Source organism: Anopheles coluzzii, chromosome X (genome assembly GCF_943734685.1).
Source record: "Anopheles coluzzii chromosome X, AcolN3, whole genome shotgun sequence".
NCBI lineage: Eukaryota > Metazoa > Arthropoda > Insecta > Diptera > Culicidae > Anopheles > Anopheles coluzzii.
The window spans coordinates 9,030,925-9,303,593 of NC_064669.1; the positions used below are offsets into that span (position 1 = coordinate 9,030,925).

The 272,669-nt window shown below is 46.8% G+C and overlaps 8 protein-coding genes across 16 annotated transcripts in view; 5 read left to right on the top strand and 3 right to left on the bottom strand.

Moving 5' to 3' along the window:
• Positions 1-54,309, top strand: part of LOC120948850 (protein scalloped) — a 99,544-nt gene extending 45,235 nt beyond the window's left edge. The window contains exons 2-9 of one of the 2 annotated variants that reach the window (XM_049610632.1): positions 3,002-3,046; positions 35,460-35,602; positions 36,029-36,167; positions 51,018-51,148; positions 53,270-53,473; positions 53,556-53,779; positions 53,865-54,099; positions 54,194-54,309. In XM_049610632.1, the coding sequence (XP_049466589.1) occupies positions 3,002-3,046; positions 35,460-35,602; positions 36,029-36,167; positions 51,018-51,148; positions 53,270-53,473; positions 53,556-53,779; positions 53,865-54,099; positions 54,194-54,307 (1,235 nt within the window). In that variant the 3' untranslated portion in view covers positions 54,308-54,309. Of the gene's footprint in view, positions 1-3,001; positions 3,047-35,459; positions 35,603-35,905; positions 36,168-51,017; positions 51,149-51,650; positions 51,852-53,269; positions 53,474-53,555; positions 53,780-53,864; positions 54,100-54,193 lie in introns of those variants that run through there. The other variant, XM_049610630.1, reaches the window with a different exon arrangement.
• A 9,809-nt stretch (positions 54,310-64,118) lies between these two features.
• LOC120948939 (probable alpha-aspartyl dipeptidase) lies at positions 64,119-65,387 on the top strand. Its single transcript, XM_049610661.1, has 3 exons — positions 64,119-64,295; positions 64,466-64,590; positions 64,663-65,387. The coding sequence occupies exons 2-3, from the start codon at positions 64,493-64,495 to the stop codon at positions 65,306-65,308; spliced, it is 744 nt and encodes a 247-aa protein (XP_049466618.1). The 5' UTR covers positions 64,119-64,295; positions 64,466-64,492; the 3' UTR covers positions 65,309-65,387.
• A 2,496-nt stretch (positions 65,388-67,883) lies between these two features.
• LOC120950511 (protein MAK16 homolog) lies at positions 67,884-76,983 on the top strand. Its single transcript, XM_040368616.2, has 3 exons — positions 67,884-68,147; positions 68,241-69,062; positions 76,324-76,983. The coding sequence occupies exons 1-3, from the start codon at positions 68,133-68,135 to the stop codon at positions 76,513-76,515; spliced, it is 1,029 nt and encodes a 342-aa protein (XP_040224550.1). The 5' UTR covers positions 67,884-68,132; the 3' UTR covers positions 76,516-76,983.
• On the bottom strand, positions 76,814-80,687 carry LOC120950519 (enhancer of rudimentary homolog). Of its 2 annotated transcripts, none has more exons than XM_040368637.2 (3): positions 80,475-80,687; positions 80,115-80,373; positions 76,814-80,052 (listed from the first exon to the last, which is right to left on the bottom strand). In XM_040368637.2, exons 2-3 carry the CDS (start codon positions 80,301-80,303, stop codon positions 79,930-79,932), a joined length of 312 nt encoding a protein of 103 aa, XP_040224571.1. In that variant the 5' UTR covers positions 80,304-80,373; positions 80,475-80,687; the 3' UTR covers positions 76,814-79,929. The 2 variants fall into 2 exon arrangements, with proteins under 2 accessions (XP_040224571.1, XP_040224562.1); XM_040368628.2 differs by having other exon boundaries at positions 80,115-80,347; positions 80,475-80,686.
• A 2,507-nt stretch (positions 80,688-83,194) lies between these two features.
• On the bottom strand, positions 83,195-84,647 carry LOC120950531 (enhancer of rudimentary homolog). The gene is made up of 3 exons (XM_040368649.2): positions 84,430-84,647; positions 83,938-84,184; positions 83,195-83,857 (listed from the first exon to the last, which is right to left on the bottom strand). Exons 2-3 carry the CDS (start codon positions 84,124-84,126, stop codon positions 83,735-83,737), a joined length of 312 nt encoding a protein of 103 aa, XP_040224583.1. The 5' UTR covers positions 84,127-84,184; positions 84,430-84,647; the 3' UTR covers positions 83,195-83,734.
• Positions 84,648-110,679: 26,032 nt separating this feature from the next.
• LOC120961004 (eye-specific diacylglycerol kinase) lies at positions 110,680-243,587 on the top strand. Of its 7 annotated transcripts, none has more exons than XM_049610520.1 (19): positions 110,680-111,442; positions 136,593-137,156; positions 179,401-179,779; positions 179,870-181,704; positions 199,917-200,046; positions 206,213-206,416; positions 215,413-215,849; positions 215,927-216,101; positions 218,124-218,334; positions 218,417-218,609; positions 218,685-218,978; positions 219,066-219,289; positions 219,399-219,686; positions 219,771-219,876; positions 220,565-220,612; positions 226,207-226,270; positions 226,567-226,724; positions 228,221-228,384; positions 228,521-243,587. In XM_049610520.1, exons 3-19 carry the CDS (start codon positions 179,690-179,692, stop codon positions 228,565-228,567), a joined length of 4,668 nt encoding a protein of 1,555 aa, XP_049466477.1. In that variant the 5' UTR covers positions 110,680-111,442; positions 136,593-137,156; positions 179,401-179,689; the 3' UTR covers positions 228,568-243,587. The 7 variants fall into 7 exon arrangements, with proteins under 7 accessions (XP_049466477.1, XP_049466481.1, XP_049466487.1 ...); XM_049610524.1 differs by having other exon boundaries at positions 136,598-137,156; XM_049610518.1 differs by lacking the exon at positions 110,680-111,442 and adding an exon at positions 111,581-111,936.
• A 13,830-nt stretch (positions 243,588-257,417) lies between these two features.
• On the top strand, positions 257,418-264,042 carry LOC120953117 (uncharacterized). The gene is made up of 5 exons (XM_040372808.2): positions 257,418-259,399; positions 261,514-261,737; positions 261,855-262,343; positions 262,417-262,585; positions 262,695-264,042. The coding sequence occupies exons 1-5, from the start codon at positions 257,885-257,887 to the stop codon at positions 263,952-263,954; spliced, it is 3,657 nt and encodes a 1,218-aa protein (XP_040228742.2). The 5' UTR covers positions 257,418-257,884; the 3' UTR covers positions 263,955-264,042.
• LOC120953122 (nose resistant to fluoxetine protein 6-like) overlaps positions 264,031-272,669 on the bottom strand; it is a 9,910-nt gene continuing 1,271 nt past the window's right edge. The window contains exons 2-5 of the mRNA XM_040372821.2: positions 267,597-268,779; positions 267,394-267,519; positions 264,425-264,773; positions 264,031-264,324 (exon numbers count right to left, since the gene is read on the bottom strand). Of these exons, the coding sequence (XP_040228755.2) occupies positions 264,118-264,324; positions 264,425-264,773; positions 267,394-267,519; positions 267,597-268,779 (1,865 nt within the window). The 3' untranslated portion in view covers positions 264,031-264,117. The remainder of the gene's footprint in view (positions 264,325-264,424; positions 264,774-267,393; positions 267,520-267,596; positions 268,780-272,669) is intronic.

Below are 272,669 nucleotides of genomic sequence, written 5' to 3' on the forward strand. Positions count from 1 at the left end.
ATAATCCGAGCATTGCCGGATGTCGTGCAGGGTTGCCTCTGCAACAGATGTGATTGTGCGATAAGCCAAAATGGAAAGAAAGGGTTCGTCTGTTTTTCGTCTCTCACTCACACACAGCACGGCCGGCAAGAGCCCTGTGCAGCTTTCATCTGGCCCGGGCTGCCGCTGTAGCTTCTATTCTCTATTCCCTTTCACCTAAGCGACCAAGTTCTACGGCACCGTGCGATGACGCGGTTTTGCCGAAGCGAAATTAGCTCCCCAAGCGAGCTTTCTCCGTCTCGTTCGCTCGCTCGCAGCGGCTCGGAGCTCGGCTCGAGAGGTCCTGTCCTGATCCACTTTTCCCTCCAACCCAACCCGTGAGCGCCAATCGGGCAGCGCTTACCGGGTGCCGGCGGTGGCGGCACGCCAAAAACCGGTTTTTCCTTCTCCCGTTTCGCACGCCCCGACAGCCGATCCGACTGCCTCGATCGCCCAACCAGCAGCAGCAGCAGCGACACAACCACCAACGGATAACAAACACACAAAACAAAAAAAAAGAAGAAGAAGAAACTACCAGGCGTGTAGCCCAAAGAGTGGCAGGGGTTCTTGTGGAGATGAATCTCGCGTAAATGGGCGGTGTGGTTCCGGGGGAAGCACCAACGGCCAAAGATCAGCAGGACGAGCTTTCAGCAGGTTGCTACTAGCAACTTGGAAACGTTTTTTTTTGTTTGCTTCTTTTTTGACGTTTATCCAAGAAGAGATACAAGATAGTAATTAAAAAAAGAAAAACAAAGCTCTCTGCAGCGCCGCAGCAGCTTCCTGCGTGAGCGTTGGTTCACGGGATCACACAGGTGACCCAATATAAATGAGGCCAGCCAAATGGGAATTATCGGAAAGAGAAACTTAACGCGCGATAAGAGAGGGAGAGATGAGCGGCTGAAAGTTAGGATTGCAAGCGGCGGACAAGAGCAGAAAGAGAGAGAGAGAGAGAGAGATAGTGCGCACGACATTAGCGTGGAAGGAAGAGGGAGCGAGAAACCGCGATTACAGCGAGAGTTGCCCAAAAATCGGTCCGAAACAGATAATGAAATGAACCATTCTCTGAACCTTGCCCCTGCTGTCAACCTCAAACGAGCCGTTTCCTACACACTGACGCTAAATGTTCTGAGGCAAAACGGGTAGTGAATCAAATTCACCACAATCAATTACTCGGACACACATGCACGTACACCGAACATGAGCAAACAGCGTAACAAACAAAAAAACATACACACACGAAATCTACCACTAACCTGTCGCCAGGGCTCGTCAATGCCGTTCGATCGGGTCCGTGAAAGCCGGAGCCGCTCATTTCGATGTTTTTGTTTTATTGCCCTCGTTGCTGTTGCCTTCGCTTGCGTCCCTTGCGTGCGCCACAATCACAGCTTCCTGCGACCCGGTTGGGCCACCAGCTCCCCCCATTCCCTCCAAAAGCCCGGGAAAGCTTTCTCGGCCAAAACCGGCCAAAACAACCAGCTCGAGAATCGCGGGCGCGCTCGCTTCACCACCGCCAGAACCGGTTTGTGAATCATCGCGTCGCGTGAACTAATCCCGCGAAATGAGCGCAAAAAATCGCGCGCACACACACACACACATACGCTGTGGAACATGGGACCACAGCCTCCCTGCGGGTGGGGAGGGGGGCTGTGTGTGTGCACCCGCGCGCGCACGAGAGAGAGAGAATAAAGGGGGTTTAATGCCTGTTTTCCATTTCTTAATTTTGTTCGATTTTTACTTTTCCCCCTTTTTTTTACGCGGCTAGTAGTATTATTTGGCCGGGGCTCGTTGTTTTACCAGTGTGCTCCTTCGAAAACTCTGCTCCAAAGGCTCGATCTGTCGTAGAATCGATCGCGCCGCCAAGATGAGGTGCCGTTTCAGCTTCCGGTTATGTGCATTTTTTTTTCATTTGGTTCTTTTCTTTACGGTTCATTCGGTTCACTTCAACGCCCGCGGGTGTTGCAGTTTCCGCTCTGGATGGGGATACTGGTCAAGCTGCTTTTTTTCCTTCTCTCCATCTCTCTCTCTCTCTCTGTCTTTCTGTGCTACCCAAACCCGTCCGTAATCCGCTTAGTCACCGACCGGGACGCTGCGAGCAAAATTTACACTGTGGAGGACGGGGAGGCCAAACCCGGTGAGGCTATTTTTACTACCATGCCCGTTTTTAGGCCCACCGCTCTTTACACCCCCCCCCCCCCCTCCCCCCTCTCCCAGACACATTTCCAGACCAATCTTCCTGGCTGCGCCATATCACGCCCGAACGATGATTTACGACCGTGTCTCTCGATGCGAAACGGCGCATCAAGGGGGCCTGTAGGCGCTTCTTGGAAGGATGTCGAATACATTTAGGTTCCAGCGAGGTAAACTATCGCTTTATTGCTTGATGCTTTTCAGCTCTTTTTTTTTCTCTTCATTATTTTTGTTTTGCAATGCGTTGCAATCATTGCATTCGGTGCCTTTGGCGGTGTCGTTTGCTGCTCACTTGAGAAAACATCAACTACATTGCCAGCAAAGTAGGATATTAGCTCGCGCGCGTCCAATGCTAATCAAACGAACCATTTGAATATCATCCATCGTGCCAGCCAATTGTGCAGCTAGAAATAAAAACGCTTTGATTTGCGCCTGAAAAAAAAAAAGATTGTTTTTAAGCAATAAAGCCCGAAGCCCCAGACAAGTCAGCTGGCCCTGGAGGGCTCAAAGGGAGACTGCGGTGACAGGATGAACGCACCTGTTAATTGATTTTTATTTTCACACCTTCACCGAGAAGCGGCGCGCAAAACTACCCCCTCACGGTGCCGGCTCGTTGGCTGTCATTTTGGTTGTGTTGTTATTTTTATTTTATTTCGCTTATTCCTATCGTTTCTCCTGTTTCCTATCGCAAGCGGTTGACTTTCCCTGTCATCGCACACACTCACACACACACGCGCGCGCGTCATTGGCCGATTGTTTAACGCTGTTCTCTTTACTCTTTCTCCTCTCGTTCTAGGTGAGTACGATGAACGGCTTAAGGCGGATCTGCTGCACTGTCTCGGTAGGTTAAGGGGGTTGGAGGGGAGGGCTTTATTGTTGCGTATACTCGAGCGATAGTGACCGGTGGTCGTATTTTTCACACGTTTGCATACTAGGTGTGGTTGGGAAGGAACGGGGCATTGTCAATAGGAGCCCGAGTATATGAGTCTCTGTTAATTTCTGTTAAAACTGAACTTTACACCGCGTTAACCTCAGCGACCTGATAGCCTACTGGATAGAGGCGCCAGTTCGTGCATACTAACTCCAGGACAGGTTCAATTCCAATCCAAGGGACAATGTTATGTTTATGTGGTGTTGTTATTATCCCCTCATGTAGAGAAAACTGTGGAAAATATAGTTCTTGTTGTTTGAGGCACTGAGTTCTTACTACAATATACATCTTTAGAAGGCAAAGCCTTGTATAACGCCTGCATATGACTCCGTGTGTAATCCGTTATTGTGCCATCAAGAAAAAACTGTGTTAAGAAGATGAAGGAGAAATACACACCGATAGAATTGGGCGCGAATAAGGGTCTGGGGGCTCCAAGAAGAAGAGAAAAGATGTGTGTAGATTTCCCTTTTTTTTTACCTACACCGAATCGAATATCGGCTGACGCGCTCGATCTCACGCCACCTTAAACCATTTACCACCAGTTTTCGGTGTGATGTGTTTCGCCCGTTTTGTTCTTAAAACCCACCCTTACAGATGGATCGGGTTCCTGCCTCCCCGACTCCTCTCTATCTCTCTCTCACACTTTCGCCGGTTGGGGTGCGATGACTCTCGAGGCCTTCTACTAGGCTAGGCCATATCGCGCGGGTGCGCGCGGCGACTCCCCCTCCCTGCACGATGAGATAAGTAGATACGCTTTCCAAGAAGGTAACCGCCGCCTCGCCTTTTTGTAGGCGAAGTAAGCACTCCACGGGTCATCCGGGTTGGGCAACGAAACTAACAATAAAAACAAAACACACCCAAAACCGTTGGCGAAGGCTTCAGTCAGCGGCCAATCGATAGCTGTTCCCTGTCGAACGCGTGTACCGTGGTCATCGACCCCGGGGGCCTGGTTGGTCCGAACGTGTTGCAAAGGTTTTGCTTCATAGGAGCGTATTTAAGCAGTGCAGTTAAAGCAGTGCTGGTGCCTTCCAAATGTCCCAAAAAGCGTCACATTTGCACGCGCGTCAAAATTAGGAGGGGATGAAAATAGTTTGCGAAAAACCCGGCATTACAAAGCCATCCGCATTGCCATCCAGGGCGCAGCCAAAACAAGAGCAGGACAGGAGAAAAGCAAAACGGCAGCAAACCACAGAACAAGACCCGCAAAGAGGACCCAGATGGAGGATACCACCGAGGATGGCCGCAAGTGGTACCGGCTTTCGCGCCTTCCATCGGCGACGTCCCTCGCTTTTCCGCCCATCACTCAATGGAGTGGATGTGGGAGGTGGGGGGGGGGGGGGGGGGAGCAACTGTAATAGGAGTATACGATGCACTCACCGCCTCCGAGAGGGCGTCCGTGCTCGTTTGCTGTCGTCTGCGTTTGCCGCCCTTCAATGTCTTTCCACCCGCAACGCTGGGACTGGGGCGCCTTTTATTTTTCGCCGTTTGCCATTTGTCGTGCTTTTTCTACCCGCTGAGAGACACAACCGTTGGTTAGTGCCCACGCGACCCACCCCGGTACGCGGACTCCCACATCAGCCGCCGTCGGAGGCTGGAATCGTTACCATCTTTTCTTTTTTACTGTTTCATTTGCGCTGCAGCCATCAATAATCGTTTATTGCGCTCGGTGGTCGCAAGGGGATGGGCTCTCACTTGTTGCACATCTTCATTCTCGATGGGAATGGGAGATGCTGTACCTGTGAGGATATTGTTCGAGATGCGTGTTAGAACTACGAAACTTGGCAAGAAAACTGCGAGCCTAGAACTTGGTTACTTTTTATTGGCTCATTTATTTCGTTTTCAATTTGTATTTTTGGTCCTTCGAGCCGGATTTTCACCACCGCATACGTTCAGAACGGAAAACGCTAGTCGAGTCTTTATCACACCTTCACTATCACCAGCTGCGCCTTACTCCTAACTAAGGAATAAGGTATGTGCATGTATGATAGATCATTTGCGGTTTGCATCGAAATATTTGGTCCTTCGAACCGGATTTAAAGCAAAAGCCTTTATCGCTAGTTTTTTTTTATAGAGACTTTGCTTTATCGCTAGTTGACTTCTTACCAATCCCAATCGTTCAATCTTCATCACCCCAACCAGTAGTTCCCTTTCCACCAACACCCTACCCCTAGTCCCCTTCCCCCCTTAAGTCACTTTAACCTACACGTGTTGAAGTATCGCCACGATGGTTTCGCTAATCGCGAACCGTTTTAGCACGGGAACGCATGCACGTGGTAAAGCGCCGACCTGCCAGGCCAGATGAGTCATCCGCCCCTTGTAACGCACATGTGGCCGTACCGTGCAGCTCGCAGACAAAGTGGACGGAAGCGATTAGCCTCCAGCTCCGTTCAAGAATCTCCATTCGCGACCCACGTGGGCCACGTGTGTGTGTGCTGGGCGTTGAGTTTGTTGTGCTTTGATTGTGGCGCGTTTCGCTTTGTCTTCTTTGTCTTCTTCGCCTCCCCATCAGTTGGTCGGCCGATGGCTGCGATTTATGTGTGTCTCGCGTGCTGTTCGGGAGGTAGATCTAGCATCTGGCTGACCCACCTACGGGCCACAAACAGCACGTCGCACTCGGGCTCCGTGGCACTCCGACCGACACTGGGACGTGATTGAGCGCGGAAAGCGTGCAAATATTCGACGCGTACACTCCTGCCCGCGTTCGGTTCGTCGTCTGGAACGAACGACTCCAGCGTACAGCTAGACGGGAGTCGCTTCACCAGTGCCCCGTACGCACGTGTAGTGACGCGCCTAACCGTCACCGGGACCGTTTGCGCTACGCTACAATGTGGCAAAGCAAAACGGACAGAATAGAGAAGAAGACGAAGAAGCTGTAAAACCACAGACTCGTTCTCTCAACGGCAACGGGGAGAGCGATGCAATGGCCAGGGCTGCAAAAATTCTAATAAAAACAACAATGTCAAAACAATCAACCCCCGAGTGGAGTGGAGTGTTGCCGAGCGTTCACTGTAGACCCAGCGCACATGTGCACGAGTCTTCCGACTTTGTGTTTCAGCAGTTTTGGTTATATTTTAGTGCCCAACGCATTCCGCAACCCTTATCTTGTACCCATGTTTCCCCCTCTTGGCGTTTCACCACTTCTTTGTGTGCGAATTTCGGCAGCCAATAAAAGCAACATTCCCCATCTCAGCCTGTCCGGGCTGTAATCTGTACTGTAGAACCATAGCAATGGCGCTGCACAGCTTTTCCCGTCCCAGACGAGCTATTCCTGTCCCTAGATTCATGCTTTACCGGAAAATAGGTACCCTGGAGGGCAGTATATCCCGTTTTCCAGATTGAGATTGCCCCACCGGTTCTATCTTGTAACCATGCTGACGTTGCCAAGGAACCGATTCACAGTGGAGACGAAACTTTAAGCTAGAACCCGAATGTAATTGGTTGCAAAACAATCCAAAAACGTGCTGGAGTTGACTGCTTCCCAATTAAGTTGAATCGTTGTTGAGTTGAGCTGCTGACTTAAGCTCGCAAGGCTCTCGTCGATTGCCGTATTGTACTGTCAGTTCAGCCGGCCAGCTGTCACCTGGGATGCGGGTGCTCTCACGCCGTGCCGAGCTTAATCGATCATTTTAATCGATATATCCCTATCGATGGGCCCCTGGGAAGCTGCCAGCTGGGTGACAGCATCCAGCAGCCTCATCCTCTACAAACGGTAGAGAGAGCGAGAGAGAAGAGAGCAGAGAGATTTCCTCCGCTCAACAACAGTAGCAAGCGTAGCGATACGATCGCATCTGATCGCAGCGGTGTGTGTGGTGTACACGCTCATCTCGCCGGGATAAGCGCTTGGGGCTTTGCGGCACGGCGACTTAATTTCCCCTTCTCTCAGTACCACCTCGTACACTAACGCAAACAACACAAACCACTGGCGTTCGAGTGTTTGTGTGTGTTCCCCCTTTGGCGCGCTCTCGTCGTAGTGCACAGCGGTTCCTCTCAGCGCAATGGGCGGACATATATGAATTCGTGCTAAAAGTAGCAAAACATTGAAACGGGAAGTGGAGTCAAATAATTGATAATTTCTAACATTCGAATGTTTGCAAGCGAAATAGTGCAAACGCAGAAAAGCTGTTCTTATTTAGATGCTTAGAACTTGAAAAGAGACAGCTAGGGACAGCTGAAATTGTTAGGAAATGTTAACAACATATTGATTCAATAAAATACAGATGCAGTAGATTACAGTGAAAAACTTCGAGGTCAATAAACATGTAATGCACTGAAAGTTTAAGACTTATTGGCTTGAGACTTATGACTTAAAACAAGTTTAGCTGAATGGTTTTTGTGTTACCTCAAACGGAGATTTTATTTTAAAGCGTACTGTCAAGTTAAAGCTACGGAAAGGGTGTTGTTTTACGGTTTTGTACTAATTCAATTTGTTTAAACCACGCGAATTGCATATACCGTCTTGCCCCGAGTTACGCGAGTAAGCTACAGTCGAGTTATGCGAATTTGTCATTTTGACAGTTAATATGTCAAAGCAGTGAATTTTTCTGCAACAATTGTCAAATGCAAAATTTATTGTTTTTTTTTTGGTCAATTTTCGGCAATAACAAAATGTTCCATACGAATTATATAATTCGGTTAGCATATAAAAGTACTAAACTTAATCAAATACAACTATTTATCAACTATATTTTGGTTTCCGTTACGGCCTAGGCATTTTTCGCGTAACTCGAGGAAAGACTGTAATTAGATGCAGAAGGGATTTTCTAATATTTTACTGTACAAAGTGCGGGAATAACAAAATGCTAATCGGAAAAGGAGAAACATTAGAGAAGCGCTACCATCGAAGTGATCGTCAAACGTAGAATAAAAACAATAATGCACCGAATAATATGTAGACTTCATTAGAAAATTGTATGATGCATTATTGCGTTTCACGTTGCAGTTGGTTGAAAAAACGAAGCTTTTTCAATTCAATTTGGCAGCAAAACGTCTCGAGTTTCCGTTTGACTCAGCACTAATTCGCAATGCTGTCACCAGCAGTTAAGTTTTTTGTACGATTTTCCATTTTTTAAATCATCGTATCTCCCAAACTATTGGACGCAAACGAGTGAAACGTTGGCTTTATACTAAGCAACTATCTTACTGTCCAGCAAATCCACTTGCCGATTAAAAATTGCGACAAAAACAATGCATGCTTTATGTCCACCACCTCGACTATCGTGTGCGGCGGTGCTGAGAGAGCGTGCAATGCGTCTTGATCGTGCTGCGCACTGCATTTGTGTTAAGCTCATCGTGTTCTATCGCCCATCCCCAACCGCCCCAGCAAACGCGTTTGTCCAACTGGCGCACCTAATACACCAGCGCGGGCAAACTGCGCACACAAATATGAGTAAGTATAACTCCTGTAGCCGAAAACACGACCGTCGCAGCCTGCCTGTTGTCAAATGTGGGGAAACAGAAGGGGGTGTGGAAGGGGGGCTGGCTCAGGGAAGGGAGGAAGGGTTTTTTCTTCTTCTATTTTTGAAACAGGTTTTGCGCTCACGCGCCTCACCGTTCGACGGTGTGTACCTGTGTGTGAGTGCGCTCTTCTTCGATTTCTTCGGAAACGAAATAAAAGGAACCAGGTGGAAGAAACGGTTTTAATAGATTGGTTTCAAACGGGCGTTTGGGACAAGATGGAGGAGGGGGGGAATTTGTGTTCGGGAGACACACAACACAAACACACACTCACATACACATCCAGCACGACGAAAGGTTTCGACGTGAATCCGTGATTTTGTTTCACACAAACGTGCGATGATGCGTCAAGATGCTGTTTGTATGTAAGCGCGCTGTTAAGCTGTGGGTGGGGGATGGGAGAAGAGGGTGAATATGTGGGGGGGGGCAATGCTTTCCTTTCGGTTTGGGTTAGGTAGGTTTTTATTTTTTTTTCCTCCTGTCGCAGCATCTCGTTCCCGTGCCGCGTGGGGTCGGGCTGCAGGGTTTCTCAATCCTTCTCGCAGGGAGCGGTCGGGGTGATCTTTTGTATCTCTCTTTCGTATTCCCAAACGCTCTCTCTCTCTCTCTCTCTCTCTCCCTTTCTCTCTCTCTCTCTCTCTCTCTCTCTCACACACACACACACACACACACTCTTTCAAACATCTTTCACCGTCTGGTTCTGGCTGCACCAGTGCGCCTCTGCAAGAATAAAACTTTTATTACTGTACACACTACCGCACACACACACACGCACACACGTGCAACAGCTTGTAAAACCGTGTACACATTGTCCCCACCCCGTCTTCCCCATAAACCCCCTGCCCCAGCGTGGTGTCTTTCGCTGTTTTGCTTGATTGCACTACTTCTTCTCCTTGAGGGTTTGTGTTCATTGCGCACGGTCGGGTGAAGGGTTTATTTTTATTTTAATGCTCCACACATTTAAAAACACACACACACACGCTGGAGGTTCTAGTGCGCGACTCAAACGTTCATTCGATTTGCTGACAACCCCCCCTCCCCCCCCCCCCCTCCCGTCATTCATTGCCCTTCTGCTGTTTAATTTAATGTTTTCAATACCATTCTACTTTTTCAACCTCGCTCGTTTACCTCCTCGCAGCATCCTTTCATTAGTTTGTGTGGCTCTGTGTGTGTGTGTGTGTGTGTGTGATTTTTTTGTCATAATCTTTTTATCTCCCTTCTTCTCGCCGCGCTGCTTTCTCGGGCCAGCCGGCCCAGTGGCTTGCCGTCAGCATCGAACAGCAGTAGTTTCAACCATTCTCCCTCTCGCCCTCGCATTGGCCCCCGTCATTCCTCCTCCTCCTTCTTACCCCTCCCCCCCCCCCACCCTTTGCATAACTGGTTCCAGGGGTCGGGAACACGAACTTTTGGACACTTTAATTTAATCTAATTTAATCTGACCCTCCTCGGTTTCGAAATTAATTTCCGAGCGAAACATTCATAAAACTGAAACCACCTCCTCCTCCACTCCCCCCGATTCGCCAGCTTACTGTGTGTCTCTCTAGCTCTTTTTTTCCTCTCCTATCCTATTTTTTTTAAATGTGTTTTACTCCTTTTGCCCCCTCCGTTTCGGGTTCCCGGGGCAGCGGGCAAATCCCGTCCAACATTTATCACCCGAAAAGCGAAATGAGCAAAAGTTATGGCGAAATTGAATCCCAGACCGAGAGAGAGAGAGAGAGAGAAAGAGAGAGAGAGAGAGAGAGAGAGAGAGAGAGAGAGAGAGAGAGAGCGTGCTTTGATGGAGCCGGAGGAAGAGAAGGATGAAGAAGGAGCAGAAGGTGGAGGACTTTAAGACGTCGAGCATTAAAAAGACAATTCACAGTGTCTGCTGTAAGTGTGCACGTGCGAATGTCTGTATGTGCATGTGTGTGTGTGTGTGAAGGAGAAGGCAACAAGTCGCAGCATCCAAATGGGGGTTTATGTTGTTGCTGTTGTTGTTGTTGTTGTTGTTTGCTAAATCATTCTTCATCACCCGTACACGTTCGTCGTCTTCGTCGACGGCGATGACGATTTGCGTCTTCTGCGGCTGGTCCTTGCCCTCCGCCCGGTTTCACTGTTGCACCCGCTTTCATTAGCGTTTTTTTTTTTCTTTCTTCTTTTTTGGCAGTGACGTGTAACCTGTCTATGCGTGTGTGTGTGAGCGTTTTGATGCCTCTTCCCGGGTTCGTTTCGTTTTTTTTTTGGATGCGAAAGGATTTCTTAGTGCATTTGTTTTGTTTTTTCCTTTTTTTTCGGTTGTTCTTTTCTCGTTGCGTATTTTCCTCAAACTTGCAGCGAGGATCTCGTGTCTCAAGCGAATGCAAACCCAGCATCCCCGAGAGCACCCGACAAAACAGCTGGGACCGACCGCCCCGAGTGACGCGGTTGGTTGCTGTCGCCGCCCCGCCGCGTATGGTGAACCGTTTGCGTTCGCAGAATATTGCGCGCAAGAAGGAAGAGAAGGAGCTTGCGGTAGCAAAAGGGCTGTTTAAATATAGGTCTGCCCGGTTCGGTGCGCGTACTACTGTCCCTGGGTTCGGTTTGGTTTCGGTTGTGCGGGAGCACGTGAAAGCGCTGGCGATAACAGCCCAGAGACCAATAGACGCACGCCACTCTCGGGCGCCCGAAACCGAGACGCAGCTCTCAGTTTGATTGCAAAGCCAAAACTAAACGCGTTTGGCGCGGTCCCAAGCAGTCGCCAACTGCCAACACCACGGAGGCTCGACAGCTTTATTGTAATAAATACATAAATAAATAGATACACAAAAAAACAAACAAAAGCACAATAAAAGCTTGTGCCTCCCCACGGTCGGTGACCATTGCTTGAGCTCCGCAAAGGAGGCTCGGTACAGTGGGGAAGGGAATGAACTCAGCAACATCCTTCTTCATCGAAACCTCACAGCACAGAAGTGGCTTAGCATGATTGCGCATACAATTAATTCGCTCCATTTGCCACGCGCAGCAAATGATCACTAGCAGCAGCGCAGTTGATAAGCCCTGAGTACACCGCTGGTACGGGGCGTCGCGCGCAATGATACTTTATCCAATTAACCGATGCATATTGCTCGTTCGCTTCACAGTCCAATCGGCAGAGCGGCAGGCACGTTTGCTGCTGGTGCTGCTTGACCCTATTCATTATCCCCATATCGTGTCCGTCCGGTGGTGAGATAAGCGCGCGCGCGCCAGTGTTTGATTCTCTCTGCGTGTTTTTGTTTGGTTGTGGTTGGTGGTGTGCTGGTATATTCTCTCGTTCGATGATGTGTGCGTATTTCCTGCAACTACGCTGCGAGGTCCCCTCAAAACACAACAACCAAGCCAATTAATAGAACCCGGTAATAATCAATTAACGCTGCTCTATATAGCTCTCTCTCTCTCTCTCTCGCTGGCTCTGCACTTAGAGCAGCATATTAGAGCAGTGGTCGGCAAGGTCCAACCCCCGCGAAAAAAGGATTTTACTGTTTATTGGAAGATGAGAAGAGCCTAATCCTATTCGTATACAAATTACTGAGAAAATCTTTTAGTATGACATTTCATATTGTCGTGCTCTAAGAGAAGTCCTCCAAAGCTGAGAGAGATACTTTCTTTCCATGAACACCTTTTTAAAAGGTAATCATTCAAGCTTACTTGCAAAAATAAATCTACGACCTGGCGAGCTGCCTGTCGTTCAGTAATCTGTAATTTTCGCCATGACGTACGAGTGTAGGCATGCGGTTAAGATCTACCTTCGATTATTATCAATTCTTACTCAGTTTTTGCGACGAAATTGTTGGAGCTGAGCTTTTGCATCATGTTGATTCAGAAATTCTCTATCGAACACAGCACAGGCAGATGTTGGGCACAGGTTCGCGGACTAGGGTGTCACATCCGCAAGATCCGCCGAAATTCGTGGATGCAATTTGTGCTTCTTCGTATATTTTTACATGTTTCCCCAGGTATTATTTCACAGTTTGGCCAGTTGTATCGACCTCTCCAGCCAAGCAAAAACAGCGATGTAACCACCTCGGGCTTTATCTTCCTTTTCTGCTGCTTGTCGCTCAGTGTCCTCGACTATTTGGAACTAAGGGTTTCTTTCGATGTTCTGTTTGTCGTCTAATAGTGCCAAGATGTTGCAGATACCGGAACAGAGTAATCTGACGACCAAACACTACCGCACAGAGTCCATTTTAGACGCTGGAAGCCGTTCTTTGGTTGCGCACGCTTCTAAACGAAGTAGCCTCACTTTTTAGGGCCATCATGGTTAGAGTTCGATTGAAAGAGGTGTCAAATTTGGTCTAGTGACTCATGTGATACGATTATTTAAATTGCAATTCACGTTTCGTTGGTGTGAGTGAAGATAAACACATGAAACGTGGAAGGATTTCATCACTCTTTAATGATATGGATTGAAGGACTTATAACTATAGTCCAACACAAGGTAAAACCTCGGTTTGTTATTTTTATGAGTGCTATGATTATACTCTTTTGATTTTTACAAGTACAAGATTGTCAAAGGTCGTATTCATACAAAATGTTGTGAATTCTTGCTAGTGAAACATTTGGATAGTTAGAATATCTCCAAGAATATATTCTTCCAAAAATGTTTGGGACAAAGAATGAGGAGGTCATAAAAAAAGCGATATTGCTTTGTAGTTTTGACTGATCACACTTTTGCCGATTCTTAACTGATGAATCTTTACAAATAATATGGTGAAATAAATAGTATGAATTACCAATTGCGAGCATTGCTGGGCTGACATAACTACAGAGAAGCAACAATATTACCAAACGCTTTGCTTGATGTCATGTATCAAACCTCGAAAGTTTGCCGACCGCTGCATTAGGGGAAAGAAGCCAACGATATTGATTATCTCCGCGAATAAACAACAATTGAGGAGATGAATCATATTTGGTGTGTTATTTTTCTTATATTTTCGGTTGACGTTTGTAAAGCCTAGAAGCCGTAGATAAAGAAGTAGAAGAAGAAGCGCACTTACTGTGCCCGCTTATCTACTAAACACACATACACACGCACACACCACTGGCGCACGAATGTGTGTTTTGTGTAATAAAATAATAATACCCCCGTTTAGCGGTGTTTTGTTTTAATGGTCATCGTGCAACCATCAGTCAAGTGCACGCTTCTCGCTCTCTCTCTCTCTCTCTCTCTCCTTCCCTCTCTCTCTCTTTCTCTCTCTTCCTTTCTCACCACTTGTTTCATTACAACTGTGATCGCATCTTACGATATAGAAGTAGCTGCTGCCGCTCGACCACCACCACGACTGGTCAACAAATCGTTATTTCTTTACATTGCAAACGGCCGCTGTGTGCTTGTTGTGAGTGGAGGGAAGGAAGAGAGAGGGGGGGGGGGGGGGGGAGACTTGCATTTAATTCTACTGGCTGGGTGCCGGTTTGTTGTAGTTTTGTCGTTTGCGTTTGCTTTTTTTTTGGTTTGTTTGCTTGCTCTCTTCTCTCGGGGCATTTTCGGGACCCGTTTCTGGCAACGAAGTTTACAGTTGACGACAGCGTTTCGCGCGCTCTCTCTCTCTTTCTCTCTTTCGCTCATTAGATACTCTCACAATTTAAAAGGGAAACCAAACCTATTTCGAACGGGTTAACAAACAAACGAAAAAAAACCCCGATGGCAACTCATCGGGAAAACCCGCCGCGATCGCCGCACTGTCGTCATTTCGTTCGCTCTGCCTTTTGGGGGAGGAAATGGGAGTAAAAATTGGGAAAAGTAACACTCACACACACACACACACACACACACACACACACACACAGAGCTACACAGCACCTTAACGAGTGCGTCCAGCTCGGTGCTGCTGCCATTCATTCGAACTCCACGAACACAAGCCAAGTGTGCGTCTTCTGGACGGTTCTATTGCCTGCTCCATCACCTGGGCTGTGTGAGTGTGTCTGCTGAGTGATGGAAAAATTTTCCACCCGAACGACCGTTTTGTGTTTCTCCCGAGCGATGGGTGGTGGTGGTGGTGGTGTTTTTCGTTTTCTTTGTTACTCTGCGCCCGTTCTCCTGTCCGTGCAGTCGCTCACACTCGCTTGTCTCTCTCGCTCGCACACACACACACACACACTCACGCAATCTTTATCTCCCTTTCGCTCGCTCTCGCTCTCTCTCTCTCTTTTTCTAACGCGTCACGGAATCGGTAACGGTATAACCATAAACGCTACAGCGCGCGCCGTCCGAGTGAGTTCGAGCCGTTTTGGCGCTGGTGAGCGCACGGCCACTCAGCCCGCTCGCCACTGAGTGACCCAGCCCGTGTGCCGCGTGTGCGCGCTTGTTCTGCTTGCGCGAGCCCGTACGCGAGCCGTTGCGTTTTAGCTTCCCGCTTTAGTTGCGTTTCGAGTGTTGTGCCCGTAGCGTGTACCTTTTCGGTGCGTCGTCGCCGCTGTTGCGTCTTACCCAAGCGAGAGTGTGTGTGTTTGTGTGTTACTTTTTCTTATTACCAGCCCCCCCCTCCGATCCCATCCCACTTCCACCGCTTGGCCGTCACCAAAAAGTGTGTGTGTGTTTTCCTGCGGGCCTTGTTAGTTTTTTTTTTGTTTCCTTTCCTTTTGCGGTGCGTGTTTACTCGGGTGCGACGGAAAGCTTTTCTTTCGGTTCTGCTTGTGTGTTTTAGTTGCTGTTGTTGTCACTATTGTTGCTGCTTTTCCGCATCTCACCATCCACCCCCCCCCCCCCCCCATCCACCCCCCCCCCCCCATCCACCCCCCCCCCCCCATCCACCTTCGCCCCGAACCGCACCCGCCCGTTGGTCAGTGTCGCTTGATCAGGTCGAGGAGGTGGAACAGGCAGCCTCCTCCCCCCCCCCATTGCTTCTAGCTGTTGTGTACACCTACCCACCAACCCCATCGCAACCATCAACTTCTCTTTAAATGCGCAACAACTCTAGTGCAGAATGGTGTGTGTGTGTGTGTGCGTGCTTTTTTGAATGAATGAGAAGGGGGCAGCGGTTAAAAGCCCCCTCTGGCGGGTGTCAATTAAAGAGCCTTTCCAGCAAGCGTGCAACAAAACCAATGAAACAAAAGCAGAAAAAAGAAGAGAAGTGAAAAGCGAGAGGCTGGTGTGCTAGACAAAAGCGCGAACATGCGAAAGAGAAACGAAACATCAACAACGCCTAAAACAAGGCGCCCCCCCCCCCCCCCCCCCCCCCCCCCCCCAAAACAAACAATCAAACAAACAAACAGAAACAAACTTGCCGGAAAATAGAAACAACCAAAAATGCACACACACACTGAAAACCAGCCAGTCCGACTGGTCATATTTGATTGATTTTATGTTCTTTGTGGCTGTGTGTGTGTGTGTGTGTGTGCGTTCGGGTACATTTGCTTGTAATGGGAGCGAGCAGACAGTACCACCACCACCACCGGGTTATTGAATAATAACCCGAGCAGTGTTAGCAAAGGGACAGCTTAATGTGTGGCTGGGGCTGCCTGTCGTCGCGGCGAACCGTGCTAATTAAAACGGCGAACCCAATCAACTGTCTCCTGTGTGTCTGTGCGTGTGTGTGTGTGGTTGCAAATTAAAGGAAACAAACACAGTAGAAGGGAAATAGAGACACGCAAGAGCGGTAAAGGATTTGGAACAACAACAACAAAAAAGGCGCATCACAACGAGCCAAGTCCGTGTGCGCCCCTTTTGGTCCAAAAAGAAAAAGAAAATCTAAATTGATTTCTTTTGAAATGTGGCTGCTGTGCACACACACACACATTCAACTAGTCAGTGCGTGTGTGTGTGTGTACACATCTTGTTAAAAGCTCCCCGCAGCAGGGATATCAATTTCCGTTTGACGTGAAGCAACATTGGCTCTAACCGAGCTGGCTGCCACCGTGTTGCTGCTGGCTTTAACTTGTAGACTTCCCTTTCCCGAAAGCTTTCAAGGATTGATCTTGGCTCAAGATCACTGTGGCCAAACAAACGCACACTCACACACACATACACAATGCTGGCAGGTTTTTTGGGGGAAAGGTACAACTTTTATTTTCCGACCTGCCGGGCTGTCTAAAACTTTTGCTTTTAATTGTTGTTGCCTTGGATGTCTCGCCGTGCTGTACCGCGTGTCCATCTACTGTGCGGCACGGCTCGCTCGTCCTAATAATGAAAGCAATTAGGACGAAAACGCGTCTGCCCAGACGGAAACGGGGCTGGGCGGAAACCGCAGAGGACCAAAACAGGGAAACACCACAAAACAGACAGCGGGAAGGGAACAACAACTTGTCTCTCGCTCGCGCACCCAAACGCATCTACTGCGTGGTTGTGAAAATGTAAATCTCGTTCTGTGTGCCTTTTGGTGTGTATATTTGCCTTTTCCCGCAAAGCTCGGCACACACAAACACGCACCACTGACCGTTTTGCGTCACCCATACACCGCCAGCACGCCGTGCACGCAATCTAAGCCACCTGAGCGTCACCGCTTAATCGTTCAATCCGAAAAAGAAAGAAAGAGAGAGAGAGAGAGAGAGAGAGAGAGAGAGAGAGAGAGAGAGAGAGACGGGACAGCAAAAGGGAGAGCATGTCTAAGGCAAGACGAAAGGAAAAAACCAAAAGCTCTGTGCCAGGAAAACATCCACCGCACAGCATCCAAACAAGTCTTCCCCGCTACGCAATCAAGAATCAGACCGACCACCACCACCAGTGTGTCCGTGCGCCGCGCTGCTTTTAAAAGACAGAGAGCGTTGTCCTACTACCGCAGCCAAAAGGATCAGCGCAACCCAGCTGACAAAAATGCTCCACAGTTTAGTGTGTGTGTGTTTGGTTCTCCCCCCCCCCCCCCCCCCCCCCCCGGTGACGATTATTGTTTTGCTGGGTGCACAATATTGCGATTAAAATCAAACAATAAAAAAAAAACAGCTCTGTCTTCGACGCGATCGACAAAAAGCTGTAAAACGTTTATGGGGCTGGCGCAGGATTTATTTGGCTGCAGGTAGGGCAGAAGGTAGGGAAGCAAAATCAAGCCAACAGCCAGGCGAGCGAAAGAGAAAGGTAGCAGATAGAAATGGAACAAAATGGGTCGGTGAATCGTTAACGGCAGTGGCAGGATCATTCTAGGGTGTAGAAGGGAATTAATTATAAAAGCACACACACACACACACACATGCACACGCATCTACGCGCATCTATTTCAAATCGAACGCATCGAATATGTGCTAGGAGGAAAATGAAAAGAAAGAAAAAAGACCGAGAGGAAGCCGTATTAATATAAGCGCAGTATTATGGGAGAGGGTCGCGATTGTTGAAATAATCCGACGCACAGTGCGCACGGCCACGATAATGAATTAGACCGCGTAAAGGTAAAACCAGACCAGCAGAAGAGACAAAGACAGGGAAACGAGAGAGAGAGAGAGAGAGAGAGAGAGAGAGAGAGAGAGAGAGAGAGAGAGAGAGAGCGAGAAAGAGTGTGTACAAAAGGGTGATGTCCCGCTACTACGCGGGCAATTGGCGCGAAGGCACAGAACAAACGTTCAACGATGCAGTAAGGGAGCGGAGGAAGCAACGAGAGAGAGAGAAAGCCTAAACAGAGATGGAGCATCAGCCGCGTGACGAGGAGGGCAATAAAACTTGTTTAGAAACTATAAACCGATATTAAACCTTCCCCCCCTTTCCTCCTGCTCTCTTCAGCGGATCGATTCCAACAGTGCTCGACGCAAAGAACGAAGCGTAAAGAGACTGAGAGAGAGAGAGAGAGAGAGAGAGAGAGAGAGAGAGAGAGACAGCGAGCGATATAAAGCACTGAGAAGAAAAAAAAGAAAATGTTGTCCATTGCGTGCGCGTAGCGGTGCCGCTTGCGCACCTCAGAGAGCAGCGCTAGCGCGCGCGCGTGTGTGCGTGTGCGAGCCGCTGTAAAAATAAATCGCTTCATCCAAGCCACACGGCGGATACAACAAACTAAATCAATTTTGTATGAAAGAGAAGTAATTGCGCGAGAACTTTCAATGCCGGCAGCGGGTGCACTGTTTGCTCTACACACTGCAGCAGCTTCAATTTAGCTTGCAAATGTCATTAGGGCACAAACACACACACACACGCAGAGAGAGAAAGATTCGCCTTCATTCATCCAGAACGCGATCGGGCACGATCGAACAGCGCGCGCGCAAGGGAGAGAGGGAGAGAGCGAGAGCGTACCATCTCGTTTGGAAGCTGCTTAGCATGCTCGTACCGCCTGCTTGTAAAGGTGTGTACGGTGGTGCGGTCTCCTTTTGCTTCTACGTGGGAAAGCAACAGCACAAAATCGAAAGGCTGTTGTTTGTTTCAGTGCCACGGACGGCACCCTGCCGCGTGCGCGCTGCGCTACTTTTTTTTTTAAACTTTATTGTAGATTGCGTTATGGTGTGTGTACACAACCCATACACACACGTGTTTCACAATTTATAACACAAGGTGTAGTCGAATAGGGAATGGGAAGTAGAAGAGCAGGGACAGCAAACGGTCCAAAACGGTTTGGTGAAAGGATCTTGGTGGCAACACAATCTCTCGACGTTGCTCGGCTTTCTCGCTTCCTTTCTCTCTCTTTCTCTCTCTCTCTCTCTCTCTCTCTCTCTTTCATCCCGTAACCCTTGGTAACCCTCGTAGCCCTAGTAACAACAGGTCGCTTGCATGTGTATGTGTGTATTCTTGCTGGGTATGCTGCTCCTTTCTCCCCTGCTCAGCCGTCGCTCAGCACAAAACCCTTTTTACTGACTGAAGTTTTGACTGGATGGCTGGTTAATTTAGCAAAAGGGATGGTGAAGCTGCTTTGTGTGTGTGTGAGAAAGGGATGTTGGGCATGAGTAGGAAGGAGCCAGCAAAGGGTTGGTTGGGCTGTAGAGGAGATGTAGAGGAAAGCATAAATCAAAAGGTACACACACACACACACACACACACAGTCCAATCCAAACGCGACTGCTCACTCTAGCGCCAGTGGTGACCCGCTTTATAGATGTGTGTGATTGCACGGCAGCGCGCACAACCGTGTGTGCGTGTGTTTTAATGCGCCGCGTGCGTCTAAATACAGTGCCGTTCAATTTTTATAGCAAATGAGCCGTGATCATCGAATTGGGGAGAGAAAAAAGCGAGCAAAACGAACACACACACACAACACACACATTCACAGCTTGATTGAGTAAAGAGAGCGGCATGTGTTGGTGTTACTTGTTTCTTGTGCGTTTGTGGGCTGATGGTTTTTCTGCGGGGGGGAGGGGGGGGGGGGGTTGAACAAACGAGGTGGAGGGCAGAAGTAGACAGAGAAAAAAAAAGGCCAGGAGTGGTAAAACCGGTTAAGTGTGCGCAAGACTTCTCTTCCCCCTCTTTGTCCTCTTCTTCTTCTCTCTCCGCTACCGTCGTTCTCGTTCGCTCTCGTCCTACCCCCCGATTGGAGAGTGGCTTTTGGGGGTATTATGAAATCTCGATCCGCAGCGGTGTATGCGACGGGGCTGCGCAGAACGAACACACGATCCTCCGTTCACTGAGTGCTTTTTTTTTTAATTTAATTTTACATCTTTACCCACTCACTCACTCACTCACTCGCTCGCTCGCTCGCTCGCTCGTTTCGTGTGTTTCGTTTTCGCGTGACGGCTGATCGAATAATCCGGCAACGACAATCAACCAGAAGAGAACGTTGGCAAACACACAGCAAAGGCAGGAGAGCGAACGCAACGAAAAGCGAAACACGCAAAAAACAAACAAACCTACAAACAAGAAAGGAGGAAAACTCTATCGACACTCAATCTACTCCCAAGCACCTTCTATCAACCTGATTAGTGGCTTCCGATCAAAAAAGTCGACGAATTAGAGGAAACGAAAGCAAAAGAAACCAAAAAAAAATATTTAAAACGCATCATCACGACTACGTACGTGTGTTGGGTGTTGCGAGTGTATGTGTATTTTTTTGTTTGTTGTTTTCGTTATTATTTTGGGCCAAATTTTAGCTGGTTCTGAAGCGCGTGTCAGTACGTAACTGTGTGCGGTGTGTGTGTGTGTGTGCATGCGTGTGTACGTGATCGAAATCGAATAATGTGCGCTACGTGAGGTTTTCTAAAACGGCTGCTGCTGCTGCTGCCGCTCGCCCGTTGGCACAAAAGCAGCCGCACTCCAATACACACACCATTCGAGCAGTCGGAAAGGGTGACCTTAAACGGTGTGTCATCGGTCACCCAAGTTCCCTTCCTACCCTCATCCACCAACCGGTACGCAAAGACGCACACCATTTTACCAGCCATCGCGTGTGCGCGCTGTGTGCGTCATCGCGACAGCGAGCGAGCGAGCGAGCGAGAGAGCAAAGAGCGCAACGGTTTGATGCGAAGAATGCTGCACGTACGGCTGAGCGCAGAGGGGGAATGCGAAGAATGTTGAACAGAAATTCCTCGCCAATGCGAATACTGCGCACCGTGAGCGGCGCACTCACATTCCGATCGCGAGCTCACTCTCTTCGGCGTGGCGGCGTGAAGCCGCACCGAACAGCGGGAAAATGAGTGCCCGAGCTTAAGCCACATCTGCCCTGTGTCCGCCTGCTGCGCTTTGCCCAGTTGCCGGGCGCTTGGGTGTTTGCGCAAACGGCGGGCGAGTGACCGTACGACGTGTTTCGATGAGTCAGCCCAGCGACCAGTGGTCAGACACACACTAGACTCATGGCTGTGTGTGTGTGTGAAGGGTTTTCGGTTTGCTTTTAGCGTGTTGAAAGTGGACCACTCGAAAGTTGAATTAAAAGAACCTTAAATTCTGTGCAGCGAAAGCAGACACGGGAAAAGAAAATCGTAAGACAGTGATATTCATCTGCTGTCTCCATTTTTTCCGCTTGCGACGTAATAGTTAGAGCCTAGCACAGGTATCACTCTGCGTGTCGTGGCTCTCGCTCTCCTCTCTCTCTCTCTCTCTCTCTCTTTTTGTGTCCTACATTGTGCTGCTCAGTAACTCAGACACATTCACACAGCAGCACAAGAAGAAGCAGAAGTGTGTCCCTTTCCGAGGACTTTCGGATTCTTTCAATGGCTTTTGGCGCAGGACTTTCGGTGTCGTTGCCGCTGGTGCCACCTGGTTAATGCCTTTTTGCTGCCTTAAATCTTTACTAATCGGATCGGAAATTGTGACATGAAAACACAGACGAAGCAACAACAAAAAAAAAAATCAGAGAGGGAGAGTCGGGGCCTTTTTTGTTGTGTAGGAAAAGCATAACACTTTTTTATTCTTTTGTTTTTGTATGTAAATTTTATTTGTTTTTGTTTGCCGTGTCCTATTACTCGTCACTTCGCCCCGTTGTGCACACGTTCAACAGCTCAATCCAGCCAACTTTTGTCGTCCAAACATTGCTGAGCTTGGTTTTTCTTTCCCTTTCCTTTCCCTTGAAGAGCGAAATAGAAGTGCCCCCGGGCAAAAAAAAAGGAAGCAAAACGTGTCCTGGAGGTGTTCGTCCGTTCGCACACGATTATCATTTTTTGAGTGCGTGCCCGCGTGTGCGTGTGTTTCAACTTCAACTGGCGCTTTTGACAGGAGTGCAAAAAAAAAAAAAGATCTCAAGCGGAAAAGTTAATGATACAAACAAACAATACGACAGCAACAAACAAAATTAAACTATCCGTGTGCCCCTTTGTTTGGTGCGTGTGTGTGCGTGTGCGTACGGTGTCATCGAGATAACCCAGAGTGTGTGTGTGATTAGTGTGTGAGTGCTGGCTCCTAACGCGGGAAGCACCTGACGCAGTGTGTGTGTGTGTGTTTTTGTTGCGTTTACGGGGGAGTTTTTCCTTCCTTTCTTTCTTTCTGCCGTCCTCGCCACTTCGGTCTCTGCACGTGTTGTGTGTTTACAGCTGATAAGCACCGGGGCAGTGTGACCCACACGCACGTTTTTGTCAGGAAGTGTGTGTGTGTGTGTGTGTGTGGTTGTGTATGTGGCAAAAGGAAAGGCAGACAAAAAAGGAAGCAAAAAACACGCACACAGCACCGCCGAAGAGTGGGAAAAACTGCAAGCAAGCAACCAAGTGCGGCCAGCGTTCAAGGTCAAGAAAAACGCAGACCTGGTGTGTGTGTGTGTGTGCGTAAAACCCTCATACCTCCGCTTCGCGCCACATCCACTTTCGGGGCAGAATAAATGTTAATTTTTGGAGGTAATTCTTATTTCCAATTTCTTGCAAACGCCTGCTTTTCACTGCATGATAAGGAGCCCGTGAGTTCTGGCGCCTGGGTTACCTTTTTTTTTGTTTTGTTTTTTTGTTTGTGTTTGTTTGTGTTGTTGTGCTTCATATAGCTAATTTTCTCTGTTCGATTGATGTTTTGCATGCATGTGTGTGAGTGATATGTTGCGATTATTGTTGCGACTCCTGTTTTAAGGTACTTACACCGTCTCACTGCTACCCTGTACTGTACACAGTTGCAATCAATGTCATATCAGTTTTAAAAATGCTTAATTTTTTGTCGTAGTTTGAATACGTGTGTGTTAGTTTCAATTTGATTTGTTTGCTTCGAAGCGATTATGCATAGTGCTGCCTGCTGCATTACGTAAAGCCGGTCTAGAATCTAGCAGAATGGTCAACGGTTCACAACACCGAACGAGCACGCGAAGCGTAAACGTAAACATAAACACATTCGTCCGAATCAGCCAGAAGAACGTCATCCGCGGGCGGGCGGACCGACGTTATCATCGTTATCAGCATTCTTTCTTCTTTCTGTTTCGTTTTCTTGTCCCAACCCTCCATCAATCTCTTTCATCTCATCTTGTGCGCTAATCCAATGGCGTACATGTGTTTGCTTGGACGTTTGTCGTACCGTGGTGTGATAGACAGCGAACCTTTCCCGTTTTCCCCTTGCCGTCGTGGTGTCGTCCTCTCAAAAAAAGTAGCTTCCTTTACGTACATTGTACATTTAGAAAGCATTTTTGTGTGCGTTTGGATGTGTTTGTGTTTGCCTTCTTTTTTTTAATAATAAAAATTGTTTCCATTTCCTTCCATCCAGCCCAGTATTTCAGTATGAGGTGTGTTTGCGTATGTGTCTAGTGAAGGAGTGAGCGGGTTTTGTTGTTGTTGTTGTTGTTGTTAGCATCTAGCACCCAACTTGCGCCCCGATTCGATAGGCCCGCGTTGGCCCAGTTTGGTGTGCCGGCCCGCGTACAAGAGTGCTTCAATTCAAAAGAATAGTGTTTACTAGGCGTGTGCCTGGCGTGTGAGTGTGTGTGTGTGGTAAGGTGAAAAGGAAACGAGGGGGGGAAAACGGGCATCACACAGCGCCGATTGCATGAAGATTGAACACGAAGCGGACGATTGTAAGCTGCTCCAGTATAAGCGACAACTTTACCTAGGTAAACCCCCTTTCCCCAAATACATTTTCCGGTGGTGGTGGTGGTGATGGTGGAGGTGGTAGCGCTGATTATCAATAGTGTGTTCTAGATGTGTTCTAGGCGCAGCGATGAAACGGGTACAGTACGAACGCACGCCGTTTGGATGGGATGGATAGTTCCATTGTTAAGAGGAATGAACGTAATGTATGGGTTTCAAGCAATCCGGCGTTCGAATCCCCAGCTTATCTCTCCCCAATAATAATAATCGTCTGCACTCAAAAGAGATATGATAATAATAGGGGGTGGTTTGTAAAAACAATTCATTTCTCGCTTCTTGTCTTAACCCAACTAACCCATCTTTAACTGAATTTCTATTTCTATTACATATCTCAATTTTCTCCTCATTAGTCTCATCTTTTGACTCTTCACTATGAACTTGAACTGCTCCCTATATGGGGGGTGTATATGGGTTGTGTTATTTGTATCCAATTCATCCGTGGGTTTTTGAAAAGACCACCAAAGGTGTTTTCAATATATGTTCTCCTCCTACTTCATATTTGCATATAAATTCTCGATCAAAGATGTGTTGTAGCGTGTTGCTATGTGGTCCAAATCGGGTAAGAAGAAGTGGCCAATACTCTGTGGAAGAGAAAAGCCCCTAGTTCCGATCACAAAACACAACAAAACAACATGTCTCGCGTCATCTTTTCCGAACTCTTTAATGGAGGCGGCATCTTTTGAAGGGTTCTGAACTAAAACTGCCACATCAGTGTGTGGCTCACCGCCCACCGATAGAAGTAGCAGCAATCATTGCCTTCTGTCTTCCAGTATTTGAGCTTTGCAAATGTGCAACTAGACTAAACTGCTGTTGGAAATGGGTCCGAAGAAGTTATATTACTAGTTCCACAACATTAAGGCACATATTTGTAGAACATATTCGATCAAGATGTACACCGTTTATGGCCCCAAGTAAACAATGGTAAGGTACTTTGGAAGTTTGTTATAGTTTGTTGTTCAAGCTATCTGAACTTCGTTCCATTGTAACTAAGCAAGTGAAACCCCTGTGTTGATCCTCTTGCTTCATGGAGCTAAGCCTTTTGTTTGTGCGTTCAGTTACAAAAATAGTTTGAATTTATTTGCCAATAATTTATTTCGACTCTTTCAAAACTAAGCATAGACTGTTGAATAAGTATAAAATTAATTGAAATCAAGCTGCAAACAATTTTAGCTAATCAAAATGAACATCGAAGAAACGAACTCCGGGTACGTATACACGTACGCTAATATTGGGGAAAACAAATGTTTAGTTACGATTGAATAAAGCTCAGATAGGCATCAGAATTTCGTGTCGTCGTTGAGTGTTTACTTATAGCTGAAGAATGTTCCAAAGCACCTTAACTTTGTTAACTTGGGATCGAACGATTCAATCATTACTTTGTGATTTTTCACAAAACTAGAGCCTAAAAACTGATCTCGTGACCTGTGGAGGTTTACATGTTCCTTTAACTAATAGAAGAAAAAAAAAACAGTGGCATCACTCTTTTTTGCAGCTGCAATACAAACATCCTTGATGCAGGGGCTCTATCACTTGGACAACTCTGTTAATGTCTTCCCTATCTCTAGCACACTGCACAGATGTCTCAAAAAAATTTGTGGAAAAATTAAATCATTATCCCATCGGTACCACAAGACACCCCGTGTGTGCCCCTGCGTGACATTTGTGCTCTCGGGGTTCACTCGGGTATGATTCATTGGCAGCCACAGCCACGGTCCGGCCAAATCTCAAAAAGCGCCTGTCCAACGATGCGTGACTAAGGGCACTACGGGCAACCAAAACAAGAAAGCACCACACCACAAACCGGTGCATCGGCATGACTCGGTCAGACACACACACACACACACACACATACACGGTGTAGTTTTGTGTCCTTTTTTCTTTCTTTTTCCGTTGCGTTGACAAGCAAACAACCCAAGTCGGTGAACGGCGACGATGCCACTCTCCGCGTTATGATTTATGAGTCACACAAGGTATGACCGTCCGCTCGCCCGCACCAAAGCCAATGTTTGTGCAAGCGTCGCGTGTATGTGTGCGTCATCGTGTCATGTTGTGCTGGCGTTCGGACCGTCCCTCTCTCTCTCTCTCTCTCTCTCTCTCTTTCATCTTTGTGCTCTGTTGTGCGTGTGCGCGTCGGTCCAAACCGTTCCGGATTCCCTTTTCGGTACTGGTGCGTCTTGACCTCAAAACCACTTTACGCACTCCCCGAGGGGACCGTGTATGTGTGTGTGTGTGTGCGATAGATAGATGGCAGTAGAATGAACCCCCGAAGAAACAGAGAGGACAGTGAGGTATGATTGAAGCATCGAACGGGAAGATAAGGGGCAGCAAAGGCAACAAGTGCGTCTTCGTCCAGCTTTGGTGGACAGAAACATGCGGTGCGCCACGGGCACAGGGAACGGGAAAAGGAAAATTTGGGTTTTATGCATCTATGTGTGTGTGTGTGTGTGCGTTCACGGGAAGATCTCGCAAAAGAACGCGTGACACATTTTTCCCGGAACATCAGAAATTTTAACCAAACATGTGTTGGCCCTGCCACCAACTCCAAACACATCTGCTTTGCTAGACGTTGGCAGCATGTGTTGGTGGGGCAGGCTGTGTCTATAGTTTCCCTTCCAATATCTCCCCATGCTCCCCATCCCCAACCCCATTCCCGGAAGCTCTTTCGAGAGAGGAACATCTTGATCTTCTGGTTGCGTTGATCGCGTCATCATCATCACGCCCCGGCCCCGCGGTCGTGTGTTGTTGGAAGCCTTCTCGCCATCCCCAACATCAGTGGGGCGCACACACACACACACTCATCGTTTTAAAATTTGAATTTTAAATTTCCAATTTCGGCTATTAATTTTCGGGGAAACCATCACCGCTCGCGCGCACACTAGTGGAAGGATTTGTTTCTCTTGTTCCGTTCGTTCGTTTATTGGAGGTTTGCTATTGGTCCATTTTTTTTTCTGTAGCGAGCATTGCGTCTTGGCAGTTTCGGGGAACAGATTATGGCGGGTATACATCGTAAATCATTGCAGCCAAAAACAAAGTGGGAATTGGAGGGGAGAGGTTCCAATTGCGTTCTAGACGAGATTCGGAGAATTGAAGAATTTTGAAGAAATTCTTGCTTGTACAGCGGGTCCTCACAAACTTACGCCTCAGTTCTCTGAAGCTCTTAAGCATCTGACTCCATTCTGGTGTTCCAAGTATCTACTCCAAGGCTCCAATATGTTACTAGCATGTTGTGTTTGTGTAGCTAGCCCAAATCGCACAAAGATGCGGCTAGGTCCCAAAACGTCCCTTACATCCCTTACAGCTGGTACTGGTTCTTAACCTTTTTGGGTGCGCGAGGTTAGGTCGCTTACCTGCTGCACCAAATGCCAATCTCAGCTACCTTCATTAGCCCGTATAGATATCATATATATGGCCGAGTTGTCGTCAAGAACTTATCGCACACCGTACCACTTCCGGGACGGAGTCGGGACACACACACACACACTCTGCCCAGAGTCTGCTGGCGACCGAGGCACGCAATTATGCGTCCTCCGCTGGGTTGTCGCGCCATCCCGCGCCTGGGAACATGCAGGTTCTGCCTGCCCGTTTCCACTTGTTGCTGCCGGCTGTCTGGCTAGTGCGCGCAAGACGTGTGTGTGTGTGCAAACGAAGTTCGTAGGACCTACCCCAGTCCCAGCCGCCTGGCCAAGCGTCGCGTCACTCGTCTGTCGCTAACATAATGCCCGTCGATTCCCCCATTCCGTCGATGCAAAAGAACACACGGCGGACGGTTCGCTCTGCCGCCGTGAGGGTGAACGCAGCAGGGTGAAATAATATTTTCTCCTACCCCCGGGCGTGCAAGAACCCATTCGGTGGTGTTCGCGCTGTTTGCTCTTTTAGAGCCTCTCCCCCCCCCCCCCCCCTTTTTTGTGTACCGCGTTCTGGTTGGTTGGACGCGGAAGGCAGGGCGGTGCTGTTGGATGCAGCATAAGGAGATGGGTGTTTAGTATGCACACTGCATCTCGTACGCGTCGGTCGTCGCCGTCACCGTTTTGTTGTGGGGACGCCAAGCACTCCAATGAACCGGCAACAGCTGAGGAAACGGTGGAATATGAACGCAAGGGGTTGGTGTCAGAAGATGTCACTGGCCTTCCTTCACCACTCTCTCTCTCTCTCTCTCGCTCCTTCCGGGGTTCACCAAACGGCCCGGGACAGTAATTCTTGCTTGCGCGCTTGCTGTACTCGTGTGGGAGTAAAGATTCGCTTGCACACGTTTAGTTTCGCTGCCGTCTATGCATAATAGTGCTCTCTGTATCTATCTCTCTTTCCCTCTCTTGCCTCCTACACACACCCGCCCGCCACCACACGTTTTATGTTGTGCCGCGCGTGATCGAGAGGGAGAGCAGCAAACAAAAACAAAAAAAAAGGTTCGTGAACTTCGCTGCTTCGCAAACGAACGCGACTGCAGCGGGAAAAGTTAAGGAGTGGCGGGCAATAAAATTGGTGTCGCGCCGCATGCAAATAAAACCGGGCTTTGCTTTGCCCCGGGTGTGCACTTTCTGAGTTTGTGTTAGTTGTTCATCTTCTTTGTGCGAATGAAATTGAACGCCAATAATTGCTGTGTTTTTATTGCGTGCGTGTGTTGTTGGGACAAGAAAGAAGTTGCGCGCGTGGGCCGTAAACTGTGGTTCCAAAATGAAGCGGCTCAACTGAAGCGCATCGATTTGCCCAACATAAAGGACTTTTTTTGAGATCCTTTTTCTTCATTCCCAAGACGAACGAAAGCGTTTTTTTTTTCAATCGTACAAATGCAAATTATTTTCGAGTGGTTGTTAATTGAATGAGCCTTTTTGAATGTACTTTTAAGGAACATAATTGCTGTTTACAACAGTTGAATTGCTGTTTATGAATGCGTTTACACGACACGACGGGAAGTGCATCATTAAGGCATCAGATTGTAAAAAAAAAGCAGAAGAGAGTATGCTTAATGCAAACAGGACAGCACAAATTGCCTCATTGTCCCTCTGCTAGTCGTTTGTCAAGAGTTTTGTATAAATCCATGATATCGGCGTACCTTTTATAGTCACAAAAGTCCAACAAATCTATAAATTATGGATAACTTCAATTAAACTTTATGGCGTTACGTACTTGATTGGTTACTCGGTATGATTCTTCAGACAATTAGTACGATTTTCTTCAATGGATTTATAGTTGCTGGTCACACATATGTTTGGAGGCCATAATTGCAAGGTATTAACATAATTTGCTACATGAAACTACCAGAGGAACTGGAAAGAGTTTTTGTAGACATTCTGAATTCCGGTGTCTGGAATCAATGCCAGAATGTTCAAAGCTACTTCCTGACCTGTGCGGTAATCTCCATAAGTGTCTTTTGCCTCGTGTCTTCTACTTCTTATTCTTCGACAAGGTCTATCTGTACCCCTTGTAGACTTGGCTTTCAGTGATTTATTGGTAACCCATAGTAAGTCCTACGTATTATGATGCGTTAGTCGGTATGATTTTTTCAGATAACTATTACCTTATTCTTCTATGGTTTTATAGGTGCTGGTGTGCACATACCATTGGAGTTGCGTGGGTTATTATTGAAGGGCATGAACATAAATTGCTATATCTACCAGAGGAATTGGAAACATTTTTTTATAGACATTCCGGATTCCGGGGTACCGATCAATGTCAGATTGTCCATGGCTACATCGTAATCTGTGGAACAACCTCCATCAATGTTTCTGTTGCTGGAATAGTTCCTACAGAAACTTCCCGGTTCTGTTGTTTGGCATAGTCATTTTTTACACTACTCTGAACTTTGGCCATGGTTAATGTCTATAATTAACCTCTTAATGTCTCTTCTACCTAATATCTTATACCTCTTCTTCTTCGGCAAGGTCTGTCTGCACCACTAGTAGACTTGGCTTTCAGTGATTTATCGGTAACCAATAGCAGGATAGTAAGTCCTGCGTGTTATGATTGGTTTCTCGGTATGATTCTTTCAGATAACTAGAGTCTTATTCTTCAATGGGTTTATAGCTGCTGGTCGCAAATATCTTCGGAGTTGCTTAGCTCAATATCAATATCTCAAGATCAATATCAGATTATCCAGCTGCTACTTCGTAACGTATGGGACAACCTCCACCAATGTTTATGTTGCTGCAATAGTTCCTAAAGGAACTTCCCTGTCCTGTTGTTCGACCTAGTGATTTTTACTCTGCTCTCAACTTTGGTTAATGTCTCTAATGTTGTTCTTGTCCCTTGTACCTAATATCACTAGTTCTAATATCTCTTCTCAACAAACCCGCTCCTGGACCTGGCTCTTCAGGCTTGAATTGTTTCAAAGTTTGAACATTTAATATAGGAACTCCACCTAAGACTAAGGTCTCTGTAGGAACGAGTTCAAATATTACCCAACATCGGTTTAGTCACCTTGTATTTCATTTAACACGATGCATGTTCTCCCATCCACCGTTCCAATGATATGATATGCTAAAGCAGATTGCTTTATTAAAAAGAACCTGTCAAGATTAATGTTGAAGTTGAAGAATAAATGCTAGACTAGAAATTAGTTAAGTATCCCTGACTCATTTCAAGCAGGCTTCGTTTTTTCTTGCGATAACTAGACTAGCTCATCATTATTATCACATCCAACATTTGAATCGATAAGAGATTTCATATGTTAAACTGTCTGCAATGAACATTTGGCTACTTGTCAAATCGTTCTACAGTACAGGACCTCGTTCCTCTACTGTCCATGGTTCTCACTCTGTCGCTAGCTCTATCCAGATGCTGCTGGAGCTCTCAATATTTTAGTCCCGATGCGGGACGTGATGCTAGCTACTGTGGCTCCAGTTTGACCAGCTCTACCAGCTGTCCAAGTGTAGGTTCAGAACTGGTCTGCAGAATTCAAAGAAGTAAACATATTCTTCACAAGCATCAAGTTCGTTTGCAATCAGCGTATCATCCAAAGCAAAACAGCAGCGAATAACCCTTCAAAATGGACACTAAAACGAGCCCTAGAGTCCTTCCCCCTTCGCCTTTCACCCTTGTAGCAGCAGCAGCTGCACTCGAATAACGCCTCGAAGTGCATTTGTTGGAGCCGTGGTTGAGTTACCGTCGCCAAGTGACATTTCTTAAACCCTGGGGTGCAGTTGATCGCGTTTTATTGAATGTTTTACTTGATCCGCACCCCCCCCCCCCCCCCCCCCCCCATTGTGTCACACACATTTGCTTTGTTGTGACCGCTAATCACAATCCGGCACCACCATCGCTCCAGCGCTAAGGCTCCGGCTCTCTCGTAACGTTACACAGCCCGTTCGCCCTGCTGACCGCGGCCCAAAGCTATGGCCATCGTTGTGTGTGTGGCAGTGGACGGAAGCGAGTTGGGAGCGGGGGGTGGGGGAGGGGGGGGATGGAAGAATGAAAGGTGATACCATTCCTCTCCCCCCACTCCTCCCCTGTCTTGTTCGGGCAAGTGGAGCGAACGAATATGAAGGCCAGCTGTGTAAGCAGTATTGCCCCTCTCCCTGCCCAATATCCGCGCCAGGCCAAAAACGCCACATCGTGTAACAAGACACTGTTGCGGTTTCTCGCCCAAGACCAATTTGTTAATAAGGCGAAGCGGTGGGGAGGGGGGGGGGGGAGGAGGGACGGATGGTTGAGGTGTGAGTTATGAAGTTAGCTAGATCGATCGTGTGTACACTGTGTGTGTGTGTATCACTGTGTTAGACAGCTCGAGGTCAGTTCGTCAGTGTGGCAAAGCGACAGTTGCTACTCTCGATCGAACTCCACTCGCGAAAGAATTAATAAATCAAAAACCATAAGAAAAAGAATGTAATAATGCCGCTCGAATGAGTTTCTCGTGTTCGCGTTCTAATCACAGCTCCATGTGTGTGTGTGTGTGTGTGTGTGTGTGTGTGTGTGTGTGTAAATGTTTACCATTTCCAATGGCTTATGTTTATTTCATAAACCCCACGATTACACAAGAAAAAAAAGCCATTTAGCGTCACGAATAAATGGATTAGGGGCATGGATCGCTAAAAAACTTGTGGTGCTTCGAGCCTGCTGCTCTCGAGCCGCAGCGTGCTGTCAATCAATGCAGTATTGTAGAACAAGAAGAAGATAAACACAGCTTTTTTACACAGGTTCTGTCCACTTGGGATGAGATTTAGCCAATGGAGTGTGTGAGTTTTGCTTTGTGTGAACTAGTGCCAGTTGCTATAAGTTTAAAGCTATTTTTTTTGGAAATAGTTCACCAACAATGTCGGGAAACTTATAATGAGCGGTCTCAGCTGCAGCAATTAAAGGCGAGGATTCTCCTTTCCGTGGGCCGATAAATTCCAGCAGTCGGCAAAACCGTTGGTTGCGTGCAGTGGAGCAGACAAAGCGCTCCTTGCAGGTGTTTCGTTTCCTTCGAGAAGGAAGCTTAACTTTGCCTCCCTGCTTTGGCTATTTTTATATGCGTTGTTTGCTGGTTTATTGTTTGTCCCCAAAATGGGGGGGGGGGAAATAGAAGACAGAGACTTCAGCGCCTATAAAGGGCTAGAAAAAGCGACAGCACGCTCTCGCAACAACAAAAAATCCATTAAATGAAAATAACTTAGCGTCGACACATAAAATTTACTGCCCCGTGACTTTTTGCTTTTTTTTTTCGCCCCCAACCCTTCCCCGCCCCACGGTAAAATAAAACGGAAACGAAACGGTTCTGTACGACCACCCCCGGTAGTGCAGCGAAAATATTTGTTGCGCCGGTGCCGTTTGGTCCTCCGAAGCAAACCCTTTTTTTTCCTCCGTTTTCATTTTCGGTTTTGACCGTCGCCCGCCAAGCCAACATGTGGCGCCAAAAGGGAAGAAGAAGAAGAAGAAGAAGAAGAAGAAGAAGAAGAAGAAGAAGAAGCTCAAAAAAAGGATTTTCTATCCGCTGCCGCGCGCCGCCAACCGCGCGTCGATTGACACAATCGAATGGAAAAATAAATGGAAAATGGAAATGGTTTTGGTGTGCGCACGCACCTTCCAAATCGGTGGCCTTCGCTTAACTCCATGAGGGGTGGGGAATGGCGGAAAGGTAAGAAGAGCAAGACACTCAACACACGCACGCACGCACGCACGCAACAGCTTCATTCGCGCTTTTCACCGCGTGCCGCGCGGATTGGCGTTGTGTTTTGCGCGATTGTTGGTGTTTGGTTTTGTTGTTGCCTCGGCACGGGGGAGAATGTTTTATGCGCGTTTTATGCGCTGGCAAGATCAACGCATCAACGCATCATGAATCGCCATCACACCAGCCCGCCGGTTTGTGATCGCTGCACCGCTCGGAGCTCGCCGTTTATGCTTCACGCCTCTGGTTTCACTCGCCGTCGTTATCGGACTTGCAGCACCGTTGCGCTGGAAGGCGAGCGAGCCTAAAGAGACAAGGGCCCTGGACACGGACCAATCAATCACGCACAATCGAGATCAACCGAACATCATTTGCCCTGTGTATACCACCACCAACAACCACAATCACCACCATCATCAGGCAGCATAGCGCCACCGCGTGCGTGCGTTTCTCTGTGGGAGAGATGTTTGGACGCATCGCGTGTGTGCCTGGCTGGCGTTTTTTTTTTGTTAATTTTATCGATGAGGAACACATTTTTTATAGGTTGGATGGAGTGTTTTTTTCCTCTCCCGCGATCAAGAGAAAGCTCTAAGCCGTTGGATTTTCCTATATTAATTAATTGTGCGTGTTCGATTCTCGTTGATGTCGAGCGGTTTCGTGTTTGAGTCGTCGCTTGCCTGCATTTGCCTAGCGATCCCGTCATAGTTGTACCGTAGTGCTGTTATTTTATTTGTATGTACTTACTTTGTCTGTTACCTCGAGCTTGCTGCATCACACGATTGTAAGCCGTTAACGATTTATATCTTTTTGTATTTACTCTCTTTCGTCTGCCTAGTATGCATGGGTGTTTGACTTGAGCTTGATTTATTGTGGCTATTGTTCAATGCGTTTATAAAGCAAATTACTTCAGTTAAACTAAACGTAGAAGTCGTTTTTTTTTTTTATTTAATTTGAGCAATAAACATCACTCACAATAATTAAAAATTATCTATCAACCAGTTGAGCTATTCCGAGCTCTTTATATGCGCGTGTTAACACGCTGGCTATCTGATAGCGCAACGGTCGTGTGTGAAAGTTCTTCGTGTAGTGCACCAGAGGTCGCACGATCAAATCCTTATCCAGAGAAGAGCTCTCGATCAAAATCTTTTCTCTGCTGCAAGGAAACTCCAGTTAGTGCTTCTTGCAGCATTTATCTCTTGCCCTTCGAATTGAGACTATATTGACCCCTGGTGAATAAAGAAGAAGAAGAAGAAGAAAAAATGGTGTGAATGTTGTTGTGGTAGCATTTTAAAAATATTTCAAACAAACAAACGACGTTGTTTGGTATTGGCTCTTTTATATCGCTACTGTAGAGGTAGAGTTTTACTCTTTTTAATACATTTTCTAGAGGTGTACCGGTTTGCCCGGTGTGTTTTTTTATCGCTACCCATACTCACAAGCGCACCTAAACCATGTTCTGTGCTTGCCAAGGAGGGGTGTGTCTGTACAGTGAAGCACCGTGTAGCACAACATAGACCTCGAGGGAGACAGAGAGATAGAGAAAAAAAAAACAAGGATACTGTGCAGCTGTCGTCACACGGATCAGTGATCCTCATGACCCTACCGGATGCGTGTTTGTGCGTGTGTGTGTGTGTGTGTATAGGTTTCTGGAATGTCATTCCCTGCACCAAGGTGGTGTGCGCCCATTATGTGTCAGTGCAATGTACACTAAAACCGGAACTGCATTTTTGTGTTTTGCGTGGAACTGGGGTTGGAATGCCGTTCGTGAGTCCCTTTTTGCCGGGCGCAGTGCTCTGCGTCGAATTCCAGCGACAGCGGGCTCTAATTATGATTTTTGTCCCTCTCTTCGTTCGTCCCAGCTAAAGGAAAAAGCTAAAGGTTGTCCCTGTGCGCGAGGGAAAACGTAATGGTTCACGCTCAATGCAAGGGGCGAAACGGCGCTTTAACGGCATCGGGGCGCCGTATGTCCTTTCCACTGTTCTTTGCACGGGGGCTTAACTAAACGCTCGCGTTGAGGGATTTCAGTTTGTGTTCCCTGTTTCACACACACACTTGCGTACGTTCGCTCGCTCAAAACGGCGGAATGTGTAGTGCGCTCGCCACCCATTATTAAGCGCGTGTTGCCATTCACGGTCACGTTTTTGGGTTGATTCGTTACGCTTTATTTTGTACGGTCGTTTTTCGGTGTTGCTTCTTGGTCGACCCTCACGCACGCTTGCGGACAGACTGCAGCTCTGTGCGTATAGTTTCGTAAAAACATTAAACAACAAAAACAGCCATCAAATCAACTAACCAACAAGCCGGGTTTTTTTTCTCGGGTTTCACTAACGCGCACGGAGACCGAAAAGATTTGGCTCTCGGCAAATCAACAGGTTTTGTCGTCGTCCTCGTCCCCTACTGTTCTCGCCAATGCACCCCAAAGAAGCCTAATATTGATTCGTTTTTCTCTTCTTCCCTCTCTCTCTAATTTCGCAGACAGTGGACTGGGAGCCAGCACCATTACGGCAAGGTGGACACAGATGGGTCCCGGACCAACGGCCGGTTCGTTGGTCCCGGACGACACCAACGGTTCCGGCGTGGACGGCGGCAAGCACTTGGACGTCGGCGACATGAGCGATGTAAGTAGCGCCGTGCCAGCAGTGGCGGCAGAGGCGAAGAAGCGCCCAAAAGTATGCAGCCCGCCGCACAAATGCGACCGTTTAAGGTTTCGAAGTTTGTTTTCTAACCGTTTCGTTTGTTCTCTCGTCTCATTGCAGGACGTAAGTGGAGCGTGTACAACGCTGATTAGTCAGCGCATCTGTTGTAGTGATTGCAAAGCTTAAAAAAGGCGTTAGAAATGATGTCTTTTTTGTAGTTTTTGTCTCGCTAGTGGAGAACGTTTAAGAGAAGAACTTACGCTCACACATCTTTTTTTTTTTGTTGCTGTTGCTTTGTTTGTGTGTCTTTTCCCTCCCTTCCCTCCTTTCCTCGTGCTATCCCCTACCCTTCTCCATGATGACGCCTTACTCCTTCCCTTCCCGACACCCCTCCGCGCGTTGCGTTAGGACGAACAGGATCTGTCGTCGGCGGATGCCGAGGGCGTTTGGAGTCCGGACATCGAACAGAGCTTCCAGGAGGCGCTAGCCATCTATCCACCGTGCGGTCGCCGAAAAATCATCCTCTCCGAGGAGGGCAAAATGTATGGTAAGTAGCAAAGCACACAGCCCCTTCTCGCCCGCCAACGCTATGAATTTTCGTTTTAAAAAAGGGTTTTTTAACGCTCGTGCGGGATCATAGGGTAGAGCATGAGGCTCTGTTTTTTTTTTTTTTGTTGTATTGCATCCAGGTGGTGCGGTGGAGCACTTTTATCTTATCGCGCCACGGCCACGGCCGGACGTGAAGCCGGCAATGAAACCGTCCTCTTGTCCATCATCGCGTCCGCTTATCGCGATGGTGCACAGGGTTTGTGATATCAGACACCAACACTTCGAAACGCCAACACTGGACATTAATTGTACCAGCTCCCGAGCGTATGAGTGTGTGTGTGTGTGTGTGTGGGCATCATCGCAAACTTCCTCAATCGGTGGGTGGTGTTTTTATTGTTGCTGTTCGCTGTGGCGCGTCATTTACACGGTCAATTGAGTGCGGACGCGACACAGAATGACATCATTGGCCGCCTCTGCTGGAGCAAGTGCGATACAGAGGGACCAATTACATCTTGATTTCCATACCTCCACCATCTTCCCAGCAGATTGCCTTGGAGCATGCAAAAACCTCCAATAGAACACTGGCAAGAAAAACAAACACGCCCAGATAGACGCCGGTGGACCTGCAACCCGAGCACTCCCCGTCACTTACGCGGAGCTAATTATTAGTGTACGTTTCGACTAGTGGTGTGCTCTTTGGAGCGCACCCACGACTCCGGTCCAACTGCAGCTATTGTTAGTCCGATTCCAACTCCAGCAAAATCGGAATTACCAGTTTCGGCCGTAGGCGGAGTAATGCGGAGTTGGAGTAGTCTGGACGACTCTAACTCTGAAGATATCCGGACGACTCCGAATAACTGAGGATGACTGTAACTCTGGACAGCTCCGGAAGACTCTGCATGACTCCGGACGACCCTCACTCTGGAATTCTCCGGAAGACTCGGGAAGACTCCTGATGACTCCGAATGACTCTAACTCTGGACAACTTCAAACGACTTCGCATGACTCCGGATGACTCTAATTTTTGGCAACTCCTGATGACTCCGGCTTCGGACAACTCCGGATGACACCGGACAAATCCTGATGTCTCCGGATGACTCTAATTCTGGACAACTTCGAACGACTTCGCATGACTCCGGAAGACTCTAGCTTTGGACAACTCCGAATGACTTCGACACTGGACGACTCCGGATGACTCTATTTTTTGACAACTCGGGATGACTCCGGCTTCGGACAACTCCGGATGACACCGGACGAATCCTGATGACTCCGGATGACTCTAATTCTGGACAACTTCGAACGACTTCGCATGACTCCGGAAGACTCTAGCTTTGGACAACTCCGAATGACTTCGACACTGGACGACTCTGGATGACTCTAATTTTTGGCAACTCCTGATGACTTCGGGCTTCGGACAACTCCGGGTGACACCGGACAAATCCTGATGACTCCGGATGACTCTAACTCTGGACAACTTCGGACAACTCTGGACGACTCCGGATGACTCCGACTTCTGGCGATTCCGGACGGCTACAGAGTTCATTCCAACACGACCCCGGATAATGCTGGGTGGACCTACCATCCAGAGTCCAAGGTTCCGAAATTTTCAGACTCACACCGCAAACGACTCTGGAATTTTGCCTACCCATCACTAGTATCCACCCGGCGAGGCTGCGATACACAGCTTTCCCCAGCGAGTCAGCGAGAGGCTCTTTTGTCACTCGCACCTCCCACCAGTGGCGCTAGGCGGTTTGGTGTTCTGTTGCGAAGCCAGCAGCAGCAGGATGGCCACTCGTTGCCATGACATTTAATTGGCAAGCCGTTGCAAACACCCGGCTGCGAGAGTTTCGCTTGACCGTGTGGCCGGCGATCCTTTTTGCAGGTGGATGCGCACGTGATATATATATATATACATCAGTCCTCCGCTTCAGCTTCGTGTGACAACTGATTACTGCCATCCACCGCGCTGACGCTTGCCTGTGTGCAAGCTGACACTCTCTCAAGTGGGCCGCTCGCTCTCGCTTGTCCGCTTTTACCTTTGCTACTTGGTTGTTGGTTTGTTTCGTTTTTTTTTTCCTTCCATCCACCGCAGCATCAGCGTTGCAATTGCCGCACTCTGCCCTTACGGTATCGGTTGCGCGTGCTATCCTTGTGTCTTGAAAAAAGAAACAAATACACACGCACACACACACACAAAGTTCAAGTTCAAGACTATCAGGCACGGATGCGGACACCGAACGTGCACACGGATGGTGACAAATTTGGGAAAACGATAGGCAAATATATGATTGGGGGGATAAAGAGCTCGCGCGTGCACGGAGCGCTAATTGTTTGACTGGATACACACACACACGCACTCACGATTAAGTTGGCAGAGAAACCTTCAGTTTCGAGTGGTTTCCACTTTCTTTCAATAAAAAACGGCAGCTTTTTATATAAAACAAAAACTTGATGTAAATATGCTCGTTAAAAGAGGCTTTGGGTCTAGGCTCGACGAGAGATTTGAACTCTTAATGCGTCAGTTGAGATGCACACGATTTACCTGCACGGCTAACTCTTAGCAGCTTGCATCACGTGCTCAATATCCACTTTTATTTCTGCAAGCAGAGTGTCGTGCTGTAGAAGCAATTGGACCATATTTTCAAAATAGAAAGGCAAGAAACTTGAACCTGAACACTTCTTCGCTACTTGGAAAGTAACTCATTTTACACATTACACCCGTGCCCCACAAAACAATAATTGTGTGCATTGATTCGTTTCGTCGTGCGTCTAATCCTTGCCTATTTTAGCGTGCCAAAGCGCCACAATCAGCAGTTCAAACGTACACACACACATACAAGCCGAAGTAAGTGCTGTTCCGGTCAATTATTTAAAAAAAAAACCCCAACTCAGCCACTTCACTCACAGCCCGTGTGGAGGGGCACTGTTCTGCAAACGAGCGCATTTTGCGCCCCTCCCCCCCCCCCCCCCCCCCCCCCCCCCTTGGTTGACAACGACACGGCCCTTTGGTTCGGGTGTGTTTGGTTGTGCGTGTGTGTGTGTTTACACGTTCGCGACGTTGCATAATGTTGGCCGTTCAGCTGGTGCACAACAACAACAACAACAAAAACCAGAATGCACTCCGTGTCCCTCCGTCTAGAAAGGCGCTAACTATAACTCGATTCGTCGGGGGAGGGGTTGGGGTGTGGAGGGAAGGTGTTCAGACGCGGGTAGATGGTGCGGGGCAGACCCCGTTATGCGCGCGCCATTCTAGCATGTTCCAGCCCGCAGCTGGAACAGGTCAAACTGGTCGACTGCTGCTCCGTTCCACTCTCTGTGTTCCACTTATACACACACACACACACACACACACACACACACACACACACACACACACACACACACACACACAGATCTGGTCGATTCCCTCCCAACTTCTAGTGTTGCTAAGCGACATATGTGCATTAGTTTGCGTATGTGTGTGTCTGTAGAAGACATTTCGATCAGTTTGTCTTGGACCAGCTGGGCCGAGAGCGCACTTGAAGCATGGTCAGAAGCATTATTTTTTTATACTATTTTTTTTTTTTCGTTGTTAATTTTCCTTTGTTGGTTATGAAACACAACTTTCAGTCGCATCAAAAGCAGCGCTCTGGTGCAATGTTCTACCTAGAGCTTGGCGACGCAGTAGGCTAGAGCATTGCTGCGGTGCTTGGTGCCGTGACCAGGATGAAACGGAGAAACGTCAATCCCAACCACCGGATGTGCGGGACGACAGCACATTGTGTGCAGTGTGCGAGCACCACTCCAAATAGTAATCATTTTATTGCAATAATATTGCCTCGCCTAAACACCGTCATCATCATCAACCGTTCCTCGTTGACATCATCGTCTGACAATCATCAAGCGCCCATCAGCACACCATTATCAGCGGTCTGACCACTATCGGGCGTTACGATTGTGTGTGTGTGTGTGTGTGTGTGTGTGTGTGTGTGTGTGTGTGTGTGTGTGGGTCTCTATCTGTCGCTCTGCTTGCTATTGCACCCTTCAGGAGCACTTTACTGCTCGTGACTTTTGCCCACTCAGCAAACACAGCTGGGAGTAGGAAGGGGCTGGGGCCTGGAAAGGCGGGGAACCCTTAACGAAAACCCAAAACCACTTCTTGTCTCTCGCACAAGGTTGCTTGGAGCAACAGGAACAGGGTGCTAGAGACGGTCGCCGAGGGGTGGTTGGAAAGCGGAAGGGTAGAATGGGGGGGGGGGGAGTTCGCAATTTGTCGGCAAATTAAATTTCTTACTACAAGTTTCACCGCTGTGCCGCCACTTCTCGGTTTGGGCCCGTTTTGTGCTGCGTTCTCTTTTCCCCATCTCTGTACCTCTCTCTCTCTCTCTCTCTCTTTCTCTCTCTCTCTCTCGGACTCGGGCCATTCTCGCTTGCTCGATTTTATACTCCCATTGAAGATGAACAGCAATTGTCCTGCCGAAGATGTCGGGGTGGGTGGGAAAGTCCAACAATCATTGCCCAGCTGCTGTGTTGCTGTGAATCCGTCGATGGCTGTGTGTGTGTGTGTGGTTGAAGTAGAAAACTTTCCTTGTACGCAAGTCTTGCAGCAAGGCTTTAAAGGGCATGGCAGGTGCAGATGGGGGGGGGGGGGGGGGGAGGGGGGAGGGAAGTTTATGGGGATTCAAATTAATTTCCTCGTCGGCCATGATGCTGCTTAAAGGCAGCCGCTAGCCTTGGCTGTGTTTGTGTGCCTGTGTGCGTGTGTGTGCACACAATCCATATCCTGCTTCTTGCCGTGTCACTGCCGGAAAGGGATAATATACACCCCGTACCTCCTGCCACCACCACCACCCCCCCTTCTTTTGCCGCGTGGTCGTTACTTCTCGCCGCCGGACCATCTCACGCCGGGCGCTTGACGATAAGATCAAAGCAGCACAATGAACGATCCGAGCCTTTGCTCGGGGGATGGTTGGCGAGGAAAGGGCTCCTTCTTCCACTCAATCCCTCTTCCCCTCTCCCCGCGCCCACCATTTCTGCGATGACAAGCGGGATAAACTTTCTTCGCCCAAACCAACGCCACCAAGTTCTCAATTCAAATGAAAGTGGGCGCCCACTACCCGGTCCCTACACTCCGGGTGAAAAACTCCGGCAAAATCTTGCCCAACACACAGCGCACAGCAACAATAGGGCTTTGGCAAAAAGCGAAGACGTCCAGCGGTCCAACGCAAGAAGCGATTCCTCCTCCCCTTCGCCACGTGCGGGCAAAGCTCTCTCGCCCGCTTCCGAGGAAAACCCCGAGTGAGACGTTTGATCTTGAGTTGAGCAGCAGAGAACCCGGGGGGGACTGGGGGACAATAGTGAAGGATATGGTGCTTTATGTGTATCGGTTTGACCGGTTTGGTGTTTTGCACGAGTTTGCACGGAAAAGTACGGGGGGGGGGGGGGGGGGGGGGGGGTTGACAAAAGGAGTGCCCTTTTATTTCCCTCTCGCTTACACTTCCTTTCGCGCTTTGCTGCTGGCTGTGTTGTTCTGCTGGCGGCAATCCATTTGCAGGCACGGTGCTTCCCCCGCAATCATAATTCAAATGTCCAATTTCCGCCATTTTCTTATTTTTATGGGAGGGGGGGGGGAGTGGCGGGAAGGGGAAGAGGAGAGGAAGTCAAGAAACTGTAGTCACTGGACTCGACCGGCGCTTCGGTCCCATTTGGCTTTGGGTTACAATTAGAAGCGCACGCGAGCCCGGTGAGTCTGCTGCGCCCGGTGCCGTGACCAGGATTTGTAGGCGAATGATGCGAAAACTCTCGCGCGCCGAAAGGTGGCACAAGGGCAATTGGCTGCGCGGGAGGAGCGCTGAAAGGATGTACTTGTGTTTGTGTGTGTATGTATATATGTGTGTGTGTGTTTCAGCAAAAAGGGCAAACATAAATCCTAAATGAACAATACACTTGGGTGTCCAAGCAGCAAAAAAAAACCCCGGAGGCTGTGTGCTGGGTCTCGATCCCGGGGCCAGGAGGATAAGATTTATTTGCCTCACAATGGCTTTCAAAAGGAGACACATACAAGCACAGAGGAAGCGACAGCGCGGTCACCAAATTCGTGTCCTTTTAGGGCGTGGGTTGTACACGATTCCGTTCCGCGACGCCGCGCGAGGGTTTTAAGCCTGACAAACCTTTAGAGCAAGCAGCAACCAGCAACTAAAAACAGCAAGACGAGTGTGTGTGTGGGCTCCGTCGATGGTGGTGGTAGTGTACTATGTGTTTTTGCTGCTGTTGTCGTTTGTAGTTCTGAACCAACCAACTGAACTGTTATCGCATTGGGGCTGCTGTTTCGGCAAACCATCCAGAAATTAATAAAGGGATTTGTACTGAGCGAAAGACAAAAAAGAATGCACACACACACACACACACAAGTGTCTGGAGTCGTAACCATTGCTGCTGGCAAGAGTTCACCAGAACGCTAGCCCAGGCTCTACCCTGTGCGAAAACTCGTCCCTCGTGCTGCCCTGGTGTTGCTTTCGAATTGCTTGCCAAAGCTCCCTTTTGCCCCAGAATCTTGCCACACTGCTACACACCGGTGGTAAAGGAGGGGGGGGGGGGGGGGAAGAGGGGCTTCCCACCGCCTGCATGGGACAACAATGGTGGATCCCCGGTGTACGCGCTACCCCAACTTCTTCTTTGGTCTTTCGCTCGGTTCGATGGAAAGTCCGGGAAAATCGCCACCGGATACCGGGTCAGGGCGCAGAAGGTGAAAAGCCAAGGAAATGGGAAATAAACTCAAACCCGCCGCCTGCTGTGCCTGAAGCGGCGTGTAGCTTTTCCACAGGGTTTCGTCGCCTGCCCACCCTTCCTTTGCCGATGGGGCCGCCGCCCACATGCTCTCAGCTCGACTTGTTGTCGTCATCGTCCTTTCATGGGTGTGTTCTACGCTCTCCTCCGTACATGTGTGTGTGTGTGTGGCTGTAGCTGGACGTGTATAGCTGCAGTGCGGTGCGTGTGTCTCCCTTGTGTATGTGTGTGTGTGAATGTATGTGCACCGTGCTGCCTGGAACCGTTCACTAATTGCACATTCTTGGCATAGTTTTCCTTTCCCTCGTTTTCCACACACACACACACACACACACACACACACAGTCCCTGGTAGTCGATGTTTTCTTCGCTTTCCCTTCCCATCGCTGCCGCGCGGCATCATCTCATTTTCCTCGGGAGCTCGGGGTTTCGCTCATGCATGCCATACCTTCCCCATCTTTCCCTCTCTCCCCCCCCTCTCTCTCTCTCACACCTCACACCACAATCTCCGCTCTCGGCGTCTGGGCAGAGGAGCGACTCCCTGAGCTCTCTGCCCCGCTTTTTGCGCAGCACAATATATGTTTATATCGTATCCTCGCAAAACCCTCCCACACACACACACACACCACCGCATGGACCACTCAAAACCCCTCAACCGAGCGGTGTCTCCTCGTGTCGTCTGCTGTGTGTAATCGTCGGTAGGGCTGCTTCCGGGGTGAAACTTGTTCCGCACACTCGTTTGGAACTCGTCACCAACGCGGTACGCTCTGGCACATAGAAACACCCATCCCGTCCAGCACACCCCGTCCACCCAAAACCAAACAAGGAAGAACAAAACCTCCCCCAGACATCTGGAGGGACCGGTGCAGTACCATCGCCCGAAGGTGTCAATCGGGAGCTTCTTGCGAGCGGCCGCTATCACCCCATTCTTTTGAGTCTGATTTATTCGCTTTGCGCTCTCTCCCACACGCGCTCTATCTAACTTTTCCGCTTTTTGCTTCATCACCCTGTTTGAGAGAAGCACAGTTTGAACCCTTCTGCCCAGCAGCATCTTGTAGCATCTGTAGCTGGAGGGCAAAGGAATCATCATATGTTCCACCCTGCACAAGATCGAACCGGAGCACTGGTAATATGGGTAGGGATGGCTGTGAACTGCGAACTGTGGACCCGGGAAATGGTGGGCGTGTTGCGATAGTAACTATCGAATTATTGCAAGCACTCACACACACACACACACACACAGCTTGCCTGTCGGCTGTGTAAGCTGCACTTAACCTTTCGCTCGGTGTCGCGTGTGAAGAAACAAGCACTTTTGGGTTGCATCGGCCCAAAAGTTGGTCCTTTGCAGTGTTTTGCCCGCTCGAATGCGAAATGATGCGAACATTTGGCTGGCTCAAAACGAGACGACATGACAAAGCCCCGAAGACGGAAGGCAATCGAATGTCGCCTGTTTGGTCCTTCGAACCGGATCGGATTACAAAACAATGGGGTTTAACAGTGCAAAACAGAAGACAGCATAGAACGCGTGTGTGATTGAAACACACTTATTTACGTAATATGATGTTGGAGATAATTTTTCCTCGCACTTTTGTTAAATCATCATGTCGAATGATATTATCAAAATTGAGGATACAAACTAAAATAGAAATTGGCCGCTTTGGAAGCTTAAATTAGAAAGCTAAAATTACAGCCCGTCAGTTGTATTTTCCATACCCATACCCCCCACAGTTGCGTTCCGCCATATTACATTTTACCAACAGATGAATTGTTAGTCATACATAATGTTGTGACACAAATGTCATCTTTGATAAAGAAACAGCTACTTGAAATCGTTAAACGCACTCTTGTATAAGATTTTTAGCAACAAATTGCATACCTTCAGGCGCGCCCAAACTTTGGTCCTTCGAACCGGATCAGCAAACAGAATGTCCCCAAGCGTCATAATGAGTAAACGCGCACAAAACACGTTGACCTAGAGCGGAGCACTTTCATCTCGCGCTAAGAACACGGTCCACGAGCAGCCCATTCGGGTCGGTTTGTGGTTTTATGGTGTCGGGCAAACGCTCCCACATGTCCACCACGCGGGAAACGTTTAGCCAGGAAGGTGCCGGTCGCGGCTTCGCAATGGAGATGCAACTAATTGCTCATAATGGTGTCATTCCGGGGCGCACTCCTTCTGCGAGGTACGCTCTACTGGCCGCTCGAAAGGCGGCGTAATGATGAGAACCTGCCCCGTGCCGTGTGTACGGTAAAACAAAACAGCAACCAACGGGCACACAAAATAATGCCAAAAAACAAAAGTCGATAGTTTTTTTTTTTGCCCGCACTAGAGACGCTCGCCGTACGGCAGGTGCCGCCTTGCCGTGAAGCTGCACTGATGGTGCATCGTACGCAATTTCGCGTAAAACGTGGCTGCACAGGATGCTGTTACTCCGCTGCTAGGGCAGTGATTGTGCACTTAATTTACGGCCATGTTCTGGCGGCTTCTCCGTTCGGCGAGAAGTGCATTATTGGGCGCGATCGTTGCGCCTGCCTGGATTGGTCGGTCATTGTATTTGCACCGGAAAGGACCCGGAACAACCTATTCGCACCTGCTGAACCTTTTAGCTCGTTCTGGGTGTTGTAGGTCCCTCTTTTTCATTTTTTTTTTTTGGTTAGCCTTGCCGATTCCGTGCGCGGGCTGTTCGCCCTGATACGGACCAATTCTAATTGGATTGGAATTGCTTCACTCCACTCTGCTGGGAACGACTGGGCGGGTTGGGCCGGTATGCCAGCCAGCCAACGATGGGAGGAATTTCGAGCGAAGGTTGAATAATCACAGCGTCCTCCGGGCACGAACGGCTAGAACGGAACGTTCAATTTCTTCCTGCACGAACGTTTGATGATCCATAACAGCGAGCGGTGTGCTGTTCAGTAGTGTATGAAAAAAAGGGTAACTAAATGACTATTAAAATGTCTCTACAAAGACCTGTATGCGTATATCTGTGTGTGTGTGTGAGAGAGAGAGAGAGAGAGAGAGAGTGAGAAAAAGACAGAAAGAGACAGAAGAAACAAGAAAATATTTTGATGAAGCATATTCCGGTCCTGCCGGTGCTCTCCCATCGGCTCGAAATGTTCATTCTTCCTCGCGAAACAACAATCAGCGAAGAATGTGCAAACGTTAGCCTACCTTTCAGGCGCACATTGCGCGCCGCGGAGGCAACGGTTATCCGACATCGCCGGAAAATAGTTAAACCGGGCTCGGTGGGTAAAAAGGTGGAGAGCATTCTCGTGCGGCATAAAAAAAGTGCTGTGCGCGCGCGCGTGTGTGTGTATGCCCATCACCAGCTTGCACGCGGAAAAGCGCGGACTGCCGTCGACGATGAGACGATCTCGCAAAATTGTTCTTTGCCTCTCGTGGCTGCCAGCAGCAGCAGCACCCAAATGCTTCGCATATTTTCGACGGCAAGGAAAAATTCCGCGCTATATTATTTATAATAAAATTTACAAACCCGCGCGCCCGACGGTTGCGTATTTTCCCGCCCGCTTCTTTTTTCTGCTTCTTCCCCTTCCCATCCTCTACGAACGCTAGGGAGGTGTTTTTTTATAGCCATGAACTGGCTGGAAGCGTTCCTTTTTTTGCTGCTTCGAGTTTATGCCCTGTCACCACAGTGTGTGTGTGTCGCAGGGGATATTCAACATCCAGGCGGCTCGTTCGGAGGGATACACATCACTCAACGGTTCGGTGACGGCCTCCTGCTCTCCACTCTCTCTCCCGGTCTTTGATATGCGTAATATACTTGTGCCCGGTGGTGCCGTGTGGCTGCCGCAGGGCTTTCCCAGATTGAGATGTCGCTGTCACCACTGCAGCAGTAGCAGCAGCAGCAACCGTCGAGACACACCGTCGATTGACGATGCAAAATAAACTGTTCAATTTTTATCTGAACCCTCCTTCCTCTGAACCTATAAGAGCCTCCCGGGTAAGGTGTGTTTGCTTGATAAAGCCGAGCGGCGGTGCTTGCTGGTGTGATGAACTCGTGCATTTTCCTTGCTGCGTCTAGCGCTAACGGCGTACGTGTTTGATCCTTGGAATGGCTGCTCGAATCCTCCTGCACGTCACAGCATCAAAGGGCTTGATCGATGATATCGCGAATGTTTTCCTTCCTGCCCGTACGATTTGCCCGTTTTGCACCGGAGGAAGGGGGGGGGCTTAGTGTGACTTCCATTTATCGCGCGCGATGGTTCGTGGTGCATCGTTGCAAAAGCACGTTTTACAGCACGATTGAACCATCTTGCAGCTATTGCGCGCATAGCAACCGATTATGGTGGGGGAAAATGGTGGCATCATGTTTGTTTGGTTTGCTTTTTTGGTGTGCCTGGAACATGTGATGCTGCGCCGCGTCGCCCCTTTGTACCTAAAGCGCTCGTGCCTTTTTTATCATTGTTATTGTTTGTACATGGACATTGATTGTTGTCATCCTGTGTATTGATGGATAGAGCTGGCAAAAATCCCCAGTAGCCTCCAATTTGACTTTGAAAATTTGAAATTTTGAAAACTGACTCCGGAAGGTATGTTCGCTCAGAATTATCCGGAGCCGTTTGGAATTGTCTGGAGTTGGCCTGAGTCGGACGGAGTCTCTTGCAGTCAGGGTCATCCGGAGGCGTCCGGAGTCATTCGTAGTTGTCCGGAGTTCGGAGTCATCCCGAGCCGTCCGGAGTCATCCTGTGTCATTCGGAGTCCTCTGGAGTCCTCCGGAGTCGTCATGAGTCGTCCGGAGTCAACTGGAGTCTAACCGGAGGTTTGCGGAGTCATAATAAGTCATCCGGAGTCATTCGGAATTATCCGGAGGTGTCCTGAGTCGTCCGAAGTCGGCTGGAGTTGGAGTCGTCCGGAGTGGTCTGGAGTGATCCGGACGTGCTCTTAGTGATCCGGACGTATTCGGAGTCATCCGGAAGTGTCCGGAGTTATCCGAATGTGTCTGGAGTATTACGAAGATGTCCGGAGTCAGTCTTTTCATCTCCATCTCCGAAACCGCATTGACTACGCGCGACTGAAACCGCTAATCTTAGAAAGAACACTCCACAACATGAAACAAGAAAAGTAACACTCCACTAAATTAAATGCCTCACTACAAACACATATCACTGGCCGTCTTTGGACGACTTCCGATGACTCCGAATGACTCCGACTCCAGACAATTCTAGACGACTCCGGACGACTCCGGACGACTTCGGGCAGAACTAGTGGTTCCGATTTTGCTGGAATCGGAATTGAAGTCCTGGGTTCGCTCTGAAAAGCACTCCACCAATCCTGTGTGCACCATGGGTCGGTATGAGGTATTTATTATAGATTTATTTTAATATCCCCGAGGGTATGTTGGAAAGCAGCGATTGAAAATTGCATTGAGCGGAAATAATTTAATGCAAAGAAGTAGAAAAAACCACATAAAGCCTTGGCAATTAGCACCACAAACATTGCTCGTTACTGAGATAAGCGTACACAGAGCGTCTAATTTCACGCCCACTTGGTGCCGCGGTCTAGTTTGGGACCCGCGGTGCTTGCTTCAGGAAGATTACTTTTTCTTTCAACTTTTCTTGAAAATTCCCCAAAAATAACCAAAACAGTTGAAACATTCTCGATGGGTTTGGTTGTGCTCTCTGGCTCTCCCTCCCCCTGCCTGCGACGCGCTTTGTCATCTGGCTTTATTTAATACTGCTTTCCGACAAGCGTATCAAACGCATTTCGTACCGCTCCACCATCACCCACCAGCATGGACACCCTTGACTCTGTTGCACAGTTTACAGGAAGAGGAATGAAAACCCGTAAATCATTCTGCCCTATTATTTGTGTGTGTGTGTGTGTGTGTGTGTGTGTGTGTGTGTGTGTGTGTGTGTGTGTGTGTTTGTGCGTTTGTGGCAACTTGCGCGGGAAGAAGATGCCATGTTGTACGGGAAGGAACGTCGGGACGTTTTGTTGGTACGTTCGTTCGCACTCTGCTGTAAGCCGGATAGATTCTTCGCCGTGTCCAGCCGCGTGCGAAGGAAAAGGTGAAGGAAAGGACAATAATTAAAATTAGAATATGCACACACACACACACACAACGCAGAGTTTTACGCTTGCCGGAAGATGTTGTAGACTTCCTTTACCCTCCCGGACCCTGTTCGGAGATGGTTAAACCCGACGGTTCGTGCCCGCAGCACAGCAAAGCAGAATCGCTGGTGCAGTATATCCTGTCGCATTTGGGTTGTGTGTTTGTTTGCTTGTGTGTGTGTTGGTAGGTGTATGAATAAATATTACACCCGCTTTGGCTGTGCGGGGCGGTTCCAGCTACGCGTTGGCGAAGGTTTAAATCTACAAGTAATTTTCCTGCGAGTTCCTCCTAGGAATAGGGCATTTTTATTTTTACTGATCACAACGACACAGACAATGCTTGCTAGAGGCCATCTCTTTGGAGCACGAGCTCCATGTACTCCACTGTCCGATCGCTTGCCTCACTGTCTTCTCTCGCAATCTCTCTTTTGCTACCAAAATGGCAGAAATGGGCAATAAATCTTCCCGGGAGGAACCGAAAAAAGGCTTCACTTTTGCCGAACGAGCGCGTGAGTGCTCCCCCTTGGAGCAGGTCGCAACTTGGTGTCGCGAGAAGTTCTTGGTTTTCTTGCCACGGCACCAAACCATTCCTTCCTGTATTTTAACCTTCTCCTTGCTCGGGAAGCTCCACATGCTTTCCCTGTTCCCTCTACACCTCCGAAAGTCACCCTCGAAACTTCGTGGCTGGAAGGTGTGCCTTTTGTGTCTGCCGTCCCCCTTAAAAAGGAATAAAACGGGCGAGGCAGGAAGGGAAATAAAATTAACGGCGGAAAAATCAAGCACCTTTCAAGCAAATAATTTCTCCGACAACAAAGCGAAAGCGACGGGCGCTGTAGCAAAAAAAGGTATATTACGACACTCCCTCCCCCCCTTGGGCCGATGGTTTCGGTGAGTGTGTCTCGGTGTGTATGTGTGTGCAGGATGAAATTACATCCTTGCTGCGTGTGCCGGTGCCAAACGGAGTAAACATTAATGATAAAAATAACAATAAAAGCCGGGCGGATGGTTGCGCTGATGCGCAAATGTTTCGCGTGCGCCCAGTATCGTTGACTCCCACTCTTCGTGAGGGGAGGGAGATGGGGGAGGATCTTTGGATGGCGAAAAGGTAAAGGGCACAATATCTCTCCGGCACAAACTGGTGGTGGCGCAACCCGGGAATCATTTTCCGGCGTGCGCGCGCTTTCCCCTTTTTCGGAGCACCACAGTGTCCAATTTCTGGCAGCCCTCGTCTCGTGCAGTCTTCCCATCGGTAACAAAGAGCAACATTGCTGGGCTGGGATGGGTGGGGGGGGGGGGGGGGGGGGTACGCCTGAGGATGACGACTGAGGAAGGGAAGAAAAACAGCCCCGAGAAACTGCTCCCCGGGGGAAGGGAGGAGCAAGCGGAGCAAATGTTGGGCAGGAGAAAGGAATTTCGCTGCGAATGGGTACCAGAAATTAATTAGTAGTCGCACTGCTACTACTGCTGCTGCTGCTGCTGCCAAACGACCACCAGCGACGAAAGGCGAAAGGAACGAGGCGACGACTTCTCCCCTCCTCCGTATCTCAACTCCCATTATCAGTCCACGGCCAAGAAGCAGCGCTCGGTGTGGGTTAAGAACGAAACAAAAAAAACTGTGGAAGGAGGACATCTAATGTCAGCAGCGAAGTCATTCATTCGCAAGCGGGCGAAGGGACAAATGGAATTCGGTGGAAGTTTTGAAGGATGCGGACGCGTCCAATAACGATGAAGAATGTCTTTCGTGCTTGTGGCGCGTCAGCTGAACAGGCGGCGCAGCATCTCGGGTTTTTGGGATGGGAAGAATGCTTCTTGAAGGTAGCGCACGAAAGATGCCTTGTTTCGTTCAATGATGAATGTGGGCCGGACAAAGTCTTCATGGGCTGGGGAAAGCAGCTGCCAAATGAAGGCACAAGAGCGCCTAGCCAGGCATCTCATTTCCCATACGAATGCCTTACCAAGGACCACACTCTCTAATGATGCATATCCAATATTCTTCTCACTCTCTCCCAACAGGTCGCAATGAACTGATCGCTCGCTATATCAAACTACGCACCGGCAAGACGAGAACCCGGAAGCAGGTCAGCTCGCACATACAAGTATTAGCCAGACGGAAGCTGCGCGAGTTCCAGGCCAAGATGAAAGTGGTAAGTAGCGGTGGTCCTGCTCAACGGAGAGGCCGTATGCGTATCCTCCCCTTGATTCTGTCAATTTACGAATTCAGCTGTTGGAGAAGGGGTGTGGAAGCGTGCAGAGTGAAAGAGAGGCTGGAAATGGTGGAAATTCACACACGCACGCGATCTCGTGCACAAGTGCAGCCACTAAGCCTCCACCGGACTCCAAGTTGGAAGACATAAATGCCTAAAATTTCCTGAACTTGTCTGAAGTTTCTTGAATTTCCTTCCAAATTTGCTCTACTCTTGTATCATCTCGTGTGTTATCTTCTTCCTCATCTATTTCTTTTCATTTTTCTTTCTATTCCCTCTCTACGTGTGTACGTGTCTGTTTGTGTGTGCGTGTGTGCGTGTGTGAATGCGTGGGTGTGCTGGTGTTTTGTTATTTCTTTCTTCTTTTTTTCTCTCTTTCTCTCCCCCACACTCCACCCTGCTGCACTTATCAAATCCCATTGTCCATCGTATCCATCCTTAGAATCACCCGCTGATGGGTGTGAAGGAGAAAGTCTTCCCGACCAACATGACCGGCATGAGCAGTGCCCAGATCGTGACGATGGCTGCAGCGAAAGGTCGCCTTCCCTTAGCCAATCCTTCTTACCACCACCACCACCACCACCACCACCAACAACAACAACACCATCTTCCGTACCACCATCACCATCCTAGTGCTGCTGGTGTAAGCGTACCTTTTCTCTCTTTCGCTTGTTTTTTTTTGGATGCCCTACCTTTCATGGCAAACGTGGTTTGTCCAGGCGCTTGTTTGTCCTGCTTCTGTTCTGGCTTTTCTGTGCAGTGGAATTGCTTAGAGTTTGCTGCCGATGCTGCCTCTTGCCGGCACTAACCCTATGTGTGTGTGTATGTGTGTGTGTGTGTGGTTGGTTGTGCTGCTGTACTAATGAGATCTCCGCTACTCTGACAGCTTAGTGCATATGGCAATGCAAGAAGATGCTGATGTCCTAATGCCTAATTCTTCCACAGAACCTTTAAGAGGTCTCGCTGAGTGAAACTGAGGCATGAAATCTTTGTGTCTGAGCTTGAGAGTCGTGACTTTTAGTACGTTATATTTAGGATCTTTAGGAGCTTGATAGATCTAGAGTCGCTAGCAACTTTAACTATAATCCTAAACTCACTTCAAATGAATTGGAATCATTTTACCACGATCTCTACATATAACGCAGCGTGTGTGAAGCTGAGGCATGAAATCTGTGTGTCGTTACTTCCAGTACATTACGTTTAGGATCTTTAGGAGCTCGACAGATCTAGCGTTGCTAGCAGGAGGAATCTAAATCTTAAACTCACTCCAACTCATGCTACTAGGGTGTAGAAGAAGCTGAAGCATGAGATCTTTGTGTCTGAGCTTGATAATCGTAGCTTCCTGTTTGTTTTGTTTAGGATCTTCAAGTTTAGGCGCTAGCAACTGGAATCTAAATCCTAAACACACTCCACATGAATTGGAATCATTGTACTACGCTGTAGATTCTGAAGCATGAGATCTTTGTGTCTGAGCTTGAGAATCGTTACTTGCAGTTATGTTTAGGATCTTAAGGATTTCTAGAGCTCTAGCGTCGCTAGCAGTAGGAATCTAAATCCTAAACACACTCCACATGAATTGGAATCATTCTACTAGGATGTAGATTCTGAAGCATGAGATCTTTGTGTCTGAGCTTGAGAATCGTTACTTGCAGTTATGTTTAGGATCTTAAGGATTTCTAGAGCTCTAGCGTCGCTAGCAGTAGGAATCTAAATCCTAAACACACTCCACATGAATTGGAATCATTCTACTAGGATGTAGATGCTGAAGCATGAGATCTTTGTGCCTGAGTTTGAGAGACAGTACGTTATGTTAGGGATTATTAGGAGCTCGATAGATCTAGCGTCGCTAGCAGCTGGAATCTAAATCCTTAAAGAACTCACTCCCCCACACGACGCACGTTTGTCCTGTGGGAACGCTTCCAACGCTTCGAATCCGCTCCGAGAGCTGCACAACCCCTTGTATTCTGCCCGACCGTCGTCTAGTTGTTTTTTTTTTAATTGCTACGTCAATGTCACTCATCCTGTACCGTTTCTTTCTTTTCTGTTCTGCCCCCCGCGTAGCAATTCTGGCAGCCGGGCCTGCAGCCGAGCACCTCCCAGGACGTGAAACCGTTCGCCCAGCCCGGCTACCCGATGAAGACGGCGACCGCCGTCTCGGAAGGCGCCCTGCAGCCCGCCCACCCGTGGGAGGGACGCGCGATCGCGACGCACAAGTTCCGGCTGGTCGAGTACAGCGCCTATCTGGAGCTGCGTGCCGAAGAAACGGTAAGTTAGCCAGTGGCAGGGGCACCGCTGATCGATCCGATGTTGTTACCGGAGTTTTCTCCATCCCATCCCTCGTTCCCAGTATCACAAGCACCTGTTCGTGCACATAGCGGACACGCCCGCCAACCCGCTGCTGGAGTCGGTGGAGGTGAAGGAGATCTACGACAAGTTCCCGCAAAAGTCCGGCGGCCTCAAGGAGCTGTACGAGAAGGGTCCGAGCAATGCGTTCTTCCTGGTGAAGTTCTGGGCGGACCTGAACACGAACATCGCGAACGATGCGGGCGCGTTCTACGGCGTCAGCAGTCAGTAAGTATCAGCAAGGCGTACTGGCGTTTGCCACGATAGCATCTTCTCACCACACTATTGTCCTGCGCGCACCCATTCTTTGCAGCTACGAGAGCAACGACAACATGGTGATCACCTGCTCGACCAAGGTGTGCTCGTTCGGCAAGCAGGTGGTGGAGAAGGTGGAAACGGAATACTCCCGCATCGAGAACGGTCGCTACGTGTACCGGATCAGCCGGTCGCCGATGTGCGACTACATGATCAACTTCATCAACAAGCTGAAGCACCTTCCCGAGAAGTACATGATGAACAGCGTGCTGGAGAACTTCACCATCCTGCAGGTGCGTAGATCCTACTAGATGCTGCTAGAAGCAACGGGAGTGTTGTTGGAATTGAGTTTGAGCCGGTGTTTTGTGGTTTTGTTTTTGTTTGCAGGTTATATCCAACAAAGACACGGACGAGACGCTCCTGTGCGTGGCGTTCGTGTTCGAGGTGTCGACCTCCGAGCACGGTGCACAGCACCATATCTACCGCCTGGTGAAGGAATAGCAGCAGCCACAGCAGCAGCAGCACTACCACCAGCAGCAAGATATCCATCACCGAGTGCACCATAGACTACTAGACCACACCAGCGACAGCATTCTCCTGAGCAATCCGAACCTTCTTGCCGCCGGCGACTACCCCAGCCACAATAACAGCAGCAGCGACGGCGGCAGCACCGACCGTCCGGCCACCACCAACAGCACCAATCAAGATCCGGGCCACCTGCAGCAAACGGGGGCAGCAGAGGCCGCTGTGCCACCGCCGGCACCACCACCGCCACCCCCGATCGTCGATCTGCCGAGCTGTTTGGTCGAGCAGCAGACGGCGGCCGCACTGCTGCCACAGTCAACCACGCCCCATCAACCGGCGACGAACCGCGACCCACCAGCACTGGGAGTGGTCCGAACCGAGCCGACGACTCCCACGGCCAGCCCGGAGGAGCTGGTCCGTTGCACCGGCGACCAGCAGCAGCAGCAGCAGCAGCAGCGGCAACCAGTCAAGCAGGAGTATCTCGGGCTGGACCCGCCCGACTACGGTCAGCTGCTGGAGGTGGACGCGAAACGGGCCTCCCAGCAGCTGCTGCTGCTGCAGCACCGTCCCGCCCTACACCAGCTGCTGCGCGACTAGAGCACAACACACACCGACACGCATCGTGTATACGAGACGCGCATCTGTACACACACACACACACAGACACCTGGGCAATAAGTGCGTGTGCGTGGGTGTTTTGATTGTATTTAATTTAATTTGTTTATGCTTTTTTGGAAAAGGATGTGCGTGTTGGCAAACACTAAAGCAAACAAAACAAAACCGTGCATGCACACACAAACACACAAAAGTAACATTTAAGGTGGATATATTTAAAGCAAAGAAAAGAAGAGAGAGAGAGAAAAGAAAACAGTGCCTATAATAGTAGCAAGAACGAGCAGCAATGTGAGTGAGGGAAAGGTAGCAAAGCAAGCGCGAGAATGTCGAACGTGCAAACAAAGAGAGCAGAGAAGGAGGGGGAGGGGGGGGGGGAAATAAGAAACAAAAAAAAACAAACAAAAATCATTTCAAACGTACGATGTAAAGGGAGCGATTTGGGATTGATGCCGAGAGAGCGAGAGAGAGAGAGAGCAAACATTGCACGTGGAACAACGAAACGACCGTTTCGGTTGCTGTCGCTCTTACGCTATACACGCTGAGGTGTTAGTATTATTAGCCGTACCCGGGAGTGGCTGTTCTGCTGCTGTCGCGTGTTACGGACCCATGCTGCGACCCGCCAGTAATATTTTGTCTGGAAAAAAAGGTGGAAAACGCGGGGCGCTCAAAAAATCGTTGTAAAAAATACGATTTTTGTTTTCTGTTTTTTTTTAAAGAAAAGGTTTCCTCGGATTATAATTACATTTTGTTTTTAAATGAAAGCTAACTCCAAACCCCTTTGGAGGCGGTTGGAGTTGGTTAAGGCTTTTGGTTTTTAGTTTTTGCGAATGAAATGGTTTTTGGGGATGCTGCCCGGGAAAGGAAATGATGTTGTCGGCGTCCGTAACAAAAAAAGGCGAAGGTCTAAGGTGCGCTGTCGGGTGCTTGCAGGCGCAGCGCTGCAAGTGAATTGCTTGTAAATAGTAACTACTATTTTTTTTTATTAAATACATTTCTTCCCCATTCCCCTATACCACTGGTTCCCGCGCCCTTCTGTATCGACGCATAGTTTTGTTTTTTTTTAATTTCTTGCTAAAATTGGATCTGTTTGAGATTAGCGTTAACGAAGTAAGTGTGTGGTTGGCTAAGGCTAAGGTTGTAATATTAGTAGGTAAAGCTTTGCTGTCTCCATCCGCCCCTCGCCCCTCCCCTTTAGCGATTAAAACGAACGAGTAGGAGGTAAAGGGGGAGAGGGCGTAAGTGAAAGAGAGAGAGAGAAAGGTGAGAGAAAATGTAAAATCGGTGGGAAAAGGGGTAGAGATACGGTCATCAAAAGTGGCAAAAAAGTGACAATATTACCCTCCCACCCCGCTCCCCTGTTTCCCCACAGGCCATGAATGTGTGTATGTGTGTGTGAGTGCGCGCAGCATACATAAACAAAATCATTTAATGTGAGCAATGTGCGCACAAACACACGCACACACACACACTGACATTTATATTAATGTACAAACAAGCCACAAACAAACATACAAAGGAAGAGGAAAAAAGGAAGTAGAAGAAGAAGGAAACAACAGGAGAAGTATATTAGCATAAGCTATGAGCGTGTCCGTGTGTGTTGGGTGGTGTGTGCGCAGGATTGGTGAACGCGGAGTACGAAACGAAACAAAATAACAGATGGGGGAAAAACAAAAATTAAATCCTCTCTTAAAACACAGCAAAACACACACACACAGTGCTGCAAAATGTCACTGTCAATGTCATAAAAAAATCTGATTTAAACAAAATCCATGTCATCGTCACGTACTCAATTGTGATAATCAGAGGTGATACTCAAAACGGTTGGTGTGATCAATGCATGCTTCGTGACATGTTTGCGACCAACGCGTGGTCAGTCACTATTGTCATGACTTTTTTTTTATTATGATCAGTTGTGCATAATGTCACTGACATAGTCATGACAAATTTCGGCTGAAACAAAATAATGTCAGCGTCACGAGCGCTACTTTGATGATCAGTGGTGAGACTCAAATAGTTGGTGCGACCATCACATGCTTGGTGACATTGTGTGCAACCAACTCTTGGTCAATCACTTGGTCGTGACATTTTCAGTCGGTGATCATGGGAGATATGCGATGCGTTCGAGTGGTCCCAAGCAACAAAATGAGCATGGTTTCTCGCTCTGTTTGACCCGACAAAACAGTCACAGCAGACAGAGCGAAAAAGAATGTTCATTTTGCTGTTTGGGACCACACGTCAACTATATTCCAAGAATGTCGTGATTATCACCGACAGAACATGTCGTGACCAAGTGAGTGATCAAGAGTTGGGTGCTACAAAAAATGTCATCATACATGGGATTGATCCACCGACTGTTTGAGTCTCACCGCTGATCATCTCAGCTGTGTACGTGAGCTGATTTTAGCTTCGTTTCAGTCATGAGTGTTGGTGAGTGTAACAATAAAGTTTGGCAGCACTGTTCTTTCTTTCTTTCTTTGGCTCAACAACCGATGTCGGTCAAGGCCTGCCGGTACCCACTTGTGGAATTGGCTTTCAGTGACTAATTGATTCCCCCCCATAGCAGGATAGTCAGTCCTACGTATGGCGGCGCGGTCTATTTGGGGATTGAACCCATGACGGGCATGTTGTTAAGCCGTACGAGTTGACGACTGTACTACGAGACCGGCCAAGGCAGCACTGTTCACAGCGAGAAAAAAGTCATTATTATGATTGCGAAGGCATTAAGCTCAGCTAGTCAGTCAGAGTATCGCGTTAGACTCACTCAGTGGCATGTCATGTTCGGCATGCCATGACGCACTTTCATTGAGTATCAGCAATGAGTATCAAGCCACCACGGATATGTTCATCGTCTTCGTTGGTGAAAATCTCGTGATGCTCATGACATATTGCAGCACTGCACACAAACATACGCACACACACACACATCTCTTTTCGGGACTCCATAGCGTTGGAAAGTTTTTGGCAAGTGTCATTGAGCTCTTCTTGAAGAACATGCACACACCATTACGCGTTGATCCACATAGCCCGCAGTTCCCCACCAACCCTCACCCTCCGCACTCACTCACACAACGCCATTGCGTTCGTTCTATTATAATTTATTGTAATTCTTAACCCCTTTTTTCTTTAGTCGTGTAAGTCGCCGCCGTAAAGACGCGAGAAAATTGGAGTTTGTTTTGCTTCCTTCAAAAACAAAAAAAAAAAACAACATCTAATTGTACGTTGTTGTACTACAGTTGCAACAAAACAAGCACACAAACGCATACAAGATGGAAAGATGCGTTAGTGCTCGAGTGTGTGTGTGTGTGTGTGTGGCTTGGGGGTGGAAGGCGTCAAAGTCGCAACGTGCGTCCAAAGTAGAAACGATTTAAACCGAATAATTTCAAACTTGATATTTACAAGCAAACGAGACTCACAATAGTAGGCCAGATGTATTGCCCTTCCACACACAAACACACACACACACACACACACACACACACCTTGGAATTAGAGTTGCAATGCGCGGCACCAAGGGCACGTTTATAGGTTTTAGTTTTGTTTTATATATTTTTATCGGCGGGCAGCAGAACGTAATCTTTGTATTATATAATGACTTGTTCGCGTAATCAGCGCATGTAGGGTGGAGAGAGGGGGGGGCGTGTAGGAAGTAAACATAGAAAGCATAACAGACGAAACAAGAGAGAGAAAGAGAGAGAGAGAGAGAGAGAGAGAGAGAGAGAAAGAGAAAAAAAGAAAGCGAATAGAACAAGAGAGAAAACGGGGAGCACGGGAGGAGATTTTGCAGTAGCCATTCGTTTTTTTTTTAATTATTATTTTCATATACATATTTTTTTGTTTGTTTTTTATGTTATGTAAATCGTACGTCAAATTAAAAATGAATTCGCTTTGATCTCCCATTTTGAGTAAGGCTTCACGCAAGAGTTAAATAATTAATTTTAAAACAAAGCAGTGTGTGCGAGGCGCGTGTGAGAAGGCCCCCAACAAGGGCCCCCGATACAGGAGGGAAAAAGGAGCTTCCTTTTGTGTGTGTGTGTTTTTCTCTCTCTTCTTCACTCTACCTGTCTCTTACTTTTCTTTACTCCCGCCCGTTTCACGTTTCTTGCTGCATGTGTGTAATGAACAAAAATCAAAGCAGAAACCTTCACACTTCTGCAAAACGAAAAACAAAACAAAAACTCTTAAAATTCTTTAGCGTCCCATAGTCGGCGGTCTTCTGTGAAGACCGCACACACATACACACACGCACGCACACACACATACACACAAACAATCCTTGAATAATGTTGCATTCGTTTTTCTTTATTGCTGTTTTCCTTTTTGTGTTTGAGGAAAAGCTGTCTCCACCGATCACCTGCTACCAACCCGACCAAACATTTTTTTTTTCCTTTTTCTTATTTGGCGCAACAACCTTATCAGTCAGTCAAGGGAGGATTTTCCCTTTTGTCGTCGGAAAAGTAAACCAGCCACTGGTTAGCTAAGCTGAGAGATTAGAGAGCGAAAAAAAGAAATTGTGTGTGTGTGAGAGAGAGAGAAAGAGAGAGAGAGAGAGAGAGAGAGAGAGAGAGAGAGAGAGAGAGAAAGAGATAAATAAAGAAAGAGAGATCGTGGCCGCATACTATGGGAGGAGCTACTATGCATTACTAAAAAACAAAACAAAACAAAACAAAAAACCCAACCTGTAAATAGTTTACTTTTCGACTGTTTTGGCACCGTTTCGGAGTTCGGTGCAGCAGAGCTCGTGGATGGGAATGGGGAGGGTAGAGGGTGGATTAAAACAAAAAAAGATAGATAAAGAGAGAGAGAGAGAGAGAGAGAGAGAGAGAGAGAGAAAGAGAGAGAGAGAAGGGGGAAATTTATGTTCGCGGATTTATGAGGCGCCTAATAATAATAGCATACCTTAGTAATACTAGTAATAACCGTCTTGCAGCAGCGTTTAAAAAAAGAGTTGCGGTTTGGCAGCACAGTGCGCGGCGTATGTTTTAGCTAAACTAAAAAGGAAAAGGGGCAAACCCCACCAAAAGGGCACGATCCCACACACACACACACACACACACACATATACGCACACAGATACAGAAGGGGAAGAGAGTGAGAGAGGAAGAGAGAGAGAGAGAGAGAGAGAGAGAGAGAGAGAGAGAGAGACAAAGGCAAAGGAATTAATGTACCATTTAAGCGGATCTGTAAGTGTAACTCTCATGCACGAGGAAATTATGAACTATATATTAATAAAATATATGTATATGTATATGTAAGCCTCTTTCTCTCTCTCTCTCTGTACAGGTCGCGCGTGTGTGTGTGCATAAGAAATTAGTAGCGAAGGCAGGAAATTACTAAAACTAGAAGTAAAGCTAGGGTTAGGTTTTTTTTAATCTTTTTTTTGTGGAGAGGAAGAAAGTAGCAGAACCTGCACACAGGCAACCAGCAGCCACCTGTTAACGTGAATGCGTTCGTGTGTGTTTGTGTGATGTAGCCAAGATGCATCCAAATTGCTATTGCTGTAAGATTTGCATTGATTTAGTACGTTAAATACAAACAAACAAAACACATGCATACACATACACAACACACACACAACAAACGTATGTTCGCGCCGCGTACACGTGGTACATATAGGTTAGTTTTCTGTCTCTTCTTCTTCTTCTTCTTCATCATCTTCCTCCTTCTTCTCTTCCCTAAGTTTATGTTCTTTTTTTTAAATAGTTTTTTTGCTCCCGTAACGCCACCACTTTGGAAGTTCTCTCCCCCCCCCCCCCCGCCCTTTCCCCTCTATATGTATAGAATTACTAACGTAAAAGTTCGAAACAACAATATAGCATACAAACAAGGATGATGATTTCCCTTTCTTCAAGAAACACAGTAAACACCGTCCTTTTTTAGTGCGCTTGTGTGTGTGTGGGTGCGCGTGTGTAGTGTAGCGCTTTCCAGATCACCCTCCCCCCCCCCCGCACCTCCCACCTGTAAGCCATATCAACGGAGGGTAGGTTTGACCTGGGGTTGGGGGATTTTTCACGATCGATTCGGAATTTTCCTCTTCTTCTTCTTGTTTGCGCAACGACACACCTACTACGCCATAAGGCCCGGCCTATTTAAGGCTTTCGAGACTTATTTAGCTACCCGGCATCGTAGTGATGCGGAGGGGGGGGGGGGGGGGCGTTCCATATGAGGATTGAACCCACGGCGGGTACGTTATTAGGTCGTGCGAGTTGACGACTGTACCACAAGAGTTGCCAGCACAGCTGAGGATTGTACCAAGACACTAAGGCACTAAGCGACTAGAGAGAAACGCTCAACACTTGCACACACACACACACAAACAATCACACACGTATGCACCTGCGTTACAGAAAGACTTTGCAAAAGCCCGCGTTAGGTACGTTTCGTTTTTTCCTTCCTCCTTTTTATCTGTAATCGGTAAGGCAGGTTGCTACTACAACAACTACTACTATGACTACACTCGGTAGGCAAGCGGGCAGCAATGTGAAGCGGAGCAGTAGGGAAAGCGAGAAAGAGAGCGGGCGAGCTAGGGAATACAGCGATATTGGTGAGAATTAAAGTTAAATTTTAAACAGTTAAGTAAAACAAATGCGAAAATCCGATGGAAAAAAGGCAAATAAAAGTTGATAAATCCAAGCGTCTGTCGGAGGGGTTTTTTTGTTGTTGTACTTTATATGTTTGAAGAGGTTTTGGTCCTCTTAGGATCTTAGGTTTTTGTGTGTGTATCTACTTCTGGAGATTGATTTGTTGTTGTCTGTGGAAGGGCTTCATACTATACAAGCATATTTGATAGCTTGAAGAACAAAATAACAATACAATGCTTTAATAGTTGTAGAGTCGTGAACTTCTCTTGTCATTTCTTATAATTAGATCTAACATTTGCGGTTTGCTCTTGGCATCACAGATATCATATTGGGGTCCAAAGATGTCAAGATCACTGTAAAGTAGGATACCCAAATCGCGAATATCAAATCGGTCCTTTCTAGAGTTTGGTTGTCTTTGCTATTATTAAAGGTTGACAATAGTCTAGTCCTAGCAGAACCAAATAATACGTCATTTATCAACGCATAATGATAGCGCATGATCAAGACACCACAAGATGAAAACATATAAAGCTAGCTGGAGACACCTGCAGTCTTGTGAATCCTTCTCTGTAGCGAAGATTTTAACATCGTATGTTAAGACTAAAACTCCTTATTGATACATCATACGTATGACGTCAGTGATGTATAGTAGAAACAGGATTTACATCGGCGCAATTTGGAGATGCATCGTATCTACTGAGGCTCCATAGCCTGCTGAGGCAAGTAGTAGAGGCTTTCAAGAACCCTAGAAATGTTTGGAGTGCCGAATTTCATCGTGGAGCAGCTACCGTGGAGTGGCCTACGAGGAATACAAGACAGATGATCTTACAAAGACCTGTATAACGAAACCTCTCAACCCGTCCAAGTGCTTTGAGGCTCTCCACCGAAAATGGAGGAAGGTATGGTAGGCTACATTGCTGCGCTGTGCTGGTGTTCAACGACTGTGGCAGTTAATGCAACTAAACAGTGCGTGTAGTTTTGTGCCCAAGAAATGAGCATACCCCCACCCAACCGCAAGCTATCAGTGACCCAAAAGCGGCTGACGTTGAAAGATAAAACAAACCAAACTGTGAATCCCCATCCCAAACTTTCTTCTTGGGTCCTGTTCTTCTGACAAAAAAAAATCCCCATTTAAAACAAACCACACGGAAGCCTGTGGTTTGATAAGCGCTGCACAACTGCCTGTAAATTAGCGATGGGTAAAGTTGGCAACAATCCAGAGTTGGACTCCGATCCGACTCCGATAATTTCGGAATCGACTCCGGAAGGTAGGTCCACCCAGCATTATCCGGAGTCGTTCGGAATCGTCCGGAATCGCCCGGAGTCGGCCGAAATCGTTGGTAGTCGTTCGGTGTCGCAGTCGACCGGAGTCGTTGAGAGTCGGAGTCATCCGGAATCAGTTGAAGTCGAAGTCGCCCGGTGTTGGCCAGAGTCGGCCTTCGAAACAAATACGGCCAATATACGAATTGTACGCGCAAAGTGAAAGACAAAAAAAAACAAAACGAAATGAAATGCCTGATCACAAGCACATTGCACCGGACGGATTCTGTCGACTCCGATCCATTCTGGACGACTCCGAATGACTCCAACTCCGGTGGAATCCAACCCCAAATGACTCCGAACAACTCCGGACTAGTGGTGGGAGCTCGGAATCGGACCTACCCGATTCCTATTCCGTGTTTGAAATCAAATCCGGAGCCGATTGCGATGGTGGAATCGATTCCGATTGCGTAATCAGAATCGAATCCAGAATCAGAATTGACCTGGGAATCACAATTTGCCCCGGTAAAGGAATCAGGATTGACTTCAGAAATGGAATTAGATCCGGAATGAGAATTAGTTCTTGAATTGAAATAAGAAGTTTTAGAAGCGAAATCAGTCTGGGAATCTCCATGAGAATGAATCGTTTACAAGAAAATTTTGATTCTTTGCGGCTATCAATATGTAGCATCATTGGACCCAAACGCCTATTATTATGGGTATGCCTAAACCGACTTATTTTCGAAGCCGATTCTGATTTCGGAAGCTAATTCCTATTCCGGAACCAATTCCGGAGCAGATTCCGATTCCGGAAGCTGATTCCGGCCCTACTATCCGAAATCGATCCCAGAATACTTCGGAGCTAGCCGGAATCGATTCCGACGAAAACCACATTTTTCCCATCACTACTCCGGACGACTCCGGGCGTCTGAGGCTCTGGGTGGAACTAGTGGTTCGGCTTTTGTCGGAGATGTAATCGTACTAACGATACCCGAAGTCGGATCAGAGTCGTGGGTGCACTCAAAAGAGCACATCACTACTGTAAATTCTATTTAAATGCGGCACTTCGTTCAGACTGCGCTCAAACGACAACGCCTACGCCAAACCGTACAAAAGGTAAGGTCCCGCAAAAAGCACAAAAAGAAGAAACTACAGGCACTTTAGGTGTGATTTTTTACAACACCAACAAAAAAAAATATCAAAAAGAAAGTGGCGTCACTGCTCTCCACCTAATAAGGCCTTAATAGACCTTGCCGAGGCCACACTGACAGCTGGGTCGGCGTCCATTGGGTGCGCTTCTGGTGGGATCTTTTGTTTCCATCCGTCAGCTGATCGTGCGTCGCCCTTTGCGGTGCATTGTTGTTTGACCTGCCCGCTTCTGAGTGCGTGTGTGTGTGTGTTGTTGGGTACGCTCTGGCGCGCGAAACAAAAGCCCGAGACTGATTAGATTAGACAACACATACCTCATCCATTTCTCTATTGGCAGATATACCCACGCGAAGGTGGCGAAGGTAGGTGGCCGTCGATCGTCGAGCGAGAGCTTAAATATAGAGTGGCTGATAAAGGGCAGCCATCGCGCACTTGAAGTGTGCCATTGCGTGCCGTCGTGTTGGCGTGAGACAGTGAACGATATTTTATTTTCGATTTCTACTCGGTTCCACTGCGGTGATCGGCATTCCAGCAAGCGTTCATCTCCACAGTCGGCAGGATGGGCAAGCGGCAACTGTTACTCATGTCGTCCTCGGCGGTGCACGGATTCGGATACCTCGAGCATGCCGAATCGGACCTGACCAGCTTTTTGAAGCAGTAAGTCGGCAAGAAGCACTGTGGTCGCCACACTTTTCACACACCACTGTTTTTTTTTTGTTTTCTTTGTAGTAACAGCGTGCAGGAGGTGCTGTTCGTGCCGTACGCCCTCACCGACCACGACGGGTACACCGAGCGGGTCGGCAGCGTGCTGCGCAAGCTCGGCTTCGGCTGCACCGGCATACACACCGCGCCGGATCCGGTCCGGGCGGTGCAGACCGCCCAGGCGATCTACATCGGCGGCGGCAACACGTTCCTGCTGCTCGACACGCTCTACCGGCGGCAGCTGGTGGGACCGATCCGCGAGCGCGTCCTGCAACACGGCGTACCGTACGTCGGCAGCTCGGCCGGCACGAACGTGGCGACGCGCACCATCCAGACGACGAACGATATGCCGATCGTGCAGCCGGCCAGCTTCGAGGCGCTCGCGCTCGTCCCGTTCAACATTAACCCGCACTACCTCGACCCGGAACCGAACGGCACGCACAAGGGCGAGACGCGCCCGGAGCGCATCAACCAGTTTCACGAGCTGAACGAGGCACCGGTGCTCGGGCTGGCCGAAGGGACCGCCCTGTTCGTGGACGGTGATCGGGCGACGCTGGTCGGGCCGCAGCCGGCCGTACCCGGCACACCGTACGATGCGCGCCTGTTCCGCAAGGGCGAGGAGTCGGTGCTGTACAAGGTCGGCAGTGATTTGAGCTTTTTGCTGCGTGAGTAAGCGAAAAACGGATGCCGTTTGTGCGGGAAAGAAGCAATAAAAAGGCGCAAATAAATTTGATACGTCCTTTTTACTCTTACGAGTACGCGGAAATTAATGGCCTCCTTAACCCAATACCCATTCTGGTTCAAGAACTGCCCTAGACCTAATGCCGGTTCTGGATCTGATACTGAACCTATACTGGTCCTGGGCCCGATACTAAACTCATACCGGTGCAGGAATCAATACTGATCATATCGATGTAAGAACTGATTATGAATCCCTACCTGCCCTGGACCTTATCAAGAAACCATTCCGATCTTGGAACCAATCATGGACCCATACTGACCCTGGCATTGATCATGAACCCATACCGGTCCTGAAACCTATCATGAATCCCTACCTGCCATGGATCGTATCATAAATTCATACCGGTCTAGGAATGTATCATTAACCCATACCGGTACTGGAACTACTCATGAACCCATAAAGGTCCTGGAACCTATCTTGAACTCATACCGACCCTAAAACCTATCATGAACCCATACTGGTCCTGAAACTCATCATGATCCCATACCGGTCCTGAAACCTATCATGAACCCATACATGTCCTGGAACCTATCATGAATCCATACCGGTCCTGCAACTACTCATGAATCCTTACAGATCCAGAAATAGCTCCCCATTTCAATTATTTTCAAGGACTGTAACTGGGGCTGGTCGATGAGTTATTCATCAAAGTATCAAAGAATGAAGGTGCACGACTAGAAAACGAGATTCATTAAATTGTTACTGAGGTGTGGGATAGCGAATTGTTGCCCTGTGGTTGGAATCTCGGCATCATCTAACCCATATACAAGAAGGGAGACAGGTTGGATTGCAACAACTACAGGGGTATTACGGCGTTGAATACCGCCTATAAAATATTCTCGCTGATCCTTCAGGATCGTCTTGTCCCGCGCGTCGAAGAGATAGTCGGAAACTATCAAAGAGGATTCCGAAACGGAAAATCAACCACTAATCAGATCTTCACCATGCGGCAGATCTTGATGACACAACACATACCATCTCTTCATTGACTTCAAAGCCGCATATGATATTATAGCCAGGGTAAAACTGTATGACGCTATGAGCTCTTTTGGAATCCCGGCCAAACTGATAAGGCTAGGTCGAATGACTATGACCAACGTCACTTGCCAGATGAGGGTGGATGTAAAACTATCAGGACCTTTTGCTACCACCAAGCGTCTGCGCCAGGGGGACGGGTTTGTCTGTCTCCTATTCGAGGGTCGAGACGACGGGACCCATCTTCCATAAGCTAACCCAGATCCTGACATACGCTGATGATATAGACATCACTAGTCTGCGGCTCTCCTATGTAGCAGAAGCCTACCAAGGGATCCAGCGGGCGGCAGAGAACCTTGGATTGCAGATAAACGAGGCAAAGACCAAACTGATGGTGGTACCAATAGGTGAATGCACTTTTGAAGTCGTCCCAGAATTCACCTATCTTGGGTCAAAGGTTAGCAACGATAACAGCATGGAAGCTGAGTTGCGCGCAAGGATGCTGGCTGCCAACCGGTCATTCTATAGCCATAAAAATCAGTTCACCTCAAAGAACCTGTCGCGACGGACGAAGCTGGGAATATATAACACCTGTATAGTACCGGTACTCACATACACATCTGAGACATGGAAGGATACTTTGCCTCGTATGTATGGAAGGACAATGGAGAAGCCGTTAGAACAATGAGCTATACGAGAAGTACGGCCTCATACGTCTTGCACCATATCAAGCTCGCCAGGGCCAAATTGAGGTGGCAAGATGGCGTGGAGGCGTCCGCCATTAAGGCCGGGATAACGGACAGGCAGACGAAGGTGCGAGACCGTGAGCGGTTTCGGGCACTCCTGCGACAGGCCAAGACCGCAAAGCGGTTGTAGCGCCGGATAAGTAAGTAAGTACCTGGAACTGTTCCGGATTCGAATTTAGAACGATACTTGGACCTGGTTCGAGTATGGAACCGATACAATTCCAGTTCCAGTCGACAAACCTTAGCCTTAGGTAGTAAATGTGCAGCGTAGGAAATTTAGTAGAACTTCTGTAGTGATAGATATACTATTATTGCTGTTTTGTAAACTAAAACAACAAAACATGAAATAGTGAAAAAACAAAAAAAAAGTTATTTATTGCTTCAAACCACGCTGCCAAACACACCGAAAAACCAGCGTAACAAAAAAAAATGACAACTGAAAAGTTTGCTGGCTGTTGCAAACACAACAAAACACAAAAAGTGAGTTTTATTTTCCTTAATTTTGATGAGGCGAACAGGAATACCTAAGTTTAATTTGTGTTAAAGTGCTGTTTTGCATTGCAGAAGCATACTAGCACCAAATTCGCTAGGCGAAATGCTCGCCGATGGTGGTGGACCGAAAAAAGGAGCGTTACAATGCGTTACATTGCATCTGTCAATTTGTTTCACCGTTACGGTGGTTTTTCGGTGTGTCGGGCAGCGGGCCATAGCGATTCGACATGGTGGCGGGATCGCCCACTGTGCGCGTTGACAAACGTCAGCGCTGGCAGCACTGGTGGTCGAGCGTAAGTTTGACGTTTCTGCCCATTTGTCACGACCGGTAACCGCATGGTCGAGGTGTAAACATCGCCCGCATAAGGCAAAAGATCCGACCGAAGCAAGCTGCTTGCTGTTGTGGGTGCTTCTTTTTTTGTCTAGGGCGGCTGCCAATCAACCCAAAAGTGTAGCACGCGCGTGTTCAGCCCTTCGTCGTCAGCGTGTCAACCGGAGCGTGGAGCGTGCAGAGCTACTAACCTCGCCAATCAACCGGCAGCATGCAGCAGGACGATGTAAGTAACACCCTTTCACGAGAGAGCGCCCCTGGTAAACACGATGCGTGCCATCTAACACCTTTTCTTTTTTCTGCGCTTGCACCATGGCAGATAACCTGGAGCATCATCAGCAGACAGTTCTGCTCGTTCCAGGTGAAGACGGCGACGCAAAACTTCTGCCGCAATGAGTACAGCCTGACCGGGTTCTGCTCGCGGCGGGCCTGCCCGATCGCGAACAGCCAGTACGCGACGGTGCGCGAGGAGAAGGGCATCATCTACCTGTACATGAAGACGGCCGAGCGGAACGCGTTCCCGGCCAAGCACTGGGAGAAGGTGAAGCTGTCCCGCAACTTCGACAAGGCGGTGTACCAGATCAAGGAGAACCTGGTGTTCTGGGACCGGTGGGTGCAGACCAAGTGCAAGCAGCGGTTCGTCAAGATCACGCAGTACCTGATCCGGATGCGGAAGCTGAAGCTGCGCCGGCAGAAGATGCTGGTGCCACTCGCGACGAAGGTCGAGCGGCGGGAGCGCCGCCGGGAGGAGAAGGCACTGGTGGCGGCCCGCATCGACAACGCCATCCAGAAGGAGCTGATGGAGCGGCTGAAGATGGGCATGTACGAGGACATCTACAACTTCCCGCAGCAGGCGTTCGACCGGGCCCTCGACGAGGAGGAGGTCGAGGAGGACGAGGAGATGGAGAATGAGGAGGAGGAGGAAGAGGAGGAAGAGGAGGAGGAGGAGCGGGAGCGGGCGAAGGTGATGAATGTGAGCGAAAGCTTGCGGCGCGAGCTCGAGTCGGCGGACGCGTTCGTGGAGGACGACACGGAGGACGACGACGACGAGGACGATTCGGACGCGGACAGCGTGTCGGGCGTGCGGGAACGGGTCGAGGTGGACAGTGATTTCGAGTCGGAGGACGATTCGGACATGGAGGTAAGTTCAATCCGCTTTCCTGCCTTAATACCATTACTCTTTCGGTCTTCGTTCCTTTTGAGGCGTGGAAATGGAGCGAAGAGTGCTTCGTCCGATTGAACCCAAAAACCCATTTTGCACACAGCTGGTACAGCTGCTCGATTATTTAAAGAGAGATACAGGAGCTCGAGCTGTACTACAAGTACTACAGTTATATCAATCAATTTGAAATATTATTAGTAAAAAAGGATGCTTAAAATTGTGTCTCAGCTGCCGGTACAAGCCGATGGGGCTTGTAATTTTGACGTTGTAGCTCAATTGCAGAGCTGTGCGTTTTTACTCTTTGTTTGCTGATACTAAAAGTGATACAGGGTGTAGCAGTCAAAGTATTTATGGCTTCTATTAAACAATAGAAGTTTAACACTCGTTCATTTTCAAAGGGAAAACCCCCCAATGGCACACTCGAAGAGAGAACTTGGATGTTATATTCTGCAACCACAAACAACGTGTATTGTTATTGTTATCAAAAGTATTAATCTTCCTTTAGACACACCTTGTCAGGATAAGCAAGAATGGCACAAAGGTCAACTAAAGCTTTGAGCGCAAAATAAACAGCAAGCTCATTCCTGAAAGAGGATACCAGCTCGTTGATGCAGGGCCATTCCCAAACCACATCATACACAATGCTGTCTTGCAAGTTTGAAATATTTTGAAAGGGTTTGGCATTGAGGTGTGCGGGTTGTCGATGGTAGTTAACTGCTACAGTGGAACTCCTCATAACGAGTGTTTTTTTTTGCATAGCCAGCAAATTTAAATGCTCAACAAATACCTCACATAACGAGCGAAATCGCGCATAATGAGTAAGATCATTTGTGTTTCTGGTGCATTTTCGGGTGCGGATATGAAATCAAAAACATGGTCGATAAACATTCAGCATTACTTTGATTTTAATTATCGCTCAGGCAAATAAGAGCTTGGATACAGTTGATGACCGCTAATTGGAGTGCTTTTCAAACTGGAATTTCGCTAACGAAATTCATCACAAATATCCATTTTTCCCACAAATTTTGGCTCTTTTGCGTACGTGTGCTATTACTCTGCGCCATAACACTTTAATTTATAATATATATATAATCTATAATTTATATCAACATAAATGAAAAAAACACTGTAATATGTTCGTTCAAGTCAGCACCAAAGCAAACAATCAATCCATCGAAAGGTCCCTTCAGTTAGCGAATATTGTTCGCTAACTGTAGTTGGTTTACATCTCGGTCACTTACTGTATTAGGTAATCGTTTAACATAAAGTTATTGCCAGGAGGAGAAGTGTCGTAATGATTGTTTGAGTCACAAGTCTGTGGTATATGTATGCGAGCGTTTCAAATGCATTTTTCCTGGATCCTTTTGCTCATGAAGGCAAGAGATTCACCTACTAGTTGCTTCCCCTTGTATTCGTACTGAAGAATACTACCCACAAAAAATATAATTATGATGAAACTGGTTTATTTCTATTCAATATGCTTTCGTTTTGGCGCGGATTTGCAAAACTGGCCATGTGGAGCTTAACAGCTCTGGAATCGTGATTGAATCGTTGTCTCGATTCGACTAACTCACCTAGACTATGGAAGCTTCGAGTCCGCAAGCTGATGGGGCTCGTCTTTTTTACGTTGTGACTCAATCACGCATGCAGACGAGTGAAGCAGATTGATCTAAATCAGCCAGCTTAATTGCAGCTCGTTAGAATTACGAACCATCCTCCTCGATCGGCTGTTGAAGTTGAAGAAACATGGGAACAAAAAAGGGGCCGTCCCGTGGTGCAATCGTCAACCTGAACGACCCAATAACCCATGTTCGCCAATGGTATAAGCCCAGAATGGACCGTCTCCCCGTAGCAAAGGGCTGATTATTATCCGGCTGCATGGTACTGAATAAAGCATCGAAAGCGCCTGTATATGCCAGCATATGATGTCCGCGTAGGACGTTTACGCCAAATAGAAGAAGAAGAAGGAAACAAAAAACCAAAAACAAACCAAATCTTGAGCGCTTCATTCATTTGACCCGGTGCAGTATTTATTTATCCTCCGGAACTAACCGCAATTCTCTCAGCGTGTTGCACTCCCCGGATTCACATAATGTGTGTGTGTGTGTGTCGGTAGAGGTGTAAGAAATTAGCTCGTGGCGCGCTAATCGATTTACGCTAGCCAACTTTTCATGGCTGTTTAAAGCTGTTTGAAGCGGGAGCGAAGGCAAACAAAAAAAGTACCAAGTGTCACTGTTTCAGTCACTCATGACTGAAACAAAACTCAAATAAGCTCACGTACACAACTGAGATGATCAGAGATGAGATTCAAACAGTTGGTGGATCAATCCCATGTTTGATGACATTTTGTTCGGTACCCAACTCTTGGTCACTTACTTGGTCATGACTTTTTCTGTCGGTGATAATCACGACATTCTTGGAATATACTTGGCGTGTACTTGGGACAACCAGCAAAATGAGCATTCTTTCTCGCTCAGTCTGCTTTGATTGTTTTGTCGGATCAAACAGAGCGAAAACCCATGCTCATTTTGTTTCTTGGAACCACTCGAACGGCATATCTCCCATGACTATCGCGATGATCACCGACTGAAAATGTCACGACCAAGTGACTGACCAAGAGCTGGTTGCACACAATGTCACCAAACATGTGTTGCTCGCAACAACTGTTTGAGTCTCATCTCTGATCATGACGGTAGAGCTCGTGACGCTGACATTATTTTGTTTCAGCCGAAATTTGTCATGACTATGTCAGAGACATTTTGCAGAACTGATCGCAGTGAAAAAAAAGTCATGACAAAGTCACTTTTGGTCGCAAAAGCGGATAGGCATGTTGAAAAAGCTAAATGCCGGACTTGGCTAGCTCTTCATTTTGATCGTTGAACTTAGACGGCAATTGCTGCAGATTCGGAGGAGCCTGAAGTAGCTGACTGTCTGGTTTGGACCATTGTGTCAAAAAGATTTAAAATTCATCTACAGAGCATTTTGAAGCTTTGTGATCAGTGTTATTCATCATACGGTAATGAGGGTCGTGAGGTCCTCGCTAGATTGCCCAGATATTGTGATGTCGTGATGCTGACATTATTTTGTTTCAGCCGGACATCTGTCATGACTATGTCAGTGACATTTTGTACAACAGATCACTGTAAAAAAGTCATGTCATGACTGACCAAGCGTTGGTCGCAAAAATGTCATGAAGCATTGGTGTCGAACCAACCGTTTTGAGTATCACCTCTGATTGTCACAAATGAGTACGCGACGCTGACATGGATTTTGTTTTAGTCAGATTTTTCAGTGACATTTTGCAGCACTGGTCGCATCATTGTTAGCTCGTTTGGCAGCGGCAAAACCCTGTCCTATTGCGAATAGGTTAAGCAGGCAGGCGCCTTTTAGTAGCGGCGGTGCACTTTTGGGGGCCAGAAATTGACTCTCACTGCCGACGACATAACAGTCCGCAATCCCTCCGCAAACCCCGAGACGCATCTTGCACGTAATGCAACCACACACACAGACATGCACACGCTGCAGCTGCAACTGATTCTATTCTAGCCGCAGGGGGTATCGTCCCTTCCTTCCTCGCTCGGGTGCAGTGCAAAACCGCACCCGGGTAAGGGCCAATCTCGTTCGTCATGTTTCGCTGCCGCCGGCATGGAACAACACCCCCCCTCCCCTTCCCCCCGCAAGACCTTCCATGCGGTAACGCAACGGTGGGCAAAAGCGCAACAGGTAAATCACAACCACAGCCACCGGCAGCAGCAGGCTGGGGCAAACGCGCGGCATCGCTGTCGCAGTCGCACCACGCAACCCGTGTCCGGCGGTCACTTCTTTCGCAGCCGCGCTTCCTCGTGTGTTCTCTCGCGATCGCGCGCGCGCGCGATCTCGTGCTGTGCAATATTTGAGTGTGTTTTATTTTTGTTTTTTTTTACGTACACGTGTGCATGTGATTTTTTGGATGCAAAAAATATAAAAGAAAATTATAATTCTAAACAAAAGGCTCACCCTTTAGGGCTCGGCGGGCGGTGGTAGTAGTAGTAGTAGTAGTAGCAGTGCCTACTGCTTAGCGGGAAGAGATCTTGCGCGCGCGAAATACTTCCCCTTTATCCCCCCCCCCTCTCCCCCTCTTATCCCCTTATCCATTCCGTAAGTGTGTCGCGTTTTTTGCGCGTTCGCGTTAATCCGTGTGTCCTCCCTGTGTAAATGCTGTTGCCTCTCTCGGCCCACTGCCGGCCCCACGCGTCCCTTCGCACCTTCAGCGAGGCGTGACTGGTTTGTTTTCCCTTGAACTTGTGAGCGAGTGTGTGTTAAGCGAATTACAAAAAAAAAAGAAAAGGTACGCAAAACAAAACAAAAAAAAATACACCGAGTTGCCCCCGTGATAAAACAGCCGTCGCTCCCGTGTTCGTGTTTGCAGCATCCCACCAACCAACCGACCGACCGACCAAACCCGCGTGGTGGCTATAGAGGTGGGTGTTGGGGGCAGTGAGTACCCTTGTGAGTAATAGCAATAAAATTACGATTACAGATCGGCACTGATGCAGCGGGGGCGAACCACGGGAAGAAACACGTTCACTGCTAAAGCGTCATCTTGTCGCGCGATGGGATTAATTGTACGTTACTTTACTTTACTGCTAATAACGGCAAGGGAAGGTTAACCGTGGCGTTTTAACAGAGACCGTAATGACAGGCTTCATTTATGGGCTAAAGCAAATGTTAGAAGTGATTGCCACAAAACTATGCCCGAAGTATTTCATTCTATTCAAAGTTTGAAGGTTTTTGGAGACACTGCAACTTTCTCAAAGCCTCCCCAAAATCCTTGGAGATGAAGAGAAAGAGTGTGTGTGTGTGTGTGTGTGTGTGTGTTTTAGAATTTCCACAAACTGTTTGTGTAGCTGCATGCTCCCCCTATAGCTTCAGGGAGCTGTTTCTGCGACCGAGCAAACCCGCCTCCTCACAGCACCGTGTGTGCCCGCCTTGACGACCATGACCATGGGCGGCAAATACAAGTTATGTATTTATTTTTCCGTACCCGCATATTTCTCTTCGGCGGGCAGCAGCAATGTTTTCTGTTTGTTTTGGTTCCCCTCTCTCTCTTTCTCTCTCTGTCTGGCTCTCATTTGCGGTGTTGCCTGGTTTTGCGGGCTTTTCTGCTCCGCTCCCTTCCAGCACACACCAAGTGCGGGTGTGTGTGTGTGTGCGTGCTACCGAACTTCCTTGAAAAGCAGTTCGCGCACTTGCGCAAAATGGACTGCGGCACCGGAGGAGCGCCGCTTATTAGTGCCTTTCATGCGAAGTTCAAGAGCAGCAACATAGCAGCTCCGGCCAGTCCGGCTCGGCTCCAGTGGACCGTTTCCTTGCCCGCTCCCCCACTGTTTGTGCCCGTCGCGATCGCCATTGATCGCAGCGATGCATTGCTGGCGTCGTTCTAATGCGACGTTCTAGAGGCGGACTGTGCGGGCTTTTCGGTTCGGATGTCTAGGCTCGCGCATGTTTCGCAATGGTGTAGATGGCTAACCGCTTGTTTTTTTTGTTGTTGTTGTTGTCCATCAGACGGCTCCGGTTGGCAAAGTTATCACTGGCGGGAAGTCGTAATGATGGAAGATTACATCAGCGGCTTCGTCCTTCCTAGATCCAGTGGAACAGAACGACCAGGAAACATGTTGAAAAGGCTATACGCCGGACTTGGCAAGTTCTTCATTGTGGTCGTTGAACTTATACGGCATTTGCTGCAGATTCGGAGGAGCCTGAAGTAGCTGGCTGTCTGGTTTTGGACCATCGTGTCAAATAGATTTCAAATGCATCCGCCCAGTAATTTGAAGCTTTGTGATCAGTGTTATTCAACAAACGGTAATTGGGTTCTTCAGCTAGGACCTCGCTCGGATATTCAGGAACTTCGCACAATTCAAACAAATTCCAACGATAGACATTAGAACGGTATTTTTATCCATGTTGAATTCCATATTGAAAAGTCAAGTTATCACTAGCGGGATGTCGTAATGGTGGAAGGTTACATCAACGACTTCGTCCGTCCTAGATCCAGTGGAACAGAACGAGCAGGATACATGTTATGATGGACTTGGTAAGTTCTTCATTTTGGTCGATGAATTTAGACGGCAATTGCTGAAGATTCGGAGGACCTGAAGTTGTCAACTGTCTGGTTTGGACCGAACGTCAAACAGATTTCAGATTCATCTGGTCAGTAATTTGAAGCTTTGTAATCAGTTTTATTCAACAAACGGTAATGGGGTTCTTAAGCTAGGACATCGCTAAGATGTCCAGAAACTTCATACCACTGACACGAATTCCAACGACAGATATTGAAACGATATTTTTATCCATTTTCAATTCCAAATTGAAAAGGAACGTTATCACTGTCGGGAAGTCGCAACGGTGGAAGATTACAGCAACAGCTTCGTAATTCTGAATTCCAGTGGAGCAGGAACGATCAGGTAACATGTTGAAAAGGCTATACACCGGACTTGGCAAATTCTTCATTTTGGTCGTTGATCTTGGACGGCATTTGCTGCAGATTCGGATTCCGTAGGATGAGCAGGAACTTCGTACAGTTGAAACGAATTCCAACGACAGACATTAAAATGATCTTTTCATCCGTATTGAAATATACTCCAAATTGAAGAAAACGTTTTGTGTTCTCTCGCCTCATAACATTAGAATTGCTACGCGAACAGTTTCCTCTATTCTTTCACGCCCCAAGCCCAGCCTTTCCAGGTGTTTGTTTACAAGTGCTGTAGGGAGGGGGAGGGCGAAACAAAACGAACACATGCTCACACATAGAGAGGAGGGTGGGAGGTTACCGCACTCCAAAGACGTCATTCCGACATTGGCCAATAACTAGAGCACATCTGCTGGCGACCCTCTGCCCCGTTTCCCGTTCTATGTACACGTGAGTGTCACATGCACTGCAACCTCACTGCACGTTGCGCCCGCGCGAGTGTGTGTGTTCGTTTAGAAATGTTCCCTTCCCCTCGGAAAGCGGATATTTGAACCTCCTCCACCTACAGCAACACACTGTATGGTGACGCGGCGACCAAAGCTGCAATTCCGGTTCGCTCATGGGGCGCCCGTTACGTACCCATCACCAGCAACGCCGTAACAGCCGTGTGTAGTACTTGTGCTTGTAGTTGCTCGTTTCACTTTGAAGGCAAAAAACAAACCCAAAAGAAACTCAAATAAAAAAAAAACATTCTTATTTACATTACTTTTTTTTGTTTCTTTTGTTCTACAGGATTATGTGCCGAAGGTGTCGCTGCGGCCACCGAAATCCGACGACGAGGAAGCGCCAGCCACGGCGGCAGTAGCGGACGCGGCACCGTCCGCCACCAAGAAGGCGAAGGCGCGCAAAACCCGCAAACCCAAGCTCGAGCTCGAGTATGAAGTGGAGGTTGAATCACCGGCGCGGCATAGCGTACATCAGTGAGGTTGGTTCTGAGTCTGTCCGTCTGTCTGTCTGTCTCTCTGTGTGTACGAGACCAGAGACGACCTTTAATGTGTACAGTGGGTACGGTACGGGGCATCCCGGTGGTGGGAACGCGTTCCGGCCGTACCTTTATGTTTAGCGATTTAAACACAATTTCGTTTATTTTGGTATCGCTGTTGCAAAAAAGGGATTTATCTCCATTTTCTAACTGATATTTGCTAATCATTTGAACCGTTTTCGTTTTCGAGACGCGCAGAATGTGTTTTTGGCGACATTTTTTAAACACACACACACACACACACACACACACACACACACACACACCAATCAACCGGCAAACGTTGTTTAAGTTTGAGCCGTTCTCCCACAATATTTCCTACTTATGTTATGTGCAACAGGAAGAAGAAAACAAAGATTGTGTGAATTAAAGGAAGACATAAATTTCATTAACAAAAAATCTACCACAAACTCTGTTAATTGACTGACGATACGTTCGCTTCGAGAGACACGGAGGAAGCAATTATCATTTGCCATTTATTGCATTTTATTTATTTAACCTTTCTTAGCGGCGTGTTTTTATGCCCCCCCCTCCCCCTCCCTCAAAATGTTCTCTTCTATTTGCGTTTGCTTTTTATCTTTTTTTTTCTTGTTTCGTCTCCCTTGTGGTGTGGCTCCGCTCTTGCTGGATATTCCTAATCCATAGCCGACGATGTCATTCCACCGAATACGTCATTCGCGATGTAATTCCCCCGTGTTTTTTTTTATTTTATTTTGATTTTGAACCATCAACCGGTTCCCTTCGGTTTGTACGTCAAATGATGCGCATAATGATATGCGTTTCGTGCGTTTTTTTTTTATTGTTTTTAATATCACCAAATCCGAAAGAGCAGCAGATCAGGTGTCCTATGCAAACTCAAATCTAGCGAGTACCAGCTGTTGCGAACGCGACAATCGGAACCATTTGTTTTGCAACCACATAAAATAGAATAAAATATGATAGCTATGTACGGGGTCAGAGGTGGGTCTTCATCATCAATAAACGCAACGTCTGCACACAGGGCACAGAATAATATTCATTCTAAAACCATTCCCCAGTAAGGCGCTCTGCTGTTTGCTATTTACTTCTGCTATATTCTGCTTTTGACTTGCAAACCTCCAGCAGTTGATTCCGATTCCGGAACCAATTCCGGAGTCGACTCCGAATCCGAAATCAGAATCGGCTCCGCAATCGGAATCGATCTTGGAATCGCAATTTGCCCCCGTAACGGAATCTGAATCGTCTTAGCTCCGAATTGGATCCGAATTGGATTAGTGAATTGGAATTAGCTCCGCAATGAGAATCAGTTCCCGAATTCAAAGAAGAAGTTTCAGAGGCGAAATCAGTCCGGGAATCTCCGTGAGAATGGCTCGTTTACAAGTAAATCGGGATTCTTTGCGGCTATCAATACGTAGCATCATTGGACCCAAACGCATATTCTTGTGTAAATGCCTGAAACTGAGTCCGATTTCGAAGTCGATTCTGATTTCGGAGCTGATTTCAATTCCGGGCTCAATTTCGGAGCCAATTCCAATTCCGACGCCGATTCCAAACCCGATTCTGATTCCGGAGCCAATTTCGATTCCGTAGCCGATTTCGATTCCCGAACCGATTACAAAACCGATTCTGATTCTGGAACCAATTTCGGAATGCATTCTGGATCCAATTCCGATTCCGCAACCGATTCTGATTCCAGAAACTGATAACGGATCTACTATGAGGAATCGAATACTTTGGAATCGCTAGTCGGACCCACTACCGCCAGTAATCACTAGTGGTTACAGGATATAAAAAAGGCATTTCTTCAATCTAAAATCATATCTGGCACCAAATCTAGATGAGTTGAACACATATGCCCAAGCATGCCTTTACTACCTAGCATTATTTAGAACTTCTTCTCCTTTGTTGATGCAACAACCATCGGTCGGGTCAAAGCCTTCCTGTAGCGGTAATAGGCTCGGCTATCAGTGACGTATTAATTACCCGTAGCCGGATGATCAGTCCCTACGTATGGGGGCACGGGGTCCATTCGAGGCTTGAAACCCATGACGAGCTTGTTATTGAATTATTTTAATTTCATTAAATACATTTCATTTTTTCATACTTCATACTTGCATTACATATTACATCTCTTCCATTCCGTTCTGCGACAAAAGTGTACAGCTTTAAATGTTATAAAAACCGTTTGTCTAGTTCAAGCAAGCTAAAATAATTACTACAAAGTACCCAACAGATATTATAAATTGCACCATGACACTAAATGCTACATCATTTTTTTTTAATACTGCCAACACTAGTTGGCTTCTTCTGATAGCGAGCGGGTAACGCTTTTTACAGCGTTTTGCCCTCCCGTTTCTGTGTTCAGCAAATGCGACTCCTCAATTTAATTAACGTTTCCTCGCATCGTATGATTGTCAATACACGACTATTAGGCTTTGGTCAATACATTGCTTTAAAATGCGCATCCATAAAGGCCCTCAATATAAAGTAAAGTTTAAAGGCCCCCTAGTAAGAGCATCGCAGGTCAGACACACAGGCTGCTATGCGCCGAAGATGCACATGAACTGTGTGGCTTTTCGACGATCAAGCCTTTGTGAGACTTTTATTGCTAAATCCTATTTCCCTAATTTAGTGCCATCCCTCCTCGCTATTCAACGCGCCAAAAACGTTTCGAGCTTTCTTATGCTTGTTAAAATATTGTTTTATTACTCAACCGTTACATGGTATGCTTTTTGAACACATTGTGTATACGCGGCGGCGGCGGGCGACCCTTAACAACTACCGCGCGCACAGGTTTTTTTTTTTTGTTAAATGATAAAGCGCCTCCTTTGTTATCATGATCGTCGTTTTGGCGTACTTAATTCAACCTCCTCACCCGCATCCCATGCCGACATTGCACCGCCCATGGTCGGGACCAACGACTGTGTAGCAACGAGGTCAAGTAATGTAGAACGATTTGACAAGTAGCTACAAGTTCGTTCCAGCAGTTTGACATCTGAAAGCCCTTTTTGATTCAAATTTTAATTAGGATTTTAATGATGAATGATGATGATGATGATGAATCGCAATAACATTTTACAGGAAAAGTATGTATGTCTCTTGTAATAATAAATGTTTGAAGTATGATGCATTTTCAACGGCTCTCCGCTGTCAAAGATGGCCAAACCGATTTTGGCTAATATCTGACCTCGTTCCTACACAGTCCTTGGGTTGGGATCGTTTTTTTTTTTTGCTGTTCGGGCTGTCCAAACACAATCTCAGCCTGTAAAAGTGTGTACAAATAATGGGAAAGGAAATTTAAAAAATAAAATAAAATATGAAAAAAAGTCGGCTCGTGTCGCAGCACGTGCTGCTGCCCTCTTCCGACACCGGTTGGGTTACGCGTTGGTGCCGGCCGCCTGCCTCAGCAGGACGTAGATTTTCTCCTTTATCCATTCCTTGTTGTAGGGCGCGTAGGTGTTGGTCGACTTCTGGTAGACGAGGCAGCTGAGATCGATTAGCTGAGGGGGAGGAAATTGCGGAATTAAAAATGAGTTAGAAATGACACCATTGCGCCCGGTACCTGATCGACAAAGTCGAATAGCTGGCTAATGTCGTAGGTGATGGTCGGTGTGTTGGGGTTGCGCCGCTTCAGCTGCTCCTCGTAGATCTTGCACACCCCCTCCATGCACTCGTTCACGCTCTCGTAGTCGCTGTAGGTGCGCGTTTCCGGATGCTGCCCCGGCTGCACCAGCAGGATGGTGTGCGACATTCTGTCCGTCCGCCGGGTTGCGGTTGTTAAGGAAAAATTGCCAACTAAAAAAGTAAACAACAGCGCATTACTGCTTACTGCACGTTTAATTGACCGGTTTTTAATTGAACGCTTCGAGCCGGGAAAGCAGCAGCAACGTAAACAAGCGACCTTCGCAAGACGCTGGCTTACCTTTGGTCCGCCGTTTGCCGATGTGGAAATGCGGCGTCCAGCCCGCCGGCGTGGTGTGTTGATGGTGGAAAAGCGTTGATGGCGTTGATCGAGCAGGCGGGTGGATTTTGTTCTTTAATTTACCCGCGCGACTGGAAATTGGTTCCGCTCGTCGGCACAAAAGGTATACCGTCCGTCCGATGGCACACCGCTTTTTTTGTTGCTACGATTGCACACACACACACACACACACACAAACACACACCCACCCACGGAGCAGGTCTTTGACAGCAGCGAGCGCGGGCGCCCTCTGGCGGAAAGCAGACGCAGCAGGCTGTGTTGAATTACAAACTGGCTGTTTGTCAACATTATGGTAGCTCACTATCATTTGCTCGAGAATTGTTGGTAACAGGTTCGGTTTTAATGAGTGATTAGTTCTTCTTTTTTACCAACACAACGACATGCAATTATTTTAAAACAATAGCACGTGAAAAGCTCCTTTCGCTGTTGTTCGTGGTACATTTTGAGCCACAAAGGTGAAGGATTTCACTGTCGACTGCGAGCGAGCGATCGGCAAGTTCATGTGTGGAAAAGGCAGGCCTTGATCATCTGAAATTATTGTATCAAATACGATAGGGAAAAGCAGCAACAACAGGATTACATCCACACATTCTAATTGCTCTTTTAAGCAGCACCATAATTATTTGGTAATTGTTCAATAATTGCTTCAATGATTTTGACCTCTTTTGTGGCCCAAGCAGCTTAAGCACCGTCCTACACTATAATAAGCTATTTTGAACCATCGTGAGCTAGCACCAAGGTGATTAAAATGCGCTAAAAAGCGCGGATTTTAAAAAGGATCAATGGAGCGATTAAAATTAATATACAAAATTACGTTTATGATGCTCCCGCGTGAAGCGACATCGACGGCTCGCTTGCGACCGTGCGTTTGCCTAGTACACCTGTGTACATATCTACACATAGGACAGATTGAAATTTCGAGCCGTGGGTAACTATATTAGAGCTGTACTGTTGCCTCCGCAATAATTCGTAAAGCCTTGGTGTCCTAGTTGGTATTTTGATGCTATTTCTGACCGGCAAATCTAGGGAGTATACTTTCGTAATGGTATAATTGCCACAGCACGCTGTCGATATTTTAATGGTAGTATGTAGGTCGTGCTTTGTTTTGAAGTAAGCGAGTATATTTTCTTTGGATTTTGGACTCCCAGACAGTCGAATAAAAATGAACTATACTCAAGTATAGAATAGTGATGAGTAAAGTTGGCAAAAATCCGGAGCTCGACTCCGACCCGACTCCGATAATTTTGGAACCAACTCCGGAAGGTAAATCCGTCCAGCATTAGCCGGAGTCGTCCGGAGTCGTCCGGTTAGGGTGGGAGTCAGCCTTTGAAACAAAGGCCTGTGTACCAGTGATGAGAAAAATGAAGTTTTTGTCATAATCGATTCCGGCTAGCTCCGAAGTTTTCTGGAAACGATTCCGGAATCCAAATCGGCACCGGGATGCGTTCTGGAATTGGTTGAGGAATCGGTTTCGGAATCGGTGCCGGAATCAAAATCCGGCTCCGAAATCAGGATCGGCTTCGAAATCTGAGTCGGTTTCGGCATCTCCTTATGAAAAAGGCTTATGGGTCCAATGATGATACGCATTGATAGCAGCAAAGAATCCAAATTTTCTTGTAAACGAGTTTTTCTCTTGGAGATTCTCAGACTGATGTCGCTTCTGAAACTTCTTCTTTGAATTCAAGAACTAATTCTCATTACGGAGCTAATTCCAATTCTCTAATCCAATTCGGATCCAATTCGGAGCAAAGTCAATTCAGATTCCGTTACCGGGGCAAATTGCAATTCCAAAGCCGATTCTGATTCCGGAGCCGATTCTGATTCCGGAGCCGATTCTGATTCCGGAGCCGATTCTGATTCCGGAGCCGATTCTGATTCCGGAGCCGATTCTGATTCCGGAGCCGATTCTGATTCCGGAGCCGATTCTGATTCCGGAGCCGATTCTGATTCCGGAACCGATTCTGATTTCGGAGTCGACTCCAAAATCGGCTCCGGTATCGACTCCGGAATCAGAATCGGCTCCGGAATCGGTTCCAGAATTGATTCCGAACACGAACTCCGGATGACTCCGACTCCGGGCGGAACTAGTGGTTTGGATTTTGCTGGAGTCGGATCGGAGTCGTGGGTGCGCTCCAAAGAGCAAATCACTAGTATAGACTGGACAAACGATAAGTAGAGCGACTTGAAAATCAGTTATGGATCGGCAAGTGACGGTTAACGAATCCTAGCATTCTATGAGCTTTGCTGATCATTGTCTTATAATGAACAGGGAAATCTAATTTGCTGTCTAAAAATGACTCCTAATTGACGTTGTGCAGGCGATGTACATTGCTAGTAGTAATATATCACAGGTGCTTTTTTTTAGCGATTAAAGGACACCACGCTACATTTTGGTAATGAGATCGACAGATAGTTTTTACGACACCAAACACTAAATCTATTTGTCCGTTCCTGATGTTGAATGCAGTCAGGTCACTCGCAAAATAAGAAATATATTAAACAGATATGACCCTTCAGGACAGACGGATCATCGTTTGTAAATAGCAAAACTAACAGTGGACCTAAATTACTGCTTTGCGGAACTGCTGCGTTTCAGCATGTGGTTCAACCAACGATTTCAATCGCAATTGCAACGCACAACATTCCATCGGCGGCTGGGCTGTAGTGAAAAAATATTCATTTTTATTCAGATTCATGAATTTGCTCGGTCGATCGTACTCTATGTTTGCGCTTACTAATTATTTTACACGAAGTTGACGTTGATGCACACACACGCACGCACACAAACACGTTAACCCTCTGTGGGAGGGTTTGCGGATTGTTTGCGTTGATAGTTCAAGATTTGCTTACACGCTACAGATTTAAGTACGGTTTGGCCATCCTCTCATTCTCCCGTGTGTCTACCGTCTAGAACAGTGTGTCTCACAGTGATTGTGGGTATTTCTGTACAGCATAATCATGTTAAAACATGCTCCAATGAACGAAACTGGTGCAGAAGGGAAATGGAACAAAAAGAAGAAAAAAAAAAAGAAAGGATTCCGCTGCGTAACCGAAAGGGTCGCAACGGATGGGCTCAATACTTCAAGAGTGTGTGTGGGATGACACCAGAAAGAGAGAGAGAGAGATGACCGTCCCGAAAGAAAGAAAGAAAAAATAATGAAAGTGTGGAGAAAGGGTAATAGAAGAAACAGGAGCTTGCATTACGCGTTGGTGCCGGCCGCCTGCCTCAGCAGGACGTAGATTTTCTCCTTTATCCATTCCTTGTTGTAGGGCGCGTAGGTGTTGGTCGACTTCTGGTAGACGAGGCAGCTGAGATCGATTAGCTGAGGGGGAGGAATTTGCGGAATTAAAAATGAGTTAGAAAAGATCTCTTCAAGCTCGATGACACCATTGCGCCCGGTACCTGATCGACAAAGTCGAATAGCTGGCTAATGTCGTAGGTGATGGTCGGTGTGTTGGGGTTGCGCCGCTTCAGCTGCTCCTCGTAGATCTTGCACACCCCCTCCATGCACTCGTTCACGCTCTCGTAGTCGCTGTAGGTGCGCGTTTCCGGATGCTGCCCCGGCTGCACCAGCAGGATGGTGTGCGACATTCTGTCTGTTCGCCCGGTTGAGGTTAGGAGGGCGGCAGCAGGACGTATTGGCAGCACACTAAAAAGGCCCAAGAGAATGCCTCATTACTGCTAATTGCACTGCTAGTACGAATTGTGATTGGCCAAACAAAGCGCCACTGCTCCATTTCGGCACGTTTCGGGAGCGTGGAAAATGCCGGAAAGTTCGGGAAGCGGGCACAACATAAACAAGCTAATGATGATGTTATTCTTTCCCGACACACACACACCCACGCACACACACACACACGCACACATGACTGCAATAACGAGGAGGCCGCTTACCTTGCTTGGAAACGATGGGCTGGTAGCGTTGAATGTGTGTATGGTCGGGAATTGATAGCCGGGCGCGTGCTGGCGCTTTGTTTGCGTTGATTGAAACGGAACCGGCAAATTGGGCAGAAACTGGTAGGAAAACACTTGGCAGTGCTGGAGCTCTGTGTTTTCACGGCACGGTCGTCCGGTTTGCAGTACACAAGCGCTTTAACAACAGGGCCGCCAGCTGACAGCCGCAGCTGACAGCCGTGCGAAGTGCAGGGGGCGGCGCCGCGAGCGCCATCTAGCGGGATTTTCGGGCAAGCTGGCCGCGTAATTCGCCTCGCTCTTTGCTTTTTTTTTTTGAAAACAACAAATTCGAGGAAACGAAAGCCGTTGGCAGCGGCTTCGTAGGAGGCAATCAATGGAAATTAAAAATAAATAAATAAAGATCATCCCAAATATGATTACAAATATACTATAAATTTTCTGTATTACATTTGAAGCAAATAGTAACGGTTTTTAGGCGTCTATTTAAATTTCCATTCTTGCTGTTAAATGTGCTTTAATTTTTTGAATGATGCAAAGATGATTGTAGCGGTTGCTTATACACATTATTAAATTTGATTGTTTGTGAGAATAGCTTTAATTGTTAGGATGAATATTATTTTCTATAAAATTACCAAACCAATATGTATGGTTAATAAAAATATTTTAGCAATAGGGAGTTATCAGAAAAGTAAGAATTCATTTGAATCCTAGCTATCTGAAATTGGCGTTTTTTTACCCAAGTGCCACAAATCCGCTCAACCATTCTTTATAGATTTTTGCTAGGAAAACTAGAAGGGTATATAAGCCATGATTAGATGAAGCTAGGCGAAGCACATTGCAAGAAAAGGACAGCAATATAATGATGAGTTGTTAAATGCCATCTATTGAGCAAACCAGCAAAATTATTAAGTTTTCGTTTTTTTCCTATGGATATTTGATTTTCAAGTCGTTTAAGCTTAATCTGTGGCGCTTGAGATAAAGCATTACGAATTTATGAGTACTACCATACAGGGATTCCAAGTTACTGTCGAATGTAAACATTGTTATTCAGGGTGTGCCACATGTTACACCCCATCAATCTGATCTTTTATTTCCATAATGATAATTTTTAATTTCTTCAGCATGATTTTCAACACGACTCAAGCTGGATTGAGTTTGACAGTTCTTTGTTATGTGTTGAAAATCACGTGTTGAAACAGACATTTCATTGTGAAGCAAATACACAATTTGACAGATGTTGAAAAACATCTTAGATTCGATGAATAATTATGTGCACATTCGAAAGCGACTTGGAAAGCCCTGTAATGATTTGCCGTTGATGATGATCATTATGAAGGTTTGAATGACTGCAAAATATCTAAAGTTGCATAAATGGGCCAAATATTGAGACTCAGGTTGTTTTCATCGTTCGACTGTTGTTGACTGTGAGGTACAACAACAAATAATATTTTCGCACGAAGGTTCAAAGATATTGGTTCAAAGGTTCAAAGATCAAAGCTCAGGTTCTCGCAACAGCTAAAATGAAAACTCAACTGAAACTCCTTTAGACCTTCAAATGTTTATTCATATGTACAATTAGTGCTTATATACTATTGGCTTAACGTTCTGTCGTGGAAAGAATATTGTTCCTCCTTTTCACGCAGTTTTTTTTTCGTTGACTCTTTCCTTTTTGATACGCCTACGCTTTCTCCAGCAGGAGTTGTATCAGTTTAATGTCAAGTGCGAAATGCGTCATTCCCTTTTTATTACCTTTCACGGATAATGGTGAATTGGTTGCATTGATTGCGGTTGCAGGTTTTTTGGGCTCTACGGTACCTAAGTTTTATGATTCTTCTGGTGCATGTTTCGAATGTACCATTGCATCGTCAAGTGCATAAAATCAGTTCCAGTACCAACTGATCTGTTGGGTGATCTGAATTATGAATTACTGCGCTCTCGGTTTTTAATTATCCGTTTGGTATTTTAGTGCGAGCCTGTGTTTTATTGATTTTGAAAATTTATGATCCCAGGAGACATGGATGCAAGGTTTTTTTTTCATACTGCAAGGATAATCATACATGCGTGCAGTTACCATTGTTATTAAACTACTCGAGGTAGGTGATATCCTAATCGTTAGAAACATACAAGTGAAGATGTACCGAATGGCCCTAAAGATTTTAGAATTATCATTATTGTGTGGCCAATGCAGGCGTTTGTTTGTTTTCGTAGCTATCATATTTCATTCTATTTGTTTGTATTCTATATTTTACTCTGTGTTTGCTAAATAGATGGTGTCGATTTTTGTGTACGCTACAACTGTTACTCACAATATTTGAGTTTGCTGAGTTTGCATAGGACGTCTGATGAACCGTACGATACGTTCCTTTTTTGTAGTGATTTTTGTTAGATTATCATTATTAAGTAATCATCGATTGAAGTACACCTTGATTTAGAAACAGTTCATAACAACACATCATTCTGTTCCCATTGTTTAACACAAGTAGTTGCATTTCCCGAAAAATCCTTTAGGTTATGGGCCCGGGAACGCAATCAAAGTACACATAGTGCAAGTGAGAGAATCGTTTTTCGAAAAATATAGCACATCGGTTGCTTGTTTCGTTCGGAAAATGCTGCCGATCAATTCCAACTGTACAGTTGATGGATGATGATGATGGATGAATGACGTCATTATCATTTGCAGCTAAAATACTGCAGATCTGTGAGGGATCCTGGGATGCAGCGAGTTCCTCAACAGATGGCAATGTGAAATGCTACAACTGCAAGCATCGGATGGGACATTATGTGGCTGAATGTCCACAGAAACTTAAGAAGAAAAGATTGAACCAATCCAGCAAGTATGCTACATTTTTGGCACACTCGTCAATAAAACGTTTTATAGTTTTCTTTTCTTATAATGTGTTTTGCCTAGCTTCATCTAACAATGACAAATATATAATTCAAACTTTCTGAGCAAAAATCAATAAGAATGAACGTTTGGTTAAATACACGGACGAACAATACCAACGAACAATACCAACCAACGAACAATATTCAAATCTCACTTGTTTCAGTTCTGGTGCACCATGTTAGAGACTAGTATTCAAACAATCGTATCGCCGTTCTCGTTCTAGCGATGCATAACCTGAATGTGAATTCATACAACATTACAACGGGAATCAGAAAGCTCTCACAGCGAGGAAAGCTCCACTGGTTGGGTTTGCCACAAACAGATGACACTTCCAGCTTTTTTTTTGTTATTTTTAGTATGCATCAGTTGTTTAGCGTCTGCTAAACGAACTCTTATACGATTCCTTATAGGTTGAAAAACTTGAGCCGTTTAGGCCCCGTTTAGTGGTCGTTTAGTAGATTACTGGCACTTGGATACCAACACATAGCTACAGTAAAAAAAAAAAATGGTTTCGTATTATGTTCCAATGGTTTCCATATTTTGTGATACACCTTGTGGGTTACAACTTAAAAAAAGCAAAGAAAAAAAACTGCAGAAATTAAGCTGTGCAATTCCCAAATCCCAATTGGCGAATGTCATCCATGCTCGTTCCGGAAAGAAAGTAAAGCAGTGTCCCACCATCAAACTGCGCTGACTGTCGGGACAACCTAATAAAGGTTGGCTTCGATATGATCTGCAAACAAGGGTGCTGGTGGCACGAGAGAGAGAGAGAGAGATCGAACGAGTTGAGTGAGCCAGGCAGAACGAGGTAGAATGATTGATGCTCCGCATGCTCGAGCATGTTTTCGCATAATGTTTGTCGGCTGTCCCACCCCAACCCCAAAAACGCTCTGATGTTTACAATTTATGCAAATGATGAGAGAGAGAGAGAGAGAGAGAGAGAGAGAGAGAGAGAGAGAGAGAGAGAGAGAGAGAGAGAGAGAGAGAGAGAGAGAGAAACCAAAATGCCACGAAGGCTCAGGATCCATATGGATCTTTCCTTGATCCGCACAGACACAATCACCTGGCAGAGAACGCGCTTGTGCGCTGTCCCGCTCTCTTCGGGTGTCGATCGAGCTCGATCGTGTGTGCGCGTGGCCGGTGCTCGCTTCAGTGTAACCTACTTTGGTCGCTTTTTCCCTCTGCAGCTGCTGTCACTGCTGCCCTACTCTCTCTCTCTTTCTCACACCCTTCAGACCCCCTTCAGCGGATGCTGAATGAACGTGCAGAATGAATGAAGCAGAATGAAGCGAAGAGTTTCGCTGTGTGTGGAGTGGCTGTGTGTGCGTGGGGGGAGCAGCAAAAAAAAAAAAATCAACCAACCGCAACACACCAACCAGTCCACCGCTCTGCCCGTCCAGCTGTGTGTTTGCCGACCAGTCAGTAGTGTGTTGCGTTCTTGCGCCGGGCAGACGTGTGGAGCCGCGTGTACGTCGCGCGCGTGGCGATCGTGTCTGGCTGTGTCCGTTGTCTGTGTTTGAAGCTTTGTTTTGGTATCCTATTGTGCGTGCGTTTTTTTGTTTTGTTTTTGGTGCGAGTTGTTTGCACACCCGAAAGGGCCCCTTTTTGGGGTGCAGGGCGCCATTCTTCATCTCACTGCCCCGCGCCACAATCAACCCTGCTCGCGGCCATTCCATTGGGCCCGCGGTCAATCAACCGAGCACCGGTGGCACCGGAAGCGTTTGTGCGGTGGCCTTCGCCACCAAAACAGCCACCAAGGCGCGCTTGGTATAGTTCAAGGTTGTTGCGGTTGAGAAAGGCGGCAGCAGCGTTCTCGCAGTCGTAGTAGTGTTGGGTCGGGTTCATCCTTTCCGTTTTTGCGCGCGCGCGCGCGTGTGTGTGTGTGTTCTGTAAAGATCATTGTTGGCCCGTATCCCGAGCCGGAGCTTAAAGCTACCGTTATCTTTAAGCACAGACTGCCCCCCCACCACCATCACTTCATTCAATTTAGGCTGACGGTGACCCGTTTCTGGCGGTGCGCGCGGTCACTGACTGCGGCTGTGTGTTCTTTTCTTCTTCTTTTTATTGCGCGGTGACACACAGCCACGCTGCGGGTCTAATTTGTGCGTGTTTGTTTGTGTGTGCGTGTGTGTGTGTGGTGTGTGTGTTTTTATTATTGCCTATGCGACGGCCAGACGGAAGTGGCTCGTTTGTTTACCTGCTCCAGTGTGTTGGGCGGCCGCATTTGATTTAGTGTCGTGCAGAAGTGTCAAAAAGAAGGGGAGTTAAAACAAAAACTAGCACAAACAAACAAACAAAAAAACGTATCCGAATGTCGCTGAAAACTCGATCGCATCCTCAATCAACCCAGCAAAGGTAAACGGGGACGGTAACGGATAGGGGGGACAGGGTACAAATGCAGTTGGTAGTAGTTTTTGTTTGGGGCAAAACGCCCCTCCCCCCCGAAACCGAGACTCACACTCTCTGCAATTGCTTTGTAACGTAGAGGGCGCCACCGTAAGAGACAGACAGGGGGCGCTAGCTGCTTTAATAGGTCGATAAGGGGAATTTTTATGGTTTGATTTGAAAAATAACGCACACAATGTGTTTTGTGCAAACCAGAGATGTCAAACTGCACTTCGGTTTCTTCTTCAACTGGGCAGGATCTCTACTAATTGTCAGATCATAGGCATACAATTTTAGCGATATTTTCCCCTCCCAAGTAGCATTCTAAACCTTATCATAGTCTGAACGATGTTGTTGCGATTACTTCATTAAATATTCCTTTTCCATTCGAATGTCTTGCATGACCTAACCAGACTGTATTTGTATTTGGCCCTTCTACAAAACTCTTTTAAGACTGCTTGATAAAACCACTTGTAGACCCTTAAGATTTGAAGCGCAAATAAACTATCAAAATTACAGCTTAATGCTATGGGTATGTTCTTAAGGCGTTACAGAGTTTTCCAAGGGGTTCTCACAGCTGTGGGATACCTACTTGAATCTTTCCTATAGGAAGTGAGTTTCATATGATGGAAATTGGACTCTAAGGTACCCTTTTTGGACAGGATCGTTGGAAATTCCAATTCGATTGGTCCAACAAGAGTGGTATAGAGTCCAATTACTATTACATTGAAATGAAACTTCACTTACAGGGCTTCCCACGATTTATTGGTCAGTTCCTATGATTTTTTGGTGCGTTCCCATAATTTATTGGTATCGTCCGATTGGATATCAATACAAATAAACCAACAAAATCTGGAAAACGGCCAAAAAATCGTGGGAACGCACCAAAAAAGACTCTCTGTAAGAGAAAGTCAATAAAGTGAACCAAAGCTTTGAGAGCTCCTGGAAAACTCTGTAATGCAGTCATGAGAATAAAGTCATAATAATGTGTGAGATTGCTTGCCAAATGTTGCCTAGCTATTTTACTGATGAAATCGCTCGCGTATGAGCAGAAGCATATGCCAAGAAAAGTTCATTGTTAAACTACTTCATAAAAAAAAAAAAGAAATCTATCAAAGTGCCTCAATAATTTGTATAATTTGTAGTGCAAACGCTCACAGTTTGCATTAAAAGCTATTTCAAGGCTGCTTCGTCATACACATGACGTGAAAAGCGTTTTAGAAATTGCCATTTTTTTTCCAGAAATTGCCTTCGTCATATAAATTTTTAATTTGTTTAATGGCTGATACATATTGGAAACACAAATCAACAATCATATCAATAATAATGGTTTCCATTGGCTTAAGATCGGAAGGTTCCTGGTCAGACGTTCAGACCATTTGTAGTGCAATCTGTGTGGACAAGGGAGATTCTCCACCTTTTTACGCTAAAATCGTATCTCAGCTATAGCCTGTATAGTCACGTTCGAAGTTCACGGGGGGAAAGTCATTAAAGCCATCAAAACCCCAATATCAGCTTTCACAGACAGTCTTGTAAGCGACTTCAGAACAATTTAAAGGATTTAGGTTTTAGTAGAAATCAGCTGATATCACGAGGCAGCGCAAATGCTGTTCGCAATCAATACCAGCTTAAAAAGATTGATTATCATAATATACACCAATATGAACATAAAATTTACTATTCTGTCATGGATAAACCAAGCTAGTCAGTCATTGCTTGTTATTGCTATTATTTTTGTGAACTAAATCTTACTAAAGTAAGCACAAAAATATCCAAAGTTTGAAAATATTAAAATAATCTGCTACAGACGTCCTTTGGGAAACGGTATCTAAGATTTAATCAAATTTATTATATATTAAAGCTTTTACCGTGCTAATGTAACTGTTATCCCAATATGAAATGATCGGAACTGCTAACGATCCTAGAATATAATACAATCACTAGGTTGCTGGTGTAAAGTATGCCATGCTCAACATATGTTTCATTTAATATAGGAGACATTCAAAATAAATGGCTTAAAATAAATAAAATCTTATTCGTTTGGCTATTCTAGTCCGCCAAACTTTGTCAAGCGCCTGAAGCTATTAAACTTGTTTTTGTTGGTATTATTACGCCTTTTGTATTACGTTTGTTTGGCAACAATTCTGGATTTGCCAGTCTATTTTTAGTTTAGGTGCTAAGACTTCCAACATTGCCGGGTGTTGGAACAGGAGCGTTGGAATTTTCTGTTCACTCGCGCAACATCAAACAATATTTATGGGAAGCAATAATCTAGGGTAAAACCCTCCCCAAAACCACAGCAAACCGGATGGGCACATTGCTGGGCGCTTCGAAGCTTTGCCAAGTAGCATCGAAATGGTTCTGAGTGGAACCGGTTCTAAAACGGTACAGGGGCACAAAAAAAAGAAGATATCAAGTCCCCATTAAGGGCTGTTGAGGATATCATAAATGTGTGAATTTTAAATGAGCAATATAAAATAAGCTACTCAGAGTTTTCCAATTCTCATCATTTCCCAAATATGTTTGGTCTGTCCCGCAAGTGATTTTCAATCGGTCTGATCTTTTTTTTACTTTGTCCTATCATTTTACTTGGTTGCAAAAATGATTTGAACAAATTGAAAAAAAAACAACAAGGAAATGAATGGACTTCAATATATTTGAGGACCTATCAATAAGTGGAAAACATTACTAAAAGAAAAGAATACAGCATAAATAACTTAGAGAAGCGTGATACATCCAAGTTCTTTAACTGTCAAGCGGAGGCTTCTGGTACCAAGAAGCATTATCGAATTGTGCACTTTAATTGCACAATTTAAAATAAATCAATAATTGCACCAGCACCAACCGTATTTGCTTGTGGCTTGCCGATAAAACCAGATACTAAAACCTTGTAATTAAATCCACCGATACTACCACTCTCGACTCACCTCCCTCTCCTCTGATGAAGTGGCAATAATGATTTTCATATCGATATTTATGAACTTTTTTGTTGTTGTGACTACTACCGTTGCCTACACCTCGCTCTCGGTGCCACAAATTAACCGCGGGAAGCTGCTTGCAGCCCCATAATTTGATTACTGCACTACTGATACCAGATGTCAGACGAACTGGTGATACCCATCATCATCATCATCATCATCAGCAGCTGCACCCGGAACCCGAATAATGCAATCAAGCAATAACGCCCCGGATGGAGCATCATGGAGGCATCAAGTGGAGCAGAACCAGCCTGAGGAAGGGACTGAGCGAAACCCATAAAAATGAGGGGGGGGGGGGAGGGGGAATAAATCGTATGCAATTTACACATCGGCCCTCATTTTACAACTCTTTTTTGACCTTGTGTGTGCGTGGGCTTCAAAACCACAGGCAAGGATGTAAGGATGAGTGCTAGCTCCTGGATCCTGGAGTTCCACGAAATCCGTATGCGATGCGAGCAATGCAATATTGTAGCCAGGTGGAAGCGATTTAATAATGAAACAAATAGCCTAGAACCTGGTTTCAATAATTATGCCCAGATCAATGTGATACCGTTCCGAGAAGAGGCAATCAATATTGCAATATTGTGTACATTCCAAACCTGTGCGCGTGGGCAAATATTGACGCCCTAGTTTTGCAGTTGCAACTGATGCGATCAAAGTCTTGCATGGTCCATGGTGACTTCCATTCGGTACTGTTGGCCTTTCAAATGCTTTAAACTTTGTGTTCATTTATTAGTCAAAACAGATTTGCACCATTTCTAATGAACGCTGTTTTTTTCTTCTTCCTTTCTTCCTCCTGCTCCGTTCCATCAGATGCCGTACAGCAATGGGGCGACGTTGCGATTTCTCGTGCCGGCCGTGCTGCGCGGCAGCCAGCGCAGCGTGTGCCGCCTAACGCGCGTCTCGATCAGCTCCGACTCCGTGTACCACGACGATTCGGACGACTCCGGTGCGTCGAGCGTGATCCCGATCGCTTACCGCCCGGTAAGCAGCCCCGGGAGCACCGACGGCGAATCGATGGACGGCGACAAACAAAGGTAGGTGTCTGTCAGCACTAGCAGCAAGACAGCAGCGGCAGTGTGTATGTTGGATGATTGGAACCTGCGTTTGGAGAGGTTAAAGTGATTTAATGGGTGGATGAAGCGTAAAAGTTCGGTACAATAATCGTGTTTGAAGTTTGAAGTCTGGTTGGTTGGAACAAGATTTCTTCTTCTTCTTCTTCTTCTTCTTCTTCTTCTTCTTCTTCTTCTTCTTCTTCTTCTTCTTCTTCTTCTTCTTCTTCTTCTTCTTCTTCTTATTCTTATTCTTCTTTTTCCTTTCCTTTTTCTTTTTCTGTGTGTTGGGAAGTTTTTTTTTCCTTTTGGTCAACGTTTTTTTGGAGACTCTTAATTCTCTACTACATTATGTCTGAGCCTTGCAAGTAGAGGCTTTGGAGGGGGGTATCACGTCATTGTATATGCAGGCTTCGATGTCTACAATTCTATGCCCTTAGGAACTCTCTTCCATTAGTGAAAGTTCCGAATTCTACCTACGAGATCCTCAGGTCCAACTCCAAAAACTGATGCTGATGACCTAGACAGCATTGTTCCGGGGCTATCTGAATGTTTAGAAAATCGAAGATATGAAACGGTCCTCGATCCTCAGGTCCAATTCCAAAAACTGATGCTGACAAAAACTGATCTAGACAGCATTGTTCCGGGGTTATCTCAATGATGAGAAAATCGAAGATAAGAAACGGAACCAGCTCAAGATTTCTGACACATAGAGATTCATACACCCATCTCAACGATGACTAACCAGATAGATTAACGCAAAAGGGTTAAAGTCTGCTAGACACTGCACATCTACTCCTGGAGAGCTTCTGCCAATATCGCCACTGTCAGAGTAAGACCCTCGCGAGCTTCAAGGTATCTGTCAGACAAGGTTCTAGACACTGACTAGAACTTCATTCTTCGAGCATTACATGCAATATCTGTCTGTAATATAATTACATTGAATATCTGTCAAATAACTGAAATAACTCCAAGTCGGCATCTGGTACACTTGCAACGCGTTAATTTATTGAGAATTATGTTGAGAAGAGATTTTCGGATCCTAGAAGAGTAACACAATCCCACATTTTCAAAATCCCTGAAGTGCGGATTTCCAACTAGAACAAAATGGTAAAAGAACGCATCGCTGCAAGTCTCGAAAGCGCTAGAAAGTGGCCTCGGATCGTTCCTCGCACGGTGCGCCATTTCATGTTCATCTACACCCCACCCCGCGCTACCGCCAGCCTCAAGCCTGTCCCATCCGTGCGCAGCTATTCGCTCCAAATGCACGGGATCGTCTAAAATACTGTCTGGCGGATGAGGGTGGGTGCGGAATGACGTCATGGATTGATTTTAAAAATTGTCACCGCAGAGTGCACCGCAGCGCCGAGCTGCTTGGCACCGGAACAGCCGCACCCGCCTGTGGCGGTACACCTGCGGGGAGGGTGCGGGCGGAGCATCTGGATGGCAATCGACAGCCAAGCACCAGCGCAGGCAGAAATGGAAATAGGAATGTGTTCACGTGAGCGTTCGAAACAATTTGCACCCGTTTGCGCGGGGTTTGAGCTTCAAAATATGACACATGAGACATGGTGTGTGTGCGTATGTGTGTTCTATTTGTTTCAAGCAATGAAGCGAAGGGACAGGGACTGTGCACTAAAAATAAGCGTGTACGTCGCGGGGCCATGTGTTTGCTGGCGTTTGGCGTTTGGCCACGCAACGACGGGGACACACACACGCACTTACACACACATACACACACACATGGGCGACATTTGCTTCCCCTGGTGTGACTTAGCCCGGTCGTCGTTCGCAGCGCTGGGGATGTATATTTATTTACGTTTGCAACGTTAACGGCCGTCGTGCGGTTTTAGTACACGGCGGAGGGTCTGGGGCCTGCCGTGGGATGGATGGAGCAATTTTGGGCAAAAATTATGAAGCATCGCCCGAGCCGGACTTCGCCAGATGGTAAAGATTAGTACATTACCTTTACTGCCAAAGCCGAGCCGGCTGGATGCAATTCTAAATTGTTCGATTTTTATGAACTGTACACTGTACATTTTATGTGTTTTGCTCTGGACAGGTTACAAGTCACAATAAATTTAGTGCACGGTAAAACATGCCGGAAGGTATGTCGCTTGGGAAAGGTATTTTTAGCCTGACTTGTATCAATATAAAAATAAATATAAATAGTCTAATGAAACAGGGGGGGAAAAAACAATTGTTCGTTGGCAATGTCCTAAATCGCTAACGCTCAGTGCTTTGCATAATTAAGCTTTCTATATTAAATATTAATAATGTGCTGCACGTCATGCAGCAAAACTACGAAATCAAATCAAAACTGACCACAAATGAAAATGGTATTTTTTTTATTTTGATGCATTAAACACGTGGTTTTAAATATTTTTATTATTTTACCTACCTAATTTCGTTACATTAGATTCATTCCACTACTCGTCTGTCTGGAGATACATTGTACAACTATGGTTTTTTGAACATGGTTACTGGGATCATTTTAAGTACATTGCGTCAAATCCAACGGGGAGAGAATTTTTTGGTCTAATTGTATATTGATATACAATTGGAAAAAATACCAATAAATTATGGGAACGAACCAAAAATCTATAGGATACGATCAAAAAATCGTGGTAACGCACCAAAAAATCATGGAAACTGACCAATAAATCGTGGGAAACCCGGTAAACAGCATTAGAAAATGAAGGCACAATTCACCTAAGCAACGATTAGAAACAGGGGAGAGCGCAATCTAGAGCGCAAGGTGCATTTGAGCGAGTTGATGAGAATAATGCTCTCAAAATGCGGCGATGCGACGAGCATTTCACATCTTCATAGACAAAAGTAAGCGACTTCATTAAAAAAAAAAAACGCGTAAAAGAAGGTATAAGAGATGACAAACTCATCTTTTGCTAAGCGCCTAATGGGTATGCAATGAAGCAATATAAAGTAATTTTAAGGAGAAGGACATCGATTTCGAAGCTCCTGAAGGTATGCAGCGCACACATTTATTTCATTGTTTTTGTGTTACCTACTGCTAGTTAGCAGTTAGTGAAAACTTCAATGAAAAGTATTTAAAAATGTTTAAAACGTTTCAAATTGCCTGTCCTAAATAATTTTTTTGATTAAGCTGCTCCCCTCGAGTACCCCTGAACGCCTGAAGGTATGCTACCAGGAAAGCAAAAGCCTGCTTTTATTTGTACAACATAGAAGAAAAAATCGTGCAATTTATGGCCCTAATTGTCATGTTTGTAAATGGTAATGAATTATTTAGAAAGTCTGTGCATACCTTTAGGCGCAAGGGATTTTTTTTAATAGAAAACATGAAAATACATCTTAAGGTCACACAGCAAAACAGTTTCCAATTGCGAATAAAGAAAATAAATCTAGTTCCATTTTAATTTCCTTTCTATATTTCTATGGAGCCCATCAATTAGCTAGCGAAAGCAGAAGGCTCCCAGAACCCAAACACTCATTACAGCGGTGTACCACGCGGTAGGGAAATAAAAAAGAAATACAATAAAAATCACAAACCTGCCCGGATGCGCTCCGGCAAGCGTCGGGTGGTTCGAACGCGTCGCCCCGGAATCTAATTTGTCATTACAAAATGGAAAACAAATCTCGCTCGCTCGCTTTTCCCAGGAAATGAGCTGCCGAGGATGCAGTTTGCGCCCCGTATCCGCTAACCTTGAACCTGGAAAAGCGGGACGTGCGCCCGCTCGCTTTGTTTGTCTGCCGGGGCAGAGCCAGATGATCGATGTCGACGTGGTGTCGCCTCGCCATGCGCCCGAAGGTATGCAACAGTTTGTTTGTTACGCTTCAGTTAATTATTTTACAATTTTACTAGGCTGACGCAAATATTGCATACTGTTAGGCGGTGCAGGGCTCTAGTTCTAACCAGAACATTATTGTGGCAGGAAATCGGGCAAGGTATGCGTAGTTATGGCGTGAAATTAAAATCATCACACATCACAACGCGCACCTTTTGCACCGCTGTCAGCAAATGCATTGCACAAAATTCTAATTATGTCATCAGCAGTGACACAGAGAAATGGGAGTTTCCAGGCTTTGATATATTTTGTTTTTTTTTTTTTTTTGGTTCGTCTCCTTTTTGCAAGTAAGCCGAGTACTCTGTGCCAGGTTTTACATCCTCCGCTCGCCGAATCGAAGCAATCAATGGGAGCTTTGTTATTAAAAAAAAAAACAACAATCAAACAAAAAATCGTAGGATGTATTATTATTCGCGAGCGTAATTGGCGTCTGTTTGTGACTTTGCCAGCCTGGAGCTGGGGTGATTGCTGTTTTTTTTTCGGGGCCTACGGCGACGGCAAGACGCACAGCACAGCAGAATGGGCAGAAGTTAATCGAGGAAAGTGCACTGCTTGCGCGCCGTTGACATTGGTGCCTCATTAGCGTGCGTGCAAACGGTAATTGATTGCCTATACAAATTGATTAATCGAAACTAGCGTGGCTGCTACCCTCTCGGGGGATTAAACAGACCAACCAATGGATGGATGGATGGAGCTGCTGCCGCTTTATGCAACCGTGTGGGGGGAACGAAAGCAAACAAAAATAAAAAAATAAAAAAAATAATAATAAGAGCAGCACACAAAACGGCACCCAGCCCGCAACGGGCGGAAGAAGCCTTCGCTGTTCGCTAATAACCATTTGATTAGTGCTTTATTAGTGCGCCCCTTAAGGGTGAAAATAAAACGCAAAATTAAAAATAGAAACCACCCTCCCACCCCCTCCCCCCCACTGCGGCCACACGCAACGCCAACCGCGTGTGCCGATGGCAGACACCCGGTACGGTACGGGGGCGTCCAGTGCACCAGTTAGCAGCGGCCAACTGGACAGTGCATGTCGCGGCGCCAAACACAGTGCGTCCCACAATCCTGTACGATCCTGTTTGTCTCTTCACGCGTGTGTGTGTGTTTGTGTGAGTGTGTGCTTGCTTGCTTTTTGCCCCACGGCAACGATTTGCGCCTGCAAGTTAGGCTATCTGTGCTACAAGTTTGTACGCGTGTCCGTGGCGACTCCGTGTGCGATGCAGGAACCGGTGTTGGAGCAGGACCCGGCGGCCGATCCGTTCCTGTCGGCCGGCAGCGACAGCGACCAGGAGGACGATAGCAGCAGCGAGGGGAGCAGCGTGGCCAGCAGCAGCAGCGGCAGCATCAGCGTGTCCTTTCCGGCCCGGACCGTCGGCGCCCTCTGCCCGGTGGCTGGCGAGAATGTGAAAATCATCGTCGAGCCGGGGTAAGGGGGGGGGGGGGTAAAATGGAATCACACTAGAAAAAAAAGTAAAAAAAATAAAAAAAAAATCAAAATTTGAAAAATCGAAGAAACAAAAAATTTAAAAAAAAAACCGTTACAAGAACTGCAACTTCAATGTCAACGTAAAAGGGCAGCGCGCCTACACGGGGAATTTTGTTACACCCGGAAAATTGTGTGTGTATGTGTGTGCGTATGTGTGTGGGTGTGTATATCGCTTCCAAAAAAAAAAAACATCTCGGCCCATCGCCAACAAATGAGCTTCGCTTGCACCGAGCGAACCAAACCAATCAAAACCAACTAGCAGTGCTGGCCGCGCAATCAAACGATTCAGGTGTTTGTGTGTGTGTGTGTAGGTGGATTCATAGTGGATCACTATTAACCGTGTGCGGGGGGAAAAAACGCAGCACCAGCTGCGGCAGTAAAAACTGCGTTAAAAGCAAATTTTGAAGTAGCTCGAGATGGAAGCAAAAAAAAAAAATGGCTGGAAGCCGTAAAATCGTACTTGAAATGAAGCTTCAAACCGTGCGAGAACCACCCGTCCATCAATCGAACACACATTAACTACGTGCGCACGCTGTCGACTTTTAATAACTTTTGGCTCCCCCCCCCCCAAGTTCAAGGTTTGCAGGCTCTTGTCTGGCTCGCCTGTTTGTTTTTTTTATAGCCCGCATCCCGCCGGCTGCAGGCACGGGTTGTGCAGTAAAACTGCAGTTCCACCTTCCGCCGGAAGGACGTTCCGAGTGCGCACGGGCTGGAAATGCATCAGCAATTGGCGCGTTCTAGCGCTCGACGACCGCAAAGACGTAAAAATCCCGTGCCCGCCGTACCCGGAGATGACCGTTTACCGCTATAAAATGGAGTACAACGAGGGTGTGTGTGTGTGTGATAAAACTACCAGCTATCCGTACAGTGTGTGTGTGTGTGCACGAAGATGCACGGAGATGCGTCTTTCGATAGCAGCGGGCTTCCGGTCGTATATTTTGCGATGCCCAGCTGCAAGGTTAGATCATTCGGGGTCCAAAGTTGTCGGCACTCCAATTGGCCACTTCCGATGTGAAGGTCGGGCAAACGAAGGGGCGAACAATAAAAAAAAACCCTCCATCCGGAAAATGCTGCAACCAGCTGCGATGAGTTTGGTGCTGCATCGGCAGAATCTAACTTCTTGCCGTCGAAATTTAAATAGCGGGATTTTCCCACATGCGGTGGGGTTTTTCCTAACGCTGGACGCTTGCTCCCCCCCCCCCAAAAACGCGTTACGTTGGTGCGCTGCGCAATTGCGTTCTAACCCGAATCGTTATCGCCCACGAAGCAGCGGCAGCGAATTTTACAACCCGCGCCACGACAGAATCTCACGAGGTGCGTCCTCGTACGGGTTAATGGTTTTGTTTTTTTGGGGGGGTAGCGTGATGCAAATCGCTATAAAATTTTGGATTTTTCTACTGTTTTTGGTACAAACACAGCCAACATTTGTGGCAAACAACAAACACATTTGAAAGCGCCCCCATGGCTGAAGGGCAAGAAGTATTGTTTGCCAATCGCTTTATTGTGGTTTTCTGTGTTTTAAATTACTACCCCGGCAAGCATTTTTTGAGCAGAATTTGCTGCATGTCTCGATCGTTTTTTGAGCAATTTGCAGTAAAATTGGAGCATGTTTTTTTTTAAGCGCCTGAAGGTATGCAAATGGTTTTTGCACGCAGTGCAGCCAGAGCTAGATACACCGAATTCGTGACATAGAATGGTTTAAACAAGATCAAGCTAGTTTTTAATCATAACGCCTGCTACATATCTACATCGGTGCCTACATTTAGGCGCTTCATAGCCAATGTTTGGCTGTTTGTATCCAAAAGAGAATTGTTTTTCCAAATGATGCTTAGCCAAGGTCAATTAAGCTTTTTGGTAAATAAAATCGATCTGATGAATCATGGTGATAGAAACAAATTAAATTTGGTGCATACATTTAGGCGTCGATGTTTGGCCTCGAATATCAATTTAAAGAAATGTTCTTTGCTGCGCGGGCACTTTTGTTTTCTTGTAAAGTGAAATAGAACAGATCAATCATTCAGATTACATTAAAATCAAGTTTGGTGCCTACATTTAGGCGTTTCATAGCCGATGTTTCGCCTCGAATGTTGAAAGTAGCATTATTTTCCAATACTATAACTTAGCTTCTGGGCACCCTTGTTTCCTTGTAGGTGAAATAGATCAGGTTAATTATAAATATCACAAAAAATCGAATTTCGTGCATACATTTAGGCGCTTCCGAATCAATGTATGGTGTGGAAAGTTGAAAGTAGTATTTTGTTTAGCTGCACATATTTTGCCATCTTTTAGGAGAAATGTATAATGATTCCAAAACAATCGAATGCATACATTTGGGCGCTGTTGAGCCGATGCTTTGCTTCGGCCTAATTGCAAGCTCTTTGGTTTTCTTTCTAAATAGGTGTAATTGGTAAAAGGTAAATCATAATGATTGAAAAACATCAAATTAGGTGCCTACATTTAGGCGCTTCATATCCGATGCCTTGTCTCGGCCTAATTGCAGGCACGTTTCAATCACTAAATAGGTAAAACAATAGCCAAACATACGACAATATCGAGCAAACGATCGCTTGGGGCAAGTTTTAGGGAGCAAATACAGGGTAAACAAATTAAACCATCCCGTTGCAATGAGTGTCCGCTCACGGCGGGGCGCGGACGGTACAAATTAAGCTAGTTGGAGCTTTGGTTTTCGAAACTTGCTGGAACAGGTAATGATCTGGTTGTTATGTGTTTTCGTCCATTGTTAAAACAAGAAATTCGTCAGCAAACCTTCTCCAAAGATTCTTTGGGAGGGCAAATGGCAGAGCAGAGTAGTGCGGGGAGGCACTGGCGAAACTAATCGAATTACCGGCTGCCTTCGTTTTCTTTCGCTCCCTCTCACTCTCTCTATATGTCACACACACAGGCCGGTACGGACCGAAGACGCTTACACCGATTGATAGTGGAAGCATGTGTTTGTCCTAGCGACCGTTCGTTGCTGTCGGTCCAGACCTGGTTCGGGACAATTTCTTCTCTCTCTCTCTTTCTCTGTCTGTCTGTCTCTCTCTTTTGCCGCGCTCGCGCCGTACCGACGCGACGCGTTTGTCTTTGCGTCCGCGGGCACGATCGAGCACGGGACGGAAACCTCCCGCTGCACGGTCCCGAAGCCTTCTAAGGTCGGTTCCGGGGAACCACTGGTGGCACACTGGGGTAGAACTAGAGAGACACACACACACACACACACACATCGAGCTGACGTGGTAAGTCGTGCTACAGTCGTCCAGTCAATCGGCTCGCAGCCACCAAGCAAATCAGTTCAGCTTTTGGCCAGCTCGGCAGCTTCAAGCCTCGTACTGCTCCAGTGTGTGTCTCCCCATTTTGTGTGCGCTACTAAGCGAGCAGCCAAATTGGCCCACAAACCACCCACCCAAGTCCAAGTGTCATCCAAGTCCAAGCGTTTGGCCCTCGCCTCGCAAAAGTGGCACAGTGCTCTTCGTCAACGACAGTGCGCGTTTGCACAAGTGTGTGTGCGTGTGTGTGTGTGTTTGACGCTGAGTGACAAATGCACTCAGACTACTAAGTGGAACTGTCAGCCGCTTTTGACAACCCAAACTCAAGAGTAAAAACGCAACAGAAACTCGCACCTTCAACCATTCAACTTCAAACAACAAACTTCAAACAAACTTTTTGGTGTGTGAGTTTGAGTGACACGCCGTCTACTAACGTGCTTGATCACCTTTGTTGACCATCCCCCTCCCGCTTGTGCCCCTCCCTCCTGCTACAGACAAAAAAAGCCCAACTAGCAAGATGGCAATGTGTGGGTGTGCGCTGGTGATCGTGCTCGCCACCACGACCGTCATGTGCTGCTACGTGCTGCTGCGCTTCATCGTCCTTTCGACGACGCGCGAGGCGCCCGATCCCTGCCCGCCAACGCTCCCCACCCATCCAGAACCCTATCTGCCCCACGACCTTTCGCCCACCGTCCGTCGGCACGATCGTGGCCGCTGCAACCGTGGCTAGATGCGCCGACGCTAGGCAGTAGCAGGTAGTGGTTGTAGTAGTAGTAGTAGTAGTAGTAATTGTAGTAGTGCCGCCGACTAGTACTGTTGGCTGGGGTTTTGCAAAAGGAAGCGAAGTTTGATACACACCCACACCCACCCCGCATACAGCGTCGTGTGCATCATTTGATATCATTTGGAGCAATTGCAGCAACGAAGCGGAGAGTATAAACGAACAAAGTGTCAACGTACTAAAGCTCAAGACTTGCGAGAAACTAAACCTAACAACTGAGTGTGTGTGAGCGCCAAAGAAAAAAAAAAGAAAAAGAACGATCCACTAATTGCTCGTGTCGTGTTCGTCCACGTGTTTTCGTGTTTGTGTCTGTCTGTGTGTGTGTGTGTCCGCGTCCGCTTCTTGCTGAACTTGCAGCTTGGGATCGCCGGCACTAACACCGCCGCCGGGTGTGCCGTCGCTGCTGTCCCCCTCGCCCTCGCCGATCTCGTTCCGGTCCTGGTCGGTGGCCATCTCGACCGCCTCGTCCGACGAGTTCGAGTACGACAACTACGACGACGACGACGACGACACTAGCGACGCGTCGCTGCCGGGTGCTGCCGCCAATCGATCGAACGTACAGCGGCGCCGCAAACCGGCCGCCCCGCTGCCACTGTCCCCGTTCGACTTCGGGAGCATCGCGGCCCCGTCCCGTACGAAAGGCTCGAAGGTGTCGTCCCAGGCACCGAGGAAGGCGGCCAAGCGGGGCAAGAGCACTGGGCGCGCCCCGACCGACCAGCGGTCCCCGCCGACGGCCAGCTCGCCGGTCGGCAGCAGTGGCAGCGGGGCGCTCGGCTCGACCGTAATTCGATTAGTGCCACCGTCGGTTGACATCTTCCAGACGCTGCTGGATCTGGGGCCGGCACCGCGCAGCCGATCCTCCTCGACCGGCGGCAACGCTAACGGGGGCGGCAGCATCAGCGGCGGAAGCGGGGGCAGCGCCGGCGGTAGCAGCGTCGCGATCGGGGACGGCCTGGCACGGTCCGAGCGGTCGCTCAGCATGCCGACGCCGACGGAGGAGGAGGTGCGCGGTGCGCCCGGTGCTAGCGTCGCGTCCAGCGGGGCCGAAGGGGCCGGCGTAGGAGGCGGTGAGGATAGCGAGGGTCGCCCGATGGCTTCGCTGGCCGTGCCGGAGCTGACCGACGACGATCAGACGAGCGACGAGCTGGAGGACGAGCTGGAGGAGGAGCTGGAGAGCGCGGAGGCAGGGTGAGTTCATTCGTTGTCTGTGGAGCCGGGGCAAACACCCTGGACCTTAGCGAGCTTGGGCATACTTCGGGATGTTGTCTCAGGACGTTGAAGATGTTACCAGATGTCTAGATGTAAACCAGGAATGCTGAAGGTTTCTGCAAGCCCTATCGCAATCAGCTCCTTTGGGAGATATACAATTCCATCAGGCTGTTCTCGACTGTTTCTGAAATTTGAAGTTGTCAGGAAAATTTCCCACTAAAGATTTCTTCCAGGAAGTCCATTAGTGCTTTGAAGGACTCATCAGGAATTTCATTGGGATGTTGTCCTGTTCACTGAGTCCGTCATAGGACATTGAAGAATTCATATTTTTCATATAGTAAGCTCTAAATTAAGCCGGTCTCGTAGTACAGTCGTCAACTCGTACGACTTAACAAACATGCCCGTCATGGGTTCAATCCCCAAATAGACCGCGCCGCCATACGTAGGACTGACTATCCTGCTATGGGAGGGAATCAATTAGTCACTGAAAGCCAAGCCCACAAGTGGGTACAGGCAGGCCTTGACCGACATCGGTTGTTGTGCCAAAGAAGAAGAAGAAGCTCTAAATCTGAAGATTTCATGGAATGGAAATATTTCTTAATCAATACTTTTGAAACGCCAAGAATTACACCTGGATGTTGTCTTGTGCACTCAGTTCGTCTGAGGACATTGAAGATGACATTAAAGACCTAGGACATTGAAGATAATTGAAGATGGTTTCGAAAGTATGACTTAAAGTTTAAACAGGACTCAGAATGTTGAAGATGTTGTATCTACAATCGTTGGTCCAAACTCTTAAGCTTCGTTCTTGGTCAAGACTCAGAATGCTTTAGAGAAATTGGATTTTAAGCTAAGTCTACACCTGAGTACTCTTTCAAGAAAATGAGTTTCATTCAACACAGCTGAACTGCGAGTCTGTTGTCTAAAGAATTTCAATAAGGTAAGGGGTATTGAAGATTTTTCACTAATCCTGAAATTTCCTTCATGTAACAAGCCCCTGCTTTTGATATGAATCTTGTACCAGACATGTTTATATCTCTTACTTTACCTGCCGAGGTCATAATGATACACAATCGAACAGCTTAACGAATTCTAATCGCTCTACAAAGACGTTGACCACTAGCGTGGTGTCCTGCTTAATGCCTAGGCATGTGTAGAGTCAGACTCAGACTACTTCCCGTGGCCTACTTCAACGGTTTAGATTGTTCTTCAGATTTTGTTTTGGTACATATCTGATGCTCCACTCCATTCAGATCAACAATAAACTGAGCAATAAGCCACGATTGAACAATTAGATGAATCCATCTCGACAATATCCACCTATTTCTCCTTGAATGTTAGCTAGACATCAGTGCGCGACGACTCAGTTCGTATTTGTAGCTTTTGCCTAAACTCTTTAGGTGAACTACTAGGCATGCTACTAGGCAAAAAATTCTCCATCAATCTACACTCTGGTAATGCGCATCTACTGGTCCTCCACATCGCGTATCGGGCATCTCTACCTGTGTTCCGCGCAGTCTTTGACGCACCATTGCAGATGACCTCCAAAATTTGATGCTCCTCATCGGTTGTGCGTTCCGGCCGACCGTGCACGTGTGACACGTGTCGATGACACGCTCCAACGCCACACAGCGGGGAGCAGAAACGCGGTCGGCAGCAACTGTAGCTCCAACCGTATTTTGGAAGCCTCAAATGACGCCTGCCAAAATCCAATTTGCCGTTTGCGTGAAGCGACACTCGCGACACTCGCTCAAGGTGCGGAGCGATGCGAAGAAAACGGTGTCCTTCGTTTGTGGCTGCTGCTGCTGGTTCTTGTTCTCCTCTGCTCACCCTTGTTCGCTTCTTGCATTTCGCACCCTGAAGTCTGATCCAATTACTTCCCCCATCCGGCTCTATTGGCGTGGGTGTGTCAGTGTGTGTGTTTCTGTCCGTGCTGGAGCGGCCCTGTAAATGAGTTTGGCCTTTGCCTGCGCGAAAGCGAAGGCGTAGAAGAACCACCACTGCCGGACAGCCGGTCTTTGCAGTCTTTGGTTCGTTGCACTTTGCTCATCACCATTTTAGTGTGTGCTCAAACATCTGTCTTTGGCCTAAATTAAAGTTTGTTTTTTTTTTTTTTGCTTCCCACAACCGCCCACACCGTCATCACGTGTACGGCGTTGGACCGTTGTGAGGCAGTTAGTTGGCTTCGCCAGTTCCCAGTTCCCAGTCCCAGTGTACCCCTACGCAGGCTCTTGTGCTCTTCCTCGTTATAGTCCCGAGAAGCTACCTTGGTGGCCCGAGCGGGTTGCGGGTCGTTCACGTTCTCTGCGAAGTTATCGTATGTCCTCTAATTTTCCACCGCGTTCTGGTACCCATTACTGATGGTTCTCTCTCTCTCTCTCTCTCTCTCTCTCTCTCTCTCTCTCTCTGTTCTATTGCTCTTTTTCTCTTTCTCTTTCTCCCCAACTCTAGATTGCTCAATCTGGCCCGGCTAGGTTGTCGCGTTCAGTTCGCTAGCACCGTGATCGATAACGAGCGGGGCGCTGGTGCGGATGGTTCCGGCCCAGGGCCTTCCGGTCTGGGCAGAATGTGAGTGTCACGGGGATAACGTCACAACCTAGCCCTAGCCCTAGCTCTCTGCCCGCACGCCTCTCATCCAGCAGACTTGCTTGCTTTGTTGCTATTTGCCTTTTTTGTTTTGCTTTTCGTTTCACTCTTTTAATGCAAACTGAAACAATCCTTGGTTTTTGCCCTCCCCCTCCCCCCCCCCATCTCTTGAAACGCCCCAATAATGCAAACGCACCGGAAAAAGCGCTCTCTCGAGCGATTTTCATCGTGCCGGGGCCCAAACACTGCTACGGTTTCTTGCAACGAAAGATTTGAACACTGGTAGAGGAGACGAACAATTTCGGGCAATTTCGGGGCCGAGCCCACACGTCCACGTCCATCTTGCCCGGGCGCACGTACGCATCTGCACGATTGGCTTTGGGCGCTGGCGATGGGCCCGCTGTGGCCGAGTGCATCGCGAATGCGACTGCAACCGGCACACCCACTGCACTGGCACGGTCCAGCGCGGTGTGCCGTTTTGCGCACGAGCGCCGTGTCGCCGGTTCGCCGCCTGTTGTACTGCTCGGTTGCTCGGGTTTTGCGGTCGTGCCTGCGTACCGCGTATCGTCGGCTCGAACGGGCTGCATTCGTGCCAGCCCCCGAGCGTCCGGCAATGCGATCCTACGTTGGCGAGCTTTCGGAATGGTTGTATCATTCACGAAAGCTCTGTTGGTGGTGGAATGTATGAAAGTTGTATTTACAAAAAAAAAAAAATGGTTTCGTTAGTTTTTTTTTTTAATGAATATATTATTTAGATAACTTCAATCTTATATTTGTTTTGGTTTAAATAAATAAAGAGAATCTTTAAAAACGCATTTTCGAAATGGCGCTAGTGTGCAATTGCAACGCTGATTACATACATTTAGGCGTCGCTTAGATGTGCAAGTTTGTACTACTTCACACTGGCAATGCAGACAGCCGTTGTCACTGGTTTCCGCCGTCATAGGGTTAAACATCCACCTTCACTAACGTTTTTTACGCGTTTACTTTGCTCTTAATTTTGCGGTTACAGCATATACTTTTGCATTTTTTGAATTATTTCTCCCAATTTGTGCTTGCCGCGCGACTTGTCTCATTTACCACGTAGAGAAGCCATCGTTGTTTCCCCAGCGTACCCTCTTGCAGTAAATATTAATTTTCTTTCCCTTTCATTTTCTATTCCGTTTCGTTTCAGAAATGAGTGAGTATACATGCGTGCGCGTTGGATGGAGGAAGGAACGGTTTGGTTTGATCACGATTGTGTCGGCGGTTTGGTTGCTTTGTTGTTTGTGGGGCGTTGGGGCGTTGTTTTTCTTTTGTCTCGTTTGGTTTGGAGGTTTTCTACATCAACAGCAAACACAATCAACACACCTAGCTGCAGAGCAAAGTACAACGCACGGAGGTAAGTGTATGGAACATTATTGAAACTTTTGTTTCTTGAATTTTCATAATTTATTTCTATCATTCGTCGTTTTATAAATTCACTTTCAATGTATGCAATTTGCTCGACAAACGATGCTTTCGTACTACAAAAAAATGTTACGTTACTAAATTTATATGTCTCATCGTGTGTAAGTTATGCTATTTGCAGAGTAAAATTAAATGGTTGAACATTGCAAAAGTAAATTTTTGAAAAAAAGTCAAATGTAACTGTTGGCAGTTTTATTTTCCCATTTAAACCAACATCACAAGCAAATTATTTTAAATGCAACCGTTCCTGTGCCAAACCACAGCACAGAGTCATGGAGAAATAATATGTTTTAAACAGAAATTAGACTATCATTAGACAGGGCTTATGGGATTTACAAATTGAAGGAACTTGGAAACGTTTATGATAATTTCGTCCCAACAACAGCTTATTAAGTGCGTGTTAAGATAAATTGAAAACCGTTTTGTTTGTGTGAAATTGTAAGGGTATGGGATACTAAAACCTATCAGACCCGTATGGGACACTTGGAGACAAAATGACACTGCAAAAAAAAAGGGCCATCTCCATGTATTTTTTGCCATTGTTTACTCAAAATGAAAGTACCTTTATTTCGCAGAATTTATTCAAATATTGCAATGGAATAAAGCAAACTTTTACATTCAAAGAATTAATTTAAAAAAAATCAATAGAGATTGCTAAGTATTCTAACATGGAAATAAAAGCATAATTCGACATTAGTTATCTTAAAGCGTGTGCACTGGTAGCGTAAAGCGCCCAAAGGTATGCACGGTGTGTGCGGATTAAAAAGCTCCTTTGACAGTAAGGCTTCATCCATCAATTACGTAACGCTGCAAAAATTGCAAATTTTCGATCTCCTACCTAGTGTGAGAAACTGAAATGTTGGAATACCCCTCCCCCTCTCCGTCGCGAAAAAACCCTAAAATGAGGTTACATTAGAACAGGTTATGTTACTTGCTGCTTTACAGTGGAATCTGGTGCTGCTTGTTTCGAATCGCATGTGCTCTCTGTGGACCGCACCCACAATCCTACTCGGGTTAGTCCGATTCCGACTCCGGCAAAATCGGAACCACTTGTTCCGCCCGGAGTCTAAGAATCGTGCTTAGGGACAACAGCAACAGACCGACCCCGGCCAACTCCAGCCGATTCCAGACGACTCCGACTCCGGACAACTTCAACTCCGCCTCCGGATGACTTCGACTCTGGACGGCGCCGAACGATTGCAGACGGTTCCGGATAATGCTGGTCGGACCTACCTCCCGGAGTCGGCGCCGGCATTTTTGGAGTGGGATAGGATTTTTCATAACTTTACCTATCAGTGGGGCCCTTCACGATTCTAGTCAGCTTTTTTTGTGTGGAGTTTGACAGTTGGAGGCTGAAATCATGTAAACACTCCATACAAAACCACACATAAACCTGGCCTGCAATTTTCAGTCTAGATTATTCTAGCCTCAAAGCTAGAATTAGATTCGAGTACCTGCTCGAAAAATGGCAAAACAAGGTGGTGTTTACATTTATCCCAAGGTGCATTAAAGAGATCTGGTGATGGAATCTACAATCAAAGTGTAGGTAGTCCTGGTGGTCTCATAGCATGTTTTTTTTACAAACAATTTTTCACATCACTTTTTGACAGAACGAGTGAAAGCTTTTGCTCGAACAAGCTGTCTGGAGACTCGACGAACACACAAAACACTCTTAAAATCTTCATTCAAAAGCAGAAACGATAAAAATCAGTCTTCTAAATGCATACACCTTGGGATAAGCCCATCTGTATATTATACCCATTTAGATAGCTGCTCGAAATCTGCTATACGATGCAAACAGCTGAGAGGGTGAAATTTCAACCTACGAACTTAAAACGGAAAAGACTCGACTATTGGTAACGTCTGACGACACTTCCCACTCTATCATCGTAACGTAATCCACGGATGAAGCTTGATTCGATTACAACCAATACAACACTAATGTTGCATGCATTTAGGCGCGCTAAGCTCTCCGTGAGATTTTGAGAAGAGATTTTCTTTCTTTTGTCAAAGCGCTTTTTTTTTCGTTATTGTTTCCCAAAAGCGTTCGAAAGTTTGCAAAAGCTCGGCTATCAATTGCATGTTCAGTAAAAAATGTGCATTCCTCCCCCTCCCCCCCCATATTTCAGCCCCCTCCGATATACTTGAAATTTTGTACGCTCTTGACATTTTGGGATGCTGAGGTGGAATGGGTAGACATTCCGTAGCGATACCAACGATACCAAAGCAAATCGAGTGCGAGACATAGCTACAGAGAGAGAGAAAGAAGGAGTGAGAGATAAAGAGAGAAAGAAAAAAAGAAAGAAAGAGACATAACATCAGGCAGTCGCTGAGGAGCGCGACACGACCATCTCGACCAAATAAATCAGTCCAGCGCACGACGGCGTGTGCTCGGAAACCGGACCAAACATGAATGAAACTACGCGCACTCCGCAACACGGCCAGCAGGGTGGGAGGTTACTGTTTCAAGGAGGCGCCCAGTAGTGCACCTGTACGTAGTCCGGGCCAGCACGAGCAGCGGCTCAGCTGATGGGCCGGCACGGTCCGACGCTTTCGGGGCCACTAATTCGTCGGGGCGTCGCGAGCCGTGGGTTCGGCTGCCGGTGCGTTGCCGAACCGGTACCGAAAACCGGTTCGCGAGAGACTGCTCTTCCACGGGTTAAAGGGAGGGAAGCGGGATGAGGGAATGAAGGGGGAAGCTATCGAGATGCGAGTGCGCGGGAGAGCCCGAACCGTGGGCACATCGTGCTCTGCTGCCTCTTTGCCGGGGCTGTTGCTGCCCCGTTCCCTTTGTGGCGGATGGGCTGGCTGCTTCTTCCTCTTTCCTTGCTTTTTCGGGTCGGTTCGCGTCGGCCAACGGGGTACGGTGCCGTAGCGCACCCAACACTTCCGGCAATTTAGTGTACCGTACGTACCAGGCGCACCCACATGTACCACCCGCTAGTGGCAGTGCTCGTGTTGTTATTGTTTTTTTAAGTTACTGCTGTCGTTGCTGTCGTTGCCGATCCCCCGTTCCCCCCACCCCCTTCGGTTACGTCGACACGCCGTCCGGCGACGGCCGCGACGACAATAATTGTCAGTAACTGCAGGTGCGTTCGTTTTTTTTTGGGTTTTTTTTGTTTTTAATTTGTTATTGTTCGTTTATCACTGTTTTTGTACACACGCACACATTCAGAGAGAGAAAAAGAGAGGGAAAAAGCGAGAGAGAGAGAGAGCACACACACACGAGAGAGAGAGAGGCGGTAATGGAAGAGTCAGCAACAGAAGAGAGCATTGTAGTGCCACACGTTCAGCAGCTGTAGCAGCAGCAGCAGCAGCAACAAAAACAGAGAACGCAGAATACAAAAAGGCCTTGGAGAGCGGCGAGGCCAGTAGTTTAGGTCGGCTCAGCGCAAACCAGAACCGTACGGCAAGGCATCGGCAGGCGTTTTTGGACGGACAGCGCCAGATCTGGCAGGCAGAGCAGCGTGCTGCTTCAGAGAGGGGGTCCACTGCTAGCGATCCTGCTAGAGACACCTGTGGTTTAGAGCAATGGATGGTGCAGGCGAATCGGTCTAGGACCGACCACGGACGATTGGTTCAGGTATATTGCTTCAGGTAGAAGTTCTTGTTTGCTTGCGTGTGGTGAAGTGTACCAGTGAAGGCAAGTGTGTGTGTGTGTGTGTGTACAGGGAGGACTCGTGTGTGGTTGTAGTTTGCAGCACACAGGACAGGATTGCTGGTCGCTTTTCGTTGTTGCCGAATGCATCCCGAGCCTCTCAGAACTCTCAGGATAGCCCAATCCAACGCAGAGGAGTCGTGGAGTCCGAGACGGATCTTGGAGTGGTGTGGAAGATAAAGGATAGGAAGATAGAGGATAGCCTCTTCGGCACTCCTCGCTAGGTGTCTAGGAGCCGCAACTTGGCGAATCGTGCGTGTCTTTATCTCTATATGTGTGTGTGTGTGTATCTGTATCTGTGGCTGTGTTTGTGTGTGTACTTCTTTTCCAAAAAAAAAAAACCAATCCTCACATGTTACCTCCGGTCACGCAGAGCTGCCTCGCGCCTGCTACTGACCCTCTCTGAGGTAATGCCACCTGTCTATCTATCAACTGCCAAAGGCTCTTCTATCACAAACCCGTTCCACCAAGAGAAAGAGGGAGTGAGAGAGAGAGAGAGAGAGAGAGAGAGAGAGAGAAGGTAAAGGACACGGAACGGACGCGGTGCACGAAAGGACCATTCTCCCTGTCTACGATCAAAAACATGCCCGCCGGTCGTTCGGTCGGTCGGCCTGGTCTGCAACAGCAAGCGTGTATACTCCCAGGTGATGACTTCCAACCCCCTTTTCCTCCAGCTTCACCCCCTCCTCTCCTATTCCACTCCACGCTTACGATTCCAGCGCCTCCCCACTCGACGATTCCACGCTCTACGTCAGCGGGAGGAAGGTTTTTTGTTGTCGTTTTTTCCCCCCCCACAGTCCTTCGCTTCCCGGCCAGCCGCCCGGAGCGACGGCCCCGCGGGCAATTTGCTGCCAGCGATTTAAATATTAAAACCCTCTTCCCGTCATGCCCACACTGCCATGCTTCCGGCCTCCACGTGTGTGTGCCGGTGTGTAATCGAGTTACAAAGTTCTGCTCTCCGAGTCCGGGACCGATCAATTCACATTTTGCCGAGCTGCGGTTGCAGTTGGTGGAGGCGAAACAGGGAGGGAGTTTGCGTAATTATCCATCCAGGTCTCGCAGCCTGCCTCAGCACTCCCCTCCTCCCCCTCCCCCACCATGCCACTCGCAGCATGAGAATCAAAGTGCGGTGCGGAAGATGTCAACCTCCTCCTCATTGAGGTCCGCATTGATTTTTCGCGCATTGAGCGCAGCGCCGGTACAGAAACGAACGGGCGGATGGGCGGCATCTTAAGGGCGGGGGTGGGGGGCATCGGCATCGGTATGTTGTCAAAAACAGGCAAACAAAACACGAAACGAAACATACCTTCCCCATTGCGGTAACCACCGACACACATATAGACGGGCGCGCGCGCGCGCGCATCCAAATCGGTGTGCGTTGCTGTGGGACCGCGTGGTTGAATGGGTCTTATAAATAGAATCCGCTTCCTCTAGGCGCGATTCAGCCGCGATCGGTTCAGAATACATCCTCCACCTCGCACCGGCCCCCAGGATTGCTGTGCAGAGAGAGATAGAGAGAGAGGGAAGAGAGAGAATGAAAGAGGCATCCCGGCGTCAGGCATTGTTGGTACGGATGTCTCTACTCTTGACTTTCCCCAATTTTTGCGTTTCCCACCATCCGTGGCCGCGTGCCGCGTCCACATCCTCCCCCTGGGGGGGGGGGGTGCATCTGTGTTTACGTGCGCCCTGTGGTGGTCTTTAACGGTGGCGTGTGTGTGTGTGTGTGCCAGCCGACTCCCAAGCTCGCCCCCAAGTAGCTCTCTGCGCTAATTCGTCTCTCGGCAATACATTATGCATGGTACAATCGAGCGAATCAATCGAATGTAACCTTCCGTCCGCACCCGACGCTGCCGGGCTGGGGCTAGGCTTCCACCTCCCATCCCGAACCAACCAGGGGCCGTTATGCTGTAAACGGCGATCCGCACACACACAAGGGATATACTTAATTATAGAGCAGCGAGCACTTCCCTTTTTGCATCGATTCTCGCTTAGATATTCACGCGGGTTTCGCTTACCGGGAAGGACCCTGGGATTGGGCCGGGATTGGGCCGGGTTAGGTCCTCTTTTTTGTAGGCGCCCGCGCGCGCGCCCGTGTGTGTGTGTAAACTTTCGGGAGAAGTTTGCAACTCCACCACGCACAAGCTAGGCTCTAGATTCTGAGAATCCTTGGTGTGTTTTTTTGGTGCTATTTTATCCGAGCTTTATTCCTCAAACGAGCTATTTTTTAGGAAACCGTGTGGAAGGGGCGACGAAGCGGAGCTGAGGATTTGTGACTCTGGGCGTAATGCTTAGTGAAGTTTTATTCCTAGAGAGAGAGAGAAAGAGTTCCACCGGAATTGGAGATAAAGAAGTACGCTTCGACGGGTTTTGCTGGCAAATGTGTAGGAGTTCCTCGCTTCGCTTGTCTTGATCTTTTGCTGTTGGAGTTTATCCGGGATATACCACCGTATCTGGGCGCTGGAGCTAGAAGCGCGCTTGATTGTGCGGTGCTAGTTACACACGAGTTATGCATATGCTCGCAGCGCAAGATATCGCTAGCAGTTTTGCTGTAAAGGATCAAAACTACACACTATTGGAACTGGAAGATATGCTCCTCGAACGGAGCGATGAAGTTATCAGGAAGTTTCAGTTTTAAGCATCTTCATATCTGTGTCATCCTATTTAACAGTTGGAGTTTTCAATCTACCTCAATCGGATGTTCACTTTTGGATGTTTAAACGGTATAATACTAAAGACGTTAGAGGAGCTTAGGTTCAGAACTCAAGTTGAAATATCATCATATTTAATCGTAAGAATTTTTGGTACGCATTACCGGGGTATCCAGAACTTTTAAGATATAAGGATCACAGTACATGTGTCCTAGTATTTCACTATGTTGGAGTTTCCAAACTGTGTTTGTTAATGTCTTGATATCAACGTTTCAGAACAATTACTAACTGGATTGAAGAAACTGAGGCTCTATGTGAAACAATTTCACTGTTGGAGTTGAAGCTATTCGTTCCAATGGTAATACTTCCGGAAATCCTGAACTTGGTACGGTTGATATTAATTGCAATCCAAATTCTGGAACAAGCAATCTACCAGGAGCTGGAATGAAATTCGGTTTCTCACCGTGACATTTGAACCATTTGGACGGTAATGTTTGTCGACGAATGGCGGCATCTCGGGGCAACTGGCGTTTTGGCCGTCTGAGGTAGCAAAATTCGTGACCGGTACGCCCATGGTCCATTGTTGCCTGCCGTTCTGCGTCCTCTTGATTGCCGGCAAAAAAAAAAAACATGCCAACCAGCGCCAACCAGTGGCAGCTTCGGGAAGCGGCTCGGAGTTGCCGCCCGCTACTTTAAGGCTTAAAGAAATTGTTTTGCGCGCAAAGTACTAGCGCCAGGTCGGGTGACTTACTATTACACGCCGGAGCTGCGTGTCGAGCGGAACCGAGGGATTTTGGGAGTTGTGGGAGTTGATGAATATTTATATCCTTCCCTGCCTACCCGGTCTTGCCCTCTTGCTGAAAAAGATAGATATGCCTCAAATATGTGGAGGTGGGGGGGGGGGGGGGGGGGAACAAGTAATAATTGCTTTCCAGGCGGGGTGTTTTTTTGTTACTTCTTCTTCTGTTCCACCCACCACTGCGGGGCCGAACACAAACTGTACCTCGCGAGCGAAGGGCAAGCGATTAAAGAGCTTCATTTGGGCTTACGCACGCTGCCGAGGGTTTGTTTAAGGTTAAGGAGTTTTGTTTTGTTCGGTGCCACACGGTACAGTTAATAGCTTTTCGCCTTTGTTTGTGCTCTACGCTCGCGCGGGCTTGATTCCGCCAAAAACACGGTCCACCCCAAAAGCAACCGACAGGCCCCGGAAGCAGGTGCGCGGTTTTGCTATCTTTTTTTTTTCTCTCTCTCATTTTCCACGCCACGCTAATTCGAGGACATCATCCTCAACCTTTCAATCAACCTAGGCGGGTAGGCTGACGGGCCGCAAGTCACACACACACACACACACATGGTGGCACCTTTTGCACACGCGTGCAGAATGAAAAATTAATGTCTCTGAAATGGTGAAGCGCCCCTGTCGGCAGCCCGTCATCCGCTGGTATGAGGTGTATTGCACGCGCAGCAAAAGCAAATAATCGCTCTTTGTGAGACATTCGGGGGAGGGGATTGGGGACCGAAAAAACAACACACACACACACACACATCTAGAAAGGTTAGAAACGGACAACCGTTTGTTGCCGGCTTGTTTATTCACACTTAGGCCCGGCAGCACGCGGCAGCGAGCGTTGTATGAATGGTGCGCCATTGTTTTGCGCCATTGTAGGCCCTAGACCGAGGGTGAAAGCTTTTGTTTCGCGGTGGAATATAGCTGCTTCTATCAAACAAACGGGGCGAAAAAAGTAAGACCAAGAGGCAAGAGCGCGGTGTGTGTGTGTGTGTGTGTGTGTGTGTTCATGCGGGGAGCCGGTGTGCACACACAAAAGGAAAAAAGGCACAAGTTTGCATATCCCCAACCGCGTGTAACGGGGCCGAGGATCCTTGAAGCCTCAGTGCGGTGCTTCTTCGTTGCTATCTGCATGAGGGGGGGGGGGGGTCGGTAAAGGAGAGTTGAGGGTACACCTGAAGTGGCAACATTTTGGCGCATTTCTGTGGAAGCTATGAGGGGTTGTTGAATCAGTGCCAGCGTGAGTTTATCTTCTCCCGGTGTGGGTCAGATTTTGGAAGCTGGGAACAAGTTTACAAGTTTAATAACAATAATGAACCCGCAATATACTGCCTGGGATGTTGGGGGACCGTTTTTTTGGAGAAGTTGAAACTGTTTCGCACTGCTGGGGTGCGACCGGGCCAGCTCTGCGGGCGAAGATGTCGAGGTATTGAAGGGCCGACCAATATGCTCCTACAAAACTGCGGAACTTGCCGACTAAGTCACAGCTACGTCTACTGTCTACTTGTCGGGAAGATCCGACAGAGATATTCCGTGGCTTCCGTTGTCACCTGTGCGAGCACCATTCACGCTGGTTTATAATTATGTGCTCAGAAAATGATGGATCAAAATAAACAGAACGTACCACGTCTGCATTTGACGGACCGCATCGCATCGCCCTAATGGTGCCAGGTTCTCGGCCACGAAAGATCCGGGCGCACGCGTAACACGTAAACAAACGCTGCAAAACTGCCGGCCCAACGTACCAGCACGACGTACTTGCGGCCTCGTCCGACTGGGAGCTGCCGGACGGGTTCGCGTGTCCCAATGAGTGCGGTGCGGGGCGATGGTTTCGGGCATGGATGCGAACGTGCGCTTCAAATCCCTGTATCGCCGACGCGGGTGCACGCTAAATCAATAAGGTAAACAAAACCGACGGCACCCTTCAGATCGTCCCACTCTCTCTCTCTCACTCTGCTGCCCACTTCGGCAACCTGGGCGAAACCAACCAGCTAGGTACGGGGAGAAAGGTTGATATACTCTCCACATCATTTCCTTCCGGTCCCCATTGTTAGGAGGACCGATGGGCACGTGCGGGGAGGGACGCTGGACCGTCTTTGACCTTCTTTTGCTTTCAGCTTTTTTTTGTTTTCTTCGTGTAAGCGAGTGAGCGAGAAGCAGTTGTTGCCCCGGGAGGGCCGTTGTCAGCTTTCGGCAACAAACACTGACGCACGAGCGCATCCTACAGACTCAATCATGGAAAGTTGCTTCCGAAATATCTCCAAAATCCGTCCTTTGTGAGTTACGTCGTCGAGCAGTTTTGGGGATGGGTGCATAGTAGAACCCTCCTAACGGGGTAGTAAAAAGATATACGAGCTCCCACCCTACATCCTTCATCCCGGAGCTCTTCTTCTTCTTATTATTATTCTTATTCTTCTTCTTATTCTTCTTCTTATTCTTCTTCTTCTTCTCCGTCTAATTTTGTAAGGGAAGTAGTAGGGCCCATACACACATGTTTTCCTGTGCATGTTGACCTTACTTTAGCATTCATGTTTATGATGAGCATACATAGTTGATGGGCGCATAAAACCGTCCCACCACCACCAACAAGGTGGATGGTGAGTAGATGAGCTGCATGTATGTGTGTGTGTGTGTGTGTGTTGGAGATGTGGAAGATGTCTCTAATCGTATGCAAGAAGCGAACGGTTCACCCTCTGTTCCGCTCCCGGTTTCGTCCAATGGGTTGGTTTGTGTTTGTTACCGATCGCCCTGACGCTTGCCCAAAACCCCAAAGCATTGCCCCAGCGGCATTCCGGCTTGGTGCCGGTGTAGAGCGGGATAGTGTTATATTCGTCTTTGTTCGCTCGAAAACAAAAACCAAAACAATACTCGAACCCAAGATGAAATGGAGGAAGAGCATTACCCTGTTCGAAGCTCGTGCGTCGGATGCCTTCGTAGGCACACATTGCAGAGCGGTCTACTGGGGTCGCCAGGAACTTATATTCCTGTTTGACAGATGACCGGTAGGCTGTCACTTATTCAAATGCAAACTAGCTACATTGTGAGTTGAAAGCGTGCCCGAAGCAATACACTCCGGTGAGCGAACGAGTATGTCCATCTTACGATAGCCATCCTTGCCGGGAGCTACTTAAAAGCTCCTGTAAAACCGTTTAAAAACCGAACGAACAAGTTCCGGGTCGTAGCACTCGGGTTTATTATAAAGATATTGTTTTTTTACTGATACTGTGGTAGTTTACTACATCCTTCCCACATCCATTTGCTCTTTGCCCAAAAGCCATCGTCTGGGGACAATAAATTGGGTTTCCTACTCGGTCCTCACCTTCTCTTTTGTACTTCCAAATTGAGCCAAAACCTTTTTGTCCTCAAAAGATACTCTTGGGCTTTTGGACATACGTGTGTGTGTGTGTGTGTGTGTGTGTCGTTTATCTCTATTTATATTCCAATCCCTCATGGTTAGTGCATGTGTTATTGTTTTGTTTCGTGTATGTGTGTCAGTGTTTTTTTGGAGATGAAGAATACATCCTCGAGGCTCCAACTTCCATTTCCGATGTGGTGCCGCGATATGAAGTCCACCCTTCTCTGGCATAGTAACCTGCGAGCGTCTTCTACCGGGGCAACACAGTAATCTCCCGGTGAACCTCCTCCCCCGCCCCCAACTCTCTCACTCTCCCTACCCCATACCATAGCCTGAACGGTTTCTTCTTGTAATGATCCTTCGCGCTGTCAAGGGGTCGTCCCCGAGTCGCCCGAATCGATTACGTGCGTCGCCATTGTTCTTCCCGGCAAGGGACGCAGAACAACGCCGAACAGCCAGCCAGTCCCAGCGGTGCCGCACCGAGCTTCTCGCCATTTTTTGCGCCCTCGAGCGAAACACAATTGAGTTTAAGCCCGGGCCGCTCCCTCGGGAGGGGGGGGGGGGGGGACGAGTGCTGCGATGGAGGTCGTGTGCGATGGCAAATCAAAAACCCCGCCACGCGCCGTGTCGTGTTGCCGCAACCGGGCAGACGAAACGCGAACCCCGGAAGAGTTCTAGCACGGCACGGCTACTAGAAGCGAGGCACCGAGCTTCCCCTGTTTTCTTCGGTACCATTGGGTTGGGTGTTCGAAATTAGTTCCCTCCCTCCCCCGGCACTCACACTGCGCCCCGTTTGCCACTCTTGAGGTCGGTGCTGGCAGCAGGGAAAAAGGTGAATTTAGAAAGGCTTTTAAGATTTTCGGCTGTAATCTTTTGGGGACACTCAAACGTGTCCTGTGCCTGTCGCTCTCTCTCTCTAAATTTGTGTGTGTCTGTGTGTTTGTGTGTGGAGGCATTGCTGTTTGCAGTCCGGTCGGGAAAAGAGCACGTACCATCGTGTCAAACCCATCGGTGACGTACGCGTTTGTCATCATGAATCCGGTTCGAAGGACCAAACACCGATTAGTATGGTAAAAGCAGTCGGCAGCTGGTTCGTTTTTGGCGTAAAGGTTTGTGTAGAGCATAGAATTACACACACACACGTACATACACATATACTCAGCTTTCCTCGCTGAGTAATGTCATTTTGCAGCGCTTAATTGTTGTACACCGACACACATCTAGAAGGGGCAGCACGGTAGCGTCATACAGATCAAAGCGAGTCCGTGCCTCGAGCGCCACGTCTACGTGTGTGTGTGTCTCTGTGTGTGTGTCACTGCGCTTTCAACATGGCAAAGTGTACGTTGGTCGTTCGCCAAACTACTGCTAGTGAGTAGCAGGTACAGCTGCCTGCGTACGGTGTACAATCCTCGACCCGCCCACCGTAAAGATGGCGGTGCGCTATTCCAACACGCTTCTCCTTCTACCGGGACGCGGGTTTTGCGGTGTGGCAAAGTTTAAGGCACGATCATGATGTTGAGGGATGTTTTAACTCTGATGTTACAGTAAGCTTTTTCGGTAGTTTGTGCGGAATTTGCAAACCAACGACGGCAACTACCTGGGACCTTTCACGGGTGCACTTGTGATGCAGCGGTGATGGAAGGGAATCCGCCACTCGCTGACATGGTGAGCCATGGGCTTACGCGCACCTAGAAAGGCATCCGGCTGCGAAACGAAGGATTGGGCATGGTGAAGCATTCGTTTCCCAAATACCGATTAGCGTATCTCTCTGTGTACGATCTGCACAGGCCAAGTGTCTTTTCCGATACCGTGCCGTGTTCTGGCTATGTGTGTGTGTGTGTGTGTGTGTTCGAAACCCTTCGCCGCTCTCACCACATAGACAGAAAGTGATTACACATTTGCTCCCAGGTCGGCTTTTATTGTATTACTGCTTCCCTGCCGGTCGGTTACGAGGAATGCAAGAAATAGATAATAACAACTGACTCAATCGTCATCGCAAAGCTCTACCCCGCAAACGGGGTGGAAGTGTTGAGCGTTCTAACTACAGGGGTGGACATTCTCATAAGTGAAGAAGTAACACATTTAAGGTGCTTTTGAAACTTCTTCAACTATGTGTAAAATTTTGACGGGTCACTGAAATTCTGATGCTTTTTGGAACATTGTTCATTCCCAACTAAAACATTAGCTTTATTCCCAATATTAACGTACGTTTATATTACCCGAGTTCGTTTCTTTGATGTTCATTTTACTTACTTACTTATCCGGCGCTACAACCGCTTTGCGGTCTTGGCCTGCCTCAGGAGTGTCCGAAACCGCTCACGGTCTCGCGCCTTCGTCTGCCAGTCCGTTATCCCGGCCTTAATGGCGGACGCCTCCACGCCATCTTGCCACCTCAATTTGGGCCTACCACGCCTCCTCTGTCCTTGTGGACGGCCTAAAAAGACTTTACGGGCTGGGTCGTCCGTTTCCATGCGTATAACATGGCCAGCCCACCGGAGCCTGGCGAGCTTTATACGCTGTACGACAGTGAGGTCGCCGTACATCTCGTATAGCTCGTCATTATAGCGGCTCCTCCATTGTCCATTGATGTTCATTTTATTGATATTAAATTGTTTGGAGCTTTATTGTTATTGATTTTGTACAAAGTTGGATAGCCTGTCTCTATTTTGGAAGGCATAGGGATAAATTATTGGCAAATCAATTAAAACTATATTTGTAAATGAAGGCATGAACAAACGCCTCAACTCCATACAGCAAACGATTCAACAAGAAAGACCGATCAGTGTGAGATAAGAATCAGTGTTTCAGTTAGACGTCAAATGTTTACTTACACTTGAACAACGGTCAAAAGCAGTTTAACATTGTTTATTTGGCCCCGAAAATGGTGCAACAGTTGTGAGATGCATTCTCAGAAGGGAGTATGTTGTGAGTTTACATGCTCGCACTAAACACTTTGCAATGCGTTCAAACTTAGGGCAGACTTCAGGGCATCCTTCAAGATCCCAATCAATTGGCCTACTTGGCAATGTGGCAACTTGTTAGTTCGTAATATAACTTTGAATCTTCAGCTAAACGTTGACTTACGTCCCTTTCAAGACGTTGCAAAAAAGTTCCGCTCTGGCTCTTTTTCAAGCCAAAACAATCGTCCCCGACAATTAAGCTTCATATTAACATTCTGGTGCATTGGTGGTGGGTTTTTTTGTGATAAGGTATTTGTGCGGAACTGGAGTAGCACCGGTGCGCACCTACAGCAGTGTGCCCCACTGTCCGCACAAGCCCAACGCCACGGTAGCACAGCTCTGCTAACCGGTGTCGATTAAATCTGAGAAATGCTTCACAGCAGCAGAAGCGTTGCGTCCGTTATGAAAGGATTCCTTTTCCAATAGGAAGCTCCCTGCACACACACACACACACACACACACGCATTGTCTGTTGGTGCCGCTCCCCTAATTCACTGGGCTTTTTTTTTTTTGGTGGCAGCTGTCGGGCCCTTCCATTGCCTTAACCGTTGTTTTTGCCGCACCTTTTTTGGCAAATCCACCACCCACTTTCTCTACATGTGGGCGATCGGGCGTGTGTGTGTGTGGCAGTGTTTTCTATTTGAAGCCTTCAACACAGACACCAGGCCTGTGCGAACAACCACACAAGAGCGGCACGGGGATTAAGGACGAAATTGGTTCTCGCTCTGCTCGGTTGGAGGTTTTGGCTGTTGTTGTTTATTATTATTTTTGAACCTCACCCCCTTTTCCCCCCACCCCTCCCGCCCTTTTTGGCAATGGTGGAAGGCGTAAGCCAAAAGGGGAGTGAAATGGGAGGGGGGGGGGGGGCTGATCATTACCACGCTGAGTGACGTATTACGATTCAGGCGAAAAATTACGAAGACACCCCCGGTGCCAGAGACAATGCGGGCGGTAACACAAAAGGTTTATCTGGGCTGGTGGTTGGTGGTGGCAAAGTGTGATGCGAGGAATTAGGGATTTATTAATATTGAAGCAAACATATGTCCGCCCGGCAGGGGAGAGTTGGGAGTGTTGTACGGGGGAGTCTCTCTCTCTCTCGCACTCTTTTACAGTTTGGCGAAAGCGTGTAAGCTACCAATAAGCCATCCATCCGCGCAAACCCACACACACACAAATCGAAGATTGTGGACCGGGTGAAAGATGGCGAAAGGCATTTGGCCAACCCCGCAGCCCCCCCTCCCCCCCCCCCCCCTCATCCCGATCAGCGTGGGTCGGCAAAAATGGAAAAGGATGGGGTTTGCTTTGTTTTTTGCTCGCCCGTTCGGTTTCCAAGGACCTCAACATTAGGCCATAAATCAGCCGTAACCGCAGCCTGAGCCGGTGGGAGGTAGTGGGGCAAATGATTCAACCCTGCAAGCCAAAGGAAGAAGAGGAAGAAGAAGAAGCAGAAGAAGAAGAAGAAGAAGAGAAGGAGTAAAAAAAGGCAAACGAAACTCTTCGCCTGCTGTTACCTTTTTGCTAGCAAAAGCTGCGGCTCTTTGCGCGTCGTTTTTGTTTTTGGTTTTTGCTTTGGGCGAGGGGCGCCGCTCGTGCTCTATTGCTGGGGCCGTTTGACGCTAATGTGCATCCTTTCCATCGGCTACGGATGGATTGGTTTTTCTTTTTTGGAAGGAGCACTGTTTGCCCCCGCCGCCCAGCAGGCGAGCGCTTTAGAGCGGAAAATGCAGACGAATCAGAAAACGGGCACGGAACACGGGCAGCTGTGTATATATCGATCACGTGCGGGCAAAGGGTCGTCCCAAAATGCCATCCCCTGTCCCAGTCGCTGGAGGAAGAGGGGCAGAGCAGATGAGGAGGTGGTGTCGTTATGCGAAGAAGGGTAATTCATCATTGTTAATTCCGCTGGTGATGGCGTCGACTACCATGTCACCCCGCGACCGATCGGAATTTTGGGGCCGGACCAAGGGAGGGAGAGGAGGGGGGGGGGGGGAGGTGCATAACGGTCACAAATCCTCAGCTCTCGAGCTTTTACGTGTTGTTGGACGACTTGTTTTTTGTTTTTGTTTTTGTTTGGCGCATCTTTCGCGCTTCGTAATGTTAAGATACTGGAAATGTTTGACATTTATTATCGATTGCGCCATCTGGCGGTGGGGGTCGCACTTATCGTGCATTGGTTGGGTGAAAGCATGGGGAGATTAGAGGGATTTTCGAAACACTCTGCAAACCAATCGGTTCTGGTTGGGCAAGGGGGCCCTTTTTCCTTCGATGTCCAATCGATGAGCGATGGGGGCCGTCGAAAGAAGTTCGCTTCGCCAGAAGAAGAATGGGCGACATTAAGCGCTGGATCTACTATTTACGGGTGAGCGGGTCCAGCGTGTCAAGAGGATGTATGCGGTGTCTGTCCCGCTGTTGCTACAGCAATTTGCTTGCAAAGTTGGCGACGTGCTTCCGAAACGAGGACGACTGCTTCCCATCGCGCCAATGCGCCATGGATGCGGCAAACGGTAGCTCTCAAAAGTTCATCCCCCAACGAGTTCATCTGGGCGCGTACCTGCGCGCCTTCAAGCGGCCCCGCCTGGGTGACAGTCAAATCCCCTTTGCCGGCGTTGCTAGCGGCACCGAGGAGCATACTGACGGTTACTGATGAGGTCACTGTGGCGGCTTGATGTATTTGTGCACGGGCTACCAATGGGCAGAGAGAAAAGCACACGTCTTGCGAAAAAAAAACCTTTACCAACCATCGGCAGTGACAGGGCAGCTGCATTGCGCTGCCGTTGGGATATTGTTGCGTCTTTCGGGCGTTGCTTGAGCGATGGCGCAACGTCCACTTAGCGACGTTCGCTCGGAGTGGAGGTGACAAAAAAATGGTTGTGCCACCCAGCCGACCATATTCACAGTAGTGGTGTGCTTTTTGGAGCGTACCCAGAACTCAGATCCAACTCCGTTTATTAGTAGTCCAATTCCGGACGACTTTAGATGACTCCGGAAGACTCTGAATGACTCCTGATGACTCCTGATGACTCTGAATGACTCCGGATAACTCCGGAAGACTCCGGAAGATTTCGACTCTAGATGAATCCGGATGTTTCCGGATGATTTTAGAAGACTCCGGATGACTCCCGATGACTTCCGATGACTCCCGATGACTCTGGATGACTCCAGATGACTCCGGACGACTTTGGATAACTTCAGAAGCCTCCGGGTGACTTCGGACGACTACGGAAGACTCCGGATGACTCCGGATGACTCCGGATGACTCTGGATGACTCCAGATGAATTCGGACGACTACGGAAGACTATGGATAACTTTAGATGACTCCGGACGACTCCGGATGGCTCCGACTCCGAATGACTCCAGGTGATTCCGAAAGGCTTCAGACAATTCTAAACGGCCCCGGATAACGCTGGGCAGATCTCTGGAGTAGGTTCCAAAATTTACGGAAACAGATCGAGGTCGACTCCAGATGTTTGCCAACTTGACCCATCACTAAGTGTGCAGGCCTTCTTCCTGATGTCTGATTCCGCCCACCTTCCGTCGCCCCCGGCTGGTGCTTGGTGTTTGCGTTGTTGTGACGGTTCGCTCTCGGCCTTCGGCGCGCAGATCAGCACGTCAAGATAAACCAACCTCTGTTCCGCGCGTCTCCCGCGGGCGCTCAATTTTAACCCCGAAGTACCTGCCAGCCGACTATTGATTAACATCTTGCTGTCGCCCGCGTCATCTTGGTGTGTACCCCGTTTGCTGCAGCTCGCTGCGCAAGATGGTTTTCCACGTGTCGGCACGCCGGTCGATAAAGAGCGACCAAAACTTTAGCAACCACCACACAGAGCACAGCACAGCAAGCGGCTAGTAAGGGTAGCGGCTGGGTGGTTGGTTGCTCTGAAGGAGTTTTTGTTTTTCCCGCCCAACCACCAACTCAAAACACACACACAACCCACAAACACGGGCACAAACGGAGGCACAGGAGTTGGATGGTAGTAATAATATCCACCACCCCAGTGGTTGGCACAGTAGGGCTCTTCGTAACAGTTCAACTATTCACTGAACAATATTGAGCAAATAGGCACTTCCCAATCATTGAAGGTCGAGCTCTGTTGTATTGCTTTCAGTTTATGAGTATTCAAAATGTTCAATGTTTTACAAAAACACGTCAAACTCGACTCAGTCTAACCATCTAGCAGTTGTTTGCCCCTTTTGAACCCATTTTCTTGAACTGTGTTTTCAAAGATTGATGTACAATAACATGCAGTAAAATGAAAAACAATTTTGGGATGTGTATGTAAGTGTGTCGACTGTTGTCGAAATCCAACATGAGGTATTTGGAAAGGTCTCCTCGTGAACTCATAAACCCACTTTTATCGTGCCACATGCATAAGCGGCGTATACACCTTAAATGACACTTTTGACTGTGGTTTTTGCCTCTTTACCTGGGACTAAGTTTGCCGACCCCTGGACACTGCACCGATACGCCACCGTTACGCTACCGCACACGTGAATAAACGTGTATGTGTGTGTGTGTGTGTGTGTGTGTGTGTGTGTGTGTGTGTGTGTGTGTGTGTGTGTGTGTGTGTGTGTGTGTGTGTGTGATGCGTTAAGTTCACGACCCGTACGTTTTGTGTGCCGATACCTATCAACTGGTCGATTTCATCTTCGATACGACCGGGGCGATACATCGAGGCCACACACACGGATCGATCATGTTACGCGAGGTTTTCGTTTTTATTTGTTTACTCGGCAGCATGGTTCTTTTTTTGTTGTTGTTGTTGTTTTGCTTCGCCGGGCTGGGTCGTTGTCATTGGTGGCTCTCCAGCTCCCATGCGCGCACGCGTTTGTGTGTGTGTTTATCATACGCAGCCAAGTATGTCACACATACGTCACACGTCATGTTTTGTTTTTGTATAGGAGCTGCTGCCGCAGGAACTCATTAGTTATTGGAGATGTTGAGAGCATGTCGTCGGCAACTTTTGGAGATGTTGAAGAGCTGCTGCTGCTGCTGCGGTAATGCTATCTGAACATCTTGACGTTAAAGGGTCTGTGTGTGTATGTGTGTGTGCGCGTAGTGAGTGTTTCAGCACATTTCGATCACACCTCCACATTATCGAAACCCATCAGTGTGATTGCGTGTGCGTGCCGCGGGGAAGGCGTCGGGTGCACAAGATGTTACCTCGCCGCTCTCGACAGTAAGGGAAAAACTTTTGCCCATCACAATTAAGGCAGCGCACTCGCGTCGGTGGACCTAAACTGGCAGCGTGCAATTTATGTCAGCATCATCAGCGTGGGAGCGGTTTGGTGGCAAGAATTTGAGTCTTGCAGATGTCCGGTATAGTGTGGTCCAAGAAGAGGCAACAAGCAACAACAACAACAACAAAAAACTTAGTATAGATTCGAAATAGTGCCAGCGCTGGTAGTAGCTTTACAAGATGCTTGCCTACAAACGAGCTCGCATCGGTTGCAACTTCCCAGTTTGTGCTGGCCGGGTTTGGCCGAGAACGGTCATTAAAAAACACCACACTCTACGGCAGCGCTGGGGACTCCTCTGCTCAGTGACGGATGATGATGATGATGCTGCTACTGTGGATGAGAAGGACGTTGGCTTTACAGGGGTTTGCCCGAGTCACTCCCGGGGGGATGGTGGTGCCATCTGAGTGCTGTCGTAAAACATCTGTCCGACACGTCCCGAGAGGAATGTGTCTGTACAGTGCAAGGCATGAACGTATGCTAGCTTGGTTGGAGTTTAGCTAGCGTTATTAATATCATAGCGACACAAAAAAAAATCAATGGCGTTTTATAGAGCAAAAACTAATACCGAATTTGCAAAGTGTTGGAAATGATGAACAAACGATTTCTTTTCCAACCGTTCGTTCGCACATTTACGCAACGCACTGTGTGTGTGAGAACGAACGAAATTGCGACCGGCCGTGTGGCTCGGGGCAGAGCGCAAATGAAATGTCAACAAACCATGCCGCCGGATACCGGATACGATACTAGCCCGCGCTCATAATTAGTAAATAAAACAATTTATGACTCGGTGAACGGTGCAGTGCATCGCTGTAAACGCTGTAAACTCTTTCCCCGCCTTTTACAGCCATGGTAAAACAAAGCTACCGGCTACAAATGGCGCTGGCTGGGCGGAGCTCATCGTGGCGGATTTGCTGCCATTTTTTTTATTTTGGTTTTGTTTGAACGTGGTGTGAAAGCATTAGTTTGCAACGTTACAAATGCTCCTACCATTACTCAACGCAACGCGGGTGACAAATTAGGTTCGCCGCTTGCTTCGCAAACGTGACTGGTGGCTCAAACGCACAGCCCCGGCGAAACATTACGCCCGCAGTTTGCGCCCTCACTTTCGCCGTGTCCTGCCCGTGAAAAGCTAGCCGGAGCTGGAGAGAAAGAGAGAGAGAGAAAGACAGTGGGAACAAGAATGGGTAATGCTAGAGATGCGCAATAAATGCGAAAGCAAATTAGCGTTTCACTAGAATTTGTGAGTGTGTGCGCGTCTATGCGATTTTTTTTGTTTGCTGCCGCACGAACGATAGACCATCACGCAAAGGATTCTCGGGCGAACGGGTTGGGGTGGGTAAAATATGGAAATTCCCCGGCCCCGTTTCCATCTCATCTCGGGACCCGTCCTGCTGCCTGCTGGCTTTTCTGTTACATTATTCCTCCCAAGCTTTACGTCAGCCGAGAACACACTCCTGCCGAGAGTGACGGTTGTGTGAGGCATTTTGAAGGCAAGTTGGACAACTTTTTTGTTGTTGTTTGCTTCTGCTTGTTATTTTTTCTTCTCACTGGCTTCGAAACCAGCTCCCAATTTCTGTTTATTTTAATTATGTCTTTGGTGAGGTGATTTGTGTGTGTGTGTGAGTGACTATTTTTCTCTTCTCTTCATTTTTTGTTGTTGTAAAGCAAACGGTCTCCCCCCCCCCCCTTGGAACGTGCTGCCATGAACGTGGCGACGAACACACAAACTCTGTGGCCGCCGAGCACGAAATGAGCATAAATTCTAAAATCAGTCATTTGCGCGTTTCCAGCTCGCCTGTTTTTTTCTTTTTGCTTTAAGTTGTAGAGGAACGCGGAGTAACATGGCCACCTGCATTATTGGCAAAGTAACACGTTTTTAATTATTTTTATTGATTAAATAATAGGGAATGTACGCTTCATAGTCTAAAGCTGCTAAATAAATGAAAAAATAGCATATCACGATTTTTTGTTCAAAACGATGCAATATTCATTATTTTGAAAATAAGCGTTCATAAGAATTTATCAAATAATTAGAGAAAGGGGGATGTGTATCCAGGCGCATGGCATTTATGTATGATGTAAGGGAAAAAAGCAAACATTGTAATAGAATGTAATGTTTTTTTAAGTTTAAGTTTGTAAAATGTTTCATTTGGAGTAAAATGGTCATTTCTACTTGGGGCAAAATGATGAGGCAGTGGTGTAAGCAAAGGTCTCTAGCAAATATATTTGTTATGCAAACATACAACTATGCCGTATGTATATTCTATCGACAAGAAAAAATACTGACAACACGTGAATTATTCCAGCAATTTATTGAATTATTTTACAAATCTTAAATCTCTACCCTTATATTTCTACCCAGATACGAGAGCTTCAACCAAAGCCTCAAAGTCCAATGTTGTGGTCCATTTGATCCATTCGTTTTGGTGTGTTTTGGCATTTGGTGCATGACCATTTTGCCCTCTAGCGAGACCATTTTACCCCGCACTTTCACGACTTTTGACATTTAAATATCATTTTAGACATTACTGGGTTTCCCCCGATTGATTGGTGGGTTCCCATCTATTTTTGGTGGGTTCCCATATTTTTTTGGTGCGTTCCCACGATTGTTTGGCCGTTTCTCATATTTTTTTGGTCCAATTGTATTGATATCTAATAGGAAAATACCAATAAATTATGGGACCGAACCAAAAATCTATGGGATACGACCAAAAACTCATGAGAACTGACCAATAAATCGTGGGAAACCCTGTAAGATTTGTTATCAATATGTGTACTTGTAATTGTGTTCCATCAATAAGATGTTAAAGCCTCGATTGTCGCCAAAACATCATTTTAAAGCGATTTATCCAATTGGATACTGAGCAAAACCCTTAACAGTGCCATTTTGCCCCGTCTTTCCCGTTTTGGCTTGCCGTTTTCCGTGCGGGATTTAGGTTTGACTTTATTTTTTATTTATTTTTTTTTACTATTATTGTTCCTTTCTCACTTCCACCTTGCCTTGTGGTGCACAATTTGCATCGATTCGATGTGCTTAAGAGTGTATGTGTTGTGTGTGTCTATGTTAGTGCGATGGCGTCTATTACTGTCAAACATTTCATATCCTGCTGTGTCTTTGAGTGTTTGTGTGTGCCGGTTTGGACGAAGCAAACTTTCCACACTCCGCACACTATATAACAAACGCACGCATGCACACTCACACACGCCTTGGGCAGTGTGTAGGTGGGTTGCCTGGGCCCGAATTTCCACTGGTGGGACGGATTTTGGTTTCACAATTTCGTCATCCCCGTGTTCCAGTAAAGCCACTGATACTCACAAATACATAAAGCAAAACAAAAAAAAGGAAAAAAGAAGGAAACACCAAGTCAACTCCAATGGCTCCCAGCGGGCGGGATGACTTCCTCGGATGAACGAATGGCCGTCCGGGGAGTTTGCAGGTGAAGATGAATATCCTGGGCCCCAGTTTCCAAGACATCCAAGAGAGCGCACCAAAGCGACAACAAAGACACACACACACACACCCTATGGGCAGTGGGGCCAGGTCAGGCAATAAATAAAGGGAAACCCTCGAGTGGCCATCAAACTGCCCCGGCATCGGTGGAGCTCACAGTCCCTGGCTCACGGGGACGGGCACGCGATCGGCTCTCGTTTTCTCTTGGACCGCAAAACAGGACCCGAGCGGCACATGGGGGGAAATACGGCTGTCTGACGGACTGACTGCAGAAGAGTAGTTCACTCCATTGCCTTTTTTGTTTGTTTGCATTTCACACCACCGTCTCCGGCTGTACGCTGATAATGTAATTAAACAAATCGCTAATGTACACGGCAATGGACAGTGAAGGATGAATGTGAAGGATTTCGATAAACCATCCCGCTGCCCTCCACTGGACTGGGTAAGAAAAGGGCCGGCTTTTCCGTCTTCCTTTCAGCGCCGGGCAAAGGAATGTTTGGAGATTGGGGGAGCGGTTTTGGGCCCACCTTTCGCTGCGCGTAATCGGGCCGCTAAAAAGAAGCCTCGAAAGTGGCTGCTTCCGCCGGCACGGCCGCTTTAAAGGATCAACGGTGCTTTCGTGAGAAGGGCGGTGTTTGTTTTGCGTCGCTTTTACCGCTTCCCTGCGTTTGAGGGCGGAACCTGGAACTGTACCGAGCGAAATGCTTTGATTTGTGCCGGTTAATGCCTGAAGTGAAGGGATTTTCTGATTTATGGTTTTGCTGCGCGGGGTTTCCTTTAGTCCGGGCGGGTTCGAGCCGGTGGTTCGATTGGCGCGGCAGGTGAAGATTATTTGTGGCTTCGCAACACGCTTTGCTGTTGCCTTTTTTGTTTGCTTTGTTCATCGTGTTACGGATTGTGTCTTGAGCGCAGTTCGACGATGGAAAAGACGCATCAACAGTGTTTGAGAATGACAGGCAAACATTGCAGTACTGGTAATGGCAAATTGTTGATAAAGGGCTATACATAGAGACTAAAGAGTAAATAAGGAGTAGCTTAATAAAATAAACAAAAAAAGGAATAATAATACGAACAGGAACAAGAACAAGAACAAGAACAAGAATAGGAACAGAAACAAGAACAGGAACAAGAACAGGAACAAGAACAGAAACAAGAACAGGAACAAGAACAGGAACAAGAACAGGAACAAGAACAGGAACAATAACAGGAACAAGAACAGGAACAAGAACAGGAACAAGAACAGGAACTAGAACAGGAACAAGAACAGGAACAAGAACAGGAACAAGAACAGGAACAAGAACAGGAACAAGAACAGGAACAAGAACAGGAACAAGAACAGGAACAAGAACAAGAACAAGAACAAGAACAGGAAGAAGAACAGGAACAAGAACAGGAAATGAACTATAACAGGAACAAGAACAGGAACAAGAACAGGAACAAGAACAAGAACAAGAACAGGAACAAGAACAGGAACAAGAACAGGAAAAGAACTATAACAGGAACATTAACATTAACATTATTATTAACATTAACAAGAACAGAAACAAGAATATGAGAAATATCAAAACGAACATAAATAATAGCAGCATGAACAAGACAGAAAATAGAACAGGAACAAGAACAGGAACAAGAACAGGAACAAAAACAGGAATAAAAGCAGGAACAAGAACAGGAACAAGAACATAATCAGACATTAATAAATAAACCGAAAAAGGAACAAGAATTAGCATAACGGTTGAATTAAAATTAGGAACATTGAACAAAAATAACAACTAGCACACGAATAATAATTGAAACTTAAAGTAGAGTAAAACTAATAACAGGAACATAGCAAGATAGAATAGCAACAGTGACTAGATTCTGGACAGGAATTTGTAATTTTAACAAAGCATTAATTCAGGGATTGTAGTACAGCTCGAATCTGATCCGATCAATCTGAACCTGAAACTTTAGGCATGATTAAGGACTTGGGCAATGGAACAAAGTTATGCTGGAAATGTACCTAGAGATATACTTTTGCTGGGAAATTTTATCGACAGAAATTTGGTTTCCTAAACCCAGTGTCCCTGTACCTGTGCTCTGGATATTGCGGAGACCTTGTGCCTTGTAAAATGGGCTCCACTTAATTGGTATACCGTACCCGTTCCTCGCTGGCGAAGAATCGAAGGACACGGAGAGTTTATGACTATTTGGAAAGGAATCAAAACCAATACCACATCAATATCAAACCAACATCGGTACATCTGCTGAGCTGGAAGAATAAGGTTCTTCTTTTTTTTGTTTCGGTATGAAGTAAACCATGTGACGGGAAACGCTAGAACAGTTCGAGGTATTTTAAAATTGAAGCCATATCTATCTCGTCAACTGTCTCGTGCGAGTATTGGGCACAAAGTGACTTTCTTTCGTGGACCTAACTCCGCTAGCTAGAGCAGCAATAACCACCGAGCGTACGGGCCTGCTCGGGTCTAATTACGTCTCCCTTATTGTTGTTTGCTACATTCCGCTCTACATGTGACAGTGGTGCCGGTTTTGTACTTGTACACTCCCGGGGCCCGGGCAACTGTTTTTCGTAGCAACAGTGGAATTTGTGAGCCCTCCGTCCACTCGAATTTGATCAAGCGATGTCAAAGCGTTTGTTATCGTAGGACACAGGGCCGAACAGCACCGAATTAATGACGCAGAGTTAAAGGGAATCCAAACAATTGCGAACGGACTCGCTCGTGCTCGCTTCTTTTGTTTGTTCTTTTTGCGTTGTTAGGTATGCCAATGCCATTTCACTTGTTTCGCTTGGTTGGGCATACCTTTTGCGCGGGACCGAGGGGTGCGTGGCAAGCGGGGCAAGCGCTTTTTGAAGCCGGAGAGCGATCGCTGCTGGGAAATGGGCCCGGCCTGGTTTACGGGCAACGTCAACGTTTTGGGGAATTTCCCAACAAATTCTACCCTGGCAAACATGGCGGCGGTAGGGGTGATGGATGGATGGGGCAAAACGGCCCCACTGCCGGTACGCCACCGGCAGTGTGGAGTGCGTTTGGAGGAAAATATTATTCTAGTTACTAGTAGGACTAACCGCCATCCGTCCGGCCTAGGGTTCACTTGAAGCGAGAGGAAAAAAAACACACACACACACAAGAAACCAACCGAATAGACCGGGAAAGCCTCGCTTTTTTGATAGCGCAGGGTGGGAAAGAAAGGAGAAAGAAGGTGTAAGGGGCCAGGAGAAGATAAACACCGGGCGCCGGCCCTGGGTGTGTTTCTGTAGAATATTTTCGGAATTTCTCTGCGCCCAACGCGGCCTGCTGCGCTCGTTCGGGCGGGGCGGGGGATCGGAGGCACGAATCCTCCTCCCCCAGGTGGGTCGAATACCCTTGGTGCTGGTGCTGTGCTACCGCTGGAACGCGCCCGGCCAATCGTTCGTACGTACGTCCTGTTCGTTTTGCTGCCTTCCTGGCACGCGCGCACGCTTCGTTTGCATGGTGAGGCAGCTTCCCGCTGGGCGAAGATGGCCGCTGTTGGTCCGGCGTTGTTGCATACACATTTACAAGGGAAAAAATACAGCTTTCGGTTGCACAGCGACGGTTGCGCTGCGAAACTGTTGCTGTTGAAGATGCGCCACGTTGCAGGTCGTAAACGGGAAAGAACATCACCATTCGAATTATAAGAACTGCTTGGGACACTGGCTGCACAATGATCGATGCAAAAGAAATCAATTGCCATTGTCATGTGCGTTATTAGAGCTTGCCATTCTGTGCCAGTATTATTGAGAGGGGAGTTTCGCAGTATGTTTCTATCTTTTCTAGCACCCTGTTTTTTTCCTGAGAAGCACATTTCTCAGCGCTCGGAAGCTGTCTGGCTTCGCTAAAGCTTTACTACAAGCGATATCAACACAGTATGACGTTGTAAGTGTACCATTCTTGTTTGTGACCTCTTGCTCGCAGCAAAGTAATCGGATTGGTGGCCAACCATGGTACCCAGTGCTGCAAAATGTGACTGTCAGTGTCATAACAAAATCTGACTGAAACAAAATCCATGACAGCGTCACGTACTCAATGGCTAGAGGTGATACTCTTAACGATTGATATGATCATCACATACTTTGTGACATTTTAGCAACCAACGCTTGGTCAATCACTTTGGGCATGTTTTTTTTTTAATGTAATCAGTTGTGCAAAATGTCTCTGACGTTGTCATAACAAATTTCGACTGAAACAAAATCATGACAGCGCAACGAGCTCTACTGTGATAATAAGAGGCGATGCTCAAACAGCTGGTGTGACCATCACATGATTGGTGACATTTTGTACAACCAACTCTTGGCCAGCTACTGCGTCATTTTCTTTCGGTGATCTTCTCGATAGCTATGGGAGAAATGCGGGGGCTGCGAGTGGTCCCAAGCAACAACAGGAGCATGCTTTCTCGCGCAAATGCTTTATCATTCTACCGGACAGGCCTTCAAACGAGACAGAGTGAGAAGGCATGCTCGGGACCAATCTCCAAGTATGTCCCAAGAATGTTGTGATTATCATAGGGAGAAAATGTCATTACCAAGTGAGTGATCAAGAGTTGAGTGTTACAAAAAAATGTCACCAACCATGTGATTGGTCCACCAACTGTTTGAGTCTCACCCCTGATTATCACGGTTGTGTACGTGAGCTGATTTGAACTTCGTTTTAGTCATGAGTTTTGGTGGCATTTGGCAGCACTGTTCACAGCTAGATTCATGATTATGCTTACGACGGCATTAGGCTCAGCTTGTCAGCCAGAGTATCGCGCTGGGCTCAAGCATTCGCATGTCGCGTTCGGCATGTCATGACGCACTTGCATTGAGTATCAGCAATGAACATCAAGCTACCAACCTATCCTTGGAACAATATTCTATATTGTTCTCGGTGGTGATCGTCACGTGATGCTCGTGATTATAATTGTTTCGCCAGGCAAATAATACCGGCAATAGATTCCTGCCGTCCATGTCTTCTTTTACCAAACCACACTGCCTGTTGATGGCAAATAAATTAAATGTTTTAGACAATATACAATAATAAATTGGCATTATGTTACATGCAGTCAATCAGGCACGTTCGTGGCAACAGAATCGGATACGTCTTAACCGGGTGTGGAATGTGGCTTTTTAGCGAAATGGAACTGCGCAGTATTTGTGATGTTCATTACCTACATCTAGGCGCTCATAGCTAAAGGATCGTTTAACAAAAAAAACGTAACATTGAAGCAAACCACCCAATCAGTCAATCCATCCAGATCTACACATGCACGAAAAATTCGTGGATTTGCATACATTTAGGCGCTTTTAACAGCGTTGTGGGAATCAGAGAAAATTTTCCTCAACTAGGATTTGTTTGACACTTTTAAAACTTTTACCATTGATGTTGTCTGATGTTGAGAGAGAGAGAGAAAGAGAAAAAAAAATAAGAAGATGTTTTGAGGGATAAAAACCACACAGAAAAGCTCCGAAGCAATTTGTAAAACTTTGGTTCGACTTAAACTTTCGTGTGCTGCTTTCGCACGTTTGTTTGATTGTTGGAATCATCCTTCTTTCCTTCACACACACACACACACACCAACCAACCACACAGCTAAATGTATACGACTTGAAGCTTCCTTTGTCTGTCCTCCATCGACCATCATCATCTGTTATCGGTGTTTGTTCCGTATCTCCGTTGCTGTGGATGTCCAAAACGCGCGAGCAGCATCTCGTGTGTGTGTGTGTTGTATTTCCTCCTATTTGTATGAATGTGTATGTGAGTGTGTATGTGTGTGTCTTTGTGGTGACATCTTCTTGTCAAGTGGCATTGCTTGTTTCGGTGTTTCGGACCCATACGAGCGAACTACTGTACTTCCCCTTTTTCCATTTCCTTCCTTGCCATTTTCCGGCCTCCAACCCTTTCCACACCATCCCACGTCCGATCGAAGGATCAATGCGAAGGTGCAAGGTGTGTTATTTTTACAACTCTCCGCTGTACACACCTGTATATGTTTACGTTGATGTGCATTAAGCTGGACGTGTCCGAACGCTCTGGGTGCTGGCGAGTTCGGGCTTGGCCATAGGGAAAACTCGGCACCACCATCGCCTCCTGCACGATGTTATAGCAGTGTGTGTGTCTGTGTTTTGTATTTTTCCATGGGCAGTGCAGCAGGATGCAGCAGGCGTGCAGCAACCGTACGGTGTTTGTGTAAAGGCCGGCGCACGGCTGAATGCTGTGTCGCGGCGCGTGCCAGCTGTGCCGTGGCAAAACGAGAATCAGTGTGTGTGTGCGTGTGTGCGCGCGGCATATAATCAGCACAAAGTGGAGTGGCACCAGTAGCAGCAGCAGCAGCAGTCTCCTCGGTAGTGCAAGGCGCCGCGGACCAAGCTGCACCCAACGCAGCAACCCGGAACGAATCTCAGGACTTCAATCAATCAAGCGAACCCGCCCCCCCCCCGGGGTGGAGGAGGGTGTGTGGCCCGTTCATCGTCGGAGCGTACGTGTGTGACCATCACAAACACACACACACACACACACACGCACGCACGCACGCACGTACATATACACTTATACATACACTCATTCGCGCGGTTCGGTCCACATTTGGGGCGCACCGTCCTGTCCGAGCCGGCGGGCCCCACGAAGGAACTGCTGCGCCGCATGCCGGAGGTGTACTGAAGGGGAGGGGCGAGTCGTGCCTAAGATGCTCGCCCGCACCTTGCCACAGGTAAGTGCAATGGCGAACCTTCCCCGGCCCTACCAATACCAGTATCGAGAGGCAGCGAGCTCCAGCTCTGTACTCTGTAGTGTTGATGTAAACATTCTCGCTGACAGTGTGTTACGGGTTGCATCGGGGAGGGCAAATCCATACTGCGTGTTGTCATACTGCACGAGCCGATTCGAGCAGCTGCACACGGCGCTCCGTCCTTTGGGCATTTCAGTTGTTGGTGTTTATCTGCAGCAGCTATCGCATCTGGATCTTGAACAGTGCTACATAGGAATGCTGCATAGAAGCGCTATCAATTGAGCATTGCAAACATTTAGGCGCAATCCCTCTGCGTCCACAACACTCGATGCAGATCGCGCAGGCACCAGGCACCAACATCTTTCCAAAAACTCAAAGTAAAAGCGTTGCGATTTGTTATTTCCCCGTTTCATACCTTTTTGTTTGGTGGTTGTGCCATTGTGTGTGTGCCACAATCGCCTAAATTTATGCACAGGAGTGCTATGGAGCGTTATTCGAAAGGAATTTATTTATTTACTCCCATAATTGCATCTGGTTTCCGTAGCCTGCATAAAATGCTTAAACCTAGACCTAGAAATCGCTCAGAACTTAAGAATATTTGGATAGACTAAAGGCACAGATCGACAACACTGAAGCAATCATTGAATGTTTTTTTTTGTCGTACATAGAAACGGATCGTTAGCACAGAAGATATGAGAGCAGTGATCAATAGCTAAGATTTATCGGGGGTCAGTGCGTAAAAGCTTAACGAAGACAACAAGTAGGTAGCATTGATGAGTTCAGTTAACAGTTTAAACTTGAATAACCGCACACTTTTCTACGGTTCTCCAAAGTATCCTACCCTTACAATAAACAGTGCGACCTGTACGAAAAAAGTAACTAGGAGAGACATTTTTTTCCATTAACATCCTTTGCAAGGTAATCTTCCAAATATAAACCTACAACCTACAAAATTGTTGGAGTAGTGTTTTCGCATCATGTTGGTCCAGAAATTCTCGATGGTACCCAGCACAGGGAGATGCTGGACGAAGGTTTGCAGACTCATATCGTCATATCGAAAATCCACCGAAATTCGCTTAAAACGATCGCATTGAGTTTTGGCGTCATTGCCTGACGCTGCGAAACCGGTGGTCGCGATTTATGCTTTCGTAGTCGTTTGTACATGTCTCCCAGCTTCTTGAGCTTCCTTTGGAGCCTCAAGTATTTCAGGGTCATTGGTAATTCGGAACAGGGGGTTTCTTTTGTTGCTCTGATTGCCAAGAAGTTGTAAATGCCGGAATAGTCTGAACCGATATCTCCAACCTCCGGAGTCCGTTTCGACCGTAGTGTGGTGCCTCTCTTTGACCACGCACGCTTCTAAACGAAGTTGCTTCACTTTATTGGTCATCACGATTAGAGTTGAGACTGAGTAGAGGTGTACAATTTTGTCTGCTGATTCATGGAATGCTATTATTGAACGTGCAATGAACATTTCGTTTGCGAGGGTGAAGATATTCACAATGTTTGTCCATTTTTTTTAATGCAAACGTATTTTTCCATTGAGAGCCATGCAACAATTTTAGACACAATGGATCATGAAATATATGGCTAGACCGAATTATAAAGCCTAAAGTCCTGTTTGCTTTGATAATGGTATCAGCAATGTTGATCTAGACTAAGGATACAGTCCTATAGAATATCCAAATCTAATACTGATTCAGAACGAGGAAGTGTGACGTTCATAGGGTTGTAGTTTTGTGTCTTGCTGCGAGAAATGGATATTGTTGGCAATTTCTGACCTTTGACAGAAAACATATTAGCACCCAACCCTCAAAATTACTCGGCCATCCTTAGTAATGCAGTTGTAAACAGGCTCTAGTATTTCTGATTGCAGAGTACCAAACATTCTGGTACTGCCCAAGCAAAGTCATTGATAAAAACATCAAACAGCAATGGACCTAAGTACTCTTCCTTGCGGGGCACTTGCGAGACATTACAGTATTCTGGCGAGATCCTATCTTCTATCTTGTCCATTTAGGTACGATGGTGTAGGTAAGAGACGATTCATTTGACTAGATCTCAACGAACGCCAAACCTTCAGTAGCTTCTGACGCAATGTTAGAATACCTGAATTCCTGAATTATCAAGGTGCGTCGTCAGAAGTTGTAGATCGGCCAAGGTAGAAGCCATATTGAGGTGGAGTTAAATGGTGCTTCATACCTCAAAGTGTGTGTTTCTGAATCAGTATTTCATTACAGTTTGCTGCAAGCTTTCTTCCATAATGTCAAAAAAAAAAACAGCCGGAACACAGCGACTTGTTGTACAAAGGAGTTAGAGATGGCGATTTAAGGATTCGCTTGCACCTCGTTATAACAATACCACACATTCGCATTGATGCATATAAATACACAATTTGGAAATGAAAAATAGTGTTTCAATTTGAAGTTGGGACACAGATTGACCGAGCGCGGGGATACAATACTGGCCTCTACCCTTTACGCGCCAGCTGAAAGATTACGCAAGCCACACGCTCCACACGGGCCGCCCAAGGGTCGCTTGAGCGGCGGTAGTGTGCGTGAAGGATTATTCTTTTACCCGCGTTCGGTAGTCCTTTTGCTTGGGGGCGAGCGAGGTTTTTTGCTGCAGTTTTTAAAGCACCGCTCATTGCTGGCTGCGCGTAAACCCCCTCCTCGCCCTCTCGTTCCATCTCTCTCCCCATCCCGTTTTCCGGGTGGGGACTGTTGACTGGTCCGTCGTTAGCAATTGGCCAGCGAGGGTATAATTTATTTTTTATGCAAATAATCCAATCGAAACTGGCGATCCAATGTGTTTGTGAATGTATGTGTTCCCTTTTATTACCCCCGCCACTACCAACGCCACTACCACCACCGCAGCCCCCCAGGACACCCCTCCAATTGCTGATTGACATCGTTCGGCGTAGCCAAACAGATCGATCGCAATGGCAAACCAGTCGAAAAACAATGGCCAAGCTCGCGGCAAAATGTGTGTATGTGTGTGTGTGTGTGTGTGCGGGAGCTGACGGGAAAGGGGGTTTGGGCAAAATGGGGGCAGAAAGAAAATTTGCAAGAGACGTGTTTGCAAAACACAAATACCCAATACGGCTGGACATGCTCACGGTGGGGAGGGGTATCGCAAGCCTAGCAAAGAACAAAAGAAAAGCGGCAACCGAAAAATCGATCAAACATACAATAATTTCCATACACACGGGTCCGGCATTTGGCAGACGGGCCGACGGGTGTGCACAGAACGTCATGCATATATTTAACCGTGCCATAACCACTCGCATACACACACACACACACATACACACACTCGCGGCAATGGTGGTGGTGGCAGGCGGCCAGGTGGACTGGAGTGGAAAGAACAACAACAGCATTGATGGAAAATTGCAGCCAGGGCAGAAGAAAACTGAAGCGGGAAAATAGCACCTTGCTTCCGGTCCCCGGGGTCCCCTGCACCCTGACCCTGGCTGTGTGTGATGGGGGGAAAGGACAGATTTTATGTGTTTTTTTTCATGCTGAAGTTTAAAACGTGTTTTCTCTGCAAAAGCTGCTCCCCTTTGGTAGAGTGGTGGTGGGTCTTTCTTTTTAACGATTGCTTTAAAACGTTGTTCACCCAACCGACTGTTTATTAGAAATTTTATGCCCGACGCTCGCCAACTTGACAAGTGCCCACAATGGGGGGCACGTGACCCCACACCCGTGACGTCACACACAGTCGCTTCGGGACCATTTTTTGTTTTGCAGTTTTTTGTTGCATCCCAACGTCCCTTGTGTGTGATTGAAACACCCTCCACCCCCCCGCCCCCCAAACCCATCATCAAGGAGCAGGAGGGGCGGAATGTACCTAGCGGGTGAGACCGTCTGGGCAGCGCACCCCAGTGTTTTTGCCAACACTTTACCGTAATTGCATTAATAATTCGTCAGGGTGAGCCGTGCTCACCAGGTTGTAATACAGCGAGAGCGAGTCAGGAGAAGGTGACCTCTACGCCCCCTTCCCCGGGCCGGGCCGGGACGGTCGTGAAATAGTTCTAAAAAGTACGACCAGCCCCGGCAAACTGTTCCTACCGTTTTCCGGTGGAGCTGAAGAAAGTTCCCGTTCTTTTATTTTGTTATTACTTTTGCCTGCCCCTTACACTAACTTGCAGCGTTGCCAGTGCCGTCCGGTCAACCATGTCCTGATGGTGACGGTGTGCCCCAAAAACTTGCTCCTATGGATTGGCGTGTTGACGCTCCCTGTGGTCCCTCTGTTTGGTTTTGGGCAAGGTCCTTGCGCACGCACCGAACAGTCAGCTCGTTTTCAAACGTGGCAAGGAAAGGGTGCAACAAGTTGTGTTGTGACTGTGACGGTGGAGATAGGTAAACTATGACCGTCGGTAACATACCGACCGTGATAAACATTTTCTGGTGCCGTGACCAGGAGAGTAAACCAGATGATTAGATAATTCCCAGTACCCTTCAATCGCATTGAGCGTTCACATTACGGGGTAAGAACAGTGTATGGGCGCAACACCAAACAGTTTCCCATTTCAGTGCCGTGACTAGGAGTGCATTCTATTTTTCGACCAGGCTTTGGGCTATGCGTGTTAATTGCAGCACATACCGCATTGTCGACACGATAGGCCAGATTGTAGAACTCTCGGTATTGTATTTGATATGCTACACGAATCACATTTTGGTGCCATGACCAGGATTGGGATGAAAGTGGACGTTCCGCTTGACTTGGCCGCTTGGTACGAATGCTATTGGCTTGGATGGGAAGCCAATAGCATTCCATCCCGAGTTGATTGGCATTGCAATGTGCTGTGTGGGATTAATTTGGATAGTTTAAAAGCTAATTCGCCCCTTTATGTCGAGGTACTGGCGGCACCAGTAAACGGCAACATTAATCTTTAGCTCTCCGTTTGGATTGATCGAAAGGGAATGAGAGAGAGAGAGAGACATAGAGATAAAATGAGATAGAAAGATAGAGAGAGAAAGAGAGAGAAAGAGAGAAAGAGAGAGATTGTGAGAGAGCGAGAAAGATAAGGATAGAGCAAGATATCCATCGACGGGCCAAAGTAAGGTTTAGCGTGTTTCATCTTTTATTAGTTTCTATTTCTGTTGTATCCTTTTTGCTTGCGCTCCGCAGACAAAACTGATCGCATCGGGGCCAAAAAAGCTTTACCACTAAACCCCCGTTCCTGCTTCATTTAAGCTGTACGTGAGGGGCTTTTCCCGGATTACGGTAAATAAAACCGGTTGGTTTTTGTTTTCAGTTCTTCTCCCTCGTTTTCTTCCATTTTGTTGCCGGAAGGAAATCACAAAAGCTTTTGCTTCCTTCCTATACTTGCACTTACAGACACACACACACACACACACACACTGGTGTTGTTCGTCTCACGCACACACATACACAGGCCATCTTCTTACAGGGGGTCTTGGGACGGTGGTATGGCGCTCTGTCCTTAGTGGCCCGAGTTTAAAGTGGCCTCTCTACCGACCGGAGGCGTAGGGCGTCGGGTCACTGCCACTGTGTTTTCTAACAAACTATTCTGCTGCACCGTCCAGAAGTGGGTTGATTACACAGCAAATAGAGAGCAAGAGAGAGAGAGAGAGATAGAGAGAAAAGAGAGGGAAAGAGAGAACTCCATGCAATGAGAGTGATTTTTCGTACGGCGGCCGAACCCTTTCGCCTGCCAAGCAGTGCTCCAATTTGTAGCTGTGCGACCAGCTTTTGGGGCGACCAGTAGTCCCACAACGGGGTTCACACGGAGCCGCTCGACACGGAGCGGCCGCAAAATGTCCCGTGGCTGGGAGCGGAAACCAGGGGACCAGGGCACCGAGTCCTGCGCCCGACAAAATCGGTGCAAAATCGATAACCCAGTACCGCATCGCCCAAAGCCCTAGGCGAGATCGATCGATTAACCCCAAAACGTGTGATTCGTGACGTCAGAGGATGAGAACTGAGAGAGGGAGCGAGCGAGAGCGAGAAAGAGCGAATGAATTGTTTGCGTTGGGTGGTGGGGGATTGGAGGAGGGCGAGGCGGACGAGATGGAAGCAGGAAGCTTTCGTCATTGCGTGCCGCAAACTCACTTCCGCCCGTTCCAATCGCTCACCAAAGCATGCTAAAGTGCAGCTGCAGCTCTCAGAACAAAGAAGCGCATCACAAGCGCAACAGAGAGAAATGGAGAGAGAGAGCGAGAGAAAGCGTGCAACATGGAGGCAGAGATAGGGGGGAATGGGTGCGATGCGGAAGCGACAGCACTCATGGCGGTTTGTGCGGTGGCGTACCTTGGGCAAGTTGCATGCTATAAATAACCCAGTCTTAAGCACAGCCCTTGCCCCCCCCCCCCCTCTTCCCATACCTTCCACCCGCTCACCTACCGGCAGCACCTGCATCTGCCTCTTAATCTAGCTGTGGATGTACTTTTTCCCCTCTCCACACCCCCCCCCCCCCCCCCGGGTTCCCGCCATTTTTTTGTTTTGTTTTCATTTCTGAGCATTCTTGTGTACTAAATCCCCATCCTGCAACCCCTTCCGACTCTGCTGCCCCTGCCCGATGCCGGTCGGAAAGCATGGAAAAGCCGAAAACTGGAAAGCTTTTCCTCGTTGCTCTGCTTGTACCACACACACACACACACACACCTGCACTCACCGGTCGGCGGGACGCGCTTTGGAACGTTTTCTTTGTTGCCGTTCCACAGTCGCCATTTAGATGAGCTCCTTTCAATGGGATATTCACCCATCGCCCTTTGGCCCCGCCCGTTGGCTTTAGTCGTGCACTGCGCGTCGCTCGGTGACTCCTGGTGCTGTTGGTACATTGTTTTCCCGCCGCTCGGTGCGATGTGCCTTCCGCCTCTACGCCTCCATGCTGGAACTCCCGATTTTTCCGCCTCTCTGTAGCGCATTCCGCTTGATGATGGGTGCAAATGGATTTGTTCCGTGTAGCATCGGGTGTGTAGCATTTTACACGTGGCACGATTTCGTGTGCTGCCACCGCGTTTTTTTATTATTGTGGCGCTTCACCATTCGGCACCATTTGTAATTAGTTTATCTGCGCTTATCGCTGGCGTGCGGTGCTACGGTGAGTTGAGCAGGTGAGTGACAGGTTTTGGAACACGAGTCCAGTAAGGGGGAGCGTGGGGCGGGGACTAGGACTAGTGTAACGTGTTCTGTGGATGGGAGCAGAAAGCAGCAACAAAAACAATTGCACTCACGGCACTCATGAGTTATCTGAGGTGTTGCGAGTTTCATTGTCGTACTGCAGGGCATTTTATCGAGCTGTCAGTGCTGTCAAACATTCACTGCATCACTGCATGAGTGACTGCATGAGTGACGCGTAGTAGCCGTAGTAACAAATAATCGATTATGCATCGCACGACTCGCCTCAACCTTTAAGCCCATAATCACTCACGGCACTCATGAGTGGCTCTTAGTAGTCAATTGGCCAGGGCATGGACACCCAATCTGCACTCATTGGCACTCATGAGAGAGTGACGTCACTCACGTTTCATTGAGAAATCCGTTCGTTCCTGTTTGTATGGGACGAAAACCCGCGAGGTTTTGCGTCGCAGATTCTTGTGCTGTACGCTCATTTTGAAGTGAGTGACGAACGGATTTCGGCGAACGGAGTCCATGCTCTGGCCGAATGAACGACTATTAATTTTATGAGGTCGCCTAAGTTTTCAAGCCCATAATCACTCACGACACTCATGAGTGACTGCATGACTGATCCGTGGACGGCTAATTATTCTGAGCTTATAAATAGTGCCTAAAATAGTGACTGTTGAGCCATGCTAGACTTTTATTGTATTCGTTCTTCTCGGTGGATCTCACTTACAATACACAAGTAACTCATGACAGATATTTAGATCCTTCAGTTTAACCTTTTTTGGTGGTTTGTTGGTTTTCATGTTTGCATTACCACTTAGAACTCATCAGGAACTCACGCAAACCGCTGAGGAAGAAGTGCGTGCGCCTGCGAGCAGGGCTGCATAGCCGTTGCCGTTGTCAAGCATTTCGCACCCAGGTTCTTTCGCCTAACCGAACCGTTTTCTTCGCCGGCTCAACGGCTCAACGGATAGAGCATTGTGTCAAACACGCATTTGCTCTTTGCAGTTGAATCTGGGATGGACGTAGATGTCTAGAATTATTTGTTGATTATGTGGGAGTGTTTTTGTTTTCTTCCTCTTGAACATGGCGGCCGAAAAGCTTCCCGAACCCCACCAACTCTCAGCCCGGTTGGTTGCGTTCTCGCCTCGCAGCAAAGCGAGCGAGCGAGAATGCCGGCTGTGGGCAGTTAGTCTTATCCAACTCCGCTAGCCGCCTGCCTAGGACGTTGTGTTTTGTTTTACCCTACTCAAGCACGCTTGATAAAGTTCAGCATCTTACACAGCACACAGGCCGAGAGCGCGCAAGCTTTCGTGTCTCATCGTCTTGTCTTTCTGCCGTCCCTTGCCGTCGCCACACTGTCAGCCGCTCGTTCTTGCCTTACTATGTGCTGTGTGTTTTCGTGTTGCCGTTCCTGCCTGCCCTACAATCAGCAATGGGTAAATCTTTCCCAACGGACAAGACCATCCGGCCTGAGGGTTGGGGGTCGGGAGTTTAGAATTTTCGCCCCGGCAAGGGAATCGCATTAAGCGATCGTTGTATTGTATATGTGTGTAGCTGTGTGTGGTGGCGCTATTTATAGACTGTGTGCCCTTGTGCTCGAATCTCACCCGTCCTTCACCTGCCTACTGCCTACCCCCTAACTGGGCCACAAAAAAAAAGGGGGAATAATTTCGTGCAGACCGCACCGAATGTGGTTGGGGTTAGCAACTACCACCCCACTTTGAAAACTTTGCCCAGGCGACGGGGACACGGGCCGGGGCCTTGGGTTTTGCGGAATGTTCATGAATTCCGCACCCAAACCCGCTCCGAAACCGTACGCAAAATAGTGTAGTTGTCCCACTTTGACGACCACCGGGCGTCGCTACGGCTTTCGGTGGCACAATCGATACGATATGGTAACAAAAAAAAAGCAAGGAAGGAAGGAAAGGAGTAAACGCGTGGAGTTTGCTGGCGCTCGATTTTCTTCTGCGCCGGGAACGTCACTTTTTCTTTGCGTGTGTGTGTGTGTCCCTAGATTGGCTTCGGCAATATGGCAATATTGGGACGGGGGAGTGAGTTAGTGCTTTTGTCATTTTCTTCTTCTTTGGAATCAAATTTTCCTTCAGCGACCCTCCCCCCTAGACTTTTTTCGCTTGTTGACCAAGTTGGCTGGAGACTGATGATGATTGATGTAGAGATTTTGCTTATCCTTTGCCGCAGCGCCGAACCCGGCATGCAAAATGATGAGTAAGTGAGTGGACAAGAAAGATATACGTAGAAATAGAGAGCAAGACACAGATAGCGAGCGAGAGAGAGAGAGAGAGAGAGAGGGAGAGAGAGAGAGAGAGAGAGAGAGAGAAGGAAGGAAAAGCGCTCAAACGGACATCACGGGTCGGTTTTAATTTACACGAGCGATTGGACGCACTTTCGGGGTACGTCAAACAGCTGTCAAATGAACGTCAAACCGGGCAAAGTTTAATGTTGCAGGAAAGTTCCCTCGCACCAGGCAGACGTGCGGGGACGGCTACGAAACAGGGCCTTCGGTCACTATGTTGTCAAATAAAAACCCCTCGAAACAAACAAACAAAATGTTTCCAAACTTCCAACTCGGCCATGAAAACGGAGACAGAATAACGAATGAAAGTATCGTCCCTGTGCTCGACCTCTGTGCTCTCGTGGGTTTTGGGGGTGTAATTATTATTATTGCCGGAACGATGTCGCAGCCTTGTCCTTGCCCCTGTCATGTTCGCATTATTATCGCGCTGGGGATTTGACTAGCCTGTCCGCAGCCTTCTCATTGGAAAGTGCTATCAGGGGAGGGGGGAAGCCACGAATCCTTACGCGAGGCAATAGCTGGGAGTGTGCTATCGAAGGTGTTCCTTTTTTTGTTCGGTTCTCGTTATTTTTGTTTCTCTCTTGCCAGCGTGCGTGTGTACGGGGGAATCTGGGGTAAGATGGTGATCCTGAATAACAGGGCTTTTCAAAGTTGATTCTCTCTGTGAAGTTATTCGAAAGAAGAATCATTGAATTTTGGAATGTTTGTTTTGCTGTCTGACTGTACTATTCCTATTCATGGTCATATTGCCCCTCTATTCCCATAGCTCCTAAGGTGCAATCTGTTCGCACAGGACCCACAAAGATACGCACACATACTCACCCATTGACATGAATTTCATTCGCGTCATCGTTGGGGAGTGGTGTTTTTATTGTTGGGTGTGTGCTATAGTGATGGGTACCGATGGCCGATCCGACTCCGAAAGGTAGGTCCGAAGTCATTCCGAGCCATCCGGAGTCATGCGGAGTCATCAGGAGTTGAAATATTCCGAATTTAGAGTCTTCCGGAGTATTCCGGAGTTGGAGTTTTCTGGGGCACTTCCGGAATTGAAGTCTTCCGGAAGTGTGTGGTGTTGTCCGGTGTCGTTTGGAGTCGTCCGGGGTCGTTTGGAGTCGTCCGAAGTCGTCTGGAGTCATCTGGAGTCATTCGGAGTCGGAGTTATTCTATATCATCTTGAGTCGTTCAGAGTCGTCCGGAGTCATCCGGCATTGCCCGGAGTAAATCGGAGTCATTCGGAGTAGTCAGGAGTCAGTCGGAGTTGTCAGGAGTGATCCAGAGTCGTCCAGCGTCGGAGTCGTCTAAAGTCTCTCGAAGTCGTTCGTAGTCGGCCGGGGTTGGAGTCGTATAGAGTCATCTGGAGTCATTCTGGAGCCATCTGGAGTCGTCCGTAGTCAGAGTTATCCGGAGTCAGCGACGTCCAGAGTCATCAGAAGTCGGAGAATTCCGGAGGTGGAGTCTTCGGGAGTAATCCGAAGTTGAAGTCTTCGGAGGTGTCTGGTGTCGTCCGGAGTCGTTTGGAGTCATCCGGCGTCGTTTGGAGTCGACCGGAGTCGTCCGAAGTCGTCTGGAGTCATCCGGAGTTGCCCGAAGTCAACCGGAGTCATTCGGAGTCGGAGTTATTCGGAATCATCTTGAGTCGTTCAGAGTCGTCCGGAGTCATCCGGCATTGCCCGGAGTCAACCGAAGTCATTCGGAGTAGTCAGGAGTCGTTCGGAGTTGTCAGGAGTGATCCAGAGTCGTCCAGCATTGGAGTCGTCTGAAGTTATTAGAAGTCGTTCGTAGTCGGCCGGGGTTTGGAGTCGTCCAGAGTCATCCGGAGCCATTCTGGAGCCATCTGGAGTCATCCGGAGTCAGAGTTATCCGGAGTCGGAGACGGCCGGAGTCATTCGGTGTTGGTGTCGACTGCCCGGAATCGGGCGAGGACGGCCAGAGTAATGGTTTTATGGACAGGCATTTCATCTCCGACTCCTAATGTCTTCGGATGACTCTGACCCTCGGCGATATTGACTCCGGGCGGAACCAGTGGTTCCGATTTTGCCGGAGTCGGATCGGAGTCGTGGGTGCGCTCCAGAGCGCACACCACTGGTGTGTTGTTTGGTTCTCTTTCCCCAATCGACCACTCGTATGTGCACGGTGGGTAGGTAGAATCTTCGTGGAATTCGGTCTGACGTTACTTTCAAGTTGCTCGTGGTGGGTGGAAGAGTAGGGAGGAAGAGGAGACGAGAGGGGTTGGTTCGGTAAATTAAAATATTCGTTTGCAAGATCAAACGGAATAGCGTAACAAACACGACACGCGACTGGCTGAGGGTTTATCTGTTCGCCATATCCGCCCGTCCTACCTTCCTCCACCCCTCCTGGATCCCCTCCTGGGGTTGGGGTGGCAGGATTAATCCATTCCTTTTGTTGTGCGTGCGTGCCGGGACACGCTATCGGCTGGTGGCCCGTACGAGTGCGTCACTTCAAAACGCCCGAAAAAGGGACGCCATCTCGTGGGACCGTGCCGTGCGTCTTCCTCCCACTCTGTCGCCCGCCTAACGCCCGGGCTGCGTTGAGTGTAATGGATACTACAACCCCCCCCCCCCCCCCCCCCGGGACGGTAGCGAATTCGTACGGTTTGGCCGACTCTGTCCGGAGGAGTTGCTGCTGCTTCTCTTCTACACACAAGGTTCTGCGCAGTACGCGTGTGTGAGTCAATTTGGCCAATCTACACCGTACCGCGGGCCAGCATTGGAGCCGCCAGCGCTTTTGGCTTCATTAGGCCTGCGCGTGTGGCAGCAGGCAGCGAGCTGCAATCGTGCGCTTCTCCGGCAGGCATAAAAACGCGTGTCGTCGTGCTACTAATGTGCCTTGTTGGACCGGCGCGCACGTCTGTCCAGTGCGGCCGACGTATGGGTAAAGAATTTGTGCAGAACATTCTTCTCGGCAGCTGTACCTGAGGCGTACAGGCGCTCGAGAAGCCTTTTGATTGGACAAAATGAGACTGTTGGACATTTGTATTGTTTGTTTGTTTGTCGTCGCTTGCTTTTCTGTCTTTTGCTTAGTATCTTCGGAAAGCAATGTGAATGTCTGAAAGTATGCTATAATTTAATGAGAGTAGTTTGTTATGCAATTTTCAGGCAATGATTGTAAATTATTGAGCGCGTCCAATAATTTATTTTAAATGAACTACTAAGAAATGAACAGCCCAGATAACATCCAGTAGCGTGGATGACAATAGAGTGCGTGGATCTAACGGCCCTTTGTGTTACGATGCAAACTGTAACTGTAACTAATTATGATTAAAAACTTTTAACTAAGCACTTTGTGTTGCTGCCCTCATTGCTGAGTGCTTTTCATTTTTTTTTGGTGCTTTCAAACATCTGGTTTGCCGGACGCTCCTCTCAGTCGGGGCGGAAATTGGATTAGTTCAGAAGCGCGTGTTTTACCAGCACCGTTAGGCTAATCAAATGTGCATGTCCTGGATGTCGCTGTGTGCGCTTCACGAGCAGCTGCAGTCACAGTATTGAAGTAGAAAACAGGGGAGTAAAAACGAACGCTGTTTTAATAGTTGCACGTTCGATGGTCGACCACCCTGCCACTCATCGTGGCGTGGCACAGCATGCTTAAACTAATAAATAATATGCTAACGAATAAACGAGAAAACTTTCCCAGCTCCAACTCGATTACATGGCATCGCTAATGTAGCCCGGAATCGACCGACTGCTGTTACCAACTATTGTTGTAAAAAAAAAAACAAACAAACACTCACATACTTGCCACACTCGCCACGCAACAACTGTTGCCTACCTTTCAGGCGCAGCAGAACGATGGATGCTGTTTGGGTTTTTGTTTTGTTGTGCTTTCTTTTCCTCGGGAGGACATTTGCAGGAACTCGTCATTGCTGTTGTGGCACGAGAATTCCTAGTATTCCATATATATTCTACAGTACACACAATCACACACACACACACACATACAGACACACATACGCACACAGTTGCTATGGCCGTGCCGTGTTGGGCCCACGATATTGTTCCAAAATTTTCAATTAATTGATAACGGCTACCGTGAGCCGTTCCGCATGTAGCAAGTGTAAGGTAATGGTGCCATGTGCCACTCTCTCCTTCCCTGTTTCCCTCTCGTTCTCTCTGATGATGTAGTTTTCTTGTGTGTGTGTGTGTGTTTTTGTTTGTGTGATTGCCCTGCCCGTTCCCGCTCGCCCGCTCATTGCGCCACAACTGTTTGCATTTGCTGAAGTGGTTTATTTTTGGACGCTTGTTTGTGTTTGAATTTGGCTGCTTTTTTCTTTCTCTTTTTCTTCTTCTTCTTCTTATTCTTATTCTTTTTCTTCAATGTTCTGGGGACTCTCGGTTGGTTCAAGTGCTGGTACGACGATGAGCGTTTCGGCCCAGGCACCCAACGTTTGCCAAAAGTAGTGTGCCTGTAGTCACAAACCGGGCGGGCAGCATAGCCGCAAAAAAAGGAAGCAGTTGAAAAAAATGTGAACCGGAAAATACCATTTGATCTGCGATCGATCATCGCTCTCGGTGTTTGTTTGTGAATATGTGTGTGTGTGTGTGTGTGTGTATGTGTTTTTCTTAGCACGTCTATTGTGTTCAGGCGGCTGCCCCGACGGAAGCACGCGGACGGTCAATTTAGCGTACAGTCGGGCTTGTTGGCGGTGTTATGGGCGAGGAGGGGAGAGGTAAAGGTTGGTTTAGGCGTACGCGGAAACCCTGAGGCAACACGTCATGGCAATAGTATGCTTCACATTGAAGCTCAGCATGAAATGAAAGCGAAACGCTGCAGGCCCGAACCTCCATCCGGGTCGAAGGACCAAAAACTCTTTCTGCAAAAGGGGCATTTTAAAGTGGAATTAAATGTTGTTTTATTTTTTTTTTATTCCAACAACAACAACAAAAAACTAAAAGAAACACCAACCTTTCTTTGCCTTTCGAGAGAGAGAGGGTCGTGCGTCAAAAAAAGAAAAGCACAAATAAGAAAAGAAGAAAAAAAAAAACTACTCTTTGTGGAGATGGATTCGAGCCAACGCTCGTACGCTTCCGATGGTCACCAATTTGCAGCACATCCATCACCGTGTTCTGCGACGGCAGCACAAAACACGTACACGATACACCGCCTTTTCTACCCTCCGCTCTTCAAGCCCCCCCCCCCACCCGCCACCTCCCTCAAAGCGTAGGCCACATGGATCAGTGGGTCTCGTGAAATCTCGTGATAAATTTAGATTGCGCCGCTGCGCTCAAGTGGTGGTGGCGGCCCGTCCGTTCGTCGCCACTGCGTCACGAATTTTGCTGCAAGTCAACGAACGTCAAAGTACCACACACACACACACACACACGCACACGGTGTTTTGTGATTTGTGTGTTTCTCTTACTTTCTTTTCCCATAATTTCCTTGCTAGAAAAAAAATTGTCTTATTTTTCTAAATTATCTGCATTGGAAAGCATTTGGCCGGAAAAGACAACGCTCGATTCAATTGTTTTATTGAATATGTACGCGTGTGCCTAAGGTTGGAATATTCTTTCAATCCCCATTTGAAGCACCCATTTGGCAAAAATAACAAACAAAAAAATATCTTCAGCTGCCTTGGCCAGCTCCAGTTTCGGCTGATTTTTGTTCCCAAATTGGCTTCATTTTTCGGTGCTGTTTTACACATTTGACTGTGGGATGAGAGGAGAGAAACGGCTGGAACGCACGAACCCCCGAAACGATCCACGTCAGATCCACACACACACACACACACGCACAAGGAGGAGGGAGATTTTGGAATGGGATGCCGCAAACCTGTTAAAAAGGTGTTTTATTTCAATTTTGCCCGGGCGCGCGCGTCGAAATGGCTGACATGGCAGGGAAGGCACCTTTGGCGCCACTTTGGGAAGCCACATAATTTGTACAATCTAATGTCTCAACCTGCTGCAAAGAGACGACAGAGAACGCTGCCAACAAGAGAGAAAGGGAGGGAGAGAGAGGGAGAGAGAGAGAAGAAAAAACAGCAACAAACGACCTCTTAGATTCTCATTAGCCTAATCACGGTGTGGCAGGGCTTAAAGCCTCGCCAACGGAGCAACGTGTACGAGCGCGCGCAAAGTTACGGGCGGGAGCTGGCGCCCAAACCTCTTTCGCAAAGGGCAGCAACCGACTCGCAAAAACCCCTACTAGAGCAGCCCAGCTGCCCTCGCTCCCCCTGCGCAAACCGGGTGCCTATTGAAAATGTAAAATTGATATGTTTTACAAATATTAGATCCGCCCTGGGACCTTACCGCGGGTGCGGGTGCTCTCGTTCGCAATTGGCTCTCCGTGGTGGGCGCCTCGTTTTGTGTGCGCGCTTGTCAGTTTTACTGACAGGGGATTTTCCCGACCTTTCTATCTGTGTGTGTGTGTGTGTGCAGGCGGTCCTCTCCTTCTCCCCGCTGAGCTTCCCTTTTCGCACGCGTGTCAAGTCTCACCAGTCGTTTCATTCAATGTTTTTGGGAGGTTCTGTCCTGGGATATGTTACCGCCGAGCGTACCATCTTGAAATCGATGTAGCCTTCCCGCAGGCTGCTGCTGCTAGTAGTGGAGATGTGGTGGTGATGGTTTGCGTGAGCGGTCGAGCACGAGGGGAATGAATTCTTCGTCACACCCCGTTGTTCGCTCCTTTGCTCGGCACGTGCCAAAGGGCTGGTGCGTTTTAATGCGTGATTTGCGTGACGCACGGAAGCGATTTTGCTGCGTGAATCTTCATTACTGCAAAAGGGAAGAATTTTTCTGATTGCTGCTAACCCTATGCTTACTGCGTGATTTAAGCAAGCGCGCACATTAGGCAGAATGTAGTCAATGTGTGTGTGTGTGCGGTTTTTTTGTGGAGCAGTTCTTTGATATATCCAGGGCGCGGAACAGGTTTTGGCGAAGAGTTTAATGGGTTTTCTTGGGGCTCAACATGTCACACAACCGTGCCGTCAGCTTATCTCTAATAATTGATTTCAGGATTTCTTTTTATAATGGATTCGAGCACCTGCTGGAAAAACAACCAAGGTATATAGAGATGATTTTTTTTATTTACCATTAAAGGTTCCTTAAATTATGAAAAACACCTCAAGGCTATTGGAGGGTTTTACGATACTAGTCAATCTTTTGATATGGAGTTTAACAGTTGGCGGCTGCAATCATGTCAACACCTCAAAACGAAACCATCTGCGAAACTCCTGCTCAGCTCAGGAAGGATTGATTTTGTTGTTGTTGAAGTAAATGTATGCTGTCAAGGAAGGTTAAAAACTACATCTTAAGGCCGGGGTACATTGTCCGTCTAGCGCATCGCGCGGCGGCTGGTGGAAGCTTTTTTTTTTGGTCAGCGAGGGAATGGTCTAGCCGGATCTCAAATTTAAGTAGTTTGTTCACCCATTTTTGATGCGAAATTGGCTGAAATGCAACCAGACCATGTGAATCTACCTTTTACAAAAACTTTCCCAGTCCAGTTTAACTAAAAAGCATGGAAAAATAACACATTTTTTGAAGCGGCTCCAAATTGTTTGGCAAAATGCTTCAGTTAGCGGCCGCCAGATGCGCTAGTGAAAATTAAAATTACACCAGAGAGTACGATCAATGTAGCCCGGCCTTAATGGTAACGCTCCACCCAACGCCTAGCGAACGGTAGATGGCGCTTCTACCTAATTTGCATACGTGAATAGGCCACTTAATCTCTCTCTCTCTCTTTGTTGCGTAGCGCGCAGCTGCTCGAGATAAGTATCATGCAGCTCGAATGCGCGTTCGGCAACTCAGAAATTTCGAAATTTCCGTACTATATAAGTGGGCGTTTTTTCAAAATAAATTTAGTCATGCTCCAGAGTTCAAACCAACAACTAGTTCGGGCCTGAAGTATTCAGCATTAACACTGTGTATATATTTTTTTATTTATTAAAAATACCATAATCCGCTTAAAACAGAAAACAGGATTTTAAAAGGATTTTAATCTTCGTTTGTACACAAATGTTCACGTTCAAAATTCAAAATTTCAAAATCCAGTATGGCGAAACGCGATTGCTCTGGTGACATTTGTTCTGTATTGTTAGCCTGTGTCTGCTCGACTAGTACTCGAATCGCTTAAGAATCATGAATGTGTGTGTGATCTACTGTGTTAAAAGTGACAAGATTTTGTGTGTTCGTTATTTAGAGTGTCTCCTTTCGATGGACGATGGCGTCGGGTTCATTTTTAACTTTCATTCGCTTTGGTTTTCGGCGAATAATGAAGGGCCTTTTTGTGCGGCGTTATTTTGTAGAATAAAAAATTGGTATTTCTCTAGCACAAAATGGCTGCATGACAAATTTATTTCAACGAACGGCAGCATCATTTCCCGCGTGACTCCAGAAAAAAAAAATCAGCAAGAAAATTGCATCACAATCGATTTTAAAGGGTTTTTTTTTTCTAAAACTCCCTTCCACTGGTGTAGTTTCAAGAGAAGTTTAAGGCACCAGTTGAAATGATTTTGCTCGAATTCTCCATAATCAGTGCGCGAAAACGACAATTGGGTTGTTAAGTATTCCTTTTTGCAGATGTTGTAGTGCTTAGACAGGTGCTCGAAATTTCTACCAACACGCAGTGAGTAATTGTTTGCTCTCGAGCGCATTGTACGGTGAGTAAAATTACCTTCCACGCTTAAAATATGACCTATACAAATAGTCAGTTCGGTGCCGCCCGATGCGGAAGTGCATTCAGCTGCTTCGCTCACTCGACAGCGCCATATAATAGGGCGGGTTGACAGCGGCCGCATAATTTACTCAACCCGAACAAAATCAATATGACATTAACTGCTCGGCTCTAATGCAATTAGCCCATTGCCCGTGCGACTTGCGCAAAACACACGTCCCTTTTGCAATTAAACTAAATTTGGTCTGTTTGGTTTGTGCAACCCACTGCTCGTTCGGCGTTCCGCACGTCACGTCGGCCGAACGAGCTGATGAGGGCAACCCATTCTGTAGGGTGATCAGGAAATGATCGTGTGAAAATAAAACGCTCGAACTGTGCGTTGGTGCCGGCCACTGATTGGCGTCATTATTAGAAGATGTGCACCAGACGCCAATGCTGGAAGCGTGTGGGCAGTTTCAGCCTGCTGGAAAATCAACCCCAAGCCACAGTTGTCGAAATGGTTTATATGGCGAAATTATATTACATTATTAAAATCGTGCAGTATCATCTGTAGGAGTTGAGGTGAGGCACAGACGGCTGGAAAGGGAGGGAAATGTGAAGCTGAACCAAAATGTAGCATTAAAACAAAATAGTCAAAAGCGCTGTAAAACGAAGCCACCGTGTAAAGCTAAATTTGTCATGCTAATTGCATAGCTGCAGGCGTTTGTTGTTCTTTTTGGTCCCCGACCCTCCGTCGCGTTCTGTGCTACACCGAACTGTGCTGAGCTCAGTTTTAGGAATTGCAATGATAAATTTACCCTCAGGTCCTTCACATCCCCTCCCCCCACTCCACACACACACACATCCTACGGCGCACTCTAAAAGTGTGCCGAAAGTTTAGAACTTTCCGGGAAAACCGCTCCGGGAGCGACTGTGGCCTGTTTAAGCATTGGCGGAACGTTTGCTTTGCTATGCTAACGAGCGCTCGCCGGAAAGCCCTGCGCGGGCTGGAACTCACCTGTGCCACTACTCTCCCGGGGGCATTCGGGGGACGTGAGCGTTCCTTGCAATGGAAGCGTAGAGGGCGCTGTTTTCTCGACTGGCGGGTTGCCCCTTGCCCATTACGCATATCAGCGAACCTCGCGGGACAAGCGCTCCCGATTGCGCTCCGTTTCAGCCTTTGCCCGGTGAGTAGAGCGCAGCGCAATGAAAGTTACGTGCGCCTAAATGTATGCACGAGCTAGCGAAGGGGCTGAGAGAATTAATTAAATTATTCGCCCCGGCGGCTGGCAGTTGGGAAATCATTATTTTGATTCCTGCCAACGCAAGCAGAGTGCGAGCAAAAACTGACATAACCTAAAAAATCGTGTGGAGAGGGTAGATGCAGCTTAGCAAAAAAAAAAAAAAAAAAAATACGAAAAAAATTGAACCATCCACAGCAGCATCTTTCTTGTTTTACCGTCATTGGTTGTCGCTGGTACGCACATTCAGTGCCGCTATCGTTAGCACACTCATTATCCCCGACCGTCCGTTTTGCGTTCTGTTCGGGTCCAGCCTTCCCAGGCTGCCTGTTGGTACGCTTCCGCTTCGACCGCCAAGGTCTGGAAATACGAGAAGACAACTCTTAGCTTTCACTTTTTCCTTTCCAGCCCCATTTCGGTGCGGGAAGGCTAATCGTGTGCCGCAAGGATTCGCATTATCATTAAAACCTTGCAAAGGGGATTTTTTTTTCGCTCTCTATTTCGTTCTTCCCTCCACCTCCGGCACGTACCTAGGGCTGAAGGTGGAAAAAGATGGTGCCCAAAACCAAAAATGAAAGAACGCGCGTGCTGCAAACGTCCAGCCGCCGCTGGGTTCGTTTGAGGTTGCGATCCGAAGCGATTACGTTTTCTTTCTTTCTTTCTTTCTTTCTGTTTTTTTGGGGTCTGTTGCTTCAGGGCTAGAATCTTATTCCAAGCGATAATTTTGTTATTGGGATCGGTCGCACGGGCGCTGCGTGGCAAACTGCTCGAAATCGAGTCGCACAAATTCGGCCACAAAAGGTGCGGGACCAGCGGGCGGGCGCTAATGGGCGCAGCGCAGAAAAGGAAACAGTGCCCGCCCCGGAAGTGTTGGCGAAAATGGCTAAGCATTAGCACGTTTTCTGCTTTCGGTGAAACACAGCGCCACAATAGGTAGGGACGGCGTGAGAGCGATGGCAAAGAAAAACCTTTACACACACACACACACACACACTCTTTCGTATCCGGTCGCATAGCATGTAAGGGGGAAAGAAAAAATGAAAAAAAACCCTCCCTCCTCACCGAACCTGCAACAAAACCGAGCTCTGATGGCTTAAGATTTAGCAGCAATAGAAGCGACAAAAACCGTTCGGAAATGTATCACCTATCACGGTTGCTTCATCCCTTTTGCAGCAAAATAAAAAGAAAAAGGTGGAGGGCAAAAACCGTTCCTTTTTTCTCTCGTTTGCTTCCCTCCAGCTTCATCCGCTTGTGCCTACAGTGTGTCGTGGAACGGGCGCTGCTTTTTTCTGACTTGCCACACACACACATACACTCGCACTCCAACACACTCCAATTTTGGACGCTCCAGCAGCAGCAGCAGCAGCAGCAGCAGAGTGCCGTGGTGGAGATTCGCTTAAAAGGTTATGAAAAATCAATTTATACCCTTCCCGTGCAGGGTCGGCGGTTGAACGGTTGAGAATGGTTCGGAAATGCGCTTCCGGGCTCCCCCCCCCCCCCACGTCAACGTCCGAGGCCCAATAGAGGCAACGTGTGTGAAAGTTGATAATGAAAGTGTGACACAAGCAAAACGATGCAACGTACGGAGTGAGCGCACTTGCTGCCAGCTTTACCGACGACGGTGTTGTAGCTGATGGTTTCGAAACGTCGGCACTGTAAATAGTGCATTTGCAATACACCGTGTACAATTGCATACATTTCGGGGCGCTTTTTCAAGCGCGATTAGGTGATGGAACACCCCGAGACGCGGTGGGCTTTTTTTTTACTTAGCGCAGAAAAATGGAAATCGTGCCACGTTACAGTACTAAGTAAATGATCAGTCGCACAGTATAACTTTAGGCGCTTTCAAGTCTTTCTCTACGATGGCTTTATTTCAAGCGCCTAAATGTATGCAAGTTGATAGTTGGAATTATAATTTTGTTTTTTTTTGCTTCACTTACTCGAAACAACCCAAAGGACATTTTCGAGTTCTAAATTCGGGGTTTCGAACTATTTCCCTTGAATTGGCACCTTAAACTTACCTTAAACTGCACCAGCTTGAGGGACTTTTAGAACAAGCCTTTCAAAATCGACTGTGATGTGTGTTTTTCGTTACTTTCTTCTCTAAGTTAAGGGGGGCAGTAATGTTTTGAATCTTTATTACTCGTCGTATAGTCATATTATACAAAAAAAACACCGAATTTTTACAAAATAACGCCTCACGAGATGCCTGAAATTTTGACGCTTTCCATACGGTTTATCACACACAAATCCACAATGTATGGTGTCGCGAGCGCCATTCGAGCAGATCACGGTTAAAAATTTAGTGCAAATGTCAGTTGAGGAATAAACACCGCCGAGAACAATAAAGCATTACATAGCTTCAGGCGCTCCAAATACCACTTCAATAGATGGTTTGTTCGGTAGCTAACCTACGCTTAACAGAGCAGGTTAATAAGCCAGCAAGCGCTACCCAGTGGCCGCAACGCAAATTGCATACCTTTCGGGCGCAGTAGCAGCCTGTTAGCGAAGACAGAAATAATTCTCGTGGCACGCACCGCACCGTGGACTGTACGTGATGCCAGCCAGTGGATAAAATGGAGGACTCGCGAACTCTCGCTGACCGCTTGCGGCAACGGGCCAGCAAACCAGTGGGCGCGCGTGCCATTAGCATTTCGGTGTTCGGTTATTGATCCGCTCTGGGTTGGGCAGGGCACGGCAGGGGCAAACCCTAACCTAGCCCAATCGGACAGACCCGTTGCTTCGCACGAGCGGGAACGAGATGCTAAACACAAGAAAGCGAGCAATAGAGCGAACGAGGGGCTAGCGAAAGCAGCAGAGACGTTAAGGATGGAGCGTGACAGCACGTTGGGGCGGGTTTTTGAAGGTAACAGGAAAAGGGGTGGGGTGGAGGGGGGGGGGGAACATTCAATGGTTTCGTTCGCTTTCGCTACTTCGCCCCCGCAGCAAGCAAACGTAATTTGACAAATAGTCAGTCGGGTCGAACGGTTTATTATCTGCTTTCGTTTGCTGCCGTCTCTCACGTCGCGGGCGGTATCAGCAAACGACAATCTCGATGGTTTTGCTGTGTTTGATGTTATTATTATTTTTTTTGTTTTTAGTACTTGTGTTATGTTTGCAAACCATAAAAAAAGAAGCCCACGCTCGTTTGGGGTCGTAGCCAGCTTGGAAAGTATTGAACAGTGCGGGTGATGGTGGTTTTATTTCGCTCGTTTGTCGCTATGATATCTACATTTTTCATCGCACGGTAGCGGTTCAACAAGATGTCGGCTAATGTTTTACTCTTACACTGCCCCATCTTCACAACAGCGGTACAAAGTTCGGTACTGGGATGGTACTTACAGGGGTTTCCAAGTCACTTTCGAGTGAAAATATTGTTTGTCTCCACGTCCAAAAAGTTATTCCACATCATTGTGGTATTTCATTTTCATCATAATGACTTTTAGTTTCTTCTTCATGATTTTCAACATTCCATTACATGCATTTTGATGCATTTTTATTGCAAAAAATTGTACCGATGTGTAAAGGATGACGGTTTAGCTTTAGCTCGATGTGCCGTGTAAAGCGAAAATATGATTAAAATGTTTCAAAATGCATATAAAATCACTTTTCAAAGTGTTGTACAAATCTTGATGCGATGCTGCTTCACGACCGCGGTGAAAAAACGATGGCAATAGACCGTTGAATTATTGAGTATCATGCCGATGAAATTAAAAATTATTACGATGGAAATGAAATGGCAGATTAATGTGGAATAACATCTTGCACGCGGTAAGCAACAATGTTTACATTCGAAAGTGACTGGGAAAACCCTGTAAATGCGGCATCCGGGGTAGTGCTTTTCTTGGGGCGCCTGCCAGTAGGCAACGCGCGTAACAAAATCACCTTTCCACACCAACCAACACCAAGGAGCAGCTGGGGTGGGTGGCAGGCGCCATCAAATGCTTCCTTGTCCGTCTGTTTGTTCTTCTTCAGCACTCCTCATCCAACTCTCCCCCCGCCCCCCCCTTCCCTCCTTTCCTTGCCTCATCATCCCATTGCATGATGAATTACACCAGTAACTGATGAGAGCATGATGAGAGGAACAACAAATTCAAAAAAAAAAAATACATAAAACGAAATGTAGCAATGAGCTGATGGGAAATGGAAATGTCATCAGAAAAACGACACACACACACAGACACACACCTGACGTATGAAGCCAGTTTAAATGTCATTAGAATTTTCCACGCGACCGTTTTCCACGGATCCGGCTGGCGCTGGCAATGGCAATGGCACACTCATCGGGTGATCAAACACATCCTTCAAAAGTAAGGGTGGAGGGTGGGATGGGGCGGGCTGCTAACGGCACAGTTGGTACACAAACCGTTTGCTATCATTACAGCAGCGGGTAGCGCGGCGCTACTGCTTTGCGGCTAATACTCGGCCAGCTGCGTGCTGCTGGTGTCATATTAGAAGACGGTGTCGCGCTTTTTATTGTCCCGCCAGCCCGCGGCTCTGACTGTGGTTCCGCGAGCAAGCGGGAGGGAAGAACGAAACGTTCAACGCTTGCCAACAATGGGAAAATTCTCCTACACCTATATATATATATATTTTTTTTCTTGTTGCGCTTCCCTTATCACGGCCATTGTGCGGTCGCAACGTCATCGCTCGCTGTGGCCGTCGGCCGTGGCGCGGGCGTGTTTATTTTTATTCCTTTTCGCTTGCTGCGGGTCCGTGGCTTCCGGGTGCAGCATGACGGACGATGAAAGGCGACTGGGCGTTCGATTTCGATTGGCACCACGGTAGCTTCCGCGGCTTGCGGCGCACCGATGCTGCTTGCCATCATCCGGTCGGTTGTGCGGCCATGCTAGAGGCGCTCGTCACTCGCACATTGGCCGGTGCCGGACGTAATAGAGGGAGGAACGACAATGAAAAGGGGGAAAAAATGAAACAAATAAAAAACACACACATACACACACATTGTACACTTATCGTCGAACGGTAGTTTTATGAGCATTGGACGACAGGACGGAACAACTGAAATCAATGCACCGTCAACGGCTCGCCCGCTCGCTGGCTAAAACCCGGCGGGGAAGGGAGGAGGCAGTGGCCTGGTGTGCGGTAATAAAATAGCTTCACATTCTGTTGTTCATCGCAACAAACCCGGGCCTGTCACATCGGGCGACACACGCTAAGGAGCGGGTTTTAGCTTTTCCCAGACATTAGATCCAACCGTGCCGGGGTGGCAAGAATGTTTGTTTGAATGGGGCGCACCGCCATCATGTTGCTTTCCGTGTCCGTTCCGTTCACTGTCGTCCCGATAAGCGCCCCCCCCCCCCCCCCCCCTTTGCGTTCGTCCACCGGCAGTAGCGTCGTAAACGTGACACAGTTTGTAGCGCAATTACCGTTTCGATAACTGTGCAGGCCATAAAACTATCATCAGCACCGGACGGATGGATGGGGGGGGGGTGGGAAAGGCATCCGGCTACGTGCGACGCTCAGGGAAATATCTTGCTGCAGGTTGAGCCCCGGTTTGAGCAACTCTTCTACGCTTGACTGTGGTAGAACGCGATTGACATTGGAAATTCAGCGACAAAGGTATGAGTGAAAATGAATCTTTTGCTCCTCTGGTCCTGCTAACTTGTGGCAGTGCGCCTGAAAGGTAGGCAAGCCGCAAATTGATTGTAATGATAACAGTTTGCAACGACTTGTGTTTTTTTTTTTCACCCCAAAACATTGCCGCATCGGAGTGTTGGGAGGGAACATACAGAATCGGCTACAAGCTATCATTTTCTCGAAACCAATCAAATGATTGCTGCTTTTTAGACATACCGTCCGAAATTACGGTTCGATTTCTGTGACGTCTAGTTTTTGTAGCATATTCGTTCACTGTTTGTTTCCCGATGTACCGTACCTTTTTAACGTGGCAAAGTTTGAATGGCTGAACCTGATCCAAAAGCAATCATTAAATCGCACAATTTGCTGCCACTTCTCTAGCATCAAATCGAAAGTGTTGATGTGCGCCTGAAAGGTAGGCTACGCGCATTGCAAGAATGCTTGCTGCAACGGGAGAAGCTTTTCTACTGCTTCGATGTAGTAATTGTGTCCTACAATGCAACATTGTTCGGTCGGAGTCATTGACCTAAGCAGTTTTCACAGCACTTTCAACATTGCGCAACGAACCTTTTTGTAGTTTTGCCTTCTTTTGATCAGGTTCGCTTGTCCAGTGCTTTAAAAAGAACTTGACTATGTGCTAGCGTAATCGTGCACTTTGGCGGGACGGCGGAGGGAATAAGAAAGCTGACTAAAAGCATCTTCCTTTGGGCGGATTTACATTACATTACACCGTTGCGGCCCCGCGCGGGTTTCGGGTCCGTTTCGGTGAAACACTGTAAGATAAACCTTTTACGCTGCGGTCACCGGGCAGCATCAATTTCGATGCAAAATTGTACCGCGAGCGCAATTACGGCGATGAACGGCGAAAGGGCGAAACTTTCGAACCTCGAAACCCTTCCCGAAATCCATTTGCACACAAATTACATCATCATCCTGGGCCGTCATCGTGGCTGGTTGGTTACGCTGTTTGTTGACTTGCTGCCCTTTCCAGCCCCGGTCCGGCTAAATTATTAATGCATCGGGGATAACATCTTGATCGTGTCTTGAAACGTTGAAAGGGCGGGCAGAATCCCGGGTCCAGAAGCTGCTGAACGCGTTCCAAATTCCCAATGGAATGGACACAATCATGTGTAGAGCGTGCGCGGGCAAGGAGGGATTGCTGGAATGCACTCGGCAGCTCGATTGGCTGCACCGACAGCGACCGTAAGCGCGGCAGGAAGCGTGGCGCGCAGAAAGTGTGCGAAGATGCTCTGTTGGCCGCTCGCTGGCAGCTACACCTGGAGAGCCTGCGAGCTGCCGATTGTGTCCTGCCAGTTGGGCCTTCAATTTGCCGTAAGCCGCCGGCTGCTGCCGCATTGACGGGCGCCACCTTCGCGGCAGCCCATCGCCCCGGATCGAAGGCAACGATTTGGCTTCGAATTTTAATTAGCTGCTAATGAAAGTATTTCCTGCGCGCACGCTACGACGCTGGTGCGATTTGACACCTTTGGTCGGCGCGCAGGGCTGGCCGGGCTGGGCTGGTTGATTCGATTAGCTGTGCTGTGCCTGCGTGACGGACGTGCCCGGCCAGGCGTGGCCAGGGAACGGTGGGGCGGGCCCCACGGGGACCGGTGGATTCATTACCGCCGGTACAAACTCATCGCATCGCAAGTGTCGGGCTCTGCTTTAATACCGCTCAGTTGCTTCACTTCAGCAACGTTTGCTTTCCGCCTGTCTACGTAGTGCGTACTGTATACGTAGCTCTAGGTACATGTTGCCACAATTAAGCGGAACGCTTCATTTGTCGATTTGGTCGAGCAAAACCATCACGCTTGCTTTTGCCGCCGGTGGTGTTGGCAGACCTTCCAGCAGGTCAATCCAGCACGGTGGGTTAATGATATTAACATTTTACCTTTTTTACCCTACATCACCTACATTTCCCATCGGTGCAGTGACGAAGTGGAGGCGTTCTTTTGTGCAATTTAATACGTTGCAAATAAAAAAAACAGCTCTATCGGGAAAGTGTAATCGGGTGATCATTAAAATTCAATAAAAATTAAATCCGTTACATACGCATTCGTTGCTCCCCCTGTCGGCGCTTTGCCCCGTCTCGGCGAAAGAGATGAGGTGCAACCTAACTGACGTATCTGCTGCCGTCAGGGATGTACCATATCGGGTATTTTCAATTTCGGGAGAAAAAAAATCCACGGGTACACGCTAAAACAGGTTTTTTTACGAGTAGCTTTGAGTTGTTTTTCAATGCTAAGGGCGCTTTAAACCTTGCGTGAAAGGAGGGAATGCATTTAATATATTAGCAAAACATGTTTTGTAGCATCAATAGTCGGGGAATAGAAGATACTTTGTTCTGGGGTAGGATAAGCCATATGCTGATGAACATTTAAGGAAATATAGCAAAAAAAACCCAAACATGTTCGTTCAATTTCACTGGAACTGTATTGATACAGACGTGAAAACCGGATGTCCGTTCGTGCGACATCTTCATTGGGAAAATGCACTGATTACCGGCTCAGTTTACAATGTAAACAGCATTATTCAAAACTTGCAACTTGTTTTTCATCAGCTGTCATTACATATGACAGCTGGGCTGTTGGAAAACCCTCTTGCGATTGTTGAATAATGGCGTTAACGGTAGAATTGACTCGGGAAACAGTGTAAAGGAATAGAACGGTAGCGTTGTTAAGTATATCTTAAAATGTATTAGATAATTGTTTAACACATACCATTAATTTGTCTAAGCTGCGTGTATGTACATGTTTGTTTTAAATAAAGATTTGTAATACAAGTGGCAAAAATCAAACAATTGTTTAATGCAAACGAAAATACCAAACATTTATACCAAACGCTGGTAAAAAGGGGAAAGAAAAGGTAAAACCCCCGGTGAATCCCCAACACATAAATACCGCGTAAGAAGAAATTTACCCACCCCCCCCCCCTGGGTACAGCACTGGCTGCGCTTATTGGCACCTGCGATAGCAACGTCTCCCCGCGCACACAGTTCGATCGGCAGCCAGTCGGGTGTGGAAATACAATTTTGAAATAATTCAAACCAATGCCCGATGGCAGCGGGGATGTTGCCTTGTTTGGTTGAGCTATTTCTGTGTAAAAATAAATATATAATTACAAGCAATCGGTTATTAATTTCACACACGTTAGCAGAGTGTACTTTCTCGGTATCGCTCTATGAATGTACCTGTGGTGGCAAATGCGCACAAAACTGTCGCTCTTTGAAATCGATACATTTTTTCCAGTTGTCAATGTTTGCTGTTTGAAGTAGGAAACAAATGATCCGGTGTGTTGACCGCAACCGGCGCCAAGTCAAACAGTAAGATAAATTAATTAAAATGCAGCTTTTGGGCTGAAACTGGCAATTGAAGTGGTAACTGCGTAGTGGTGTAAAGAAATATTTTTCGAATCAAACAAACAAACTCGAGCATATAACTTTGATTGTAATATAACTAGACCAGCCTTATCCTGTTTGATGTGTTGTTCCGTTTGAAAAATAGACATAACATTGGGTGTAACATGCCCTACTCAGTGAGAGGCCGAGAGTGTGGGAGAGACCATATATTGGCCCCAAAAAATGGGGATTCCTGCTGAGCTTTCCGGGTCGTCAGTCAGCAGCAAAACAGGGCACATGTTAAAACATACGGGACATCGATAATTTTTAAGAATTCAGAAAACATTCCCTTTATTTTTCCAAATATTACCAATTATTTGCATAACTTTCGCATTCAACACAAGGCCCATAAATTACTACAATTTGGTCCTTCCAGCGTACTTTGTCAAATTTTCATTTGACACAGCAAGGTAGTCCAAAGTTGCTTAGTAACTCATACAAAGTCCTTAAACGATAACTCCCTATTTTTCAATTTCTATAGAAATCTCCTTTCATCATAGCTATCAAAACCAGCGCTAAGAACCCACCACATAACGTGTTTTAGACTATTTTCCTAATAATCGTTTCTCAAAACATTATTTGCGTAAATGTACCAATAGTGGTGCAATTTGTTGTGGTACAAATGTGTTTTAATGGATTTTAAGTGTCAGGAAGGACAATTTCTGAATATTTTAACTCATAGCAATTGGAATATGTATGTATCTTTGCAATCACAACCATTTTTACCGTGAAAAACATCAAATTTACGAAAAAATACATATTTTTGTGACTGCTTCGTTGTAACTATAATGGTGATATGGTTCCTATAGTCGTCGCATTGTGTTCCTATAGTGGTGGTAGACAAAAACACCTCAGAACAGTGTATAATATCAATGTAACTTAGTTTTGAAGCTGTTTTTTTATGTGAATAGCAAACATTACTCCCATTAGATTGATTATTTTCACAATTTGATCGTAAAAAATGTATAAATTTGGTCGATGAAAATAGTGACTAAAGTACTTGATTTAAGGTCGATTTTTCACTCAGCCAGATAAGCGAATTTTGGCTTTTGTTTGGTGAATTACTTACAGAAAACTCATTTCTGTTGCTTATCCTAATGAAAACAGTACGACATGCCAAAAATGTTGTCGAAAAAAATCTGAAATTACCTGTTTTTTTAGAACTAAGACCACTATAGGAACATGTCTGTTTGGTGTACCTATAATGGCACTATGGTAAAAAATACTTAAAAATAAGTCATTTTGGTCAAAAGGCAATAAATTTTATTAAAACAATATCATTTGATAACAATTCTGTAAAAACAAAACTAATAATTGCGTTGTTGTGTGGTCATTTAGTACGTTAACAAAAATATGACTATCGTTATGAAATCCTAAGGATTTCCGAAAAATGTTGATACCTTTCCCAAAATAGTGGATTTTTCGGTCACTCAGAAACGGAATGGCCCCATTTAACTTTTAAACCCTTTGTTAAAGGTCAGAGAACATTTCACACTATTATAAATAGCTTAACTACGGTTAATTTATCGTATGAGACGCATTTTAGTGCAATACCACCACTATTAGTATTACCACCACTATAGGTACGTTTACCCTTATGACCGCACTTTTAACCTGACGCCTCCCATTCGGTTAAGCACAGACTTGTCTCAGATACTGATACTACACCGTTCAACAGATACTGACACCTTTCAACTTCTTTAAATAGTTTTGATGCAATTAATATTTCCACAAATTTATTGGCATTAAATCTACAACACTTGCACACACACTACATCTGTAGTCAAAAGAAACACCTCTAAGTGGCAGATATTGGCAGGAGAAACTCGCGCCTTCGTGAACAAGTGTTGGAACCAAATTCAAAGAAATTCTCAATGCAAATCGATTGTGATCTCAATTTCACATCGGCACGAAAGAGACGTACCAAGAACACACATATTACTCGCTATGCAAGATTTTATCCGTTACAGGTCCTATCAAATTGGGAAATTAAGAATAGAATAGCTTTTACCACGTCAGGAAAAATGAATTGGTACAGACCAATGTAGATCCCGTTCGTAAATTAGCTAGTTATTTCATTTCCATATTTAAATTCCATTATTATGTACACAAGTTTGAAGTCTTGCGCAATAATGGGTACGAAACTATTTGTAGATTCTAGCAAGAAAGCGAATCCCACTGTCAAGGTGTAAAACGATGTTTTGTTTAGAAAGAAACACATAAGTTTGGTCAGCCTACGAGTGCGTCTAGCGTAAACTCTCGGCGCGCTACCGGTGTGCTGCGCGGCCGAGTTGCTGCCACCGTAAACTCACACCTTTCATGGTTCTGCAAAGTATGCAAAAAAGCTCTAATAACATGCAGTAAAGTTGTGCAAACTGTGCGCGAAAAGCATTGGGCATTGTTAAGATGGCAAAACACGAAGAAAGAGCGAGCATTGTTTGTTTGCGAGAAAGCGTGTGCAAAATGCGCTTTAAACCAGCTGCTAGCAAAAGGGTGACAAAAGTTATCAACAAAACGGTGGATGTGATGCGTGGGGGCTATTGCAATGGCTTTGTTTGTCCGGCTGGGGACGAGATCTTGTTCATCTTGCTTTAATTAAGAAGAATGCTCTACCCTATTGACGTAGTGACCGAAGCGCACTAGCAGGAGGCGGCGGCACGGCTTTTCCGGTGTGACAGTTGGACCGCGGACTTGCAAAGAAAAGAATAAACACAAACAAACAAAAAACTACCCTTCAGCAGGCGGGATGTCGCCTGCGTGCCGTGGTGAAAGTTTTAATTGGCTGCCATTAATCATGTTCGGATGCGGTTCATCTGCCCGGGCCGGCAACGCCCAGCACTAGAATGGAGGCGCCTGGTGCCCGGTGGGGACGCCACGCTCTCGGCTCGCCGTGGCTCCGACGGGTAAAATGGCTGGCCGCTGGCGGAGTGATGTGCGTGGTCCGCAAAGAAATCGCTAATGGGCGGCCGTTCAGTTGCTGCGGATCGCGCGCAGGCAAGGGGGAAATAATAATGGTGCGACTAATGGAACGGCGATTCAAATTACATCGGTTTGGCTTTTATCGTTGTGTTTGTGTTGCTGTTTTTGTTTCTTCTTCCCAAAAACGGTTCCCAAATAGTACATCTATAGGGACTAATCAAGAGCTGGTAAAGACGATAGATGTGTGCTGTGAAGAAAGATGTGTCAGTGAAACACCGATTACGATTGAAGCAGAAATTCAAGCATTACCTTTTTTTTTAAATTGTAAGTCATTCAACATTTCACACGATAGCTATGTAGCCATTGTTTGGACCGGTCCTGCTGAGTAAAAACAATCGAGTTTGACACATTTTGTTTGAGGAAGGCAGACTTCAAACTACTCGAGTTACATTTTTGAGCTCGAAAATCGAGCTTTCGAGTTGTTTTCCTACATGCGGAGCCTAACAACTTCCTTAAACAGCACCAATTTAAGAGAGTTATAGAACTAGCCCTTTATTTTTGTTTGGGTTTATTTTTTCTTATTCCGTTATGAAAAAAAAAGTTTCCGATCCTTTCAAATGTGATCGTGTAGCCATTATTATACTGAAAAGCAGCGAATTTTCAATAAAAAACGCAGCCCAAAAAACATTTTTTTCTTCGTAAAATTTTAATGGGAAATGATTGTAAAATGAATGAGCTTGATATAATTGACCATCGATAGCTCGAAATTACGCATTACGTAGCAATGAAGTTTTAAAGCGTTACACGAAAAACACGAAAAAAAATCACACAAAAAGTCCGCGGTTTCTGGTGTTTCGAGCACCAATCGAGCAGATCACGGAACATCATAAAATAATCAAAATTTGCATCTGGTTGGGTAAGCATACAGATCTAACACATTCCTGACGCTGATCAGCTAATTTCTGGGTTCTTTGTTTCTGTTGCGAAACGAACCTTTAATAGCAAACAGCCTATTAAATAGCACTAAGTGTGTGATTTCTAGCGAGCAATTCGACTCCTAAATGTATGCAAGCATTTAATTCCAGCCGCTCGCTCGAAAGCTTTTGCTCGGTGGTTAGGTAACTTTGGGTTAGAAAGCAACGTATCACGTTTCTCCTGTATGTGTATGTGTTTGTTTGTGGTTTTTCGCGCGTGTAGCAATTAGCAGATTGTGTACTGTTGGGCATGAAATCGGGTGGCTTTTGTTCGTTTTCTGGTTTTGGATTGGTTGAATTAATTAGTTTTGCATGTTTATTATAGAAATAAATGAATAAATATAAATTTTTAGAAACAACCAAAAACTATCATTATCATGGGTCATATACAGGCCATACAATTCTAAAGCTTTAGAAGCATTTGGCATTGCTTGCCACCCGCTAGTAGGCAATTGTAGCAGGTTTTTCTACACGAACGTTCGTAGAGCAAACACTGGCGCCTAAATGTAGGCAACCGTGATACAAAAAGTGTGCTTATTGAAGCACAGCCAAACGCTTCAAATCCACCGGCCCTAAGTGACTTGCAACAATTTCCCTTCTTACCTTACGGTGCCGGTAACGGCAACAGTGCCAAATCATTCAACCGTTATATATCTACCCTTGTTCGCCTGTTGTGCGTTGCAAGGGGAGCAATGAAGAAAGTGCCAAAAAAAAAGTACCCATTTTCTTACCTAAATAAGTTTCGGTTTGCTGGTCCGGCCGGTCCAGGTCCATTCTCACCCTTAGGCAAACGTGTATTAGAGCACGATCGAAAACGGTGTTCGGGGTTGCGAACCAATTAGAATCTGTAGGCCCCACACCACGTCAGATGCTTTCATTCGCACGCGCTTTCGCGCTCGGTTTGGAGCACGGCACTGCTGTCAAAAGTGAAACTTCCCGGGCAAAACAGTGTAACACTCACTGTCATGTTATTATTAGAGCTATAAAAGGATTTGCGTGCGGGCATGGTGTGACTGGTAGGCTGGTTTGGCAAATCCAACCATTCACTTCTCTCCCTTCCCCCCCCCCCCCCCTCTAGGTAAGCGCAATTGCATCCTGGAGGGTGTTTATTGCGCGCCCTTTGGGACTGACACTGCCGGACAAAGGAACGGTTTTTTCTGTCCACATTTTCCACTTGATACGCAGCAATTGATGTGTGTACGTGTTGAGCTTTCGCTCCCTATTATTGGGTCTATGCGGAGTTGGCAGTTGTTTTTTTTTTATTTTGGTTGTGTTCTTTGTGTTGCGTCGATTTCCGTCGGTGAAGGATAGTTCATAAACCGTTCCTCTAGAGCAAGCCCGACTCGCTTTCATCTGCTGATAGCGCTGAAGTTGTGTTTGTTTCGTTATTCACGTCATCTAATACCGGAGCCGTGCTTCTCCGGTTTTGTTTCATTCTGGGAATAGACGGAAAGGATACATTGCCTTTTCTTTTGTGCGTTGTAGCTTGTTTTACTTTGTTGGGCACAAAAACAGGCTCGCTTTCACAAGCCGTGCATTTATGATCGAACAGTACCAGCTACTGGGAAGCAACTGCAGCTTCCTTTCTTCTTAGTGGACATCACCTTGTTCTTTCCTTTTTTTCCCGTGCACCTGCTGTCTGTGCCGCAACCGGGTGCAAGCAGCAGCAAAACCAAAAATCAAATCGAAAGTCAAGCTGATGCGTGCTTCGAGCTCGCCGGCATGGGTCGTTTCTGGTTGTAATTGACATGTATCAGCGCAGCCTCGCAGATGGATGATGCGTTGGTGGTGAAATACTACACATTAGTGATGGGCAAAGATAGCAAACATCCGGTGTTGACTCCGATGCGAAATTTTGGAACCAATACCGGCAGGCATGTTTGGAAACATCGTGGAGTCGTCTGGAATCAGATTCTTCGGGAGTCATCCGGCGTCATCGGGAGACGACCCGATTTATGCGGAGTCAGCCGGAATCGTCCATAGTCGTCCGGAGTTGCCCGGAGTCGTCCGAGCTCGTCCGAAGAATTTGTAATCCGGAGTCGTACGGAGTCATCCAGAGCTATCCGGAGTCTTTCGGAGTCTTTCGAGGTCTTCCAGAGTGTTGCGGACTCTTGCGGAGTCTTGCGGAGTCTTGCGGAGTCGTCCGGAGTTGCCCGGAGTCGTCCGAGCTCGTCCGAAGTATTTGTAATCCGGAGTCGTACGGAGTCATCCAGAGCTATCCAGAGTTTTTCGGAGTCTTTCGGAGTCTTGCGGAGTCGTCTGGAATCGTCCAGAGTCGAGGTCGGCCGTAAACCGTCTGTTCAATGTCCGCACGACTCCGGCTCCGACCGACTCAAGACGGCTAGCCCCGAATGATTCCAGATATCTCCGGATGACTCCGTACGATTCAGATCAATTTCGAATGACACCAAATTCGGATGACTCCGGAAGGGTCCGGACGACTCCGTACGACTCCAATTCCGGATAACTCCGACTTCGGGCGATACCAGTGATTCTGATATAGCAGGTGTCGGATTGGAGTCGTTGGTGTGCTCCAGAGAGCACACCACTACTGCACATGTTCGAAAAAAAACTCCATTGCCTACCTATCAGGCGCAGCGGTGCACCCGGGGACACTTTGCGAAGGCATAAAAAAAAACAAAAAGGAATGTACACCCAAAATCCAATCACTTGAGTACCTGAGTGTTTGCCATTCCATGTGAGCATATGGGGAAATTGTTCCTATCAGTTGCCTTGGCTGTTTGTGTGTGTTAAAACGCGCTTCATATTTCAATCGCTTTTTGAGCCTACGGCGCTGGGAATATTGCACGGCGTTTGATCTTTTACGATCGAGTACTTTGCACTGCCGAGCCCTGTGCTGTCCTTGTTGTTGATATTTGCTTCTATTTCTCTTCTTCAGCCAAATCAGGTCTTTCTCTCTCTCTCTCTCTCTCTCTCTCTTCCTCCCTCCCTAAGTTCAATCAAATGGCACAAACAGTTCCAGCTGCAATAATAACGGCCGCCCTCAGGGGCAGCGCCTGAATTTCAGACGAGAAGAACAACTCTGTATCGATGCACCAGGGAAGGGAGAAGGGTTTGCATCTGATTTCATTTACTTAATCGTCGCTGGCAGCGATTTTCAGTGAAAGAAGTCACACAAATCGCTGCCGTCCTGGCGTTTGGCCATTCGCCCGCGGGTTACGCGGGTAATGCTTCACGTTGGTAATGCTTCACGTTGGATGTGCCTGTGTTGCATTTGCTATACTTCACTTATTCAGTGATACTACACGTTTAATTTGGCTCAGATGCGTGCGAGAAGAGTCCGTCCGGCTAGCTAGATCGACGCACTCGATCTTATCGCCTAGCTATCTCTAGCTAGATCCTATCTCCTGAAGTGGTTTGGAACTAGGCTAAGTGAGTGGAGTGGTTCCCGCGCCTGACGCATAGATGCCGCTACGATTTCCTCATGCCAATTTGCAACCGAATCTCCCCCTCCTCTTCTCCGCTTGCTTGCAGATGCAGCAAAAGTTTCACCTAGCAAGAGTGGGGCTTCAAATTGATGCACAATTTCATTGGACAACACGGGGGACAGTCACGCAAATCTCGAACCCTTCGCTTCGCGCAACCCAACTGCTGCTGATTGTGATTGTCATTCTACGGTTGCAAACGGTGCAGTTGGGAGTGTCCTTTTGCCGGATGCGGCAGAGTGCGCTATTAGGCAAATTAGGCTGCTTAGAGTCTACTTGCAGGCGCACGATAAACGCCTTACCGACCACCAAGCGTGGCGAACGTTGACTTGCTATCGTCACCAGCCCAGGTGGGCGCAACTACAGCAACGGTCTTTATTATGCTTTAATGTGTGTGTATGTGGATGTGTGTGTGTGTGTGTTGACAGCTTAATAATGCAGTGCTGCAAGCAAGAAACTCGGGAAGCATACCTTGTCGCGGGCATGAAGCTGCATATTAAGCGATGTTTACAGATGATAATGAATCGCAGCAGCCACTGGCACACACTGGTGTGTGTGTGTGTTACTCTTCTTACCTGTCGAAACTACAAACACGCCTAAAAGTATGCAAACCTGCTTGCCATAAGCACGCAAAAGCACTTTATTTTTATCACAGTCGCAATAAAAATAGCTGCGAGTTGTGTGCCGTTCGATTCGTACCTTTCCCGGAGCACTATTAACTGCTTCATTAGGTGGCAAAGTGGAGTCACACCGACCACCGCGTGTCGGCTTGCATACTGGCTAGGCGCGAATCTACGCGCTGCCCGTTATGCCATCGTGTGCTGCCTGCCTAACCTGTTGCATTCCGTGGCAGTGGCAACATGCCCAACAACTGATGCCAACATGCTGCTGGAAAGATTTGTGTTGCCCGGGTTTATTGGTGCAGCAAACACGCTCGTTGATCAGTTGCGAACGGATGACCCTGTCTGCCAACGCTCGTCTCGAACGTTGAATGCACGGACATGTGAATGCTTTCCTCTCTCACAGGAACTCATTTGACTGTGGAGCAAGGCCGCTCGCTGGTGGTTTCAAGTGCACCGGAAGTTAATACAGGGTTTCCCACGATTTATTGGTTGGTTCCCATCAATTTTTGGTAAGTTTCCATGTTTTTTTTTTTTTTTTTGGTGCGTTCTAACGATTTTTTGGCCGTTTCCCAGAATTTGTTGGTCCAATTGTATCGATATCCAATCGGAAAAAACCAATAGATTATGGGAACGAACTAAAAATCTATGGGATACGATCAAAAAATCATGGGAACTTACCACTAAATCGTGGGAAACCCTGTATGATCGCATATGCAGCAGAGAGTTCCACCGAACGCGTTATGCTTAGATCGATGGGCCCATCACTGCTGTAACAGATGTCTGGCAACGATGTGGCATTGGCACTAGTTTCGTGCTGATTCCTTGCATGAAGCTTAAGTCTGAGCTATTGTAACCGGGTTTTAAACGACCCCCCCTCCCCCTCCTAACCAACACGAGCTCGGGCATTCCGTTCCACATTGCGGAATTTGCCCCCTGTCGGAGCAAACATACAGGGTTTGATTTTGGATCGCTCTAGGACGCGCTTACCACCGCCATGAGAAAGGATGAAATTAATATTCTTGGTAGTAGTTCTCCTGCCATCGGTCCGTTGGGGCCAACGGTTGGCTCCAGCTGCCGTTCAATTCCGTTAAAATCAATCCACCAGCTACGAAGCACCCGGTTCGCCCCGAAGGTCCGTGCTGATGTTCGGTTGGTTGATTAGGTCCGGTCAGAGTAGTTCGTTGGAAATTTGATATGTCTGTGGTACTCAAAAACCAACAGCGCCGCCAGTCGTCTCCCCTCCCCTCATCAGTTCAGTGCGCTCTACGAATTGCTCGGTAGTGGACGTTTGGAGCGCCTAAACGTTTGCTCTGTGTTTGCTTTGCAGCAGATGATTACATTTTACAGTGAACTGATTTAATGAACGCTTAGTAGTTGACGCCATTATTTGCATAATTCTAATGTACAAACGCACAGTTTCCATACCTTTAGGCGTCTTGTTTTGGTCGATGTTGTTTCTTTTCTTCTTCTTTTCACTAGAACGAGGAGATTGTGAAGTTTAAAGATACATATCAAAATGAATATGCCTGAAAAATATGCTTTTTTAAGAGTTTTTTTTACATCATGGAATTAATCATAATAAGAAACTAGAAAACAAATAGAAACAAATGTACATATTGCATACTTTTAGGCGCATTGTCAACACCATTCAATGCCGCATGGTGTTGATCAACGAATGTTTTTTAATAGTTTAATTCATTTACGATATTTTTTTTCCAAAACAATCATTATTTTGCATACCCTCTAGGCGCATGCAAGACGTTACCAGAAGATGGCGCTTCCCAAGCTGTGCCTTCTCGATCAAGCTGCTTGCTGTGTTTTGCTAATTTTATTAAATGAAAACGTAATAATGCATACTTGCAGGCGTTTCACATCCTATTCCCCTTATTCTTGTCGCCTCTTTGCTGCTGCCTGTTGCGCACATTGCTCCATAGGGGGAAAGAGTTTTCCACCCCGATCCAGACCGGCACACATTTGTTCACTTCCGCTCGAAACGACGGTTTGGCAAACTGCCCCGACAAAACTCCCGTGGTCCCGTTCGATCGGGCGCGTGTGCAACACCGGAACCAGACAGTAATCCGACGTAAATGATGCCCCATTGCCTCACTGTGTGTGTGTGTGTGTGTGTGTGCGTGTGCGCGTGTGTTAGAAAGTGAAACGAAAAAGAACTGACTTGACGGCGCTATAAAACCTGCTGCTGCTGCTGCTGCTTCCCCCCTTTGCTGGTTGTTCTAATGCAGCAAGACGTAGCCGAATGGAATGCTGTGACGCATACTTGGGTTTGCGTTGAGTGTGTTGTTGTTTTTGTTGTTGCAGAAAAAGTGACACAATCTCAGCGCAAGCACCCTCCCCCCGGGGGAGGAGTTCGAGAAATCCCCACGGCAAGCACTTTGCCCGTCGTAAAACCGGGTGGTGGGGGGGTTCATCAAAGCCGCACAAATCTTGTCTTTATCGTCGGCAAAGGGCGTTCCGGGGAGGCTTGCTGGTGTTGTTGTTCAAGGGCTGCGGCAGCCTTAAGCTGATGCGATCGTTTTGAGAGTGCGAGAACGGTTCGGAACGTGTCACCGCTAAGCCCCTGCTAACGTGCGAGCCACATTTCGTCACGTGGTGTGTGTGTGTTGACTGCCGTGTACGCCGTCACCGAGCTGCAGTGCAGACGCGCATCCCCATGCCCAGGCCGCAGGTTTGGGATACTCCTCGGAGCAGTCCGTGTGTTCATCCAGCATTGCCAGTTGCGTTCGCTTGATTAAGCTGCTGACGGGAAGCGATTTACCAACCTCTTCTCGTTGGCTCGACCTGTAATTTGCATAAACAAAATCGTAACCCGTGGGCGAGCAAGGTAAGGTAAGCAAAAATGTTGACTAGGCCAATTTCTTTGAGTCCACAGATTAGTGGGGTGCAGACGGGACTGTGGGGCTTCTTATTGACGCTGAGGCGCGTACGGGAATTTGTCATCGGGGGCAGTTTGTGCAAGCAATTTTGTTTCTTTTCTTTTTTCGGTGCGCTTTTTCCACAACTCACGCTTGAAAATAATCTGTTCCCTGTTTGCCCCGTCTATAAATCCTGTGGCTGCACTTGGCGCACGTGCCAGCAGCGCTGGAAAGCTGTCAACGTGGCACACCTCTGCGTTTGGCGTTTGCTGGGGGAGATCAAGTTGTTGTGGATCGCCTCGGATGTAATCACTCACCGGTCGGGGGTTGGGGTGTACCGGCACAGCTGCAATTTATTACACCTAGCCAGCCCTCCTCCCCAGCCATTCATTTACCTGTCCGGACGTTTGGCGGCTTTTCGCACGTACTCTCGCCAATGCTAAACACGTACGTGCGTGGTTCGGGCGTGTTTGGTTGCTGTGTTGCGGAAATCCTACCCTCGGTAGTTTAAAAAGCGTGGCATCTGTGGTGCCGTTGACGAAAGCACACACTTACACACACACACACACATACACGTACGCTTCGTCAGAGTAAAAGACGTCAGAAACAGGGCTTTGCGGGAAGGGAGGTACATATTTCGTGGCCCAAAAAGTGAACCCGCGAACGACGATATTGCTCCCCGGGAAAGATTTTGGCCTGTTTCACCTCCTCTTCCCCTCGCCCCTCTCCTTTGTTCTCCCATTTCGATTTCCCTTGGGCGTGCAAAGGTGTGGGAGTGCTGTATCGCTGCCTGAATTCCGTATTTTCCCCTTTTTTTGCTACCTGGTGCGATCCGCACTTCCATCATCCGCTGTTCTTCTTGGATTATGTCTACTATCACCACGTTTGGAGACTGCGGGGAAGAGAGAAAGTGGGTGAGAGCGAGAGGAGAAACAGAAAAGTACAGTCACGAACCGGGGGCCGCTCATTGCTGCTCGATTGGGCCCCGCATGAGTGTAGCTAAGTTGACAGGAGCAGCCAGGATCAATGTCAAGACGTCGTCGCCATGCTCGAACCTTGGAGCTCTTTTTTACGGGACTGAGTTTACTGTGTCCCAGCGTGGGCAGAAGAGCAACGGCAACGATTCAGTAGGCTCGGTGAAGCCAATGTGGCGAGCAGGTGGGTACAGGGCTTGCCAACTCTGTTTGCGATGTGTGCTGCGTATTTTTATTTTTCGTTTACGCAACTGAACCGTGCAGTGAAGGGATGGGTAAAGTAGGCAAACATATTGGAATCGTTTAAAGCCGTCAAGAGTCGGAGTTTTCCGGAACCGTCTGGAGTCATTCCAAGTCATCCGGAGTTGTTTGAAGTTGGAATCGTCCTGAGTTTTTCGGAGTCATTCGGAGTTTTCTGGAATTATCCGAAGTCGTCCGGAGTAATTTCGAGTCATTCGAAGTCATTCGAAGTCGTCCGGAGTCATTTAAAGTCATCTGGAGTCATTTGGAGTCATTTTAAGACATCCGGAGTCATCCGACGTCATTATGAGTTGTCCGGAGTCCTCTGACGTCGTTAAGAGTCATCCAGAGTTATCCGGAGTCATCCGGAGTCCGAGTCAACGTAAGTCACCTGGAGTCATCCGGAGTCGTCTGGAGTTGAAATTGTCCTGTGTAGTTCGGAGTCATCCGGAGTTATACGAGGAGTCATCCGAAGTCGTCCGGAGTCTCTCCGAGTCATCCGAAGTCATTCGGAGTCGTCCAGAGTCATTCAAGAACATCCGGAGTCATCCGTCGTCATTATGAGTTTTTTTTGGAGTCATCTGAAGTCGTCAAGAGTCATCCGGAGTCATCCGGAGTCGTATTGAATCATATGGAGTTGTCCGAAGGTATTCAAAGTCATCCGGAGTCATCTGGAGACTTCCGGAGTCTTCAGGAGTCATCCGGAGTCATTCGAATTCGTTCTCAGTTGTCCATAATCATCCGGAGTCGTTCGGAATCATCCAGAGCCATTGGGAGTCGTCCGAAGTCATCCCGAGTCGTCCTGAGTTATCTGGAGTCATCTGAAGTCATCCGTAGTCATCTGGAGTCTGCCAGAATCATCCGAAGTCGGAGTCACTGTACTCTAATTGTCTTGTTAAATGTTGTTGTGGTCAGGATTTGTTTTCTGATTCCGACTCCGGGTAACTTTGACTACGCCCGATTTCAGCCGGCTCTGACCGACTCTGGACGACCCCGGACGATTCCGGACGACCCCGGCCGACTTCAAGCGTAGCTAGTGGTTCCGATTTTGCAGGAGTCGCAGTCATCAATAACTTGAGTTGGATTGATATCGTGGGTCACAACTAGGACATAACTAGTCTAGTATGTTTTCTGACAACTCTGTTTGGATCAGATTTGGCGATTTGTTGTACAATAAACATTTTCCCCCTTTTTTTAACAAAAATGAAAATAAGATAAATTTTGGCTCTTCGACGCCGTATCGTAACTCACTTTATTTGCTATATTATTTGCAATAAAGCATTATTTGTAAACTTACATTCAATGGGTTTCGTTGTATTAAACTGAACTAAAGGAGTAAACATGGTCGTTGGGAACGGTACAAATTCATCGTAGCAGTCAAATTCTGCTTCGCGAGCGACAAAATATCCGGCCCGTATCGCATCGAACGGCCTGGAAGACCCCTGTACTGCCTGTAAATACTCGGAAAATCCATACCGGGTGAGCGGCGACATATCTCACCGAAATGTTGATTCTGCTGGTGGTTTTTCTCGCTGCTGAACTGAGTGGGTAGTGGTAGTGGCAATCTTCCGCCTTCTCGAAATAGCGCAAAATGGTGCCCGTGCGTGCTGCTGCGCTTTGCACAGCGCGAACGAGTACGCAGAACGTCAGTCGGTAGCGCGTAATGTCAAAATGTGTACCACTAGCATCAGCTTGTATTGTTAGGGAAACATTATACGCACAATATTTGCTGCAAAACATTACACCGGAAACATCGCTTGCCTCTCGATCAGTATTTTCCAAAACTCCCATTTGCTCCTGTGTGCTGCTTAACAGCCTCGAGCACGGTTTTGTCGTGCAAATTGCATACCTGCCAGGCGCGCCTTGAACCATCCTTGAACCATCTTTGACGAAACCATCGTTTGTTTCTGTACGTTTTTCCATCTTCCCTGCAGCAAGGAACACTTTCAGTAGCTTCACCGCGTCAGAAGGCTCCCAGCCCGGTGCAGTGGTGCGTAGTGCGGCGATGGGAAGAGAGCCGTACCGCTGGGGCACAACGTAGCCTCGTCGTGACCGGTTGCCTCAGGAGCGCGGAGGAACCACCAGCCAGCAGCAGCAGCAGCAGCGGCGGCGGCAGCAGTGTAGCAGTTGTAGTAGCAGCAGCAGCAGCAAACGTAGCAGTAGTAGTAGTAGTAGTAGCGGTGGTAGTGGTAGTAGTAGTTGTAGTGCAGCCGCGGTCCAACGATGCATCGCCTGCGCAACACCTTCACTAGGTCCCGGACGCCCACGGGTGCGGAGATGAAAACCCAAAGCTCGCTGGAGGTGCCGAAGCAGGTAAGTGTGTTGGGGTTGCTGGTGCAGCGTGTGCAACCATTTTGCAACCATGTTCCCTCTCTCTCTCTCTCGCTCTCTCTGGTGCAACAGGTACGCTCTGCCTCGTTCGACGAGATACAGCTCGAGGCGCAGCGGGCGAGCGGCCAGCAGCGATCCCTGTCGGTGGCGGGTGCGGGTTCATCCACGGCCGACGACGGGGGCTCGGGGGGCATGCCGGGCGTCGGCAGCCTGCTGCTGCAGGTGCCGCAGACGGCGCCCGGCCAGCGGTCGCGCAGCTTCGACCTGGCCGGGTCGGCCTCGGACGAGGGAAGCGCGGTGGCGGCCGCCTTCCTCGACGTGCCGAAGCGCTTCCAGCGCCGCAAGTCCAGCTCGAAGACGCCCCCGCCGTGCATCCACTGCCTGTACCTGGAGGAGTACCGGCGTCTGATCGGGGTGGAGCAGCGGCTCTACTACGACAGCGAGGAGTACCAGGCGTACGTCGACTACACCTCCAGCTCCTGCTCCTCCGGGGACGACGACGACGACGACGATAGTGACGACGAGGCGGACGAGGCGGGTGGTGAGGAGGACGGCACTGATGCTGACGCTGCCGGGACCGTGCTGCGGGTCAGAGGAACGCACGAGGAGGAGGAGGAGCAGGTGGAAGGGGGGGAGGGCGCGAGCGTGAACCGAGTGGCGGCGGTCGGGCTCGCCGGTCCCAGCGGCGGTCCGGAAGAAACGAGAACACACTTTACCGATGGCTACTACGACTACGACTACTACTACGACGACGATGAGGACGAGGAGGAGGACGAAACGGAGGAGGCGGAACCGGACGAGGACAATGAGCAGCACTGCAACACCACCACCACCATCGCCGCCATCGCCACTACTAAGGTGGAGCAGAAAAAGGAGGCGGAGCTCACGTTCGGGCTGGAGGCGCCCGCCTACGACTACGCCTCCCTGTTTCAGCGCGTCTCCCCTCGGCGCCGACCACGCGTCGACGGAGAAGGCAGCCGGCTGCTGTCACCGCCGGCGTCCATTGCTTCGCCGTGCCGCATCACGCTCACCCTTTCCCCGACCAAACCAGACGAAGAGGAAGACCAGCAGCAGCAGCAGCAGCAGCAATCACAGCAAACAGAGCTTCGCACGGCAGAGATCGCACTGATGCTGCCCGTTGACGGTGGTAGTAGCGAGCTGGGCGCGGTAGGAGAAGCGCACGACACACGGCCACCCCTGCCGGTGACGGTCGAGCCGGCGGAGGATGGCGTGGAGCCGCCCGCACCGAGCCGCACCCGCCGCCGGTCCATCTCGCGCCAGGAAGCGATCATCGTCGAGCCGACGGGCAGCTCGCTCGAGAACGTCTCGAACGCGTCCGAAAGCCGGCCGACCACGCCGCCCCGCCCCGTACCCGACATCCACACCAGCAGCGACGAGCTCGACTGTCAGCAGCAGCAGCAGCAGCGAGACCGAGCGGCCCAGCGGGGCCGAGCCGCATCGATGGGTCCGATTTTGGCGGGCGCCACCGTTCGCCCGGCCCCGCCGCAGGAATCGCCGCCACCGTCGGCCGGCCCGACGGTCCAGCTGCCGCCGCCGACGTCGGCCGCCACATCGCAGGCGGCCGACTTCGTGCGCGACATCTACCTGCAGGTGCCGGACCTGAAGCGGGACCGGGCCGCCTCCGTCGACTCCTGCTTCACCAAGGTGACCGGGGCAAAGACGGAGGAGCTGCAGCCGCCGCCGGACGGCGCCTGCCTGAACCTGCTCGCCGTCCCGAGCAGTGGCGCCGTCCGGTCCCGGTCGGTCGATATCGTGCTGCCGACGGAGGAGCAGGCCCGCTATAAGGCGCTCGCCCTGGCCGGACCGGCCGGTTCGGCCGGCCAGCAGGGTGGTGGCGGCAGCGGTGGAGGCCCCGTCGCCCATCTTGCACCAGGCATCATTCGAGGGTAAACGACCGCTACCGCCGTATTTTTTTTACCCCTTCAGCTACCAATTTGTTTGGGTTTTGTGTGCGTTTTTTGTTCTTGTTTCCTTCTACTTCTCTTCTTCTTCTTCTTCTTCTTCTTCTTCTTCTTCTTCTTCTTCTTCTTCTTCTTCGAATTAATCATAATCTAATTTTTTTTCGTCTTATTCATCTCATTCTCCTCCTTTTTATTCTTTTCATACGTCTTTTTCTTCTTCTTCTTCCTCTCCTATTTCTCTTGATTCTTCTTCTTCTTCTTCTTCTTCTTCTTCTTCTTCTTCTTCTTCTTCTTCTTCTTCTTCTTCTTCTTCTTCTTCTTCTTCTTCTTCTTCTTCTTCTTCTTTTTCTTCTTCTTCTTCTTTTTCTTCTTGTTCTTCTTCTTCCTTTTATTTTTCTCTTCTTCTTCTTCTTCTTCTTTTTCTTTCTCTTCTTCTTCTTCTTCTTCTTCTTCTTCTTCTTCTTTTTCTTCTTCTTCTTCTTCTTTTTCTTCTTGTTCTTATTCTTCCTTTTATTTTTCTCCTCTTCTTCTTATTCTTTTTCTTTCTCTTCTTCTTCCTCTACTTATTATTCTTCCTTTTCTTCTTTTTATTTTTCTTCTTCCTCTTCTTCTTCCTCTTCTTCTTCTTTTTCTTCTCCTTCCGTCCTCTTCCTCTCTTATTATTCTTTTTCATCTTTTTCATGGGTCTTTTTCTTTCTTTCTTCTTCTTCTTCTTCTTCTTCTTCGTATTATTGATTGCGTTCATCTTATTCATCACGTTTATTACGTTCATCTTGTGCTTCTTCTTCTCCATTTTCTTGTTTTCATTTTGTCTTCTTCTCTAATCTTCTCATCTTTCTTCTTCCTTTCTTTTTCTTCTTTTTCTTCGCCATCTGTTTCTTCTTCGTCTTATTTATATTATTCATTATATGCATCTTCTTATTCTACTCTTTCTAATTATTGAGTTGAGTTTGTATTCCTTTTCTACTAAACTTTCGCTGCTGTGTATAGAAACGGAGAGTGGGGAATGGTATAGAGAGGAGGATGAAAGGCACCCTATCGTCTGCTAGCTGGTAGCCATGTTAGCTAGTTTTGCGCTCAGTTAATTGAGCATTGTTTTTCAGCCACGTTTGGTAATTAATTGGCACACAAAATGGTGGAAACAAGTCACTAATGGAGTGTGCCGGCGTACGCAAAAGGCGATTCGTCGTACATATTGATTTGTTTCTGCATGATTACTAAAAACACTTTTCTATGATTAGCACCAGAAACACGGACAGTTTTTATACACTGCATAGCGTATTGATACGTACATGCATGTATTTGTCGTGCACTTAACAAAAAAAGCTTATTTACTGTTATGAGCCTCGCAAATTATGACGTCAGATTATGAGCCTGACATTGCAAAATCATCCTGTAAAGGCATAACTGCATTAAAAAAAAACAAGAGGAAAGTGTGCCAACAGTTGCCAACCAACCAGTCTGTATTGTGTGTTTATTGTTGTCGCCATCTTTTTTCCTTACTTTTAAAATATTGTGCCTCTCGGCGTCTGTTTACCGTACGGAATCACGGCAGCCCTTTCTCTTCCGCTTCCGGTGTACGTCCGGAATTGTGCCCCCCCCCCTCGGTTTTCTTCATTTTCCGGATGCCCTACACCCCCCGGTCCGCTCCTCCCTTTGCCTCATTACCCATTAATTGGGCACGCGTGTCCCCTTCGCGCGGAGAGCCTCCCATTAGCGTGTGCCTCCTTTTCCGCCCAATTTCCTCCGATGTCGCTGCTCGCGTGAGAAGAAATATGACGCCATCTTTCGCATTTTATTTACCAACCTCCCCCCCCTCTCCCAACACCCCTTCCAGTCGCCTTACTCACTTCCTGCAGAGGGTTCGGTTGAAAATGCTCATTCCCTAGCGTGTGATTGTGGGTATGGCGTGGCGTGCGTTGAACATACTAATATTCGCCGTACCTCGTCCATCCTTCAAAAAAAAAAAAAAAAAACTTCCCCTCGCAAAACTCTTCAATACTCAAGCGTTGTTGCAGGTTGATGCTTTGTGCTATGCTTTCGTTGGCCGCTTCGTTTTGCTCCGTGTCGGGCGGCGTTGGCATTTTTTCCTTTCCAGGCGCAGTAACAGAATTACTTCCCTTCGTTTGTGGTTCTCGTGGGGTCGCAGGTGGTTCAGAAAAAGCCTCTGTGTGTGTGTATGTCGTTTTGTATGAGCGGAACATTGTTATTGTTGTTGTTATTGCTATAATTTCTCACTTCCGCCGTAAAACCAAAACAAAACGTAGCAACAAACACAATCGTGATCAAACCATCAAACCGAAAAATGAACCAGGAGAGAAGACAAAGAAAGAGACAGCGTAATAGACGCAGTGGGAAGCATGATGAAATATTCAGCGCGTTTGTTTATTTTTTTTTGTGTCATCATTTTACTCTCTTTCTTTTTGTTTTTCTCCCCTCTTTTTTTCACCTACCACCAACAGTTACAGTCACAATTTAATGTGTTTTTATTTTTTCCTCTCTTCCATCTGCTCCGTCGTTCCTGCAACGCTTTTAGGTAAGTGTACAAAGAAAAGCAGTGTAGCAATCGCTATACGTACAGGTACAGGATCCATGCGTGCATACCCACAGACAAACATTCTCACCCACAATATACGTAAGTAAAAACCCATTTCGGGGAAAGAGAAACCCAAATACGAAGCTAATCTATTTCCAGTTGCGATCCGTACACAGAAGGCAATTGATTTACGTCCGGTTTTGTTTCGCGTTGATTCGAAGCGTAACGCACAGTAACACAATCAAAGCGTCACGGTAACGGGTTTTGCCTTAGTGGTGTGATTTTTTGGAGTTCAATCATGACCAGTGTTGTCCCGAGTCTGGTGTCGGAGTCGTTGGGAGTCGTTCGGAGTTTTCCGAACTCGTCCAGAGTCGAACGGGGTCAGAGTTGTCCGGAGTTGTCAATTCCCAAACGACTCCGTCTCTTGTAGACTTCGGTAGACTCCGGACGACTTGAGTAGTCTCCACTACTTCGATTCCGGACAACTCTGACTTCGGACGACTCCGGACGACTCCAGATGACATTGGATGACTCCAGATGACTCCGGACGAATTCGGATAACCCCGGACGACTCTGGAAGATTTCGGAAAACTCAGACTACCGACAACTCCGGATGACTCCGGATGACTCCGAACTACTGCGGATGACTCCGGACAACTCCAGATGGCTCATAACGACTCCGAATTCGGATAACTTTGGATGACTCGGAATGGCTCTGGACGACTTCAGATGACTCCGAATGTCTCCGTATGACTTTGGATGAGTCCCGACAAATACGGATAACCCCGGACGACTCTGGAATATTTCGGAAAACTCCGACTACCGACAACTCCGGACTACTGCGGATGACTCCGGACAACTCCAGATGACTCACAATGACTCCGAATCCGGATATCTTTGGATGACTCGGAATGACTCCAGATGACATAGGATGACTCCAGATGACTCCGGACGAATTCGGATAACCCCGGACGACTCTGGAAGATTTCGGAAAACTCAGACTACCGACAACTCCGGATGACTCCCGATGACTCCGGACTACTGCGGATGACTCCGGACAACTCCAGATGGCTCATAACGACTCCGAATCCGGAAATCTTTGGATGGCTCGGAATGGCTCTGGACGACTTCAGATGACTCCGAATGTCTCCGTATGACTTTGGATGACTCCCGACATATTCGGATAACCCCGGACGACTCTGGAAGATTTCGGAAAACTCCGACTACCGACAACTCCGGACTACTGCGGATGACTCCGGACAACTCCAGATGACTCACAACGACTCCGAATCCGGATATCTTTGGATGACTCGGAATGACTCTGGACGACTTCGGATGACTCCGAATGTCTCCGTATGACTTTGGATGACTCCGGATGACTCCCGACAAATTCTGATAACCCCGGACGACTCCGAGAGATTTCGGACAACTTGGACTCCCGACGAATCCGGATGACTCCGAATGTATTTGGAATACTCTGGATAAATCTGGACGACTCCGACTCCGAATAACTCCGGGTGATTGCGGAAGGCTTCAAATAATTCCAAACGACTTTAGGTAATGCTGCACAGACCTATAGAGTCGTTCCGAAATTTTCGATGTCGGATCGGAATCGATTCCGGATTTGTGTCAACTTTACCCATCACTAGATTGCTTACCTTCCTCGCCAATTTTCTAGCTGCGTTCTATGAGCGATACAGCAAAAAAAAAAAAAAAAACAAATGCTGGCAGATGTGGCATAATGTAATGAAATGACGCTGTCATGTCCTCACAACATCCTCCTTCAAATTGGCCCAGCCATCTCGGCAGGAATGGGTTCAATATAAAATCACTGTCAAAGCAATTGCGAGCAGGAAACGAAAGCAAGAATGCAGGTTATGTTAGAGGTATATTTAACTCACGCACATGCTGAAAAAAACACTTTCGGTCCTCAATCACTAATCGACTGTCTGCTGCTACAGAATCAGAACAATCTCTTTCTCCATTTCACCATTCGTACCACCATTGCTTTTATTATTGTCAGTCTGTAAGTGTTGCTCATTTGCTCGGGAAATGTTTCCGATCGTTAAAAGCAAGAAAAAAAAAATGGAACAATCCTTCCTGCCGACGGCAAAGCTATGTGCCAGGGGTATGGAAAACCGATACCGATGGCAATTTGAATGATAACGCGCTGGTAGAACGAAGCGAAGCTAGTGAGGAAAGGAGCGAACAAGAGAAAGCGATAGAGAGTGGGGGTGGGAGGAATGAATCCTTCCCGATGATGACGAGCGCTATGTTTACGGTAGATGAGTACAGGGACCGCAACCTGGTGGCGTTGTTGTTGTTGTTGTTTGTTTGTTTGTTTTCCCTTTTTATTTCTGTGTTGTTATCTCCTGCCCCAATGAACCCATGGAAACCAACGAACCCACACGAAAAGCATGGTTTTAGGCAGGCCTGGCACAGGGTGACAGGTGGTGTTAGGCGGCTCAAATTATGATTCCGCTGAAGATGACATTCATTGCGACGTTTACGATGATGGCGCGATGATTTTGCGGCACGATACACCGGTACATCCTGGCACGCATTTCGCCGCTGCCAATTCTTGGTACACAAACAAGCTCAAGCACAAGAAAGAGTGAGTGCTTGTTTGTGTGTGTGTGTGTGTGTGTGTGTGTGTGTGTGTGTGTGTGTGTGTGTGTGTGTGTGTGTGTGTGGGTATGTGAATGTGTCAGTGAGGCGCAATAGAAGCGCCGTCATGAAAAGCTAATACATAAAATTAGACGACGACGATAGCAACAACAACAGCCCCTGGGAGCAGGGGGAGGAGAAATAACAAAAGAAAAAGCACAGATACGTACGCGACACACATACAGACGCACACACACACACACACACACACAGTGTAAGAGGGAAAAGCGCGGACAGACACATTCATCAAACAATCACGACAGTGGGCAAACATTTGCATTTAATTTGTGACGTGTGCTGCGCTTCCTCCCTCCCTCCCCACCACAGCCGTTGGAATATTCGATTTTTGCGCTTGTTCGCGCGCGCGTGTGTGAGTGTGTGTGTGACGTCAAAAACGGTCGCTGTGAGAAAGTAATGTCATTATACCGGTTCTAAACGCTGGTATAGATTCACTGTATTAGTTTCGCTTCGTTAACTTTCGCTCGCTCTCTCGCTCTGTCTCCCTGCGAACTGATTGCAAGACAGCGGCGATGACGAGGAGCCGATCTGTCATAGGAGCGCCATCTGTCTAGCGGGACTGCTAATGTATGAGCATGAGCGCCTGCCGGTATGCAAATTGTACAGCATTTCATACCATTTTGCCCGCTCGAGCCCAATCCCTACGAATCATCGATGTTCTACCGATGCATAGTGGGGCTGTTTCGAACAAATGTCGGGATAAAAAGTATTTTGTTTATTTTATTCACCATTGTTCCGATGAAAACAGAAAAAAATAATTTGCAAAACAAGAAAATATAAGTAGTTTTTGAAGCAACAATCTGCCCACGGTTGAAAAAAAGTGTTCTGATACAATTATTGTGTCTGAATAACAAGTCATTCTAGTTTGTTATTAGACAGATTGTGTGTGTGCAACATGAGGAGGTTTAAGAGGAAATAGAGCTCTGCTGGAATTCTGCTCGAAACACGCTCCATTGACTGCATAAATATTCCTATACATCCAGATACTAGTTGTACCTGTCCACAAATTCTTGAACCATTACTTGACCCTGTGACTCCAGCAAGAGACCAATTCTTCGCATGGTCTGCCGGATAAGCTCAGTACGCAACAATGACAAAACTCGCACAATGACAAAATTCAAAAGCAGCCAGCATTCAGAAATTCAAATCCAGCTTCTAAGGGTATTATTGTTTACAAACCTTACGTTACGTTCATTTCATTACGTTACGATTGCGTTCGGTGCTCACGAATGAGTCACTGTTTATTGGTCATCGCAAAGGAGACGCCCAATAATGTATCAAATTCACGCATATTTGCGGATGTACTCAATGTTGAAAATGTTTTCAGGCTTTAGTTTTGTGTTAATCTTCAAATCGCACGATTTGAAAAAGAATTCCTTTCTTTTTCTCAATTCTTAACTTGGGTCGTCAATACATCTTACGCTTTCAGACTTACAGCTGTAATAGTTTAAGTTTGCCTTAGTTTGATGCTAAAAATCGAAAAACTAATTAAATTTTAACTCCGCGAATGACCACTGTGCGATGGTCCGCCGGAACCGTTCAATGAGTGGTGTTGTGCTCGGGAGTGGACTTTTGGATTTTCAGGCTTTTGGGCAGACACCATGGGGGCGTGAGTGCCAAAAACGCGCTCGGTCGCAATTGTAGGCAGCATGTAGCACACCTCTTGAACGCTTTGCTAAATGTTGGTCCCGAGCATGCATCTACTGGACTGGTTGCTGATGATGTTACCTCACTGCTTTGGAGCGCGCTAGAGTCGTCCAAAGCCTGCAATGCAAGAGTTTGCACGTTAGTGGAGTTGCGGTAATTGAGTTTTTGTACATCTGTACAACCTGCCCGATGTGCTAGGCACTCGTTCGGGATGATGGATGAGCATACCGCTCGTTCTCCGCAGGAATTACAACCCGCACCATTGCCCGAGTTCACCTGAAGAGCACAAGATTGATTTAAACCCCCAACCACACGGCAGTCGTCCTCTGCACGGGATTCGAACGGCTGCTTCAAGCGTCGCTGCTGTCTGTGCGTGCCAGTCCCCTAAAACGCTAACGGAAGAAGGTTGTCATGGAGCATCTTGTTCAACCTACGGCCCTCGATGGCGGCGGCTACGGGCGGGCTAGAACTTTCGCTGGTGGAAAATTTACTGTAATGCGTTTGGTTGGCTCCTGCTCTACCCCCCCGCGGGACACCGACGCTGCCGCAGCGCGGTGAAAGTTACTAACGCACCCCCCACCCCCCTTACTTCCCTCTCCTTCGGTGTGACAAATGGGACGGCACCTCCTTCCGCCTAAACTTTGGGCCACCGCACGCTTGATCTTTTATGTTTTTCGATTAGATTCGCAGGTCATTTTGGGGTGCGCCTTCGGGTCAGGAAAAAGTTTGACCCTTCTGCCGGCGCTTCTCGCCCGCCCTTTTCGCTCGTGTTTGGCCCGGGTCGCTCCAACTTTGTGTGCTTGTGTCGCTGGGTTGTTGCTGTGTGTAATGGATTTCGTCGTCTCGTTCGGAGTTTCTGGCTCCTGGAGTGTTTGCTAGGGGCATGGGTCGCTCTCTCTCTCCCTTTCTCTTTCACTTTTCACTCACACGAGTTCTTCCATCAAGCGTTTGACTTCTTGGAGACATTGCTCGGTTAGTGATTGGACTGTGTGTTGTTCAACGCGTCACAGAAATTTAGAAAGAAATAAGGAGCGCGCAAGTGGGTTCAAGAATATCCAATATTATGGACAAGATTTTGCTGTTGTTGTTGTTGTTGTTGTTGTTGTTGTTGTAGCTGCTGCTGCTGCCGTCACACAACGCGGGCGGCACGGATGGACGCGAAAAGGACGGCCGGTGTTCGGGAAGTTTGTTCCCTGCCGTAACTGGTTGACGGGCCAAAGGGATGGGGCTTTTCGTTTGCCTCGGGGCCACCAATCACTTCCAATGGCGTGGCGTGGACGAGAACAGCTCGAAATTGCACGCTTTTCGAGTAAAGCGAATATATGTGTGTGTGTGAGCTTGCAGACGAATGTTTCTTTAGAATGTCAAAAGTAATTGCCACGTGAAGGCCATCGGCGGCGAGCACTGGCAGCAGACATTGAAAGAAAAGGCAACGAATCGAACCACACGAATCGCCACCCTCTGTACGATTATATTGCACTGAGAAATGGCCCTTGGAGGAGGAAGCTGTTGAGAGGTACAGTTGTCTCTAGCCACAAAAAAGCACAAAAACGATCGGACCAAACTAAGTGGGCGAAACAATGGGACGCTACGATAAATGTTGGCGCTGGCGAGCTGTCGATTCAAAATTGACGCGCCTTGCGAACGTGTACGTGCATGTGTGTGTGTGTGTGTGTGTGTCTCTGCGAAAGCAGTCTGCGCGAATGGTAGACCGATAAACGTTTCCCATAATCGGTTTTGTTTTCGAAGACGTGCTGCCGCGGCCAACACGTCAACTGTGATACATTGTTATTGGTTCGAGCCGGGGTTTCGATCGATCGGACAGCTTGTGGGAAGGTTTTGAGGTTTGGGCTTTGGAAACCATGGTAAAAGAAGCTACTTTTGTGGAGTGGATTGCATACTTCAGGCGCGCTAGAGCCACAGTTACGCCTAAAAGTATTTGTAAAACTGGCTCCTTAAAGTATGCACCTCGCAAGGTTATTTTTATGGACCTTCTGTGCAGAATATGTGTTCGTTTTTAGTTTAAACAGGGCAAATGTACCTCTAGTGGTGCAATTTTTGTCAGCACAGATTGTTTTAATTGAGTTTAATGGGCCAAGAAGTGAAATGGTTGCTTGTGTCAACATATGGATTATATTTCCACGTGTTGTATTTTCAAAAACAAGCTTTATACTTGTCGTACCCTTAATAGTAGTTTTTGTGGTGGTAGTTAAGGTAACCTGCAAACCTGAACATCATTGGCATATAGCTGCGAAGCTTGTTTAATATGTTAAACCATATTATGCCATAAGATCGAATTGCTATGTAATGTAATATTCATACAGCGGATTTCCAACCCCCAAGGTGCACACGGATTTCCACTCTCCAATGTGCACAGCATTATAGGATTTCACAGTCCAATGAACAACTGTCCTCATGCTACATCAACCCGCATTTTGTACACTGTGTATATTATTAAAATAATTGTCGATTTCGATTTACAGTCGTTGCCGCTAAATTTTTACTCTAACTCACCTATTTTTGTCTCGAAGGCATCAATTTTGGAGTGTGAGTCAATCGCTTTATTTAAAATTTTTTAGTAATTTCTGAAACTGTGTGTTTTGAAATGATTGCAATTAAGTTAAGAAGTGAATAATTTGATAGAGTTTAAAATAAAACAAGTGTTTTGCCAGTTTTAGAAGTTTTAATGGAGTGAAAAAAATTGGCATGAATTTTCAGCTGTAGTTGCATTTTTATGAGATAACAAATGTTAAAAATCTGCTTAAATACCTTGTAAGATTGTCATGAGTCCTACAGCAGTCAAAAATTGCTGATTTACAGACAAAAACAGGTGCGTTAGAGTCAAAAATTGATGCGCACTGTCAAAAATGGATGCCTTAGAGGCAAAAAATGATGCGCACGGCAGAGCCAAAATTAGGTGGCAACGACTGTATGTTGTATTTGCATCGCAGTACATTTTCAGTTTTTCTATATGATTTTCAACACGCTCCAAGCAACTGTCAAACTCAGTTCAGCTTGTGGGGTGTTAAAAATCATGCGAAAGATTGGAAAAAGTTAACTTGGAGTAAGCAATTTTACTCACTTTTAGCAAGCGTCGGCCAACAATGAGCATAACATCCGCTAAATACAGCGCACAGGACTTTTCTACATCTATATGGACATTTATGTGACCAGATCGATAGAGAAAACGTGTCAAAAGTGAAGATTTGGTATTATGATGCGTGTTTGACATCTCGATTTTGTGAAACATTTGCATTACCTCACTCAAACGGAGTCAAACAACTTTCCGTCAGATCAGCATCCGTAAGTAACTCGGAAACCCCTGGTAATGAATAATTTGGATTGATGAAACCTCCTTGCTCAGAAGCATTTTGTAACGTCTTTCATTTGAAGTTTGGCACTTGTTGGGTGAAGTATTAACATGAAATTGTAGCTCTATTGCTTGTGTTCGTGCGAGCAATGTAGGTGATTAGAACTACTCTAGAAACATATTTTAGGATGGAGCGTCTATACTGATGTTATGACTATTATACAACAAAAATTGAGAAGGTAGTGAATTCACTACATTACTTCATTGTCTATAGGCATTAATTTTATCGGCATAAACATGACTCTGCACAGGCATTCCTCAAGCATCCGGAATACTTTGTCCTGCTTTCACAAAATAATGTTTTGTCTTTGGCTTATTAACCCTCCAAAATCAATAATAGAATAGGAATTAGACACGTTTAGGAGCTGATTGAGATTTACCTACTTACTGCATACTATTACTATCGGTAATTTTTAAACACAAACAAGGAAACAAAATGGCAGTGGCAGTAGATATTCAAAATAAAACATGCCTTAAGCCGTTTGACCGAGATGTCCACGGAGAAGTTATCCTCTGGGCATGTTTAAAAAAAAATCCATTTAACAAAACGAAACCATTGCGGTGTTTGGTAAGTTGGAAGGAAGTTTGAACCAATACCGTTCCCTCCCCACCGCATGTCCCGTCTCCGGACAAGTAACCGTATCCCACGATGTCTGGGAACTGCCTGGCAACTAAAATGCGTTCTGGATTTTCCGCTTTAGCGGCCCGGATGTGTAGCCGCCATTTTAGAACCGGCCCGGAATGCGTCACCGAATGTGTGTGTGTGTGTGTGTGTGTGTGTGTGTGCTGTTTGGCCAGGTCATGGCGGGAGGCGGGATATAGCAGTTGACAGCGGGCGAAACAACGCGAGCGAGCTCCGTCAGGTTTGTTGTGTGTGTGTATCTGAGCAGCGAAGGTCTACGATTGCAATTAACTATTCATCAGCTTGAATTAAAAATGTGTGTTTCGTGCTCCTCTCCTGTGTTAAGGGTGGCGAGTGTGTGTATGTGTGTGTGTGCATGCTTATTTCGGATTACTGCCGGTGTCTTTCTGGTGCAGCTTCCTTAGCACGGCTCTACCCTGCTCGCAAACGACACCGACAACGGCGGTGGAACTTGGAACCTGGCCGGCAATGGTATCTGTTAGTTTCTCGCTTTAATTAGCGAGCGCTCCTCCTATTACTTAGGTGCGGGTGTCTCTCTAGCTAGCTGCCGTAACTCCGCACCATAAAACGGGGGACTGCTGGGGACGGGTGTGCGGCAACACGGGAATGCCCGCACGGGCAAGATGGAAGGCCGCCGGAAGTTCAAGAGCTCGCGAAGAAAGTTGCCGAGCAGAGCGAGCGGGCTGAAGTGCGCTCCTATGCTTAATTGCGTTCGGCCTGCCCAGCCCAGACGTCCGCAGGGGCAGAAGCATCAACACGTACCTGTACAGTGTGCCGGTGCTAATGTAATATTTTCTAAACAGAGTAGAACTTACAGACATACACGCGCGCGGCAAATTTTATTTTATACAAGCTCGTGCGCATATTTCTGTGTGCTAAGAAGGGCAAAGGCTGGAGCAAACAGTCACCCGGAAAGGGCGTAAAGGGTTCCGTGGGGAATGGGGGGGGGGGAAAAAACTCCCCCTCAGAGAAACAAACGGGCACCGGGTCAAATACCAGCGTACTTGTGTCTGTGTGTATGCGTGTGTGTGTGTGTGTGTGGGACGGCAACATTCCAAGGCAGGATCAAAAGATGTAGGTGTAGGTGGCGCGTGCAAAGGACTCGACGTTAAAGCCCATGCGGAAAGAGCACCGGCTAGCGCAATGTCTTCGCTAATCAGGAAATTTTCTCACGTACACAGCGAGAAGAATCCGACCGGAGTGCTGATCCGTTTCGTGTGCTGATGGGTGGTCTGAGGGCAGTGGGTGAGTGGGTAGAGAAAGGTCCCATGGTATGTTTTGTCCGGATATCTGCCGGATATTTGACAGTTTTTTTTTACTGCCTTCCTCTTGGGACATATTTCGGGCGAAGTGTTTGTTGCCGAAGGACACTTATCCCTGGCTGAAACAGGAGTGGGGAAGGTTATTTTTCTAAAACATTCAATACCCTAATTTTTGTAACTGTTTTTCTCTCTCTCTCTCTCTCTCTCTCCGATAGCACTATAAATATCAGGAAGATTTTGTTTCCCTTTTTGAACGGCACATGCACAGAAATGGTGATAACTTGCAGCCTCGAGCAGTGCTGAAGGTGCATGAATGTTGTTTATCGCTTCAAAAGCTTTTCGATCGTCTACTTTAAAACCAGAGATGATGCCAAGATGTTAGGCACCACCGCTTTAACTCATGCCAGCACAGTTTGGTGCTTTGTGCGAGATGTCTACACAATTAGTGCAATTGCTATTCCACTTAACTCCAGAGAGGCATCAGTAGGTTCTAGTAGAGGCATCAGGCTCTGGTAGTGGCTGGGTAGGTCCTTATTCGGTCAAGAGAGGCGAGATCGAAACGCCAAACTTCCGGTAACTATTCCAAACCGAATTTGTATACAGTTCCCTGCACTGCACAGTGCAGGGACTACATTGATGCCGTAGGATAGCAACTAAACCCTTTCGAGCTCATAACTTCGTCACCAGGTGTTGAATAGCTAAAGCTGGAACAGCTGGTTTCATTTGGGGTTTTGCGCCAAAACTTTTTTTTTTTTGGAGAGTTGAATTTCTGTATCTGTAAAGCATACACTGTATCTTAATACACTTAATCATATGACAACTATATCTTACACCGATTGTTTGAGTCTTTTTTTCCTGCAAATCTAAAAGATCTCCTACTCTTGCTGTTCGAGATTGTCATTAGAGGGTTAAATGTGTGAAGGGGAACTTCGGAGCAGTAAAAAAGTTCTATAATAATGATGAGTTTAGAACACATTTGAGGAGCTGTAAGAATCTGATACATACTGGACCTACTAGTTATGGCAGTAAACATAGAAGAAAGCAAAACTAAATCCGGCCGGTGCCCGCATCACGATATCTTTGGCTGATGTCATCCAACCGATTGTCTAGGTATTTGGCAATACGCGCTCACCTTGAATTAATTTATCTTAATTATTTGCACAAGCCGGTGGCGCACACCAAATTGGCGCAACGCTGGCGATAAAGCTGCCGCACATCTATCTGCTACACGAGCTCGCTGTGAGTCTGAGTGCCCGATGGTACACAGCTTTGTGCTTGTGTGTGCCTTCCTTTGGTGCTTACTGTTCGAATTGCAACCAATTGCGTCACACGGGTGCGAGTCCCACCGACCGACCAACTGGAGCTGCGCGGGAACAATAAACTCGAGAGATCGTTTCTCCGCAGCGCGCCAGATCATTGAACGTGTGTGGACGCTCTCCGTGTGCATGTGTGTGGCACCTGAGAGGTTCCGCTGGGTGTGTGTCACCGCACTGTCGCAGCGAGCAGTACGATCCTCACCGTCGGCCGGTGTTGGCATCTTTCGCCGCGTGCTATACCTACTGTTGAGGGGTTTTCTGTGTGCTGGTCGACCGTACGGCGAACGGCTTTCGCTTGCCATTTGTGCCACACACCGAGACGTGATTGTTTGTTTGTACAAGCTCCACTTGCCCAACGGTTTGCGGTTGTTTGAATGGGTGCGGTCGGAAGCGAATCAGGCCCCGCAGCACGGCACGTAAAAAAAAGGGGGCAACGCAAGATGCTCATTTGTCAAGTTTAATCGGTGCCGCGCGCGCGTAGATTGGGAAAACAATCGTCCATTTTTAATTGACAGCGTGCCCTCCCGGTTTGGAGATCGGTCGGATGTTGGCCGGTTGACGGTAGACGGTGTGCGATCTCTGGTCCGCTAGTTCAATGCGGACGCTGTGCGGCTATTTGCGCGAACGGTTGAGTTGAATTGAATTGGTTTCGGTTTCGGAGCTGACCTAGTGAATCAGTGTAGCAGTGTGTTATTCACGTTTCTATGTCAATCCAGGTCACTGTTTTTGTTATCCAAAACGGCATGGGCAGCTTCCATCAAGTGGCTCAAACACGACGACACTCTTACAGCTTTCAATATTATTGGCTACAAGCGGCGCTTGTCTAGTGTGGTTTGGTGGTCGAATGAATAGACGCACTCGGCACCTTACGAAGAGGCCGTATATCGATTCTCATCCGGAGTAAAAGTAAAGTTGTGTAGATGCTCAAATGAAGTGGATTGTTTTTAGCATGCATATGATCAATCCTGTGGTTGTCGTTGTCACAAAAACTCCAGATGAAGAGAAGAGATGTAAATGATTTTCAATCGCTTATACACGGTCTCTGGCAAGACGCCATATAAACTAAAGGGTGTTTCGTACAAAAAATGTTGGACCGTACATCATCGCTTCATACCTTTTGGTACGACAGTGGAGTAAAATCACTTGTAGTAAGGAAAGCAAATTGAGCCTCAGAAAAAAAGAAAACAAAAATAAACCCCGAACATGTGGCGTTTAGATATCATGTAAATGCAGTTCACCCAAAGCCACGGGGCAAGCTCTGTGTGTGTGTGTGTGTGTGTGTGTGTGTGTGTGTGTGTGTGTGTTCCGGTTCATTGTTGCCGGTGTTGTTTGCCCCCACACGAAACCGCCTGCTCTGGCACAGCAATAAGCGGAGATAAGATAAGCACGCGGCACGCATTCGGGCCGCGTGAATGAAGCTCTGTCATATTTACCTCCATTGCGCGGAGGAATGGTAGAAGCCCCCCCCAATGCAATGCCAATGGCCAATGGCATTCGCCCGGAAAGGTCTGGCAGTCCCCGACCCTTCGAATCCACCACGGCAGTGCAAAACTACATGTCAATAAACAAGCCGCATCCGCGCACAGTGTGTGCAATCGCACATCAACCGCTCTACCTGTGGCACAGCGTCACAGTGACAGTCACCGTCGGCCGCCTGTTGTCATCGGTTGAAACGTCGTCAAAGTTTTCGAGTTCGCGTTTGCGGGATAGTTGTTGTGTCCGCAGTGTGCAAAGCGATCACTTTTTTTTTGTTTAAAGCTTAACCTCGGTCCGGAGAAAGGGCCCCCAGTGTTTGCATCCGAGCTGCTGCCAGGCTTGCGCTCCGGTACACCGAGCGCTCTTGCACCGGCCACAGGTTGAATGTTGCAAAACAGTCGAGCAAAATAAATACACTATTACTGCCACTGCCAGTTAACCAGGTTGCCGGAACCAGCACAAACAAGCTGCGGTTCCACGTAGGGGAAAACAATTTCGATGAAAGCCTGGGCCGCTTTCGGATACGTGATGCTGCCGTGTGTGTGTGTGTGTGTGTTTGCGAAAAAATGGTTCAAACTTTCCGACAAACAACAGCCGCACGCCTCGGTTGCCGAGGCAGCAGGGAGAAAACCTAAGGCGAATTAGCTGATACATTTACGGCTAGCGCTGTGGCCCACGCACGTACTATTTGGACTTGACGGTGCTCCCATCTGGTACATTTATCACTCGCGCTCATCGCGCCAACCGCTTGGCGCTTTGCAGCCATTGCAGGCGCTTAGCTTGGTGGCGGTTTGCCGTTCTGCGGCAACCGTATCTGCCGCATCTGGAAACTTTTCCACCACCCTGCCACAGTTCAGGATTTCATAATTGTATGTGTGGCTTTGTTTATGCTGCACACAGCAATGGGTGGCACTTTGGTTGAGTTGTGTGGAGAAGATGCGTAGGAGAAGATGCAGGTCAAGACGGACATTGCGGGAAAGATGGAGACTTCCTGTAAATACACGATTGAACTAATTATTGAATATTTAAATAATGTAGCATCCACATTGAAAGTGTTGACATAATATCTACAAAATGGATTAAATTCATGAACAAAACCAATTTTCGAACGTGCGTACGCGTGCGGATCTAATTTGAATACTACGGATCTGCAGCTCTACAACTTGCATTGTTTATATTTTTGATAGTTTTACTAAACGAATGTGTTGTTGTGATTATCATGCTAAAAGTTGGTGAAAGAACCGCAATGAAAGCAGCAGAAAGTATTGTTTTTCAGTGGCTTAAGCATCCTGACACCAAAGTAGGAAATTTGGACACTCTGTGCTACGGACATCGGTGGACATCGCAAGTTTTGATTTTGTTTTACTTCTGATGTCAGTTGGTCATGAAGGGATGCCTTCAAATATCTTGAGTAAGGATAGTTAGAAGCCGGATTTTGCACACGACTTGAACTACTTTGATCCAGCAAAAGAAGAGGCATTGATGTGACAACATTCAGCACTGGATACGAGATTCTATGGGATTACAAATATAAAAAAAAAGATGAGTTCGGGTTTGAACCGATTTGCAAGTCCACTATTCTTAATCCACTTAATCCAAGTCCACTATTCTTGCTGGGGTCGTGGACTTGAGTGATTTCCTAACAGGAGGTCCTAAAGTGTTGTTCGGTTCTAAGCTGAAGTAACGTCTGCTGGGCTGTTACTGCCTGATATTTCAATAATGTCTTAGATTCTGCATCGGTGATGATGTATTAGAAGTGGCTCTTCCAATTTCTGGTTTGACGGCTGTCTAGTGTCTATCTTTATCCTTATCAGGTGTCCGTGTCCTCCCCACTCGATCTTTCCAAAACTGCACCAAACATAAAATTTGTTTGAAATTATAAAGTTTCGACACATTTTTTCATAAAATATGAATGTAGCAAATTGTGCGTGTGCTTGTGTGTTTGTGGTTGTGCATGAGGGTTTTTCGTTCTTTTAGGGTTGCGGGTGTATTTGCGGGATGTACCCAATGCTACACATCCCCAGTTGGCTCTCCATTTTGGGGCTTCAATTGCATTAGCCACCGCAAAACCGAGAACTTGTTTGCAGCCGCTGTTGTCTGCTATATGTAGGCCAGCAACGTGGGTGTATGTGCGTGCCCAAGAGCTGGTTGATTTATAATATTGCATTATGAGCTGTTGCTGGGCCTAATCTAATTATAAGCTCATTAGTGATGGTTTATACTACGGCGTACGGATGCGCAGATTAATTGCATACTTTACGGCGCACGCATTTGGTCCGACAATAAATAAATTAATACTGCCGAGGGAAAGCGAGAGCAAAAAAAACACATCTGAGCCACACCGAACCCCTTTAATTTCAATGATACTGTTGTAAATGTGAGTGTGTGTGTAATTGTAGAGCTTCAAATTGATCGTTAATTATGAAACCGTTAGGCTGACCCGTTTACCATCGAAAATCGTCCTGATGTGTGTATGTGTGTGTGCAAAAAAAAAGAATATCCCTTGAAGCCCTCTAGCAGAAGCAAATATGATGTGAATAATGCCTAATGTGCGCTGTGAGTGTGTGTGTTTGTCTGTGAGAGCAAAACAGTTTAGCTTGTGACGTCAAATAATAATAAAAAAAAAACAACATAAACATGGTGCTGCAATCAACCGCCTCCCTGCTGTGTATGGCGTGCGTGGCGCGCGTCGCACATCTCAGCCGAGCGCGTGTCCGCCCGAAGCGACAGCTTGGCCGGCTGCTGCACCGTACGCGCGATCGGCTTGCCCGGATGTCGTCGCGGTGCGGCTGCTGCTGCGGGTGGCCTGGCGGGACGGTCCGGGCTAGGCGGCGCAGCCACTGCCCACCGACGTACGGCCGGAGCGCCAGCTATCCCGGGCGCCGCTGCTCGTTCGGTACGTTCGGGGCGCCCGGTGGAGCGGCCGGTGGCCGGTACCGGCGCCGGTCGGTGGCAGCAGGTGGGCTGGCGGTGCGGAAAATCTCTGCTAGCGGCCGGTACGCCCAGCCGTGGCCGGTGGGCGAGGGTGCGTTCGGACTGGGCAGCTCGTGGCCCGGTCGGCGTCGGGCGTTCCGCGTCCGGGACCGTTCGCTGGTGGCGCTGCGCATGAGAAGAAGGTACCGGTGCGCGGAAGGGATAATGGTGTCACATCACACACAAACACATTCTATACACGCATGGATTCTTCGTTAGTTTTTGTTTTTTTCTACTGTGCATTAATGCCCTTTTGCTCTCCGTCTTTATTTCCTCTTGCCAATTTCAGAGGCGACCCGCACGGACGTCAGATACGCTGCACTCCGGACTGGAGTGAAAATGCCGTTTCCGGTGACCATCTCTGGGTGCCAACATCCGTTTCGGGCGATTGCTGCTGCGTCGGCGACAACGAGTGCACGGTAAGGTTCATTTGGCCAGCACCAAAAAAAAAAAACAGAAAAAAAAAATGACCGTACCTTGGCCAAAATGAGGGAAAAGATTATTATTAAGCAACATATTGCATACCTTGTGGCGTATCACCGGTGACTAATTTTCGGGGACTAAATTGCATAGCTTTAGGCGCTTAGTGCAGCTTAGTGAAAGTTTTTAATGCTATATAAATTCTTATAAAATTCCTAAGCTTTAGTTCCCACGCTGCTCAAGTCCTGGTGGGTATGGTGTGTCGACCAACAGGTTCAGTTATTCGATCGGATCTGGAACTGTATCGGTTCTATAGCCGGACCTGGTTCAAGTTTTGTTCCATATTCGGAACAGGTTCAGGTGGAGCTGCAGGAACGGAATGTAATCGCGAGCTATTTTAGGGCTGATATGAGTTCAGCATCAGTTCCAGCACTGGTATGGGGTCATGATCTATTCCAGGATCGATATGGGTCCATGGTCAGTTTCAGGACCGGTATGAGTACATGACCAGTTCCTGGACCAGTATGATCAGTTCAAATACTGGTATGAGATCAGGATCGGATCTTGGATCGATATGAGTTCATGGACAATTCCTGGATCGGTATGAGATCATGATCGGTTTCAGCATCGATGTGAGTTCATGATCAGTTCCAGGACTGGTATGAATTCAGCATCCGTTCAAGGACCGGTTTGGTATCAGGATCAGTTCCAGGACCGGTATGAATACATGATCAGTTCCAGGACCGGTATGAGTTTATGACCAGTTCCAATACCGGTATGGGATCATGTTCGGTTCCAGAATCGATGTGGGTTCATGATCAGTTCCAGAACAAGTATGGGTTCATGACAGGTTCAAGGACTGGTAGGGGATTATGCTCGGTTCTAGGACCGGTATGAGTTCAGCATCAGTTCAAGAACTGGTTTGGGATCATGATAAGTTTCAGGATCGTTGTGGATTTAGGATCCGTTCCAGAACCGGTATAGATTCATACTCGGTTCAAGGACTGGTATGGGTTCTTGACCGGTTCCAGGACCAGTATGAGTTCAGAATCACTTAAAGGATTCATGATGAGTTCCAAGACCGGTATGGGTACAGTATCGGTTCCTGGACCGGTATAGGTTCAGTATCGGATCCAACACCGACATGGAGTCAGTATGATCAGTTTCTCAATCGGAATAGGTAATGTATCGGTCTCAAGCGCGGTATGGGTTTGGTTTCGGTTTTATGTCTCTCCATGGGTCATCAGTTCGTTATTTGAATTGTGTTTCGATGGCAATACAGGGGTTTCTAAACCATTTTCCAATGTTAACGTTTTTATTCGCCTCGTGCAAAATCTTAATCCACATGCATCTCTGATAGTTAATTTCCATCAAAATATTTTATTTATTTCTTCAGTCTGATTTTCAACACTTCAACGCTCTATTGCCATCGTTTTCTCACCGGGGTGTTGAAGCCGCATCTCGTCAAGATATGTACAACATTTTCAAAACGAATATTACATGCACTGTGATGCATGGGTTTTGGCTATTATTGTTGTTAGCGTGCAATTACAACTAGTCATTCAATATTCGCACCCATTGGCATAGCTCTCCCCGCAGGGGTGGCAGTAAAATGCGGCTTAAATTTTGCTGCGTACGCGCCATAATTGGAGCTAGAAATAATGGTAACACACATCGCTTTCGCATTTCGCGCAAATAAAAGAGCTGGCGTTGGGTACAAAGCACAAGTAAACCGACACCCGGGCTTTGGTGCACAATATTGCGATTTTAATTGTAGAATATTGAATGCCCGGGCAAGACAGCTCAACGGTACAATTGAATAAATCCATCCCAACAGCCGGACAGTATCGGGGCCCACATAATTACCGCTGTTTGGTACGGAACCCTACGTTGTGTTTTGTATTTTTTTTGAAGATGATGTTCTTAATAAAGAATCGGTGGCTCTGAAAAGAGCCGATTGTGTGCTTTTTTGTTTTACCAAGCTGGGTGGTATTGCTTGGAATTCTGTGCCACTTGTGTGCGCCAAGGAGTTGCTTTGATGAGCGAAGCGTGTTGCTTGCTAGAGGAGTTTGAATGTCAAGAGAGAGAATTTGGCTTTGCCGCTTTATTTATAATGCATTTTTTTAATGGTGTGCGTGATGACGAAACGATCGATGACCCGTCGAACAATTTGTAACGATCCGCGAAAGTAGTGATGGGCTACAATCGGGACAATAGTAGTGATGTGCTACAATCGGGAACGAACAACCGCATTAGGCATGATTTATACTGCAGCAAATGCGTGCAGTTGCTCCGATTTGGCATTTCGATTGCACTCGTGCACGTGTTGTGTGTGCCGTGGGCGTTGTGTTCCCTTTGCGCTAACATTTGGTCGTTGGCCGATGAAAACATCGCTAGCAACCGCGGGACGGTGGGCATCTTTTTTTTTTGTTCTTTGTTGTTGAGGCAACCGAATTACGCATGCAGTTTTCAGCGGAACCGGAGCTGCTGGGTGGGTAGCTATTTGATACACCCTGTTGGGAAATGGAAAAGTGGCATTTCCGGGAAGCGTTGGTGTTGGTAATAACTTTTGGTCCCGGTTTTCCCGGGAAAGGTGATAGAACGTTGAAATAACAGCACAGTGCAAAACAGCCAATGCATTTTTACGCACCCGCGCGATATGGGAGAAGGTGGGGTCTGTGTGGGGTAAAAAATCGGATGCAAACATGTTAATGCACCAAACGCAAACACCCACAGGCACACTGCGTCCGTGCCTGTCCGTAGTGCGTCCAGCTGTCAATAGTAACGCGTGGTGACGCGAACCGCGGCGGAGGTTGAGGGTAGGGCGGGCTCCAAATTTTGGGCAGCAAAACTAGTAAACAAGGCAAAGGGGGGCAGCGGCAGGTGGGGTTGCGATAAAGTAATAAGCATCATAATTGGTTCCCAGGGAGCTCAGCCGGCCCAGATTGGAGCTGACGAAACCATCGTCGGGAAGGTGAATAACAGACACGAGAGAGGGGGGGAGGGTAGAAGCTCGTCATGTAAATGCAAATTCCCAATGCAGAAACATGAGAACATGGAACCGGGGACGGAGACAGGAGAGAATGTTTTCGCGATCAATCGCACGCAGATGATTATGCATGAGAGAGCCCGACGCCCCCTGCGGGGTTGCTCCACAAATTGGCCACAGTGGGGGGACGGTCGGAAGCACGCATGTTTATTCATTGCGATCGTACTGCGTTTGGTGGTACATTTCTTTTTCGCACGTTTCATTGACTGTTTTTCGATTTTTGGTTTGTTTATATTCGCCCAACGATTGTTTTTGTTTTTTATTGTGCTCTCATATCGGATTTGAAGCAAATGATTCAGAAACAGTCAATCAATTGTGGTTGCCTCAAACCCCAACACACATTGCTCACTTGCTTGGGACTGCTAGAGGGCGCCACTGTAGAAATGAAGATGATGATGATAAGTCCCACTTCTTATCCCAAAACATGCGATACTATTACTCTAAGGTAATTTGAATTTACGTTTCTGACGACGTGCAAAAGAATCCACCGAGTCATACACACGACGATCAAACACAGCTCCATCAAGGCAAAACGGTACACACTAGCATCCTTTACATAGATCCAGAACCAACCATTGAACCAACTAGTTGATCTCTACAAACGTACAAACGGTTGTTGTTCAGGAGATCCTAATGTGTCAGGAATTGACCTCTTACAATCATCAGTGAGCTCGTTGTGACCTCCTACCACGTTTGAAGTCTGGCAAGCTACTCGTATTCTTGATTTCTTCGGGTAATCTGTTGCACCATTGCATCCCCTTGAAGAAGCAAGAATTTCTGGTTCTTAGGGAAACCAAAGATGGGCACCCTTGGCTCATTTGCTCTGTGATTATTCTTTTCCTCTGAAGATATCCAGAGAAAAGACCTCCTAAAAGTTTAAATATAAGGATCATGGTCTGATACACAATCCTCTGCTATAACGATTACCGATAGAGAAACTAACCTCATAATGCGGTTTTGCAACCACTGAAGTCTTTGAATGTCCATTGTCCTGTATTGCCAAGAACTGTATTGGCTGTCTACTTATCCCATCACTTTTTAGCCACTTTGGTGATGAGCCAATCAATGTGGGCGTTGAAGTTTAACTTTTCGTGTGAAATAATGCCCCGATATTCTAGCCGACGGATGATTTCGATATTTTCCAGCTGTGATCACCCTGTAACGAGTCTTCTTAACGAGTAATACCAGCTTTTTGAACCTAAGCTACCCATTCAGAGCAGACACTGCGGTTTGCTTGTTGTCTTTATGCGACATGTGAAAACAAAACAAGATCTCACAAGACTTCTAAATCTATTTCATGTCATTGATGTGAACATGATGAACCAAACATTGATCCAACGATTGATGATTCATTGTAAAACTCCAATGGCGGATATTATGTAGGCTCTGATACACAGTTTACAAAAATGTTCCCCCAAAAATGGCAGTCCAGCTGCCTCTCCACAGTATCAAAATGCTTAAGGGTTAGTAACAATGACGGTCTTATTATTCGTCATAAATTGCCGTTTTAGATCCAGGAAGTTGGCAACTATCGTTTCACTTCGAACCGTCAACACCTTTCACCTAGCCAGTACAAGCAGAGTATTCCAGTAAATTCAGAACAAATGAACAAAATTGAATGAAAAACCTCCCAGCTTCGTTGAAAATAAAAGAATGCTGGTGTACTTGCATTGTTATTGCCCCTGAGCACAGACTTCCAGCAAGCCGAGTTTACATTTGACCATACAGATGGCAGCACCGTATCAGCAAGAAGAATTTGGTATGTTTAAAACGATAAGATAGTTTATTATTCCACAAAAAAATAGTTCATTTTCTAGATTTTTTCTAATTTAAATCCAACTGCTTGCTTATGATCTAAAGAATAAGAGAAATACATTCGTTATACAAATGGTCTAAATCTGTGTGCACAAAACTGTTCAATTTCAGCGGAAATTTGTGTTCGTTAACTTTATGGGCAATCGCTGTCGCCTTTGCACGTTCGCCACGTTTGCGCGCTGCAACTTGCTGGCCAAGATTATCCCACTTGACGACTCCCTCTCCGCCACCCCCCCCCCCCCCCCACCCCTGCAACCCCCTTCAAAACGAGTGGGAGTGTTTGCTTATCATTCTAAAGAAATAGCGCCAACAAAAAAAAAAAAAAACAAGCAAGATTTAACGATGATTTGCTCGCCCTCGGCACGCAAATGCAGAGAAAATGCAAATGTACGGCCACGCTTCACTGCACACTGCACACGGCAAAGGCACTCTCGGTACGGTTGCGGTTCTGCGATCGTGGGAAGCGAAATTTTTACGACCCAGGGCAAGGCTACCCAAAGGAGGAAGACCCTTTGCAAGGCTTGGCTAGGATAATTGCGTCACGCGTAGTGTCTCGGATGTCTCTCACCTTGGGGTCGGCCCGGTCGCTTACGGGGTTTTTTTTTGCCATAAACACACCACTTACCAGCCACCAGATCTGCCCTTTCGTGCGTGTGTATGTGTGTGCGTGTGCGTTTTATTGCGCTTCTCAAAATTCGCCAACGCAGGACGAGGAGTTCCTCGCGTCGGGCGATAAACTCGAGTGGCAAGTGGAAAACCATCATCAGCAGTAAAGTGCAGCGGCGCAGCGACACACAGCGACCGGGAAAATGTGCATTGGCGAGGATTTTTATTTACCACGCTTTTGATTGACTCTCCCTCCTAATCACGCTTTGCCCGGTGCAAATGAAACCAAAGCGATGGCAAATAAAAGTGCAGCTAGAAGATAGTAAAACAAACAGCCGTGGCCCAACATCCCGAATCCCGCGCGAAGGAAGGGCTAAATGTTTTGCGCGAATGTTTCCGTTTCGGGGGGTTTTTTTTTTGGGTGTTTTTTTTCGGAAAATTTAACCTCGATAAAGCTTTTGTTTTACATCGCAATTCACGACCGGGAGCTATAAAATCTGAAGCGAACCGGTTGCAAGCACTTAAACCGTGCGCCAGCTTCCAGTGTTCGTGTGTTCTGGTTTTTGGGCGCTCCTCTTGTGCACAGCTTGATTTTATGTCTTATACTTATGCTCTCTCTCTCTCTCTCTTCTTATTCTCTGTTTCTTCCCTATCCTTCCCGTACATTCCCCCTCAACGCCCACCTTTCCCGACAGAAGCATGGACCACGGATGAAGTGTGCCGCGTGCAAGATCATCGCGCACGCCAGCTGCATCTCGGTCCTGATGGAGCGCAGCCATCTGCAGTGCAAACCGACGTTCCGGGACGTGGGCGTGCGCCAGTACCGCGAGCAGACGAAGACCACCCACCACTGGGTGCACCGGCGCACCGAGAAGGGCAAGTGCAAGCAGTGCGGCAAGGTAAGTGGCACTAAAATGGTACGGAGCGAGCGGCGTCCAAGTTGTAAGGACACGTTAAACTGGGCTGCTGCTGCTGCATGCAAGCACAGCAAAAGATGCGCATTCCGGGCTATGTATCGCGTGGCCACACTCACACACACACACACACAGCTAGCCGGTCAGCAGAATTTTATATTACCTTGCCGGTGGCGCCCGGGTCGTTCCGAGCATCGGACGGAACCCGGAAGGCGGATTTGTAGTTTTTATTATCCACTTTAATTAAGCTTATTTCAAGCGTGTTCACTTCCAAGTTTGATTGTGTGTGTGTCTGTGTGTGTTAGATCTAGTTTCCGTCTCACTGTTAGTCTCTCTCTCTGCTTCTTCTTCCTTGTTTTGTTTTCTTTCCTGTCGCACCGGAAGGATTAAGCGAACGTCTTAAGCGGTGCTTATTCACAAGTGAAATTTCGTCATAAAAACTTTCGCCTGATGCATGATGAGCTTTTACGGGTTCAGCTACTAATTGCGCAATGCAATCCATTTGAATAGTGTACAGTTCCTGCACAGCCCGAATGTATGCAATCGGTAGATGGATGTTGCGTTCTAGGTTACGTTATCGTTACGCGTAACGCCTATTTATCTCAAACCCAAGCAGCATTTTTGTTGCACGTCTGTTTTAATAGTCGTGGATAGGCAAATTGATAATTGATGTCCTTATGAAAAATAGGTTTATAAAAAGATCTATAATCCTCAATAAATAGTAATTAGTTAGTTAAATGATTAATCAATAATTCATGCGTATTAAACACAGTTATAATATTACAATAGTCTCTACAATATTATATATTTTTAACATCAATTAGAGGCTCAACAACTTAAATAATTACCAAAATCATAAAAATGTAAATAATAAAAATAAAAATAAATACTTTCTAAATTTTGTGCCCACCTTTTGCTAAAACTAGGATATTGAAATCATAAGCAATGTTTTATCAACAAAATTAAAAAAAAAGCTACAGCGCTTCAAATTGTCGAATTCAAAATGGCTATAATACTAACTGAATATTTAGTGAACGGTTCTCATTTATTTAATATATTCAAAATGTTTGAAATATGTTATGTTTTATTCTTATCGAAAATGTTACTCAAGTTTAAAGTTTATAAGGCATTTTAGACCTTTCGCTCATATAAATAAAAAAAAACAACTTGTTTTGTACCTGTAATGTAAGGATTTAATCTCGTTGAAATCGATATGTCTTAACGTAATTAGCTTACGTTTGTATCAAAGTTTGAAATTTTTAAAATAATCTACACTGCTTGGTCGCATGGACAACAATACAATACAAATGTTACTTGGGAACATTTTAAGGCATCTAACGCTTATCCAACGTAACGCAGAGGGCTGATCCATACTTTTACTAATAGTTCAAACATTAAACATTAAATATTGAGCTAAGTATGTTCTATTCTTACGGCTTTAGAAGAATATTTGAAGCTGCAAAAGCCATAAGAAACTACAAATAGGGGGTTTACGGTACAAAACTACAAGCGAAACTAGTCACAGTTTTTCAGCCTTAGACTATTTTAGTCTGACAATTTTTTAAAGCAAACTCCGATTCGTGGCAGACTCAGTCAGGTTAGGTAATGGATGATATAGGATAGGATAATAACTGATCAATATAGGATAAAAACGGATTGGGTGGATACTTTAAATTTAGTTAAAGTTTTAAAAATCCAATTCAATCAGAAAAATTAGAACAAAATGATTTTTAGATGCATCTTTGCTGGTACACAAATGGTGCAATCCTATATGGCGGAACGTAACTGTCCAATGAATACAACCACGGATGATGAATGTCGTTCTATTTGAAAACGTGTTTCACCCAAGCAATCTTAAAATGGCAACCCGATGAGATTGTTCAATAAAAATGTAATTTGATATGAGCGAGCAAAACATCTCCCTCTCCACAGGATTATCGAAATGACGGATAATCAGATTGCGTACATCTATTGCATTACCTAGCATGCATACACAAAATATACACGCAAAAAAAAAATAACAGAACAAATAGACAAACAGTTTCGTCGCCGAATGCACCGATTGCACTGTTTGCTGTTCGGAGCTTTTGACGATTGTGTGCATAAGGAGCAGCGGGTTTGCAAATGCAAACCCGAAGAGCATCCTGGCGCGATCGAGTCGTCGCATTCGGGTCGTTCGGGATTTGCACACGCGTCGGCCGTTGTGCGTAGCCGTGGCAGCAGCCGTGCAAATGATGACGAACTGCTGATACGTCTGCCATTGGTAGCCAAACCGCCATACGGGAGCGTACGCGAGCGGATGTGGGTTCAGTGTCGCCTCGATGCGAATCGAAGCAACAGTTGGTTAGGCGTCCAGGCTCGGACGGAGTGGTCGTATTCAGTGGGCAGTTTGTTCGTGCAACGATGGAGCTGGTGCTGATCGTTCACTGTCTGTGCATGCTGCTGATCGTCATCGTGTTTATTACCAGTGGCAAGTAACGCTTTCACTTTACGAAACGGATTGTTACAGTTTGTTGTTTCACAGTACAGCTTTTTGCTATATTATTTTACAATTAAAGCATGATAATATCCCTGACAAAACAGTCTAGTTGAACAAACATATTAGACATTTCGGAATGAAAAGTTGCTGTTGCTTCGTTTTTATTCTGACGGGATTGATCAGTTGTTGCCCAACAATTACATTTTCGAATTGCCTTAATAGGGTAAACGCATTGATATTGTGTGCAGTGGACAAAGATTATTTTGTACTGACGTTAAATTTTAAACAAATTTTATCTGTATTATTAATTTATTTATTTTTTACTAGAAAAACAAAAGATTATTTTAGACATTTGTGACATTTTTCGAGGTGTAAAAAAGATTATTTTAGAGTCGAAAAGATCAAACACTTTATGAAATGTTGTTACATCATACCTTGGTACATCATAACTAGGCTTAGGATTGCAGAACCAAAATATTCAAAATATTAATCACTAATATTAGTCAGTACCACTATGAATCACATTAAAAATTTTGCTTAAACTAGTGCACGATTAAAGATAAAGAAAACAGACTTGATTTATTTTTCCACAATTGTTGCAAAATAAAAACAGTCAAACCTGGTAGAAACGTAACGAAAGCTTTATTCACTAGCATGGCTTTAGTGCAGGCTGATATAATTTAGCGCTGTAGTTTAACTCCCAATTGCTATTTCATTTAATTTGGTCCCCAACAATGCTGGGCTGGAAATCTTTCTTTGTACATACACCAGTAAATGTTTTCAGTACATAAGCTCTTCATTATGTTAATTAACTCTGCTGCAGTTCAATTCTGTAAAAAATGTGTAGGCGTGCTTCACTAAATCTAATATTGCGTTCATCAGTATCAGAACTATTGGAAGCGGATAATCATTGTGGGTGTAATGCGGCAGCCAGAGAAAAGCTGAAGCTGATCTAAATAATGTGTTTTGTTCAAGGATCAGAAGATTTTTTTTTGTGCATTGAACAGCGTATTTAAATGCATGATACAATTGAAACAAGCGAATGCTTTCCTTGACGGCACATTAAATGCATTAAATATCGTAGGTTCCTCTATCGCTACTGATGCATAATGGTAAATTCACCCAAGTGATGTAATGAGATAAAAACCAAGTGTGTGTAGCTAGCCAGGTCGTGAAGCTGTGAAAACAAAAAAAAATTTAAATAACTATTATTTCATTTCACCCAAATCTTGAAGGGAAGTCTTTGCTAGTTTTCTGTAAGAGGGCTTTTCATCCGTGTATTCCAAAAAACCTGCTGCTAATCAAATTCGATTACTTCGGCAGTATAAGAGCCGAGTGAACAAATACATTACCATAAAAAAAAAATCTAGGACCCTACCCGTTGCATTTGGTATGTGAACCAAACTTGCAAAAATTAGACCAAACAAAGAAACGTGTTCACCGAGAGCACCGAATGCAGTTCGGAGCTTTTGGCCGAGCGCACCGAGTGCATATCGGCCAGGCGGATGCATGGAAACGCAAACCCGAAGAGCTTCCTGGCGCGATCGAGTCGTCCCATTCGGGCGTTCGCGATTGCACACGCGTCGGATGTTGTGCGTAGCTTTGGTGACATGTACGGCTGTCATTGGTAGCCAAACCGTCAGCGGATGCGGGTTCAGTTTTGCCTCGATGCAAGCAACTGTTGGTTAGGAGTGTTGGAAGTGTGCTGTTGGTGTTGCTGCGTGCTGCTCCCGGTGCAACGATGAAGCTGGTGCTGACCGTTTACCTGCTGTGTGTGTTGCTGCTCGTGATCGTGATTCTCATCAGTGGAAAGTACTGCCTGCCGTTCGTTCATGCATTGTTGCTGGATGGGGTTTGGTTTTTCCCGAGTTCTTGGTTTTTTTTAATGGTATTTTTTCTGTTATTTCTTTAACCGAATCATGTGTTCCAAAATGGTTTTGTTGATTTTATATCAAAATATTTGAATATTTTACATTTCTTTTCGACCTTTCGTTTTTCAGTAATATGAAATTGGCCATGCAGCTTATAAACTTCTCTCGGTTTTTTAGTCCTTTCTCTTTGTAAAGAACTCAGTGCAGTGAATAAGGTAGACAAGGCCTCTACTAAAATGAACTAAATTAAACAACTCTCAAACAAATCAAACCATCAGCTTGTCGGGAGACAGAAGCCACTGCAATTAAATTCTACTGTAGAAAAGACATTTTACTAAAGAGAAAACAACCTCATCGCGATCAACCGCTTCCCATAAAACAATCAACCCATAGTGCTTTCAGTAGCCGACTGGTGCATTGCTAGTTGTGAGGCAAAGTATTAAAACAACCCGATTTGTGATATCTTGAACACCTAACAAACTGTTGAAATTTTATTTGCTTTAACCTGTAGTGGCAATCAACAATTCACAATCAATTTTTTAAATACTGTGCTAACCAAATAACAAGCGAATGCAGTTATACAAAGTGCGTCACGCAACAAAGTGATCACTAACAGGCATGATGCTGAACGCCCGAAAGATATGCAAAGTGTTTCTTTTTGTTGGAGAAAACTTTAATTGTTATTTTTTTTAGTGTAAGATGGATAAAACATCACTTGTCCTTTTACAAATAGTCAAGACAAGCAAGAGGTCAAAGCAATAAACATTGTGTATACTGGTAGACACTCTTCACTCCGCAGGTACAATTTATATAGCCGTTGGGATTAGCTTTTAGATCACTTGAAACAAATAAGAATACAGAATCATCATACTAGAGGACGTTTTAGTGATCGTGTTGTGAATGTAGGCGCCAAAGATTGCTTTTAGAAGATATTTCTAACAAAATACACATCGAAGTATAGAGCAGGAGGTAGGAAATGGGAAATATATTACACCTCAACTATTTGCATTGTTTTGTACTGTAATACATTTAACATATTCTTCACTTTTTCCTACGAAAGTTTTGGTTCTAATGAAGTGGAAAATCGAAGTACTTTAAGGCTCTCGTCAATCCTAAAATGGTCTTAAAATGGTCATAAAAATACGTGCCGCAATGGCTTGCTTACTTTTAGGCGCTTAACCTACATTCGTAACGTAGTGTAACGCTGCATTGCACTTCTTCGGACTCAAACCCACTGGTCAATGATTTAAGAAGCGGTGACAAAAAACAAAAATACCTCCAAACGCGTGTAAAATAATTTGACTATTACTTTTTAGTGTGATAAATTCTACATCTTTGCTACTCTCTGCGTTACACATCTTTACGCAGTTTGCCACTGTCAACCTGCTCAAGTTGAACCGATTTCCGGCAAGTTCGTTTGTCCGCTTCTCAAAGCCCGCGAGACGCAACGCTCCCCTCGAGGTGGGAAAAAAGTCAATTTAAAGCGCGTTAGCGTCCGTCTGGCTCATTGGGCAAGTGTCCCTTTTCCTGATTAGATTTCCCCGTTTTCGTGCGGCAACACTTTGCCACCAGAAACAATGCTTGAGGGTTGAGCTGTAGAAGAGAAAAAAAAATGGAAAAGGAAAGAGTAAGAAATGCTCTACGGAACGGTGGTAGCGGAAATTGGCAATGAGCGATGATCCGGTGGTGGACGCCGGCTGCGAGAGATAGCTTTGTTCCGATATTGGGTTTTTTTTTGTTTTGTGTATATAAACTTCAATCCACTCTCACTCGAATCTTAATGTTTCATTGCCCGTTGGTTGTGGTTGCCAGAAACGCTACAAACGAACAAAGAGAGCCATCCGATCCCGAGCAAACTCTATCAAACCCATCGGTTGAAAGTTGCTGGAAGATAGTATCATTAAAATCGTTTGGCTTGCACCTAGGCTTATGTGCAACGGGAATGGAAGGCTGAAGGAACGCAGATACCTTCCCGACGACGAGCATTAAATCAATGCAGTGTAGGCAATGGAGGCAGGGACTCGGTAATGTGATGTGCGCTTTCATTGTCCGTAGCGCCGTGCACATGAGCGATCGGCTGCAGGTGGGCAGCTTCACTTGTTGTTCACCAGAATAACATTAGTGTGACCTTTTGCCGCATTTCACTGTGACGTTTTGCAGTCATTTGCTGAATAGCAATTGCAATTGTTGTTTGCATAACGTTCAACGGGAACAGTTAAGCCTTCCAAGCGGATCAGGAATGTGCAAGGCAAGCATTTCCATTATTATTTAGCCCAACAGCATCAATACCGAGTAAAGTGACCGCTAGCATTTCTTCTGCATTTTGCATTTTATTTTATTGCCTTTTCCCCGTCACCCAACGACCCATCTATACATGAAAAAAAGAAAAAGAAAGGCAACAACTATTCTTAGACGCACACCCACCTATCAGCATCGAAAGCAATATGCACTATTAATTGGCTCTAATGGAGCAACAACTGTTTGCTGGTAATTAATTGAATACAATCAACTGGACAGCAAGCTACCATGAGGGGGCAGCATGTCCAGGGCCTTGGTGCACTGTGGCAATCACAGATAGCCAGCGGCTGTATTTCAATTAGAATGCATAATCGCTCCACTGAGTTTCTTATTAAATTGTGCCGAGAGCGGTACGATTGTTATTACCTGCTAATTCGCTATTCTTCTCTTACTTCGGGCCGATCATCCAATTTTAAACCTACAGCCTGTTCATTTGCTCAACCTAAACGTTCAAGGATGGACGGGAGCCTTGGATCGAACAATGATTGTGTGTGGTTTTGCTGGTCCGAGCGTAAATGGAGCGGTGATTTATTGTGAGTGCAAAATGAAATTAAATATTATGGTCGATTTGCCCTCCTGGGTCACAATACACCAGCTGTCGCTTGTGGAAAGTTTGCAGATCACGGTACGTGGCAGTCAAGCTCATCTGAGGCCGTACATTTGTTTGAAAAACCCTCGTACACTAATCGGCAGAGTGCGTATGGTGGCACCCACGCTCAAACAGTAACGCGTGTGCCATAATGAGCGCCTAAATGTTTGCTACGTTCGCAGCAGTGCTACTAAGAAACGTTTGCCGCTCGAGTATGCAATTTTGCGACGGCAAGGGTTGTCTTATTGTGGCTGCGGCAGGATGCAAAACAATATGTTGCTCCATCGCTCGTCTCCACTGCAGCTATAATTGACGAAAATTAGTAATAATTATGCTGATTAGCGGTATTTGCTAAGGTAATCCCACACGCCCAATTAATTATACTTAGTGTTACAACCTTGATGTCACTTGCAAGTTTGCAATCTTGCTGCACAAACTGGCAGCTTTCGCACTGTTGGGAAGTATTGAACTGTTCATTCAAGAAGTAATAGGTCGAGTGACGTGGCCTCATCACTTAAGGTAATCCTATAACTTTAATTTAGCAATCAATAACACATAAAACAAAACCAAACAATCACAACAGGATAATACAAACAGGCACAGTAAAGTAATAATGGTTGACAAAAATGTGTCGCCAGTCCAAACTATCCCATTGAGCGTTAAATTTCAGAGGCTTGGTAGTTATGAGTTGATTTTCAATGCAAGCTCTTTTAGCCAGTTTTGTTGGCGAAAGTTCTAGCGGGCACATTAATGTTCATTCTTGCTAGCTCAAAGGCTCTATAAACATAACTAAAAGACAAATATCTTGCTAGTAGGTCAGGCGCGTCAATCACACCTATCAGTAGCTTAGATATACTCCTAAGTAGTGCTTTCGAGGCCACAAGGCGAAAACAAACAAGCTCGTAAAACTATCGCGCATCAATAAAAACTAAAAACTACTACCGCAACGCGCACCACTTTCGAGCAGTTCCATCGAGCTCCTAACCGTGGTGGAAACTTTCCTCGAAAGCAAAAAAATCGGTGAACCTGCGACACGGTACGTGCGGGTATGTGGTGTTCGATGGTTCAAGTGCGTATCGTGTCCTTGCTCATTTGCTGTTTTACGAGCGATTATCACTTCATGTGTGTGTGTGTGCGAGTGAGTTGTAGAGTGAAGTGTTACTCACGATAATAAGTGCAATTTTACTGCACAATTTTATGTTCCGGTTCGTCTCTTGAGCCACTCACTCAAAAAAAAAGAAGAAAAAAAAAACAATTCGCTGCCCGTTGCTCGGTTGTTTACGTTTTGCTGGTGGTTTTGCAACGCGCTGATTGCGCATAGATTGTTTGTTTGCTTTTCTGCAGACTCAGGCTTAATGCAAGGTTGCTGCAGGATGCTGTGAATAGCGCCTAAAGATATGCAAAGAAAGCATTTTATCGTTTTGTGTGTTTTTATGGGTAAACTTTTTATTACAAAGACCGTCTCGTATTGCAATCGGGTTAATATTGGTCTTTTTTGCATTTTTACTATCCCGACGAGGAGTTCCGTTTTACGAGACAAGAAGAATAAAATCTTGTTCGTTGATATTTAAAAAACCAGTAAACATGTGTCTCGAAATCGCATACCTTTAGGCGCTAGCTGGCAGTGCCAAAAACGTAACATGTTATGAAAAAAAAAACGCACGCTGCATCTCGTGCATGAGAATTGTTCTGACTACTCTATTTTAATGTTCCCCTTTCCCATCTTCGCCCTCCGACCCCACAGTCCCTACAAGCGAAACTAACGTTCAGCTCCAAAGAGATTGTCGCGTTATCGTGCGCCTGGTGCAAGGCGTCCTACCACAACAAGGAAGCGTGCTTCAACCCGGAACGTATCGGGGAAGAGTGTACGCTTGGCACGCACCGGAGCATTGTAGTGCCACCGTCCTGGATCGTGAAGCTGCCACGCAAGGGTAACTTCAAGTCGTCGCTCCGCAAAACGCCCCAGAAGAAGAAGTCGAAGGCGGGCAAGAAGGTGTCGATACCGCGCGAGCCGCGCACGTTCGTCATCAAGCCGATCCCGACCGCCAACCTCACGCCGGTGCTCGTGTTCATCAACCCGAAGTCGGGCGGCAACCAGGGCGCGAAGCTGCTGCAAAAATTCCAGTGGCTGCTCAACCCGCGCCAGGTGTTCGACCTCACGCAGGGCGGGCCGCGCATGGGGTGAGTGCGTCGAAGCGATTACGTTTCTCGAGTGATAAGCACAAAATTAATGCTGTTTTTTTTTTCTCCCGTCACAGGCTTGAGCTGTTCCGCAAAGTACCACAGCTGCGTATACTCGCGTGCGGCGGTGACGGTACCGTCGGCTGGGTGCTGTCCGTGCTCGATCAGATTAACTTTGTGCCGCCACCGGCGGTCGGTGTGCTGCCGCTCGGTACCGGCAACGATCTTGCCCGTGCCCTTGGTTGGGGTGGTGTAAGTATACAATTGAATGATGCTGTTGTTTTTTTAAAGATCTACTGTTATATTGCACTTTAATGTGTTACATTTGAACACTCCAACAAGTATCTTGAAGAACAGAGGTATTACAGGGTTTCCGACGATTGATTGGTCGGTTCCCATAATTTTCGGGCTCGTCTCACGATTCATTCATCGTATCCCATAGATTGACGGTTCGTTCCCATAATGTATTAGTATCGTCCTATTGGATATCAATACAATTATACCAATAGAATCATGAAAAACGCCAAAAAAATCGTGGGACCGCACTAGACAAAATATGGGAAGCAACCAAACAACAATGAGAACCAACCGATACATCGTGGAAAACCCTGTAATATACTATTATACAGTGCATCATATCGCATTTTGGAATAAAAAGTTGCAGGCATAGTTCATCTTTATTTTGCATATATTTAGGCGGTTTTTAAAGAAATTCTTCTTAAGTACTCGCCATGCAATTGACAGCGATTTGCGAGGGCACGCGAGGGCTCGCACGCCATACAAGTTCACAGCCCCAGAGCCCTCGCATTAAAGAGCTTGCGAGCATAGGCATTTTTTTTAGCAGTTATAATTATAGCGCCCCGAGAGCAGGTATAACAGTACGATTTATAGCATGCTAAACAAATGAATTTTGACATTTTGTTTTGCAAAAAAAAAAATCCACAAAAATAGAACGAACATAAAAAATGGTAATGTTAAGCAGTTTTATTAATATTTATTCGAATTTTCCATGAAACATTAGTATTATTACATTATTTTATACTACTACTATCAACTATCACAATTACAGTTATCAATGAACATGCCTCAAGATAACGAAATGATTTTTTTTACTTTTCTCTTGATTATCTGCAGCCCTGCATTTTTTTTTCAATCGTATCGTTTCAAAATCAATACACTTTTTACACGATTCAAACAATGGAATCGGATGTTTTGAAACTGAGTCTGTTAGCTGTATTGTGTGGACCAAGCGCCAAATCAAGCGCCATTTGACAAACTAAACTGGCCATTTTGCCCTACTTGACATTAGGATTTTTACTTTATATTTTTTTGTTATCTTTATAACAAGATGCATTTAATTGTCCTGCTTGTAACATTTCCACACATCCCTGCTACATTAGGTAGAGCTCGTGGTAAAGTGGAAATAATTACATAAACCTGCCTTTAAATCCTTTTTTGAAGTATGATGTATTTGTTTTGTTTAAAACTCATTTGTTTAAAAACATTTATTTTAAAAACTCTCGTACACTAATTGGCAGAGTGCGTATGGTGGCACCGACACTCAAACAGTAACGCGTGTGCCATAATGATCGCCTAAATGTTTGCTGCGACATTACTTAAAGCTCTTGGTGAAGTGGTAAAAATTACATAAATCCGCCTTTAACTCCTTTTTTTCTTGGTAGTTGTTTAGTAACGGGTTATAACACATACATGATGTTCATATAATACTCCAGCGAACACATGTTGAGTCTTGTCATTTAACCTTCATGTGAAATAGTGTTTAAATAAAAGGTATTCATTGTGCCCCGTATACTCATTCTACCCCACCTTCCGCTAACCCATGCCGATGAAGTCAAGTATTTGATCAAAGTTGTTCTTGACAGGCATTACTAGCTTTACACTATCGTTCAATGGCTAGCAAACCCTGCAGCAAACATGTATCTGTTTTTGGCTACATTTAGGCGCATAGAGAGACTTGCTAGGTGTAACTGTGACTTACAACCGTTATGTACTACCGTTACTCATGGTTTTTGAATGTATCTAACGTCAACAGTCGAATGTGAAGCAATGCTCGATCAAATGAGCAGTAGCTGAAACTCAAACGCAAACAAAGTTCACTAATGAATGATGAAGATAATAATGCTGTTGGCATTTTGCATACATGTAGGCGCCACAATAGTCATCCGACGGTACAACAGCTAGGCATTGCCTTTTTTGATGGTTTTACTAGTTTGAATAATTTTAATCCCTTTCTTGCCCTCCCCCTTTGCGCAGGGCTATACCGACGAGCCGATCGGTAAGATTTTGGCCAACATCGGCAACTCCGACACGGTACTGCTCGATCGCTGGAGCCTGAAGGTGGAACCGAACACCTCGGTGCCGAACACGGGCGATGGTAAGGACAATCTGCCACTGAACGTGGTCAACAACTACTTCTCGCTCGGCGTCGACGCCCACATTGCGCTCGAGTTCCATGAGGCGCGCGGTAAGTGCTTTTGCGTGTGCCGCTGCCCCCGGTAGCACAACATTAACACGCTGCATTCCACATTGGTTTCCCCTCCCGGCAGAGGCGCATCCGGAAAAGTTCAACTCGCGGCTGCGAAATAAAATGTTCTATGGCCAGGCCGGCGGCAAGGATCTGCTGAAGCGCAAGTGGAAGGGTTTGGCCGAGTTCGTGACGCTCGAGTGCGACGGCAAGGATCTGACACCGAAGCTCAAGGAGCACAAGGTGCACGCGATAGTATTCCTCAACATTCCAAGGTAAGGGGGTGGGGAAGGGTGTTCGCTGTGGAAGGTTTCTAAACACGCTCTCCTTCATTCGCTCCCGCTCATCAGCTACGGTGGTGGTACGCATCCGTGGAACAAATCCGGTGGCCAGTTTGAGCCGGCCACCGACGATGGCATGATCGAGGTGGTTGGCCTCACCACCTACCAGCTGCCGCTGCTGCAAGCCGGCGGCCACGGTACCTGCATTACCCAGTGCCGCACCGCCCGGATCGTCACGTCCAAGACAATACCGATGCAGGTGGACGGCGAGGCGTGCAAGCTGAACCCATCCAACATCGAGCTGACCCTGCTGAACAAGGCTGTGATGCTGGCCAAAAAGAAACCGGGCCGGGCTAATGTACCGTACGTGTCGCGCACGACGCACCACGGCTCCACGGCACCGCCAACTGCTCACTAACGTCTCCCATCTCTCGTCCCAAAACCCTGCAGGCAGGAAAAGCTGGAATCGCTCCACATGAGCCTGATGAAGATCATGATGGCGGACTACGAGCAGCACCATTACGACAAGGAGCTGCTGAAGCAGTCGGCAGTCAACCTGGGCAGCCTGGAGGTGCCGGTCACCGACCTGGAGCAGGTGCGCGTCCTCATCAACAAGTACTGCGGCGAGCAGCCGGACAGCCCGAAGCTGTCCCCGGACTGGTGCTTCATCGACTGTAAGTCCCTTTCAAAACTGCACCTGGAACCGTGCTCGCAACGTCCCGCACCGCATACTAATCCTCGACACTTATCGCCCCCTCCCCTCCTTCCGGACCCGCTTTGCAGCCTGCACCGCCGAGCGGTTCTTCCGCGTCGACCGGGCCCAGGAGAATCTGCACTTCATCACCGACATCGCGAACGACTGCGTGTTCGTGCTGGACCAGGAGAGCCCGACCCTGCCCCAGACGCCCGAGGACGAGCATCGGCGGCTCGGGGCCCACGGTACGCCCGTCGCCGGCAGCCTCGAGTCGGGCGACGGTGGCGCCCCCTGCTCACCGCAGGCCGGCAAACTGCTCGACCGTTCGCTGTCTGGGCCGCCCGCCGCCACCGCCAGTGACATTCCATCGCGCAAGGGTATGCATTCTCGTACTCGCTCTCACTGTTTCTCTTTGTATCTTTCTACAATTCACGCTCTTTCACTCTTTCTCTTTCGCGCAGGTTCGCAAGGCTCGCAGGATGCGGACGGGCAGCAGGCGCGCCCCCCGATCGGGCACGATTCCGTCGGCAACGGGCAGAGCCTGGACCAGATGGTCAACTTCAAAAGGTACGTTTTCGCCCTTCCCTCCCAGTGACATCCTCCTGCTCCATTCCGTTTTGTGTCCACCTGCCCCCTGTCACATGCACACTCATTTGCTTGCCCGTTTGAGGGGGAAATGGCGTACTGTTTCCTTCATTTTTTTTTGTTTTGTTTCGTTCATTTGGAGCGAAGCAACGCCGTCGATTGCATTACACACCCTCATCCCAAACCATCCATCCATTCCAGTTGTTCGTACGCCCTCCTCATCGACACAATCCTCGCTGCACGGCGCACCACAATCCCTCCTGTCATGTGTACCCTGCCCCTTGCGCTGGACGGAGCGCTCGGTGGGGGCGCTTTTGCTATGCATAAGTCACATTTATATTTCATAACACCACACGCAACGCACCGCTCACACGCCCAAGCTCATGCGTTCGTGAATGTATGTCTCTGTGCGTATGTGTGTGTGTGTGCGCGTTTATGTGTTGATTCGAGTACAGGGGACATTCCCGGGGACGTAGAAGCCCATTATTCATGAGCCATCCGGTGCGCCGGTTCGATTATGCATCGAAGGGTGCCAACGGTGCGGTTTAATCAGAACGCAAAGAACATTAAATTCTCTTCCTATATTCTGTGCTTCCCCTTTCGTCGACCAAATACAAAAACACAAAAAAAAACAAAACAAACCAACAACACACACGCTCTGTCTGCGCAGCTTCCACGAGCGCTTGTTCGGTCTGAATGAGGACGCTTTCGGATTCAGGTGAATATACTTCTTGCTGTATAGCCTTCGTGTGTTAGGCGCTCGTCTCCGTGTGTATGTGTGTGTGTGTCCTACACTGTGTGGAAGTTGATAGGTCCCTCGCTCCCCCCCGGGGTGGTAGATGTTGGTAGAGAGAGAACAAAAAAAAAAAACATACACACACCAGCACAGCGAAAAAACAAACGAGTATTTGACAGCTTGTTTCCTGGTAGTCCCTTAGCGCGCTATTAACACTCTGACAGTAGCTGGCATCGCGAAAGAATTGGTTTAAAATTAACAGTCGTTAAAAATTAACCAGAGTCGTTAAAAATTGCTAGAATTTGGCATCGCGAACGCATTGAGTTCATTTGTTAATTTTAACGACTGGTCCTATGCCACCGTTAAACAAACGACTGTCAAGAGCGTATGCGATACAAATTAACAGTCGTTTAATTATACTGCTCGAATTTTTTCCCCATGTTTGCCTACATGCGATATCGAGCAGTCGTTAACTGTTTTGACGATCGTTTATTTTAACAGGAATGAACAACAAATGAACTCGGTTAAACCAAAATGAACTTTAAACGACTGTTAAAAAGAGTTCACTTATTCGCGATGCCGGCTAGTAGTTCGGTAGCAGTTGCTTGAGCACACACTCCAGTGGTTCGGCAAATAGTAGCCGGTGGAAGGTCGTTTTGTTATCGCGATGCGCCTAAAGGTATGCAATAAGTAACGTATCAAACCAACTCTTAGGATTGTGTTGGGAGGACCCGCTGACCTTGATTTGATATGTAACGGTTGATGCTTCCGCCCACAGGACAGTATCACCTTTAACTGATTTACCTTTAACAATTTTGTGGCAATCACGAGCAATTAGTAGGCAATGGTTTTTTGTTTGATTATTTTTTTAAATATTTTGTTAAACAGGATAATCCTGAATCATCCAACGATACCCTACCAACATTAAACGGCTTTGAGGGCATTAAGAAGACATTTAAGCCTTTAGTCGCCCTGGAAGGCGAATAACGATATCAACCGAAACTTTCACTTCAGTTCGCTTTGAAACTTTTCACAACTTAAATTCAACAAGAACATATAGATTGCCGTCATCATAACTTGTTTATGTACCGGTTTTACTTCATCATAACTACTACGATCAAATAGAAATAGAAATAGAAGTGACAATGCATTTGATTCCGAGCCCAAAGAGTGGGAGTTCAAATCCTGATTGTTATGTGAACTTTTTTCTTTTTCCGTATGTGTTTCTATTAATATTAGTAGCTTCTTGCTGCAATAAAATAGTATGAAAAATATTGTATTAAACAAATATAATGGCTCCTCGTTAAAATCATAAAAATATGCTCACATTTCATTTGCAGGATGGGTGCAATATTTATTTTAATATTTTTTTTTACATGAGAGCCATCGAAATGAGTTTAAATTAACGCCCTTCAACGTTCTTGCGTGTAACCACTGAACGTTGTTTTCAATAGTGCAAACGTTGCAAACGAAATGCAAACGTTGTTTTCAATAGTGTGACATAGCTTAGGGCTTAACGCAAAAAAAAAAACAAACACCTAGATTGTGCTATCGAATCTCAAACACATCGCTAGGCGTCGCTACAACAGTGCAGTGTTAAAGTCGCTAGTAAGGTTTTCTTTTGGAAGTTGCAAATTCAAATTTAAAATTTAATACAACATTTTTCAAATGCATTGAATAACCGTTAATTGCTCTGCTAATTGGCTTTAATTCGATTACGGCGATTACAAGGTGATAAAATGGCAATTGTCAGAAATTTGCGAGCTGGGTAATTATAACAACACTAACAAAAAAAAAAAATATGTGTAACCTTAACTCAGATTGTGTACCTTCAGGCACTCAGGGAAGTTGTTTTGTAAGGGGATTTTGTGATCTTCAAAAAAAAAAAAAGAGTTGCATACTCATTGGGCGCAAATGTCTGGCCAGTGGTACGCTTCTAATGTTTTGCATACCGCAAGGCGCTAAAAGGAGCTTTAGGCCACAGAAAAACAAATGGTTGTACACTTTCAAGCGCTGATTACACGAAGCGGAACCTTTGTTTTGTTGAACACCATTGCATACTTTTAGGCGTTTCTTATTAAAAATCACTGCACAGCGACGTGCCAAATTTTATCGTATGCACCACGCTCGAAATACAAAGATGCACAGATACAGTGTGTGACAGTTGTGAACGATACTGGGACTATACTTTCTGACGCACAAAATTTACCTTTAAAGCCTTAATTGACCTTAGTGTTTCAGCATTAATCACCATTTATTTTAAAGCGAAACCCCAAAAACAGATCCTCCTCAGCCATCGATTGGTCGTATTGGTATTTCTTTGAAATTCGCCCGTCACAACCGCCATCAGCAACATCAATCGAGAAACACTGCAACGACTATGACTTGTAGCTTTCAGCAAGGCGACGACACCCGGCATCCAGCCTTGTCAATGATTGCGTGTATGTGTGTGCTTGTGTGTAAATGCGCGCGTGTGTGTATGTGTGTATCAACAGCGTCGCGTCAGTCGTGTATCGATCTCGAAAGGCAAAGTCGCCCGGCGAGCGGCGCAAGCGAGTTCTTCTTGCGCGTACCGTATGTTCGAAATTGAACCACTTCCAATTGGCACTAATTGGCAAACATACCGTTTTTGATTCCGCTTTTTCTTTCCAAAGTTTTACCACGCAAATTTCGTCCACTCTCCCTTCCCCCATTACCATTCGGAGCACCAGCTGGGGGCAACAAGATCGATCGGGCTGAGCGAAATCCGAGCCGTTTGTGTGAGATGCAAATTCCGAGCCATGGCGAAAGTAACACCACAGTGAAACCACAAAACACACAAATCCACCTCGCTGTGTTATAGTGCTTTCTCTTTGTCTCTTTCTCTCTCACTCTCTCTCTCTCTCTCTTTTTCTATAGCAATCGAATGCATTTTGGTTTTGGCATTTTTTGCTGTTGTATTTGTTTTGCCTTTTATTTAATTTGTTTTGCCAAATATTTGATGTTTTATCCTTGGTTTCGATTCAAATCCGTGTTTTTCTTTCTTTTTCCTTGAGACACACTGATGTATCCTATCGGTTTGGCTTTTTTACAACTTTCGTTATTGTTGTTATTAGTTTTGCAATAACATTTCGCTTGTGTTCACTGCGAAACTTGTACTAAAAGAGCTATGAATTTGATATGCCTCGGTGGGAATTAATGTACACAACAACAAAGCAAACCAAACAAATAATACAAGCGCCACAAGCAAACGACAACACCAGCAAACACATCCATCTGCGAAGTCGCTCGAATGGCCTAATTCATGTGAATTATTTCTCTCTCTCTCTCTCTCTCTTCTCTTTCTTTTTCCTACCTTCTCTCCGTTCCCTGGATCCCTGCTTCCCACCATCTCTCTCTTTCTCGCTCTCTCTCTCTCTCTCTCTTTTTTGTACATTTCCTACCCTCTTTGCAGCGATTTCGAAGAGGTGCTCTTGCCACCGATTGTCAAAAGCTCGACCTACCGTTCGACGCTGCGATCGGCGCCGAGCGCGCGGTCGTCCCCCTCGTCCGCCCAGGGCCAGGGACGGTCGCAGCCGCCCGCCGGACAGCCGGGGGGTAGCTCCGGCCACTGTCCGGCGGAGGGCAGGCCCAGGTCGACCATGCGGTCGAAGTGTGACCCAAGGTTGGTAGAAGGGAAGGAAGAGGGAAGCGTGCCTCGGCTTGTGCGACATCATCACCGCCCAGCACCAGTCACCGCCCTTTATATAATGTTTATGTTTACACGATAAAATACACATACACACATACATATCTATATTCACACCCTCACTCACACAGAATTGCTGACATGCATACGTGTGGAACACACGTGTTCGTTTGCTCGTGCCGTAACCGTTTTCCTTTTGTTTATGTTTTGTTGTTGGTTTTTTTTTTTTTCGATGTTTATATTTGTGTTTTTGTGTGAGTGATGCTTATTATTGAATGGACTCTTGTTGTTGTTGGTTTTGTGTGAGTGTGTGTTGTTTTGCGTTTTTCGAAGCGCCATTTTGTACCCCTGTCTCCTGTTTATGCATGAAAAGTGCACCACGAGCAGCGCTGACGGTGCCTACTGGGCTGCTGTGCGATTCTGCGCGACTTGTTTTGGGGTTGCACGAGGGACCACTTGGCACGGCTCGCTGTCAGGCAGCCCGAAACTGTCAGCAAGCCGTTTTTCAGCGCTTATTAAGCAACGCATGGGGACGCAGGTTCTGCTCGACAGTTATTTTGATTTTTGTTTTTTTTTTTCGGGTGGCTTGGGGATCGTTGGGGGTGGTCATGTGGGTGGTTAATTTGATGGGATGAAGGATGGAATTGTAGAGGGACATTATAATATGCATTCCAGAACGGGTAGGAAATGGTTTGGGACATTTTTTTGTTTAATGAAACCGGGACAACAACGCTAAACAAAACAAAAGATAAAGAATTAAGAAAAAGAACATTGGAAAGCAAAAAAAGAGAGAGAGAGAGAGAGAGAGAGAGAGAAAAAGAGAGAAAAGGAAAGGAAAGATGAAAAACATTAAATATTAGAACGTAAAAAAATGATCTCCCAATGAACCAAAAAAAAAAGAAGGAAAATCAAAATGATACTAACAAAAAATAATTTGAACAAAAACAATAAGAGCAGCAAAACAAAACAAAAATCAAAAATGCTTAGCCAAAAAGAGACAGAAGCTTTCCAGAAGCAAAAAAGCGAAAACCAAAACGACAAAAAAAAAAATTTACACACTGCTCCATAAAAATTATAATAAGCAGTGTGTATTGCATATCTTTAGGCGCTATCAGTTAGCCTAGAAGTAGTGTAATAACGCATGCCAGTGACCGTAACGGTGGCCAAAATCACAGCCAAAAATCGAGAGTGAAGTGCGCAATACATTTATGTAAGCTCTGTGGTAATGCATTATTCTTACGATAGTGATTTGAGGAAATGCGAAGTAGATAACAAGGCTTTGTAGCGGCTAGGCTAACGTACAGGTCCGCTTGTTGTGCAGCTTCTCCAGTAGTAATCGTTGGTGTGTGTGTGTGTGTGTGTGTGTGTGTGTGTGTGTGTGTGTGTGTATGTGCGAGTGTTTTTCTTCTTAGTCTTACATTACGATTAGCGGTTTCGTTTAAATTAATCTTGTTGTGTTGTTTTTGTTTCGTTTTCTTTCTCTTTTTTCTTCATTTAAACAAAAATCCCCTCAAATCTAATCCCTACTGCACCACGCCGCACCACAACGCACAACCTGTGCCCGCCCGGGGGATCGACGGATGTCCTGCCGTGCTGGTTGCCCGCACAACCTGCCCCAATATCGGTACAAACGCGGGCAAACGATTCGATTCGGCTTGCGGCTGGTTTCCACGATACGTTAACTTAACATATTTCGCCCCACATTTCGCCCGGGCGGTTTCGGTTCGCGTTTACCGCTTCTGCGTCGCCCACTGCATCCTCGGTCACCATTCCGCTTCGTGCGTTATCGGTTCTTGGTTCGCTCGTCTCGTTCTGCTCGTCGTCGTTCTCCATTCGACATGCCTTCGATCACTCTCTCGCTCGCTCTGTCTGTTCCACTCAATGCGGCGTTTCCTAACCCTTTGACCAGTAATTTGCTGGAGAAAACAACGGATGCTGTAATTAAGGCATCGAAAACGGGTGACTTGGTGATGGTAAGTTGCAAGGTCAAGAGGGTTGCGCCCCGGAGCCAGTGAGTAGGCGCTCTGTGGCTGCCTGGGGCACTGCCAGAATGTCGCTACGTTGTACCGGGGGTCCGTTTTGTTTGATGTTGTTCTCGGCCGCCGCCTCCGCCACCATTATCTCCGCCTTTTTCATCTCATCTGCGGCACCGATCGGTCGGATAAGGAATCTGGCTCATTGATCGGCTCATTTCCCTGGACTGGCTGACGCGCTTTACCGACACAAAACCAACCTTTCCCTCTCTTTTTTCCCTCCATCTTTCGCACAGTTAAAGGATCTCCATCTGCAGGGCTACTCTCTTCTCTCCATCGACTCGACCGGCCAGACTGCCCTGCATCACGGTGCCCGCTGCGGCCACAAGGACATTGTACGCTATCTCATCTCCTACGCACCGAACTCCATCATCAACATGATAGACAACGAAACGTAAGTAAGCAGCGATAGTGACTGAGGAATGGGACAATGAAGCGAGAAGTGCAAAGAATGTAATCTAATGTTGAAAGACTTGTAGCTACTGGGATTAGAGTATCTGGTTAGTTAAGACCCGATTCGATCCTTCACTGAGATGGGTGTAGGTACAGTTTATGAATTAAAATAAAATTCTGTTTGGGTTCAGGAACAGTTCCAGCACCGGTTTGTGTTCGTAAACAGTTCTAGGGCCTTTAGGGGTTTAGGACCTGTTCCAAAACCGGAAAGGGTTCTAGTTCAGTTCTAGGACCAGCATCGGTTCAAAATTAGTTCCAAGAACGTTCCAAGATGTAGCATCAGGATCAGCTTCAGGACAGTTTTAGATTGAACACGAGCTCTAGAGCCGTAATAGGTTGAGGATCAGTTCTTAGATCGGTATGAGTTCAGGATCAGTTTCAGGATCGATACGGGTTCAAGATCAGCTCTAGTATGATCTTGGGTTCCAGGTCTTATATAGGTTCAGTTCTGTTCTGCTTCGGTCCTGGAGCTGATATTTAAGTTCCAAGAGCAATAGGACTTTAGAATCAGTTTCAAAATTAGTGTGCGGAGGAGTATGGGTCCAGGATCAATTCAAGGATTGGTATGAGTTCAAGATCAGTTCTAGGACCAGTATGGGTTCTGATTAGTGAAGAGAAAAGTGAAGTTTTCGTCTGAATCGATTTCAGAAAACTTGGGAGTTAGAAGTTTTCTGGAATCGATTCTGAATCAGCTCCACAAATTGGTTCCGGAATCGAAACCGGCTCCGAGATCAGAATCAGCTCCGGAATCAGAATCGGTTGTGCCTCTATCTCTATAAGAACAGGCATTTGTGTGCTACGATTTTGTTGCAGCATTTTGTTGATAGCTTTCGCGGGTCGATACCGATTCCAGAGCCGATTTTGAAACCGACGCAAATATAGTTTCCGGACTTGATTCGAGAGTCTCAGTCGGCTCTAGAATTAGCTCCGGAGTTGGCTCTGGAATCGGCTCCGGTATTGGAGTTCCCACCACTGGTTCTGGTATGATTGTAGACTGCTACAGCTTCGGTCCCGAAACTGATGCTGGAAGTTCCAGGATCGATATGGATTTAGGATCAGTTCCAAGATCAGCGTGGGCTCAAAATCAGTTTCATTACATAACTGGTTGTTTTATGTTTTGTAGCTGTTTGCTGTCTAGTAGTTGGCAAAGCAATAAGGAACTAACCAGCTCCAGCCGAGCTTTCCTCATTCCAACACTGCAAGTGAATGTACGCTTTTGTCCACTGTCACACCATTGCATCACTATCGTTCCCCCTTATCTGGTTCGAAGGACCAAATGTGGGACGGCTAAGAGGTGTTAACACTTCAGATTGAGTTCCACTCGCTCAATCGCCCCGATCGTCCGCTATCAAGCCATCGAGCGGCTCCGAACCGGGCCCATTCTTCATCCGATTAATTACGACCCATTAAGTCTCTCTGTCTCTCGCTTCCCAACAGGGGACAGACGGCACTGCATAAAGCGGCCGCCGGACGGCAGCGCAGCATCTGCTACATGCTCGTCGCCGGCGGTGCTAACCTCAACATCCAGGACAATGACGGCCGTACCGCACGCATGCTCGCCTCCAACGCGGACGACTTCGAGCTGGCATTCTACCTCGAGAGTGAGTACCTAGAGCACCTTGTTTCACATTTTTCCTTAGCGAACAGCCCCAGCGTGCAGAGTGAGATTTTTAACCAATCTTTGAATGATTTCCCCTTTTTTTTCCTGCCCCTCCACACTTCCTGTCCCTCCGAAAGATCAAGAGCAGTTTCAGCTTATCGACTTCCGAAGCAACAACATCTGAAGTGCAGTTCGGAGCACACTAGCCCACACCCTCTTCCCACCCTCTCCTGGCGACCGATAGCGATAGAGGGGAAGAAGGGGTAGGGGTTTACTTGCTGCCATGGCTAATTTATACTTCTCACGAAGGGATAGGGAGAAAGGAATGCCAGCAGCAGCAACAACAATCAAACAACACGTCGTTCCAGCCGTGCGTGGTGTATCGGTACGATCTCGCTCGCACCCACAACCCGCTGGGGGGGGGGGGATCGATCGCTTTTCCGATCTCGAAGACAAGACCAAGCGGGTCCCCCCAAATACCACGTAGCGTGTGCCGTCAGTCCTTCCACGGAGTCCGTCCCCCGTACGAATTATTCGCTTTTTGTTTTGTGTTTCTGGCCGTGCAACGGAGTGCGGTTTGACGGTTTTTGTTCGATAGCGTCGATGGTTCGTGTGGCGATAGCAGTGTGTGGCGCGTGGTTGCAGGAGTAAACACGTAGTGAGTACCGTGTGGAAGAGAGACAGGGAGAACAGCACATCGAACCGAGCGGAACGAAAGAAGTGACACAGCGGACAGCTGCGCCCAGCAACTGGAGCTGGAAATAATACAACACACACGTACACTCAGACACATGCACACTCATGCAGGCACTCACTGCACACTAAAATGATATCACACACGAAAAGATCCGGCACGTAGCCTAGCGTTTGCGGCACAGGACAGTATGAATCTCTCGGCCAAACTATTGCAACGTACTATTAGCTATTATTACAAACGCCGATACGTCACCAACACTACTACTATTACTATTAGCATTTGTCTCTTGTACCGGACCGTGCGCTGCCCAATTCTACTAAGGTGGATGTATGTGTGTGGAACTTTTTGTGCAGCGCGTGGTGCCACCAAACTAGCACTAGATGTTTGTCACTTACACACACAGTCACACAGTGTAGCCGATTTTGATGCCACTTGCGAACATACATACACACACACACACACAGAAACCCAAACCATAAAACACTAATCACAGCGAGTTTTGCGGAGCGGAAGATATCTGTCAAAAACAAAGTGTGTGACGATTTGCTGTGACGGAGCAGCAGAAGGGCAGAGCAAAAACTAAGAAATAGTAAAAAGAATACAAATACATATACCGATATAAACATATATTTTACTACAACCGCCCTTTAAAAGTGTATAGTAAGTAACGCCGCAGCTAGCGTTACTGTAGCGTGGCACCAATAGGCGAACGGCCACGCGTAGCGACAAAAGGCCGGACAAACCAAAACAAACAAACAAAAAAAAGGTTGACAGTGCCGTTGTGACGTCATTTGACGTTTTCGGTGAAATAGTGTAGTGGTGATTCGATTTCTAGGGAGGTAAAAAGCTAAAACCTCTGTGTGTAGTTTATATTTCTTTTCCCATTTTTAGTGTTTCGTACACTCTATACGGTACTGCTTCGGTTTGTGAAACGTACGTGCATTGTGAGAAATTACGTTTGCACTTTAAAACACAAAATGACTTCTTTAGAAAAAAGAAACTAAGACAGATGAACTATCTTTTCATAAACATTGCTTCAAGGGTAATTATTTAAGATAACTTGGAAAAAATCTACAAGCTTGCAAGCTACCTTCCGTCAGTTATCCTTAATTTCCACCTTGGCAAACGAAGACATGAGTGTAGACACGTTTTTAAGTTCTCACTTCGATTTTCACCGTTTTTGGGACAGAAATTGTTGGAGTAGAGCATCGACATCATGTCGATGCAGAAATACTCGATGAGATGTCTGCTATGATTGCTACGAGTTGTGGCGTCATTGGCTGCCGCAGCGAAACCAATGGACGCCTTCACCTTCCTGTCATGTATGTTAATGTTGCCTCACTTGTTTGGCTATCACGGTTAGCGGTTGACTGATAGAGCACTGTCAAATTTTGTCTGCTGACCCCATGGGATACTATTGTTGAAAGTGAAATCATATGGCCGATATAAATTGGAATGAATTTAATTAGTAATTGTTCATGATCCCATGATCGTTCAAGGGAAAAGATCTGTTTTTTTTTAATATTTTATTACAGTTTGTTAGTCAGCCGTGTTTGCCAAAGTTTGTCTAAGCATGCTGTCGCTGTGTCGTGGCCACGCACCAAATAGTGTGATGTTTCTCAATGTCTAGTTGTGCCCATAAGCCAAACAACACAAAAAAAAAACAAAACAAAACAAAAATAGCATCCATAGAGTCTAGGTTTCGACAAGCGCAAGGCACATCCAACAACCAAAAACAAAGCACCCTCACACGCAACCACACGCTCCCAATGTCTAAATTCCAATTTTACTAGCCCCCCCCCCCCCCTCTTCCCCTCCTTTCTTCACCCTTTCCAATCATACCCGCAAATACACACACACACACATACAGACAGCACACGTGGACGATGTAGTAGCGCGATACCGTAAAGTCACCGGTACCTGCTTTGTGAAGAGTAGAACAAGGGATTTAACCAAAACAAAAGTAACTAACCTAAAACAAAACAATCTGAACGAACGTCACACACGTGGTGGTTGCTGATAGAGAGCGAGAGAGAGAGAGAGAGAGAGAGAGAGAGAGAGAGAGAGAGAGAGAGAGAGAGAGAGAGAAAGAGTAGCTGGCAAAGCTTGGGTCAATGATTGGACCCTGCAAAAGGATACTTCAACGGGCTGGTATAACAAAAAAAAAAAGAAACAAAGAAGGTTTGCAGAACTGAGACACAGCACTAATGTCTAATCGGAATCTCGAGCATCGTGCAGGAGCAGTCGCGGAGCAGTAGTGAGTAGTAGTAGTTTGAGCGGAAGCGCTAGTGCTAAGAGAACTTCTTCATAGATGATGATTATATACTTATACATGCATATTATACTTATACATATATATATATATACACACACAGATGGGCAGGCCACAGGGCCCCTTCAGCCCCTCACCCTCCCCTCCCCCTCCTCCGTTTCCCCACACATGGGCGTTAGGTAATTATTATTCCTCGTCGATAGTTCAGACTCTAGTCAAACATCATAGTTTTTATTAAGGCAAAACAATAGCAAAAACAACAACAACAACAGAAAAGACCACGTTTTTGTCTCATGATATATTATATATATATTTAATATATTATATATAAACATATATCTATGCGATGTTACTCAATGTGTACCAACTCAAGATCAACGAAACGTTCAATAACATGCGATACTGGTAAGAACAGGCGGCAACGGCCTCTTTTCAACCTGTAAAGAGACAGCGAGAGAGAGAGAGAGAGAGAGAGAGAGAGAGAGAGAAAGAGAGACAATGAGAGGAAGATAAAGAGAAGGAGAAAGCGAGAAAGAATTAGAATATTTTTCACACGGCTGACAAAACAGCTACGCAGCGCCGTTTCTAGTAAGTCTGCACCAAAAGTTCACAAGATATTCTTATGAAACACATACACACACATACATACATACATATATACGCATATATACATACATCTATGCACTTACACCATCACAACTTTCCCTTTCCTTTGCCCGCTGCACTGGATCAAGGTCGCGCCGTACTGTACGAGGACGCGCCAAACGTAAAAAGCTTGCGTCACCCGCCTTCAGGTGTGCCACAGAAACCAAAATAATAATAATAATAATAATAATAATGAAAAGAACGTCGTGTGTCGTGGGGTGAGAAGTACCATCCTAACCCACCCCGGCACCCAAAACCTGATTAATGATCGCAACCTGAGCCGCGCCGGAGCCGACTGTCTATCCGAGTCGCAAGATTGGCGCGGAATCGCACGTGAACTGGCAGGTTTAACCACCTCTGCAAGCGTGGTACCGGTTCACTGCTTCATTCCCCTGTCTGTGTTGGCGCCAAAATTGCGGACAAAGAATGCGGATGACTTGGCGGGTTTTTTGTCGCGTGTGATAGATTGCGTTTGATATGGCGTCACCCACCGCAACGGGGGACGCTGTACGCCGTTTCATCGCTTTGCATGCCTTGCGCTGCTGGAATTTCGTTGCGTTCGGTTGGAAGGGCACCTGCCCATCCTACACCCTGCCCCTAATAGAAAATAGAAACTTCTCTCTTGCCTCCCGTTTTCGCCTACAATCCCACTCAAGTAGGCTTTTACTATAATTCTTACCCTTAGTATACACGACCGAGGTTTTTTTTAGCAATACACCTTTTTCTTCAGAAAAAAACACACACACACGAATAAAAGAAAAACAAATCTGTGCCTTTTCTCTTACTCACCACAAAAAAAGTGTACTCACCATCCTCCCCAATCTCCCCTTTATGAACGATTTGGCTAGGATTTAGATAGTTGTGTACTGTACTTCGACCATATGCCGTTCGATTGTTCACCCTTTTCGCTACTTTCCGGAGAGATAAAATAAAGATATCTAAAAAACGAGTAAAAAACAAAACAAATCACATCTTTCCCATCCAACCTTACCGGGAAGGAAACGGGTTGAGGGTGGAGGGGAAGGGGAAACGATTCGCGACGCTTGCTGTGGGGCAATCGTAGGCCTGTAAAATTCACCACCCTTTTGACAATCTTTTAACGTAACGTGCCAAAAACAGTCTACGCCCACGCCGGTGACGGTGCCTACATTTAGGCGCTTCGAACAAATGTAACGCCAGAGAGGGGGAGAGAGAGTGTACCATTAACCACAATTTCTTCATCTCATTCTCTCTCTCTCTCTCTCTCTCTCTCTCTCTCTCTCTCTCTCTCTCTCTCTCTCTATCCCTCCTTCTCTCCCTCTCTATTCTGTTTGTCTCTTTTGCTCTCATTTGATTGTGACGCCCATCGCCGGTGCCACATTACTGAAATTTACCATTTCCTTTTCTTGTCGCTGTCGCTGGCGGGGCTGAACGGATTCGATGTGGGAACGTAAACCGAAAACGGGAACGCTTGCCATCGGGGAACAGGTCAATTATTAATGCTAAGGAACAATTTGTAAACCCTACACCGGAATGTTTGACTGTAGTCTCCGACATCCGTGCGTGTGTGTGTGTGTGTGTGTGAGAGAGTGTGTGTGTGTGAGTGTTTGCCACTGCAAGGCGCAATGGTGTGAATGGTGTGAGCTGTTTTCTACACACTTTCGACGATCCTTCTCTTTCTACTAGCCTCCGGTAACTTTCATATGTGTGTGTAGATTGTGGTGAAAGAGTGATCGCTACCAACACTACCGTACGTACACCATTGAAACCGTTAGTAGCAACCAAAAAAAAAACATATAGAAACTATAACTTAACACCCATTATACCTCCGTGCGATCGGTGTCTGCTTTGGGCACCGGCCCCAAGTAGCCGCCCCGATTCACTCGTTCACTCATCCAAGGCTGTTCCCCTACGCACCAGCGCCTCCATATAGAACGGCATGTGCATTTGTATGTATGTGTGTGTATGTGTGTGTGTGTGTGTTTGTGTGTGTGGAGGGCTAGCAGGTTCAGCTGAGTGATCGTACCGGATTCAACCCAAACCGAGTGAGACACCAACCGTGCCACAGTCGATCACAGTAAATCTGCTTGTGTGTGTGTGTGTGTGTGTGTGTGTGTGAGTGTGTGTTTGCGGGTGAGCGTGCGTGTGTGTGTGTGCGCGCGAGTCCCACTCAACCCTAACAGTTACTCAACGGCGAGTGCGTAGGATGGTTTTGCTGTGCGTGCAGCCTACCATTTAGGCGCCTACTGCGCCGACAGTTCCACGACATGGCAAGGTGGGCACAGCGCGTAGCAAAACTAAGCTTTTGAGAGTTTCATGAAAAAATAATCCCTCCCCCTCCCACTCGCTGGATCAAACCAGCTCGGCACTCGTAGACTGACTGACTGTGCCGCCCCAAATGTCCGTCCGTTTTACCTCTTACCATCTCTCACTCTCTCTCTCTCTCTCTTTCTCTTCGCTTTCCATTCGCTCTGTCATTAGTATTTACTAACGTACCAAATCGCTAATGATGTATGTATGAGTATATGTGTGTGTGTGTGTGAGATGGCTGTGGATTAGAGAAAAACAAAAACAAAAAAAACATTCTGCGCCATAGCGTAATGTTACCTTGTACAGCGTGTAGCCAATACCTTGTCTAGATCGTTTAGGAAACCGCCTGAATGTATGCTGTACAGCTCTCTCCGTATGCACGCCGGCGCGCGCGCTCGCGCGTGTGTGTTAGCGTGATGTAGTGTACTGTAGCATGTAATATATGTGGAAATAATTTGATAGAAAGTCTGTGTGCCCCTAGACTTTTTATGCAAACGTATTTTCGGCATTACAACAATTAACGGCCTCCTCCTGCTCCCCGCGCCCCTGCGCCGCCCCTGCGACCGGAGTGGAGGGAGTTCATTGGTGCGCGAGGGTTTTGCGAGGGAGTCGGGTGGGTGGGTAGCTGATTTGCTAGGTTGCAGGGCTGGATGGAGCTGAGAAGCAAAATTCAAAAACAAAAGTAGCAACAAAAAAAAAACACACAAAATTTAAATTCCCGAGTCCTTCCCAGGTTGGCAAAAAAAAAAACAAAAAAAAAACGAACAAAACAAAACACAGTGATCCGCAAAACCCTCGTACTGAACTGTGTCACTCAATCATTCAAGATTCTAAATTTTTATAGCAAGAATATTAGTAAAAAAATGGAACAAATAAAACCCAACCAACAAAACCAAATCGATGGGCGACTTGTTTTGGGAATTGGCACTGTGAACTTTTTGCATTTTGTTGTTGGTTTTACCGGACTGTTTGGGGGTGTGGGGCGTACCGAAGTGGGCAGAAGTGTGTTCCCATCAATTTGGAGTAGGCAAAAAACCCCTCACCCCCCACAACGGTTAGTTAGATAGCAAAAAGTGGAGCTGTAAAAAAAAGTAAACGCACACTTGTGCAGGTTCGTCGCTCAACATTTTCCGGTTTGCTGCGTGTTTCTTCCAAAGCAAGCGAGCAGTAAAACGAAAATTGACGCTCTACCTCCTCCAAATTCCCTTCATTCCTTGCCCTCCCCTTCCCCCCACCCTTCCTCTTCCCTGGACAAATGTATCGAATTGGCAATGAACGATTAGGCAACCCGATTGGCAACCCGTACTACAACAAAAGTGAGAGAAGAAAAAAAAGGAGATATTTGCGCTCCCTGTCTAGCAGCAGCATTTGCGTTCGCGTTTGCCACCCGCAGGTTGCGTTTACCGAACTGTAGCGAAAAAAAAAAAAAAGCGCAGCAAAACCCTTTCACCCCCTGTCCCAAGTCTGGTGGGGTCCCAAACATCAGGGATGTAGCCGTAAGGTCAATGCCGAAAATGACAGCAGGCGGGCAGGCGGGAAGCGGCGGCGTTCCATCTGAGCGTCTAGTGCTGGGCATGCGGGAGTGCATACCTTGCAGGCGCGTGAATTCTTTTAAGTGAAGCGCGTAGCAGAGCCGCGCCCGTTCCTGCGTGCCGCCGCTGTGACGTAATCGTTCTTCTTCTTCGGTAGTTTAGCGAATTGTTAGTACATGTTTGTCCGTCACTAGAGACACTATCACTATCTCTCTTTCTTTCTCTCTCTCTTGCTCTTTCTCTCGCTCTCTCTCTCTCTCTCTCCCTCTATCTATCTATTTATCTCTCTCTCTGTCTCTGTCTCTGTCACTCCTATTCCCTATCTTTCCTGTCGGTGTGCCTTCACTGTCTGAGTGTCTTAGAGTGTTTTGTACAGTAAGACGTACCTCCCAGCGTACAGCGCAAACACACCAAACACAGCTAGCGCTTTGCGTTCCGATCATCATTTTGTTTTCCTTTGCTTTTATTACCTTTTATTCCTTTTTTGTCTTAGTTTCTTACAAACGCTGACGCAAAATTATACCAACTCTAAGGCGTATTTTTCCTTGGCGTGCCTAAAACTGGACAAAAAAATTGAGGAAATAACTACTACCACTGTTTCGAACACATTCAGACAGTTCGTGCGCGTGTGTTTTTTGTGTAAAGCGAATTAACGCGGTAACCGATAACACCAAACTTTTGGAACAAAACAAAAAAAAACAATGCCTAAATCACGTGCCATACGTGGGATTTTCCGTCTGTTGTATCGCGGAAAAAATACCACATGACTAGAATGAGAGAAAATAGAGAGAGAGACATAGAGAGAAATGGGGGGGGGGGGAGAGAGCTAGAGAAGTGAATGAAAAAAAAAGAAATATGGACTAAGAGAGAAGAAAAGAAGCAACAAAAAAAAAGAAATTAAATCATGTACCTTTCTTAAGCGCGTTGGAGAAATACACTGTCACAAACACACAACCACACATCCAGTTAGTATACAATCACACTCACACACTCACACACACACTCACACACACACACACACACACACACACAGAGAACATACACAGAACATACATAACAAATAAAAACACGCCACAACGAAAGAGAGAATCAAACTAATCCTCCCGGTCCAATGACCCTCTCTATTGGAAAGCCTTTGGACCCGGGTTTGTAAACGTCACTAGTACCTTGACCCAGTAGCATACCTGTACCGTACTGTCTGCTGTTTTATTTGGTTTGTATTTCGGTTGTTTAATTTATTTTTTTCGTTGTGTTATTTGCTTCCCTCCATTTCGGACAAAGCGTATGGTTATGGTTGTGTTAGCGTTTCGTTTGCACGAGAACAAATAACGAGTGTATGCATGTATGTGTGTATGTTCACACATTTACAATCAGATGGACATGTACATATAGCGTTTTAAGGCGCGCGCGTATACCAAACCGGAGCTGGCTTGCTGCGTTGATTTTGCTTTCTACCCCGCTTTCGGTTCCACCGGCCTGCGTTTGCGTTTGATCGGACTTTTGGTGTATGTGGTGCGTGTGTGTGTGTGTGTGGATGTGTTGGCGCAAATGTTGAAACCGTTCCGTCTGGCTGTACGCGGGAGTGTTTCAGTTTGTACTAGTAGTCGTCTTTTCTTAGCAGCCGCACCTTATTATGGAAACAGCCGTAAGAATTCTAAAACTTAAAATCAAACTAGGCTAGCGCTGTACGACGCGTGTATTGCCGCAGGCGATCGGAGACCACAGACAGGCAGCCACAAAAATAAAAAACAGTCACACACAATCTTTCACTGTAACCTCGAACACCACATGCCCTGTGCACCCCTTGTTTAACGAGGAGGTAGAGACATACTGTAGATAGCTAGCGGTAAGCGGTAGCAGACGATTAGGATGGAGGGGAAATTATTGCAAAGCAAACGGATTATCATCCGCTCCCTGGGGCCGTTGCAGCCCCCACCGAAGTGGTGGCTGTTGAAAGAAGGTGAAGAAAAGAAGGCGAAAAAAAAACAATGTGTACATAAAATTCCTCCCCAAGTAAGATGGCAAAAGAAGCGTCCTTCGGTCCGGTGCTACCAATCAGCCCCGCGAAAAAGCGACCCCACTCGATCTCGAATTTTAATTTTGGGCTTCGTTCTTCTAACTCTTCTAACCACTTCCAACCACGCTAACGCACGATAGCAGCAAACTCTCCAGCAGACTCGGCAAAGCATTGCGCTAAAAGCGCCCTGAAAGCGCCGTCTTGAAATGGTGTTGCGTGGTGACGTCAGCGCGGCGCATCCGGTTCGAAGGACCAAAGCTCTGGTCGGCACACTTGTGCTCCTCCCCATCCCGCTGGCTCGCGACGCTTCGTGCAGTAGCGTGTCGGCCCTCTTCTTCCGGCAATAAAAACCATTATCCTCCACACATACACACACACACACACATACTGAACCACTTCCCCATTCCAATAACTGTTGATACACTAATTAATTGTAATGATGTAAGAAAACGAAAGAGAATTAAAAAAAAGAAACGTTCACATCCCTGTACGTTATTCGCTGGAACCACCAAAAGGTACTCATTTAAATGTTTAAAGAAGAAGAAGAAGAAGAAGAAGAAGAAGAAGAAGAAGAAGAAGAAGAAGGAAGGAGGTGACAAATCAATTCCCAAAACTGCGATGGTGTATGTGTTCCAGGCCTGAGCCCTGCTTTGCAAACGGGCAAATCAAGAAAACATTTAACATTAGAAAAAGATTAAAACAAGAAAACAACAACACACAACCAGAAACGAAAAGTGCAACAACTCCTAAAAATATGAGAGAGAGAGAGAGAGAGAGAAAGAGAGAGATAGAGAGAAAGAGAGAGAGAGAGAGAAAGAGAGAGAGAGAAAGAGAGAGAGAGTGGAGGGAACAGAATAAGGCAAGGACTCAAACTCTGTTCAATTATGTTTTTCCCATTTTTTCCCCTCTCTTCTCTATGCGCGTAATCTCCGGCTGCCCGAATGCCCCGATTCAACGGAACAAAATTTTGAGGTTATGTTGGCGTTCTGCTTCGGCAGCTCGGATGACAACTGGCGTCTGGAGGGGTCTTTTCCTAACGCTACTGCTTCGCTACGTCCACGTCCACGTTCCGGAGCAGTGGATTCGCACACCGGCCCAGTGAGCTTTGGTTGGCCAATGGTGTTTTGCAATGGTGTGCGTTTTGCTGTTGTTGTTGTTGTTGTTTTGTCGCTGTCGGCGCAGCAGCAGTTGCGGTGGCTGATTGTGGTCGGGACGATCGTTGGCGCTGCGCCGTATTGGATACTGGATGTCGATGTTTTCTAAATGTAATGGGTCCAAATTCGTGTAGATGTGTGTATGTATGTGTGCTTGTGAGCGCGCGTGTGTGTGTGTGTGTGTGCGAGTGTGAGTGCGTGTGTTAGCGAAATTGGGAACGGGCGGAACCGAACCGAGCAGACGCGGTGTGTACGTTGGAAGCGAAACGGCTGTACGGAAGGCTGGCGGTGCATTGGTGCAAGATACGAAACTATTGCAAACATCCTTAAATCTAGCAAACCTTAGCAAAACAAGCGATGAACAAACTACAACCAGTTTCTGAATAATGAAAATTTCACAGATGTTATTGACAAGGAAAGAATAAAAACTTAAATATACACATTTAAAAAAATACATATATATATATACACGTATTTGTAGCATCATCCCTAGCAACTTTAACAAAGATATATACATATATAAAAGAACAGATAGAATAGAGAGAGAGAGAGAGAGAAAAAAAAGAGAGAGAAAAAGAAAAAGAGAAAAAGAGAGAAGGCAAGTTGGTGAATGGATTGCAGGGAAAGAGGCGTCATGATTATCGAATCAACTAAAACACACTATTAACACACCTACACTTAACTGTAATCCTATGCACACACACACACACACACACGTTCACACATATACACTCTCAAACACGTTGGAAAATAGCAAATTTTTTGCATATGCTCAATGAAGGTTTTCGCGTGGAAACCTCTCCATTTCGCTCCTCCCTTTGAATCTTTCCCTTTTGAAATTTATCCCTTCCGATTCATTCCACCCCCTCCCCCTCCTTGAGCCACTGCTTTAAACGAAATGGAGCAGATCCGCCGAACCAGCAACAGCACTCTCCAAACACAGACACACACACACACACACTTGTACACAAGTACAACATAAATGCACTGATAGAAGATAAAATGGCCTCCCTCCCCGGAAAACCCAATTTTCCTGTTGCGGAACGCCCGTTTCATTCTTATGACTGTATGCGTTTTTTGGATAGTTTTTACAACCCAAATGATAATGATAAAAAAAAACCCCGAACCCAACAAAAAAAAAAAAACAATCCCATCGGCCCGCTTGGTTTTTGGGATGTTTTAGTAGGTTGCGAAACTTACCCGGGGCGAAAGCGCGGCGAAGGACACACATGTACACGCCGGAACCAAAGTGGGGTTATGGGTGCCTCCAAACCGATGCCTCTGCTTGGAGTTGATGGAGCCACAATACATCAGAACTCGCACGACACAAACACACACCAACTAGACTTCCACAAGCGAAAGGCCACATCGCCATCACTACCAATAAATATATATATATATACGTCACGATCATCCGCATCACGAGCAACAACCCCTATGATATGTAGAGATCTGTTCAATACCCCTTACCCCCGTCACCGTGCTCACTGTGCAAAAAGGGGGCCCGTTGCCCGTTCGTTATCGTTGTGTCCACTGTTCATTAAGCGCCAATGTGTATGTGTGTGTGTGTAGTGTCACTAGTTGTAGGTAACGGTTCCATCCGCTTCGCACAGCACAACAGCGGTAAAGCGGTAGGGCGAGGGCGGTGTCGGCGAAGCGATGGGGTCGATGGAATGGAGGGGAAAGCAGTGAAAGGCAAACACAACGATTGATCTTGCAGTGAGTGTGTGTGTGTGTGTGTGGGTGTGTAGGTGGGTTGTTTAGCAGTGCGGAAAGCGATCGATTTGCAGCCATATCCTGGTCACGGCACCAGCGTATGATTTGGAAGCTGTTTGATCACACCGGGGCAGCACTAGCTAGTGCTGACGGTTGAGTGGAGCTTGCATTGTATTTAGAATCGCTTCCTACAGACACTGAACTCACCCACACATCTTCACTCAAGATCTCTCTGCTCTGCTGTTCGCTTTCTCTGTCGTTGAGGGTCATTGGGGTTGTCAGGTAAAGGTTGAAAAAGCGAGATGAATTAGAAGTAATTTAGCGAAAGAGAGAAAACGGCGGATATTTATTCACCCAACCTGTTGCATATCCCTTCGCGCCAGCACCTGTCTGTGGCTTGGCAAACGAATGTGCCCTTTTTCTATGGTGCAGCGGTGCAAACTCTCGCCTGCACTGGTCCCGATACATATTCTGGTTTATGTGATATTTGAAATGAACGAACGGATGATATGAGCATGAAGATGTAGATGTTAGAAAGCATGTAAGATAATGAAAGCAAGAGAGAAAGAGAGAGAGAGAGAGAGAGAGAGAGAGAGAGATAGAAGAGAGACGTAATAGAATGAAGAGTGCAGAAGTTTATAGAGAGTGTTACACGAATGAAAACAAAAGAAAAAAAGATATATTTTTCCTACCGCTCCTACACGCTATACAACGAAACGGTTGATTTTTGCTAGTCTAATACTGTTACTGGTTGCACGTTAAAAAGCGCTACTGTTTAATTACACACAGCACTGTGTCTATGCCTCTGGGTTCGTTGCTTACCGATCGCACACACACATACACACCGTACAGCGATCATGGGCGAGTGCCGCTGCTAGTGACGGTGCGTGGCTGAGTGAGCTCCACTGGAGACGGGCGCGCGAGCAAAGCGGCCGCCGTTTGGCGTCCGCTTACATTCCATTGCCGGCCTGCCGGCACACAGCCTGCATTTGCGGACGGTTCGGGGCGCTTCAGCATCTAAGCGCCCGCAGCGTATGCAATCGGTGTAGCAAAAACTCCTTTTTGTTTTGTGTTTGTTTTCCATCCGTCAGTTTTACATACGCCTTTACAAAGCGCGGAACCGCCATTAGGATAAGCGAGGTATAGCAGAGCGAAAGAAAGAGAAAGAGATATATAGAAAGAGAGAGAGAGAGAGAGAGAGAGAGAGAGAGAGCGATTGAGCTCTCGAAATTGATAGGAAGAAGGCCGCTGCACCGCTACATACTAAACTATGGAATTTAGCACTAGAATGTCAAACCCCTTTTTGAGCAACAATATATGCCACCTCGTTCACCTACACAATAGTACTCAAATACCCGCAGACATACACACACTCACACTCACACATATTTATATATAAATATACACAAATCTTAAGAAAAAAAAACATTTACCGTTTTAGCGCACCTTATAAGACAACAAAAGAAACCATTAGTAAAAGATTGTAGAGGCAAAGAATTAAAGTTTAGAGATAATAAACCTTTAAAAAAAACAAAAACAACCAAAACAAAATGAAGAGAGAGAGAAAGAAATAAACACACTCGACGCCTTTCGAAACATGTATTTAGTAAGAAATGTTTCTTATATAAAAATGAACTTTAAATGAACCAAAAATTATACATTCAACACTGGTGGGAGGCGCCAGAGCCCGGGCGGCCAGCTGTCGAGAACGGGTGACATTTCACGCCGGGATGCGTTTTGCGTACCGGGTTCGGCTTACGCCCATTTTGCTGTTGCGTTGGCGGTTTGCCTGTGGTGCTACAAAACTGAGCGATCGAGTAAGATGCGCCGGAAAACAAATGGGTATGCAAACCGCACCGCACAGTGCGCAATAGTGTTCGTTTTATCGGAGCGAAATCATTTCGTTTGTTTTTTTTTCTGTACTCCCTCATATTTTGTACAATCAAACCAAAAACAAAAAAGCAAAACAACAGACACAAAAAAATGGATAACATTTGTTTGTGCACAGAGAGATTTACGCAATGTTTGATAGTGAATTTAAACTAACTAACTGTTTGGAATTGTTACCGTCAAGATATTTGTCCCTTCAAGCGCTCATAAGTACATGCGTCAAACGTCATTATGTAAGGTACAGTGTACACCGCTGTTTGATGGTAAGCCCACTCTGAAACTTTCTGTGAAATTAAAAAAGAAGAAGAAGAAGTAGAAGAATATGATAAAACAAGAAACAACTATAAATGTGCTTTTACGAGTAACAGAAAAAACAACACAATTGAAATCTAAACGAAACTAAACTAACACGAAGACAAGTAGCGGTTCCAGTCCCATAGCCGTAAGCACCCATTTACGCGCTCATGATCGTCATTTACCATTACACACACACACAAACATACACACACACTCACACAAACACACACAATTTCAAATTACACCAGATTTACATGAAACTTGTCGTTGTAATAATGTGTGAAGCGAAAAGAACTAATCAAAACACGCTAAAGTGTCAAACTGGCTGTAGTAATGTTAATGAACGAAACAAAAACAAAACCTATAACATATGTACCCCCACCCAGCTCGTACTCATAGCGAAGCGATGATCTTCGCATTATTTACTCACACATACACATGCTAGCACATCACTCACCCTAAACACGGTAGAAGGAATCAGATGAACCACGAGCGAACCAAAGCGAACGAAAAGGAAATAACAACAAAAATGTCATATATATTTATACACACACACACACACACACACACACACACACGACCGCACGCACACCCTACTCCAAAACGAGTGCTTCAACGAAACTCGCGTACATGTGCGCCTGAAAGGTAGGCACAACTCACTACACTAGTTCCATTACATCACTCAACACTCAACATTACATCACTCAACAACGCTTGCGTGTGTGTGTGTTTGTGTGTGCGTGTCGATTGAAAAAAAAGAAAAGAATGGGTAGATATGAGCAAATGAATGATATATATATACACACACATAAACACAGCGAAAGATAAATTTAACTAAATGTATTAACACATCATCATATGCACACACCTCCAAACAAATCACCCATACACTTGCCTATGCACTTGATCGTTTAATTGCTGCAGCTTGAGAGAGAGAGAGAGAGAGAGAGAGAGATAGAGATAGAAAGATAAAGAGAAAGAGAGAGAGAGAGAGAGAGAGAGATGCAGCTCGGCTAACCGATGGAATTTAGAACAAGAACAAGAGAATTTTGGATGCGATCGCAGCAGCAAGAATTTGACCGTATTTAGCTAACACATACACACACATACACACACACATGTTTATACAACGATTGCATCACACTACACTACTATGGTTTTACGATGTATTGAGCATTATGTGTAGCTGGTTAGGGCAAGGGAACGGTGTCAGCGAGGAGGCCCACTCGGTGCGGCATGAAGGAGGTTCGCCTGTATTTCCATCAACAAACAAAAAAGTAATTCAATGTAAAACAGAAATAAAAAAGCCAGAAAACCCGGCATCGGAAGGCGATGATGAAAAACTGGAAACAAAAAAAAAACACCCCTACCCAGCGTTCATTTTCGGCCGGTACTTGGCGGTACCAGCCTGGGAAGGGGTACCAATTGATGACAGTGGTGGCGGCGCGAGGTAGCGCATGGTAAGTATTGTTGCGGAAACGGTCGAATGGCCCGTGCTTGCACGGGATCGGTACCAATGTGTCGCTTACTGCCCTAACAAATTATTACAATGCCCCTCGTATTGCATACATTTCGGCGCATGGCCTGTCTGTTTAGCATTTACGTTGCTTACAGCAGAAGCGTTTCCAATTCATTGCTATCAAATGAACTGATTTTGATAGGCAATGAAGGTTGTAGCCAGTGCAAGGTGTCTTTATTAAGGAGGTGAATTGTTAGCGCGTTTTCCGGGCGCCATCATTGAGTATTGTTATGTCAAATCGCATACAATTTTCTATACCCCCCTACAGCCCTCCCCGATTTTAATACCGGAGCCCCCAGTATTGTTATGTCAAGTCGTGAAATGTCAATTTGCTCTGAAGCACTTCACCTCCTATTATCCATACACCTTGAGCCAGTGCTGCAAAATGTCACTGGCAATGTCATAAAAAAATCTGACTGAAACAAAATCCATATCAGCGTCACGTACTAAATTGTGATAGTCAGAGGTGATACACTGAACGGGTGGTGTAACCAATACCTGCTTCATGCCATTTTTGCGACCATCGTTTGGTCAGTCACTATGTCATGACTTTTTTATTACCGTGATCAGTCCGGCAAAATGTCACTGACATAGTCATGACAAATTCCGGCTGAAACAAAAAAATGTCAGCGTCACGAGCTCTACTGTAATGATCAGAGTTGAGGCTCAAACAGTTGATGAGTCCATCACATGGTTGGTGACTTTTTTTTTTTGCAGCCAACTTTTGGCCGTCGGTGATCATCACGATGCGTGCAAGTGGTTCCAAGAAACATAATGAGCATGACCCGACAGGTAATCAAAACAGACAGAGGGAGAAAGCATGCTCATTTTGCTGCTTGAGCTCACGCGCCAAGTATACTCGAAGAATGTCGTGATTATCGCAAACAAAAATGTCGTGACCAAGTGAGTGACCAAGAGATGGGTGCTACAAAAAAAAAGTCACCAAACATGTGATTGATCCTTCAACTGTTTGAGTCTCACCGCTGATCATAACAGTTGTGTACGTGAGCTGATTTGAGCTTCGTTTCAGTCATGAGTGTTGGTGACTGACCCCGTGGCACTCGACAGCACTGTTCATTGCCAGAAAAAGTCATGATTATGCTTGTGACGGCATTAACCTCACCTCAACCTTGTCAGTCAGAGTGTGACTCAAGGACTCGCATGTCGCATTCGGCATGGCATGACGCACTTTAATTAAGTATCAGCAATGAGCATCAAGCTACCACGGATATGTTCATTGTTTTCGTTGGAGAAAATTTCGCGATGTTCATAACATTTTGCAGCACTGGTTGTAGCGAGCGATGATTAACGGTACTCATTTCCCTGCTGTTTATCTATGTACTAAATTTCTACTAAGACGTCATCCAGCAATAACGTAACGCTAAGATTGCAAATTTCTCTCCAACTAATTTCTAAGATAGTCTGTCGAACAAGTGAAACCCTCTGTAGAAATATCTGGATTTACAAAACTCTAAATTATGTTTTATAAGTAAGGTGACCATTTTAAACAAGATTGGATTTGAAATATACCGTAATTGGTACAACAATGGCTTACGAATGTGGTTTGTTCGAAGCGGCCAAGCCACGTATTCATCGACCTTTGGTGTCCATTGCTTGGGCGGCTCTGACTACAGAGATAGTAATTGATTGTAGCAAATGAAAGGTCAAAGGCCGTTTTGTGGAGCGTTTTTTGCGTTAATGTATTTAATTAAGGTATATTTTTATCCCTTCCCGAGAGCATTGTTGCTTAATTCTACAAACACTGAACTCAGCTGACGGATTTACTAATTGGTCTGAAAATTCACGACCATGCGGTAAAACTGTCAAGAGGCGGGCAGAGGAATAGAAGCAGGCAGCATGGTTTATCCCTTTGTGATAGTTATTTTTCCAATTCGAAACACAAAATAATTACAGCAAAGTGTCCTTTACCATTTCCCCCAGCATTTCAATTAATACAGCAACATCAACAAAAAAAAACCTTCCACCGGAACCGATATTGCACTGATTGGTGTTTAATAATTATGCAGAAAATCACAGAAAGAGTCGCGTCGCGCTGTAATAACGCCATTAGTCAAACAACCTGCACGCGACCTTTACGGTGCAACAAATGGTCGACATACAAACGGCTTTGAAGTAGTGTCGGATGGCGGATGCATTTTTTTGGCCTGTGTGCGAGTGTAAGGACCGAACCTGATACGTTTGTGCGCGCACGTGCGTAATTTGTGCCCGGCTGCTAATCCCACAGCCTAGCCCTAATCGTTTTGCGGAAGCGTTGCGACTGTTGGGTCGACATAATTAGTCGTTCGGTAGCGCACGGTGCATACCTGCACGGCGTCCCGTGGCCCATCAATCGCTCAGTCAATTGAGTGTGAATCCGTTAATTGCCGGGCATGGTGCAGCCTTGCGATATAAATACGCTGCAATGGGCCGGGCCTTCGCCCGGGCATGGTCCGGCTGTCCTTGATGCGACCGTGTGCAACGCACAGCTTTCGACGGCCCAGCTACCAGGAATCGCTGCCAACCCTTGTCCGGTGAGGCTGGTGGTTCTTTGGAATTGTGATACCCTTTCGTGCGCTAACAATGGTATTAGTTTCATGTGTGATATTTAATTTTGAAAAATAATAACAACGTTTCGAAAGTTTTCAAACGAAGCAACACACTTGAACAAAGCGCCTGCAAGGGCTGCTTTTCTGCTGCCATTTTTAAAACAATTGCAAACAGCACAATTTGCTTTGCCCCGACACACTCTATTACTGTAGCGAACAACATTTAAATGTAATGGATCGCAGCTGTTGCACTCCTTTCCAAACAACCACAACCGAACGCCTGAAAGGTAGGCAACAATCCTAACAATTATAACAGTTTTTTATAGAGACTTTGAGCCGATTGGCCTCATTCGCCTGTTGAAAATTATAACAGTCTTTAACTCTTTCCTAACAGACATCAATGGGCTTCTGCAAGGCTGTTTTCGATACAGTCAAAACGGCCAAAAACTAAAAAATAAAAGTGTGCAAGAAAACCAACACGGTACAACAATCATCCAAGCTATCTGCACCTAACATCAACTCACTAACCAACATCGTCTCACCATAGAGTGAGAAAGTAACGCTCTATAGTGAGGGATTGAAAATGAGAAGCTTTTTGTAAAATTTATTACAGGACTAGTTAGTTTGGCCCGGTGACAGGGTTATGCAAGATAATTGCTGTTGTATTTAATAACCTAAGGATGCAAGCTACAGATTTGTTTAAAGGACATTGCAAATTCCATATGATTTTTAATTCCAAGGGTATATTAAAAGAAAATGATTCAAAATTCGTACCGCTCCTGGGACTAACTCCGAGCCTACGTCGAACCAGGAATTTTAAAGAACTCATTCTGGTGCTGGAGCTGATTCTAACCCCATATAGGTGTTAGAATTAGTCTTGAAGCTGACCCTGGAACTGATCCTAACTCCTTACCGGTCCTTTAACTCAGTGGGTCTCCAACATGTAGTCCATTAACAGCAGTGGTTCGCAAAAAAATGATTTTTTAAAAGAAAAGCCATGTTACAATACATATCGTGCCATTTTGTTCCTTATTCAAGATTATTTTTTCTACGGGTGCGTGTAGAATACGATTTAAACATATTTTTGATTAAAAACTTTAAACTATGTCAATACAATGTGCGCCCTCAATAGCTGTGGACCGTGACAAATGTATTTTTAAAACCAAGTGGTCCTACAAAGGTTGGAGAGCACTGCTTTAACTGATCCTGACACCAAACCGGTCGTGGAGTTGATTCCGATCCCATACCTGATCTGGAATATATGTTGACCCGTAATGGCCCTAGCATTGATCACGAACCCACACCATAACTTACACTGAAACCATAATGGTCCTGGAACTGATCATGACCCATTGCAAATGCTGCAACATATACCTTCTGGTGCGGGAACTGATCCCAAACCCATACTGGTCCTTCAATTGATTAAGATTCCATATCAGTCCTGGAACAGATTCTGACTCCGGGCCCTGATACCTACTTGCTTTTCCGACGCTGCAACCGCTTTGCGGTCTTGCCCAGCCTCAGGAGTGTCCGAAATTGCTCACGGTCTCGCGCCTTCGTCTGCCTGTCCGTTATCCCAGCCTTAATGGTGGACGCCTCCACGCCATCTTGCTACCTTAATTTGGGAAAGCCCACCGGAGCTTGGCGAGCTTGATATGCTGCACGACAGTGAGGTCGCCGTGAGGTCTTGATACTGCCCTCTTTTATGTTTCGGAACCTGAATAGTGCCTAAATCGGACTCGCTCGTGGAATTATGTAGTCCAGATGTTTTCCTATTGTTTTTTTCTGCTCCCATGAACCGTCGCACTAAGCAAGGATACGGATACGTGGTACGGCTACGTGGTAAGTAACTAAAGTCTGTATAGGCCGACAGGACCCGTTACCCCTAAAAGAAGTTATTTTTTTCAGTTATTTTTTATGGTGTATACTACAAAGGTGCAGATGTAGATGTAGATGAGTGCGGTTGTGTTGTGTAGTGTGTCTTACAAAATTGTGATTTTCTTATGTTAAATTGAAGAAATTGTTTAATGGTTTCATCACAAATTGTTTGTTATGTTATGTGCTAGTGCGACTCGTTGTAGTATATACTTAATAAGCTGTATTTAGATCGTAAATTGAAGATATAGTTTAATAAAATTTCAGCGTCTATCCTAACGAAGTGTGCTATGGTAGTAGTGAACGAAATTATCGGAAGGTATGTTGTTTTTGTTCAGTAGTGTGTGTAATATAGACGTACAGTGGCTCTTTACCGTTGAAGCAGCGTAAACCAAATATTTCTGTGACAATGGAATGTGGAATATGTGCCAAATGCTCAAAAGACGTTTTGCCGGGTGATAGTCCCGTATTTTGCAAGGGTGAATGCAACTGTATATTTCATCGACGTTGCACTACCCTGAAAGTTTCAACTTTCAAGGTGCTGAGTGATAACCCGAATTTGTTTTTTAGATGTGATGCGTGTAACACCATCGACATGAGCAATACAGGCATAACCGTTAATAGGAACAGTATTGATGATAATATTAGTAACTTGATTAGAAAGTGTATGCAAGAATTGGAAGCTAATGTTAGTGAGAGGCTAAATAAAGGATTGGACGAAATTAGGGCACATTTACACAATGCAGACAAGTCGCTTGTATGCAATTGCCATGCAAGTTCGCGTGAGATAGAAAACATTGACGAGCCTTACGGGGGTCCTGAAAATGACGTGCCTGAATTAATGCATAACAACCATTCTTGCAATCTGGTTGATGACAAGAAGAATGTAACCGAAGATGAAATGACTTGGTCTAAAGTGGTCAGAAAAAATAAAACAATTACGGCAAAACATAATGATCATGCCTTAGAAAATAAAATTGACTCAGGTGAACACAATGCACTCAACAAATCATGTGACTTCGATACTGTAGAACTAAATAAAAGAATAAAAAACCAATTTGTAATCATTCCTCATAAAATTCAATCATGCAATGTAACCAGAGCATATTTGCGAGCCAAATTGGACCCTGTTAAGTACAACCTCTCAGATTTTCGAAATGGTACTGGGGGTCAAATTATGGTACAATGTCCACTAAACACTAATAAAGAAAAATTACGTAAAGACATTGAAGCGGATCTTGGAGCGGAATATTCAACATCTAATCCATTGATTAGAATGAAAGTAATGGGCATGACTGAAAATTACTCTGATGAAGAAATTATCAACTTTTTAAAAAAGCAGAATTCTATGATACCATGGGTACAAATCAAAGTTGCTGGCAGGTACGAAAATAAAAATTTGAAGTATGAAAAGTTTAATGTTTTTATTGATGTAGATGAAAAATCATTCACTATGCTAAACACCCTAAAAACTATACGTATTGGGTTTGCTGATTGTCGTCTGGTCCGTTCTATAAGAATATTACGGTGCTTCAAATGCTCACAATATGGACACACCAAAACATTTTGCAAAAATGAAGAAACATGTTCAAAATGTGGAGAAAACCACCTAACAGTAACGTGCAAATCATTATGCTTCAGGTGTATAAATTGTGAAAATGAAAATCTAAAAAATAATGCCATGCTAGATACAAACCATGCAGCCAATAGTAAATGGTGTCCAATATATAAAAAAGAATTAGAAAAAATGTCCAAACTTGTACAATAGCAATCAAAGAATAGCACCCCAAAAAATGGGGAAATAATTTACTTAAACGTCGCAGGTCTTTCTACACATTATATTCTGCTAAGAAAAACTGTGGAAACTATTAAACCCTTATTAGTTTTCATTTCTGAAACTCACATCATAGAAAGTGAAGCATTTGAACAATATTATATTCCTGGATATAGATGTTCCTTTTGTTTATCTCATTCAAGACATACAGGAGGTGTGGCGCTGTATATCAGAGATTCTGTTCTTTTTAAACAAATTCTAAGCGAATCAATTGATGGAAATTGGTTTTTGGGTGTCAATATTTTGCGAGGCATGTCTCCAGCTTTATATGGTGTTATATATCATTCACCAAGTTCTAATGAAACTAAATTGATTGAGCAACTAGAAATATGGATGGATAGCTTCATTGATTGGACTAAACAATGTATAATTGTAGGAGATTTTAACATAAATTGGCTGGATCAAGAAAAATCCAGAAATTTAAAAAATTTAATGTGTTCAGTAAATATGCATCAAAGAGTAAACGAGCCAACTCGAATCACCAATCGCTCGAGAACTTTAATTGATCACGTTTATAGTAACATTGATTCAATTGTAGTACAAACTGAACCATCTTTAAAAATCTCCGATCATGAAACAATTAGTATAAAAATAAATGAAAATAAAAAAAATATGGACAAAAAGTCAATTATTAGCTGGAAGAACTATTCACCGCAAGGGATTTGTCAGTTAGTTTCAACAGCACTGGAACAATCGAACTTTGTAGGGATTGAAGAAAGTGCTAGTGGATTACAAAAAATAATGGAATTAGCGATTGATAAACTAACCGAACACACAATGATTAAGTCTACGAAAACAAATAGATGGTATTCGCGTGAACTTAAATCACTAAAACAAAAACGAGATAGGTTGTACAAAAAATTCATTACTACTAATTGTGAAATATGGTGGCATCGTTATGCATGTATAAGAAATGAATATGTCAAGAAACTAAATACAACTCGTCAGAAATATAATTATGAGGAAATCAACAAAAACAAGGGAAATAGTAAACAGTTGTGGAAATTCTTAAAATCTTTGATAGAGCCTGAGAAAAAATCCACATCAGTAGTAAAGTTTAACGGTCTAATAGAAATAAATGAGTCTGCTATAGCAACAAAATTTAACGAATATTTCATTACCAGCATAAAATCAATTAATGATAACATACAAGTGGTTCCTAAGCCAAATCAACTAATACATACTGAAGATCCGAGACATTTGTTCAACTTCAAAACAATATCCCTGAATGATTTAAAAACAATTTGTTTCAATCTAAAAAATACAGCGGCTATAGGGAAAATAAATTCAAGAGTGATTAAGGATAGTTTTGATATCATTGGAGGACAGCTTTTATCAATAATTAACGAATCTTTGGTAACTGGTATATTTCCAAAAGTGTGGAAGATATCCAAAATAATTCCTATTCCAAAAGTTCCTGGTACTATTAAGGCAGAAGAATTTCGGCCGATTAATATCTTGCATATATTTGAAAAAATATTAGAATTGGTAGTAAAAGAGCAGCTAATGAATCATCTTTCCACTCATGGCTTATTGATACCAGAACAATCTGGATACAGAGAAGGACATTCCTGTGAAACTGCACTTAATCTTGTATTGTCTAAATGGAAAGGTTTTATAGAACAAAAATATGAGGTGCTTGCAGTGTTTTTGGATCTCAAACGTGCGTTTGAAACTATAGCGAGACCTTTATTATTGGACACCCTGCAATCTTTTGGTATTCAAGGAGTTCCTCTAAAATGGTTTACAGATTATCTCGATGGAAGAACGCAAATAACCTCTTTTTTAAATAGTTCTTCAGATCCACTAGAAAACACCCTGGGAGTTCCACAAGGAAGTGTTTTAGGGCCAATCTTGTTTATCATGTATATTAACGACATAAAGAAAATATTGCATTATTGTGAAGTAAATCTGTTTGCCGATGATACAGTATTATTCATCGCAAAACCTAATTTAAAACAAGCAGAGACTCTATTAAATCTAGAACTTAATGTTTTAGATGGCTGGCTAAAATATAAAAAACTGGCTCTAAACATTAATAAAACCAAATACATGATCATATCAAACAAAAATAATCAAGAACAGCTGTGTATTTCAATAAATCAAGAACAAATAGACAATACTGCTGAAATAAAATATTTAGGGGTTATAATTGACAATAAATTAACGTTTGGGCCCCACATAGATAATGTCATAGCGAAAGTAGCAAAAAAAAGTGGTGTCATTAGCAGGCTTAGCAAAGATTTAAACTTTTTTGGTAAACTGCAACTTTACACATCGCTTATTTCACCACATTTGGATTTTTGTGCTTCTATTCTTTTTCTTGGCAATAAAACACAGATACAAAGATTACAACGTATCCAAAACAAAATTATGAGGGTGATTTTGGGTCTTGGTTCAAGAACTTCTTCTAACGTTATGCTTGACATCCTGCAATGGATGTCAGTAAAACAAAGAATAATATATCAAACAATGATTTTCATACATAAAATATTGAATGGAATGTTACCAAGATATCTCGGGGAACAAATAGTTCTAGGAACGGATGTCCATCGTTACCCTACTCGTAGATCAAATGAACCGAGAACACCAAGCTACCTTTCATTAAAAGCACAGAACTCCTTATACTATAAGGGAATTCGAATGTATAATTCGATGCCAAGAAAAGTTGTTAACGCCACAAGTCTGGGAAATTTCAAAAAGGAATGTGCACTGTATGTGAAGCAGGTTATTTAGTAATGTGGTCGTGAAGTGTTTTAGTATAGTAGTATAGTGTAATGTAGAATGTATACTTCTAGAAGTGCTTGCTTGTTTGTATTGTGTAATAGTATTTAATCATAACCGCATTTATCTACTTGATGATGATGGTGCATTTTTTAATTTGTTTTTGTTTAACAGCTATTATGAAAAAATAAGATAAGTTAGAATAAAATTAAAAAAAAAATAATGTGAGTCTTCAAAGATTCGAGACACGCGCGCGTATAGTGGACTTTGGGGTTTAGACCCACTGGTTGTAAGATGATAGGACTTAGCGGCACCTTATCGGATTCATTAGTGGGTCGAAAACATTCAATCATCCACTCGAGTGTTATGTAGAAATATTACTTTCATTTTTATACCTAAATATCTTTAAGATAATTTCGTCCTTCTCGAACCTTTGAAGGGGAAAGTGGAGGGACCATCATCATCATCATCATCATAAAAATGTTGTCGCGACGTTTTCCTACATCCGGATCTACGGTGGCGGCCACCTAAAATAAGACACCTATTTTCTTACTCAGAGGCTTGCTGGACAGTTCTTCGGACCACTTGTTAGAAAACTTAACTTACACGTCGTAGATGATTTTTATATTTGAAATTTTATTAATTCAATTATTAAATGCTTTGCTTAAATTGAATACTTTTTGAAAGGACAGTTTAAATCATCAGGTAGAAACAATCAGCTACACAGTAAAAAATTGATGCGTTAGTGATACAGGGTTTCCCACGATTTATTGGTCAGTTCCAATGATTTTATGGTGCGTTCCCACGATTTTTTGATCGTATCCCATAGATTTTTGGTTCGCTCCCATTACTTTATTGGTATTTTTCCAATTGGATATCAATATACAATTGGACCAAACAATTCTGAGAAAAGGCCAATAAATCGAGGGAACGCACCAAAAAATCATGGAAACCCACCAAAAATTGATGGGAACTTACCAATAAATCGTGGGAAACCCTGTAAAAAGTGTTACAAGCTGTGAGACATTGTTGAAATTGCTAAAACCATCCGTTAGTTTCTCCAGCGCAACCGTTATGCAGTCTTGTTTTAACAACCTGCACACGTATGCAACAATAAATGACTATGGTAACAACATCAAAGGCGCTTGAACTATTTTATTTACCACTTTTCCTTGCCCTCTTAAAAATACTCTGAAAAAATATGATTTTTTTTAAAATTTTATTTGGCCAAACTTTAATAAAAAAATAAATTGCCTACTTTCAGGCACCAGAGGGCACACCAAGCGGCGTTGGTTTGCGGTGGGGAAGGTAGCGTCTACAAATGGTGTCCCTGCATGATGCAGAGACCCTTTAACAGAAAAAAAACGAAAAATTCAACAACATCAACACATCCTTCTGATCGATATGTCATCAGCGTGCGACAAAAAATCCCCAAAAAAAAACCACCCCCAAACAACATCTTTCTACATTCCATCTCGGCCGGCTCTAATCCACCCAAGCGCCGGAAGACGTGTGGACTCAAGCAGCAGTCAATCATGCGACCAAACCCCCCCCCCCCCCGCCCCCCAACCCTGCTGCCCTTACAGTCGCAACACCAGCCGGCCCAGCAAACCTGCGACCCTGTTCGTGGCCGGTTGCAGGCAACAGTTGTGCCATTAATCACGCAATGCGTGTTGCGCCTTCCCGTTTGCCGGACCGTCCGAATGCGTCCCGCAGAAGATGGTGAAGCAATGTGTGTGTAGGAGAGCATTTTTTTTTTACACTCGTCAACACAGAGAGTAATGGCATGACGAAGAGAGGAAGAGAGACAGTGAAGGAGAACGAGAGAGAGAGAAAGAGTTCTAGGCCCTTTTCTGCATGACAATCCATTCTTGGTTGTATTCGAAGATGTTTTCGCTCTATTATTTTTTAACCATTCTCATTCTCTCTTTCTCGCCTTCTCTCTTTCTCTCTCTCTCTCTCTTTATTGTTTCGCTCTAAACTAGAGCATCCCGCTCACGAAACGGGGGAAAAAAGTTTACCGTTTCAACCGATTCCGAACGAAAGAGAGCCAACAACTCGAACCACGAAGAAAGAGATACGAAGCGGCAGCAAGGGACGCCCAGAAGGAAAAGCCCAAACATCCCCCTCCTGCCCTCCCTCATCCATACGGACCTCCCACCCCTCGCCCCCCCCCCCCCAACCTCCTCAAATGACGTGCATACCTTTTCCACGGAGCCCGAACCGTTCCCGACCGTCCGACGTTCGCGTCGGTGGCGAATCTCATCGATCCGTCCGGGGCTGCCCACCACCCCCGAAGGTGGGCAAACTGGCCCGAAACGAACTTTAGGCGAACCACCGACTTCCCCTCGTTTCCACTAACCCCCTTCCCTCCCCATCCACCCACCCCTTATGCCCACGCACAAATGCCAAATGAAGCTGTCCGGGGAGCCTCCTCGCTTGGCGCAAACGATCGGAAAGATTACGATTAATGGGGCTCCTGTGTCTCCCACCAGCACCCCGCTCACATTGCCCGAAAACAATGCCATCATTATCCTGCACACGCCTGCCCCCCTCCCCCCCTCCCCTTTCCCTCACATTGCTATTATCGCCCATAACCGTTAAGGGGTTGGATGATTATTATTTTATTGACGTTATTTGTACCACACGCGCGCCCGCCCGCGGTAATGGTGAGTTATCGTGCTGCCTTCCTTCCTGGCCGGCCAGAAAGCACCCTCCCCCCCCCGCTCAAAGTGGAGCCGAAAATAAATACCCCATAATGATCTCTCCTTCACGCTCGCTTTCCGCTCTGCTCCCTCCCTCTCTCTTTCTCTCTCTCTCTCGAACTAAGGATCTGACATTCAATACCGTTCGGCTGGCGGTCCCGTCCGAAATGGCGCAAATAAGACTTGACCTACTCCATCCGAGCAGGACACACACACACACACACACTCACATTCACAACCGAAATGGTGTTTTTTTGTTGTTGTTGCTCTGAGATGCCTTCCTACTCCCCCCCCCCCCCCCCCCCGGTTGCGCGCAACTGCTCTCCGCGCGCAGTTTTCGGGTTCGTTCGGGCCACGCTCGTTGTGCGTCTATTTTTACGCGGGAAATTTTCATTTTTCAAAAACACCACACCACCAAACACGCGCACTGTGGAATGTGAGCGAGAGAGAGAGGGAGAGGAAGGAAGTGGGGGGGGGGGGGAGCGGGGTTTGGGTGGAAAACCGAGAAGCTCAAGGAGCGCGCAGAGAGACCGTTTGTGAAGATGGAATTAACTCTGCGGGCGAATTATTGAGGAAGCGAATGTGTTGAGCAGTTGCCCTGTCCCGCAGTACAAGCAGTCGCTCATCTTACATTGTGTCATTGCGATGAGCATTGCTGCTGCACACACACACACACATACACGCACATGTACAACACCAACTTTATGGTTTATAATTGTCCCCCAACAGTTGGTCGCCCATGCAGCAGTGCGCTCCGGCATTTGCGCAAGTCGGATCGCGATCAAACTCTCTTCATTCTTACTCTTGCCGTGCTTCTCTCTCACTCTCTCTCTCTCTTTCAATATTTTAACATTTTCCACCTTAACCACCGACGATCGCTTAGGTAGGTGCAAAAGTGTTGCCCTTCTTTTCTGTTTAATTTTCAGCGCGACGATAAAGATAGTAACCACACAAACGCCCGTAATCACAGGTACACTCGAGTTGTGTCGATACTGGTGGGCAATTAGCACACCTACTTCAGGTGTGGTCCAACGGTGCCGTGCAAAAGGTGTCGCGCTGCCACAAGAAAGCTCTCCAATAGACTCTCAACCGGACTCGTGCGCGCGCGTTAGTGTGTGGTGTGGTACCTTTTTCCAATGTCATTTTCGCTGTAATTTCTGATTAGAATTATGATTTAAACAAAAAACAACTTTACCGTCCATTCAAAAATCATTACGAAGAGAGCAAAGAGAGAGAGAGAGAGAGAGAGAGAGAGAGAGAGAGAGAGAGAGAGAGAGAGAGAGAGAGAGAAATTGGCACCACATAACTCCCGAGAAATGTGTGAATGTGTGTGGTTTATTTTCTCCCATGCCAAAGGACAGTGCCGCCGGGTGAGTGTGTTGTGGGTCCCCCACAGTTGTCCGCAAGCATCTAGCCGGTCTGGACACACACGGCAGACGACGACACGCGCGCACGCACACGACGCAGCCCTTCCCACCAGGACCCACGGCTCTCCTGTGGTGGTTGTGTTTGGGTGACAGTGTTCCTTTTTCTCCCGATTTTTCCGAAATTGTTGAAGCGAGAGAGAGAGATATAGAAATAGAGAAAGAGAGAGCGAGAAAGCGCAACCGATCAAATCAAACGTGTGGCAACGTTCAACGGCGCTGGGCGTGACCGACGATCAACAAACGACCCCCGTTCGCCCGTCCAGGATATGTTGCGGGTGGCTCGTGTGCAGGTGTGAGTGAGTGTGTGTGTATATCTCGAAGCAAACGATAGTGCACGTGTGTGTGTGTGTGGTGACGAGGCGATGGTGGCGAACCGACGGCTGCTGCTGGCGGGCGGGCTGCTCTGCCTGTTCGCCCTGCTGCTGGTGATGGGCGAGGCGGACGGGTTCCGGCTGCGCGAGCACGGCCAGGAGGAGGGGCTCGCGGTGGTGAAGCGCAAGGTAGCGCCCCGCGGCAAAGGTGACGCACCGTGGTCGGCGGTGACGCGCAAACCCTGGCCAGTGAAGGACGATGACGACGAGGACGACGAGGATGAGGAGGAAGAAGATGAGGAGGAGGAGGATGAGGAGGAAACGGAGGAGCAGGCCGCCATCCGGAGAGCGACCCAGCAGCGGCTGCTCCGCGCCCGGCACGGGCTGAAGAGCCGCGACAAGCGCCCGGTGGCCGCCGCGAGCGAACGGAGGGAGACGGTGCGCGGTCGGGGCGATGCTGCCGCCGCCGCCACCGCCGACAACGACGACGACGATGAGGATGAAGTAGCCGAAGCCGAGCCGCGCTCTATTTTTAACCTGTTCGGGTTGCTTGGCTCAAGGCAGCGCACCGACAGCGATGACGAGCGACGAACCATCGATGACGACCACGACGACGATGACGAGAAAGAGACGCGCCAGCACACGAAGGAGAAGCAGCGGGAGCCGGTGCGGACCGCCCGGAAGGGGCAAGAGCCGGCCGACGAGGCGAGCTGGCTGGAAGGGTTGAAGCGCGCACTCGAGACGGTGCTGAAGCCGGCGGCCGACGACCATGCGGCGAAGGCGGAAGCGTCGGACGGTGGGCTGCTGCGGTGGGTGCAATCGTTCCGTGCCGATCCCGACCGGAAGGAGCAGGACAACCCGATCATCAACCTGCTCGCCAGCTGGCTCGCCTCGGCGGACGGGGGGGCCGACTCGCAGGAAGAGATTCGCTTCCGGCCCATCGGCTCGTACGCCGACGACGGTGAGGCGGACGCGGACGACGGCAACGCCCCGCCCCGGCAGCGCGGCCGGCCCAGGACCGCGCCCGACTCGAAGCTGGTCCAGCTGCTCAACCACAGCCCGATCGCGTCCCTCTTCCATCCGGCCGAGCTGCCGGCCGAGCCGCCGGTCGAGGCGGGCCCGAAGCGCACCAAGCGTTCGGCCGCCGACGGGCCGGCCCGGGTCGTGAAGCAGCGCATCGCCATCTCGCCGGAGGACTTCGAGCAGCTGCTGCTGCGCGTGCCCTCCTTCGTGCCGGACTACACGCGGGTCCGGGGGGCCGAGTGCCGCCGGCAGGGCGAAATCTTCGAGCGGCAGCTGCGGGGCAAGCGGCTCTGGGCGCTGCAGATGATCGATGCCAGCGCGCGGCTCGCCTCCGGGCTGCTGCGCGGCAACGCCAACCAGCTCGGCGACTTCGACCTGTGCACCGGCATCGCGACGCGCGTGCGGGTGCGCGAGGACGAGCTGGTGCGGCTGCGCGGCAAGTACTGTCTCGCCCACGTGGACGTGGTGGCGGAGGATGCCGAGCTGCGCGTCCCGGTGCATCTGCTCCAGGGCGGCGGGTTCGTCAAGAGTACGCTCAACGATGTAAGTACACCAGCCGGGTGCGAGTGCATCCCCGTTCCCAGCTTCCCAACCACCGTGTGATGGGAACTTTGGCTTGAGTTTCGTTGAAGTCGTGCCGCTATTCGTACCCAAGCTAGGGCCAAATCGTGGAACGAGATAATTCCAATCGAATTAACCATCCCAACATTGCCTGCGAATCGGATGGAGAGATTGCTGCAGGACTACCTTTTTGATCAAAGCAGGGAGAACCTAGGCACGTCTTCAATATAAAGATCCGGTACATTCTTCGGTATTTATTTCTACGCTGGTGGCATTTGCAAATACCGCTCAAACCAAAAGATCAAGCCTCGAACCGATCTTGGATTTGATGCCAATATGAATCATCTTTCAGTTTTATTTATTTTTTTGGGACGTCCATTTTCAAGCATTTCCTATGATGTATTTTTGTTGACTATACGAAGAAACCAAGTCGGAATAAGCTGCTTTAAGCTCTTACATATGTTCTTTAATCAGGCACCTTTGCTAGGATACTGTTTTTTATTGTTTTATGTCTTTGTTTGTTCAAGCATATCGAGATTTTTGGCTCAGATAGGTGCTCCGAAAACTCCTCCCAAACCTGTCCCGGAGGGGAAGAGTTGATTTTGAACTGAAACTGAAACTTATTTCAACGCCATACTGATCCACGGGAAATGCTCTCGGACCTGTTCCAATTCCTGCAGCAACTCGACAGATTCCCAGGAACTGATCTCAACCCTAAACCCTGTTGTTTTGATCCTGGAGCTGATGCAAGAGCCATACTGGAACTTGCAATAGATCCCGAAGCACAAGCAAAGCAGTAACTAGTCCCGAACCTGTTCCGAATCTGGCATTGATCTCAAACCCAAACCCGGTCCTGCGATAAATTCCGAACTTGTTCCAGATCTGGAGCTGATTTCCGATTGACTGACTCATAACAATAGTGGAAATGATCATGAATCCTAAACCATCCGGGAACTATCCCCGTACCTGTTTCAAATCTGTAACTGATCTGAAATCAAACCGGTCACAACTCCTTTTTTTTGGAATTTTGGAGCCGATTCCCAATTTGGGTATCAGCATTGATAAAAATCCCTAAACCCTCCAGCAGCTACTCCCGGAATTGTTACGAATCATTCATTGATTCCGAGCCTGCATTGATTCTGAACCTGGTCTCAAACCCAAAATGATATAGATATAGTAACTGATCACAAATCCAAACCGAGACCTGAAGCAGAATCTATTCCCGATCTGGAACTGATTCTTGACTATCTAACCTACACCAATATTACAACTGATCATGAAACTTAAAGAATTACTAATCCTGTAACTGGTCCGAATCTTGTATTCATTCCGTACCTATTCTGGAATGGAACTGATATCAAACCCATACCGGTCTCCAACCTGTTCCAGTACTAGGGGCTGATCTAAATTTCATGCTCTATCTTGAAATTGATTACAGGGCTCTGTTCCTGAACCTGTTCCAAATGAGGATTTTGTATCTGGAGTTCATTCTGAACCTGTTCTGATTATGAAGCTGATCTCACGCCCAAACTGAATCCGGTTCCGATTTTGGAACGTGTCCGGAACCTTAACCGATTCTGGAACTATTCCCGGACTTGTTCCGAATTTGAAACTGAACCCATCCTGAGTCTCGGAACGGATTTCGAACCCTAAACAATCCGGGAACTGTTCTCGAACCTTGAACCTGTTCAGAATCTGGTATTGATCCCGAACACATGTCTGATCTTGGAACTGATTACGGACCCGAACTAATCCAGGAACTATTCTCGAACCTGATACGAATCTTCATTTGATTCTGAACCTGTTGCGAATCTCTAATGGATTTTGATTACCGTTTGGAAGCTGATTCCGAGAACTAATCGATCTTCAAACTGTTGCTGGACCTGTTCCTGGTCTAGAACTGATCTCGAAACCCAAACCGATCACGAACCTATTCCAACTTTGGAACTGATTCCGAACCCACAGTGAATCACGGGAACTGATCCCAAAACGCTTGACGAGTCAGTAGCTGTTCGCGGACCCGTTTCCAGCTCTGGAACCGATTCCTTAACTGATTGATACACAAAATGCTAAAAGCGTTCCCTTGCTCATTGCAGCCGGACCACTTCCTGCCTCGCTTTACCACGATCAACTGGGGCATCTGTTTGCCGGCCGCCTGCTCGTTCGAGGACGCGGGCAGCATCGTGCAGCACTTCGTGCGGCCGTACAACTCCACCGGCATCAAGCTGTTCCTCGAGCTGGAGGAGGCGAACTGTCACGTCCGCCAGGTGCGCACCTGGTCCCGGCTGCTCAAGGACCACTGGCAGCTGGTAGCCGTGTTGTAAGTATATTGATCGCACTCGCACAACCACCAACGCTCAGCTATCTCACTCTCTCTCTCTCTCTCTCTCTCTCTCTCTCTCTCTCTCTCTCTCTCTCTCTTTATCTATTCCCTCAGTGGCTTCTACACGTTCGTGGCCGTGGTAACGCTGGTCGCGACGCTGAACGACTACGAAATCTTCATCAAGATTGAGCCACCGTCCGCGCAGGACTCGCCGCTCGATCCGCCCGAGCGCCGCACGACGAACGCGTTCCACCAGACGCTGATGGCGTTCTCGCTCAAGCAGACGCTGCCGCAGCTGTTCGGGGCGGCCGGCGGGGCGTCCGACGACCATCTGCCCTGCCTGGACGGGCTGAAGGCGCTGGCCGGCGCTGCCCTCTTCCTAGCGCTGCGGCTCGTCCCGCTCGGCTACCAGCCGTTCACCAACCGGAACGAGTTCACCGACAGCTTCAACGCACCGTGGAGCGTCGCGGTCCGGCTGCTGATGCTGTACGCGGACGTGTTTCTGGTGGTGAGCGGCTTCCTCGCCGCCTACCGCATGGTGCGGGAGTACCGCGAGCGGGCCCGCGTCTCCTGGTTCAAGCGCATCGCCGGCCGGTACCTCAGGTGAGTGTCCCCAGGTCTTCGAGGGGAGTAACTCAACGCACTCACGCTCTCTCACCCTGTGCTTGTCTGGCAGGCTGGTGTTCCCGCTCGTGCCGGTGCTGATGTTCTACGCCTGGGTCTGGGAGCACCTCGGCAGCGGACCGCAGTGGGGCGACGTGGTGACGAAGAACGCGAACCTCTGCAAGCACGGCTACCTCAGCAATCTGCTCTTCATGCACAACTGGTACCCGATCGAGGAGACGGTCAGTACGGAGCGCGCCTGCTCACAGCGCTCTTCCACAGCTCTGCATCACTCACCACGCTCTTTTCCACTCACGCTGTCTCTCTCTCTCTCTCACTCTCTCTCTCCAGTGCGCTCCGCACACCTTCCAGCTGGCGATCGAGATGCAGCTGAGCGTGCTGGCCCCCTTCCTGCTGGTGATACTGGTGCGCAGCCCGTTCTACGGGACCGCCGCCTACGTCCTGCTGAGTGCGCTCTCAACCGCGATCCGCTTTGCCGCGACGACCGAGGACCGGCTGGCCCCGTACGTGTTCCACGGCGTCCGGCTGACGCAGCTCTACCGCACGCTCAACCTGTCCTTCGCCGAGACGCTGCACCGCCTGACGCCCTACCTGGCCGGGTTCGGGCTCGGCTACCTGCTGCAGGAGGTGGGCCGGTCGCGCCCGGAGCGCGGCGTCCGGTACGCCGGCTGGCTCGGGGCCGCGGTCGCCCTGCTCTGGTGCGTCTGCTTCCCGCTCGACATCGTGCGCAAGGACTTCCGGTACGAGCCGGCCGACGCGGCCCAGTTTGCCGCCCTCGCACCGCTCTCCTGGTCGGTCGGGCTTTGCTGGACCATCTACTACTGTCTGACCGAGCCGGCCAGCCTGCTCAACCGGCTGCTCAGCTCCCGGCCGCTGGTCTGTCTCGGGCGGCTCACCTACTCGCTCACGCTCGTGCAGTTTCTCGTGTTCTTCTACTTCGCCGGCACGACGCGCGGCACGAGCGTGTTCAGCTTCGCCGGGTACGTGCACCGGACGGAGGTGTGCATTGCGCTCGGAGCGGCCCTCGCCCTCACGCTGCTGTTCGATCTGCCCATCCAGAACGTGAAGCGGCTGCTCGACCAGTACGGTGTGTTCGAGGGGCTGGAGGTGCGGCCGTCGGTGCAACCACAGCAGCAGCCGGCGGTTGAGACCGAGCCGGTGGCGGAGCCAGAGCCCGAAAAGAGTGAACCGACGGAGGGAGCGGCGTCGGAGGGAGCGGCACCGGAGCAAGCGGACTTTGTGAGCCCGTTCGACGATCAGGAGGAGGAAGATGAGGGCATCTGGCTGCGCAAGCGTACGGCCGCGGCGGTGCAGGAGCCGACCGCTCCGGAGGAGGACTTCTGGGCCCAGAGCTCCGAGCCGGAGGTGCAGGAGGAGGCAGCTCCGAAGCAGAGCGCAATGGAGCCCGAATCACCGTCCGCGACGAACCCGAAGGAGGAAGAGCCTGAGCAGGAGGAGGAGGAGGAGGAGGAGGAGGAAGAGGAAGAAGAGGAAGAGGAAGAGGAGGAGGAAGAGGAGGAGGAGATCGACGAGGAGAAGGAGGTGAAGCGACGCCCCGCCACCAACGGTGCCAGCTGGTCCCGCCCGTAGCACCACGAAGCGCCGCGACGACGCCAACGCAATATAAACAACGAACTTTATTTAACTAAAAGACAACGACAACCCGTTCAAAGTGTCATTCTCTCTTCGTGTTTCCCTTAACGTGATAAATATTTACAACTTGTACCATTAAAATTCCGCCACCGCCGCCCTCTTATGCCTCCTCCGAGGTGCTGTGCGTGTTGTTCGTGCTCAGGCTGTTCGTTTCCGGCTCGCGGGCACTACCCGCAGGTCCACCGTGGGTCGGCCGGAACCGGCTCAGGAGTATCTTCTCCAGTCCGTGGATCGGCGACTCGAACATGAGGCAGAGCAGCAGCGCCAGCAGAAACGTCAGCGTCATGTGCGAGATGGATTCGGCCGTCTTCGGAGCGTTTTGTTTTGATTTTTACCGGAGGTAAACAAAGAAAGAAATTAGTCTTTTTGGGGGAAAAAAAACTGGCGACCTACTCGAGACCACTTACCAGCGTTGCGATGCTTGCGTAGAGAGGCGTCCGGCGGGAAGCGGACAGGTACAGCTCGACCAGCCCGTTCATCAGGTACGCACAGTAGGTCAGCCGGCTGAGCGGTACGAACGCGCGCCAGGAGAGGACGCGGTGCAGCGTGCGGCCGTGGCCGGTGACGCACGCCAGCACCAGCCACCCGTTCGACAGGCTCCAGCCGAACCGGTGCAGCGCGGCGTACAGCGCGTTGTGCAGGTAGTTGCCCGTGCCGAGCCCGGTGTAGAAGGCGGTTAGGGAGAACATGGCGGTGCAGCCGCACACGGTGGCCGCCGCCCAGCAGGCGGCCAGCTTGCGCCGCCCGATCCGAACGCTAGCAGAGTAAAGTTTGAGAGTTAGTTTTTCATAAGAATTTTTGTTCCTGTCCCCATCAGCTCAAAGCTTTTACAGGGTTTGAAGCGTTGCTTTCTAGTGCCATCATCATTGCAGGATTCTCCGAGCCAACTTCACATGGGAACGCCGTTATTCGTCGCTTAAGTTTTGTTTTTCAACAGATGTGTTTTTTCAAAATTAATGTTTAACCCTTCCACATTATTTTCCACACATCACAAAACATACTTGCTTGCGTGTTGGAAATCATTTTCCGAAAGCAATGAAAACAAATATTGTGCCCCATATATTGTACAAAATACAACAACTAGTGAAACACATATAGCAAGTCATGCATGGTTGCAAAATGTCATTGCGAATGTCATAAAAAATCTGACTGAAAAAAAATGTCATGTCAGCGTCACGTTGTGATAATCAGAGGTGATAGTCAAAATGATTGGTGTGATCAATGCATGCTTGGTCAGTCACTTTGCCTTGACTTTTTTTTACAAATGTCACTGACATAATCATGAATAATTCCGGCTAAAACGAAATCATGTCAGCGTCACGAGCTCTTCTGTGATGATCAGAGGTGAGACTCAAACAGTTGTTGAGTCTTGGTCAGTCACTTGATCGGGATTTTTTCCGTCGGTAATATCATCATCACCGATCATGGGAGATATGCGATGCGTGCGAGTGGTTCCAAGCAACAAAATGAGTGTGTTTTCTCGCTCTTTTTGACGCGACAGACCATCAAACCAGAAAGAGCTAGAAAGCATGCTCATTTTGTTGCTTGGGACCACACATCAAGTATATTCTAAGAATTTCGCGATTATCACCGACAGAAAATGTCGTGTCGTATTATGCTTGCGCTGGCATTAAGCTCAGCTAGTCAGTCACAGTTTCGCGTTTGATTCAAGCACTTGCATGTCGTGTTCGGCATGTCATGACGCACTTTCATAGAGTATCAGCAACGTACATCAAGCCACCACGGATATGTTAATTGTTTTCGTTGATGAACATCTCGTGATGATCTTGCCATTTTGCAGCACTGGCGATGAAACCAGGATTTCCGGGTCACTTTTGAATATCAACATCATTTTAATTGCTTGTAAGATGTTTTTCAACAGCTGTCTTATGTTGTATTTCCATCAAAATCAAATTTACCAGTTCTTCCACAAGACTTTCAACAGTTTGACAGTTCTTTCTTGTGTGTTGAAAATCATGTGGAAGAACTGAAGAAATATTGAGACGCTAATATACACAGTTTTCCAAGTGCACATCCTTATGTGCACATCATTATTCACCACTTTCAAGATGTTTCTCAACAGCTGCCACTCATTGTATTGATATCAGAATAAAATTAAACTTGTTGCACATGGTTTTCAACACATAACTAAAAACTGTCAAACTTATTCCAGCTTGCAAGGTGTTGAAAATTATGTGGAAGATCTGATTGTGATTCAAATGCAATATTTGACAGCTGTTAACGAACATCTCACAAGCTATAAAGAAGTTGTTGACATTGAAAATTGACTCGGAACGCTCTAAATAATCTTGTAAGCAATGAAAAATGTTGTTGAGGTTGGAAATTAACTCTATTAAAAATTCTGTAAATGCTGTTACACGATATTCGAATTTACTTTCCAATGTGCATACTACTCTTAACCATTCGCGATGTTTTTTTTCGCAGCTGTCAAATGTTGCATTTGCATTACAATAATGTTTCTTGCACACCAGCAGCTGGACTGCGTTTGACAGTTCTCTCTGGTGTGTTGAAAAGCAAATAGAAGAAGCAAAAAAGCATTGTGACGCAAGCTTTAGAGTAAGATGTTGAAGAGCTGTTGAAAAACATCTTGCTCGTGGTGAATACTGCTGTTCACATTGGAAAGTGACTTGAAAAGCCTTGTCTGTGAATCTCTGTATTCACTGCTCGTTAGAGTTTATGTTACAGAAACTGTCACAGATGTGCCTTTACATGAACAACTGTCACATGATGTTATTTGCAGCCTCTCTAACTAAACGCAGAGCATTCGAAAGAAGCTAAAAAAAATGTCATAAAACTAACAAAATGTGTGACAGCTGTTGAAAAACATCTCACGAGCGATAGCTATTTGAGATAGGAATTTGGCTAGGAAACTGCTGTATGAGCTTTAACAAAAGCGTCTAATTCTAAAATCGTATTTCTAGCTTGTCCAGAGTGTGCAAAATTTGAGCTCTCATACCCGGAAGTCTTTTTTGAATATTCCGTTGGATATACAAAAACACTCTTACGGTCCTATAGACATGCCGACTGGACTGGAGCAAAGGATATTTAATATTTTTAGAAATAGATGACTCTACGATCATTACGAGATGTCTCGAAAGCCTGTACAGGCCGGCAAGTCCGCGTAGGACGTTACGCCAAATAGAAGATTCTACGCGTTTTTGTCACAAGAATAATCTAAAACTGTACTCATCGATTCAGTAGGATCATGTTTATGCCACTAACTTCAATAAAATTCTTGCTCGATAACTTAAGCTTCTAGAGCATATGTTCAATGTACAAAAATTCACAATTCACATTGGAGCAAAACGAATCTACTACAAAGCTCTTTATCGTCAGCCACCACCCTCGTACTTACTTCTTGATCTGCATCCAGTGCACGAGATATCCAACCAGCAGCCCGAACAGGTAGGCCGTCGCCCGCAGATGCGTCTTGCCGTACACGTTCACGAAGTAGTCGTTCGCCTGCAGATCGTGCACCTCACTGTGGAACACAATAATAGCATGACGTCAGTGGGTATGGAAGGTATGAGACCTACCCAGCACCGGTAGAGTACGTACTCGGTAAACACCATGAAGGTTGGATCGAGCCGCCGAACGTAGGTGACGAAGAAGGGCACCGCAATCGAGACGCCGGTAGCGCACCCGACCAGCAGCAGTGCGACCCGGTGCCCGTACCGCCACATCGGATAGAGCAGGACCGGGGCGAGCAGGAAGAGCTGCGTGTCGGTGGCCAAGTACCAGGACTGGAACATGCACACACTGTCCGTGCCGAAGTAGTTGTTCACGTACAGGACGTTCAGCCACCAGCTCTGCCGGCAGCGGCGCTGCTCCAGCTCCATCCGCTCGGTCCACAGCGGGCCATCGCCCAGCCGGGGCAGCCAGGTCGCGTACAGCGCGATGACGGCGAGGTAGGCCGGCGTCAGCCGCACGTACCGGAACAGATAGAGCAGCCCGAAGTTGAGCCGGCCCTGGCGCTTGTCCAGCTCGAGCAGCAGCAGCCGGGCGAACAGGAACCCGCTGAGCAGCAGAAACGTGTCGACCAGCAGGGGCGAGTTGAGCAGGAAGGCGTTCTGCAGCAGCCGGCTCTGCTCGCGGAAGAAGGCCGGATTGAGCAGCGGACCGCCGGCCATAAACACGAGCGCGTGGCCGCCGAGTATGAACACCATCGCGAGCGCCTTGATGCCGTTGATGCAGCCCAGCCCGTGATCGTCCTTGGACAGCTGGGCCAGCTTGCGCAGGTTCTCCACCGCCGAGAAGGCACGCAGCACCGCCGCAGCACCGGTCGGCCGCTTCTCCGGCGCGCACTCGCTTCTCGCACCGCCACCACCGTCGCACAGGGTGCTAAACACCACCATCAGCACAAACACGGCCAGCACGCAGGCGGTCACGATCTGCAGCCGATCGTACCCGCCGGACGGGCGCGAGCGCACCTGACAGACGGCGTCGCTCACCGCGTAGCCGCTCGCGCCCGCCAGCAGCCGGGCCGTCTCGCTCGCACTGCAGCTGGCCGGCACACAGACGCCCCACCGCACCGTGAGGCTCGTGCCGTTGCTCGGCTCGTTGTCATTGCGGCCCGCCGACTGCTGCAGCCGGAAGCCGTCCAGCGCGACCTGCGCCAAACAGTACTGCGGCCGGACCGGGGCCACCCGCTCGCCCGCCGGCACACACTCGTCGTAGCTGCCGAGATGGTACCGGGCGCCGAGCTCGACCGCTTCCGGGTACTTTACCGTAGCGTCAAACACTGTGGAGGTGAGGGAGGGTGGGAGGAAAAACAAAAGCGGGTCAATGGATGCAAAGTCCAACTCGCGCGAGCGACTGGTCAAGTGCGACCAGTAGCGGAGGTTCGAACAATTAATCACACGGATCGCAACGGATCTACCAAAAACCTGTTATCTGGTGCGGGTCGGTGAGAAAAGAGAGAGAGAGAGAGAGAGAGAGAAAGAGAGAGAGAGAGAGAGAGAGAGAGAGAGTTGCAAAGTGCCCAAGGAACATTTAAATTCGTGTCATCTTGTCGAGCACACTCTTTTTTGTCGATTATTTTATTAAGTAAGGGAGCCCGGGGCAAAATGGCTAGGTGGGGCGAAATGGTCACCTGCATTATTGGTAAATTTACACGTTTATAATTACTTCAAATGATTGAAAAACATCAAATACAATGTTTAAAGCCCACCATGAATGTTTCATAGCCTAAGATTTCAAAATAAGTTAATAATTCAGCAAATAAAATGTTTGCTCTGAGCTATTTAAATTTTACCGTCTCGAAAATAAACTTTCGTGAGAATCTAACATATGAATAGAGCAAAAAAAAATGAATGTATATCAAGCACATGATATTTTCTATCATTAACGTGAATAAAATAACCATTTTAATTGAATGAAAAGGTTTTAAAATTAAAATTTGTAAAATGTTCCACTTGGGGCAAAACGGTCCGTATGTTTTGACAGGAGCAACATGATGAGGCTGTGATATAGGCGAAGGTTGCTCCACTGTACTAGCTTAACATAAATAAAACTGTGCTGTACGTGAATAATTGAAGTATTCCAGCATTTTACTTAATTATTCTATAAAACAATTAAACAATAAACTTAAATTTATATTCTCACAATTCTACCACGATGCAAGAGCGTAAACCAAAGCCTGAAGTCCAATGTTGTGGTCCATTTTGTCCCTTTGTTTTGATATTTCGTGTAAGACCATTTTACCCCATAGCAAGACTATTTTATATTTATATTTACACATATATAATTTACATATAAACCCCGCACAATACATATTCACGACATTTACCGTTGATTTTTTTAAATTCTTCTTAAACATACATATTTGTTATTATTGCGTACACTTCTGATTGTTTTTCATTAGTATTAGTTGAAGTATCGATTGCCGTCAAAATAACAGTGTACAATGGCTTAAACAATAAGATTCAGACCAATCTCCTTAGCAGGTCGATTTTGCCCCGCTTTCCCTTATTATTTTTATTATTTTTCAACTCTTTTACGACTGTTACCTATAACCATTGCTAGACCTTTTCGATGTGAAGTGCAAATGTACTATCAACTTTACAGCTTATCGCTATGCATATGCTTTTGGGACAGTAATGAAGTCATGATAATGTTTGAGAATGAATTCTAAGTGCTGTATTGCTATTTTTCTAATGAAATCGTTTGCAGATGAGCAGACATTCATGTGAAAAAACCACTGTTAAAATAGTACATGGTACAAATACAGATCCATGCCGCGAAAAGTGTTTTGGAAATTGCCTTTTTTCCATTTGTCATGTGAAAGATGAGTTTGTGTATCAAAAAATCAACATGCATGACACGCATTGGAAACAAAATTTAATAAAAATGGTTTCCATTGGCTCAAGATCGTGTGGAGTTCCCTGATCACACGTTCAGACCATTTTTAATGCAATGCAAATTTAATATGATAGTTTCAAAGGGAACAGACTTACAACTTTTAACAACAATCTCCACGCATATGAGACTACCTCCGTAGACTAGCATATCTCGGGGCACAACCTGTACGTTTTGTTCCGAATTTCCTTTGTTTAGTCGTGGACTTGATGTATGTTTTTTTGATAGGATCAATTGATATTGATGCCTTAGCCTCAAATAAAACGTCTTAACGCGTGCTTAAGAACACAAAACTCTATTATCAGCATTGCACGGACAATCTTTAAAGGGTTAGTAACTGTACTAAGACTGTTTAGCATGTTCAATAGATATGTTAAGGCTATGTGCCTTAGCACACTTACAATAAATAATTATTGTTCAAATGTTTCACACATCTTGCCTCCTCGGCCAAACTCGACCAAAAGGGAACCGTTGAAGCGGAAAGATAGACCGTATTGCTCCACTCACCACACACCATGGGACCCCGGGTGGACATTTCGAGCAAAAATGAGGTGAAACTGTGCAATTGAATTATGGATTTTCATGCAGGAATGGGCAAAGGTCAAACATCGGGCCAAACGTCCGGCAAATGGCCCTTTGTTGGAAGTAATTTCCAATACATTGCTTTAGATCTTTTCATTAGGTTACTCTTTGCCTCAATTGTTGTAGCTTTGCAAGGTAATATTTACTATACAAGCAAGAAAAAATCATTACCTATTAATAAAACGAATCAAATTTAAAGTTTTGCATGAAACGTGCATAACCATTTGATTATTCTATTTTTAGCATTAATAGATTATTGTTTTTATTCTTTTTCTTCTTAATAGATTATTCTTATTATTCTTTTTCTTCTTCTTCTTCTTCTTCTTCTTCTTCTTCTTCTTCTTCTTCTTCTTTTCCTTCTTCTTCTTCTTCTTTTCCTTCTTCTTCTTCTTCTTCTTATTCTTATTTTCTTCAGATTTTGTTGCCTATTCGATAGAAATCACTGATAAAACGTATCAGCAATTTAGTATTTTCTTGCAAGCAAAAAATGCCAAACCTCAAACTTTTTACACGAAATACTTCTTCTTATTCTTCTTCTTATTTGATGCAATAGTTGTAGAGTGACGCGTGTGTCTAGAAAAAGATTTTTGATTTGCCCTGGCTCTTGTGGTAGGTTTACTACGAAATAGTAGCTCACATGGTACATGGCGGGAGAGTCATTTGAACCCATAACGAGCTTGTTGCTGTTGGAACAGTGTGCCTAGCCGACTGCACCACGAGACCGAGCCCCGTACGCGAATGCTTAAACCGCTATAAAAGTGCAAAAGACAGAAAGACGGATCGAATTGGAGTTTTCAAAGTTTTAACTCTTTTTGTTTAACAAATTTCGAATTTTCGAAATATAATCAGTAGAGCGAACAGCTTCAACCCAAAGTAACCCATTTGCGACGGCTAAGCGCTATCGGTGACTCATATGCTTCCACCAATGGATCATATTAATGCATTAGCACAAGTCCATTCGAAAGCACAGCAAGCGATCAAGCAAGCCGTCCGTGCTTTGCCCTACGCTGTACCCACAGTGCCGCACACGTGGACGGCGCAATGATTTGGCGCTATCGAACCGACCGTTTCCCCCTGACTGGACGGGCGAGATTTTCGGCTGCCAAGCCAAGCCGTGTGTTTGGACACCTGGCAGGCGCAGCTCGAGTGCGCAAAACTGCACGCGAAAGACAAACAGGTTGATAGATGATGACGAAGGGTTTGAAGTTATAAATAAAACATCCTGATGTACTGGCGCAATTACAGGAAAGATCGCACTACGGACGTCATACTGTGCGGCTGCACGATGCATGCCAGATGGGGAGCGGGCAGCGCGCGTGCGGTAAAGCTAATCACGAACTCATGCAACCGGGCTGGCACTTTCCAGAACGCGCCGCGCGGAAAAAGTGAGTAACCTTTAAGCCAGCGCCGACCGGTGCCCCGGCGCTGCCCGATCGGTCAATCGGTCAATTGCAAAAATCGCTCGCTAATCATCGGTTTCGATGGCGCCTGCCGGCACCACCTGCTCTTACGTCAGGCCCACGGGCGTTAGAACAGGTTCTCGGGCGCCGAAACCGCTACCGAAGAGGGCGAGAGTGGTTCCAGCATGTTCTTGACCATGGCCCACAAATGTGTGAAGAGGCTGTAATTAGATCGACCGGCACGGTTCTCCACCGTGTCCACCGACTTGCAAAATCATACGTGTGCGTGTGT

Coding starts and splice junctions, on each gene's coding strand:
- LOC120948939 (XM_049610661.1), top strand. CDS start 64,493: ATGGGCAAGCGGCAACTGTTACTCATGTCGTCCTCGGCGGTGCACGGA. Junction 64,591..64,662: donor CTGACCAGCTTTTTGAAGCA/GTAAGTCGGCAA, acceptor TTTTCTTTGTAG/TAACAGCGTGCAGGAGGTGC.
- LOC120950511 (XM_040368616.2), top strand. Junction 69,063..76,323: donor AGGACGATTCGGACATGGAG/GTAAGTTCAATC, acceptor TTTGTTCTACAG/GATTATGTGCCGAAGGTGTC.
- LOC120950519 (XM_040368637.2), bottom strand. CDS start 80,303: ATGTCGCACACCATCCTGCTGGTGCAGCCGGGGCAGCATCCGGAAACG. Junction 80,053..80,114: donor TATTCGACTTTGTCGATCAG/GTACCGGGCGCA, acceptor CCTCCCCCTCAG/CTAATCGATCTCAGCTGCCT.
- LOC120950531 (XM_040368649.2), bottom strand. CDS start 84,126: ATGTCGCACACCATCCTGCTGGTGCAGCCGGGGCAGCATCCGGAAACG. Junction 83,858..83,937: donor TATTCGACTTTGTCGATCAG/GTACCGGGCGCA, acceptor CCTCCCCCTCAG/CTAATCGATCTCAGCTGCCT.
- LOC120961004 (XM_049610520.1), top strand. CDS start 179,690: ATGCATCGCCTGCGCAACACCTTCACTAGGTCCCGGACGCCCACGGGT. Junction 218,610..218,684: donor GTATTCCTCAACATTCCAAG/GTAAGGGGGTGG, acceptor CCCGCTCATCAG/CTACGGTGGTGGTACGCATC. Junction 220,613..226,206: donor GAGGACGCTTTCGGATTCAG/GTGAATATACTT, acceptor CCCTTTGACCAG/TAATTTGCTGGAGAAAACAA.
- LOC120953117 (XM_040372808.2), top strand. CDS start 257,885: ATGGTGGCGAACCGACGGCTGCTGCTGGCGGGCGGGCTGCTCTGCCTG. Junction 259,400..261,513: donor TCAAGAGTACGCTCAACGAT/GTAAGTACACCA, acceptor TGCTCATTGCAG/CCGGACCACTTCCTGCCTCG. Junction 261,738..261,854: donor TGGCAGCTGGTAGCCGTGTT/GTAAGTATATTG, acceptor CTATTCCCTCAG/TGGCTTCTACACGTTCGTGG.